General features: G+C 39.8%; 1 protein-coding gene and 1 non-coding gene across 10 annotated transcripts; one reads left to right on the plus strand and one right to left on the minus strand.

Annotated features, from left to right (window-relative positions):
• Nucleotides 1–46,702: 46,702 nt before the first annotated feature.
• On the plus strand, nt 46,703–190,246 carry ADD3 (adducin 3). Of its 9 annotated transcripts, XM_049856007.1 has the most exons (17): nt 48,860–49,090; nt 60,026–60,114; nt 95,796–95,838; nt 156,947–157,170; nt 169,696–169,834; nt 174,032–174,183; nt 175,147–175,227; nt 176,381–176,530; nt 177,001–177,144; nt 177,257–177,355; nt 178,460–178,642; nt 179,198–179,455; nt 181,168–181,287; nt 181,698–181,784; nt 185,584–185,707; nt 187,286–187,381; nt 187,999–190,246. In XM_049856007.1, exons 4-17 carry the CDS (start codon nt 156,976–156,978, stop codon nt 188,289–188,291), a joined length of 2,121 nt encoding a protein of 706 aa, XP_049711964.1. In that variant the 5' UTR covers nt 48,860–49,090; nt 60,026–60,114; nt 95,796–95,838; nt 156,947–156,975; the 3' UTR covers nt 188,292–190,246. The 9 variants fall into 9 exon arrangements, with proteins under 9 accessions (XP_049711961.1, XP_049711963.1, XP_049711964.1 ...); XM_049856004.1 differs by lacking the exons at nt 48,860–49,090; nt 60,026–60,114 and adding an exon at nt 46,703–46,915; XM_049856002.1 differs by lacking the exon at nt 60,026–60,114.
• Nucleotides 67,759–67,860, minus strand: LOC126060070 (U6 spliceosomal RNA). The gene has a single exon (XR_007513534.1). It is a non-coding gene; the product is annotated as a U6 spliceosomal RNA (small nuclear RNA).
• Nucleotides 190,247–248,053: the final 57,807 nt, after the last annotated feature.

The following is a 248,053-nucleotide window of genomic DNA, read 5'->3' on the forward strand; positions in this document are numbered from 1 at the left end:
TGCACTGTTTTTTCCCTCTAGCAGAAATAACAACCATGGAAACCTCCACACTTCAACTGAGCAAGTGTTTGTCACTTTGAGTGGTATATAAGGGTTAATAATAATAGCTAATTGAGTGCCTGCTATGTGCCAAGGAATGTCTTGAGCATTTTACATGAACCAACTCATTGAATCCTCACAATGATCCTATGAGGTAGGTACCATTATTATTCTCACTTGTCAAATGGGAAGGTGAAAGGTAAAGAGATTAAGTTAGAAGAAGATTAAATTTCCTAAGCAAGGACTATATCTCATCAATTCTAAGAGAAACTTCTGTCACATTTTAACATCACTGTAATTGGGATGAGTTCTACAACTGATGGGGTATTAGCTTTGTGTTGTAATTTAACTGGCAGGATTTCTTCTTTCTTAAAAATAAATAAAACCACTGCCACTGAGTCGATTCCAACTCATAGCAACCCTAAAGGACAGAGTAGAACTGCCCCATAGGGTTTCCAAGGCTGTGATCTTTGTGGAAGCAAATTGCCACATCTTTCTCCCGATGAGTGGCTGTTGGGTTCAAACCACCGACCTTTAAGGTAAGCAGCCAAGCGCTTAACCACTGCGCCACCAGGGCTCCTTTTTCTTTCTTAGTGATGCTTAAAGTAATGATGTGTCTTACAGTCAATGGCAACTTAGATTTGATAAGATACAGAAGGTGAGAACCGGGATAAAACCCAGGCAGTCTGGCTCTGGAGTCTGTTCTCAGGCAGAGGTGACATGATGAGAACTTCCCTGCTGCCCCAGAAAGACGGGGAGAGAGGAAAAAAAAAAAAAAATTAAACTTTAATTTCAACTGGGAGTTCAGATAGGGCTAGGAATAGGATTTCTAAGAAGACCACACCATTTACCTTGTTCTTACATTGCTCCTTAAAAAGCCAAACTTTACTAATTAGGTTTTGAAATGGAATAAAAGCCAAGGCAGCCTAATCCACTTTATTAGGTTTTTGTTTTTTTTTTTTTTTTAATCCTCAGCATTTCTGATAAACACAAAAATCTCGTTCTGATTCCCTCCCTCTGACACCCCAGGAAACCTGACTTGTTGACCCTGCCCCGACACTACTCAGTGAGAACCTTTGGACTGAAGCACACCCAAAGATAGTCTGCGTACAATTGTACATGGGACTTGATCCACCTTTCTCTTTTATTATCTTCTTAAGCATAATAATATTCACACACTGCTGAACTTAGAGAGAGAGAGAGCATGGGTTAAGGGTGAAAACGAAGGATTTTGTGTGTGTGTGCGCGTGTGTGTGTGTACTACTTGAGTTTTTTGTTTTGTTTTGTATTTTGAGTTGGTAGGGAGGAGGTCTCCATTAAAAAGAAAAAAAGAAGAAAATGTGTAACTTAAACCAATTTATTTTCCCTGGTTTTCCTATCAGCAACACATTGATGTTGTAGCCCAGGGAGCTATGTTGAGTTTCTGGAGAATGAATTACCTCATTCCAAACCAAGGGGTCACCAAACACTCTCTTTTCAACCCTGTTTTCATATGAAACAAAGGCCATTCCTGGCCGCTCACCTGAGTCTCTCTGGAGTCTGAAACCCGAGCCTCAGCTCATTCCTGGGATTTCGCACTTCCTGCTGCAAACCATATGTTAGGTTATAACGGGAAAGCCCTATAGTTACAGTTGGGGAGGGTGGGGGAGGAAGGATGAGGTCACAAATCCCTGCAGGAGGCATGACGGCTCTAACCCAAAGCTGCTAGAAAAACATGCTCCAATAAATTAGATAGATTGTTTTCATGGCCCTTCAACTTCAACATTTTGCTCTTCACGGTTCAAAGTGTCTTTCCCTCTACTCGGTGCCGGAAGTCGTCTCCTTCTAGACATCTGCAAAAGCTAATGACTGGCCTCCCCTGGCCTGTAATCTGCCTGGATTTTGTTCCCTGCGCCTGGAAAGTTCTTTTAATTAGATGCATTTTTTATTCCCCTTCTTTCTTTGGCGGAGACACGAAATACCGAGGGCCTGCAGGAAGGTGGGCCCAGATTGAGGCCCCTTAGCGGGGTTCGGTGGTGATGAGGGCCTGCCTAGGCAAAGGATACCTAAGATTATCCGAATGGGTGCACAAGAAGAGAATTTGTCCTCCCGAGAGGAGGAGGATGAGAGCGAAGGCCGGCCTACATGCCCTGCTATCTGAAGGAAGATCTGGGTGCCTGTGGGGACTCGATTACCAGCCTGAGCCAGAAGAAGTCTAATCCTGGGGGTAAGACCATGGTCATCGTCCCTAAAGCAGAGGACAGCAAGAGTATTTCCTTAGAAACGGCTCGCAGAAAACTGATTCTCATCTGGAGGACGAGATGGAGGAGAAGGAAATGGGACTTGAAATCTGGCAGACCGAAATTTGAATCCTGTGTGACCTGCAGTGAATTACCTGACCTCTCTGAACCCTTATTTCCTCCTCTATAAAATGAGGATTACAATACAAAATAAGACTATTACGAGAATTAGGAAGTCCCTGGAAGACAGAAACAGTTAAGCACTCAGCTACTAACTGAAAGTTTGGTGTTTCAAATCCACCCACGGATGCCCCAGAAGAAATGCCTGGCAATCTATTTCAGAAAAAATCAGCTATTGATTTTTTCAGTTCTACTCTGACACACATGGGTTGCCATGACTGAGAATCGACTTGATGGCAATTTTTTTTTTTTTTTTTTTACTGGTATGGGAATTAAATTATATCACGGGTTTACAGTGCCTGACATATAAAGCTACTGCATAAATGCTCTGCCATCCTGCAAGGCATCTTCCAGGTCTTTGTGATTTCACGTTGTCATATGAGATTAGAGCAGCACCTTTGCTATGAAGGGGGATCTCTGGAGACAGCAGTTATGCTCCATTTGCAGACTTATCCCACTCCTCAGCACACCTCAGCTGCTTTTTCCTGGGGCCTTGTGAGACTCAGAAGTTAGAGCTATGCTTACCCCACTTTCCCCAACAGGAAACAATGAACGTGCAAGCCTCTAACCTTGCAGGAACTGTGAGGCTTTGACCAAACTCTGTTAATGTCATGGGCATGTTACAGTCTTAGGCATGTTCAAAGAATCTTGAGGGTGTATCACCTCCTTCTTCCAGTTGTTTCTGTGGATTCATTTCCATAATAAGGGCATTTGAGTAGCCACCTGGTCTACTGTTGCTTCCATTAGTCCTTCCTGTGGCCTAGAAGTTTTTGAAGTCTCCATCGTGCCAGATCTGGAAGCTCCACCCGCTTGGTGAAGCCCACTCTGGTCACCCAGCACTCATTGTGCCCTCCCTTCTCAGAACTTCCACAACACCACAAACCAGCACCATTCTCAGAACTTCTATAACACCAGAAACCTGCAGCACCATACAGTTTGTCAGGCAATAGTCCTCTTGTTCCAGAGGACTCTGCTCCTTTCTCTTGATTGCTGTTAAATCCCTCAACTAGGGGTTGTCATATAAAATATAGGATGCGCACTTAAATTTGAGTTTCAGATAAACAACAAATAACTTTTTAGTATAAGCATGTCCCAGGTATTGCATCCCATATATTTTATCTGCTAAATCTGCCAATATTCAGGCCAGACCCTCATGCTTCTGCATCTACAACAGCACTCAACATGGAGGTAAGACTCCTCTGGGCCACACCATAAATAATAACTGATAACAATAACAACAATGATAATAGTAGTACACATTTATTAAGCATCAAGTACTTAAATTTGTCAGGTACTGTGCTAAATGCTTTACACAGACTTTGTCCAGGAGAGGTCACATACACTTAATCAATGATAATGAAAGGTGGATTATGATTTTTTTTTCTTTTAAGGTAATGTAGTTTAAAGATTGGGAGGAAGCACTCTGAGTCATATAGACCAACTCTGTCATTTACTCTCCCTGCCACCTTGGGTGTTCTAAACTGTCTCCATCCTTCTTATTTATAAAATAGTGATGCTAATAACTCCTTCTTCCTGGGGGCAGTTGTAAGGATTAAACAAGATAATACTCTAAGGATTTAGCAAGTGCCCAGCACGTATAAATTCTGGGAAAACAGTAGATGTTTTTGTTGTGGAGATGGTGTCAGTCTTGTTGGAACTTAGAGAGGTGAGGCCTTTGGCCTGAGTGGTCAGTAGACCCTCCACAGACTGTTAAGTCTGACAATCCAGGGGAGCTTCCTAGGACCGTAGGAAAGTGGAAGGCATTTATTCGCCAGAAATCAGCAACCTAGCTGCTTCAGTTTGTGTGGGATTAATTTGAACTTTCCTTTACCATCAAAAATATTCTGTAAAACTTTTGGAAATAGTGGCTACAGTTGCTCAACATGGTGAATATAATTAATGTCATTTAACTGCACACTTAAAAATGGCTAAAATGACAAATTTCTCGTGATACATATTTTGCCACAATAGAAAAAAAATTTTTTAATGCTCTAAAACTAAATAGGGCTTTAAGTCTAATGGTTAAACACTTTGCTGTCTTGCTTAGAGTGATTCAGAGGTCAAAGGATCCAAGTTGAATACTCAGTGATACGATGGTTTAAATGAGAAAGGAAACATCAGGTATAGTTCTGACACTTGATATCTGTCATTGCATCTCATTTCTAAGTTTATCACAGTGAAATAACATTCATCACGACACTGAGATATTTACTGACTTTGAATCCATCTATCAATTGACAATAAAGAGAATTAAACTCTTTTCACAATCAACCTGAAGAATTTTCTCCAAACATTCCTTTTGACCCTTCTTTACTACACGGGGACTTAGGTAGAAAGCATAGGCCCAGCGCTGGGAAACTTTTGCAGAATCTGGGCTTCCACTGAGGTTTCTACTCAGGACTGTGGCTGTGGGAATGAAACCAGAGAGGGTGCCAGATGGCAGGGTATGGGAAGTCTCGAGCTAGAAAGGGATGGCCAAGATAAACAAGCAACTGGAGGTCTGAGAAATGAATGGATAAACATTCAGACCAAAGTCAACAGTGCTGGAGAATCCAACCTGGTCTCCACAGCTGGGAGGTTTTGACGCGTGAGTTGTCTCAACCCCTTGAAAGAACGTTTGTGCATCTGATTCTTAAGCATACCTGTTTTCGTGGGGCTAAGTGAGGGAAGTGACACAGTTCCTATAGCAGTGCAGGAATGGATGGATTTTCATCACTATGCCTCTCTGTAAAGTTTCTGTTTTGAAAATAAGCAGATGAGTGGATACTGGTTGATATTAAGTCATGTAAATTTCTTTAAGTGTGATAATGGTATTGTATTTACGTTTTTCAAAGGGTCTTTGCGATGCATACTTTTAGAGATGCATACTGAAAATGTACAGAGGAATTAACATGATGTTGCGGATTGCTTCGAAATAATCTGGGGACAGAGGCCGGGAATTGGCCACAAACTGATCAGTGTTTACTCTTGGGGAGCATTATATTATTCTCTCCACTATTTTATATGATACTTGAAATTTTTGAAAAAAAAGTTTAAAAGTTGCAATGATGCATTTATTCTGTATCATAACAACAACAACAAAAAAAATCCAAGCTGGGATCTAACAGAATATTTGCCTTACTGGGCATGAAAGACATTGATTTCAGGTTTACATAGAACAAAGTAAAACGACAAACTGGTCCAATTCAGCCATTTGGAGAAAGGGAATAAACATCTCATACACCTGAATATCTCAGGGCAAAATGCCTACTCTTTCCTGTAAATTCACAGATAGCTCACATGTATAGTATGATTAGTGTTCTCAATTTATCTTGATAACTGGATAGTGTAGACCTAATCTGGGGAGAAAACTGAATCAGGTAATGTTTATGAAATACCTACTAAGCGGTAGGCAGGAAATCCTGGTGGCGTAATGGTTAAGAGCTACAGCTGTAACCAAAAGTTTGGCCGCTCAAATCCACCAGGCACTCCTTGGAAACCCTATGGGGACAATTCTACTCTGTCCTACAGGGTTGCTAGGAGTTAGAATCAACTCAATGGCAATGGGTAACGGTAAGTGGTAGGCAAGGGGCACTGATGGTACAAGCGGTTAAGCGTTCAGCTGCTAACTGAAAGGTTGCTGGTTTGAACCCACCCTGTCACCCTGGGAGAGAAAGGCCCGGGGACATGCTTCCATAAAGATTACAGGCAATAAAATCCTATGGGGAGATTCTACTCTGTCACATGGGGTCACTGTGAATTGGGATGGACTCCACGGCACACAATAACAGCAATCTTGGGAGGCCATAAATTCAGGGAATAGAATTCATAGTGTGGATCTAAGAGATGCTTCAGAGTTAGCAGTTACTGCTTGTTTGGCTGGTGGCCCATTTGCAGTTCAGTGGGGTCTTGACAGAGAGGCTGGGGCAAAAAGAGGAAACAAGGACTTGAAAGTAAGGAGTCTAACGCGCCAGCAAAAAAGTCCCTGCTGGAGTTCTTCTCTGACCGAAACTCATTTCCTCCCAGCTTTCTGGGGTTTCTTTTGTTGTTGTTGTTTATTTGGTATTTCTTTTCAATTCCTGGTAAATTTCAATCATAGTCACTCTGTGATGTGTGCTGTAAAAAAAGAAGAAAAAAAGGCCAACTGTTTAGAATCCTTGTTTAAACTGGAATAACTGATTCAGCTTTGAAAATAATACATGATCACTTCCTGACCAGCAAAAGACCCCAAATCCTATGTGACCATAGAGGCAGTGTTTATGCAGCTAAAAGGCCTCCACTTTGTTTGCTGTCATTGGGGGCTAGAGAGAAATACCCTGCTGTTTCTCTAAAGTATGGTTGGCACAGGCATGGCCTATACAATCTCACCGAGTTTGCAAACATTGTTAGAAAACCAGCAAATGTCATAGGGTATTGTTTTTAATGCAGTAAAGAGTCAGATGATACTGTACAGCTTGTGCTGCGTGGGAAGGCTGCGTGCAGGCCTGGCCGCTCGGCTCCGGAGTCCAAATCAATTATGCTCTAATCAGGGCTGTTTCCGGAACTGCTGGGATTGAGGTTCAGACTGAAAAGGAAAAATTGCTATTTCTCTCCAGATCCTGTTTGCATCAGCGGACTCCATCTGAGACACATCCTGTTTGATCTCTGGCATGGGGTGACGGGGTTGGGGTGGGACTGTTTCTGTTTGACTTTTGACTGTCACTGATCTGAGGGTCTCTACTTTTGTTTTTGTTTTTTTTCAGGAAGAGCTCAGATTAGCCTAAAAACTCAGTCAGCATCCTCAGATTGTAAGGACTCACAGTCTGGGCTCTTTGTGTTGTCTCAAAATGTCATCCTCAGTGTATCAGAACGCTTGGGGCACTTGTTCAAAATGTAGACTCCTGGCCCTACCTTGAGACACAGTTTCTGGAGGAGGGCTGGGGAAGTCGCCCTTCTAACAAATGTCTTGGGTGATTCTGAAGTACTGTCAAGTTCAAGAATTTTCATCAGGACAGGAACTACTCAGATCCAGTTTCCTCATCTCAAGCTGCTGACTCAGCCAGGCGCAGCCCGCCTGTTGACCCTCTAATGCTGGGAAAACTGGACTTTGCAGCACGTAGAAATGACCACCAAAAGAGATCTCCCTGCTTGTGGGTACAGGCGTGCTTTAGAACACCATGTCTATACATTCCCAGGTGGTGGTTAATGAGCTTGGCATAATGTGGGTTCAATCCAAAGACTAGTGTCTGACCATGACCAACTTCTCATCAAGCTAGGTTAAAAAGAGAAAAACCAGGGTAAAGCTAAATTTATTCAAATTATTTTATAATTATGTTAAGCGTGCCTTCTGGGGGAAGGGGTTAACATATCTTTTCTTGCAGATATTTATTTTCCATTTATTTATTTATTTTTCAGTTAATACACAATTTACCTTGTACAAAATTCAAAATGTACAAAAGCCTCCTACACTGATTATGTGGGAAGTCTCCCTCCCACCTCAGAGTCCCAGTTCTCAAGCCCAAAGCAGCCACTGTTGCTGATTTCTTATTCTTCAAGAAATACTTTATGCATGTACAAGCAGATACATTTATAGAAACTAAATTTTTTTTTTTTTTTTAGGTGCGTGACTTTTTTGGGTTTCTGGGTTAGGTGAGAGTTTGCAGCTCAAGTTAATTTCTCATACAAAAGTTTATACACATATTGTTTTGTGACATTAGTTGCAATCCCCACAATGGGACAGCACCCTCCCCCTTTCCACTCTAGGTTCCCTGTGTCCATTCAACCAGTTCCTGTCCCTTCCTGCCTTCTCATCCTGCCTGCAGACAGGAGCCCCCCATTTGGTCTCATGTATCTGATTGAACTAAGAAGCATATTCCTCATGTGTATTATTTTTTGTTTTATAGTCCTTCCCAATCTTCAAAGGGTGGGCTTCAGGAATGGTTTCAGTTCTGGGTAACAGAATCCCGGGGCCATAGTTTCAGCGGTTCCTTCAGTCTCTGTCAGACTATTAAGTCTGGTATTTTTTAATCAATTTGAGTTCTGCTCCACACTTTTCTCCCGCTCCATCCTGGATTCTCTGTTGTGTTCCCTGTCAGGGCGGTCATTGGTGGTAGCCGGGTACCGTCTAATTCTTTTGATCTCAGGCTGGTGGAGCCTCTGGTTTACCTGGACCTTTAGTCTCTTGGGCTAATAATTTCCTTGTGTCTTTGGTGTTCTTTATTCTCCTTTGCTCCAAGTGGGATGGGACCAATTAATGAATCTTAGATGGCCGCTCACAAGCTTTTAAGACCCCAGATCTGCTCACTAAAGTGGGATGCGGAACATTTTCTTAATAAACTTTGTTATGCCAATTGACCTAGATGTCCTCCGAAACTATGGTCTCCATGCCTTAGCCCCAGCTAGTTTGTCCCTTGAAGTGTTTGGATGTGTCAAGGAAACTTGCTTTGGTCCAGTTGTGCTGACTTGCCCTGTATTGTGTGTTGTCCTTCCCTTTACCGAAGTTGATCATTGTCTACATTCTAGTTAGTGAATTCCTCTTCCCTCCCTTCTCACACTCTTAACCATCAAAGAATGATTTTTTCTGTGTTTAAACCTTTTCTTGAGTCCTCATAGTAGTGGTCTCATACAATATTTGTCCTTTCGTAACCGACTAATTTCACTCAGCATAATGCCCTCCAGATTCATCCAAAGAAACTTATTTTAAAAAAAAATTTTTTTTATTGTGCTTTAAGTGAAAGTTTACAAATCAAGTAGGTCTTTCATACAAAAATTTAAATATACCTTGCTATATACTCCTAGCTGCTCTCCTTCTAATGAGACGGCATACTCCTTGTCTCCACTCTGTGTTCCTATGTCCATTCAGCGAGGCTCTGTCCCCCTCTGCCTCCTCATCTCCCCTCAGACAGGAGCTGCGCACATAGTCTCTAGTCTCATGTGTCTACTTGAGCCAAAAAGCTCAGTCCTCACCAGTATCATTTTCTATCATATAGAAGAGTTGGCTTTGGAATGGCTCCAGTCTTGGGCTAACAGAAGGTCTGGGAACCATGACCTCTGGGGTCCTTCTCGTCTCAGTAAGACCATTAAGTCTGGTCTTTTTTACGAGACTTTGAGAAACTCATTTTTAATACAATGGATAGCATCTTGTTTTCTTTTTTTTTAGTTAACAATATATTGTAGAAGTACTTCCATATAAGCATCTTTGGGGATTTTTTTTTTTTTTTAATTAAATGGTAAACCAGTAAAACCAATTGCTATCAAGTCAACTTCAACTCATGGCAACGCTATATGGAGTGACGATGTAGTTGGGCATTTTCTAGATGTCCTACACACGCACACATTTGGCAACTCTATTTTGAGGAGGTGGCTCTTTCTCAATCAAATTTGAAGTGCATTCCAACCTGACGTGTTCATACTCCGGCACTATAACAGACAGTATCCTGCTGCTGTCCGTAAGGTTTTCACTGGCCAATTTTTTCAGAAGTAGATCTCCAGGTCCTTCTTCCTGGTCTGTCTTAGTCTGGAAGTTCTGCTGAAACCTGTCCACCATGTATGACCCTGCTGGTATTTGAAATACTGGTGGCATAGCTGCCAGCATCATAGCAACACACAAGCCACCACAGTATGACAAACTGATAGACGAGTTGTGGAACACCTTACATGTGCCATGGTAACATCTTCCATTACCATGCCACATTTGTCAAAATAAGAAACCAGCATTGGTACAATACAATCACCTAAGTTTGACGCCTTATTCAGATTTTACCAGTTTTTTCACTAATGTCCCTACTGTCCTGGGATCTGATCTACTACATTGCACTTAAAAGAATAGTTTTTAATTAGCACAATAATCAACATGATTAATTAATCAATTTGAGAGAGATTCCATTGTCAAAACCTAAGTGTACCTTTCTAAAACACTTTAGAGGTCTTGCAAATCATCTGTTCTTGTAAGTAGTTTTGGTGAACTTGTTGACCTATTCATTCGCATTGTAAATTCTTCTTGCATGATTAATGAAATAGTCAAATACGGGTTAGCATTTGCCTGAATTATCACAATATTCAATTTATTTGGATTTCAAAATAATAAGATTTTACTATGTACATAATTATGTTCTACAAAGATATTAACTATCTGGCACTTAGTAAAAAAAAAGGTATTCTAAAAGTGGGTGTTGCTCTGTTGAATGTAAAGGGGAATTCAAATATCCTGACATCTTGATCTGCTTACAAGTGTAGTCAAACACACACATGCACTCACACACACACACACGCATTCATGTATTACATTTTCAGACCAAATTGGATTACAGAAGGAACCAATTTGAAAAGTTATTGAATTAAAACCCGTAGAAGAGAGAGATGGGTTTTATTGTTAGTGGTTGGCATGACAACTTGATATGGTAGAGAGTAATATGTGCTGAGTTCATGGCATTGGAGACCCTGACAAGTTCAAGGCTGGGGCTTTGCCTCTAAGTCTTGTTGCCAAGTAATGCAACATAAGGCCAGAATCCACGGAAATGAATACCTCTGACAGCTCATGCCAGCAGGAGCAACCTGATTAAAAGGGTTCTTTTTTTAAAAAAAGAAAGAAAGAAACAGTATTTTAACAAGAGCCGGAGGAGAATGCAAAGGCAGGATATGGAATTATGGGCAACAGAAAATCTGAAAGGAAAGTGGCCAGTAGATGCCAAAAAGCAACTAAATAAAGGGACCTGTTTTATTAGCAAGGGGCTGGTGATGTGTGAAGAGCTGCAGGCAGGGATTCCAGCCTGCCAGGCCATTTTGTAAGCAAAATGATACAGTCCCAAATGGTTCCCTGGCTCAAGTTCAGCAGAATGATTTCCTTTGATTAGTGGCCTCCCTGATGCAGACTTTAATTTGATAGATTTTCTTTCCTGATAATACATTAAATAAAACGGCTTCTGAGGGACTTTACAGGTCACGCATACTTCCCAAGACGAGAGGGGTTTCACAAAAATCTCAGCCCCAGAGTAGAGGCTACCAAAATGCTGTCGCCTGGAGCCACTAAAATGACCTTTTGGATATTCACGTGATTCATTGGTTGATGATTTGTAGGATAACTTTCTTAGGATCATAATCATACGGGATACTAGTTTTCTTAGCTTTATCTGTCAGTTTATCCTGAATTTTCTCATAATGAAACTGTGGTTCTTGGAGGTTCTTATGCTATAAGAACAGAGAACAAATCTTCAAGTACGTGATCATATTTCCCATACAGATTTGACCCAGCCTCCACATGAGCAAGGAGCTCTGGTGGCACAGTGGTTAAGCGCTCAGCTGCTAACCAAAAGGTCAGAGGTTCTAACTCACCAGATGTTCTGCAGGAGAAAGATGTGGCAGTCTGCTTCTGTAAAGATTAGAGCCTTGGAAACTCTATGGGGCAGTTCTATTCTATCTTACAGCGTTGGTCAGAATTGAGTTGACTCGACGACAACTGTTTTTCCACATGAGCTATCCCTCGTTGACATTTCCTAGGATTTAATAGGGATAATCAATAAACGGGGACTTGTGGATAAGAGGGTAAAAGGTGAATTCTGATAGGAACTCAGAATCCCAGATCAGCAGTTCTAATCTGATGTTCTAATGAATTTGGATTCTATGGGGAAATTACGGAATGACGAAGGACGCATCAAAAGAAGACGGAAGGAATACACAGAGCCACTATTTCAAAAAGAATTGGTCAATGTTCAACCATTTCAGGGGGTAGCATATGATTGAGAACTGGTGGTACTGAGGGAAGAAGTCCAAGCAGCACTGAAGGCATTGGTAAGAAACAAGGCTCCAGGAATTGACGACATAACAATTGAGATGTTTCAATAAGCAGAGGCAATGTGGGAGCACTCACTCATCTATGTCAAGAAATTTGGAAGACAGCTACCTGGCCAATGGACTGGGAGAGATTTATATTCATGCCCATTCCAAAGAAAGGTGATCCAACGGAATACGGAAATTATCAAACAGTATCATTAATATCACATGCAAGTAAAGTTATGCTGAGGATAATTCAGAAGCAGTTTCAGCAGTACACTGACAGGAACTGAAATTCAAGCCGGATTCAGAAGAGGATGTGGAATAAGGGATATCATTGCTGATGTCAGGTGGATATTGGTTGAAAGCAGAGAATACCAGATAAGTTTTTATGTGTGTTTTATTGACTATGCAAGGCATTTGACTGTATGGGCCATAACAAATTATGGTTAAAATTTGAAGAATGGGAATTCCAGAACACTTAACTGTGTTTGTGAGGAACCTGTACACAGATCAAGAGGCAGTTGTTGGAACAGAACAAGGGGATACTGCATGGCTTAAAATCTGGAAAAAGTGTGCATTGTATCCTTTCGCCATACTTATTTAATCTGTGTGCTGAGCAAATAATTGGAGAAGCTGGACTCCAGGGAGAAGAACTGGGCATCAGGATTGGAGGAAGACTTATTAACAATCTGCGATATGCAGATGACACAACCTTGCTTGCTGAAAGCAAAGAGGACTTGAAGCACTTCCTAATGAATTACACCTCGACATAAAGAAAACAAAAGTCCTCACCACTGGACCAATTAGCAACATCTGAAACATGGGGAAAAGAAGAAACTGTCAAGGATTTCATTTTACTTGGATCCACGGTCAACGCCCATAGAAGCAGCAATCCAGAAATCAAAGGACAAATTGCATTGGGCAAATCTGCTGCAAAAGACCTCTTTAAAATGTTAAAAAAGCAAAGATGTCACCATGAGGACTAAGGTGTGCCTGACCCAAGCCATGGTGTTTTCAATCGCCTCATATGCGTGCAAAAGCTGCACAATGAATAAGGAAGACAGAAGAAAAATAGATGCCTTTGAATTACGGTGTATGCGAAGAACATACCACGTACTACCAGAAGAACACACAAATCTATCTTGGAAAAAGTACAGCCAGAATTCTCCTTAGATGGGAGGATGATGAGACTTCATCTCAGGATCTTTGGACATTTTATCAGGAGGGATGGGTCCCTGGAGAAGGATATCATGTTTGGTAAAGTAGAAAGTCATCGAAAAAGAGAAAGACCCTCAATGAAATGAACTGATATGATGGCTGCAACAATGGGCTCAAACATAGCAGTGATTGTGAGGATGGTGCAGGACTGGACAGTGTTTCTTTCTATTGTACATAGGCTCGCTATGAGTCAGAACCGACTCAATGGCACTTAACAGCAAGAACAAGGAATTCAGATCAGAGTATTTTTTCATAGGCCAATGAGAGAAAGAGAATTACTGCATTTATACAAGTAGTTAATATAGCATAAGCTCTGTTGGAGAGCATACTGGCCTTAGAATTACTGACAAAAATCCAATTCTTGCTTCTGCAAGTGATTTGCTGAAAGATTTTGGCAAAGTATTTAACATGTTTGGTCTCTGTTTCTTAAACTATAAAACAAGGTGGATTGTCCTAGCTCTTCACCGGCAACAGTAGTTCACTACCTGGGATGTACAGCCAAATCATGGAGGGAACTTTTTAGAAATACAGATTCCTGAGGACCCACCCCAAACTTGATTGAGTCAGAATTCATGCTTCTCAAGAGCTCTATGCATGATTCTGATTTGCATCTCTGCCTAAGAGTCGCCAAGATTATGGATAACTTGCAAAGATAAATGGGCTAATATATGTGAGTTGCTTTAAGCTCCTTAATCAATCAAAGAAGAAAGATACTGCTTAGTTCAGCTAATACTTTTTTTTACCTTGTATTTTTAATATTTAAAACAGGGCAGAGGAATTAGGAATGTAAGAAACTTGGCAAAACATAAAATGGTTACATTTTCCTCTACCGTTTGAAGTATTTGGAGATGTCCAAGCTTTAAATAAAAAGCTCTTTGAAATAACTTCCCTTGTTCATGGTTTTCAATACTCCACTCAGTCTTTATTGATCTGGACAGAATGATAATTGAAGTTTATCTCATGCTTACTGGCACTATCCTGAGTGCTTTATAAGTGTTAGCTCATTTTGATCTTATCCCCTCTTTCGCACGTGCTGTGGAGAGATTAAGTAAACTGTCCAAAGACCTCATGGGTAATAACAGGTAGAGGTGAGCTTTGAATCCAGCTACTCCAGCTGTAGAGCCTCACCCTAAATCACTGTGCTGTTCAACCACTTGAAAGATCAGACATTTCCAAAGAATAAATCGTTCAGCTTTTTCAAGTGAAAACAAAAGCTGATATAAACGGGTTCCGTCTAGGCCTACATTATCATTAGACGTCCTGATCCTTAGATTTCCTGCTTCAAATCACCCAAGGTGCTTATTAAAAATGTAGTTCCCAGGGATCCCTCCAGGATCTATTGAACTAGAATCTTCAAATGGGACTAGGAACTGGGAACTGGCATGGAGAAAATACACTGCTTAGGTGATTCTTAAGCTTAGTAAAACTGGATCAACATTTGTAGGTCACTATTGTTGATTTGGGAAACCCTGGTGGTGTAGTGGTTAGGTGCTATGGCTGCTAACCAAGAGGTCAGCCGTTCGGATCCGCCAGACGCTCCTTGGAAACTCTATGAGGCAGTTCTACTCTGTCTTATAGGGTCGCTGTGAGTCAGAATCCACTCGACAGCAATGGGTTATTGTTGACTTGGAGCCCTGGTGGTTCAGTGGTTAACAGCTTGGCTGCTCAACAGAAGGTTGACAGTTGGAATCTACCAGCTGCTCCTTGGAAACCCTATGGGGCAGTTCTACTCCGTCCTATAGGGTCGCTGTGAGTCAGAATCGACTTGATGGCAAAGGGTTTGGTTTTTCGGTTTTATTGTTGATTTAGAAAAGACCTGGTGGCACAGTGATTAAGTGCTCAGCTGCTAACCAGAAGGCTGGGGATTTGAACCCATGGGGGAAAGATGTGGCAGTCTGCTGCCGTAAAGATTACAGCCTTGGAAACCGTATGAGGCAGTTCTGCTCTGTCTTATAGGGTTGCTATGAGTTGAACTGACTCCATGGCAATGGGTAATTGTTGATTTAAAAAGTTCTGGTGGTAGAGTAGAAACCCTGGTGGTGTAGTGGTTAAGTGCTACGGCTGCTAACCAGAGTGTTGGCAGTTCGAATCCACCAGGTGCTCCTTGGAAACTCTGGGGCAGTTCTACCCCGCCCTGTAGGGTTGCTATGAGTTGGAATCCACTTGACAGCAATGGGTTTGAGGTTTTTTTGTTTTGTTTTTGTGGTACAGTGGTTAAGTGCTAGGCTGCTAAACAAAAGGTTAGCAACTCAAAGCCACCAGCTGCTCCGCAGGAGAAAAACATGGCAGTCTCTTTCATAAAGACAACAGTCTTGGAAACCCTCTGGGACAGTTCTACCCTATCCTATAAGGGTTGCTAAGGGTTGGAATTGACTCAACGGCAACGGGTTTGGTATTGTTGATTTTGTTTTGTTGTTAGTTTCTGACTTTGGAGACTCCATGTGTGACAGAGTAGAACTGCTCCATACGGTTTTCTCGGCTGTAATCTCTACGGAAGCAGGTCACCAGGACTGTTTCTTCCAGGGTGCCACTGGGTAGGTTTGAGCTGCCAACCTTTAGGTTACCGGCTGAGTGCAAACGGTTTGCAATGCCCAGGGACTGTATGTAGGTCACCATTGTTGGAGATGAGGATGTGTAGAAAATCTTAGGATGTTCTAGGGACCTGAAGTTGTTTTCCAAAATCAGACATGGGCACTGCCTGGGATGAAATATTCGGTCAGGTGGCTAATGGATGGTTTGTACAAGGTGCCAGTTCTGTCCAAGATCAACTGGTTGTTGTCTTTCCTGGAGGGAAGCCAGCAAACTGACAGTATGAATTTACCTTCAGGACCCAGATCTCATTTCCCCTGCAAGGGGCTCCAGCTTGTTGATGGCAGGACTAGCACTGGCCTGGAACTTTGATGTTTTTCTTTTCAATATCCAAATGCCAGGGAGGCTGCGTGTCACTGCACACACAGTCTCCGACACAATGGCAAAGGCAAGGAGCAGACTGTTTGGAATGTGGTTTGGCCCCATTTGAGCTTTGAATTGGGCTGGAACTTGCAGACTCTCACAAGAGTTCATCGCAGTGTCTTTTGCAGATGGGCCAAGAAAAGGAGGCCAAGAGGCTAACTCAGAAAAGTTGGGGATTTGTACTCTGGAAGAAGTCCATAACAATTTTTTAAGTTGTTTTTGAGGAATCAAAATTTTTTTATTTGAGGCTTATCAAGGCATAATTTATATATGGTAAATTTCACCCTTTTTTGAAAGTACAGTTTGATGATATACTTACCATCATACCACTAATGCTAATTTGATGAGTTTTCACCAACGTATAATGCTAGATTACTAACTGAAAGGTTGATGGTTAGAATTCACCCAGAGGCACCTAGGAAGACAGGCCTGCCAATCTGCTTCTGAGAGATCACAGCCTTGAAAACCCTACAGAATAGTTTTACTCTGCACACATGGGGTTGCCATGAGTCAGAATGGACTCAACAGCAACTAACAACATAGTTAAGTAACATTTTCAACACCCCCCAAATTTCCCTTATACATCTTTGCAGTCAGTTATTTTCCTTACCCTCAGCCCTTGGCTACCACTGATTTGATTTCTGTCTGTATTTCAGAATGTCATATTAATATATAATACTTTATTGTTGCATATGTCAATAGCTCTTTCCTTTTTATTATTAAGTGGCATTTTATTGTGTGGATGTACCACAATTTGTTTATTGATTCACCAGTTGGTGGACATTTGAGTTATTTCCACTTTTTGGCAGAAATTGGAATTTAAATGACCATGAATTCAATGAACTATTTATTGAACATGACAGAAGTATACTCTGGAAAATGAGATCATTTATGCTTACAACCTCTGATAAAAATAATAATCACACTGGAGGTTCAAATTAACACTCAGCTAATAAAGAAGGGGCTTCATTTGTGGCCCTGGAAACAGAGGTGAAGAAAGAGAATGCCATTAAAAGAGCATTTTACGCCCTTTGCAAACCCTAAGATTACTACCATGTTGAGACACATGAGGGCGTTCTAACCAGTCAGCATTAGCAAAAACTTTTTATATTTTAACAAAAGGTTGTTTGTGTTTTAATTTATTGGAATCCTTTGTTAGAAAACTCTGGTGAATTCTAGCTTCCACCCTTGGTCTCGTTGGCCACTCTTAGATGATAGAAAAGAATTTGGCATCAAGTGAATCTGTCTTTGACTAGTCCAAGGGGGTTTATTGTACCCAACCACAGTTTTATGGTCAGGCTCCAGCCGGCTTCCCTACGGAGCTCCTGACATGGAATGGAAAGACCTCCAAAGGAACTTTAGATTAGAACATCTCATAAATCACCAGGAGAACTAGGATTGTCCCTAAAGTTCCTTTTTTATTACTGTTGTTTTCAGGCCTTCCCAGAATGTGGCAAACAAGTGTTAAAAAACAATTGCTGAGTAACATTTTAGAAAGACTTGTGAGGCACTGCTTTCACGTGGGCCAGCAATTTGGCTGGTTGAGAATTGTTCATTCTTGTCAAAGGAACCACTGTGATCGACAGAGATGAAAGCTATCTTTACCCCGAAGCAGCCAGGAGAGGATAGGGTTACTGGCTTTGGCTTCTAAGTGGCTGTTCAAAACAAAAACCAAAAAAAATTTCTGGATACATTTAAAATTTTTCAAAAATCAATGACTCATTTGTTACAGAATAACCAAGTACAAAATAAAAGACACTTCATAAAGACTGTATTAGAATGCTCTGATGGGAATTTAGTGCTGCGGGTGCCTGATTTTCATGCAAGCTCTAGAAAGTCACAGAGATCCTTTTCTTAGTGGAAGAGTTTGATTCCATTATTTGCAAAGATGTTTCTGCAAGGATTTTCTACAATTGATAGAATAGAATGTTCACTTGAAGAGAGAAGTTTTTTATTAGTCAAACCTATCCAATTTAAAATATGACTGTTTCAAGCAGAAAATTAACTTGGCCTGCTGTATCCAAATTATATAATAAACCCGATCCAAATTATATAATAGCATGGTCTTAAAATCAGGAAGAAGATAGTGAAGAGATAATTCTAAGGTCAGGGTATAGCCTGGGCCTGGATCCTTTAAGCGGTTTCATCCCTGAGGCCCTACATTTGGCACCACTCTGCAGGACCACCTGGTGTGCTCTCTTTTCCCCCTTGGATGAAGTCCTGAACCACTCAACCAGACCTGGGCCCTTTACACAGTCTCACTCTGGGCTCTCTCAGTCATGCCCTATAAAAGGCATCCTCTGTTCCAACCTCGTCTTATCCCTTGGAATCCAAAGCTCACCAACTCTATGAGTGTCATAGTTTAAAAGCATGGATCAATGATCTTGAGTAAGTTACTTAAGCAATCTAAGCCTCACTTTTCCCACTATAAAATGAAGATTATAATAGCCTATTTCGGGTCCCCAAAATAGTCCCTATCTGAAGCTGTTGAGAAGATAAATAATGCATACAGTAAGCCCTCAATAAAGAGAACTAACATTATTATTATTACTATTTCCAGTTAGGCCCCCCTCAATATGCACTGGCCTCCCTATCCTGGTAATCCATCCTCAGACACCCTTGGGAAAAACCTTTCCCCTTAACTTCTCCTTTTCCTGTGTCTACCCAGAGGATGGGTTTCCCTTCCCACCAGTATCCACAAACAAAATGTAGCCAATGCTCACAACCTTGCCCCATCACGTATTAGAATTGTGCTAAGACTGTCAAGAATGTCAAATGGCCATCACTTTAGCTAACCATCAATTCGTGTTGGATTTACCTTAAAGGTAACATGCATTCCCTTCGAATGTAAATCTCTGCATTATTCATCCATCCATCCAGGGGGAAACATGACTTCAAGAGTACAATCTGCCCATTAACAATCATCTCATAAATGAGCTGCAGGGAGAGTACAATGTGAGTGGAAAGGGATTCTGTTTAAGAAGGGGGAAATGCTGTTTTATATCATTCCAATTATGTCTACAGAAAGCAATGGAGTTAAGGCCCAAGCCAACAATTATAGCTCCAAGGTTTGCAAGAGAAATAGAACAGAAAAAAAGGAAGCCTGCCCAGAGATATGATGACCCCAGTTTTAGAAAACTGTCTCTGGTGATAAAATTCTACAAAAGATGAATGAGGAGAAGCAAAGTGCCTCTAAACAGACTTGTTAACATTTCCTTTGAAGACTAGAGAGGAGGTGGAAATTTCTAACAGACAATTCAGAGTATCTTAGAGAGAAGTTGTGTTTTAAACAAGTTTTCTGGATTAGTTGGTGTAGTGTTTAGGAGTGCAGATTCTGGATTTGTCTACTTTGGTTCATATTCTGCCTTTGCCACTTTCCTAAGCTTTGGTTTTCCCATAGGTAAAATGGGGATAGTAACAGTGCCTACTTCATAGCGTTCTTAGAATTAAATAAGATAGCCTATTTATATGACTAAGCACTGTGCATGGAAATGGGAAAGAGGAAGGGAGATGAAGGAGAAGACGATAATTGAGTAGGATTAAATAAAGAGGGGCCTTGTACAGACTGATGATGAAAGGATGTATGAACAAAGAAGTGTGATTAGCTCAACCTCATGCACCTGAGGTCCAAGAAAAAGATAAGGAGAAGGAGCCTAAGCATATGGACTTTGATACTTGTGTTTGTCCACTCAGCGCCTTTTGGCTTGTTTCCTGGTTCTCTACTGTGTACTGATTAGGTGAGATTGCAGGATAGCCAAGTTCCAGGGAAAACGAATAACAAAACAATTATATACATTAGTGATAGCTAATTTTATGTGTCAACTTAGCTAGGCCTTGATTCCCAGTATTATGTAATTGTCCTCCATTTTGTGATCTGATATAATGGCCCCCCATTTTGTGGTATTATATAATTATGTGTTATAAATCCTAAATCTCCATAAAATTAAAGAGGCAGGATTAGTCTGGCATGTATCTTAAGTCATGCCCTTACTAAAAAGTGTGACTCAAGTCACACCCTTACTGAAGTCAGAGCCTTACTCAAGTCACAGCCATACTCAAGTCACACCCTTACTCAAGTCACCACCTTGCTCAAGTAAGGGGAGTTTCCTTGAGGGTGTGGCCTGCATCCAATACATATGAATGTTCTGGCAAAGCTCGCTTTTGCTATGGATTCTGCATTTGGCTCATCAACATCTAACCTCCAGTTCTTGAGACTTGAGCCAGCAATCTGCAGCCTGACCTGCCTTATTCTGGGATTTGCCAGCTTCCGCAGTCCTGTGAGCCAGAAACCTATCGTCTGACCTGATTCTTGAGCTTCTGCAGCCCTGTGAGTCATCAGCCTGTGGTCTGATCTGCCAACTTGGGTTTGTCAGCCCCTGCAGCCACGTAAGTCAGGAGACGCCTTCAGCCTGACTCCTGACTCATGGATTTGAGACTTGCCGACCTCCACAACCACATGAGCCGTTTCCTTGAGATAAATCTCTTTATATGGAAACCCTGGTGGCGTAGTGGTTAAGTTCTATGGCTGCTACCCAAGAGGTCGGCAGTTCAAATCCACCAGGTGCTCTTTGGAAACTCTATGGGGCAGCTCTACTTTTCCCTACAGGGTCGCTATGAGTTGGAATCGACTCAATGGCAGCAGGTTGGGTTGGTTGGTTATATATATATATATATATATATATATACATACATATATATATACATACATATCACAATTAAAAATATGTGTTAAAAAATACATATATACACTTCACTGGTTTTGCTTCTCTAGAGAACTCAGCCTAAGACAACATTCATAGAACTAAATCCATAGCCTGAAGGGAATTTAGAGGCACTTTAGGCAATGCTTGGAAGCTGCTGGCCTGCTCAAGGTCACAGAGCTGAGGAACAGCCAAGGCAGGACTGCACTAGAATGGCTCTAAGGGCCCTCTCTAGTACATCAGGCTACATGGGGAGAGGAAATAATAACAATAATGCTACTTTATTTCATATCTTATGTCCAGTGAAAAATGAAAGAGAAACATCTATACGGACTACAGGCATCTTTTAAAGTTCAACTTACAATAGGTCTTACACTCTAAATGGGTCACTCTGCATCACCATGGTGATTCCTCCAAGTTTTCTTGGAATCATCAGCTGTTTTCTAATGAGGGCACTCCCAGAACTTGCAACTCCACCGAACAGATAAATATTTCCCTCTAGAAAATTCCTAGCTCCTTAATCAGCTTAGTCAGCAGTTGCTTTTTCTTCCCTACTTCTAAGGAAAACAGCACAAGGCATTCTCCTCCATTTGCTTTAGATGTCACAGAGCTCTTAGAAAACCTCTTATTATCACATAATTCATAAAAGAAATAAAGTGAAAAGAAGACCTACCTCTTTATCCCCACCTGACCCCAAAGAGCCACTCATCCCCTCCCTAGAGGTAATATCTGTTAAAGTTAGGTATGCACCCCCAGAATTTTTGATGCCCATTACCAGCTGTTATCAAGTTCACCCCAACTTACAGTGACCCCATGTGTGTCAGAATACAACTGTGCCCCATAGGGTTTTCAATGGTTGATTTTTCAGAAGTAGATCACCAGGCGTTTGCTTCAAGGCACCTCTAGGTGGATTCGAACCTCCAACCTTCCAGTGAGTAGCTGAGCACACTAACAGTTTGTGCTACCCAGGGACTCCACCTAATGGCAAGGGATAGGAAATATTATCCCTGGACATATCTGGGGCTGGAGGCCAAAGCATTTGGCTAGAAGTGTATTTCACGCCTTTTGTTTTATCTTGAAACTTCACATAAAATTTTCATTCTAGTCTATAACATATTATTTGCTTCAATAAAAATGGCATCCTTCCCTCCAATCTAAGGGAAAATGGACACTTCCATGAGATGTACCATATTAATCAGGTGGCTCAAGTTTCTCCTGACATACAATCGGGGAGTAGATACCCCAGTTTGAGAAACATGAGATTAAGATAGATGTTGAATGAGCCCTTACCTCATACTTCACCAACCATCTCCCCACCTCTGCACCCTACAGACCCATCTCACACCCTCAGCAGCCTTATCTCAACTTTCTGCTAAAACTCTCCTCCCCGCCTGTTCTCTCCTCAACCCTGATTTTGTTTTCCTAACTGACCTACACTTCATATAGAAAATCCAACTATTCAAAAATTACTTTAGAAAAGTAACTCAATTGCAAAACTCCTCCAGTAACCGTATGAGGCCATTAAGGTCTCATGGAACACCCTTTGTTTATCCATATTGTGTTGGTTTCTTGCTCTGTCTCATTCCTGTCCCCTACGACATTAGACACTTAGAAGAATGTAGCTTGTTTAGTTGAGATCTTGGAAAGCACCCAAGCCAGTGCCATGGTCAGTTAATCCTGGCCTGGTTCTGAGCACTCAGTGAAGTGCTCCCCTTTCTGTGTGAAGGACACTGTAAACAGAACATGTTTTGAATTGTTTCTCCAGAGCTCAGGGTGACTCTCTAATCTGTCCCTCATGTCTCCATCCTCTCTGCCTGAGCTCTGGGTCAGGCCCTGATCATCTCTTGCTTAGATGATTGCTCTAGCTCCTGCGTGCATCTTCTTGTCCTTCCATTCCACCTTCACAGCAGCTAGAGTGATTTTTCTAATACGAAGATCAGCCCATGCCTCTCCCCTGCTTAAATCTTAGGTGGCACTGATCTACAACTACGTGTAACAATACTGAGTTTCTCTTATCAACAGGAGCAAAAGAAACCAGACACAAAAGAGTACATACTTTAAATATAGTACAAAACTAATTTTGGTGTTAGAAGTTAGGATAAGGTTACACTTGACAGGGGTACCCAGAACCCACCCAGTGCATTCAAGTTGATTCCAGCTCATAGCAACCCTACAGGACAGAGTAGAACTTCCCCATAGAGCTTCCAAGGAGCACCTGGTGGATTTGAACTGCCGAACCTTCGGTTAGCAGCCATAGCACTCAACCACTATGCCACCAGGGTTTCCTGACAGGGATAAGGGGTGATAATATTTGGGAAGGGGCATGAAAGGGGTCTCTGGGATGCTGTAAAAGTCCTATTCCTTGATCTGGGTGCTAGTTAAATGGGTGTGTTCAATTTGTGAGACTACATCAAGCTGCACATTTACGTTTCAGGCGTGCTTCTCTATGTCTATTACTGCAATAAAAAGTAAAAACAAAGCTAACAACCAAAGAAAATTAGTTGGTTCCCATTAGCATAATGTACAGTCTTTCATGTATCTCTTATTTGTCCCCGACACCCATCATCTGCCCTGTGATCCAGCCACACCAGATTACTCAACCTTCTCCAAACACATCATGCTTCCTATTTTTTCCTCATGCTGCTCACTTTGAAAGCGAGCCCTTCAGTTGAAATCTACTTGTTCTTTGGGACACCTACTCAAGTGTCACTTCCTCCATGAGGCTTCTTCCTGACCACCCCAGTCAAAATTAATTGTTCCTGTCTCTGCACTTTCACAGTACCTTGTAATTCCTTTCATATCCCTGCAGTGGCCATAGTTTCCACATTAAAAAAACAGGATACATAGTCCAGAAAGTATGTGCTATGCATAAGGGGGCCATAGGATAGAATACTGGGATTAGGAATGGCCTGGAACACCTAGGGTGTATATAATACGATACATAGTATTATAGTAATTTCTTTAAGTTTGTGTTCATCTAAACCAGAGGTTCTTAATCTTTTCTATGCTGTGAACCACTTTGGCAGCCTGGGGAAGTGTATAGACCTTGGGCCCCTTCTTAAACTTTTATTAAAGTACAACTATAAGTGTAAAAATCATAGATGCACAACTCAATGAATAGCATAACTTTTCTAATATTATTCTACAACCTACTTATTTCATAAACAATACATCATGGACATCATGCCAGGTTAGAATATCAAAATCAACATCACTTTTATTAGGGCTGCATTGTTGTTGTTAGGTGCTGTCAAGTTGGTTCCGACTCGTAGCAAGCCTGTGAACAGCAGAACGAAACACTGCCTGGTCCTGCACCATTCTCACAATTGTTGTTATGCTTGAACCCATTGTTGCAACCATTGTGTCACTCCATCTCATTGAGGATCTTCCTCTTTTTTGCTAACCCTCTACTTTACCAAGCATGATGCCCTTCTCCAGGGACTGGTCCCTACTGATAGCACGTCCGAAGTATGTGAGACAAATTTCGCCATCCTGGCTTCCAAGGAGCATTCTGGGTGTACTTCTCCCAAGACAGATTTTTTCCTTCTTCTGGCAGTCTGTAGTATATTCAATGCTCTTCACCAACACCATAATTCAAAGGTATCAATTCTCCTTCAGTTTTCCTTATTCATTATCCAGGTTTCACATGTGTATGAGGCAATTGAAAACATCACGGCTTGAGTCAGGCACACCTTAGTCCTTAAAGTAACATCTTTACTTTTTAACACTTTAAAGAGGTCTTTTGCAACAAATTTGCCCAACGCAGTGCATTCTTTGATTTCCTGACTGCTGCTTCCATGGGCGTTGACTGTGGATCCAAATAAATGAAATCCTTGACAACTTCAATCTTTTCTGTGTTTACCATGATGTTGTTTATTGGTCCAGTTGTGAAGATTTTTGTTTTCTTTATGTTGAGGAGTAATTTATACCGAAGCCCGTAGTCTTTGTTCTTTATCAGTAAGTGCTTCAAGTCCTCTTCACCTTCACCAAGCAAGGCTCTGTCCTCTGCAGATGATGCAAAGGCTGCATGGTGTTCCATTTTATTTGTGCATAATTGTTTTTATTATTCTCCTATCAAAATATTTAGATTGTTGTTTCTTTTGGTTGCTATTACAAACCACATGGCAGTGAACATCCTTGTAACTATCTTGTTTAAATGCTCATACAAGGATTTCTGTAGGGTAGATTCCTCTGAGTCCCTGGGTTCCTCTAAGTTCCTGAGTCCCATGCTCCACTGCTAACCCAAAGGTTGGTGGTTCAAATTTACCCAGAGAAGCCTCAAGAAAAAGGCCTGGTGATCTATTTCTAAAAATCAGCCACTGGAAACCCTTGGAGCACATTTCTACTCTGAAACATCTGGGGCTGAGACCCGATGGCAGCCGGTCATGGTAGTGGTTGTGGTGGTGGAGATCCCTTTAAATGAATTTGCTCGGTCAGAGAAGCCACATGTGCCTCTGGGGCCTTAAACGCTAGCAAGCGGCCATCTAAGATGCATCAATTGGTCTCAACCCACTTGGAGCAAAGGAGAATGAAGAACACCAAAGACACAAGATAATTATGAGCCCAAGAGACAGAAAGGGCCGCAGAAATCAGAGACTAATCAGCCTGAGACCAGAAGAACTAGATGGTGCCCAGCTATAAAAATGACTGCCTTGACAGGAAACACAACAGAGAAACCCTGATGGAGCAAGTGAGTAGTAGGATTCAGACCCCAAATCCTTGTAAAAAGACCAGGCTTAATGGCCTGACTGAGACTAGAAGGACCCTGGAGGTCATGGTCCCCAGGCCTTCTGTTAGCCCAAGACTGGAACCATTCCTAATGCCAACTCTTCAGACAGGGATTAGACTGGACTATAAGACAGAAAATGATACTGGTGAGGAGTGAGCTTCTTGGCTTAAGTAGACTCATGAGACTATGTGGGCAGCTCCTGTCTAGAGGGGAAATGAGAAGGCAGAGGGGGGCAGAAGCTGGCTGAATGGACAGAGGGAATACAGGGTAGAGAGAAGGAGTGTGCTATCTCATTAGGGAGAGAGCAACTAGGAGTACATACCAAAACCAAACCCAGTGCCGTCGAGTTGATTCTGACTCATAGCGACCCTATAGGACAGAGCAGAACTGCCCATAGAATTTCCAAGGAGCGCCTGGTGGATTCGAACTGCTGACCCTTTGGTCAGTAGCTGTAGCACTTAACCACTACTCCATGAGGATTTCCGACTCCACGAGGGTTTCCGACATAGCAAGGTATATATAAATTTTTGTATGAGAGACTGACTTGATTTGTACACTTTCATTTAAAGCACAATTAAAAAAAAAAAAAAAAAGCCACATTTCAATTTTTGATAGTTACGGCCAAATTCAAGAGGAGACATTTTGAAGCTTTCATCCCTAAGCAAATTTTCTAAGAGGATTCAACTAACTGTGAGAACCGTAACTCCAGGCTATTTCACTCCTAAACTCGCAGAATTCCTTTCACTCCAGTAAAGCTAACTTGTTCTCTGTATCGCTACAACCCTTCTCCCTAATGCACATTTTAGCTCCTGCTCGAACTATCCTTTTTGTCAGAATGAAATGACTTCTGCAAAGCAAAAATTCAAAAGCCTCCCATGCCTCAAAGTGAAGATTAAACTACCTCCATTGTGAATTTTTTCCAAACAAGTCAGAACACATAAACCAACAACTTAATTAAATCCATCTTTAAGTGTCTCCTTTTCTAGTTGTACAAGCCAAAAAACAAAAAAGAAGTGGTTTATTAGAAAGAGAAATGCAAGGATAATATAGAGAGAGTGATTATTCAGACCTGGATCTAGGAGGAAATTTCAGAAATTTTCAGAAAACAAAACAAAATATTGTAACAAGAACCTGAAATAATGCCATAAACTCCATAGGCCTCAATAAATATTGATTTTATTATGTTCTAAGAAAAAAAAGTCATCCTCTTAATAGTCTTTTTTTATTAAACACCCTCCATGTGCAGGCATTTTGTGTAAATTGTTTCTAATTCTCCTAACAAACTTGTGTGGGTAGGTTACAATACCCCATTAGACAGATAAGGAAACTGAGCCTCATAGAACTAAAACAATTTGCTCAAGATTTCACAGCTAGTTAAGTACCAAAAAAAAAAAAAAAAGTACCAAAGGTAGGGTTCAAATACAGGTTCACCTGATTCTCTTTCCACTGTTCTCCATTGTCTCTCCTGCCAGTCAAGTTGCTGTGCCAGAACTTTAGAGGAGAGAACCCAGAGCAATGAATGGAGGCGCTGAGATGCAGAACTTAGGTCAGCACAAGGAAGCTAAGGAGATAATGAGCACCCTTCATGGAAGCTAACTGATTGGTTATCAGTCAGGAATGTTGTAGACTAAATTCCTGCAGTGGATCACAGGCTGGATCAAATGACCTCCGAGTCCCTTTCCAAGTGTACAAATGTGTAATTTGACTCTCACATCCATTTTACACCTAGGGAAGCTAAGTAACTTGCTCTACATGGCTACGTAGTGAAGAACCCAAATGTGGTGGTGACCCTTCTGCTGACCTTTCTACTAGAACACATTGACTTTTAAGCGTGTAGACTCTCTAGCATTTTGTCTGCATAATTTTTGAAACCCTTTACTCATCTCTTTGTGACTTTGGCTTACCTAGTTTCCACCTTGATATCCAACTACAAATATATGATTAGGGGAGGGGGATGTCACACCTTTATTTTCCCTTCCTGTCTTTTCAAGAGTAGTGGACAAGGAAGGGGCAGTCTGCGGGAGGACCATTTGGTGTCACCACACATTGTTTTTTCTTTTTTTTCTTCCATTGGACTCCTAATCCAGTGATGAAAATGCTAATGCTGTATATAAAGGAAGCAAATGTCATGAGGGAAGGAAAGCTGCAATACTTCCAGAAAATGCGAAAGCTTAGCCAAACCAGAGATGCATCCTGCAAAAATTCTGGCAATCTTCTTAGCAGCAATCAAGGCTAGATCGATCCTATCATTCTGTTTTGCAGAAAAGAAAAATAGACTAAGAAGGGTCTTCAAGAATCCTCCACGTTCTGGCCTGAAGTTTCTTGTATCATAGCGAGACCTTAGGGAGCCGGACTCAGGAAATCCACCCTGTATTTGCAGAGGCCCTGAATGAGAATAGGCTGTTGTTTTGTATGCACTGCCCTCCCTCCCAGATGCAAGTCCCAGGCTGGTCTCGTTAATGACTTCCCTGGTAAAGAAGCAAAAGTACCTACCAGAAAAAAGAACACAACTTTCTGAGAGAGTTTGCCACCCATCTCAAAAAAAAAAACACACTGTAAAAAAGTAGAAACCCTTTAACTGAATTTGAAAACCAAAGGGCTTGCTCATACCTTTGGGGTCTTAGAGTAGTTTCATAATTCTTGCCACTTAACTTCATGTCAAGTCTTTCTTTGTAAGTAGATTTCTGTAAAGGCTGTTAGAAAGGCTCCCCATTTAGTTAACAATTAACATCCAAGCGATATGGCCTCTAGAAAGCCTATTTATTTTGATTACCTTGTTCAGGTAGTTTTTAAATGTAGCTTTAAACATTCAAATTGAGGGTTAGAAGGGCCATAAACGGGTAAATGTGGCTAGAAGGAAAGGCAGTTGCTGTTTCACTAATTGGCTGAGCAGCCTTGGGGGGTGATAAGAGAAGGGGTTGAGAGGCCGGAAAGAATCTGGAGCCATTTTATTGCTTGGATTCAAAACCCGACCTCTGCCATTTACCAGCTCTCTTCTCAGTGCCTCAATTCCCTCCTTTTTAAACAGGAGTAAGAGGGTAATACCTCATGGGGTTGTTGTAGGGATTACATGAGGACTGAGAATAGTACCTGGCACATAGTAAACCAAAACCAAAAACCAAACCTGTTGCTGTCGAGTTGATTCCGACTCATAGTGACCCTATAGCACAGAGTAGAACTGCCCCATAGGGTTTCTAAGGAGCAGCTGGTAGATTTGAACTGCCGACCTTTTGGTTAGCAGCCGTAGCTTTTACCTACTAAGCAACCAGGATTTCCAGCATATAGTAGGTACTCAGCAAATACTAGTAGTAATACTTTATGTTTTAATGCTAAGAATGGTGATTTCTCCCCTCAGTTTGAAGTGAAAACTATAGTCTTGGAGAATATAGATTATATCCAGATGTTAATGTCATGCTTAGTTTTTACAAATAGCAACCACTAAAAAAAAAATTGTTTTTAATTAACTAGACTGGTCTTTACACTTAATCTTCATTTATACTACATATAATCTGTAAGTGATTAAATTTCATTTTTATTATCCCTGTTAAACTATAGCATGCTCATTCATTATCTCTACCTGGGTGTGGTTCACACTCAGAATGCTGTTGGCTTTGTTCAGCATCCTATCTGTTGTTACTGAACTTCAGTAATCACTAACAAGAAGATTGTGAGAAACTTGTCCTGTTTGGAGGGTGTTGTTCGTAAAAGACCGACTAGACAGGAGTTAAATCATTTATTTCTTAAAGTCTTAAAGTGGTACGGGTCTTTTTAAAAATGGGGGGAGGAGGAAGGTCAACAAATGACTAGGACTCAACCCAAATGACTAAAAGGACAGGATGTTCTTTTTCTTCCCCTGGGGGCCACAGAAGGAAATGAGAACTAAATTTAATGTTATGAGTTCTCATGTTCACAAATTGATGTCTTAGGTTTTTGTGTCCTAGTAATTATGCCTTCCTTTGGAAAGGCTTACCCTGAAAATTTATTCAGAAGATAGAAATTCAGTACCTAGGAAAGTTAAGTAGAAACTATGAAATAAATGTATTGAGAGTTTCTAGAAAGGGATTTATCTCATATGTAAACATAGGAAAAATTTAGGAAGTAAGCAAAATTTGCATGTCATGTCTCAACCATCCTTTTCCTTCCTACCTCAATGATGGGATTGATGTCAGGTCATGGAGCCCTTCTACTGCCCTCTGCTTGATGAAGTGTGCCCTTCAGGTTCTGCTATCAGACATTTACACTTGAGTGAAAACTTAGGTCAATGTGTTACTGCTCTCAGTAAGGATTTGTTATGAAAATTTACCTCTAATTGTAGATTGGAAGGCCTTTTCATTGTGTCACAGATTGTTTTGCAAGCAACTGAGATCACTCTGACTGACTTAAGGAAGCAAAACAGGAATTTACTGGAAGAATAAGGCTCATAGCTCATGAACTGAAGGAAAAGCTAAAGACTCTAATCTTGGAAAGGCAAGGATCCAAGTCAGTTCCAAGAGACCTTTGCTGCAGTATCTAATCTCATTCTCTTCAGGGACCTTGCTGGAGATAAATTCGGATCTTCTTAACTCCTTGTGTCACTCTACTAAAGATTCAAATGCTAGGGAGAGAATGTATGGCTGGTCCAGCTTGGGACACCAGTCAACCCCTTGATCAGGAAAGGGCCAGGCATCAAGACTGTAGCATTTGGTGAAAGGAGGGTCCACAAGTGAAAATTGGGGCACCATTACCAGAAAAAGGAATGAATGCTGGACAGACAGAAACAAAATACATTTATTATAATTACCAAGTAAAGGAATTTCACACTTCTTTAAATAAATAAGTGTGGGATACTTTGAGGATGTGTCCTGCTCCCCTTGGAATTCCAGCACTGAGGCAGCCATCTTTCTTCTTATGAAGGGCCCTTCTAAGAGATGCTTTCCTGGTCTCCAATGGCAGTATGTAAGTCAAATGAGATAGGAAGGACTCCAGGGTTCTTTCACTGGTTTTCTCTGGACAGCAAAGCAACATCTTATGATTTCACTGTATATGAGAATACCACTGAATTCTTAAAGCAATACTTAACAGTCTTTTGGTACAGCACTGAAGTGTGAGTTTCTAAGGTAAATATACAAATGAACACTGATCTCTACAACACCCTGGTTCTCAAATTGTAGTCCAAAATGCCTATCTGCAGGACTGGTTAAATATGCAGTTTCATAAGTGCAACCCCGAGGAGCCATGGTGGTGCAGTGGTTAAAGCACTCAGCTGCTAATCAAAAGGCTGGCGGTTCAAACCTGCCAGCTGCTCTGTGGGAGAAAGCTTTGGCAGTCTGCTTCCGTAAAGATTTACAGCCTTGGAAACCATATGGGAGAGTTCTACTCTATTCTATAGGGTCACTATGAGTCAGAATCAACTCAAGTGCAATGGGCTTGGTTTGCTTTGGAAGTGTGACCCCAGATCTACTACAGCAGAATTATTGTGGGGAGGGAATAGGGTAGAAATTGATTCTGAACTTTTAATAAGTTGCTCAAGTGATATTGATGTGCACTTAAGTTTGAGAATCACTGAACTCTACTCAACAAATCCAAATATTTATTGAACATCTACTCAGGCTCAGTCAGTGCTCTAGACTCTAGGGATACAACAATGAACAAGATAAGCAAGGTTCTTGCTCTTTTGAAAATTCTTATGGGGAGGAAATTAACGATGAATAAATACAAAAATAAATTAACAAGATAATTATAGAGTGAGATAACTGCTATGAAGAAAAAAAGTATGTGTAATCTCAAGCTTGACATAACCAAACAGAAGTTTTCACTTTTAGCTGTCATACAACTTTTCAAGTATTCCTTATCTCAGATAAAGGAGCCACCATCTACCTAGATGCTCTGGACAAAAACCTGAAGATCATTCTAGATTGATTCTTTTCTTTCCCTCATTCTCCGTATGCACTCTATCAGCAATTCATATCAGCTATAGTTCCAAAAGATAACTCAAATCCAATAACTTCTCCCCACCTCCATAGCCATCCCTATAACAAGACTCTATTTCCTTCTGTATGTTGCAGTTGCTGTTAGGTGATATGGAATCGGTTCTGGCTCATAGTGACCCTACGTACAACAGAATGAAACAATGTCCAGTCCTGCACCACCCTCACAATCATTGCTACGTTTGAGCCACTGTTAAAGCCACTATGTCGATCCATCTCATCGAAGGTCTTCCTCTTTTTCGCTGACCGTCTACTTTACCAAGCATGATGTCCTTCTCCAGGGATTGGTCCCTCCTGATAACATGTCCTAAGCATGTGAGACAAAGTCTCACTATCCTCACTTCTAAGGAGCATTCTGGCTATTATTCTTCCAAGACAGATTTGTTCCTTCTACTGGCAATCCATGGTATATTCAGTATTCTTCATCAACACCATAGTTCAAAAACATCAATCCAATTGAATTAAAAAATGGGCAAAGGATATGAACAGGCACTTCACCAAAGGAGACATTCAGGCAGCTAACAGGTACGTGAAGAAATGCTCATGATCATTGGAAGTGCAAATTAAAACTACAATGAGGTACCATCTCACCCCAACAAGGCTAGCATTAGTCAAAAAAACACAAAATAATAAATGCTGGAGAGGTTGAAGAGAGACTGGAACCCTATACATTGCTGGTGGGAATGTAAAATGTTACAACCACTTTGGAAATTGATTTGGTGCTTCCTTAAAAAGCTAGAAATAGAACTACCATACGATTAAGCAATCCCACTCCTTGGAATATATCCTAGAGAAATAAGCACCTCACATGAATAGATATATGCACACCCATGTTTGTTGCAGCACTGTTTACAATAGCAAAAAGATGGTAACAACCAAAGTGCCCATCAACAGATGGATAAAGAAATTATAGTATATTCATACAATGGAATACTATGCAACAATAAAGAACAACGATAAATCCACGAAACATCTCGTAACATGGATGAATCTGGAAGGCATTATGCTGAGTGAAATTAGTCAGTCGCAAAGGACAAATATTGTATAAGATCACTATTACAAGAACTCAAGAAAAGATTCAAACACAGAAGAAGATACTCTTTGATGGTCATGAGGGTGGGGAGGGAGGAAGAAGGGTATTCACTAACTAGATAACCCACAACTCAGTTTAACTAGTTAGTAGACAAGAATTATTTCAGGTGAAGGGAAGGACAACACACAATACAGTGGAAGTCAACACAACTGGACTAAACCAAAAACTAAGAAGTTTCCTGAATACAACCAAACAGTTCAAGGGACAGAGTAGCAGAAGTAGGGGTCTGGGGACCACGGTTTCAGGGGACATCTAGGTCAATTGGCAAAACAAAGTATATCAAGAAAATGTTCTGCATTCCACTTTGGTGAGTGGCGTCTGGGGTCCTAAAAGCTAGCAAGTCCCATCTAAGATGCATCACTTGGCCTCAACCCACTCGGAGCAAAGGAGAATGAAGAACACCAAACACACAAGGAAAATATGAGCCCAAGAGACAGAAAGGGCCACATAACCCATAGACTCCATCAGCATGAGACCAAAAGAACTAGATGGTGCCTGGCTACCACCAATGACTGCCCTGACGGGGAACACAACAGAGAATCCCCGATGGAGCAGGACAAAAGTAGGGTACAGAACTCAAGTTCTAGTAAGAAGACCAAACTTAATGGCCTGACTGACACTGGAGGGACCCCACAGGACATGGCCCTCGGACTCTCTGTTAGCCCAGAACTAAAACCATTCCTGAAGCCTACTCTTCAGACAAAGATTAGACTGGACTATGAGACACAAAATTTTACTGGCAAGGAGTGTTCTTCTTAGCTCAAGTAGACACATAAGACTTTGTGGCCAACTCCTGACTGGAGGCAAGATGAGAGGGCAGAGGGGGACAGGAGCTGGTTGAATGGACAAGGGAAATACAGGGTCGAGAGGAGGAGTGTGCTGTCACAGTGTAGTGAGAGCAACTAGGGTCACATAACAATGTGTGTATAAGTTTTTGTATGAGAAACTGACTTGAATTGTAAACTGTCTCTTATACACAATTAAGAAAAAAAAAGACATCAATTCTTCTTTGGTCTTCCTTATTCATTGTTCAGATTTCACGTGCATATGAGGCAATTGAAAATACCATGGCTTAAGTCAGGCACACTTTAGTCCTTAAAGTGACATCTTGGCTTTTTAACACTTTATAGAGGTCTTTTGCAGGAGATTTTCCTAAACTAATATGTCATTTGCTTTCTTGATTGCTGCTTCCATGGGTATTGATTGTGGATCCAAGTAAAATGAAATCTTTGAGAACTTCAATGTTTTCTCAGTTTATCACGATGCTGCTTATTGGTCCAGTTGTGAGGGTTGTTTTTTTTTTTTTTTACATTGAGGTGTAATCCATACCGAAGGCTGTAGTCTTTGATCCTCAACAGTAAGTGCTTCAAGTCCTCTTTACTTTCACCAAGCAAGGTTGTGTTCTTCTGCGTATTGCAGATTGTTAATGAGCCTTCCTCCAATCCTGATACCTCATTCTTCGTATAGTCTGGTGTCTTCTTATCGTCTGTATATCTAGTGCTGCTATAACAGAAATATCACAAGCAAATGGCTTTAACAAAGAGAAACTTATTCTCTCATACTCTAGCAATCTAGAAGTCCGAATTCAGGGTGCCAGCTCCCGGGGATGGCTTTCTCTCTCTGTCAGCTCTGGAAGAAGGTCTTTGTCATCAATCTGCCCTGGTCTGGGAGATTCTCAGCACAGGAATCGAGGATCCAAAGGACACGTTCTGCTCCCAGCATTGCTTTCTTGGTGATATGAGGACCCCATGCTTCTCTGCTTGCTTCTGGCTTTTGTATCTCGAAAGAGATTGATTTAGGACACAACCTAATCTTGTAGATTGAGTTGTGCTTCGGTAACATCACTGCCTCTAATCCTGCCTCATTAACATCATAGAGGTAGGCTTTACAACACATAGGAAAATCACATTAGATGACAAAATGGTGGACAATCACAAAATACTGGGAATCATGGACTAGTCAAGTTGACACACATTTAGGGGCGACACATTTCAACCCATGACATCCGGCTTCTCAGATTATTTGCTTATCATACAGATTGAAGAAGTATAGTGAAGGATACAACCCTGATGCACACCTTTATTGATTTTAAAACATTCAATACCTCCTTGTTCTATTTGAATGCCTGCCTTTTGGTCTATGTACAAGTTCCTCAGGAGCACATTTAAGTGTTCTGGAATTTCCATTCTTCACAATGTTATCCATAATTTGTTATGATCCACACAGAGTCAAATGCCTTTGCATAGTCAATAAAACAGGTAAACATCTTTCTGGTATTCTCTGCTTTCAGCCAAGATCTATCTGACATTAGTATGTATGAAGGACTTTAACAACCTCCTAAGTGGCCTCCCTGTCTCTATTAATGTCTCTCTAAGAGTCCCGGGGTGGCATAAATCGTTAAGCACCTGACTACTAATCAAAAGGTTGGTGGTTCGAACCCAACCAGAGGCACCTTATAAGACAGAGGCATCTTGGTAATAATCTGCTTTTCAAAAGGTCACAGCCTTGACATCCCGATGGAGCAGTTCTACTTTACACACACACATGGGGTCAACCTGAGTCAGAATCAACTTGACAGCAACTAACAACAACAAAAAATAATTCATTACCCACTGCTGTCAGAGTGAAATTTCAAAAAATGTAAATGAGGCCATATCACTTCCATGCTTAAAGCCTCCCATAAGTCAAACTCCTCACTTGGATCTACTAGACCTACACGATCTAGCCCTTGTCCAGCTCTCTGACCTCCTCTTGGCCCTCTCTCCCCCTTGCTCACCATGCTCTAACAACAATACCCTTCTCTCAATCCCTCAGACATACCAAGTTGTCCTGCCTCATGACATTTGAAGTTGCTTTTCTCTTCAGCTGGCAACTGCAGATCATTCAGTCTCAGCTCTAATGTCACCTCCTCAAAGAGGCCTTCTTCATCTATCCTAACTAAAGTAGCACCTCCCTTACCCCAGTCATGGTCAAAGGTCTGTTTTATTTTCTTTATTGAACCTAACATCTGAAATGACCTTATTTACCAATTTGTTTACATGTTGACATCTGTGTTTTCCCAGTAGAATAAAAGTTTTATGAGTGCAGAGATTTTTGTCCGTTGTGTTCTCTGCTCTATCCCTAGCACCCAAAACAGTCACTGACACATAGTAAGATTCAGTAAATATATGTTTCCTTAATGAATGAAAATAAGTGAGTGAATGAATGGAAAGTAATGGGAGGTGGGGCTACTTAAACAAGCTATCAGTGAATGAACTTTGAATGTTCTCAGGTTTATGAGTTTGGGGACTACATAAATTTGAACTTTGCCCTACACAAATTCTCCATTCCAGGTAAACAGGTTTACTTGCTGTTGTACCAACACATCTCACACTTTGCCACCTCTATTCAGTGAAGAGACCTGCAATGAGCATTCATCATTGCGTTGTGATCGTTGTTGGTTGCAGTCAAGTTGGTTCCGACTCAAGGTGAACTTATATATAATAAAACGAACCATTGCTTTGTCCTGGGCCATCCTCGCAACCGTTGGTATGTTTGAGCCCATTGTTACAGCTATTGTGTCAATCCATTTCATGAAGGTTTCCCTCAAGTTTCACTTCTGAGCATGATGACCACTAGCATGGCCCTAAGCAAAATGCGGGGCTCAGAAAGCTCACATACATACTCTTACTCCTGCCACCTCCGTCACCAAAAGCCCTTCTCTTCCATCTTTCTCCATCACAATTCTGCTTCCCACTCAGAGACATTGTCCTTGTTTTCTCCAGAAAGAATTGACCTCTCTCTTCCCTGAACTCGTTTTGGATTCCTTGTATATATTATCACCCTGACCTTGGTATATTTATTAAATATGTGCCTTAAATTTAAACCTAACATCTCTGAGCCTCAGTTTCCTCATCTGAAAAACAGACTTAATGATACTGACCTTGCAGGATTGATACGATGATTAAATATCGCATGTATAAAACATGAAGCACAGTGCTTGGCACATAATTACTCATCAAATGGTAGCTATATGGGGTCACCACGAGTCAGAATCGACTCGACGACAACTGGTTGGTGGTTGGTTGTAACAATTATTTAAAAAATATATAATTATGGCTTAATAACTATTAAAATAGAAAATAATATTATTGATAATGAGATGTTTATTTATTGAGTTTACCATTTGCTAGGAGCTTTACATGATGACCTCATATGTAGTATCCTGCAATCTAGTTGTTTCATATATTTGTATTTTATTTCCCAACTAGATGTTTGGAGCACAGGCCGTGTCTAAAAGTTTTTTTTGTAATCTTCCCGGTGCCAGACTTATGCATTGTTCATAGTAAGTGCTCAAAACCTATTTGTTTAAAATGATGCTGATGATCTGTACCTCTGAGTTTTGGTGACTTGCATTATGTCAGAACATAAGCTTATCTAGAAAATCACATTAATTTGGCCTGCAATTTTTACATAAAAACTTCAGTTCGGATATGTCAATACATGTCCCTGGGCTGTTCCTCACAACTGCAGAAAGCTTCTATAGCCCTCTATCAGCTGCTTAAATAGTGTGCTGGTGAAAGATCTGCCTTCTAGTCACTCAACAAGTATTTTTGAGTGCCTACTATGTGCCACACTCGGTTGTAGGCTTTTAAAACATAGGGAAATGACAACATTCATTTGTTAGTACTTCTGGCATGTTTATAAACTCCAACTTGCAGTTGCTTATTCCTCCCAAGAGACTAGTTCTTATTTTGGGAGCCAAGCACTTAGATAACAGGCAGAACATACAGTGTCGTGAATAGTTAGGCTCTGAAGCCAGAAAGCTTGGGTTTGAATCCCAGCTCTGCTAATCCTTTGCTCTGAGATCCTGAACAAGTAACTTATCCTTTCTATGCCTCAGTTCCTTTACCTGTAAAATTCAAACTTTAAGGGTTATTATGGGTAAAAAGTAAAATAATTCATGTAAAGCATTTATCACTACCATGCTATAAGAACTCAAAATATTAGCTTATCATTAAACTAATAGTTCATATTCCTCTACCAACCATACTAAGAACATGGGACAAGAAGAATGCACCTAGAACCTAGTTTTTTGATAAGGATGCAGAAATGACCATATATTTAAGTTCCATTGTATACCAAGTATTAGAGAAGAAGCTCTTCATATGTTATATTGTTTAATCTTCACAACAACATTAAAACAGTATTATTTTACAGATTGGGATGCTAGGACTCAGAGAGGTTAAATACCTTGCCCAAGTTGCACAGCAGAAATGATGGAGCCATTGCTGACCCTACAGGAGAGAGTAGATCTGCTCCATAGGGTGTCCAAGTATAATCTTTACAGAAACATAGAGCAGCTGGTGGGTTCGAACCGCTAACATTTTGGTTAGCAGCACAGCACTTAGCCACTGCACCACCAGGGCTCCTTCATTACTCTTCTAGGATAGTAGTACTTAAATGTTGGTGTACATGAGAATCAGTTGGGGTACTTAAAACACCCTCAATCAATTTGGCCCTCAATTTTTATGAAAAAGTGAGACTATGTCAATATCTTGAGGAGATAAAGATTCTAATTCGTTGAGTTTGGAGTGGTTGTCGTTGTTAGTTGCTGTAAAGTCAGAATCAGCGTTTTGACACCCCCAAGTGATTCTATTGCAGGTGGTTCCTGATCACATTTAGATATACTGCCATGAGGGTTAAACCACCTAGTTTTAAGATCATGCAATTAAGACATATACGTACAGGCAGTCCCCGGGTTATGAACAAAATTCATTCCTAACTGTGTCTTTAAGTTTTTAAGTCAAATTTGTCAGTAAATCGTAACAGGTGCATACTGTTCTTATTTAGACTTAATTTAGTGCAAGAAATGGTTTGAAGACTTTTCTGTGATTTAAAAGCTGTGCGTGCAGCAAGTGAAGGTGCTTGTGATTAAGAATTTGTTCCAAGTAGGGATTGGTTCAGTCATTTCAAAGTGATTTGCATAACATCAAAGGGCAAGTAAGATGTTCCTAACCTGGGGACTGCCTATATATTAAAGATAAGCAGCTGAAACCTTAAGGCACATCACCAGGTGATGAAAAGGTATATGTGCAAATAACATATTTTAGGTTTCACATAGCTATTGAATCCTTTGCATTCATTTTACAGCCTCTCTACACAGAGGCTGATGACTCTTAAACTGAGTTTGTATGGGTGAGCCTTTCATTATGGGTATCTTATATGCAGCAGTTGTTTATTTAGTCATGATGATTTTAAGAGTCACCAAATGGAAAATGAATAAATAAGGATAAATCCATTGCTGTTGAGTCATTTCCAACCCATAGTGATCCTACAGGATGGAGTAGAACTGCCCCATAGGGTTTCCAAGGAGTGGCTCATGGATTTGAACTGCCGACCTTTTGGTTAGCAGCCATATCACTTAATCACTGTGCCACAAGGGCTCTGAAATGAGGATAAGCACCTTTCAAAAAAAGAAAGAAAAAGGAGTACCCTGAGGGTGATATTTGATTAAAGTTACAGAAATGTATCAGCCTTGATTACTTAAACAGTTGTGTAAGGATCTGTCAGGTGTTTAGCTGAGGTAATTCCTTTAAAATAAACCATATAGGTCACATAGTGCTAATAAAATATGTTGATGAATCCTTGAGAATTGCCCTGATTATGGCTCCTTGGGGAATGGAGAACTCATTAGCATGAATTCCATGTCGGTACTTTCCAGACTTGGCATAAAAGGGTGATCAAAATGTATGTAGCCAGGCCAAGTTTCAAATGAATGACTTATCTGGCCCCACTGATTAAATACACTGCATTATGTAGTATGAAAGGCTGTTGTGCTTCATTAGGTTTACTTTACTGTCTGAAAGCTTTAAAAAGGTTAAAAAAAAATTTTTTTTTTTTGATGCTGGTGATGCTGGTGGTAGGGAGGGCTCCAAATATAAATTCTTGGCTCTTAATCTTCAACTGTAGATGCATACTTCCTATGATAGGAAAATCCCTCAAAACTGAGAAGTTGTTAAATTGCGAGCACTTAGGGTAGGGCGTGTGTGTGTGTGTGTGTGTGTGTGTGTGAAAGAGAGAGAGAGAGACAAGTGCAGGGAGAGTCATAAAGACCTGTTTGCTTTCTGAAACACTAAGTAGTGAAACAGGTTATTTAGGGTACAGTCCCTTGGACTAGATAACTGATTTAAAGTATATCTGCCTATAATAATACCTTATATTTACATAGTGCTTTGAAAACTTCAAAGTATTTTTACATTTATTATTTCATTTGAATTTCACAACAACCCTAAAAAGTAGGGACAGCAGGTATTATAATCCACTACCACTTAAAAGATGGCTAACCTGAGAGATGAGTATGTCAAGAAACTTTTTCAAGGTCACATAGTCAGTTGATGTCACAAGTAGAACACCAGAATTTTGAAACTGAAGCCTATGTTGTCTTGGCAGAAAATGTCTCTGCTACTGCTTGATCTACCCAGAGTTCATACGGATATTTGTGGCTACAATTTAATTGGAGAATGCAAACCAGGCTTGCCCAAAGAGCTCTACCCAAACAAACCCAGTGCAGCCAAGCCAATTCTGACTCAAAGCGACCCTATAGGACAGAGTAGAACTGCCCCATAGGGTTTCCAAGCAGCACCTGGAAGATTCGAACTGCCAACCTTTTGGTTAGCAGCTGTGGCTCTTGACCACTACGTCACCAGGGTTTCCAAAAGAGCTCTACAGAGAGGAGATTAGTTCTCTTCGATCATGGCCGTGTTCGAGAAGTTTTGGACAATGCAAGTTAAAAACAAACAAAAACAATCTGTAATCAGTTTCTGGATATTTGGGGGGCTATTCATTCATTAATTTGTGTATTCATTTTTCAAAGTATTAAGTGCTGTTATATAAGAGACTGTGTCAGCACTTTGGGGAGATACAAAGAAATCCATTTAAATTTTTGTGGGGTGGGGAAGCACTTTGAATTATACAGAGAATCACCATTTTATTCATTGTCAATTACCACCTGGTAGATTAAATAAAAAGCTTTCAGTGCGGAGGAGCAAGATAAACAAAAACAGATGAAGGAAACTGGGCAACTAATTTCCTTTAATTCTCTTCCTGTAGGAGGCTTTTTTTTAAAAAATCAAGGCGATAAATTGTCCTGCCAGGTACACAAGATATCAAGTTTGCTATGCCACCTAATATAGCACACACATTAACCCAAATGCCCCCTTGAAACTGAGGACACTGGGTTTAGGTTAACACGAGATTCCCTATCAGGAATGCCAGATCAGGAGTTAAGAGAACTGTTGATATCTAAGCCAAAGCTTTCAACTTCCAAAAAGAATCTCTACAGGCCAGATTTAAGTCTCTACAACACTTTCACCCGTCTAGCTCCAAAATGAACTTTTCCTCTTGGCAGTCATGTTTGAGGATGCACACAAAAGGGAACAGAAGAACCAAGGGACAAAAGGAAGCAACTAATAGAGCTGAAGGCCCTGTCACTAGGGTGGAAGATAAGAGTTTGCTAATGAGTGTTGTCAGTTTCCCTGGATGTCATCTTTTTTTTTTTTTTTTTTTTTAACATTTCCTTGACAAATGTCTTTGTTTTCTAGCATAAATGCCTCCAAACCCTGAAAGCAAAATTGTGTTAATACTTAACCCAAACCAAAACCACTGCCAACGAGTCAATTCGGACTCATACCGACACTATAGGACAGAGTGGAACTGTCTCCTAGGATTTCCAAGACTGTGAATCTTCAGGGAAGCAGACTGCCACATCCTTCTACTGTGGAGTGACTGATAGGTTCCAACCACCCACCTGTATCAGTTAGCAGACCAGAGCTTAAATACTGGGCCACCAGGGCTCCTTTCTTAATACCTACACACATTACAAATACTTGGTTGATGTATTTCTTTAGTTTATACTACATGTATACAAGCCCTGGTGGCACATACGGTTAAGCGCTTGCTGCTAACCAAAAGGTTGGCAGCTGGAACCCACCCAACCACTCAGTAGGAGGAAGACCTGGCAACCTGCTTTGGTAAAGCTTACAGGCAAGAAAACCCTATGTGGCAGTTCTGTGTCACATGGAGCTACTATGAGTCGGAATCAACTTGATGGCACCTAACAACAACACGAGTATACAAATAGTCTCATTGAGTGAAAATACCTTTTTTTGTTGTAACAGTTCCTGATCAGTCCCTGGTGTAGTACATGAAAGAGTGTGTACATACATATGTGTGTTGCTTATATGCTGTGTGTGTGTGTGTGTGTGTGCAGCACACGTGCACTAAGAGGGGACACTCAAATTAATGCCAGCTCTATCCCTGTCTTCATTTGCTTCTCTGGGTTTACATTTTGTTCCACTTGTAAAATTATAGGGTTGAGTAGATAAGCTCTAAAATCTGTTCCTCTACCATGCTTTAGTTTTAAACATTTTAGTTACTAATTATTTAACATACATTATGTTGTTGTTAGGTGCCATCAAGTCAGTTCTGACTCATAGTGACTCTATGCACAACAGAATGAAACACTGCCTGGTCCTGCGCCATCCTCACAAACATTGCTGTGCTCAAGCCCATTGTTGCAGCCACTGTGTCAATCCACCTTGTAGAGGGTTTTCCTCTTTTTTGCTGACCCTCTGCTTTACCAAGTACGATGTCCTTCTCCAGGGACTGATCCCTTCAGATAACGTGTCCAAAGCATGTAAGATGTAGTCTTGCCATCCTTGCTTCTAAGGAGCATTCTGGTTGTACTTCTTCCGAGACAGATTTGTTCATTCTTTTGGCAGTCCATGGTATATATTCAATATTCTTCGCCAACACTATAACTAAAAGGCATCAGTTCTTCCTTGGGCTTTTTACTCATTGTTCAGCTCTCGCATGCATATGAGGCAATTGAAAATACAATGAATGGCTTGGGTCAGGCACACCTTAGTCCTCAAGGTGACGTCTTTGCTTTTTAACACTTTAAAGAGACCTCTTGCAGCCGATTTGCCCAATGCAGTGCGTCTTGATTTCTTGACTGATGCTTCCATGGGTGTTGATTGTGGATTCAAGTAAAATGAAATCCTTGACAACTTTAATCTTTTCTCCATTTATCATGATGTTGGTTATTGGTCCAGTTGTGAGGATTTTTGTTTGATTTTGAGGTATAATCCATACTGAAAGCTGTGGTCTTTGATTTTCATCAGCAAGTGCTTCAAGTTCTCTTGACTTTCAGCAAGCAAGGTTGTGTCATCTGCATAACGCAGGTGGTTAATGAGTCTTCCTCCAATCCTGATGCCCCATTCTTCTTCATACCGGCCAGCTTCTCGGATTATTTGCTCAGCATACAGATTGAACAGGTATGGAGAAAGGATACAACCCTGATGCACAACTTTCTTGACTTTAAACCAGCAGTATCCCCTTGTTCTGTTCAAACAACTGCCTCTTGATCCATGTACAGATTCCTCCTGAGCACACTTAAGTGTTCCAGAATTCCCATTCTCTGAAATGTTATCCATAATTTGTTATGATCCACACAATTGAATGCCTTAGCATAGTAAATAAGACACAGGTAAACATTTTTCTGGTATTCTCTGCTTTCAGCCAGGATCCATCTGATATAAGCTACGATATCTCTGGTTCCACATCCTCTTCTAAATCTGGCTTGAATTTCTCACAGTTTACTGTCGATATACTGCTGCAGCTGCTTTTGAATGATATTCACCAAAATTTTGCTTGCACGTGACATTAATGATATTGTTCGATAATTTCCGCATTCGGTTGGATCACCTTTCTTGGGAATAGGCATAAATATGGATCTCTTCCAGTCGGCTGGCCAGCTAGCTGTCTTCCAAATTTCTTGGCATAGACGAGTGAGTACTTTCAGTGGCGCATCTGTTTGTTGAAGCATCTCAGTTGGTATTCTATAAATTCCCGGAGCCTTGTTTTTGGCCAATGCCTTCAGTGCAGCTTGGACTTTTTCCTTCAGTATCATCAGTTCCTGGTCATGTGTTACCTCCTGAAATGGCTGAATGTCGACTAATTTCTGGTATAGTGACTTTGTGTATTCCTTCCATTTCTTTTGATGCTTCCTGTGTTGTTTAATATTTTCCCCATAGAATCCTTCACTATTGCAACTCAAGGCTTGAATTTTTTCTTCAGTTCTTTCAGCTTGAGAAATGCTGAGTGTGTTCTTCCCTTTCGGTCTTCTATCTCAAGGTCTTTGCACATGTCATCATAATGCTTTACTTTGTCTTCTCCAGCCGCCCTTTGAAATCTTCTGTTCAGCTCTTTTACTTCAATTTTTCCTTTTGCTTTAGCTACTTGATGTTCAAGAGCAAGTTTCAGAGTCTCTTCTGACATCCATTTAGGTCTTTTCTCTCTCTCCTGTCTTTTTAATGACCTCTTGCTTTCTTCATGTATGATGTCCTTGATGTCATTCCACAACTCGTCTGGTCTTCTCTGGTCATTAGTGTTCGACGCATCAAATCTGTTCTTGAAATGGTCTCTAAATTCAGGTGGGATATACTCAAGGTCGTACTTTGGCTTGTTCTAATTTTCTTCAGTTTCAACTTGAACTTATGAGTAATTGATGGTCTGATCCATACTCGGCCCTTGGCCTTGTTCTGACTGATGATATTGAGCTTTTCCATAGTCTCTTTCCACAGACATAGTCAATTCAGTTCCTTTGTATTCCATCTGGTGAGGTTCATGTGTACAGTCACAGTTTATGTTGGCAAAAAAAGTATTTGCAATGAAGTCGTCGTTGGTCTTGCAAAATTCAATCATGTGATCTCTGGCATCATTTCTATTACTAAGGCCATATTTTCCAACTGCAGATCCTTCTTGTTTCCAACTTCCGCATTCCAACCACCAGTAATTATGGGTGCATCCTGATTGCACATTCGGTCAATTTCAGACTGCAGAAGTTGGTAAAAATCTTCAATTTCTTAATCTTTGGCCTTAGTCTTTGGTCCATAAATTGGAATAATAGTCGTATTAAGTGGTCTCCTTTGTAGACATATGGATATTATCCTATCACTGACAGCACCGTACCTCAGGATATATCTTAAAATGTCCTTTTTGACAATGAATGCAACAACATTCCTCTTTAAGTTGTCATGCCGGGCATAGTAGACCATATGACTGTCCTATTCAAAGTGGCCAATACCAACCCATTTCAGCTCACTAATGCCTCTGATATCGATCTTAATGCGTTCCATTTCGTTTTTGATGATTTCCAATTTTCCTAGATTCATAGTTGTACATCCCATGTTCTGATTTTTAATGGATGTTTGCAGCTGTTTCTTCTCATTTCATGCCATTAGCAAATGAAGGTCCTAAAAGCTTGATTCCATCCATGTCATTAAGGTCAAGTCTACCTTAAGGAGGCGGCTCTTCCCTAGTCATATTTTGAGTGCCTTCTAACCTCAAAATATGAGGGGCTCATCTTCAGCACCATATCAGTGTTCCACTGCTATTTGTAAGGCTTTCTTTTCAGAAGTAGACGGCTGGCTAATTCTTTTCAGAAGTAGACTGAGGGTCCTTCTTCCTAGTCTGTCTTTGTCTGGAAGCTCAGCTGAGACCTGTCCGCCATAGGTGACCCTGTTGGTATTTGAATACCTGTTGCATAGCCTCTGGCATGACAGCAACACACAAGCCCCCACAGTATGACAAACTGTCAGAGTACCCCAGTAAATCACTAACCTTACCAATATAGTAGCGTTCTGCATCAGCAAAATTGGTCATAGTAGGATATAAAATCATAATTCAGATAAAATTGTTTATTCACTTTATGAACTGATTCTTTGCTTTTGTGATAAATACACTCTGGCTATGCATTTAAAATAAAGATTTACTTTTAATCCAGGTTTTCAGGAAAAGTAATTTAGAGCGAAGCACACTTGCATTAAAAAAACACAAGTATGAACATAGAAATGTCATAAAATAAGAGTGTTTTGGACTGCTTAAGCACACTGGAAAATTTCAAATCAAATTCCTCATTTTACAAAATAGGGAACTGAGGACCAAAAAAGCTTAGTTACTTGCTAAGGTAGCTAACAAAGACTATGCAAGAAAAAAAATCAATGGCAGAATATTTTCCATATTTTTCACCATGCCTCTTTGTTTTACCGATAAAGAAAAAAATTATAGTTGTTGAGTGTTCAAATGAAGTTATAGTATTAAAAATGAAATTGAAAGTACATAATACAGACTCTTAAGTTCTTTGTGTATGGACACATCTCATTTCAAAAGTCTAAATAGTAGATTCATACGCATTTAAAATAAGTTAATCCACTTATTTCTTCATTTTGCTGATTTTTGAATTGCCACTGAAATAGCACAGTACTCTGCTAATATTTTCTAAAGTTATTTTAGATATTACACTTTTTGGTTTTTCTACAAATAATATTGTGACTTTTAAAAATATATATTGAAATCTGTTAATAACACATTTTCTAATATTGACATTCCAGATGTGCTTACAGTTGTAAGATTTGAATCCATTGCTCCCAGGCACAAAAATGAGTTTTTATTATTCTTTTCATTTCTTGTATTAAATACTAAATAGCATCCCTTTATGTAGTTAGCATTTTAATGCAATGTTTAAAAATTAAATACCAACACAAAATACTACTCAGTTTCAAGGCACACCACTGTATTTTTGCCGTGGACCCCAGTGCTTGAACTTAGCAGGGCTCTTTAAAACTAATGCTTCTAGCATTTCATTGACTCACACTAAATTGGTCCCTCCATCACCCAGTTAATTTTAACCTTGACCTCCCACAGCTGTACTGCTTTACGCAGTCCAAAAAAACTTCCTGCTTCCACCCTTTCTGCCTCTTATGAAGCAATAGTGGAGAGGAAAAACAAAACCCATTCCTTTAAGATTCCGCCTCCTCTTTTATAAGCAAGTGCCTAATGGTAATTGTGGAGTCTCTACTAAGTCACACACTTTACTACTCAGCACTGGTAGAAGCTGCTGCTGTTGCTGTTGCTGCTGCTACTGCTGCCACTGGTCTAAGGCTGCAGTGGGTTTCTGTGCAGCACTGCAGAATCCACACCTAAAGAACAGAAGACACACATACACACAGCTACCACCCTGGACAGGAGGGAGCCTTGGATCCTCAGCGGTAAGCAGATCTTTGATCCATTTTATCAAGAAACTGTGGGAAAAGGAATGATCGTGGAAAAGAGGTTTCATCAGACATGCCTAAGATGGATTATGTTAATTTCTCTTTTCTTGAGGGGGTTTAGGTTTGTAACTGGCAAATGCCCTGTACAGTGGAGACTATCATCTGACATGTTTCCTTTGCATACTTTTTTTTCTTTTTGCTATTCATAAAAAGGCTAACCTTGATGCATGCAAAGCTCTTCGTTTTTAAAAGCACGGAAACATTCAGCCACTCCCAATCTCTCTCAAATACTGCAGCTATTTTAAAATGCCAAATAAAATGATAGGCTTAACATTTTCTAAATATTTTCTTTTTCTCCCCAAAGCCAGGAACCCTTCCCCATGATTTTTAGGAATATTTAAAAATCACGAGGCATGGTTAGGCTTGAGCAGATGGGAAATGGTGGCAGACTAAAATTCCTATAGCCTTCGTCCAGTGGAGAGAGAAAATGAGGATAAATGAATCACAGTTTGTGCCAAGACAAGATACATTTTCCACACTTCGTATGTGGGAAGAGGAAACTACATTTTAATTAGTACATTTTTAGGGAAGAGGGAGGAGATGAAGATGAGGGGGATGGCGTGAGATATTTGAGGGGGAAGAGAAGAAGAGTCTGCAGAGGAAGGAAATGAAGTGGACAGCCACCAGTGCCTTGGAAACGAAGGGAGGTAAGGGTGGGGAATGAAGTTTGTTGTGTGTGTTCGGGTGGGGTTGACCCAAGGGACCGTGAATAATTAGAATGGCGCTCGAAGGGGTGTGCCTGCTGGTGGGTGTGGGATACATGTATTCATGTCCGTGGAGGACATGTGTGTGGCAGGGATGTGCAAGTCGTAGGTGGAACAGAAAGGTGTGCTTTGGTGGGAGGTCTATTTCAAGCACCGGTCGGGGTAAGAAACGCGTCTGGGCGGCGGGGGTGGGCGGCCCAATGTCACCTGTGGCTGGATCCACACCCTTGCAACTGCGTGTTGCAAAGTTTGCCCCGATTCATTTTGAAGGCTGTGCCTCAACTTTTCACCTCCAAAAGGTCAACTCTGTGAGGCGGTCACGAGGTTGGGGCCAAATTGGGGGGGGGCCTCGACGGGTGCAAGTGGAGCCCGATTGAGAGCCCCTGCCCTGCCCTCCGTGGAGGCGAATGGGGGGGAGGAGGCGTCCCCACAGGCAACAGCCGACAAGATAATCCGGCCCCCTTTTTATTGGGGGGAGGGGGTGTGCGTGCGGAGGTTGAACCTCAGCAGGGGTCGGTCTCCCTCCGAAGACCAAGCAGCCAGTGTGGGCTGCAAAAGCTGACTCTGCAGGCGGCGGCTCAGCCTCGGGAGTGGTGGTCTCGCTCAGATCGGGCGGTAGATATTGACGAGGCGCCCCTTCTTCCCTCCGCGGTCGGGTTTCCGTCGGGGTCGTTTCCCGCTCCAGCCCTCAGAGGACGCCGAGGATGCCGGCGGCACAGCAGGGAAGAATACGGCGAAAGGGCGCCAGGGGTCCCCCGCGCCAGGCCCTTTCCCCGCCGGAACAGCAAGCCCCCCCGCAGCGGCCTCGGCCTCGCGGACTACGTGCTCGCAGGCGGGGTTGGGGCAGCGGGGGCGGGGCCAGAGCGCTCGAGGGGCGCTCGGGGCGGGGCCAGGGCTCTCGGGGCCGCGCCTGGCGGAGGCGGGGCCAGGGGCTTTCGGTGACCGCGCGGGGCAGGGCCCGAGGGGCGGAGCCGGGATCGAGGGGCGGGGCAAGGGAGTTAGGGTGCGCGGGGGGCGGGGTCAGGGCGCGCAGCTGAGCCGCCAGGAGGCGGGGCCAGTGGCGCTTGGGACCTGGGGGCGGGGCTAGAGGACGCCCGGGGGGCGTTCGGCCAGTCCCGCCAGCCTTTAACGGTCGCCGGGGCGAGGGGCAGGAGGGGAGTCTCAATTATACAGTATTTTTAAAACTGAGAGCAAGGGCTAGAGAGGCGACGGCGACCCAGGTGTCGCTGTTTCCTGCCACTCGGGGCTTGGCGCCCAGGCCCCTCCCTCCTCACGCCCCTTCCTCTGCCCTCCCCTTTGGAGCCGTGCCGCGCTTGAGAGGCGGTGGCGGCGGCAGATCGGCGGCCGCTGCAGCCCGGGCGGCCGCGGAGAAGGAGGGAGGGAAACACAAAGCCGGCTGCGCTCCGAGGTAATCCCAAGGGGAAAGGAGGCGCCGTCGCCCGTCCCTCCTCCCCGTGGGGCCGGCGGCGCTCGGGCGGCGGTTGGCTGCGGGGACCCTTCCAGGGGGTTTCGCCGGGGTGGGGAGTGCGGCGGCGTGCGGGGCCGGGGGACTTCCTATTGGCTCTGCCCGCGGCCTCAGGTGAACCCCTCTGTTCAGGGGGCGGGAATGGGAGCTCGGGGCGGGAGTGAGGGGAGTGCATCTGCGGGGGAGGGTACGCGGGGCGGCCGAGCGCCGTCTGGGACCCGCGGGTGGGCCCGGTTCCGAGGAGCGTCCTTTGGTTTTCCCCGGGAATGCGGGAGTTCTTCAAAAAGTCTAAATCCTATCTGAGAAGCTTTGGTGACCCGGGCACCCTAAACCCTCAAGGTGCGCTCCAGGCGGGCAGGAGGTTCCCGCGCTTGGAAAAGATTGAGGGGAAGGGAGGGAGTGTGGGTTTTTTGTCCTCGTTGACAAAATTTATGTTACAAGTTAAAAGTGTTCAACCACCTTTTCCTTCTAATCCGCGCTCCTCTCGCCATAACGTAAACCCACCCCTACAAACGTATACTTGTTATACTTGTGACAGGGAGAGTTGGCAGCACGTCCAGTTTGCTGGTGTTTGGGGCACAGCCAGCATTTTTGGAGGAATGCTCTTACAGCTAGGCAAGACCATAGAGACAGGTAGAATAAGCTGGGCCTGTGGAAACCCTGGTGGCGTAGTGATTAAGTGCTATGGCTGCTAACCAAGAGGTCGGCAGTTCGAGTCCGCCAGGTGTTCCTTGGAAACCCTATCGAGCAGTTCTACTCTGTCCCCTAGGGTCGCTATGAGTCGGAATCGATTCGACGGCAGGGGGTTTGGTTTTTGGTTTTGTATTAAAATAGCAAGAATAGCCTCAGGTGAACTTTTTTGTTCCGGAGATTTAATTGCAAGTAGGTACCCGTTTAAAATGCAAGTGTAAGTAAAACCACTAATTTCCTTGGCACGTGTGCTGTTGGAATTGACCTCCTAGAGCGGTGTGGAGGAAAAATGGAATTTAACTCAACCAGGAGGCTTTGAGTGAGGATTATATGCAAGGTTGTTGAAGAAATTGATGATTCTGGGAATCAGGACCAGCTACATAAACATGTGTGTACGTTTACATTGTTATAAGACAGCTTAGATTTAGCAGTATGAAATGGTTGCTCTTCTTGGAATGGATTCCCTCTGCATCAGGCCGGGTACATCCTAATTTGGGTTAGAGACTTCTGGTAAGGATATTGTTAAAGAGAATAAAATGAGAAAGCTTAATTTGACTTTTTGCAATTATGATCCTTGGATGTTAAAAAGATTCGTGTAATAAAGGTATGGGACAAACCCATTTATAAGGTTAAGTTACGTTTGGAACATATATAGAAAGCTTTTATAGCTAAGTCATGATTGCAGTGTAATTGCACTTTAACTCATTTTCCTTTGCTTAAATAGAACAGATTAATTTTACAGAGAGAGGACCAGGAAAAAATGGCCACTTTTGGCTGTTAACTCTTCCCCTTTCAAGAGTTGAGTCTGTGCTAACACTTAAAGCTGACCTCGAGTGCTAGCATGTTGGTAGTTGTTTTTAAAAGGAAAAACAAAAAACAAACTGGTGTGTTTGTTTTCAATGTGAAACACAATTTGAGAGTTGTTGAGATAGTTGGTTATGAGGCATTCAGTGTTAACAGCTTTTTACATGTATGATAGCAGGAAATGTTTGATGGTAAACATTTGACATATGACATAGGTGATCATATGACACCTGGGAAATATTTATTTTGCATGATAGGATTATATTTTCAAAATGTAAATTTTAGCCGTTAACTGAAAACGAAGGAGAAAATTGTATTGTACACTTTGCTCTTTCTAGTCTTTTTTTAAATGATGTTATTATACTGGGATGAGTGTGAATTTGCTCAATGATGTTTAAAGTGTAGATTTGGTCTTTGTAAAACCAGAATGTCTTTTGAGACTGAGGACATAGCATCAGTATAATAGCCTCCTTCTGCACACAATTCTAAAACCTAGGTACAGGGTGTGGTCATGAGGCTTCCTGAAGTAGGTGTATGATGTGTATTTTTGTCATGCCTAAGCCAGTGGGGTGGTAAGGTGGTTAATCTTGCCTGTCTCAAAGCAGTTGGTTAGCAGTACTAGGCAACGCTTGTGCATCTGATCAGGGTATGAGAAGCATTTCTCTTGAGGGGAAAAATCGTGTACTGGCATGAAAATTGAACTCCGAACAGACTAAATTTGTACAATGTTGGAAGATCGTATCAGAACGCTAGCTTAAATTAGTTATTATATATAAAATGCTTAGAATAGAACCTGGAACTCAATAGGTGCTTTATGTGTTTATCATAATCATCCTATATAAAATGGCATCATTTTAAGACATATCATGCTCTTCAGAAGCGAAGAGCCAGCACTTATTTACAACAGCTATTTTTTAAAATATTTATTTGCTCTACCTCTGTGCCGGGCTCTAATCTAACAGTTTTATATGATTTAATTTACTTAATCCTCACAACAACCCAATAACTAAACAGAGGCATGGAGAGGTTAAGTAGCTTGCCCAAGGCATACAGCTACTTGGTGACACAGGCTGGTTCTGAACCCAGAGACTGGCTTCAGAGGGAGCCCATGTAACCACTGGAGACTGCTGCTTTTACACTCGTGCAAATCAGTGCAGTCCTCACAGTGTCCCCCAAACTACCAGGTCCACGTGGTCTTATTTATTAACACTACCCACCGGTTGTGTTTATATCTGAAGGGTGGTGATTAATCTGCGTTAAGTAGCGTCGCCTTTACCTTTGGAAGATGATTCTCTTTTGGTACAACATATGTTTAGGATGATAGAGTTTGGCCTACAGTAGGTTATCTTTTTAATTACTAAAGATGTTGAGACAGGCCTGGTGGTCTGCTTCCGAAAGGTCACAGCCTCGAACACCCTCTGGAGCAGTTCTACTCAGTACACACATGGTTGCTGTGAGTCCACATCAACTCCAGGGAAACTAACGTTATCTTTTCTTTTTAATTAGTAAAGATACTGAAGTCTTTTTTTTTTTTTTTTTTTTGAAGCATGCCAGGTGTGAGCCTTAAGTGGCTCAGCGGGCACATCCTTTGGAGTTTCTGGTTCAGCGCCTAATCAGTAGGCCTAATCTGCTTTATGACTACAAACGCCGTATCTACCTGAGATGGATTTTTAACTATTTTGTTCTAAAGACCTCCTGAATTGCCTCCTAAAATTAACTTTAAATGAAAAGATGTAACTTGTGGTTTTAAGTCTGTCATACTCAAGGAACTGGTGCTACAAATATGTTGTTGCTTTGCCAGTGTAGTTGACATGTTAAGCAAATTAATTATACCTTAATTTAGGAGCCGGTTAAAGTAATGTTTAGAATTATTATTGTAGATAGCAGATATATCCTTTGTTGGCAAAGTAGTGTCATGTTAGGAAAAAAATGTTTAAAAACAAGCATATGTTGAAGTATAGGTTGTGTTGAAGACTCAGGTGACTAGTCTGTTTCTCACACTAAATCAACACTAAATTTTCTGTTGCTGAAATTAACAGTGCTGTTTAAGATTCCTTTGAAAATATGTACATTTTAAGGTTTAATAGAAAAATTGAAATGCCTAATCAAGAGTGCTTTTATTGTAAACATAGACAACGTATTTACACTCATTTGAACAGTTATAGGCTGTGTCACGTCACTGAGATTTAAAATGAGTGCGTTAATACTTTATATCATGTCTTCTGTGTTAACACTCTATCATTTGAGCTTGGAGTTCATGCCAGAGTATTTATAGGTGAGATCGTTGTGAGGTCTTTCAGGTTCTGCCAGTGATTAAATTCTCTTGGCCAAAACCCAAGACACTCAATTTTTTATTGTAATGGGGTGTATAGTAACAAGGATCCTCTCTAAAACATCCAAGTTTTTGAAGCCTTTTGTTGACTATGGCTTGAAAGAAAAAAGCTTGTTATCTCTTAGGTCAGTTTGATTATTTTTCTCTTCTAGCAGTAGCTAATTATGGGCACACATACATATTATCTTTCAGGTAAAATTAAAAATTATTCACTTGGCATTCATGTATTGTGTACCAATAGCAAGTGTAGAGCAACAACTTTATCTAAAAAAAAAAGTGTTGGAGGAAAAAAGGGTTTTGAACTTTGTTTATTACATTTCAAGTATATTTTAATAATGTTGGTCTTTTATATGTGGACATGTTTCAAAATAAAGCTCAAAATTAAATTAATTGCACAGTTGAAAATCTATTTGAATGTTAAGAAAATGCTGTTTACTCCAAAACCTTAGATGGTAGCATAGATAATTAAAATCAGCGTCTCTTATTTCCTAAGCTGTTTTCTGTTCGATATCTTTAAGATGCTGCACTAAAAATCTCTTTCAGGCTTCTAGGATGTTATTTACTACACTGAAGGAGGAATTTAATGAAGAGCATCCTAGAAACCTTGAAAAACAAATGTGGCTTTCAGAGTTGACTAGCATAACACAAAAAGTAGTAACATGAACACCGAAAGACATAAAATGGATGAAACCTATCTTTTAAATTAAAGGTTACCATTCTTATAAGTTTGTTTCTTGGGGAAGATTATATAAGCTAGGTTCCAACTATGCCAAAAGCTGAACTGCTCTTGTACAAGATGTATAGGCCTTTGTCTTATAATTATACCTTTATGAGTTCAGGTCTAAATTGAGCCCTTGCCTGATGTCAAACTGATCTGCATTGCCACCATATACTTTACACTTACTTTTTTAAAAAGTTAACTTTAGTTAAAGCTTAATTGGGCATGGTAAAACTCCTGATATAAGATGAACTTTGATATCTTTTTGTTTCAAGTTACCTGAAACTGGGCTTGAGGATATTAGTGTATAGGCAGCACATTAACTAGGATTTAACATTGCTACCTCATCAAACAAGGTTAGAGTTTGAACCTAGGGTTATTAATTTTTCTGCAATAGTCATATATGATTTCCATAGGATAAAAATTTTCTACAACTAACCAGGGGGTAAAAACACTTCTTAGAAGTTTAAGGGTGATAGTAACATAAAGCCCTTAAAAACAATGCCTCAAGAAGTATACTGTGTATATTAATAAAATAGAATAACTTTTTTTTAATGCTTACAGTGTACATCAAGGCAAGACAAGCAATGGATTAATCAGATCAAAATCTAACTCCAGGTTATATACATGACATTGTTTTTATTCTTTTAGCTAAAGCGTACCCCTTTAAATATATTCTTGTAATATCTTACCTCCTCACTCTGTGGGGTAGTTCTGTGTCCCATAGGGTCACTATGAGTCAGAATCGGCTCCATGGCAACAGGTTTTTTGTTTTTTTTTTCCACCTCTCCCTAAGGAAGTGCTCACCTCCTTGGATGAAAGGGGAAAGAAGGATAGTGCAGACTATGAGTTCATGAACCTATTTAACTCAGCTAATGGAAACCCAAACCCTGGTGGTGTAGTGGCTAAGTGCTACGGCTGCTAACCAAAAAGGTCAGCGGTTCGAATCTGCCAGGTGCTCCTAGGAAACCATATGGGGCAGTTCTGTGTCCTGTAGGGTCGCTATGAGTTGGAATCAACTCGATGGCGACAGGTTTGGTTTTTGGTTTGTTCTCATGGCTGTTTGTTGGTTGTCTGCTAGGGGCGCTGGAATTCTAAAAATGTTGAAAGCAGTCAGGTTGGAGAAGTGCTGAGTTTTTCAGTATCATGGGGGCCTTGGTGTATGCCTTTAATTTGTCACCATCAGCAATGTTTTTGTGAAGTTCTTCCACAATGGCTTGGCTCATCCTGTGCAGGAGAGCATTTCCTTTTTCCTTTTCCATAGAATATTCTCATTCTGTCATCTTTTGATCTCCTGGAATAACTAAATGCCATAGCAAAAAGATGGGTTTACTCAGCATCTTCACGGAGAAGATAATTAGGTTTACTTGGTGTATATCTAAAGAAGTATGTTTTGGGATCAAGGCCTCCCCGAGGGCTTCTTAAGAACACTTTAAATCCTTCTGAAGTTAGAGTCAGCAGCTATTAGCTGCATCATCACTTCTGCTCTCATTTGTCTTGTTAGTGCATGAGACAAAGATTTTGTAAGGTCAGCCTTTTTAATATCTAAGGAAGTAGTTGGGGAAGGGTGATGGTCAGAGCTCAAGTGGAGTTGTGAATGGAAATAAGTGTATTAGATAAGTGGAATGCTTTTTGCTCAGAATGAGTGACACAGATGGAAGATGGAAAAGGGAACAAGATTGGCAATGAAATTGATAATTCTTATTTTATTATACCCTCTCCCAATTTTTTAACTTTAAATGCTGTTCCTCTTACTTTGCCTTCCTCAGATAACATTTATTGTCACAGCTGTGTTCTGCCTCTCCTAAAGAAAGGTGGAATTTTTAAGGTCATTCCTACCTGATTGCTGGAGAGTTTGGCTTTCAAACTGGAGGTTGCACTAAGAGGAATGTCCTTCCATCTCTTTCCACAACTGCTTTGTAAATTTAAAAGAAAGATCTCTGAAACAGAAGTGTGAGAAATCTTGTTCATCACCTATAGTTGAGAGCCATCTATGTAACTAAAGTAAAATGCATGAAATGAATCAAATCCATATTACTTTAAACACTACTGATTTTTTCCCAAAACTAAATTTACAGTGATTTTGCATTAGGATGTTTGAGTTTTTTAAGTGAGTATCAAAAATAATTTTCAGACAAGAAATGTTGAAAGGATTACGGCTTTCATTTATGTCTTAGCAAATGTTGATAAAAATCATGGTTCTCTAAACACTTTGCTAGCATTAAACACTCTAATGAAATAGGCGTTAGATAAGCAAGGATCTGGTCACTAGCCACTGAAAGGCTGTCACCTCTGCGGCAGAATTAGGAGGGAAGGAACGTTTTATGCTTGAATAAGAACTGTGTTTGCTTGACATTGTGAAGGCTCTGAGAAGCTGATTATTTGGTAATCACTTGAGTTAGGTGATTTCATATAGTGTTTGATGTCTTATAACCTAAACTTCCCTGGGCTCTTTAAAAGTGTCTGGTTTAATCATCATCTTTTGATGAATGCGTTTCTGGAGGGATTGTGACTATCAGTTAAGTGCTTTGAAGAGAGAATCTCTGCTTTGTATCACACCTGAATGTCTGAACATGCTTCTTGGAGCTTGTTTAACTTGGGCTCAAAGCAAAGAGTGCCATCTACTGAACGGCCACCATCAAGTTGAGCAGCCCTTAAGTTTTCCTTACAGAACTCATGGCTGGGTACTTGAGAAACCAGGCCTCGATTCATTTGGAGGATTTGACAGAATCATAGTACCAAGTGGAATTGTTGCCTGCTTAATTTTAATTATGCTTCCCAGCAGGAGACCTAAACACATGATGAAGAACTCATTCAGCACTTGCTGGAATGCATGGGAAAGAAGAAACTTTAAAAAGTTGTTGGGACTTCTTTTAAAAACGGTGAAGTTTAATGAAATCATTAAATTAAAAATAGCAAAGAAAATTATTGTAATTGTGCATCTTTCATTAATAGTTCTGGTTATTGCTGTCTCCTGCAGGCAATAATGATGTTTCTTTAAGATCTGCTTGGGCTTAAAATCAGCAAACAAATCATTTTGCTGATTGGTGAGATGAATTTAAAGACTACTTGAATATTTTCATTTTTTTTCCCTTACCCTTTTCCTTTATCTCAGTTTCTAAGATGGTGATTCCTACTTGAGTAAATTCACTGTTTCAAAGTGGATTTTGTTGTTTTGGTTTTTGCAAGTGGCATCCTGTTTTTGTTTTTTTCTTTCCCCCTTACTGTCTTCCAGAAACTGCCTGTGGTAGTAGGCAGTAGCCACGAGTAGAAATGGAAGTAGTAGAACCAGTTATGGGTCCATGGAGGCTTAGGGTACCTGGAACAGGCTTGTTATAGCAAGGTAAGAAAGAACTTTGACGGGGTAAATTGAAAGGAAACTTTGAAATTATTAGGATAAGAGGAATATCCTGACTGTTGTTGTATATTTGTTATATGCAGTTGCTTAATTAGTGATCATTTTTCTGAGCCCTTAGACCTACCAAGGATTATGGTATGCACTTTACGTAAATTGACTGAAGTTTAGTGAAATGACTCGCCTGAGATTACACAGTTAATACATGGTAGCCCAGATTTGAGCCCAGGGCTAATTCCCTTAGACGCTGTGCTATACTGCTGATTTACTTGCGTTTATCCTTGTCGGTGGCTGCACACAGGACTTAAACCAAGATTAGAATGGTATTTCTGCCTATGCTGGGGATCTTGTTAAAATGTAGATTCTGATTCAGTATATTTGGGGTTGGAAAGGCAAATTCTCAGTAGAGGTTCAAACCAGAATAAACCGGTTCAAAGAGGTTGATGAAATGGATAAGTAGAATTGACATTTCACTAGAATCAGGAAGTAAGCATGAAATCGACCTTCAAATATTTGCTATTTGATTTCGTCTATAGTATTATTATTATTATTATTATTTTTTGCTGTATTGTTTCTTATTTAAAACCACAAGAAAAGGTTATTGAAACATTGAAGTGAATTGTTTCACATTGGGGCCTGCTTAAAATATATTTTTGTGGGAAGAAGGGTTAAGTTATGAAGGGTTTTTTTGTCTTTCTTGTTTTGATTTTTTTTTTTTAATTTGGTGGTTGTCTTTCTATATTTCACTTGCCCCTATATATTTTTAGGTAGTAGTACTTTTCAATATGACAATAATATCCCAAGTCCACAGCACAATAAAATTCAACCATGTGCCAATCCTGTAGAGCCTTAACTTCTCTTGTGCATGCTAAATATACCCTGTACACTGAATGAGTACCATATAGCACATTTATATATTACGACTTTGTTGAATTCATGTATCCTCTCATTTAAGAGACTCTTTTTTTTTTTAAGACCTATTATTATAAGGTTTTGATTTTGCTTTTTAAAAAAAATATATTTTGATCTCAGAAGACACCCTTATTACTTTAAAAAGTTGGGAATAACTGTTTTGGTATAATCAAAAGCTTCTAAAATTGCAGTCCAGTCATAGTAGTACTGACTGTGCATCCTAAACCCAAAAGATCACCTTTTATGGCTTCTGGCTCTGCCCCTTCATATGTAGGGGAATTATATTTTACGTATATACCTTCCAGAAAACCCCTATAGGAATATCAAATGGCTAGGTCCTTGAGATCCTGACTTTCTATTCCTCTCAAACATAGGAAAGATTAATAGCAACTAAGACAACAGTACAAAAGATGTTACTTGCCAGTGTGTGACTGCCAAATGACAGGCACAGATAATAAACGCCATTGGTTATCTGGCTAAGAAAAGAGCACCACAGAGGGAGTGATCAGAAAAGCTCCCACACCTCTAGGAAAGAGCAACAAGGGCAAACCATGAAGGGCAGGATAGGATCTCACTAGGTAGAGAGGATGGAAAGGGTTTGGGCCAGAAATTTCTGCCCACGAAAATAACAATTCTTTTTCTGTAGCACAGTGGGAGATAGTTTATGTCAGTGGTTCACGACTTTTTCCCACAGTAAGGTAGTTGTAGAGAGTACATTCAAATATTGTGGAAATGGGGGAGGGGTGATGGGGATGGGGATCATGTAGACCCTGACAGTGCTCCCTTCTGAACCCCAGATGAAAATGAAGAGGTGTACATTTTAGAAAATCAGAATTTGTCCATCATTTCCATTGCTGAATGCTAGAATGTAGTTCTGTTGATGACTCTGTTATAGCTTCTAAATCTAATGTGTATATGTAGATAGAGCTATTGACATATAAGACATAATAATTTCTACTTAACATTTTTATACAATAACATTGTTTATTTTTGGATAAAAAGTCCTCACTGAGAACATGTGAACAAAGACCTGAAGAAGGTGGGGGAGGAGCATTTCAGGCAGAGGGAACAGCAAGCACAAAGGCCCTGAGGCCCAAAAGCATCTGGTAAGGATGAAACATAAAGAGAGAAGGTGAAGGGAAACCACTGGATAACTTTGAACATTGACATGACATGATCTTCTAACTTATGTTTTAAAAAGGATTATTTTGGCTATGTTTTGAGGCTAGACCATAGTGGGCAAGTATGGATGTAGGGAAACTAGTTAGGAGGCCAGTGTATTAATCTTGGTGAGAGATCATGGTGTAGCTTGTATGTGGTAGAGGTGGTGAGATTTGATTGGATTCTGAATATATTTTTGAAGACTGAGCCAACGAGATTGGCTGACTGGAATGTGGGGTATACATAAGAAAGACAAGTGAAGCATGACATAGGTTTTAGACCTAAGCAAAAGTTTTCCAGAGGAGTAAGTTTGGGAGGTAGGAAAGAATAGGAGTTCAATTCGAGACATGTAAGTTTGAAATGTCTTTTAGACATCCACTTGGGAGATGTTGAGTTGGAAGTTGACTGTGAGTGTAGATCAATGCATAGCTATAGGTTGAATGTATAAACTCGAGAGTTTCATTATTTTCCTTCTCCATTTTTAATGAATGCATATTTAATCTCTTTGATAACTAGAATAAATTTTGCTCTAGTAAGGGCTTTATATGTTCCTGTATATATTTATTCTGGGAAGGGGTTTAATCTACCTTGTAAAACAATTTATTTTAACTTCTAAGGACATTTGATCCCAAAGGAAATCTTTTTCTCTAGGCATATAAAAATTTGTTTTTAATCAAAATGTGAAGTAAAAATAGTGTTGTTTCTGCTCACTAAAAACATAGATGTGATTGTAAAATGATATAGTGACTTTGGAAAAGCTTGACAGTTCCTCACTTTAAAAGGGTGACTTTTATGGTATGTGAATTATATTTCAATTAAAAAAAAGATTATACCAGAAAAAAGTATATGTGTGCATGCACATGTACGTGAGGTAATTGAAACAATTTATGTGGATCTTATTTCTAGAATAAAACTGCGTTCCCAGTAGAGCATTGATGAAGTAAGAATTGCCATACCCCACCTGGCTTAACTTCGGTTCATTTAAAGAGGCAGAGGTAAGGCACTTAGATTATTCAGGTAGTAATCCGAAGCCAGTTTGTGATCCTATCCATGGTAATTAACGGGTAAGTCTAACTTTTCTAATACCCAGTTTCACTGGGTGCCCTAGATAAAGTTCTATAATTACCATTTCCATGGGTTTCTGAGAGTGGGAACCAGTTTTTAAGTAAGTTTATTAGGTCTTAAGTCAATAAATGATTTAATTTTTTTCTCCATATCTATAACTAAAAAACATGGAGGACTCAATTCTCTTTTTTTTTTTCTCTTTAGCCAACCCAAGATGATACTTAACTTCTTAAAAACATTGTGATCAAAGGATAGATTTTGCTTGTCTAGGAAGTACATAAGGATCCCTTGTGGTACAGTGGTTAAGTGCTCAGCTGTGAACTAGAATGTCAGCAGTTCGAGTCCACCAGTTGCCCTGCAAAAGAAAGATGTGGCAGTCTGCTCCTGTAAAGATTTCTAGCCTTGGAAACCCTGTGGAGCAGCTATACCCTGTTCTGTAGGGTCACTATGAGTCAGAATTGATGGAAGTGGATTTGGTTTGTTTTTTAGGAAGTACATGAAAGAATTATCTTTAACTTAACCTTTTATATGCCTTTTACCCTAATATTTTCTTCTGAGATATAATTCACATACCATCCAATTCATCCCCTAATGTTATTTTGAATAAGCATCACCGTACTTATTCAGCCTGTTTGCTGAAACAGTCTGTAAAGCTGGACTGTATGAAGAAGAACGCAGCATCAGGATTGAAGGAAGACTCCTTAACACCCTGTGATATGCAGATGACACAACCTTACTTGCTGAAAGTGAAGAGGAAGCACTTCCTGATGAAGATCAAAGACTGCAGCCTTTATTATGGATTATACCTCAGCATAAAGAAACAAAAATTCTCACAACTAGACTAATAAGTAACATCACGATAAATGGAGAAAAGATCAAAGTTGTCAAGGATTTCATTTTGCTCGGATCCACAATCAACACCCATGTGAGCAGCAGTCAGGAAATCAAAGGACGAATTGCATTGCACAAATCTGCTGCAAAAGACCTCTTTTAAGTTTTAAAAAGCAAAGATGTCACTTTGAGAAAGAAGATGCACCTGATCCAAGCCTTGGTATTTTCAGTCGCCTCATATCCATGTGAAACCTGGACTGGAGAAGAATCGATACCTTTGAATTATGGTGTTGGCGAAGAATATTGAATATACTGTGGACTGCCAGAAGCACAAACAGATCTGTGTTGAACGGAGTGCAGCCAGAATGCTCCTCGGAGGCGAGGATGGCAAGATTTCATCTCATGTACTTTGGACATGTTATCAGGAGGCACTAGTTTCTGGAGAAGGACATCATGCTTGGTAGAGAATCAGCAAAAAAGAGGAAGACGTTCAGCAAGATAGACTGACACAGTGGCTGCAATAGGGGGCTCAAACAGCAACGATTATGAGGATTGTGCAGGACCAGGCAGTGTTTAGTTCTGTTGTATAAAATGGGGTTGCTATTAGTTGGAATCAACTTGACAGCACCTAACAAAACAGCAGTGTTATTTTGGCAAAATACATTTGTCTTTTTTTAAAATTAGAATGAAAATTTCTAGAAGACAGGTCCATATTATTTGAATGACTGCTATATGCATGACTTGTTATGTTTTCAGCATTTTAAGGAAAGCTTATATAAACCTGACAGGAACCTTTCTGGGAAAGATAAACATTTATGTACCTGACTCCAAAACCAGCCTCAAAGCTGTGCTGCAGCAATGATTTAAGGATGAACAGTTGCGCACAGAGAAGGGGCATATTTATTCTATTGGAGAGAAACAGTTCATGGAGGACAGTGACATTTGAGTTGAGCTTTAGAGGATCAGTAGGATTTCAAAGGTTGGGGAGGAGGGTGAATTACAGGCCAAGATAATAGACTATGCAGAGAGATGTAGGGCTATAGGATAGATGTGGTGGGAGAAGCAGGAAAGGTAGGGTTGAGAATACCAGATCATCAAGGCTGTCTTAATGGGTACTATGTTAAGAAATTTAGATTTTATTTTATGGCACCTATTTTAGCAGATAAGAGGCATAATCAGGTGTGTCTGAGATTTGGTGGCGTGAAGAACGGTGTGACGAAGAGAGAGTGTTGGCAAAGAGATACCTAGAGATAAGCAGATGAACCAAGGCAGAGGCTTTGAGATTAGAAAGGGAGGAATTTTGGAGGCAGAAAGTCATACAACTTGCGGAATAATGCAGAGGGTTGAAGAAACATCTGTTCGCTGAGGGTAGAAATTTAACTTTTCGTTCACACCCTTTCTAATAAAATGATTTATGGCAGATGTCTACTGTACATCTGTACAACTAGAAATTTGTTAGATTTAGCAAGACTTGAAGGTATCTTTTCCTTCACATATGTAAAGCTTTTAGAAACTTGACTATTTCAAAATCTGTTTTACTACTTTTCAACTATTAATTATTACAGTCTTTGGATTTGTTTTCATGTGTGCATTTGGAAATGGTTGAATAGTCATCATTTTGGCTAAAGAAAAGTCTTTTTGTTTCCAAATGAAACTGCTTCCCTGTGCTGTGTTTTTGTGTTTAGATTTAAACTTTTGTGCAGTGGAATAATAAAAAATGACTGGACGCGTTGGGCATTGCAGTGCACCAAGTATTGTGTGTGGTCATTATAGGAAGTCACGTGCCACCTTGAAGTTTCCCCTTACTAACAGTTAGTGGTTTATCTTGGAACTTCAAAAGTATAGCAAGTACCTGTAAGAAATGGTTTGAAATGTCAAAAGAAGCAAATGCAAAATTATTTGTTTTTGCTATGAAAATTTAGTGGAGAATCCAATAATCCAGTAAGACTTGTACGTATTTGCACAAAGAAAGAACTAATAGAAGATTTGCCTCGTTTAATGCTTCCAGTAGCTTACTTGCAGGCACGGTTGGCCGTTTTTATTTGCAGCTCCCTTGATGATAAGACATGTAACCAAGAGGGTTTGATATTAGGATATAGTGATTTTCTAAATGAGTGGAAGAAGAAACTGGACCTGACACAAGTCCTAGAAATCCTGCGTTTTTGTGCTAGCATTTTATAGGCATTGCACAAAACAGAAGACAGTTGACTATCATTGTATAATCTAAGGCTTCAGAAGTGTTCTGTCTTCTTTCTGTCAGTGCATGGAGCCTAGATCCTTCTTTCTGTCGAGACAGGAGAAATGCTGGTGTATTTAGGGTCTTTAGTAAAAACAACAGGAAAAAGTATGATTTGCAAGTTAGAAGTCTGCCTCAGACCTCTAATTTGGACTGGGAAGCAATCATTGGGGACTTTTTTTGTTGTTAAGAATCAACGAGTGGGATTTTGATGGTTTCGGAAGGAGACTGGAATTCCCTGGAATTCTCAAGAAGTTCCTCTGAGGCAAGTTTAGCAGTGGTGGTAGTAATAACAATAATAGTTATCATTTATTGACCGTTTCCTAATTACTTTGTGTGCATTGTTTTCACAGCAGCCCTGTAATGATAGGTACTGTTATTATTCCCATTTTGTGGATGAAGAAACAGAAGCCCTGATAGAGTATGTAAGTGATCTTTCCAAGGTAACATGACTAAGATTTGGCAAAGTACTTGAAACTAGAACATTCTGATACCAAATTCCTGTTCTTAATTATAATATACATCTTAGTAATAAAATTATTAGACCCTGTTGGTGTAGTAGTTAAGAGCTTGGCTGCTAACCAAAAGGTCAACAGTTCAGTTCTACCAGCCGCTCCTTGGAAACCCTATGATGTAGTTGTTTTCTCTCCTGTGGGGTTGCTATGAGTCAGAATTGACTCCACAGCAACTTTTTTTTGGAAAATATTTTTTAGTTCCTTCTAACCTTGAACAGATTAATATTTGCATATGCACGTATGTACTTCCCCTCATTTTGAAAGAAACCTTATCATGGTGGGTGCATTTAACAGTAATATATATATTTTTTTCTTTTGGTAGAGCCTCTCGGGGTTTTTTAGGTCTCTGGGTAGCACAAATGGTTTGCACTTGACTATTAAAGGTTGGTGGTTCAAACCCACCCAATGGCACTGTGGGAGAAAGGCCTGGCAATCTGCTTCCATAAACATTACAGCCGAGATAACTCTATGGAGCAGTTCTGCTGTGTAACCTGTGGGGTCGCCATGAGTCGCAATTGATTCACTGCATCAGGTTTGGTTTTTGTTTTCAGGGTTTTGGAAACTTTACCCTTTGGATTTCAGATAGCCACGTGAAATGGAACAATACCATTTAATTATGTGCGTATGTAATTATGACAGCAATTCTACAAAGTAGATAACACCCTTAGTTCACATATGATGGATTTGACAGCCAAAAATGTTGAGTAATTTGCCTGAAGTCACACAGCGAATAAGTAAATGGCAGAGTCAGAAATGAACACTAGTGCTTTCAACTTCAAAGCCCATGATCTTTCCACTGTGCCAACGCTCAGGTTTATATAAAACTTGACCATACTTCATCGAGGAGCACGTGGAACCACTTCACTGATGCAGTGTAAAACTTCCTTACATGCTTAAAACTTTTAAGTATTAAATAATGTTTAAAACAACTTATTCAAAAGCAAGTCTTAACAAAAATTATGGATATAAAACAATGAAAATAAAAATCAGAAGAGTAAAAAGCATTCTCACTGTTTTTTTTTTTTTTAAGAACAGGAATGATTTTATTAACTGGTTTCTAAGTTAAACTTACTATTTGAATAAAAAAAATCTTTTTTATTCTTTAGATGAAGGTTTACAGAACAAACTAGCTTCTCGTTAAACAGTACACATATTGTTTTATGACATTGGTTAACAACCCCACGACATGTCAACACTCTCCCTTCTCAACCTTGGGTTCCCTATTACTGACTTTCCTGTCCCCCTCCTGCCTTCTAGTCCTTGCCCCTGGGCTGGAGTGCCCCTTTAGTCTTGTTTTGTTTTATGGGCCTGTCTAATCTTTCAATGAAGAGTAAACCTCAGGAATGACTTCATTTGAACCAAATTTTTATGAAAATCAAGTTCACTTTTAAATTTTTGATACTGATTTTTTAATAAGATGTATAAGGAATTGGAACAAAATTTAAAAGGCACAAAGGAGTATACAGTGAGAAGTAAGTTGTCACCCTACCCCCAAACCCCTCAGGTTTCCTTTCTTAGTATTTCAAGGATATTTTTCATTGTGTATTTTAAAATTCTCAAATCGAGACTTTGCTTGCCTTTATCTGGTAGATGAATTGCTGTGTAAGAGATAAAGCTTTAGATCAGAACAACCTGGGGAAATAGTAGTTATACAATCTGTTTCTTCTCCTAGGTGTGATTCCCAGGTCTGTTCATCATCTTACTAATTTAAAGAGTATCATTTCCTAGTTTCCTTCTACTTAATACTTAAGGCAAAGGTGTGGAAAGTGTGAGGTGGTAATTGTAATCATCTTCTGCTCATATCCAACCCGAGGCAAATACAAACAACTTTTATGAAATGATACATGCTAACAAAGCAAATTCCACACGAGAAGCCTTCCCACAGAAAAACATCCTCTAGTAGGAAGGGCAAAGAAGGGGTCAAGAGTAGCCAGCATTCACCACTTCTGTGCACCTGCCCTGTTATGCCAGCTGGAAGTGGACCTTTTCTTTTTTTTGAAAGATGACCTTTTCTAAAACATATTATTTTAGTGCTTGGCATTATTTTGGTGACTCTGCCTTTGGCCACCCGCCATCAAAGGATTTTTTTCCCAAGCTGTGGGGTCACCTGACTTCTAATCTTATTGTTTCTAGACCTAGGTTCTTTTCTTCCTTTGAATGGTATTTAACTAATAGTATGTCATTTCTATACAAAGATAAATACTATATTCTTTGGTCAGAAATATTGAAGATCAAGGTTTTGGGTGACACAAAATCTATTATTTCGGTACCTGATCAATATTGTAATTTTTTTTTTTTAACTCTATAAACAAGTCTATATTCTACAGCAAAGAGTGCCTGTTTGGCATTCGAAGTCCCTGGAGTTAAGGCAAGGGGCACAAAGCCTGTGCCTTTTGACACATATTTTAAAATGAAGAACCGTAGCCTCATTAAAATTGGAGGGGACCTAAAAAGAGTAGCTGCTGAAGCTACTTATGTATAACCAAACACCTCATGGGATTTGATTCCTTGGTTTGGAGGTTTAGGGTCATGGTTTTATGGGACATCCTAGTTAATTGGCCTAATAACGTGTTCAGTACTTCTGTCTCCTAGTTTGTTGTGAAGCTCCTGGGGTCTTAAAAGCTTGGAAGTGGCCATCCAAGGCAGAACAGTTGGTCTCTATTCACCTGGAGCAACAAAGGAAGAAGGAGAGTCAGGAACAGGAGAAGAATATGGAACGTGTAACTAATTACCTCCATGAGCAACTGCCTCCTTTGCCATGAGACAAAAGAACTGGATGGTGCCTGGCTGCTGTTACTGAACATTTTGATCAGAGATTCCATAGGAGAATCTTGATCAAAAGGGGGAAAATGTAGAATAGAATTTCAAATTCTCATGGACTCCAGACTTTCTGGAGCCATGGAGGGTAGATAAACCCCTGAAACTATTGCCCTGAGATAATCTTTAAAACTTAAACTAAAAATATCCCCGAAGACATCTTAAAACGGAGGAATAATTGAGCTTAACTAGTAAAAAAGGTCTTCCCAGAACATTATGCTCTTTTAAGAACTGTCTATATGGGATAAAATTGACAACAGCAGCCCGAAAGATTAGAATAGGAACCTTAGCGGGGTAGTAAGTTTATGTTAATGAGGGAGGAACAACTCAGAAAAAGAGGGTGAGAATGGTTGTACAACTTGAAGAATGTAATAATGCACTAATGATACATGTAGAAACTGTCAAGTTGGTATATGTTTTGCTGTGTTAATTACCAAAAAAATTTTGAAAAAGGCATTGGAGGGGACCTAACCCAAAGCTATGCAAATTCTGTTCTGTGCCAGGAGGAAGGAGTTTGATAGTTTTGAGAGAGATGGGAATCATCAGAGTGGTATTAGCAGACCTCTGCCACGATGACACAATAAAAAGGAAGCTTCTCCAGGAATATAAGTGAAGTAGGAGCTCCCCAGGCCCATAAGTCTTTTTTGGGTGCTAAAATTCACTCTGTGTGAATGATTCTGGCTCTCTGTTACAAGTGTGGAAGTGGGGATTCTCTACAAACTTCAAAGTTCGGAGAGGCAAATGGGAATAAAGAGGGGAATGAAATGTAGACTCATAGAATTCTGGAAATACCACCTCATTTTACTAATGAAGGACCAGCTCTTTTTGAGTCAAGTGACATGTTCAAGGTAAGATACCACTTTTGGTAGATCTAGACCAAGGATTAGAGGTTCCTGGCCATCCAGGGCTTTTTCTACTTTATTACGTTACCAGCCATCTTAACACATTCGTGTGATTCTGGGATGGAGGGTTGTGTCCAGAATTCCAATTGACTTTCCCTAGAGCAGCATTTAAACAGCGACCTTCTCTACAACAGGGTTTGGACAAGATGAAAGACTCCAGTCTTTTAGGGATTTGAGGCTTCTTTTCAAGAAATAGTTGGTATCTGCCTTTTACTTAAAGTACAAAACAAAAATCTTGCATTAAAATAGGGAGAGTTTTGTGAAGAAGTTCTAAAAAATCTGGAATGTGTCATGAACTTTCTTGTTATCCTAACCAAAAGCCATGCTGACCTTCTGTATATTGTTCCAATTTTAGTATGCTTACCACTGAAGCATGTCATGTATATGGTAAATGCTTCTGGCATGTTTAAGGATGTATTTGGCCGCCTTGATATTTTTTTCTTTTGGAAGGGAACATATTTAAATTAGAAACAGTCTTCCCCTCCAATGAAAAAGGGAAAGTTTTAGGTCATTTGCTTCAGTGGAATAGATTATGGAACTTACGACCCCAATTTTCCATTATTTTCAACTAAGTGGGCCATTACATGAGGCACAGTTAAGGTAGAAATCTATCATATTAGAAAGTATTTTAATCTGATTTGTGATTAAATGTATTTATCAGTAAGATTTTTGCCACCAAGAATGCGTTTTATCTGTTGCATCATACCAAGGATGTCGCATGGAATCTATAAAGTCTGCTTTTCTTTCTTTATTTTCCATGTTTTGCTATGGCATTTGGTTTTATAACACTTTTAGAAAGCAGTTTTCAAGATAGCTTGGTCTTTCCTTCTATACTAGATCCTTTCTGAGCTACTGCAAAAATTCATGCTTATGGTTATGATCTAAATAAAATGTAATTGCTTTTGATTCTCCTGTGAATATCAAATGTCTTTTAATCTATTTTTAAATCATTTTAATAGTAATAAGGACAAGGTCAAACTGGTTGCTGTTGTTATGCTGTGAGGTGCCGTTGAGTCAGTTCCAACTCATAGCGACCTTGTGTACAACAGAAGGAAGCACTGCCCAGTCCTGCCCATCCTCAAGATTTTCTATATCTGAGCCCATTGTTGCAGCGACCATGTCAATGCATCTTGTTGAGGGTCTTCCTCTCTTTCACTGAACTTCTACTTTACCAAGCATGATGTCCTTCTCCACGGACTGGCCTCTCCTGATAATATGTCCAAAGTATGTGAGACAAAGTCTCTCCATCCTCGATCTAAGGAGCATTCTGGCTGTACTTCTTCCAGGACAGATTTGTTCCTCCTTCTGGCAGTCCATGGTATATTCAGTATTCTTTGCCAACACCATAATTCAAAGGTATCAGTTCTTCTTTGGTCTTTTTATTCATTGTCCAGCTTTTACATGCATGTAAGGCAATTGAAAATACCATGGCTTGGATCACATGCACTTTAGTCCTCAAAATGACATCTTTGCTTTTTAACATTTTAAAGAAGTCTTTTGCAGCGGATTTGCCCAATGCAATGCGTCTTCTGATTTCTTGACTGCCGCCACCATTGTGGATCCAAGTAAAATGAAATCCTTGACAACTTAAATTTTTTCTCCATTCATCATGATGTTTTTTATTGGTCCAGTTGTGAGGATTTTTGTTTTCTTTACGTTGAGGTGTAATCCATACTGAACGCTGTGGCCTTTGATCTTCATTAGTAAGTGCTTCAATTCCTCTTCATTTTCAGCAAGCAAGGCTGTGTCATCTGCAAAATGCAGGTTGTTAATGAGTCTTCCTCCAGTCCTAATGCTCTGTTCTTCATATAGCCCAGCTTCTCAGATTATTTGCTCAGCATACAGTTTGAATAAGTGTGGTGAAAGGATACAACCCTGATGCACATCTTTCCTGATTTTAAACCACAGTGTTTCCCTTTGTTCTGTTCGACCACTACCTCTTGGTCTATGTACAGGTTCTGCATGAACACAATTAAGTCTTTTGGAATTCCCATTCTTTGCAATGTTATCCCTAATTTGTTATGATCCACACATTTGATCATAGTCAGTAAAACACAGGTAAATGTTTTTCTGGTATTCTCTGCTTTCAGCCAAGATCCATCTGACATCAGCAGCGATATCTCTGGTTCCACATCCTCTTCTAAATCCGGCCCCTTAAGTTAGCTACCCATATTCCAGCTGACTTGGCTGGGTCAGTTTGTATGACAGTGCTTTTTTGAGAGGTGTTGCCTGCAAGCAGCCACTACCTCTCTTCCTACTCTTTCTACCTCTCCCTATTCATGAGGTTAAAAACAAAAAAAAAAAGTTACTTGGTCCACCACCTCTAATATTTACTATGTGTTTACTATGGTATTTCTTAGTATTTTAAAGATATTTTTTATTGTGTATTTTGAAATCCTCAAATCAAGACTTTGCTTGCCTTTATCTGGTGGATGAATTGCTGTATAAGAGATAAAACTTTAGATCAGAACATCATCTTACTAATTTAAAGAGTGTCCTTTCCTAGTTTCCCCCTACTTAAGGCAGAGGTGTGGAAAGTGTGAGGTGGTAATTGTAATCATCTTTCACTCATATCCAACCCTAGGCAATTACAAACAACTTTTATGAAATGATACATGCTAACTTAACTGCACCAGGGTCGTATCCTTTACCATACCTGTTCAGTCTGTATGCTGAGCAAATAATCCGAGAAGCTGGACTATATGAAGAAGAACAGGGCATCAGGATCGGAGGAAGACTCACTAACAACCTGCATTATGCTAATGACACAACCTTGTTTGCTGAAAGAGGACTTAAAGCACTTACTAATGAAGATCAAAGACCACAGCCTTCAGTGTGGATTACACCTCATCATAAAGGAAACAGAAATCCTCACAACTGGACCAATAAGCAACAGTATGATAAAAGGAGAAAAAAATTAAGTTGTCAAAGATTTCATTTTACTTGGATCCACAGTCAACAGCTGTGGAAGTGACAGTCAAGAAATCAAAAGACGCATTGCATTGGGCAAATCTGCTGCAAAGACCCCTTCGAAGTGTTAAAAAGCAAAGATGTCACCTTGAATACTAAGGTGCGCCTGAGGGAAGCTATGGTATTTTCAGTTGCATCGTATGCATGTGAAAGCTGGACGTTGAAGAAGGAAGAAGAATTGACTCCTTTGAATTGTGGTGTTGGCGAAGAATATTGACTATACCGTGGACTGCCAAAAGAATGAACAAATCTGTCTTGGAAGAAGTACAATTAGGATGCTACTTAGAAGCGAGGATGGCGAGACTGCGTCTTACATACTTTGGTCACGTTTTGAGGAGGGATCAGTCCCTGAAGAGGGACATCATATGTGGTCAAGTACAGGGTCAGCTGAAAAGAGAAGACCCTCAACAAGACGGGTTGACACAGTGACTGCAACAGTAGGCTCAAGCATAACAACGATTCTAAGGATGACACAGTACTGGGCAGTGTTCCCGTCCTGTTGTGCATAGAGTTGCTATGACTCGAAACTGACTTAATGGCCACTAAACAACAACAGTTCTAACCATTTTTTCATTTTTATAATGTGAGAACTAAAAGCTGAAGAAATGAAAATACTGTTATAGAATGAAAACTTTAGAGAGCAGGCTCGGTTGGGCTAAAGTGAGGGGATGTGGGGTAAAAAAGGAAGAGTCTGCTTTGGGTGGTACAAAAAGGACAGGTTTTGCCATCAGATCTGACAATTCTGCTGACCTTGAACACAAGTTGCTTAACTTCTCTGAGCCTTTTTCTCCCCTGTATATGTAGAAGTGGGATAAAAACACCTATCTTCTAGAGTTTCAATGAGGATTCAGTGAGATGGTATATGCGTATAGTGTCCGGCACATAGTAGGTACTCATTAAATATGTATTGAATACATGATTGTTGCTTACTTACATTCTCCCCATTCCCTCCTTGTGAGAAAAGATGAGGAAGGGGACAGGCCTAAAATGAATGTAGAAAAAATATTAAAGAAACTTAGCCCATTTGTTAATTTGACTGCGATTCAGCATTTGACCAGAACTAGTCCTTAAGCATTGTGGCAAATTGAGGTTTTAATTCAGAACGTAATGATGTGAAATAGTTCTGTTCTTTACCTTATTTAAATAGTAAGAAGTGAATTTTGCTAATTAATTTTATTTCACTGTACTTTATTGTCTTAGTCATCTAGTGCTGCTATAACAGAAATACCACAAGTGGCTTTAACAAAGAGAAATCTATTCTCTCACAGCTTAGGAGGCTAGAAGTCCAAATTCAGGGTGTTTGGCTGCTAACCAAAAGGCTTGCAGTTCAAATCCACCAGGTGCTCCTTAGAAACTCTATGGGGCAGTTCTCCTGTGTCCTGTAGGGTGGCTGTGAGTCTGAATTGACTCGATGGCAGCAGGATTTTTAGTTCTAGGGGAAGGCATTCTCCTTTGGTTCTGGGGGAAGGTCCTCATCATCAGTCTTCCCCTAGTCTAGGAGCTTCTCAGTGCAGGAACCCTGGGTCCAAAGGAATTACTCTGCTCCCAGTACTGCTTTCTTGGTGTTAAGAAGTCCACTTGTCTTTCTGCTCACTTCTGTTTTATGTCTCAAAAGAGATTGACTCAAGATACAACCTAATCTTGTAGATTGTCTCTTGCCTTAATAACATAACTACCTCTAATCCTGCCTTATTAACATCATAGAGGTAGGATTTACAACACATAGGAAAGTCATATCAGATGACAGAATGGTGTACAAACACAGTACTGGGGCTCATGGCCTAACAAAATTGACACACAGTTTTGGGGGAACACAATTCAATCCATAACATTTACCTCTTCCATTAATCAAGTATAAATAGCATCTGTAAATGTTTCAAAATTGTTACATTATTTAAGAGAAAATTCTCAATTATCAAAGGTACTTCTCATCTTTTTCTGAATACGATGCAAACACATCATTTTCCTTTTCTTTAAAAGTCTCGTCATAGGAGTTATGGCAATTTGGGATTTAAATATGTTTCATATTGACCTTGGTAGGCTAACCTACAGAGTAATAGATTGTTCTGATGATTGTGAACTTGTGTATTAATTGGAATTAAGGAAAGCTTCCCTAGATGGAAGACAAACAGCCGCTTGGTGACTACATTTTGTTATAACGCAAGTGAGGTATTGTTCTTGCTCAGGCATTAACAGCAGGTTTGTATTTTTAGACAGAATGAGGACTTTGTATGACATTAGCTGTATGAAGTGTTCCGAATCTATTTAGAAGGGAGTTTTTAATCCTATGTATATTTCTGATTTGCTGTGCATTTTGAGGAATTTATTTGAAAATTTGAAACATTGAAATGTAGGAAAGTGTAGAGAGTTTGGAATATATGGTTAGATTAGATAAGAATTTTTCAAAGCTTTATACTCACCCAATGTAGGCCACATCTGTGGTAATGTTCTTGGAAATTGGTCACATTTTAAAACCTAGTTCTTTGCCAACAGCATCTGGTTGCACTTTACATACTTTGAAAGTATATTTTGCATTGCAGAAAAGCAAACCATATGACATAGACTTTTTTTTACCTGATTGGAAGTTGTTTACAGTTATAGTTGAACTTCAATAAACTTAACATAACCAAAGGCATAATCATCCCAGTGCATGGAGTGTCGTGATGCCTCAGATATAGAGGGTTCTTACATACAGTTATCAGCTTTTAAATGTTATCAAGACTTTTACCTTATTTTAGTAATCCTCCTAAAGAGGTCTTGTTTACTGAAAGTTCTTTTAGGTTTGGGGAATTTTGAAGGTGCTGATATGATTGGAATGCGTTCTACTTATGGGCAGTCAAGAAATAGTGTTGATTGATGTGATTGGCATTCCTCCACCAGGTACTTACAGCTCTGGACAGCTGTTACTCGTTATGTACTTGTGTTTATGTTTGTCATAGCTCCTGTGAGCCTTTGGTGTACTACAGGTGTCCTATTTTAGTAAAATAGGGTTTGGCAATCCAGAGAAGATTTGTGAGTTGACTTTGATTGGCATGGATCTAGGCAATTCTGTGAAATAGGCCAAGTATGTCTTTGGTTTCCTTAAGATTTCCTTCTCAGTGTCCCCTGTTTAGCTTTACTTTGCTTTCTTCCACTTAACTGCCCAGGTGGCTAACCTGTTTCAGATGATCCCTGTTGAAATGTTAGCTGATTAGTCCAGTGCTTTTCCAGGGATGTTTACATTTTAAAAGTGAGATCTTTTAATAACAAGGCTTTTAAGGTCTCTACATTTTAATATGATAGTGAAGTAACAGGTATTAGGGTAGACTCTTTGGACTGGGCCCAAGCTTGATGCCAGGATTATAGAGCCCTGCTGTCAGTATGGTAGTCAATTACCACATGTGGCTATTGACTACAGGCAGTCCGCCGGTTACAAACGAGACCGCTTCTTAAATCTGTCTTTAAGTTGAATTTGTAGGTAAGTTGGAACAGGAACATATGGTTCTTATTTTGCATCAGTCAAATGTTTGTCTTAGCATAAAGTATATATTTTTAACTTTTTATGCGTATAAATGTCTTGAAAGAAATAAAACCAGAATGCTCCTTAGAAGCAAGTATGGCGAGACTACATCTCACATACTGTGGACATGTTGTCAGGAGGGATCAGTGCCTGGAGAAGGACATCATGCTTGGTAAAGTAGAGGGTCAGCGAAAAAGAGGAAGACCCTTAATGCAGTAGATTGACATAGTGACTGTAACAATGGGGTTAAGCATAACAACAATTTTGAGGATGGCACAGGGTGGGGCAGTGTTCTGTTCTGTTGTACATAGGGTCGCTATGAGCCAGAACCAGCTCGCTAGCACCTAACAACAACAGCATGCCCTGGTGGCATAATGGGGCCCTGGTGGTTCAGTGGTTAAGTGATACGGCTGCTAACCAAATAGTCGGCAGTTCAAATCCACCAGCTACTCCTTGGAAACCCTATGGGACAGTTCTACTCTGTTCTCTAGGGTCGCTATGGGTTGAAATCGACTTGATGGCAACATGTTTCGGGTGGCATAGTGGTTAAGAGTTTGACTACTAATCAAAAGATTGGCAGTTTGAATCCACCAGTTGCTCTTTGGAAACCCTATGGGGCAGTTCTACTCTGTCCTATAGAGTTGCTTTGAGTTGGAATTGACTTGATGGTAATGGGTTTTTGTTTTGTTCTGTTCGTTTTTTTATGCATATAAAACATTTTTTAAAAAGCTTCAAAACTGTGCAGTATTTTCATAAGTGTCACAAAGTAGTGTGTATGTTTGTTATTATGAACCATTGTATTTAACTCAAAATTTTAATAGGCTTTATGGCAGTCCTTTCTTAATTACGAGTTGTCTGTAAGTCGGACCTTCGTAACCCAGGGACTGCCTGTACTTGAAACGTGGCTAGTCCAAATTGAGATGTGCTCTGAGTATAAAAGGCACACTAGATTTTAAAGACTTGATACAAGAAAAAGAATGTAAAGTAACTCAGTAATTTTTTATATTGATTGAGTTGGAATGATGACATTTTAGATATCTCGGGTTAAATAAAGAGTATTAAAAATTCATTTGTTTCTTTTTACTGTTTTAATATTATACTAAAAAATTTAAAAGTGTATATATGGCTTACATTTGTGGTTCACATTACATTTCTATTGGACAGTGCCGTGATAAAGAGAAGAGAGTTTTGTTGTGTTCTTACTGTTGGGAACTTGCAGAGGTTCAGTGAAGTGCTCCCCAGGACGCCTTCGCTACCCTTATTCCAGCTGACTTGGCTGGGTCAATTTGTATGACAATGCTTTTTTGAGAGGTGTTGCCTGCAAGCAGCCACTACCTCTCCTTCTACTTTACCTCTCCCAATTCATGAGGTTAAAAAAAAGTTACTTGGCCCATCGCCTCTTAATATTTATTAACTCCTGGCCAGCTTCTTGAAGACAGGTGTTTAAAAAAAATTTTTATAGCTACTATGTATTGGGCATCTGCCATGGGCCAGGTACTAGTGCCGGGTACTTTACATAAACTCTGGAGTCCTTAATCAATTCTGCAAGATTGATATTACCAGATGAAGAAACTGAGATTCAGATACATTTTAACTTTGCCCTGGGTCAGTTAGTAAGTGGCAGAATCAGGGTTGCAGCCCAGGACTGTCTAGTTCTATAGCCAGTGTTCTTTCTGCTGTGGTTTCCATCTCTTGTGTGTGTCTTTTAGCACAAAGCGGAGTGCCATATACAAAGGGGTCACTTGCAAAATGGTGTTGACTGATAGTTATATAATATTTTTGTGTTGTGTTCCTTTGTCTTGGTGGATGACTCCAGTGCCTATCACTCCAGCGCATCTTCCTCCCCTGTCTGGTGCCTAGAGATTTAAGCTTATTGACAGCCTTTTGAGCAGGGTAGAACATCTCTAAGCTTCCTGTGAAAGAGCATCTTTTTCCCCTTGAAAATGAATCAACAAAGAATGCTTCACATGCCTCTAGGAAGAGATACAGTAATAGTCACCTTCTTTGGATGCCAAAAATACCAAATGTTCGATTTCAGAGGCTAGCTAGCCATATAAGGAAAGGGCTTTTTATAGACAAAGAGGGTTGAAGTAAAATAATGGGATAGAATAAGTATATTGAGCTGGATAAGTCTTGTATAATCCTAGGTTATCTCTTAATGGCCATGTCCACAACATTGTTGCATTAACAATGAGAGTAAGGGGGTAATAGTTCATATGTTTGGCCTGCTGATGTCTTAAATTAGAGTGGATGCAATCACAACCCATGAGTGCTCTGGTAGGCTGGGTGCTACGTTCACTCCCTGCTGCCTTCGCTCAGGCTCCAGCAAGTGGTGACAACTTTGGAAAGATAAGGAGAGAAAAGGAAGAACAAAGAGGTTCAAGGAGTAAAATTAGAATGGGGGTAGGTGGTGGGGAGGTTTGGGCAAGTTTACCTGCAAAGCACTTTTATACATGCATATGCATATTATATTCGAAATATTAAGAGCTATGTAAACTGTAAAATACTATTATTGTAGGAAATAAACTGTGACATACTAGAAAGGAAAAAAAAAAAAAAAACTAGGTGATATGAATTCAATTTCTCTAGCCTCACCATTAGTATAACTGTGTAATCTTAGGAAACCTATAGAATCAGAGATCTAGTAAAATGGGAAAGATAATCATTTCCCTTTCCACTTCTCCAGTCTTCTGTGATGATTATATAAGATCCTGATGAGTGTAAAAGCACTTGGTGCATATTCATATGCCATATAACTTGTTGTTGTTTCTTATACTATTATTTACTCTTTATCTGAAGTATTGCCTACCTGAAACTTCATTGAGAGGAAAAAATGTGTACCCAAGAGTGCCCACGTTATGACCAGGAGAAGTTAAGAGTTAAATGGCCAAGTAAAATAAGGGCCAATTTGGCTCTTGTCCCTAGGCTTTATAAAAGGGACAGTGTCAGCCTGTGGGTGAGGGGACTGTGGACCTATTTGCTTATAGAACTTAAGCAGTCAACCTTTTAGTAGCCCCTTTAAAGCTTGACTTCTGTAGGTTGATTCTATAATACGTGAACCCGCAAGATGCTTCTCTTTGGGTAAAAAGTCCTATTGAATGGCTTTTTTTTTAATTAATATTTTGATATATTCATAACAATAACCTGGTTTACATTTCTTTGAGACTCACAGTCTTCAACTTCTGACCAAGCTAGTGAACTGTTGCTATAGCTACCAGATGGCAGTCTTTCCTGATCCAGTGTTGGATGCCAACAGACTAATACAGAATAGATTTAAATAGTGTTCAAGCACATTTGAAGTATTATATAAACTGATCATCTAGCAAATTTATCGTAAAGAGGATAAGTTGAATACATTCATGTTACCATACAATTGCTTGGTTCTCAGGGAAATCTCTGAATGCATATGTATTCAATGTAAAATACCGGGTACAGGGATATTTGCCAAGTGCCAGTTTGAAATTTACTTGGGATTCATCCAGCTGGCAGATCAGTTGTACTGATTAGATGGGCCCGTTTCTGGGGAACAGGATTTCATAGCAAGAGCAGTGTTCTTAAAGTATAGTTGCTTTAAAAATGAGTTCATTTTTAATTTTAAAACTCAAAAGCATTATATTAAAAATAGTATAACATTATAATGCATATGTGCAAATACGTAATACATTTTCGTAAGTAATAGTGGGGGCAATAAATTCATTATACTATATTCAGTTTTTTTTTTTTCTTTTTATTTTGCTTTAGGTGAAAGTTTACAGCTCAAGTTAGTTTCTCATACAAAAGTTTATACACGTTGTTATGTGATCCTAGTGGCTATCCCTATAATCTGACAGCACATTCCTCCTTTCCACCCCGGATTTCTCATGTTTATTCAACCAGCTCTTGTCCCTTTCTGCCTTCTCATCTCGCCTCCAGACAGGAGCTCCCCATTTAATCTTGTACTTGAACTAAAAATGTACACTCTTTACAAGTATCATCTTATGTCTTATAGCCCATTCTAATCTTTGTCTGAAGAGTTGGCTTCAGGAATGGTTTTTAGTTCTGGGTTAGCAGAGAGTCTGGGGGCCGTGTCTTCTGGGTTTCATCTAGTCTGAGTCAGACCATTAAGTCTGGTCTTTCTACTAGAATTTGAGTTCTACACCCCACTTTACTCCTGCTGTGTCAGGGACTGTCTGTTGTGTTCCCTGTCAGGGCAGTCATTGGTGGTAGCCGGGCACCATCTAGTTCTGGTCTCACACTGATGGAGCCTCTGGTTTATGTGGCCCTTTTGTCTCTTGGGCTGATACTTGTGTTTTTGGTATTCTTCCTTTTCCTTTGTTCCAGGTGGTTTGGGACCAATTGATGCATTTTAGATGGCCGCTCGCTAGCTTTTAAGGCCGTAGACACCACTTACCAAAGTGCGGTGCAGGATATTTCCTTTGTATACTTTGTCATGCCAGTTGACCTAGATGTCCCCTGAAACCATGGTCCCCAGACCCCTGCCTCTGCTACTGTGTCCCTAGAAATGTTTGGTTGTGTTTAGGAAACGTCTTAGCTTTTGGTTTAGTCTGGTTATGCTGATTTTCCCCTGTGTTGTGTGTTGTCCTTCCCTCCACCTAAGACATTCAGTTGTTTTTAATTTCTATTTTGAGTTTTTGGAATCATAACTTGCTTCCCAGATTAATCCGTATGAACAAGAAAGATGCCAAAGTACAGATAGACTAAACCTAGTAAACACTGCAGCCAGCTGGCTTTCTGTGTAGAGTAAGCTGTAAACTAATACTCTGTTTGAGGTTAGCTAGTTAAAGACTACATGGGACAAATGAAAAGGAATTCAGTCATCATAGATGGGGGTTAGACCTGAAGAACTAACATAGATCCTTTTTAACCCTGAGATTAACTGTGTAAGTGTAGTACACTGTCATTTTCATACTAAGAAACCTAAGGTTCCACAGTAGCATTTCCCAAAGTATTTTCTGCAGATCACTAGTTCTGAGATATTTCCCAGGAAAAGTGTTTCCAAATATGTTTGGGAAATTGTGTTCTGTATCCCTATTGAAAGTTTATAATTGCATATCAGCATTGTAAAGGCAAGGAGTCGTGGCAGCGCAGTGGTTAAATGCTCTGCTGCTAATTGAAAGATTGATGGTTCATACCCACCAGGCACTCTGCAGGAGAAAGATGTGGCAGTCTGCTTCTGTAAAGATTACAGCCCCTGGAACCCTATGGGGCAGTTCTGCTCTGTCCTATAGGGCCATTATGAGTCAGAATCAATTTCATGGCAACGAGTTTTTTTTTTTTTTTTTTAAAGCAAAGACAAAAGTGCTGCTGTTAAGTTCTAGGTTTACCTTTCTTAAAAACTCTGTGGTGTTGGTGAAGAATATTGACTATGTGGTGGACTGCTAGAAGAACAAACAAATCAATTTTAGAAGAAATACAACCAAAATGCTCCTGAGAAATGAGAATGGCGAGACCTCAGCTTACTTACTTTGGACACATAATCAGAAAAGACCAGCTGCTAGAAAAGAACATCATGGTTGGGAAGATAGAGGGTCAGCGAAAACCAGGGAAGCCTTCAATGATATGGATGGACACAACAGCCACAGCAATGGATTCAAACATCCCAGTCATGATGAAGATGGTGCAGGACTGGGCAACGTTTCATTCTGTTACATAAGGTCGCCATGAGTTGGAGCTGACACAATGGCAGTTAACAACAAAACAAATATCTCAAACTAAATGAATCACATAGACCATGGAAATCGATCAGTCAAACTCTCTAGTAAAATTGTATTAACATCCCATGAAACTACTGTTTCCTAGAATGTACTTGGGAGAAACGGTGCCTTTAAGCAGTGAGTTGCAGATTTCACTTTTTTTTTTTGTCTTTAAAAAATCATAATTAAAATTAAATTTGGGAGTTACAGGTATCTTGGCCTTGGGGATATAATACTGTGTTTAAAAATGTTTTAAAATCAGTATTATAAGGCAGTTTACATAGAAATGTTAATTTGTATGGGGCATGTCTTTTGAGTTGATACTGACATGTATCTTTTGGGAGCGTTTTGATACTTTTTGTAAATATAATTTTCCTTTTATTTAAAACAAATAATTTTGATAAAAAGTCCAGATAATTCTTTTAACAAGCTGTTTCCTAGTTTAAATTATATATTTTTCAAGAATAAAATAAGAGGTGGGGCCAAGATGGCGGAATAACCAGACACTTCCTGCGACCCCTCTTGCAACAAAGACCCAAAAAAACGGGGAAACAGTTATATTTATGACAAGCTAGGAGCCCTGAACATCAAAGGCAAAGTTAGAAAACGGACTGAGTGGCAGGGGGAGCAAGAAGACGGTTCAGAAGCAGAGAGGAGTCACTGGACCTGAATCCCCAGGATCCCTCAGGCACCATTACCTGGAGCGGCTGTGGTGGGCTGGTGGTAGTGTTAGGCTGCAGTTTCCTCAGGGAGAAGCAGCCAGCTGCACAGCCTGCTCGTACCTCTGGAACCAGAGAAGAACGGCGCTTTTAGCAAAAGCTAAGTACTTGCGTATATTTCACCACACCTCCAACCGCCAAGCTGGCTTCAGTGGCCTTTGATTTCCTTGGGCCTGAGATAGGCCATATTGAGCACCCGTAGCCATCCTCCTGGCCTTGGAGTAGGAATAAATTCACAGTTGAGGGAAAAGATAATTTGCTAGCCCCACTAACCAGGGAAGCTCAGGACAGAAGCAACTCCTGTCCAGGCATAAACCTTCCGTGGACCTTGAGCACCTTTCCCTTCTGCATGGACCTGTGTGGGCCTATTTCAGGAGAATAGGCCCTTGTTGGCAGATTGCAACTGTTTTCAGCTGTGCGGCGAAGAGGTGGGTGTTTGATATTTGACACTGCTTGACCTATTAGATAGGGTCCTCACCCACCCACATCGGTCCTAAGGACTGGTAGCTCCACTCAGGTCACCTGGCCACCCCTAACAGGGGTCCCGGAATAACTGGTGCCTCCCAGTGCTTACAACCAAAAACACTGGGTGCCCACAGTCCATCTGCAGAACCCACCCACCTGTACGCTTTAGGGAACAGGGCTGTGCTTTCCTCACAGACATTCGGGGGACAGTTCTCAGCCCCCTGCCTTGTTCAGAGTGTGACCCCCTGCTACAACCAGGTACCAGTACCTACACCAATCACCCCTGCCCCTCTAAGACTGTTGGACAGAGCCTGTACTACACACATGATGATCAGCTACCTGGACACCTGCGCTGAATTCATACAAGAAAAGTGAATGGACTCCTAGACTGATATACCTGATAACAGCTCTAGCCGTCTGGTCACAGGATGTCAGAATTTCAAAGGTAAAAATAATCAAGCAACCCATTCAGGCATATCAAAACAAAACAAAGCAAGAAGCTAGGATACAGCAAGCAAACATAAAATAAACTAATACAGTAACGTATTGATGGCTTGGAGACAACAGTCAGTATCAAGTAACGTAAACAGACCATGATCGCCTCAACAAGCTCTAGAACAAAGAATCAATGGATCTTCTGGATGAAGGTGCCTTTTTGGAATTACCAGATGCAGAATTCAAAAGATTAATATACAGAACTCTTCAAGACATCAGGAACAAAATTAGGAATACGCAGAGCAAGCAAAGGAACACACAGATAAAGTAGTTGAAGAAATTTAAAAGGTTATTCAAAAAGATAATGAAAAATTTAATAAGCTGTAAGAATCCATGGAGAGACAGCAATCAGGAATTCAGAACATTAAAATTACAGATTTAGACAACTCAATAGAAAGCCAGAGGAGCAGAATTGCGCAGGCGGAAGGCAGAGTTGATGAGCTTGAAGTTAAAGCACATGACACCAATAAATTTGAAGAAAAATCAGGTAAAAGAACTTAAAAATATGAAGAAACCTTAAGAATCACGTGGGACTCTATCGAGAGAAATAACTACGAGTGATTGGAGTATCAGAACAGGGAGGGACAACAGAAAATACAGAGAGAATTGTTGAAGATTTGTTGGCAGAAAACTTCCCTGATGTCGGAAAGATGATAAGATATCCAGGATGCTCATCGAACTCCACATAAGGTAGATTCTAAAAGAAAGTCACTAAGACATATTATAATCAAACTTGTCAAAACTAAAGACAGAAAATTTTAAGAGCAGCTAGGAATAAACGAAAAATCACCTCCAAAGGAGAGTCAATAAGAATAAGCTTGGACTGTTTGGCAGAAATCATGCAGGCAAGAAGGTAATGGGATGACTTATATAAAGCATTGAAGGAAAAAGATTGCCAGCCAAGAATCATATATCCAGCAAAACTGTCTGTCAAATATGAAGGTGAAGTTCGGACATTTCCAGATAAACAGAAGTTTAGGGAATTTGTAAAAACCAAACCAAAACTACAAGAAATACTAAAGGAGGTTTTTTGCTTAGAAAATGAATAATATCAGGTATCAACCCAAGAGTAGAACACTGGGCAGAGCAATCAGAAGTCAACCCAGACAGGGAAAAAAAAAAAAGATAAAAAACCACTCAAAACAGGAAAACTGTGATGTTATTATGTAAAAGAAGACAACATTAAAACACTAAAGAGGGACTAAGAAATGTAGTCATAGATCTTTCATATGCAAAGGAAGACAAGGCAATATAAAGAAATAAAAGTTAGGTTTAAACTTAGAAAAATAGGGTAAATATTAAGGTAACCTTAAAGGAGACTAACTATCCTCATCAGAATAAAATACAAGAAAAAAATAGAGACTCAGCAGAAACAAAAACAACAAGTAAGAGGAAAAGACAATAAGGATAAACTCAGCACAAAAAATTAAGTGGGAAAAAGAAACTGTCAACAACACACAAAAAAAGACATCAAAATGATACCACTAAACTCATATGTATCTATAATTATGCTGAATGTAAATGGACTAAATGCACCAGTAAAGAGACAGAGAGTGGCAGAATGGATTAAAAAACACGATCCGTCGATATGCTGTCTACAAGAGACACACCTTAGACTTAGAGACACAAACAAACTAAAAATCAGAGGATGGAAAAAAATATATCAAGCAAACAATCAAAAAGAGCAGGAGTGGCAGTATTAATTTCTGACAAAATAGACTTTAAGCTTAAATCCACCACAAAGGACAAGGAAGGACACTACATAATGATTAGAGGGACAATATACCCAGGAGGATATAACCATATTAAATATTTATACACCGAGTGACAGGGCTGCAAGATACATAAAACAACCTCTGACAGCATTGAAAAGTGAGATAGACAGCTCCACAATTATAGCAGGAGACTTCAACACACCACTTTCGGTGAAGGACAGGACAACCAGAAAGAAACTCGATAAAGACACGTAAGATCTAAATGCCACGATCGACCAACTTGACTTCATAGACATTTGCAGAATACTCCACCCAACAGCAACCAAGCATACTTTCTTTCCTAGTGCACATGGAACATTCTCTAGAATAGACCACATATTAGGTCATAAAGCAAGCCTTAGCAGAATCCAAAACATTGAAGTATTACAAAGCATCTTCTCTGACCATAAGGCCGTAAAAGCAGAAATCAATAACAGAAAAATCAGGGAAAAGAAATCAAACACTTGGAAACTGAACAATACCCTGCTCAAAAACGACTGGGTCAAAGAAGACATTAAGGATGGAATAAAATTCATAGAATACAATGAGAATGAAAACATGCCCTATTAGAACCTTTGGGACACAGCGAAAGCAGTGCCCAGAGGTCAGTGTATATCAATAAATGCGCACATCCAAAAAGAAGAAAGGGCCAAAATCAAAGAATTATCCCTACAACTCGAACAAATGGAAAGAAGAAGAAGAAGAACAACAAAAAAAAACCCTCAGACACCAGAAGAATGCAAATAATAAAAATTAGAGCAGAATTAAATGAAATAGAAAACAGAAAAACAATTGAAAGAATTAACAAGACCAAAAGCTGGTTCTTTGAAAAAATTAACAAAATTGATAAACCATTGGCCAAACTGACAAAAGAAAAACAGGAGAGGAAGCATATAACCCGAATAAGAAATGAGATGGGTGATATTACAATAGACCCAACTGAAATTAAAAGAATCATACCAGATTACTATGAAAAACTATACTCAAACAAATTTGAAAACCTAGAAGAAATGGATGAATTCCCAGAAACACACTACCTATCTAAACTAACACAGAGGTAGGACAACCAAATAGACCCATAACAAAAGAAGAAATTGAAAAGGTAATCAAAAAAACTCCCAACGAAAAAAAGCCCTGGCCTGGACAGCTTCACTGCAGAGTTCTACCAAAGTTTCAGACAACAGTTAACACCACTACTACTAAAGATACTTCAGAACATAGAAAAGGACAGAATACTGCCAAACTCATTCTATGAAGCCACCATATCCTTGATACCAAAACCAGGTAAAGACTCCACAAAAAAAGAAAATTACAGACCTATATCCCTCATGAACTTAGATGCAAAAATCCTCAACAAAATTCTAGCCAGTAGAATTCAACAACATATCCAAAAAATAATTCGCCACGACCAAGTGGGATTCATACCAGGTACGCAAGGATGGTTCAACATTAGAAAAATAATGTGATTCCATTTCATTCCAACAAGGCTGACATGAGTCCAAAAAACAAAATAATAAATGTTGGAAAGGTCGTGGAGAGACTGGAACACTTATACACTGCTGGTGGGAATGTAAAATGGTACAACCACTTTGGAAATCGATTTGGCATTTCTTTAAAAAACTAGAAATAGAATTATCATATGATCCAGCAATCCAACTCCTTCAAATATATCCTAGAGAATTAAGAGCCTTTACACAAACAGATATATGCACACCTATGTTCATTGCAGCGCTGATTACAATAGCAAAAAGATGGAAATAACCAAGGTGCCTATCAATGGATGAATGATTAAATTATGTTATATTCACACGATGGAATACTACGCATTGATAAAGAACAACGATGCAGCCATGAAACGTTTTATAACATGGATGAATCTGGAAGGCATTATGCTGAGTGAAATTAGTTGCCAAAGGACAAATATTGTAAAAGACCACAATTATAATAACTGGAGAAATAGTTTAAATGGAGAAAAATATATACTTTGATGGTTATGAGGGTGGGGAGAGAGGGAGGGAGGGAGGCAGGGAGAGTGGTTTTCACTAATTAAATAGTAGATAAGAGTTATTTTAGGTGAAGGGAAAGACAATACAGGCAAGGTCAGCACAGCTGGACTAAATGAAAAGCAAAGCAGTTTCCTGAATAAAATGAATGCTTCGAAGGCTAGCGTAGCAGGGGTAGGTGGTTGGGAACCATGGTTTCAGGGGACATCTAAGTCAATTGGCATAATAAAGTCTATTAAGAATACAATCTGCATCCCACTTTGGAGAGTGACTCCTGGAGTCTTAAATGCTAGCAAGCAGCCATCTAAGATGCATCAATGGGTCTCAACCCACCTGGAGCAAAGGAGAATGAAGAACACCAAAGACACAAGATAATTATGGCCCAAGAAACAGAAGGGACCACATAAACTCGAGACTACATCAGCCTGAGACCAGAAGAGCTAGATGGTGCCCGGCTACAACGGATGACTGCCTTGACAGGGAACCACAACAGAGAGCCCCTGAGGGAGCAGGAGAGCAGTGGAATGCAGAACCCAAATTCTCATAAAAAGACCAGACTTAATGGTCTGCCTGAGACTAGAAGGACCCCGGAGGTCATGGTCCCCACACCTTCTCTTGGCCCAAGACAAGAACCATTCCCAAAGCCAACTCTTCATACAGAAGTTGGACTGGACTATGGGATAGAAAATGATACTGATGAAGAGTGAGCTTCTTGGATCAAGTAGACACATGAGACTATGTGGGCAGCTCTGTCTCGGGGGGGAGATGAGAGGGCAGAGGGGGTCAGAAGCTGGCTGAATGGACACGAAAAGAGGGAGTGGAGGGAAGGGCTGTGCTGCCTCATTAGGGGGAGAGCAATTATGAATGTATAGCAAGGTGTATATAAATTTTTGTAGGAGAGACTGAGTTGATTTGTAAACTTTCTCTTAAGGCACAGTAAAAATTAAAAAAAGAAAATTACTAAATTAGGAGACGCTTTAGTAGCAAAGTAGCCTGTAACTTTTTGTTTGAACTGGGCGGAAAGCCGAAGATTTCAGTAACCCAGGATAATTGCCATGTAATCAGTTACGTTAAGTGAGGTTTTGAGACTGTCAAAAGCTAGACATTGACACTTTAAGAATAGGTAAATTACTTATCTTTACCAAAACCTCGTATTTATATTCTCTAACCTGAGTATAAGGAGTCCTGGTGGTGCAACGGATAAGTGCTCCACTGCTAACCAAAATGTTGATGGCTCAAACCCCCCCAGTGACTCTGCAGGAGAAAGAACCGGCAATCTGCTTCCAAAAAGATTACAGCCTAGAAAACTGTATGGAGCAGTTCTTTTGTCGTGTAAGTTTGCTGTGAGTCGAAATCGACCCAGTGGCACCTAACAGCAACAACCTGCATATATATAATCTCGAGGATTATAAGCATTTCTTTACTTTCCATGAATTCCTTAAAGATTACGTCTGAGAATGGTTTTTAAAATGCTACAGCTAAATATGAATCCTGAGTCATCCCCAGATTGGAAAACTGGCATGTTTTATCATATTATAGGTAATATAAAATATTAAATATAGACAGGCTTCTAAATGTGAGCCAGCACATAAATAAACCAAAAAGCTTGACCGACCAACCATGTTTCAAGTTTTGTGACATACAGTGTATAAGTGAAAGCTCCTACCAGAAAAATACTTCTCTTTCTGTTAACCACCAAACCAAATCATGAGACAATATTTTAGTTTAGTTGTATTTGGAGACCATGTATCTTGTACCTAAATTTGCCGAATAACTAAAAATGGCATGTTTAATGCTAAGTAGTATTTATGACTAGACCATCAAACCCCAAATGGAATTGAGGGAGGGATTCTTTCATATTGAAATATGAAACAAACATCTTTTCCTTAGTGTTATGTTAGACAGCACAAGATCCTTAGACTGACTCACTTATGGAATATAAAATGGTTACCTAATCCATGAGGTGCCCTGGTGGTACAGTGGTTAAGCACTTGGCTGTTAACCAAAAGGTCAGAAGTTCAAACCTTTCAACCACACTGTGGGAGAAAAACGTGGCAGCCTGGTTCCATCAAGATTTATAGTCTTGGAAACACTGTGGTGCTGTTCTGCTCTGTCCTGTAGGGTTGGTATGAGTCTGATCACCTCGATGGCAGTGGGTTCAGTTGCTTTTGGTATCTAATCCATACTGTGTCATCGGTTTTCTGCCCCCTTGCTGCAAACTCTTCCTTATTGATACTGTCATAATCCCCAGTCTCACCCCAGCCAGCATCCCATGTTTTAAAGGGATTATGGGCAATAGGGAGTAAACACACTAGAACAATCTTTATTCTGAAGGATATTTCTTGGTGGGAAAGCCCAAAGATTTGAGCAATAACTGACTCCACCAGAAATGAATCCCTTAGCAACTACTGTGAGATCAGATGCTTTAAACACAAGCTGGACTAGCTACCTAGACAGAAACTGTACTTGTGGAGCTATCTCAAATGCCTGTAGTTGGACCATTTCTCCATTCTGCCAGTGGTGGCACCAGCCCTTTTAGACTAGTGGTTCTCAGACTTCAGCGTGCATTGGAAACAAAGATTGCTTGGCCACAACCCCAGGTTTTTTGATTCTGTAAGTCTGGGGTGAGGCACAATAATTTGCATTTCTAAAAAGCTTCCAGGTGTTGCTGCTACTGCTGGTCTAAGACCAACTTTGAAAACAGTCTTCTTTTAGACTGGGAAATAAATCTTTTTGGATCTTCTGTTGTCCTTTCTGTCCTTTTCCTCCCTCATTCCCCTACAGTACCCATCAAAGCCTGCTATTTTGTGTTATGGAGTGTCCAAAAACGCTCATATTAGATTTCCCTACATCAGTTTCTTTTTTTTTTTTTTTTTTTTAGCCCATCTACAGTCAGTGAGGCAGCATTGTATGGTAGAGCCAATTTTTATTATTATAATTTGGCAGTATATTTACCAGTTTCAGAATCCTTTATATGTTCTTCAATTTATGATATTTCTTATATAAATATTCTTCATAGTTTAGAAACCACATCTTTTAAAGTTGTCACATTTGAATTTTTAAATAGATGCTTCCTGCTCTTCTAAATTCATATTGGCTTTTTAAGGCTTGGGAATATAGTGTTTCACAGAGGGGTATGCAGATCATTTCCCTAGCACCCTAAAGCAACGTTTATGAATAGTCTCCATACTTAGAAGTTAGGTGAGGAGAAAGAGAACATCGCTCTTCAAGCAATTATTGCTTTAGCCATAAACAGTAAAACTTCTTTTGGTTATGGGAGTGCCCGCCTGGGCCATGGTTAACCAGATTTGCTTTTTGCTTCCCAGAATGGCCTGGTGCTGAGTTCTGAGGATGAACAGGTGGGTTTTCTTGGGAATGGAGAGTTATGGGAGCACTAGGTGCATCATAAGAAAGTAAAAAAAAATGCTACTTGGAAAGAACTGTTCATAGACCTTAGAGGTCGCCCATCATCTGGGTCAGGCTTCTCATTTTATACAGTAGGAAATGAGACATTTCTCAGACTTACCCGAGTCACATAGCCAATCAGAGATCACTTGACTACCATTTCATTCTCACTTCAAGGCTTTTGCTGCCTTGACACTGGCATGAAGTGAAATTCTGTGGCATACTCAAGTAATGACTAGCCATATAGCTCAGCCTTTTATGAAATTAACTGCATACAGTATTTGTGTTTGTTTTTAATCATGATGTAGTGATTTAACATTTATGTAATTTTAGAGAAAGTGCCGTATAATATACACTGTGTGCTTGTGTGTATTCAGCACTTTTATTTATTTTTTTAATAACGTTTGTTTCTGGCTGTAATAATAACAAAAGCTCGTTGCAAATTGTTTGGAAAATACAGAAATAAGTTAATAAATAAAAATCAGGAATAAACTGTCATTCGGAGGTAGCCTGTTACGTTAGTATAGGCTGTCTGTGCTTATAAACATCTACAAAATTCGTTGACTTTGTGTTTTCTTTCACATTTATGTGCAGTTCAATGTAGATTAGGTGGAAAAGGGGCGGAGGGGGAGGTTTCTCTGAGACCTAGACTCTTCCATCTAGTGGCTCCACCATCGCCCAAGGCCTTGGAATCCTGCTCTGGATCTTGGATCATCTGTATCCAGTCAGTAAGTGAAGGAAGAAGAGAGAGATCATGGAGGAATCCATAGTAGACCTTAAGAACTAGAGCTCAAACCTAGGACATCAGTATAAAAACCATTTTGTATCCTATTTAAACATGGTGCAGTAGAAGAGGGTTCTTCAGCCACCAGGGACAATTGTCTTTTGACATCTGTGTGTGTGTGTGTGTGTGTGTGTGTGTGTATATAATCATATATATCTTTGATACGTATTTACATACACATAAGTAAGTATAGGGAAACCCTGGTGGCATAGTGGTTAAGTGCTACAGCTGCTAACCAAGAGATTGGCAGTTCGAATCTGCCAGGTGCTCTTTGGAAACTCTATCGGGCAGTTCTACTCTGTCCTATAGGGTTGCTATGAGTCGAAAACGACTTGACGGCAGTGGGTTTGGTTTTGGTTTATATATTGATTATGACAATACATATAAATCATATAAATACGTATCATGTATCAAAGTAAAGACACAAACTGCGTTGACTGAAGTTGAAAGATCAAATGATAATAGCTGATATTTTTGAGAACTTACAATGTCCAAGTACTGAATATGTGATATTTAATTTAATCCTCGCAATAATCTGTTGAATTAGCTATTATTTTCCCCATTACAAAGATGGAGACGTTCACACAGCATGGTGAGATCAATTTCCCAAGATTAAAAAAAACTTGGGTTGACTTCACTGAACCGCTCTTTACTTTTGCCTAACAAAAAATAACATTTTTTTTGTTACTTTTGCCTAAATACCATTAAATGTTAATGGTTATTATTGTTCACATTAAGTTTAATTTGACTAGAATAATAAATTTATACATGTGTATTCAGCCTTCATAATTTTTCTAATGTGTTGTTACCTATTCATAACTTTAAAAATAAAAATGCAAGAAACCCTGCTTTCAACTGTCAGTGTGGATTCTAAGCAAACCAGTCTCTGCAGGCTTGTTCATTTGCCACGGAGGGAATTAAAGTAAATGCTCTCCAGGGACACACACTGTTCTTGGGGATTGACTAATTTGCTACCTCCTGGTTAACCAGTAATATCCCCCACCCCTAACATCCCTTGTGTGCAGGGTCAGATAGCCATTCCCATTAGGAAGGAGGAAACCAGCGCTCGGCCTTGATGTGCTCGGTAGCCCCCCCCCAAAAAAAAAAAAAAACAAAAACTCATTGCTGTCAAGTCAATTCTGACTCACAGTGACCCTATAGGACAGACTGTAACTGCCACATAGGTTTTCTAAGGCTGTGAGTCTTCATGGAAGCCGACTGCCACACGTTTCTCTCGTAGAGTGGCTGGTGGGTTCAAACCACTGACCTTTTGGTTAACAGCCAAGTGCTTAACCACTGTACCACCAGGGCTCCCTTGATAGGTTGGTCTTACTCAGTATAGGGACCGTGTATACCAGCCCATATCGTTGATGATATTTTTCTCGTTTGGTACAACAAATGAGATGGGAGAAATTGCTATCCTGGACAGAAGCCTACATATAAACAGCACGTTTTCAGAATTGTCCGTAGTGAGAGTCTCATGAAGACTTTATCTGTAGCTCTTACTTGTTTTAAGATATATGTAATGATAAAAGATAGTATGGTTATTATTGAAAATATGGAAAACTAGTCACAACCACTGTTAACGCTTTGTCTTTGTTTTCTGTGTATTCTAATCTTTTTTGATATATTTTTAAGATTTTTATTAATCTATATATAATTTTATCTCACTCTTTTGTAACTTAACATTAGTTATTTTTCATGTTACTACAAAATTTCATAACCATTTCAATTGATAATATTCTGTGCCCTTTTGTGGGTGATTTAGATTGTTTCTGATTCTTTGCTCTTCAGGCACTGTAATGAGCATTTTGGTGCCTAAAATTTTTTTTTTTTTTTAGAATTATTTACTTAGGATTGATTTCCAAAAATGGGCCAGTAGGCATATGCATTTAAAGCATCTGATACATATTGCTAGATTGCAAAAGGGTTATACCAGTTTATATTCAAACCAGCAGTATATGAGTGAATAGTTCATTTTTCTGGGTAAAGAATTTGTGTACTTTGTTATTTCTAAGAGGAGAGTACACACAGACACTCTGTGATGTTGACATAAACAAAACCCTAAAATAATAGTTATCTATTGCTGTGTAACAAATTACCCCAGAAATTAACAGCTTGAAAGAAAAAACATCTCACAATTTCTGTGGGTCAGGAATCCATGAGTGCCTTAGCTGGTGATTCTGGCTCAGGCTCTCTCAGGAAGTTGCATCAAGCTGCTTGCTGGGGTTCAAGGCAAGGCTGAATTAGGGCTAGAGAATCAGCTTCCCAGCTCGCTCACTTGGTTTTGGCAGGCCTTAGTTCCTCAGGGGCACATGGCTTGAGAGCCTCAGTTCTTTGCCAAGTGAACCATACCACAGGGCTTTCTGAGTGCCCTCAAGACACGGCAGCTGATGATAGAAAAAGAAGGAAGAGGGGAGGGAAAGAGAGAATCTAAGGTGGAAGCCACAGTCTTTTTATAACTAAACCTTGGAAATATACTATCATTTCTCTTACATGCTCTTGTTCTCTCAGACCAATCCAGGTACAGTGTGGGAGGGTACTACACAAGATTGTGAATACCAGAAGGCTGGGATCATTGGGAGGCATTTTAGAGGCTGCCTACCACAAATAACAATGCTGCTTTTAGGTAAATTATTAGGGAGGTTAATTTTTGCACAGGTTTCCCACCTTTATCTTATAAAGGGATGTTAGATATTGCCAGAGATGCTTGTTAGAGGTTTGAGTGAGAATATACTCAGTGATGTGGTTTTCTTCTCAATATAGTAAAAAGAGATTGTGTAAAACCTGTGCCAGGACTGAGAGATGGGCCCATTTACCTTAAGCATGACTGAACAGATTTATACTGGCAGGAACATACAGCACAGATCCAATTTAACCAATTTGTATATGTGCTGTAATTACATGTGCAGTAATTTTTTAATGGTTGTCATCCATAATTAGGAGTGAAAAAAAAGAAAACCTAAACCCGTTGCTGTCAAGTCAATTCCAACTCATAGTGACCCTATAGGACAGAGTAGAACTGCCCCATAGGGTTTCCAGGAGCGGCTTGTGGATTTGAACTGCTGGCCCTTTGGTCAGCCATAGCTCTTAACCACTGTGCTACTAGGGCTCCTAATTAGGGGTAGTTAACTCCAAGTTTAAGTACTCATTGTTTTGATGTGGTATAAAACAGATAGTGGTTTATAGTAACAAATCACTCTATAGATTTGAATACCTTAATAGTTCTGCTTTTTATGTCACTTGTGAGTTGGCATGCTTAATCAAAAAGTGGAAGTTGATTCTCTCTCAGAGAATATCTGAAAGGACCTGTCTCTGAATGTTTTATTTTGTTTTGCTTTGTTTTTCTAGGTTCCAAAGTCTTACGATTTTCATAATTGGTCCTGGAAAAAAAGTAGTTTTAGACATCCGTCATCAATAGAGAGAGACAAATAGAAGACATAGAGTACAGTCTGGCTGGGAGGATGGGTTTTTAAAATACGTTCACTGAAAAATTCGTTATAGGTACTACAAGAGAAGTATGGACAAGGGACCAAAGGAGAGAGGGTGACCAGTTTTACTCGTTGGGGCAGATGTTGGAAGCGAGGGCTGTAGAGTGCCAGGAAAATGTTCATATAGGTGATGACTCTTGAAAGATAAGTAGGTGTTTATCCAAGCAGGTAGAGGGGCCAGGGACAAAGTAGTCTTCTATTTAGTCTTCTATGGTGGCAGCAGAATACAAAAGGCATGGGGAAATTTCCAAGAGTTCAGGTTGGCTGGCATATAGAGTTTAGGATGGGGCTAAAATAAGTAAAAGATGAAGCTGAAGATATCAACAAGGATTATATCATAAAAGAATTTACGTATCATATATGAAATTGGGACTTTATTCTGTGGGAAATGGGGATCCATGTAAGAATTTATAGGAAGGGAGTCAGTATGATCAGGTGTTTTAAAATCTCTGACAGCTGTATTGAGAGTAGATTGATGGAGGCAAGGTTGAAGGCAAAGACATTATTATAATATCCCAGGAGAGAGAGAATGAGAGCCTGAAATAAATCAGTAGTCTCAGGAATGGAGAGGAAGAGACTGGCATGAGAGAAAAAATGATAAAATCAGAAGGAATTAGTTACTAATTGGAGGTAGGAGGTTAAGGACAGGTTAAAGAAGACTCCTAGGTTTCTGGCATGGAGAAAGAAAACGGGTGAAGATCCTTTCCGTTCCCTTCTCCTTTTCTCTCTCTCTCAATCTCTCTTTTTTGTGGTGGAGGAACGTGTGAGTAATATGAGTTTGATTTTCAACGTGTGACGGTTGAGATACGTAGACAGCAGTGAGGATAAAAAGTGGACAGCTGGAGCCCAAGCTAGAGGCGTGATAGGACTGGAAATACAGATTTTGTGAACTCAGAGAGGAGAAATGATAGTTGAAGCTGTGGGAGGCAGATGAGGTTGCCCAAGGTGAATGTACAGAGTGAGAGGTGTGCCACGGATGGAACTTTGTCAAATACCAAGGTATAAAATTAGCCTTTTTATAGTCACAACGCAAACTAAGAAATTGCCAGTGTAGGGATCTCTTCCAGTCCCAGCCCTGTTTGAGGTTACATTGACTAAAGTACCAGGACTCCTCCTGTGTGACTTAAAACAAATCATTTAACATCCCTGAGCCTAAGTTTCTTCATCTGTCAGATGAGCGGATTGGTTCGTATCAGCAGTTCTAAAAATTTTTTGTGCTCGATTATGCATAACATATGATGTTTCCATGCCCAGAACATTTCTATGGATGTGCTCTGAATTTTGAGCAGTTTCCATTGCTCTGGAGCTTTCTGTCATACAAGAAATGCAAGTAAATTGGAGTTATGTTAAAAAGAAACCTTGAGTCTGCTCTATTATATATTTCAAAAGGCTAATAGTTTACAAATCTGAATACTTAATCAGCAATAAGTTACTTGTGATACTTCACAGCTGATAGGCATATACCAATGAAAACCATACTTTAAACCTCCAATCTAGTTAGGTCACTTTCACAGCTCTTTTGAAGTCACAGACCCCTTTGAGAATTTGATGAAGCTTATCAGTGGAGTTGCTTGGGATTCATGGACCCCAGGTTAAGAAATTCCTTGTCGAGATAAATCCCGTTCTCCCCAAAGATTTTATGACTTTGTATGTTACAAAAGGAGCCTTCCTCTTTGGAAGTATACTTTGTGATTAGATTATTGTAGATAACGAATTCTATAACAGTTATAATTTTTAAGTAGTATTGTTTCTTAAAGGCATTATTATTGTTTATATAAGAACTTGTCAAACTTTTCAAATTCTGTGGGCAAACTAGAACCACAGTAACATTAAGAAGAATAAGGTGATAGGAAGGGCAGCTATTCAGTTGTTTTAAACTAATGCTATATTATCTTTTGGGGGAAGAGGGGAGGGGAATGTGAAGGTAGGTAAGGGTCGTGGTAGTAGGGCAGCCAGAAGGTGACAAAGAGCCCAAGCATGCAGGAGGTTTGAAATAGTGCAAAACAAAACAAAAAAAAGAACAACTTGTTCACGGCAGTGTATTTGTCAAAGTCAGTCTTGCCTAAGTGACTTGAGGGTGTTTAGGACTCTGTGTTAGGTGAGCTGAAAAATAATCCTGTAAACCTTTTACCAAAACAAAAAAACCAAACCCGTTGCAGTCAATTCTGACTCATAGCGACCCTATAGGACAGAGTAGAACTACCCCCATAGAGTTTCCAAGGAGTGCCTGGTAGATTCGAACTGCCAGCATTTTGGTTAGCAGCCCTAGCGCTTAACCACTAAACCACCAGGGTTTCCAGTGCTTTAAAAAAGAAAAAGTAGTTTATTTCAATTAAAACAATACTATTTTTAGTTAGAAAATATTCTGGAATATGTATTTCGGTGTTCCCTAAAAAGAGTAGTTTATAATTAGTGCACTAATGCAATATAGGTATCTTACTGATAACTGAATTTTGCCTCGCACTGTTTCTTCATCTTTTTTTTTTTTTTTTTAACAACTTTGACTATGGAACTAAATCTAAATCTTCTGATAATTTACAAATAAAGTACTACTTCAACAATTTCCATAGTCTGTTATTTCTTGAGAAAGCTTTCACTAATGGTGAAACTATTTGATTTTGTTCTTTGTCTAAAGTTGTATACATACCAGAGAAAATTTAAATTGATTTGGATCTAAACTAGTTATTAAAACATTGAAATTAAAGTAGAATGCACATTTTTCTAAGACTTTTAATGGGTTACTTTGTATTTTATTTTCATGAATTATCATGCAGTTCAGCTTTTTAGCAAATTGCATCCACTGGACCAGTGATGATTAATCCTGGTTCAATGGTCAAGATTGTTGATTGTGAGAACTTATTTCCAGGCTGTGGAATAGCCTAGGGAGGACGTAGTAATTTGGTTTGCATTTGAATTGTGCACTTTGGTGTACATGGTTGTTGGGCAAGTCAGTCCGGTTTCCAATCGAACTGCTTGCCCTTTCCGGGTGGACTTTTTCTCTAACTGTTCTCCTTCCGTTTTTTCTCTTACAGTAATTGTAACTTTACTGGAGGTTGTCTTAGCCTTTAAATCCAGGTGAGATTTTTTTGTTTCATTTTTTAGGAACTAATTTCAAGGATTAAAAAACAGCAGGATTAATGTATTCATAAAGCTTTTCAGAAATATTTTTAAGTTGTATAATAAAAACTTTTCAAATGTGCACATGTGTATTAAAAGAATGAGTATTTACTTTTAATGTATCTGAATTAATGTTTTTTAGAGAAGCTCATTATCATGTAAAGAAATTCCTAGTTTTTTTAAAAAACACTTTTTTTTTTTAAGTATAGCTGGTCTTTTCTTACACCTTTTAACTTTACTGTGTAACTTGCATTCAAATGTTGCTAGACATTTTACTAACCCATTTGTTGCTGTTTCATTTTTACCCAGTCTACTTTTATATTTTTATTTTTCAACCAAGGACGAATAGGTTGGGAAGAATGACATGGTAAAATGAACAAATCTTTCTTTGAGGGGAAAAAAATATCACTGTTGGAGCCACATTTTTGCACTGGATAAGTTCTCCCAGGAGGAGATTGGGAAATTTTAAAGGCTACTTTAGTCCCTTGAAATGAAGGTGCTCTTTTCAAATTATTACATTCAGGTCCTAAATTCTTCATTGAATACATGTTTTAATTCTTGCTGGTACTAAACACGGTAGGGGATACAAAGATAAATCTAGAGTCTTTCCTCAAGCAATATCAAGTCAATTGAGTAAGATGCTCTGTGTTTTAACAATTACAGTATAAAATACAAAGTAGTAAGAGAAGTACAAATTGAGCCGTTCTAGTTCAGAGGGAAGGGCTGATTATTTTTGTCAGCAGTGAAGGAATTAGAAAAGATATTGTTACGACTCTTTTAAGGTAAAATTTACTAAATACTGAATAACCTGTAACCCGTTGCTGTGTGTCAGTTCCAACTTATGGTGATCCCACATGTTTCAGACTAGAACCGCACTCTATAGGGTTTTCAATGACTGTAATCTTATAAAAGTAGATTGCCAGATCTTTCTTCCACAGTGCTGCTGGGTAGATTCAAACCACCAATCTTTTGGTTAGTAGCAGAGAGCAAACTGTTTACATCACCCAGGGACCTTTTAAATACTTAATAGAAAAAGAGAAATCTGATTATATAAATGAGACTTTACAGTTTGAGTATATTCTTTGGGAAACCTTATGTAAGAATTTGTCATTTTGCATTATGACATCTTTTGGCCTATTAGACCATTAGTTCTTTGAGAGTAAGAATCATGTATTTTTATCTTTTTGTTTCTAGTACTTAATACTTTTGCTTATTACATGATTATTACTTTTGTTTATTACATGATTTTTGAGGGAGTGAATCAGGTAGGAACCTAGACATTGCCACACTGAATTAGAAAAGCGTTTCATATATTTGTGTTCTAATTTAACATAGTTGCTGCCCTCTGTAAATGAGCTTCAGAAATTAAAAATATTCATAGAACATCTCTAGTTGATTCTGACTCGTAGCGACCCAATAGGACAGAGTAGAACTGCCCCATAGAGTTTCCAAGGAGTGCCTGGTAGATTTGAACTGCCATCCTTTTGGTTAGCAGCCATAGCTCTTAACCACTACACCACCAGTGTTTCCCTAGTTAAGTAACACTAATACAGCTTTTTTCCAGGGATAAGTTAGTGGTGTCACTGGGGGTGGGTGAGACAAACATCCTCCTTCAAAATAAATTTATCGGCCACAGAAGAAATCTGTGTCACATAAGTAGGTAGCTGGAGAGTCTTCAAATCTTTCCCATGAAATTAATCAATAGTGACCTTTCAATTCAAAATGGGAAACTGTTATGATTTATAATTTGGAACTGGGTGAGTTTACAGTCTTATCAAATGCTGTTTTTATAAGTGCTCTACTCATAGTACTCAGACTAAATATACTACATATCTGTTATGGTAAATACGCATATTCACACCTAAATAGATTGCAGCATGCATTTGTCGAGGATTGGATTTTGACTACAGTCTTAACAGTGGAATCTCACTGTAAAGCAATTCCTGGCCTGAGGAAGAGCATCAACAATTGAAGTTGAAGGGAGGAAGCTGCTTGCTTTCCCTGACGACTTTTCCCCAGCACACATAGTTTGAAGTAGAGCACCGATGCTGATATTTCCCCCAGAAGAACCTCCTCTGTTGCTGTATAGCATTTTGAGCTGTTAGGTATGTCAAAAGAAAAAAAATGTCAAGGATTTATATAAATGTTATTTATTTATATAATTCTAGGAGGATCAAAAGCTTTGAAGAATATGAAATTCCATCATAAAGTGAAATTTTTCTTAATATATAAACGGAATGGGCTAATGGGAAAGGAGTAGCTCTAAGAGCCTGAGTTATGCTGCTTACTGGTAGGACTTTGGGGAAGTTGCTGACTCTTTCTAGACCTTGTTTTCCTCATTTACAAAATGGCGATAATATTTGTCTCATTAAACTAGTGGTGAGCGTTAAATATGTATGTAGATCAGTTAGCATAGTGACCCTATAGGACAGAGTAAAAAAGATTGATGACCTTTTGGTTAACAAGCCGAGTGCTTTAAATACTGTGCCACCAAGGCTTCTCCCAGTGCATAGTAAGTGCTTCAGAAATAGTGGCTGCTAATGAAACATTGTAATATTGATTTGAAAATACGTGGTTTAAAATTGAAAAAGACTAAAACTTGAAATACTGTCATGATCCAGGATAATTTTGTTCTTTTTCTTGTTTTATGGAGTTTGCATTTAGGTGATGCTGAGGTGCAGTGCAATTCTGAAGTGATGTCTAGGTTTGTCCTTAGGTCACAGCTGTTGATTATTAAGATGAAATTTGTCACCCTAAACACAGTAGGATGGAATTTTCACCAGATGACTTTTTGTGTTTTAAGGGTCATGCTTTTCTATTCTAGTGTGTCCTGAATAATGACAGCTAGTTCAAAGCAGTGAAATACATGTAACTCACTACTCTTTAATATTTTAGGTGGCTTAGGGTAGTTGTAAGAGTCTTTCTATTGATCATTTACATTTTTAAAATCCAACAATATAAAAAAACCTACTCTCTGCAAAGTAGATTTACCAAATTAATATACTTTTAGCAACCATATGAATAATAATTAGGCTTAGACGGTTTTACATAATGTACTTACAGTTGGAGGACTTGGATTCTAGTGCAGACTCCACTGCTTGATGACTACAAGTTGTTTGGCTAACTCTCAGCCTCAGACTGCTCGTGCATAAATGCACACTGCAACACTGAAGTTTTTTTCGTACAATCATTGTGACGTTCAAATTAATTCTGGTGCTTCTTAATGGGAATATGTTAGAATCAGATGTGAGCATTTTCCAAATATGTATTTACCTGGGCCCCATTCCATGTCTTCTCAATCTGAATCTTTGCAGGTTGCAGCCTAGGTAATTTTTATATGCGTCCCTGGTTAAGAACCATTTTATGCAAACCTTGTCTTAGGCTGGGTTCTCTAAAGAAGCCAAATCAGTAAAGTGTATAAATACATAGAGAGATTTATATCAAGAAAATGGCTTATGCAGTTGTAGAGGCTGAAACGTCCTGAGTCCGTGGGTCAGAATAGAGGCTTCTCCTAATTCATGTACATGCAGGGCTGTGAAACCCAAGATCAGCAGGTCAGAGAGCAGGATTCTTGCTCACTGGCTTTGAAGGTCGACACATCCCAAGATTGACAGGCAAGACCGAAGGTAAGCTGCTAGCTCAAGTACCAAGAACCAGAGGTCACACCAACGGGAGCCAACTGCAGAATCCAGAGCAAGCAAAAGCTCACAAACCTTGCCAGAATGTCCATTTATATTCAGTGCAGTCCACACACCCAAGGAAACTCCCTTACAACTGATTGGCTATCATAGCAGATCCCATCATGGAGGTGATCACATTATCTCAAATCTCATCATGGAAGTGATCACAACATAACAGGACTGTGAAACTACTTCATAACTGCCAAACCACTGACAATCATGGCCCAGCTAAGTAGACACACAACCTTAACCATCACACTATAATATTCCTCTTTGTATCTTAAATGATTATTTTGGGACCAGTGGAGAGAAAAACTTTAGTCATGCCATTTATCATAAGGTTGTTTAGGAAAATAAGAAAAGACAACCATAGGAAAAAGACTCAGTTGCAGAAATAGAAGTGAGCAAGGTAGCTTCTTAGATACAGAAATGAAAAATCAATTTAAATTTCAGGGATTTCTCACCAACAGAATTGTTTCATGTGTATCCCCAGTCAAAACTTTAAAAATGAATGTTTTAAAATCAGACTCAACTAATAAGAATGGTTCAACTAATAAGAACCACTGTCCCATTTGAAACAGACATATTACGATGTTTTAAAAAGATCGTATTGCTCTCTAAAATGGTTTTTGCATGATATGAAAAATGGATCCTCCTATAGATCAGTCATTGTTCGGCAAAATTATGCTAATGTGGGATATTGTTTAGTAATTTTCTCATTCCATTTGATTGCCTTTCTTTGGAACGGGCACAAGTAATCTCTTCCAGTAGGTTGGCTAAGTAGCTGTCTTCCAGATTTCTTGACATGGACGAGTAAGCACTTCCAGCATTGCATTCATTTTTTGAAGTATCTTAGTTGGCATTCCTACTTGACAGCATCTAACAACAACAACGTGTATCAGTGGAAGTATAATTGGGTATATTCTTTTTGGAGAGCAGTTTGACACTGTCAAAATTAATATTGTATATAATCTTTAACAATTCCCCTTCTGGGGATTTATTTTATAGGTGTGCTAACAAATACGGGCAAAGAAATATATACAAGGGTATCACTGCAACATTGTAATAGTCAAAGACAAAATCTATATACCTACTAAGAGGAAATTTGTTAAATAATAGTATATCCGTAGAATAGAATGGATGTCCATACAATAGTATCCGTACAACAATATAGCCATACTGTGCAACCTTTTAAAAATAGATGGATATATAAGTCCTGATGCAGAATGAACTCCAAGTTATGCTATTATGGAACACAGAAACATGGAGAGCAGTGTGCAGCCTGCTGCTTTTGTAAAAACAGGTGGGAAGAGGTAATGGAAAGAATCATAAGAAACCTGCAAAAGTGGTTGCTTCTAGAAAGAGATTCAAGGTTGGGAGGAAGATTAATTTCCTTGTGTAGACTCTTTTGGGTTGTTTGACTTTTTTTGTACCTTTGAATTTTTTTTACCATGGTATTATTTTCTAAGTAAGTTGAAAAAAAAGTTTAGAACACACTAAAAAGATTTGATAGCATCTGTTGTCTCACTTTATCTGCCTGGAAAATGAGCAAGAGGTAGGATCACCACTCTCCTGAGGAAAACACTTCAGAATGGCTGCTCATAAGCTGCCTTTTTCAGGCAACAGGTCTGTGTTACTGAGTATCTGGGGCAAATCATTAGCTTCCTTAGACAACTTAAAGTGAGGGTTCCTCTTGTGCACAAGTAGACCACAGTTATTTTGACAAATACCAAATCCATTGCCACTGAGTTGATTCTGACCCGTAGCAACTCTATAGGACAGAGCAGAACTGCTCCATAGGGTTTCCAAGGCTGTAATCTTTACGGAAGTAGACTGCCACATCTTTCTCCCTCAGAGCAGCTGGTGAGTTTAAACCACTTACCTTTGGGTTAGCAGCCAAGCATTTAATTACTGTCCCACAAGGGCTCCTTTATTTTGACAAGTAGGTTATGCTGAATGCATAAATAAATGAATATGTGAATAAATATTTTTAAGGCTGAAAACCATTTCAGAGGTTGTATATTTGAAAGTAAAGAAAGTACAAGTGAATCAAATGAAAGGGTCTAAGGCCCATTCAGAGACAGGGTTGCTGTAAAGATTGTGGAAAAAGGGAATTTTGTTAGAGCTTGAAGAAAACATTACATAGTCAGATACAGCGCAGGGACAACCATATAGAAAAGAAGTATATCATGCTGTGCTAAGGTATAAATGATAATGAGGCCTTCAAGAATCTGTTCTGAGGAGGACCAAATACCTAATTAAGAAAATGAAAAAAAGCACATGGGAATAGCTGTATAAACACAATAGGAAAGATAGAACTTTTATTTTTGTTAGTGAGCAAATTTACCTTCCCAGTAGTATTGTAAATATGATCCAGGTGGCTGAGCACATAAGATCATGGTAGGGTGGGGGGAATAAACCCAACAATTTACCATAGTAATTTTTGACATTTTCACATTTACTTCAATAGAGAGAAAAAATTACATTTGTTGTTGGAGGATGCTCTTGGATTCACTTTGAAGTAGATAAATTTAAGTAATGTCAGTTTTTGTATGGGGCTTAATGTGGATATTTGTTTTCTGTGGCAAATGGTAATTAGATAGGAAATGGCTTTTACTTTTTAATGATCCCTTCTCAAAATATCTTTGTTGATTATTACTATTAGAATGATGAAATAATAGGTATAAAACTGGAAGGCACTATCTAGCTGGATTCTGTAAGGTTGCCACTATGTATTTTATTTTGCATTTCTATTAATATTCCATTGGAATGTAGTTTTTTTTTTTTTTTGCTTTTTATCTAAAAAAAAAAAAAAAGCAGTAATTGGAACCTTTACTGACTATCAGCAGTCTAATCTTTACTGGGAATTTAATAGAACCACTGATTCATTTTCATTGAGGATTATTGATTGCTCTCATCAGTTAGAGAAATGAGAATGGGTGAGAGTCCCTTAAAACAGAAATTTTAAATGAAACTTTAAGTCTAATGTGTACATGGTTGATTGGAATGTTAATGGGTTCAGTTTTCATGGAAAGCAATTTATCAATATTTAAAAAAAAATATTTAGCAAAGATGAATTGTGCTTACCCCTTGTCCTATCAATTACATTTCTAGGAATTTACCTTATAGTTTTACTTGGAAAAAATGTATAAAGTTTTATGTACAAGGATGTTTATTTACAGCAGAGTTGGTAATAAATTTTTTTTTAAAAAAAAAGCCTGAAAATGGAGGATTACTGTGGCATAATTGTACACTGTAACCATTAAAGAATGAGATCATTCTGTGTAACTCAGAATAAAATATCCATGGTATATTAACTTTTTAAGAAAATAAGTTGTAGAACAGAATATATAATACCAGTATTTTTTAAAAAGTACGAATGAGAATGTTTCTCTTTATATATGCTGAGAAAATATATGAAAGAATACCTGCCAAACTCTGATGAAAGTTTAATTTGTGAGCATGGTATGAGTATGTATTACTTTTGCAATAATACATTTTTAGAAATCAAGAGTGTAGTGTAAAGATTAAAAGCTGTAAAGCTTAGTCACGAAATACTTTAGTGCTATCAGATAATGCTAATATTATTGGTGTGTAACGGATGGAGCACAGGGTTTAGAAGTCCTGGATTCATATTTTGGGACAACCATTCAACTATCTGCAAGATCTTGGGAGAAAGCCAGTCTCTAGAGGCCAGCATTCTTACTTTTAAAGGAAATGCACGTGAAGTGTTTAGCATAGTGTTTGACATTTCATTAAGTGCCCAATAAATATTAGCTACTCTTATGTTCCGGTGAAATTTTCCTTGATTGACATGATGTCAAACTGGAAAAAATACCAGAAGTACAAGAAACAGGAATAAGCCATGGTAATAAAACACCCAGGCAGATGTATTCACCATATTTGATTCAACTGCTGAACTTTTTGCCCCGATGCTCTGAATTATTTTGGTGTTGTGTAGGCATAGAAAATAGTGGTGAATCAATGTCTTTATACAAAAACCACTCAGCTGCTTGTCACCTTATGCTTTATTTCAGAAATATGACATGTGGAACTTCCTAAACATTACTTTGCATTAAAAAATATGTGTATTTTGGGTTAAGTGCTGAGTATAGTATTCCATATTTGGTAAAGTCAATCGAAAATGTTGTTAGGTGCTGTAGAGTTGGTTCCGACTCACAGTGACCCTAAGCACAGCAGAACGAAACACTGCCCGGTCCTGCACCATCTTGACAATCGTTACGCTTGAACCCATTGTTGCAGCCACTGTGTCAGTCCACCTTGTTGAGAGTCTTCCTGTTTTCCACTGACCCTGTACTTTGCCAAACATGATGTCCTTCTCCAGGGACTGATCCCTCCTGACAACATGTCCAAAGTATGTAAAACGCAGACTCGCCATCCTTGCTTCTAAGGAGCATTCTGGTTGTATGTACTTCAAAAGCAAAGGTTGCCAAATTTTACAACTTAAGCTATTGAGGTAATGATGTTATCTAAGGTTCAAAATGTTTAATAATTATTTACAATGTTAATAACTTAGTTTTTTTTTTTTTTACTTTTCATATTATAAGACTAAGAAAAGCCCAGGTTAAAAATAAGTGATGAATTAAAAGTTTAAGTAAATCAAAAGGGCCACATGAACCAGAGACTACATCATCCTGAGACCAGAAGAACTAGATGGTGCCTGGCCACAACTGATGACTGCTCTGACAGGGAACACAACAGAGAACCCCTGAGGGAGCAGAAGAACAGTGGGATGCAGACCCCAAATTTTTGTAAAAAGACCAGACTTAATGGTCTGACTGAGACTAGAAGGACCCTGGTGGTCGTGGCCCCCAGACCTTCTATTGGCCCAGGACAGGAACCATTCCCAAAGCCAACTTGTCAGACGTGGATTGGATTGGACAATGGGTTGGAGAGGGTTACTGGTGAGGAGTGAGCTTCTTGGATCAGGTGGACACTTGAGCCTATGTAGGCATCTCCTGCCTGGAGGGGAGGTGAGAAGGTAGAGGAGGTTAGAAGCTGGCAAAATGGACACGAAAAGAGAAAGTGGAGGGAGGGAGCGGGCTGTCTCATTAGGGGGAGCGTAATTGGGCGTATGTAGCAAGGTGTATAGAAGGTTTTGTGCGAGAGAATGACTTGATTTGTAAACTTTCACTTAAGGCACAATAAAAATAAAAAAAGTTTAAGTAGATCAAGGATGGTAGCTCAACTGCCTAACAATAAAGGAGGAAATCAGAAAACTTGAATTCCAGTCCTAACTCTACCACTTACTGTGTCTTCAGTAAATTCCTTAAACTTCTCTAAGCATGGGATGGATCTTAATCTGTGAAATGAAGGTATGATTTTACAAAGTTGTTTTGAGCATACAATGAAAGATGGATATGAAACTAGAAGGCATTATGCAGATACAAGGAGCTATGTCATCTTTTTCTGATCTAAACTTTCTTTGCATAGTATGTTTTATTAGATGACGTAAAAGCCCATCATGCCAATTTTCTTAATGGAATGAGACAATAATGGTAAAATGGAGCATTTGTTGTAAAACTATGCTAACCGCTATGAAATCTTTTGGCATAGCTAAACATGCAGACTAATATAATAGAGTGCCTGTGATAGCACATATGTGAGTTCATGACCTAAAGCCTGTTGAATTGCTAAAGAATTTTAAGTCAGCAAAGACATTAATCCGAACTACATCACAATTCCAAGTGTTCTTAATGAGATGACTAGCAGCCTCACTACTACCCTGCCACAGCTCCAAGGTTTAGGCTTGGGGGAATGTAAATCCTCAAGCTGACATAATTCAAAAAGGGTTCCCATGATCCTCAAATGTATATGAATATTTAGTTCCATGAATAAATTGCACACCAGCGTTATGCTGTTCCATTTTGCATTTGCAGACTTTACATTCCTGAATTGAATGGTATATTTTTAATCAACTGGTTCCTTTAATGATTAATTTCAGACATGCACAATAGTATTTATAAAAGGCAGGGAAATGGAAGTGAGATCAAGGATTAAAAGAATTAATCTTGACCTTTTATATTGAGAATTAAAAGTATTTTGAGGATGACACCTCAGCTAAGGTGGGTTTTTTGTTTTTCCCCAGTATCATAATAGTAGACAATTTTTAAAAGTAGGAAAATACCTTTCCTGATGATTGGGGAAGATACGGAATATTTTGCAAAATTATTCCAAGATTCAGAGTAACCCAAACCAAACCTATTGCCATCGAGTTGATTTTGATACATAGCAGTATTATAGGGCAAAGTAGAACTGCCCCAAATGGTCTCTAAGGCTGTAATCTTTGTGGAAGTAGACTGCCACATCTTTCTCCTGCAGAGCAGCTGGTGGGTTCAAACCACTGATCTTTCAGCTAGCAGCCGGAAGGCTTAACCACGGAGCCACCAGGGCTCCGTGGATTTGGACTAGAAGGTGAAAAATTAACTTTGTGGTTTAGAGTGTTAATTTGCTCTGACCAAGAGTTACCAGCAGGAAATAGAAAATGGACAAATCAGATTTTTCATCTGGTCAACACTGAATATATTCACAAAAGGATTGAATTTTAAACAAGTGGCATATATTTAAATTCTAAGATCCCCAACCCCTGCTAAATAAAACTTGATGAAGTTACTTTGTAGCTCACCTTCCTCAGAAGTACCCTTCCCATGAATCTAGGGCAGAAGATTCCTTTCTTTTGATTGGTCTTCATAGCCTCCAAAGGGACTACTTTATTTGTGCAGTAGCTATAGTAGTAGGAAGACAGCATAATAATTAGATTATTTTTGGTTCATTCCAGGCCCAGGTCTTCACGAGAAAGTTGTTTGGATTCCTGTGGTCAGTGGTATAAGGAAACGCTAGGTTGTTAACAGTTTCCAATGATTTCCTCAAGAGTTCCTTTGGTTGCAAAATATTTTGATGCCTTTGTTGATAAGAAGTGAGGTGGGGTGAGGGGATACTGACTCAGTGCATTTCTTGTGAAATCTGTGATACCCAGATATTCTTCCCTCACATCTCTAATTGTCCCTTCATTAACCCCTTCTCTTATACTCCACCCCATACTTTTCCAACTGGGTATATGTGTTTTTTTATATGTGACAGCCTTTTTCTGCATTGAACATACTAAGTTGTTGTTACTTATCCAAAAGTAATTGCCAGTAATTTTCCCTAATAGTTGCTTTGGAAAATTCTCCGTCCTTTCAAAAGATGCAGGAAATCATTTTCACTGACCAAGAGGTGTTTTTGTTTTTTACCACCCAATCTTTTTATCATTTTATTCCTGGACTAGAGAAAGGTGTCTTGAAAACTTGAAAGGTATTCTTTGGAACATGGAACATTACGTTTTTAAAGAGATAATCACATTAAATGTAATGTTTGATTAGCAGGCAATATACCGTATTGGATGGTTATATGAATCTGGGGATTTTTGTTTATGATGTTACTTTTCCTTTACATTGTTTTGTAATTATAGATTATACTATTACCAATTACATTCTTGGGATATACTAATGGGACATACTTAAAACGTTTAGACTGTTCACTTTGAAGAGGAAAGATATGTACTGAAAACTGTAAACATGGTATTACAACACATGGTATTAAATATTGAAAAATGCATATGATTTAGCCCATAGATCAAAACAACCAGGACGGGACAACGATGTGTCTGAAGGATTTGGTAATAAAATGTGATGGACTGAAGGCTTTGGTTATAGTGAACCACAAGAGCACAGAGTTTGTAAACTAAAGAATGACAGATTTTCCATATGCAGCTTTTAAGATATCATCAAGCACATTCTGGTTTGTTTGTTTTTTTTTTCTTTTTATTGTGCTTTAGGTGAAAGTTCACAGCTGAGGTTAATTTCTCATTCAAGATTTTATGCACATATTGTTTTTCTTGGACATTAGTTTCAATCCCCAAGTTCCCTCCCCCTTTCTACCCCAGATTGCCTGTGTCCATTTGATCACTTCCTGTCCCTTCCTGCCATCTCATCCTGCTTTTGAACAGGAGCTGCCCATCTGATCACGTATATCTGATTGAACTAAGAAGCATGTTCCTCATGTGTGTTATTTTTTGTTTTATAGTCCTGTCTAGTCTTTGTCTGAAGAGTGGGCTTTGGGAATGGTTTCAGCTCTGGGTTAACAGAGCATCCGGGGACCATAGTTTCAGGCGTCCTTCCAGTCTCTGTCAGCCCATTAAAACCAAAAAACCAAACCCATTGCTGTCGAGTCGATTCCGACTCATAGTGACCCTATAGGACACAAGAGAACTGCCCCATAGAGTTTCCAAGGAGCGCCTAGTGGATTCGAACTGCCCACCTGTTGGTTAGCAGCCATAGCTCTTAATCCGCTACACCGCCAGGGTTTCCTAAGACCATTAAGTCTGGTCTTTTTACGTGAATTTGAATGCTGTTCTGCGTTTTTCTCCTGCTCTGTCTGGAGCTCTTCTGTTGTGTTCCCTGTCAGGGTAGTCATTGGTGGTAGCCAGGCACCATCTAGTTCTTCTGGTCTCAGACTGATGGAGTCCCTGGTTCATTTGGTCCTTTAGTCCTTTGGGCTAGTATTTCCCTTGTGTCTTTGGTTTTCTTCATTCTCCTTTGCTTTGAGTGGGGTGGGACCAATAGATGTATCTTAGATGGCCACTTGCAAGCTTTTAAGACCCCAGACACTACTTACCAAAGTGAGACGTAGAACATTTTCTTTATAAAGTATGTTGTGCCACTTGACCTAGATGTCCTCTGAAACTATGGTCCCCAGGCCCCGGCCCCAGCTACTCTTGTCGCTTGAAGTGTTCGGACGTTTCTAGGAAACTTCTTTGCTTTTGCTTTGGTCTGGTTGTCAGGCACATTCTGAAGAGAGAGCTGTGCAGGTCCAGAATGGGAACTCTTTAGAATTTTATGAATCAACTTTTTATGTTTAATGAAATATTTAAATGCAGAGAATGCTTTTTCATGGAGAAATATAGTTTCATTTGCTTTTAGTAGTTGATGCCTTAAATTGTTTTGTTATTAAATATCTTCTGTGGAAATGTGGAATTTAAAAGGAATATTTTTGCTTTGTAAAGACTTTTTTGCTGTTTTTTTTTTTTTTTTTTTTCCTTAAAGACCAGAAGTTGGGAACCAGTGCTCTGGTTCACTGGTCCTTAAGTGTAGTTGTTCTTTGCATCAACTGGGGAGCTTAAAAAAAATACTGACATCTTGGTCCCACTCCCAGGGTTCTGATTCAGACGGTATTGGGATATTTTGGGTGATTCAAATTTTCAGTAAAGTTTGAAAACCACTGCTCTAGACAGTGAAATGAAACTAGACAAAAAAATTAAAATGCATTCCTCAGGATTATGAATAATATAAACTCCATGAGGGCAGGGAATTAGTTCTCCACTGTGTCCCTAGCATGGAAGATGGTATCAGGTGCATAGTAGGCACCCAAAGAATTTTTGTTGAATTAAGGAATATACTTATTAAGGATTAGTATAATTTATTTAAAGAATAAACCATTTGAGCATCAATTTTTTGAAGTAATCTGAAATTTAAGAACTGGTAAGGAGACCTGGTGGCGCAGTGGTTAAACATTAGGCTGCTTACCGAAAGGATGGCAGTTTGAACCCACTAGCCACTCTGAGAGGAAGATGTGGCAGGCTGAGTCTGTGAAGATTTACAGCCTTAACCCTATGGAGCAGTTCTACTGTGTCCTACAGGGTCGCTATGAGTTGGAATCAACTCAACAGCAACAGATTTGGGTTTGGGTTGGTTTTATAAGAGCTAATTTTTTTCTTTTAATGATGAGTTAGTGATGGATGAATCCTTTTTTGTGTGTATGAAGGAAAAGCTGAAGCTAGATACTCATTTTCAAAACTTACAGATAAAAATCCCTGCATGAATATGAAGTGGAAGCATGTTCTTCTCATTCATTTCAGTGTATTTGCACTTCAGATAACTCACTGGGACAAAAATGATTTTCCTACTGAAGCTAGCCCCTGTCATGAAACGTTTTGTTGATGTAGCTGTTTTTCCCCTTTATCTCTTGCAAAACATTTTTTCTGCTATATGCATGTATTTTGCTCTTCCTTTGGTTTGTGTGTGTGCGTGTTTGTGTTTAATAAAAGCACTGCTCTGTCTCCTTCCTTCAGGAAACACCTTTTTTTTTTTTTTAATATGATGCAGTCAGTTTTTGTCATTTCCACGTTAATGTGAACTAAGAAGTCATCCTTTTCTTGTGAAGCGGAAATTTCCCAGCTGCTCGTAAATTGTGGAGCCTGCTGTGGGAGAGGGCAAGATCTCAGAAAGAGTTCCTTCTCTTTTCCATGTGTTCTTTATTACTTTTTCCATATAGCTGATCTCATTTCTAAGGTGTACCATCCAGTTGATAAGATGGTGATGTCCTGTTTAAGAATTAGCTCTGTTTTTGTGTATTAGACCCATGGCAATAGTGTTTGTGAGGGCTGTGGCAACACTGCTGTGCTTTCCTCTGATTTAAAAGGTAAGCTGGGAAATCAAAAGACATTGAAAGGGGTATTATTTTGAAAGTAATTCTATAGTGTGTTCTTGGTAGAAATGCTAACCACTTCCTCTTTTCTGTCTAAACACGCCCATTTGAGCATATCACTGTTTCCTTTGTTTTGAGCCTCTCTCATTTGTATATGTAGAACTGCCATTTGAAATATGATCTCCTGCTGATGCACCTGGATACCTCTAATCAGAATCTTAGTACAAGAATCAATCGCAGACTTTTCTAAAGTGGAGCTGTAGGAAGGACCTTACTGCTGTTAAACTGTCATCAGCCCCAAAATATCTCATTTGCACGTGCTGCTCCTGGTACCTGGAACACACGGTCTCTCTGTTTCTCTGCTTGGCTAGTTCTTATCCATACAAATTCAGTTCACATGTTAGCTTCATTATGCAGTTTTCTCTTTCTACCTCCATTGCTTTAGACCTCATTAGGTAGTTGCCTGTGAAGGATAAGAAATTTAATTATATTTTGGTGCCCTGGAAATAACTTCCCAAAACAAGAAACTAAGGATCATCTGTACAGGTATGGACTTCGTAAGAGCAAAAGCTGGTTTTATCATTCTTGCTACAATGTGTTCCTCCAAAGGAGTGCAACCAACACGTTAGCCCCACATAGTATTTTTTTTGTGAGGAGGAGTGGGATACATCCCAAAATACTTGTCATCCATAGACTTACTGGCACTTCATCAATGCTGTTTGAATGGGTGTATTACACAGGCTCGGTCAAAGGGTGAATGTGCACTGGGACTGTAAAGGGAATAGAGTTGGGGCTTGGGAACATTTTTGGTTTTCAGATTGCTGACTTCCTGTTCAGCTAAGGAGATAGTCTTGTAACTTTGCCATTCAGCTAAGGAGATAGCCTTGTAAGCTTGACAGATCACAGCTGTGTCCTGTACTTTGTGTGAGAATGAGTTTTCTTGCCCTCTCTTCATCTAATTTTTCTAATTTCGTAATGTATTAAAGTTTATTCCAGTGTTTGATGAAGCAAGTCGTTGGATATATGCCCAGATAAGAATGTGAACAATGGTCAAATACTAAGTTGTAGGCGGAGAGTGAATTAAATATGGGGTGTGTGTGTGCTGTAAAACCTGAATGACAAGGAGAAACTCCCTCTGAATAAATTTTTAAGAAAAGGTCCCAAAGCACTTGGACATTTTAGCCGAGTGCTATAATTGAAACAGTCTCCTATTTCTTTTAAAAACCACACAATTCCTTCATAAAGAACCAAATATTTGCTCTGTATTCTAACCATGCCGTTTTATTCTCTCTCAAAACTTAGAACAGCTTCAGGGTGTTGCTTATTTCATTTCACCATTCTAAACATCTTTGATTACCACTAGAACAATATTAACTACTCAGACCTCCTTCCTTCCTTGGGATTTTATACTCCAATGTCTGTTTAAACCTAATACTGTAATACATCTGCTCACAGCAGAACCATATTCATTTCTTGGACAAACAGATAGCTTGGATGTGTTTTTCAGTATCTCGTCTCAGATGAGGAGGGATATTTCATTGATGATACGGAAGAATGACAATTGACATGTCCCTTAGGAGGGAGGATTCCAAGTTAAGCATTTCTGAGGCAGCTTTAACTTTGATAAAGTGAAATGAGTACTAGGCTTAAGTCAGTAGATACTGGTGTGTGTGACCTTAGGCACTTCTGAATTCTCACAAATGAAAAGAGAGAATTGGACTACATCTAGTCCTTTAAGATTCTTTCAGCTGTATTTGACATTCACAGAACCTGAGCTCTCTCCTTGGGCAAAACACAGTTGTCTCTCTCATTATATTAGTGCCTGTTACTCCCAAAGACCCACCATATTATATGAAAGGTGAAAAAAAGGTAAGGTAGTTGAGGTGCTTGATTTAGAAGGATGAAACCACAGTGTGCCAGATGGTGCAGCGCATCTAGCACAGCCACAAATTATAAGCGAAGTGGGCACAGGTAACACTGATGGCTTTCTGACAGCTTATGTAGTAGACAGGAAGGGGCTTGTGAATTGACTTACTCAGCAACACCTACTTTTAATGATGTAGCACAGCCTAGAAAAGGATTGTCTGTATTTTTTTCTCATGCTAAGTGGTCTTGAGAAAGTCTCAGTGAGAGGATTGATTGGAGTCAAGTTTTCCTTTAGAAACGTAGAAGGAAGATACCTTCAAGAAGTACTTTTGTAAGGAGTAAAGCAAATTAGGTATACTGTACTTCACACCTGGTAAAGTCTTCCTACAGTGCACATAAATGCTGAAGTACAAAGATGAAATCCAGGTGCTTGTAGAGGGATAAAGTAATATCCGTTTGCAGGGAGACCTACTGTTACACATGGATTGGCTAATGAAGGATTGGATATTTGCTTCTTTTGTTTTGCTGTGTTATCTATATCTGGGTAATATAATCACCCATATAAATTTTTATTCAGAGATACCTTCTTCAGTTGAATCATAGAATGCTAGTTAGCATTGTATGAAATCTTTGAGAGTATCTTCAATCCCCTCATTTGAAGTTGAGGAAACTGAGGCCTAAAAAGGCTGGGTAATTTGGTCAGTTCTGTTGACTCCTAGATTTGTACTATTGAGAATACAAACCTGGCTGTCTTAGTCACCTAGTACTGCTATAACAGAAATAACCACAACTGGATGGCTTCAACAAAGAGAAATTTATTTTCTCACAGTCTAGTAGGCTGGAAGTCCAAATTCACGGCGTCAGCTCCAGGGGAAGGCTTTCTCTCTCTGTCAGCTCTGAAGGAAGGTCGTTCTCATCAATTTTCCCTTGGTCTGGGAGCATCCCAGTGCAGGAACCTCAGATCCAAAGGACGTGCTCTGCTCCTGGGGTCGCTTTCCTGGTGGTATGAGGTCCCCTACCCCCTCGCTTTCCTTTTATCTCTCCTAAGGTAAAAGGTGGTACAGGCCATACCCCAGGCAAACTCTGTTTACATTGGATCAGGGATGTGACCTTAAGTAAAGGTGTTACAGTTCCACCCACGTCCTCTTTAACATAAAATTACAATCATAAAATGGAAGACAACCACACAGCACTGGGAATCACGGCCTAACCAAGTTGACACATGTTTTGGGAGGACACCATTTAATCCATGACACTATCCTTTATATAGATGAAAGTATGAAATGTACCCATAAAATTTTTGTAAGATGGTAACAACCTTTAGTAAGTTAATGAAACCAAATCTGTTTTTCTAGGAGTCTTCCCCCCAACCTTTCCTTTTCAGTAACATGTCAGAAAGTAGCGTTCTGCCAGCACATATGTTTCCATATCACATTATCTGCCAGATCCCTGGGTTATGAGATAAAACAGTGTTAGGCAAATGTAGGATAACATTAGTGTAAAGTTTCTGTTACAGTAAGAATCCAGGAAATTCTGTTTTGACAGGGCAGGGCTGTATAACACTGAAATGTTTTGGTGTTGATCAGAATTTCAGATCTTAACCCAGTGAGGAAAATGTTAACAAAGGGAAAAAAGAATTCCTGGTTGCTTGTTGTGGGTTAGTGATGACATACAAGTTTTTCTTTTCATTTTTCTTATTTAGTTTTGAACTATTTTAGTTTTTTAAATCACTACAAAGGCATAGTTTGTATTTAAATATCTTGTGACTGTTGTTTCTAATCACTGAAAAAATGGTATTCGGATCTGAAGATGATGGGGGAAGCTGCTGAATTCAGATGGTGGAATGTATTAATACTTTAACACTGCTGTTGGCCACAATAATTGAACACTGGGGAGATTTAAGCTACCAATACATTTCAGTCCATTCATTGTATTGTTGATGAGGGAAAGTAGAATATGTTAGTATACTGATTTGAGCTTTACAGTCTCTGCTTGGGAATATCTTGACTCTGCCTTCATGCTGAGTAGTTAAAATTATATGGGTTACTTATATTCTTATTTTTATAGGAAATAAACAATTTAACATATAAGAGAGCTTGGATTATTTCTTAGGAAAGCTTGGATTATGAAAATATTTTGGTTTTGTAAGAGGATTTAGCAGTGTCTCCAGAGAGCTAAACTAGCCAACAGAAAAGATGGCATTAAGTTGTGAGCTCTTGCTACCAAGAGAGTGGAGGCATTTCTCTCTCTTTTAAATTGTGAACCGAATTTGTTCAGATTAACCTTTAAAAGTAAGATTAACATACATAGAAAAAGTGCACAAATATAAGGTACAGTTTGATAAATATTTATAAAGTGAACATCCTGTGTAACCCACCTAAATCAAGAAATAGAACAAAAAACTCCCTTGATGCACCTTCTCAGGCATTATTCACGAAGCACACCCTCTGCCCCCACCAAAGGTTGTGATAATCCTGACATATAATAACATAGGATAGTGCTACCTGCCTTTACATTTTATGTAAATGGAATCATTCAGCATCTGCTCTCTTGTATCTGGCTTCTTTTGCTCAACATGTTTTTTTCTGTTGAGATTCATCCATGTTGTATGTGACAGTAGTTCATTCTCATTATTGTATGTATTCCATTGTATGAACATACAATAATTTATCCATTTTGCTGATGAACATTTGAATTGTTTCCACTTTTTGGCTGTTAAAAGTAATACTGCAGTGAACATTTTTGTATATTTTTATTGTTCATGTGTATGTATGCATTTCTGTTGAGTGTTTTCCTGGGAGAGGAGCTGCATGTGTGTCTCCATCTTTTGTAGATACTGCCAGGTTTCCAAGGTGTTTGTTGTAATTGATACACCATTTGTACCGGTTGAGCTCCAGATGCTCCCCATTCTTGCCACGCTTGGTATTATAAGTTATTTTGTGTTTTTTCTTTTGTTTTTTCTTTTCATCTTAGCCATTCTGGTAGGTAGATAGTGATATCTCATTGCGGCCTTAGTTTGTATTTCCCTGATGACTAATGACGTTGGGCACTTCTTCATGTATTTATTGGTCTTTTGGATATTCTCTTTTGCAGAGTGTTCAAATCTTTTAAAAATAGGCAAAATTAGTTGCATATCTTTTAACTGATTTAATAGTCATTTTAAAACTATATTCTGGATAGTCTTTTATCAGACACACAAAATTTTAACATGCATTCTTAACAAAGTCTGAAGTTAATAGCTGTCTTTCCTCTCCTGAACAATACAAGAATCTTAAACCACTTTAACGCTTATTCTCCGTTCCTATCTTATATATTATTGACAAAAAATTTGAGTTCCACTTTGTTTTTAACCCCCTACATTTGTCATTTTTGCTGCTATTGTTTCGTATAGTCAGTATTTTTTTTTTTAATTTACTCACATTTACCAGTTTCTCTGCTCATTTCTTCTTTCTTCCACTCATCCATTCCAATTTTAATTTGCTTCTTCCTGAATTCATCCTTTGGAAGTTCCTTTAGTGAGTTTAGAAAACTTTTAATGTTTTGGTTTGTCTGACAATGTTTTATTTCACTCTTACTCTTGAAAGATAGTTTTGTTAGGTATACAATTCTAGGTTGACAGTTATCTTCTCTCAGTGCTTTAAAAATATTATTTCAGTGTCTTGTGGCTTGTATTTTTCTTTTGCAGTCTGCTGCAAGTCTAATTTGTCACTTCTTTCTAGGTGTTCTATCTCAAGGACATTCTGGAAAATTTCTAGCCATGTTCTCCTTGAATATAACCTCTCCCCCATTCTCTTTATTTCCTTTAGGAACTCCAGTATGTTGGGCTTCTTCATTCTACTTTCTCTTTTGACCTCTCTTCTGCATAATCCATTTCTCTGTCTTCCTGTCATTCATTCTGTTTTCTTCCCAGATCTATATTCCAGTTAATTCTCTTGCCAGTTAGATCTAGTTTAATCTATTAAGTTTTTAATTTCAGTTATTATGATGATGATGTTGTTGTCTGCTGTCATGTTGACTCCAACTCCTAGCGACCCTATAGGAAAAAGTAGAACTGCCCCATAGGGTTTCCGAGGAGCGGCTGGTGGATTCGAACTGCTGACCTTTCAGTTAGCAGCCTGAGCTCTTAGCCACTGTGCCACCAGGGTTCAAAAAAAAAAAAAAAAGCCTGTTGCTGTCAAGTCAATTCTGACTTACAACAACCCCGTAGGACAGTAGAACCGCCCCACAGGGTTTCCAAGGAGCAAGTGGTGGGCTCTAACTGCCGACCTTTTGGTTAGCAGCCGAGCTAAAATACATCTGTAGGAGAGCATGGTATAGTCAGTAGTTTTTCAGATCTACTGGTCTCCCTTTATAGCATCTCATTTCTTTCTCATGTTTGCAGTTATGTCTTTAAAGGTTTTGAGCATTGTAAAAAAAAAAAAAAAATTTTTTTTTTTTTAAATTTTGTATTGTACTTTAGGTGAAAGTTTACAGAGCAAATTAGTTTCTCATCCAAGTTTGTATATGAAGTGTTCCATGACATTGGTTTCACTCCCCAGAGTGTGTCAGCATTCTGCCCATTTCCACCCTGGGTTCCCTGTTTTTCTTTCATCATGATTTTCTACCCCTTCCTGCCTTCTCATCTTTGCTTTTGGGCAAATGTTGTCCTTTTGATCTCGTATAGTTGATTGTTATAAGGAGAACAGTTCCTCTCAGATATAATCACTTATCTTATGGGCCTGTCTTTGGTTTGCCTGGAAGGTGGTCTCTGGGCATAGTTTCAGTTCCAGTTCAGGCTGTAGTCATAGGGGTTACTCTAGTCTCTGTTAGACCAATAAATCTGGTCTTTTTTGTGAATTTGAGTTTTTGTTCTACAGTTTTTCTCCGACTCTACCCAGGGGCTGTACCCAGGACCCTCTGTTCTGATCCCAGTCAGAGCGGTCAGTCGGTAGTGGTAGCTGGGCACCATCTAGTTCTCTGGTCTCAAGGTCATGTAGCCTAGCCTGTGGTTCATGTGGTCCATTAGTCCTTAGGACTAATTGCTCCCTCAAGTCATTGGTTTTCTTCATTCTCCTTTGCTCTGGATGGTAAGAGACCAAAAATACTTATTTTATGTTCTATGCTCATAATTATATTGTGTTCAGTTTTGGGGAGCAGTCAGATTCTGGTTTCTATTGTTTCTGCTGACTTATTTAAGGTGGTTTGTTTATTCATGTGCTTTGTATTTCAGAATTTTGAATTTCTGTTTGGCAGAATTTTATTGGTGGGAATCCTTAGGCAGCCTGTGTTGAGACTACCATCCTCCAGACAGGATTTGTGTTTTCTTTTTGCCAGGTATCTGGGGGTGCTGCTAACTTGATACTGCTTCATGTTACGCTCTTGGCTTCGAGCTTTCTGGACCATACTAGATAAGTTCAAATCCCAAATCCTTGTGAGGGTGGGTCTATTGGTACAGATTTCTCAGGGTAGACTTTTTCTTTTTCACTCACCATTCTGGAAAAGACAGATAAGTGGGTTTTTTTGTTGTTGTTGGTTGGTTGTTTTTGTTTTGTTTTGGGGGGTTGGTTTTTTGTTTTTTTCCCTCTGTTGGTGGGCAGATTTTTTTCAGTCTTCCTTTTAACTGAGGGTATAACTCTGCAAGATTCTAGCTTTATGTGGGGATCTCTATAACAACTCCCCACCTTGCAAAAAGAAACCTCTTTCTCACTACCCCCACTACTCTTGGCTTGAGGAAAACCTGGTTTCTAATTTAACATTTTTTTCTTCACAACATTGAGCTCGTCATCTCAAAAGGCCAGAAAGCTTTCTTTCTTACTCCTGACCCCACTCACCCTAGTGAATTAGCTATGAGTGTGATTTAGAAATTATCTTTCATAAGTTTTAAACTATTTATATTGGTTTGTGCTGTGATTAAACGTCTGTTTTTAATTACTGAAATAAAAGGGTATTTCTATGAGTACTTTGTGCTTCTTAATAATAATATGATTTGTATAATGGCTTTATATATTGAAAGAGGGTTTTCATGGTTAGATTCCTCTTTTGAGTCCCTCGTACAAATTTTTACTTTTAAGTCAGTGAGCCAAAGTGGTAAAGCTACAGCTGGTTGTTCTGTTCAACTGTACTTAAAAAACGCCAGTCTAGGTGCACTGATTGCTTTCTAGCTTATCAGGTACATCTTGACTTTTATGTCCTGGCAAAAGTAAACACTTGTTGAAGGTATGGAGTCCTTTTTCCAATTGCTGTAGGAAGGTATTATTTAATGCTTTGAAGAATGTACAGATTTATGTAGTAAATCATCTTCTAAAAAACTTAAAGTACATTTTTTTTTCACCTCTCATTTCTGGGGTGTAGCAAAAATAATAACCGTCTTGAAATGGAAGAAAGTGTTGTGTGATAATTTGCTCTGGCAGAAGGTCTTTGAAAAGTCGTTTCTGTAGTATCTAGCCACACGATGGAAAAACACAGTAGTAAATGTATATTATGTTGTTCCTCCTCCCACCTCTGATATTTTTTTAAAACTTAAAATCAGTTCCGAAGTTACTAGTTTAGGCTTTCGTTCTCCCCTACCCCCTTTTAATTTAAACATCGTATCATTTATTATATTGGGCCAGCAGGAATAGTTTAAAGGGGTTGAAAGCTGTTTCTGATTAATGGCTTGGCAACTTGTAAATAGCCCACAGGAGTCGCAGGCCTGCTTGTCTTGGAGTAAAGTTTAAAATCCCAGCCATTGAGAATTGTTTCTATAAGCTGCCAAGTTTAAAATGGGAGTGAAGAAAAACTTTACACTGATCCGCATACTCCAGAATTCTTGTCGGTATACATTGTGGGGTTCTTGTTTGAAGGACAACATAGTCCACAGCCTAAAAAGTTTTATCATGCTGTCAGTAAATAATGCAGCTCTGGGTATATGCGGAGTTTATATTCTTTCTTTTCAAAGTTCTCAGTTTTTTTTATTTTCATATATAAGGTATACATTATCGCTTTTCTAAAATCTGACAATGCAGTGATTTTTGCTTTGATTCCCTTTGCTTATCATATTCCTATGATCCAGTCATTACTTCTCTATTTTAGTTTAATGTTTTTTAAAGTTGTAAGCATCTATTACATCCTAAATTTTTCTATGTTGGAAAAATAGCCCTTCTTTTTCCTTCCCCCGTTTGTAGGATTGTGCAACCTTTCAGTTAAACAAAACCAAAATTGTTCCCTTGTTCACAGTGTTCCACCCCCTTGAAATAAGCCACATACCTCCCTGTGGGTGTGCCTGGCTCATACTGCTGCCATGGTTACTTGGCTACTTGATCATCCTTATCACACGCATGCCACCCAGGGCTCCTTACATTGTTCATCCTCTGCACTCTTGACTCCTCCTTCTCTCCCTTCCTCTTGCTTTTTGTTCTGCTCTAGTCACCTCCCTAAACGCTCAGAAGCAGTTCTCATGAGGTTCATTTTTAGTGTTCTGCCTTTTCTTGAAGTATTCTGAGGAAGATATTCATATGCTGTCCAAAGATACATGTTTTATTAGAAATGCTAAGCTTCCCAGTTTTAAAGGGGAGAGGATTTGCTTTTTCTTTTTGTCAGAGCTCAAGTATTGCAGGTGTGAATTCATGAATATAAAGATGGCCCTTACTTTATGTAAATATATACTCCTAAAAAGTTGGCTGTATGCCAGTATAATATGGTTTTGTTCTATCGTGCATACGGTTGCTATGAGTCGGAACCAACTTGACTGTACGTAACACCACCACCATCACCTTAATTTCTGTTTTAAAAGGTTTATCCTCAAGTTGTCATGAGAGTGTATGCCTGTAAATGGTGATTTTCATATTATTCTTCATAAATCGGAGATTTTTTATTTATGTGTATTTAAAATCTAAAACTTTAACCTTATGGCATTTTTGGAATCAAGAGTAACTTGATCAAAATGGGGGACCTATTTATCAGCAGTTTAACATGTCATCCCTTTCACCTTTAAATGTGTATTTCATCAGATTAGCCCAGCTTTCCAACTTACAAAGGTAACTTTTATGTGTCAGCGTCTTTCTGGGCCAGAGAACTTGAGGCACCTTACAACACACAATGCTTGTAATTCTTGGGTTCTTTTTTCCTCACCCTTCCCCATAACTCTTCCATAATTACGTTTGATACCTTTAAGGATTTGAGCCCATAGGGTATGGTGTATCTGTGCCAGGTTGGCCATATCTTTGTTTACTGACCTTGGTATTAACCTAGAATATCCATGTGCTTCCTTCCATGAAGATGTGGCAGATGACACTTTGATTGGCTTCCAGATAATTGTTCTTAATTATTTGTAAGTTGTTGGTTAATGCAGTGTTAAGCACAAGTGAGGTTCATGTGTATAGTCACCATTTATGTTGTTGAGAAAAGGTATTTCCAATGAATTAGTCGTTGGTCTTGCAAAATTTTATCATGTGACCTCCTGCATCACTTCTATCACCAAGGCCGTATTTTCCAACTACCGATTCTTCATTTCCAATTTTCCCATTCCGATCACCAGTAATTATCTATGCATCTTGATTGTAGATCTGATGAATTTCAGAATGCAGAAGTTGGTAAAAATCTTTAGTTTCTTCATCTTTGGCATTATTGGTTGGTACATATATTTGAATAGTAGTTGTATTAACTGGTCTTCCGTGTAGGCGTATGGATATTATCCTATCATTGACAGCATTGTATTTCAGGATAGATCTTCATAGGCTAACCATTGGTGACCCTGTTGGTATTTGAAATACCAGTGACACAGCTTCAGCGTCTCAGCAGGATACAAGCCACCACAGTACCTCACACTGACAGACAAGTTGTGGTCTAAGCTGATAACCAGTGATGGTTTTGATTCCTCTTTTGTATTAGTTGCAATCTGTGATACTTATATGTATTAAACTTGTATGTTTAACTTATATGTGTTAAAATATAAGTTTATTCAGAAGTGTATTAACTTTGTATATCTTTCTGCCAGTCTTTTTCCCCCCTTATACCTACTCACCGTTTTAAGACCAAGCTCTGAGGTAACTTCCCAGGGACCTTTCAAATTGGCTTCTTCTCTGAGTCTATAATACATCTATTATAACACAATAACACAGTGTGTTATAATTGTTTAAGGAGCTGTCTCCCTCTCCCCCTCCCCTCAAGCCACTAAATGGCTAGGGTTTTAGAGTCAAGGACAATGTCTCATTCATTTCTTGCACTCTCCACCACACTACCTCCTCAATTATAGCACATAATAGGTATTGAATGAATTGTTGTTAAAGAATAAATGAACTTCAGAAAATAGAAAAGCATTTATTGATGAGTTGATTTACCAATTTAGAATTTAAATATAAATTTTTAAAATCTAAAACCAGAGTAGGTTACATAATAAGTACAATTTTAGATCTTGGCACAGAACAAGTGGATATTATCCAACTTTAGTAGTATTTGAGGGCAGAAACTATGATGCTGTAAACCAGAGTCCCCCCCCAAATGCAAAGGAGAGATGTGTCCATAAGCCTATTTTGTTTTTGGTTTTTTAATTAAACTTCTCATTGTGCTCAGTTTGTCTGAGCGGATAGCAAGGTGGCAAATCTGCCAGCCATCTAATGAAAAAACACATTAAGACATTTTCACTGAGGGCAGACAGACCTGGTGCAGGGGGTAGAGGAGTGGGGGTGGAGATGGGTGGAGAATGCTTAAACCTTTCTGTTGCCCCGTCTTGAAAAGAGTTTATGATAGTATTTGGGGACTCCTTAAGCTTTCGTTTTGGTGGATGAGATGTGGCTGTTGCCATGGATAAACCACATATTCTGGAGGTTGATCTTAGAAAAGCAAAGGTTATTAGTAGGTCCTACAAGTTACGTGATTTGCCAGATCGGCCACCTTACCTATCTTACAGCAGTACTTGTTTTTCCTGAGAACCTATAGAAACACCATTTACACGTAATATTTAAATTTCCCAAGGTTAAAACATCTTTAGTAGGCTTTTTATTGGGTAAATTATTTGAAATGTAAATCATTTTTCCAACTAAAGGGACTTAAATGCCTACATAGTCCCCATACCCTTTGGTGGAACAGATCAGTCCAAAAGTAATATTTTTAACAAGATACTACATGTGTCTATAAGGTTGCTATGAGTCAGAATCAACTCGGTGATACTGGGTTTTTGGGTTTTATTACATGTGTCATGAATGTTTCATAAATTATGGTCATGTTGTGTTTTATTTTTACTTGTTTTCTGTTCTTTAAGGTTTTTAGACTTTTCCCTAAGCAGAAATTATTTGTGAATTTGTTTTAAATAGCATATCTACATTTATTCTTTACTTTTTATCATTTTTTTTTTTTTGTTTTTCTCTTTTTTATGTAGTCTTTGTCTAAGAAAAAACCCAAACCCAATGCCGTTGAGTCGATTCCGACTCATAGTGACCCTGTAGGCCAGAGTAGAACTGCCCCATAGAGTTTCCAAGGAGGGCCTGGTGGATTTGAACTGCCAACCCTCTGGTTAGCAGCTGTAAGCACTTAACCACTATGCCACCAGGGTTTTCTAATAATGCATTCTATTAACTACTTCTTTGTCTAAGAAGTAGTTAATAGAATGCATTATTTTCAGAAGTATTATGCCATGGTGGAGTCAAAGCCACATATTGTTTTTCCATCTTAGGCTTAGCAACATTGAATATGTAATGCATGCTCACTTATTTGGTTAATTTTTATTTTAAATGGGATCATGCCTAATCTTTAGACCTAATGATTTACTAAATCTGAACATCAGCTTTAATAGGCTTCACTTGTCAATCATTGTAGGTTATGTTATGTACATTTTTTATCCAAAAAAAAAAAAGCCTATTTGAACATTATATTTCACTTATCCCTTTTTTTTGATCCCTAACCTTGCCTTTCGTGTAATTGTTTCCTGTTTAGATCCTAGATTACCTCTTAACAAATAACCATCTGTCAAATATTAAATAGGCAAAAGACGTTATTCATTTGCCATGTGTAATACTGTTTGGACTCCTGTTTGCAAGGCCCTATGCTAGGTTCCCACGTTGCTCACATCACCTGTTAGAGAGATACCAGTGAATACACAAATGTGATTTATTGTAACGAGTGCTATGGTGGAGGTAAGCCAGACAGAGCTGTGGAACCTGAGGCTTTAAACTTCGGGGTGGATCCTCATAGGGGGTTTTCCTTCATAGTATTCGTCTTTACAAGGAAGGCAAAACCAAGGCACCCTTCAAATGGGAAGTTACAGCATATTGCCTCCAGACAAGAGTTGAATTTCACTGACTTGACAAGGCTGTCATTATCTTCTGAAGCATGAACACCATGGTCATCATTTTTATCAAGGAGTTATCCATGTTGTATTATCACTTCTGAGAACAGTTACTGTGGGAAACAAGAGCCATTAGAAACTAAGAACTGCTCTTGAGCCCTCCTACGATGCTAGGGCATCTCTGACTTGGGTTTCCTAACTCCAGGATGGCAGAGTTCCTTGAAGCTAACTCCTACAGAGAACTCACACCACTGTTACCACCTCAGCTTTGGTTTGTTTTTTTTTTGTCCAGACCCCCACCCCCCTACCCCGCTTTGAGTTTTGCTCCCTCAGCTGAAACTCTTGTATTATTTGGTTGTCCCTACAACCAGATTTTCTTTAACCCAGAGCCTTCACACTACATATGAATTTGACTTGTTATGAAAATCACCTATGAGAAAAAAAATCCCATCTCCCCCTTTTAACTCCATTGCCATTAGTCATGTGACCTTATTTGTTCAATCTCTCGGAGGCTCAGTTTTCTCATCTATAAACTTAAACTCTTTGTCGTCAAGTTGATTCTGACGACTCATAGTGACCCTAAAGGACAGAGTCGAACTGCCCCATAGGGTTTCCAAGGAGCAGCCAGCTGGTAGATTCAAACTGCCAACCTTTTGTTAGCAGCAGTTAACCACTGTGCACCACCAGGGTGCCACATCTATAAAAGGGGGATAGTAATAGGGTTATGTGGAAAGAATACAGGATAAGTTTATAAAACAGAGCAATCTAAATTATTCCAATGGCACTTGAACTACTTAGCAGCAGTCTCTTCTCTTAGGGCACAAAAGTTTGCACACAACGACTTGTAATCTTTTATTATCTCATGCCTTTAATCTGTCCTGTGACCAGCTTCCCCTCCCCTCATCTTTCTGGCACTTTGCTTTCCAGTTTGGTGAGTGTTTAGCCTTAGTTTTTGTTGTTCTTGGTTTTTTTTGTTTGTTCATATGTTTGTTTGGTCTTCAGAGCCAACATTATCTCCAAAGCTTCTACTGTCATCCTAAAATGAAGCATAGAGCTTTGGCCTAAGAGCACTAGACTAGGCTGCCAGTAAATTACCCACCAGCTGGGTGACTGGGACAAGCAGCCAGAACTTTCCATGTTTTGTTCTTTCACCCCCAAGCAAGTTGCCCTTGAGTTAATTCCGAGCTCTGCTCCATAGGGCTTTCAGTGGCTGATTTTTTGTCTTTCTTCCGAGGCACCTGTGACTTACATGGACTTGAACCTCCACCCTTTCTTTAGCAGCCAAACACATTAGCCACTTGCACTATCCAGGGTCTCCTCCCTCACCTAAGAAGGCAAGTAATGGGAGTAGGTGAGTCTCCCCTTCTTTTTAGCTTTGTGATCTCTTCTTAGATTCCTTCCATGTATTTTGTTCATGTCTGCAATTTATCATTCCATGGGACCAAGGACGAGTTACGTGATGTAGCAGAGAATGTTTTAATGCAGAGATTGCAAAGGGATGACTTTGCGGAGGTTTTTAAAAATCAAAATACTGTTTGCCTCGGGGAAGTGGGAGTGGGGGTTGCCTGGGAAGAAGTTTGAGGGAACTTTCTGGAGAGAAGGTAATGTTCTATATTTGGGAGGGGTTTAGGTTACATATGTATACATTCAGATCTGTACATTTCCCTGTGTGTAAATTTTACAGTTAAAAAAAAAAAGCAGTAAACAGATACTGAAGTGTACTGATGCCTGTACTTTGAAATGCACTAAAAGTAAGATCAATAAATGGATGGATACCCACCCAAAAAACCCACGGCCATCGAGTTGATTCAGACTCATAGCGACCCTAGAGGACGCCGTATAACTGCCCCCATAGTTTCCAAGGAGCGCCTCGCGGATTTGAACTGCCGACCTCTTGGTTAGCAGACACAGCACTTAACCACTACGCCACCAGGGTTTCCATGTATGGATAACCCCAGCATATAGAGGGATAAATAGATGATAAAGCACGCATGCAGACACACACACACACAAACCAAACCCATTGCTGTTAATTCTGACTCATAGCGATCCTGTAGTACAGAGTAGAATTGCCCTATAGGGTTTCCAGGCAGCAGCTGATGGATTCAAACTGCCGACCATTTGGTTAACACCACCAGGACTCCATTATGAGTTTAAGCAACCTGATTTAACTGGTTCAGACAGACCTTTCCTTAGCCAACCTGGTAGGTGGCGGGGGCGGGGGGGTTCCTTCCCTTAGACATTTTAAGCTAGGCTGACTGTCCCACAGAGCTGAAGCTTCCCAAGCAAAGCTCATCCCTGTGGCTTTTTTTAGTCATTAATAATTATACCATATTTCCAGAAGTTAGCGTCACCTATCAGCCAAAGATTAAACTTTCCCTGTCCTGGGCAGTCCTTCCTCTCCCCGAGAATGTCCTTGACCAGATAATGTTCCTTTAGAAGGGAAAAGCCCTTTTGTGGTTTTGTGCTTTGTTTTCATTCTGTCACATGTTCAGGATGCCTTGTATTTCATTAACAAATCATACTTCATGCTGTCTAGATTCATAGCACTTTAGCTGGGGCAGCTTCTCATTGTCCTGGCTTGAATTCTGGCACTTAAGAGCTTCTTCATTCAGAAGCTTATAGGCTCTCACTCTCCTATTTGGAGCCGGAGAGCTTGTGTTCTCTTCATTGGCTAAACCCCCGACCCTAATGGTGCCCACGGTGAGTGTGCCGTCCATGTGTATTTGAGAATGTACAGGATTAGGAGTGCATGAACTCTGGTGCAGCTGATGTGGATTTGTGGGCGAAAGGGCGGGCGGGGGCCCTTAGGACAATGAATTCAATCATGAGGATATATAGTTTTCTTGTAAAAACCAATAAGATAGCTATAATACGTTTCCAATTATTTTGTTCTAAAGATGTCATCTTTCTCTTTCCCCTAACTTTCATAAGAACAGCTAATCACAACTCATTTTACATACTGAAAACACAAATAACAAAATGACATATTACAAGATCTAAATGAGGCAAGTATTTGGAATAAAATTGGAGTTGGAGGGAGGGAGAGAGGGGTGGTGGAATACTTCATGAGTTGCACATGACCTCATATTCTAGTTGTTAAGCCTCTGGCACTTGGTATAGAGTATTCTTACTTAAAATCCACAAAACTGAGGGGTGGGGAAGAAATGTGATTGCCTGAGCGTTGCACTAGAAGATTGGATCTGTAAATTTACATGTGTCTCTAAAACGGGCAGGTGTATGTGACTGCCAGGTAATGTCGGGTTAACCAAGAAAAACTTGCCTTTCTGCATGACTGTGGTGAAAGCACAACTTTCACATTCATAAGGATTGTTTTAAGGGACTAACTACACACTGGGCAAGCCGCTCCACAGTCCAGAAAGCATTGGCTGGATTTAACATACTAGGGGCTTGTGGATTCCTTAGAATGTCACACCTTGTCCGTACCAATAAATCAGAGTGTCTGTTTTTGATACTAAATCTGATGTTGTTGGCAGATTTTCTTCTTTATCAGAAAGGTGATATTCAGAAGGGAGGATTTTTTTTCCGTGTATTTTTCTGTCTGTGATTGGGATGTTTTTATGTTTTTTTTTTTTTTTAATCTATGAAATAATAACTGGCAAGACCCAGGAAAACTAGATCTGGATTTCATTTTGTCTCTCCAGCTCTGTGTGATCTTGTGCACATTCCTGACATGTTGCAAACAGCTTGTGTCTCTGAATGTGCAGTATCAATTTTCAGTGAAGGAAGCCCCAAAAGGAAACAGGCTGATTCTTCCATGCGCAAACAGCTGGGCAGTTGTGGATGGAATTAATTGCTGATACATATTGGCTGTGTTTTTCTTCTCTTGTCGTTTCCTTTGCAGCTGTGAAAGTGAAGTTCGACTTGAAAAGGGACATTTTTAGCAGTGCAAATCCAGAAAGTATCAAGGTGGGATTCTTCTAAATAATCTCCAACTGATAGCTTTGAGTTGTTCAGTTTGAGAATGAGGGCAAGCAAGAGATGGCAGCAGGTGATTCATAACTAACGTATATGGTTGAAAAAAGAATTAAATGAAGCACTTGGACTATGAAAAGAGATAGTTTGGATTCGCTGGCAGCTAACAACAACAACAATTTGTCATATGGTAAGAAGAGTGACCTCATAATCCAACAAAAGGCTAAAATCAATCAGCACTCCTCCCCAGCATCCTCAAACAGGGTGTCCTAGACCATCTTTCTAAATATCACACATGCTCAATACTCAGAGCTGATTGATTGATCCAGTTTGATGGAATAGCAGTTGGTAAGGGTAATATAACAACATGGATCACTAAAAATAATATTTTCCTGGTCTTTCCCCAAAATCCTTTCCATTATTTGTTTTAAACTCTATGTAAACAATTACATAGCTTACTTTACATGCTTAGATATTTTACTCTGAGAAATTTATCTATCTCATGAACTATAGAAATTCAATTAAAAGTAACTATTGATTGTGTCTAAATGTGCGTATAAAGAAAGTCATATTGGTTAAAATTACTTTGAAGAATAATCAGATGTTTGATAACAGTTTCCATAACTCACAAATTATTTTAGACACTATTAAAGATGTTTCGACATGTGTGCACATCCTATGGGCTATCTTATTTGGAAATAAGTCATAGAAAAAGTTAAAATTCATGTGAAATTATTAGGGAAAGTATGTGATTGCAAAATTTTAAAAAGAACAAAGCCTGCATGTTAGTAATGTTCATCAAGATAATTTTCCCTTTTATATGTTCATATCAGTGTCCTACCAAAGCAAGGCGGTAAATCAAATCCCTTATTTCTTTAGTTTTTTAAGACAACTCTATTATTTCTCCGTGGCCAGGAGAACTGGAGCATTGGTGAGGAGAGGGTGTATAATCTGCTTGTGTTCACGTTCAGGTCTCCTGACAACAGGCCGAAGTAAAGTTCTAGTGTGAGCAGTGTTTCTGATACCTTGAGATACGTAAAAGCTGCTGTTCCTAAACTTAGACGTTGGTATGGTCGGACTTCCTTTTTACTAGCTGCTTCTACCTTTTCTCTTGGCTGAGCTGCATGGTGTACCTTGCATTTTCTCTTCCCTTTCTTCAGGAAAAAGAAATGAGTCTGTATTTCGCTGCAAGATAGGTAAACCTGATCTGCAAACGTGAACTTTGCCCTGTTTCTTTGAGGAGGATTAACCAATTAATTTTGACTCTGAGGCCCGACGAAATGTGGCAGTATTAATGTGCAGTTTGCTTTCACTAATGCCTGCCTGGGTGTGTTGCTTCCCCCAGAGTGGGCTCCACCCTTGCTCTAACCGCACTGAGTGTGGATATCTTGCTGTTAAAAACAAAGTTCATTTTTAGGGCAGCATTGCTTCAGAATTGCCACACAAAAACCAGCTTAAGAAATATACAGCAGCTTCAGTTTTTGTCCGTAAGTAAGGGATTGTCTGTTGTGATACTGAGAGCTCACTGCTCAGGGGAAAGCATCCATAAGGTAAACGGTTAATTTCGTGCCAACTGCTAGTAACATACAGTCTCCTTCTTGGGGAGGAGCTTCGGATTTTATCACTTAACTAAGTTTTTTCTGTTAGTTCACGTCTCTGCTTTTTTTTTTTTTTTTTAACTACTGAATTATTGTTATTGTCGCTTTAACTGTTTTTGGAATGACACTGACTATTTAAATTAAGGAAAATACTAATTGTCTCCCAAATGTGCTAATCATTAACATCAAAATGTTTGAAATTGTGTTTTGCACTGAATTTATTGGACCCATTAATAGCATAATCTGGCGGTACTGTGTTTTTCGAGACATTGTGGCATGAACTTTGTGTGTAAGAGGGGGGTTCACTGAATTAAAAAAAGGCAGTATCTAAAGAGCCTTTCATTTCTGTCATAATGATGCTTTGTGCTATTGCTGCTGGGTGTGTGTCAGAAGAGTTGGGGAAGACTACAGCCCAAAGCTCTGTTCCATGCCATCTCAGTTCCATGCCTCTGTGTTCTTTCCAGAGTGTGTGACGTGAACAGTAAGTTGAACTGTAGGAGAATTATTGTTGTTCAGGGAGGGCCACGTTCAGCAATTTTTCTTTGCAAATAGGGTCAGACCTTTTTTTCCCCCCTCATGGTGTATTGAGGTTCTGTTTGTAGCTGGGCTTTAAATGCCTGTGAAGTGTTTAATTATGCACTGACCCAAGTGGGCATGATGAGAGAGAAGCTGTGCTTTGTGATGTCTCTCTTGACTGTTATCTTTCTCTAGTGTGTATTCATTGTGTACTGTTCTGGAGTAGACACACCCACTTGGTGCAAGCAAGTTGAAATCAAAGCTGAATGTTGAAAATGGCATATTTATGTAAAGCTTACAAGGGTGGCATTGTGTCATCCTTTACGGACTTCCTAGCATCTCCTTGCTTCAGCTTCCTCTTTGTAACTTGGTAGTAGTTGTAGTTAGTTATTTCTTAGCATGGTATCTAGAAAAAAGCAGTAGCTTGGGAATCAAGAGACTACAAGTTATTCACCTGTAAAATTCAGAGTATGGATTAACTCTAAAGTCTTTTCCAGCTTAGAATACCCTAACTCTCTTATAAAGACTCATGCCAATTCTAGAAATGCTAACCAGAGTATATTAGAACGGAGGGGAAAAAAATGATTAAATATTAACCCAGAATCATTCTTAGAAATGACATGCAAGCTAAAGCTTTGCTTTAAAGAAATTGTATATGTCAGGAATTTTCAAAATTTACCTTTTTTACATCTGAGCAATAGAATTAGTTATATAAATATCTCTTCACCAAGAAAATAAACTTTGAAGCTGAAACTAGGCCAGCCTCTTGCCACAAGTGTTACACAGATCTTTCCTTAAGGCATTGCCTTTACTCTGTGTATAATTATTAGTTACATAGCCTTAAGTAAATAGCTTTTCAAACTTTTGACAACAATGCATAGTAAGACATATATTTTATATCATGACCTGATACACACACATGTACCACCCAATCTCTGAAATAAGTTTCCCTTACAATATGAAAAACTCTCTGCTATTTTCTACTCTTTCATTTTTTTCAATGTTGGTTTCAGTCCCCAGTGGGCTAGGTCTCTACTCTCCCTTTGGATTCTAGGAGAGTACAATTACACTTTGGCTTTTACAGCTGCTCCAGAGCAAAGCTGGCCAATCAGTTTGCTGTTAGGTATTGAAATTAGAAGATTTATAAAATAGATTTTGTTTGGAAGTTCTATACAAAGTTAATATTTAGTATTGTGAATAATACTTTCTTATTTTTCTTGGAATAATTTTGTAATGTAAAGAAAATGGAGATGATTTTTTTCACCAAGCCCTATTTAGCTACCCCAGATCTCCTCTTGGAAAACCTGGTGGCTTAGTGGTTAAGTGCTGTGGCTGCTAACCAAAAGGTTGGCAGTTGAAATCCACCAGGAGCTCCTTGGAAACTATAGGGCAGTTTTACTCGGTTGCCATGAGTCGGAACCAACTTGACAGCAGTGGTTTGATGTTGCTTTTTTTTTTTTAAATCCCCTTCTGTTGACTCCAGTATGTAAAAATGTTATCATTTTTATGCATACTGTGTTAGTGAAAACTAGCACACGTGGCATGACATGAAAAAGATTGGGAGGTCTTTTCTAGAGAATTAGATAGAATGTGTCATATAGATTAGATGTAGATTGACCATTGATGGACCCCATCCTTATCTCCCATACCACATAGTTGACCCAAGGCTCAATAGAAGTTTCCTTTTCTGCTTTAAAGCACTTTTTTTAAACTATAAGTTTTATAATTTAAAAAATGCATATGGTTAAAAAGATGAAACAATACAAAAGGGCATGTGACAAGATGTCTCTCAACCCTAATCTTTCAGCCCTACTCCCCAGGAAGGAGTTTCTTCTTTGTATATCCAGAAAATATGTATGAATGTAAATGTGTTTGTGCATATGTATATATCTTTTTTTAAACCCAAATAAAACCATACTACATATACCATGCTGTGTCATTTTCCTCCACTTAACAATGTCTTAGAGATTTTATGTCAGTACATTGAGATCTACCTCATTCTTTTTAATGCCTGCATATGGATGGATGTACTATAATTTATTTAATCATTCTTCTGTTGATGAATATCTGGATTATTTCCAGGATTGTTTTCCTATCAAATGTATCTGTGCTGTCAGTCTTCTCTTTTATGTCTGTGTTAGGATAGAACCCGGACCCAGGTGTCATAGGGAAAGGTGATGGTGTTATGTGCAAATGGAGAAATACTTTCACCAACTTCTTTACTGACTAAGGCTGCAAGGTTAGGCCCTGTTATCTCAACCAGTCATGAGTGGATCAGAGCAGCCCTGGAGGAGATTCATTTCTCAGCAGAATAATGAAAGAACATTGGTTTGAAAATCAGATAGCTTGAATGTAAAGATTGTGAGTAGGTCACCCAGCCTCCTTGCTTGGTCCTCAGTTTTGCCATCTGTAAAATGAGAGGTTAGAATGGAATAGTTTTAATGTCCCTTCCAGCTTTAATATTTACAGTGTTTGTTGTAATATTGATTTAAACCATATAACCTAAATTATATGAGGTCTCTGTTATTTAAATTAAAAACTTCTTTTTGTGTGTATTTTGTGGTCTAATTTTTTTGACCTGCCATGTGGCCTAAACGTATTTGAAAGTTTAAGCATGAGAAAAAGAAAAGTTTAATATTTTACATAAACTATTCTTTTAAATAAATCAATTTCAAAAGTATAAAGCCATTCCAAAAGTAAAATAAAATCCTTTTTATCAAGCTTGAATAGCTGAAGAAGATTCTGAATGAGGCGATGTTTGTTTTTAAAACTGACCCACGTAATTTTCATTGAATCCAACCTTTCAAAGCTAATCCTAGGACTTTGAAGCTTGGCTCCAGCCACCTTGTTTTAAATTGTTTTCGCGTTTTAGCCCTCTAATCCATCTCCTTGAATGCTGAAATTGACATTACTTGACATAACTAGAGTTTTCTGATTTGGTGCTGAGGAAGCAGACTTAGAGGTGAACTGTAGCCAGTCATCCTGCTAGCAAAGTTATAAAGTTACACAGCAAAGTTATAAAGTTACAGAAGCAGGAATTTTTGCTGCATCACACATAAGATGTTTGGCATTGCTTGTTTTACAGTTTTATTCTCATAATTCTGTAAAATGACAGCTGTCTGTCCTGAAAGCAAAATGCTTTAAGAACTTCATCACGTGGTTTGTTTAATTACAGCAGGAAGATAAAAAGGTATTTTCTTGGTCTGAAGGTAGGGGTGTCTATGTTTGTGTGCTGGTTACCCTAGCTTCTTGGCAGAAGGCTTGACATACCTTAGATAAGTATACTTTTGTAAAATCTGAGATATTGTTTATTATCCAGGTAATGCTAGGTAATTATAATACTGGTACTCCATATTAATTTTATGTAAATTATTTGACACCTGGTTCAGTTTAGCAAAAAGTATTGAGGACCTTCTCGGAGTCAAGAACCATATTAAATGGTGGGAGGACGGAGATGACTGAGACGATCTTTCTGGAATCTACTAAAATGGCACCTATGCCTATTTTTTCCATTACTCGAAATTTCTAGTATCCATTGGGGAGTAGAACTGCACAAAAAAAGTTCAAATTTGAGTCTGTGAAAATAGATAACAAAACATTAGACCCCTCCTTTTCTTAATACTGAAAATGCACTCTTTTTTTTAAGGCACTGTCATTATTGCGAAGGCACATTCTTCTGTGTGCGGACCTGTTAGTGATGCCGGTTTCTCACTAATCAGATTTTGAAAGAAAGAAACAGTGTTGTGATACTTGATAAATTGAGCTTCAATTTCTCCTACTAAAATGTATCTGAGATCTAGAAACTTATTGCAGTTATCTGTGCCTCATATAATGACTTAAAATAATTGCTTTTATAAAACTAAGCTTGAAAATGATTATGCTACATCTGGATGACACATCCGATAGCTTCTTTGTCAAGTTACCCCATCCGTTGTGGCATTTACAGCTAAGGAAGTTCTCCATAGTTGGGAATATACAGGATGCTGCTGTCTACAGGATGTTGAACAAACTTTGGTTAAAATATTTGAAACCATTTTAGGAATACAGTCCTGTGATAGCAAAATCAGTCAAATAGATTGTAGTTTGAGCTGAAGCAGAAAGCCATTTAAAACGAGAGAGAGAGAGAGAGAGAGAGAGAGAGAAGAAAAAATGTAATTATTACTCTGGTCTGTTATTCAATCCCAGAAGGGGCTGCTCTTTTGAGCCTAGCTTTTGGCTAGGGTCTTGTGACACACATTGGGAATTCACTTCCTATCAGGAAACGCTGTTTTTCAATTTATTATCTTGTTGAGGCAGCCACAGTGGACAATAGGCTATTAATGTATTAGAACAACAAGTGCTATATCTAAGCCAATATTTGCTTTGTATTATTACCCTTGGAAAAAAAAAAAGCTTCGGTCAGGCTTCTGCATACATTTGACCATCAGTAACTGCTGGATATAGAAGCCAGCACAGTTAAAAAGAACAGAGAAGGAAAAAGTGCTTTAGTAATGATAACGAACTTTTGCAGGTATACTCTACTGGCTTCCTGTCCATAGAGAGACAAGAAAACTGAGTATTTCAAATATATCTTTTGGGTGTCAAAAATGACCATTTAAAAAGCCTATTTTGAGTTCTGGAAGCCACACACCAAGAGACTGGTGTAAAGGAAAAAACCCCTCAAACTTAGGTTCTTTGATGCAGCATCACATGTTACTCACATTCAGTTTCAGATACATGTATTTTGAATGTATTTGGTGATATTGCTTGTTTCATTGTTGGCAACCTTTTTTAAAGCTTCTTTTTTTTTTTTTCTATAATGACTAGGAAGAAGAAAATTCCGTTGAAGTGGGTGGTCAGTTAATATCAAGGAACTACTATAATTATGTGATAAGAATACGGTAAAATCTCTGAGCTGGAAGGGAGTCTGGATGTCATCCGACCAACTCTCCTCATTTTATAGATGAAGAAATTCAGATCTTGCTTCTTTATTGATATATATTCCTTCACTGTCCTCATCCAAAATTCTTATCAGTGTTCCTCAACACCTGCTGGATGTCTTATGTTTACCTTTTATTTGGCAGTTGTCATAAAATGGTTTTTACTGTCAGTTATCTTTCCATGTGGATGTGTTTTAGTTATCTCCAGCATTAGCTGGAAGGGCCCTACAGTCAGGATTCAGACCTGTGCCTTATATTTCTTTATACCCTTTACCTAACAGCTGAATTAATGTTTGGATCAGTAGTTTTGGTTTTTTGTTCTTGTTTTGTTTTTGGTTCTTTTAAGATGACATTTTTGTAGTAGTATTTTTACCTGGCTGCAAAACAAAACATGGCAGTAAGGATAGATTTTTTTTAATTACTCCTTTTATACCCTCATACGTTTTTGTGATTACTTGTTAGTCTGCTTAAGAATTTCATATGCAGATCACAATATTCATTACATCAACCACCTCGGTTACCTGGCTAGTCTGATCAAATCATGATAGCCCAGTTTTCAAGGTTTGCTCTAGATTCTTTGCCTTAGTTTATTTATTCTAAGACATAGAGAATGGGATATTATGAGTCAGCAGTCCTACTCACCTCATGAATTTAATAAACCCTTCTTGAGTAAATGTATAGTGGACAGTAAAGAAAACAGAAAGCTATTAACCAAGTTACCGGGGCAGAAAGATGCAGCCAAGTAATTTAAAGGAACAGTTTATGACAAAGTGCTTTGGGAGCACTAAGGGAAAAAGGCTAATTCTGATGGAGGAGATTGGGGAAGCCATTATGGGAGGAGTTGATTTTTGAGTGAGACCTCTTAAGTGTCAACTAAGATTTGGAGGGATGGAGATTAGAGGGAAATCAGCCCAATTGTGTTAAGAAACAAGGCGAGCAAAACCACAATGAGGGAAATGGCTTTTGTTTGATAGCATCATCATTTCCCTCTCAGCCTATACGCTATAGCCTTTTTCATCCTTTTCAGGGCCTGAATTTTAGAAGCCCCACACTGATTCCTAAGTATTTTCTAAGATGGGACTCCCAGATGCATTTTTTCTTTGGGAGGAGGGACTAAGGAAATGGTGTTTTGGAAAATTGTAGTAGATGACTTTGTGCTTCCCAGTTGTAACCAAGGGCTACGGTTACTCATAGTGCCTGCTAGAGACTTAAAATCATACTTTCCAAGACTATAGAGCTTTTCCTTGACAGTGGAGATAACTTCCCCCCTCTCCCCATAAACATATTTTCATGAAAAAATTGTTTTCAAGAATTTTCCATGTGGATGTTAGTGAACATTTTTGTTTAATGAGAAAATACACCCGCTAAAATACTAAAAAGGATGGTGCAGTTTCATATGGCTGAACAACCCTAACAAGGACTCAGAATCCAGGCAGACCCTTGAGGGCAGGACAGATTCCCAGCAACACGTAATAGGAAAGAGCCCAGGTGTGTGAACAGTCAGTATGAGCAAGGTTCAGCAATAGGTACCAGATCCTGGCATGTAAGTAGGGCATAGTGATGGTAATTTGGCAAAGAATGGTAATTTTGTAGAAGTCCAGAGAGGGAATCAATACCAGGGAGGTCTGCATGGCATTAGAGTTTTCCTACCAAAGTCCCAAGGTACAAGCTATTAGTGGACTTCAGGGAACAAGAGCAACAGATAGAAGGGTCTAAGGTTGAGACCTGAGAAATGGGGTTAAGGCATAGACCTTGAATTTTGAAAATATTTGGAGTTTTCCAATAGAGACAAAAAAAGGATTTAGACTGCTTGGGAGTGGTGAATAGAGGGTCTCAGAGCTGAACAGAGTGTGATTGTTAAGAATCAGACAAAAAAGCGTTGCTAAAGTGAATGGCAAACATCAGAGACTTGATACTGAGCTGCCAAACTGGTTTTTTATGGCTTCTTGTAATCCCAAGGCCCATAACTTGGCATGATGCTGAACCTGCTGGTGTGGGTTTAGTGGTCCCTAACATAGGGGACCCTGGTGGCACAGTGGTTAAGAGATCAGCTGCTAACCAAAAGGCCAGCAGTTCGAATCTACTTGCTGCTCCTTGGAAACCCTATGGGGCAATTCTACTCTGTCCTATAGGGTCGCTGTGAGTCGGAATGTACCTCACACGCAGCTACCATCTGTCTGTCAGTGGAGGCTTGTCTCTTGCTATGATGCTAAATAGGTTTCAGTGGAGCATCAGACAAGGACAGACTAAGAAGAAAGGCCTGGTGACCTACTGCTGAAACTCAGCCAGTGAAAACGCTATATGAATAACAGTGGTCCTGTCCACAACAGATCATGGGGATGGCACAAGACCAGACAGCGTTTCGTTCCGTTGTGCATGGGGTCACCATGAGTTGGGCAGAATTGACGCCAGCTAACAACAGTAGCAATCGTGGGGAGAAGGGCAGAAATGTAGCATGTATGTATACATGGCAAGACACTTGGCTGACCCGAGCCGGTGCTTTTTTTTTTTCCTTCGTCTTCCTTATTTAAAGACATTCCATCAGATTGTAATATTTTATGATTTGGTAAATATTTTAACAGTATTTCAGCTACTGTGGAAGCAGTGGAGCCCATTGCAACTTTAATTTGTGGTTGCCATTCATTGTGAATCTTCATGGAATTTTACGAAGAGATTTCTGGCCAGAATTTGATGTGATGAGAACATTCATAGCTTCTTGCTTCAGATTTCCTTGGAAACACGGTTTTTGTCTAACACTGTAGTTGGCGAAGGTCTTGCCATCGTGGAAGACATTTCTGTTGCTTGGGACTTACAGGTATCAGATGTCTTGTTTAGGTTGCTGTTTTGGTGATTTCTGTCCTTTTTAAAGAACTGACTTTGATTCTTTCTGCAGAGGTACACTATCCACACTGTTGTGATGGTAAAAATGCCTCCTAAAATCGGTATTATAGAGATTTCATTGGAACAGTGTGTCATATAGAACTTTCGATCTAAAGGATTATTCATTTTGAAAAGCCAGTTGCACAAAATTAGAGTTAAAAAAAAAAAATCTCTGAGGTTGATCAACATCCCTTTCAGTGGACTTCTACTTAACACCGTTACCAAATTCTGAAGTGGCAGAGTATGACCAACAAGTGTTTTTGAAAGTAATTTTTAAGTACTATTACCTGTGCTTAGTAAGCTGTATTTTCATGGTTCATTTTTAGGCTTTACATAAAGAAAACAGGTGAGGTCATGATGATCTTGAAATCTTCTTAGCAGCCAAAATCTGAAGGCAGGAACTCCTTCTTCAAATCATACTTCTTTGCGGTAGTGATATGTTGAGTTACCTAGCTATTGGATTGACTTTTGCAGCTGTATTTTTTTTTTTGATAAGATATAGCCATGAAAGCCAAAAATCTTTAGCTGGAAAATCTGGAACAGTAAATCAGATGAACTTCTGGGATTTATTCATACTCCGTGTTCTTTAATGTTTTTGTGTATTTTCCACCATTTTTTAAATAAGCTTTGTCCGATATTTCTTGTGCCCTTCCAGACTACTCTCCTCTTCCCTGTTGGTCACAGTGACCTCATTAGGCATGGCACATAGAAGTAATAGTCTACAGTACCAAATCAATTTCCCAGAATACCCTTTTGAGTGACTTTTTATTTTGCAAACTCAACTCATTTTTAATTATGAGCTTTGTAGGATTGCTTACATTTCTTCAGAATAAGGTTCAGATGTAGGTAAATGTAAGATTGAAGTTCTGGGGAGTTTTCTACATCACCTGTCTTTTGATATTCTTTTTGAAAAAAATAATTCTGGAATTTCTGGAGTAGGTATGCAGTAATAGATAAAAGAGTGAGTATGACATCTCAAGAAACTATCAAAAGCAGGGGCTTTCAATGTTTCAAGCTCAGTGCTGCACAGGTGATTAAATAGACTTTAGTTCATGAAGTATGTGAGAGTTGATTTTTTTTAAATAGTTTTCTTGCCCAGAAGAACTACCAGATAGTAAAGAGCCAAAGATTTAAGGCATCTCCAGAAATTTGAGGGCAATGAATCTTTCTTTAAAAGTCATAATCTCCAGTGATTTCACTTTTACAAACCTCTCATATATCATGAACTGTCAAGTTCTAAATAGTTTCCTGGATCTGAATTTTTAAAATTTCGGGGGACTCAATAATAGAAACTATCAAAGAGGCACAGTCGAGTAATCAATCTACTAGTCTCTGGTAACTTTCTCTTAGGGGGAAAAAAATCCTCCTGTTTTTTTCCCAACCATTTCTAAAAACTCCATGTTGAAGTCAAGTGATGACTAAGGGAGTCTATAAGAAGCTTTCATCATATTTTGTAGAAGGGAGGGTAAGGGCACTGAGGCCATGTGTTTTTGGATTCTGCAAGATACTTAAAAGATTCCTTCTATGTGGTTGATTGTTTTACTCATCATTTTACAAGACTGTATAAAGAATTAATTTCATATTTGCTTTTCCAAATGATTCATGATGGGAACAATTCGAGCCAACTCTAGATAACAATTGAGTTTGAACTTCAAGAAAATACACTTCCTCTGAACTTTTTATACATGTTTGCAAGTTTGTAACATTGCCCTTTATGTGGTCATTGTATTTGGTAAGTTTAGCCTATTTGTTTAGCCTGTTTATATTAATGTTTTTTTTTTTTTTTGTCAAGTTATCAGAGAATGTTACTTCTATTCCTCTCAGTGTCGAAGCAAGTAACTGCCCCTCTTTTACCCACTCCCCCCATTCTTCAAGTGCAGAAATCTGTTCAGCTCACTTCCTTGCAACAGGTGCTATGAACCAATAAAATATCTTTCATCAGGTATTGATACTTTAGTGAGAATTCATCCTCGGTGGTGTCCAGCAGTGAATGCCTTTGGCCTTTGGATCACCCAGCTGAGGATTATGTTTACCTGGCAAGCACAACTTGATATTTTTGTACTCATTGCTCCTCATTTATATTTGGAACCATGTGTGATTACCTATGACTACTTGTTTCCGGTTGTACAGTCAAAGGGAGATTCTTTTCATGTTTGCTGAAATAGTTTATCTTAATTAGCAGTATTCTATTTATAAAGCAAAGTTTAAAACTGAAATACTGTCGTAGTTATTCCTCCAATTTGACAGCTTTCTTTTTTTTTTTAAATGAATGCTAAGAGTGGCTGTCTGTCTCCATTGAGGACAGGATCCTATGTAACTTGATGAGTTGTTGTTACTGTTACTAGTTTAGTTTTGTTACATTTTTTTCTTCCTTGACTAGAAGTTGGATTTTTAAGAGTCACACTAACAGTATCTTTTTCTAAGCAACTGTAGATTTGTTGTTTGCTAGATTTTTATATTACATTTTAGACCTTCTAGTCTTATTTTAAAGATACACTCGAAAGAAGTCATTTCAAAAGGGTAAAAAAAAGGGGGGGCGGGGAGAGGTTCAAAAATTTAAGAGTGATTTGGACCAATATTAAGATTTGGCACTAGATAGGAAAGAGTTAAGTTTCCATATTTATACCAACTTAATAGCCATGCCAGACTTTGTACAATTTTTATTGCTATTTTGAGAATATTTACCATTCTACTTTGGAGCTCAGTATTGTAATTCTATATTTCCAACATCCTCCGATAAAGAAAGGTAGTAATTAAGGTTGTAATAGTTGTATGTGCCTCTAAGAAATGACTGTCTTTTGAGCCGTTCCGTCTCTTTTGACCAACTCTTCCACACCCCTTAAGGTCTGTAGACAGTTTCTGTTACCAGTTATCCCTTCGGTATATTGTTTCCATCCTAACTCTTTAGATCCCCACATAATTTTTCCCCCTAGAATTGGTTTGTTTCCTAATAGATAATTAGAGGCCCTCAACCCTTTCAGAATTAACCACAGAGATAAAAGTGTGAACTTGAACATAATTTATTATTATCCAGAACACAACCAATGCCAATTTGATAGCCTCTAGGATCACTAAGAGTTGGAATCAGCTGGACAACAAGTTTGGTTTTCTGTTTTTAATTAGCGCAAAGCAGTCATCTGTTGGTTAACAGTTACAGTTTTCAAAATACTGATCATTGCCCTTATGGTCTTCTTTTCACATGTACTTGAGCCAGTTTAAGGGCCTTTAGCCTGCGTTTGGAGCCCTGGTGGCGCAGTGGTTAAGACCTGGGCCGCTAACCAAAAAGTCAGCATTTCAAATCCTCCAACTGCTCTTGGGAAACCCCATGGGGCAGTTCTACTCTGTCCTATAGAATCACTGAGTTGGAATCAACTCAATGGCAACGGGTTTGGCTTTTTGGTTTAGCCTGCATTTAATTCCCGTTTGTTTGGAACTTAGAATTGTGTGAAATGTTTGATGATATTTCATGATACTATTTATTGTTGCCTACCAAAAAAAAAAAAAATTTTTTTTTTTTTTACCACATTAAGCTTCTCGGTCTGCCCATTTTCCAATATTCCTTGTACTTATTACATCCCACTTATATGGTTTGCTTAGTACTAACAGAAAAGATGACCAAGTATATAGGGTGAAGAATTATGAGTAAGCAATATGGTATAGTGGGAAAGAGTCCCGGACTATGAGAATTTGGATTACCGTGGATGCTAGGCATATCATCTTGGGCACGTCTCATTACTAAGACCTCCTTCGTTAGCTATCTACCCTGGAAAACAAGAGATTTGGACTGGATGTTCTCTTGATTTTTGCTTCAAAGCTTTCAAAGAACTTAAGTGAAAGGGCAGATCCATGATTTGTTAGCAACATGTTAATGGGTACTTCTTGTCTTTAATAATCTAATTGCTTAAGGAAGACTTGTTCCTTAGGTATTTAGGTTAGCAAGCCACCATTATACTACTACCCCACTTGTACGTTTACTTTTTTGTGCGTGTAGTAACAGCATCCTAGACACACAGACAGTCCATTTTCAAGCATTAGAGGAATTTTATCCCTTCCTAACAGCCTGTTCCTCTCAGTCGATACAATTTATAAAATTCCTTCATAAACATGATGTGTGAGGAGCCTGTTTTCTTTGTTAAATTTCACTGCAGGAGCAAATTTTGAGCATAGGGCAATCTGTGAGTGACATGGTCATGCAAATAAAAGTCGTTACTATGATTGTATGACAATTTCTGACCCCTGAGCATTGTAACTTTAGAATAATTACTCAACACCTGCGTATGATTTTCTCTCATCTTTAAAATGTGATCCTTAAGTCTAGTATGAAATATTTCAAGAAAGTTTTCATAAAAACAATCACTATGATAGTAATATGATTCTAGTGCTTTGTGAGGTAATTAAACCTTCTTCCGTTTGGGCAACTTAGAAAGTGTCATTTGTATTACTTAATGCCACTTGGTTTTTTGTTTTTGTTTTTCCTTTGTTTTCTCTTTCTTCATGACTTTTACCTAGCTTTATTTTTCCAGATCTGTCAATTTCCATGTCAGAAGTAGCTCCTGTCTGTTAAAATTTAAAATGAATAAAACTTCACTGGCTGATCTGAGGATGTGACCTGTCATAGTTAGTTCAGGGTCCATCTTGTTTCCTAAAATTTTAAATTTCTTCACAATTTTTTACTAACTTTCATCAAGAAAAAAACTATAACTCAGTAAACTAGTATTTGTTGTGGTGGTGGTTTTATTTCTTTAAACCAAATATGCAGCTTTGAAGTCTTGGCATATCTTGTTTTAAATATTGGGACAATAGGCCTGGTACTTGAAAGTACAACCATCTCTTTGTTTATGTGTAGGGAACGCTGTTAAAACTGCCAAGAATTTTAAGTTTGGAAAGACTTCTTGTAAGTAATAACTTTTTGGAAGTTGTTTTTTTTTTTTTGCCATTCCCAGCCTAGAAATAATGCAAACCAGATTTACTTGGAAGGAGCTTTGATACAGTAAAATAATTCACTTCAGGCACCATTTATGGCATACTCTGCCATTGTGGAGACTACAAAGATGGTCCCTGTTCCCAGGCTTTCAAGGTGATCAGTAGCTCCTCAGACAAATTTTTTTAATAACAACTTTATTGAAATATAATTTATGTATCATAAAATTAACCCATTTAAACTATGCAGTTAGATGGTTTTTAGTATATTCTCAGAGTTGTGCCACCATCATCATAATCAGTTTTAGAACATATTCATCACTCCAGAAATAAACCCCGTTAGCAACTACTCATTTTCTCCCAGACCACCCTCCCCTCAAAACACAAACCACACCCGTGTTCCTAGGCCACCACTAATCTACTTTCTGTCACTGTAGATTTACCTCTTCTGGACATTTTATATAAATGGAGTCATACAATATGTGGTCTTTTGTGGCTGGCTTCTTTAACTTAGCTTAATGTTTTCAAGGTGCATCCATGTTGTAGCATGTACCAGTAATTTCTTATTACTGAACAATATTTCATTGTATGGGGTATATCATATTCTGTTTATCCATTCATCAATTAACAGACATTTGGGATATTTCTACTTTTTTACTATTATGAATAATGCTACTATGATAACCAAAGACTAGAAACAACCCAGATGTTCATTAACAGGTGAATGGTTAAGCAAATGGTGGTACAGCCATACCCTTAAAACAGTACTAAGCAATAAAAAGGAACAAATTATTGATACACACAACAGCTGGGGTAAATCTCCTTTGAATTATGCTGAGTGAAAAAAAATTTTCCAAAGGTTATACATAACATGATTTCATTCATACGGTATATTCCCTAAATGACAGAATTATAGAAATAGGAAACAGATTAGTGGTTGCCAGAGATAAAAGAAGTTCTGGGGACAGGAGGAAAGTGGATGAGGCTGTTAAAGGGCCATGTGAGGAATGCTCAGTGGTTATGGAAATGTTCTCCTTGACTGTATCAATGTCACTGTCCTGGTTGTGATGTTATAGTTTTGAAAGATGTTATTATTAGGGAAACAAGGTAAAGGGTATAAGGAATGTCTATTATTTCTTATTTATAATTACATCAAAATAAAAAGCTTTTAAAGAAAAAAAAAATTCAGTCAGAACTTTGAACATTTTGCCTAGCCTAAAGATCTCCTTAGCCAGATTCACAAATGTAATTAAGTATATTTTTCTGGTTTTCAAGTTAACACTGCTTGCCAGTTCTGCAACTATATAAAACATAATCCTTTCTCCAGCCAGCAGTAGCAATCTCCTCACTGCCCTTTTAGCCTCCACTAATAGCCTCCTCACTGCTTTTCCAGCCTCTACCCACCATCCAGTCCCAAAGCCATTGCCACATATTTTCCATTTTTGTTATTGCAGCATCCCACTTTTAGGTACCAATTTTTATTTTAGCTACCTTTACCCAGCGTCTATTTCTAGAACCTGTTTGGCAGCCTGTGAACACTTTGAGTTAATTTATAATGTCCAGCTTTACAAAACATACAAACACATGTCAGCTACTATGTAATATATAGTAGCATAAAGTTATGAATGTTACTTCTGTTATTTGGTTTAGGTTTTGAGAGTTATTGTATTAATAAATCTAATTGGATTTGAGGATATGGCTTTAATATGCACGTTGGTTTTTAGCTTAATAGCTCAGATATTATTTGTGAGTTTTCTGTGAATTTATTTTGTATCATATCTTACCTGTGAGAAAAAATTTTTTTTTAATTCTTCGGTGAGGGAAAAGCAAGGTATACTATAAAATTCAGGGAGTGCCCTGAAAAATGTGGTAATTTCCTTTGGCTGTGTTGGAATTGGATACGTTTTACATTGGATGGTTTTTTTATGTGTGTGTGTATTTTTTTTTTTTAATTCTCGTTTTGAAATTACTCCAGACTTACAAGAAAGTTGCAGAAATAGTGCAAAGAACTTCTATCCTTCATCTAAAACAAAAAACCAAACCCATTGCCATCAAGTCGGTTCCGACTCATAGCGACCCTATAGCACAGAGTAGAACTGCCCCATAGGGTTTCCAAGGAGCAGATTTGAACTGCTGACCTTTTGGCTAGCAGCCAAGCTGTTAGCCACTATTAACAGTATCAGGAAATTAGCATTGAGGTAAATACTATTATCAGATTTACAGATTTTATTTAGATTTCACTGGTTGTCCCACTAATGACCTCTTCCTGATCCAAAATCCCATCTAGGATTGCATGTTACATTTAGTTGTCAGGTCTCTTTAGTCTCCTTTTTCTCCTTTAATCTGGACCAATCCTTCAGTCTGTCTTTTAGGATCTTGACATTTTAAGAACACTGACCTGTTAATTTGTAGAACAAGCCTCAGTTTGGGGCATTAGAGGAATAAAAACTTCTAGTACTATTTTCAAATGGTTGAATATACTGAAATGTTGCAAAAACAAAAATGATTCTTGTGCATGAATAATAAGGGGGGTGATTAAGGAACTGAATAGAAATGTGAGCATTGACGTTACCTATAAGTGGCTATGTTTTTCGAGTGTATGTAATATAGGTGTTTGTTTTCAAAAATCAGATTAAAAAATTGTGCTTTCCAGATGTCCAGTTCATAGAGTCATAAACAGCCCTTCGTAATATCCTCAGAGATCTTGAAAATGCTTTCATCTTTCTCTGGTGCTGACATTGGTATGTGCTTTATATGGGCAGACATTGTCCTATCAGCAAAGCCTTCTTCTGGGTGGAGTAAACAGATACAGTTGTAACATTTTCTCTGAGACTAGCTACTTAAAATTTCTCTTCACACTCATGCATCTCAACGCAAATTGTAAATTCTATTTTTGCATACAGATAATTTTTTTTTTCCCCTCTGAGTACTTTTGGTCTAAATTTACTCTTGCCTCTTACGCTTACTAATTTGATCAACTTCAGTTCTTTGTTTAGAAGAAAATTGCCAAAATTTTGTTTACTAAAGAGTTTTCTCTATAAAATATCCATGTATAGAGAAACCTGTAATAACCTGCCATACAACATGTCTTCAGACAAAAAATCAAGGTGTCATTTCTTATTCCCTCCCATCTCTCTAACACATTCTTTTTCTCTTCCTTTTCCCTTCTCTCTTCTTCTTCCCCTGTTCTCGCATACACACACACACGCACACACACACATACACACACACACACACACACACAGACATGCCTCTTCTTTCCATTTCCCATCTGACTGTAGCTTAGAATTTCTAGGGCAATATTTTTCAAATTGTGGGTCACAACCCATTGGTGAATCATGAATCAATTTGACCAGCGTTTAAAAAAAAAAGATTAAAACAGAATAGAAAATACCAGAATATATCACAGAGAAAGGGAAGGTATCATGTCACAAATTTATTGCGGCTATTTTATGTATTTATGTATGAGTACTAAGTCACAATGTAAAATATTTCTTACTGTGGGTTGCATTTGAGAGCCACTGTTCTACAGTGTTTCGTCTATTTGTGCCTTGAACCTAATGTTCTTTAAACATACGTGTTGGGTAGTCACTACGTAAATATTTGGATAAGATTTTTAAAACTAGAATTTTGTTTATACTTGATATCTTGTTTCTGATCTGCTTGGCCAAAGACTACATCAGAGGAAAACCCATAGTGTTGACAATGTTTTACAGCATTACTTTTTGTTTGTTTGTTTTTTCTGCCTTCTGCATCATTTTCAATTCAAAGACCACTTTTAAAAGATTTGTTTTCCTTAATGGAGTTCATACTGGTTTTCACTGGTTTCTATTGCTTTGAAACATTAGAAAGCACACCTGTGTGTATGTGGTATTAAAAAAGAGTTGGTCAGTTTTAAAGAGAACAAGCCCTATCAACAACAATTAAAAAGAGAGAAAGAACAAGCCCTGGAGCCAAGCTGTTTCAAGTATCAACTGGAAGCAGAAGCATTTATGCTTAGGATTAATTGTTCAGGGTGAGAGAGGCTGGAATCTACCACTTGCTTCCTTTAAAACATACCTCCTTGGTGACAGTCGAACAGACCACAGGGCTGGTAGATGTATGACCCCTTTCCAGGCAAGGGCAGTCCTGGTGCTTTTTCTCTCTGAGCCAGAGTAAACCTTTCCAACACTCAGTGCTACTAAACAGCTGGAATTGGCATTTGACCAACCCCTGGATCTGGGTTGTGATTGAGAGCATGGGCTTTGGAATTCAATAGACTTAGATTTAAAACCTCTTTTTCACCACTTACTACCTATTTGACCTGAGACAAGTTGCTTCTGAGTGGCAATATTTTCTCATCTGTAAAATGGGGATAATAACACCCATATCATAGGATTATGAGGAATAAATGAGCTAAGGTATATAAAGTTCTCAGGCCAGAGGCTGGCACACAGTAAGAGCTCAGTAACTGATAGTTGTTTTTGAATGCTATGATGACCCATCGCTAAAGTAAAGAACAATTATTGTTAGAAAATCTCTGGTAATGATGAAAACTAAGCCAAATCAGGGGTCCTTGTCTGTCTTATTGGAAACCCTGGTAGCTTAGTGGTTAAGAGCTATGGTTGCTGACCAAAAGGTTGGCAGTTCAAATCCACCAGGGGCTCCTTGGAAACTCTGTGGGGCAGCTCTGCTCTGTTCTGTAGGGTCTCTATGAGTTGGAATCAACTCAACGACCATGGGTTTTGGTTTTTATCTCATTATGGGCCGGATCATAGCATGCAAGAACTAGGAAAATCTGAAGGGTCTTTTGAGATGACCCATTTGTTTTATAATTGATAAGGGCAGCTTTACAATGCAGTTTCCTGTTTTTTTGTATTCCTCACTAGATTGCAAGCCTCAAATGGACCTATACCTGTCTTACGCACAGTTGTGTTCTCGGTACAAAACCTTGACACATAGTAGATCCTCAGACATTTGCTGAATGAATGTACTACACGGTTGGTGGAAATGCCAAGACCTGAATCCTGGTCTATTTATCCCCAATCCAGTATCCTGTACCACACTGCTTTTTGGTTCAAAAGATTACATAGAAGGAAATGTTTAGAATATACTTTTGAAGTTTTTTAAAAGTTTAGACAGAATGTTTTGAGGCATTTTTAATCTTATGTACCCTTTTTCATGTCATTTCTTCATTTTCTGGCAGATTTGATAGGCCCCAATAGTTTAATATTCAGGACAGAATATAGACTAAAAGTGTCAAAATTTTGTAGCTATCTTTTATGATATGTGAAATAGTGTATCATCGTAAAGTGGACTAGGTGGCAGAATTGTGGCCTTGAATATTGCCTGTGACACCAGCAGTGTGATTTTGACAGGGTTTTCAATCCATGAACCTCCATTTTATCAATCACTATCTTATTGTGTAATTGCAAAGGTGAAGTAAAAGGTGTAAGCACGGTGTAAACTATAAAGTGTTTTTATGTGTGTGTGTGTGTGTAATAGATTCTATTTTACTATTAAAATGGGTGATTTGATTTAGTAGTCACCCTCCTCTTCACCTTACTCATCTGAAAATGCCTTCATCATCAAGAATTACTTCAGACTATAAGCTTTCACTTATCAGTGTTTCATTAAACAGTTCTTAAACCAATACTGGGACAATGAAATGAATCTAACACCACGGTTTCTTTGTTTTTGCTGTGTTTTCATAAAATTATTTTGTAAACATCGGCAAATTCAGTTAGACACAGGTTTATTATCTAACTCTGTTCTCTGTGGTTTAGAATAAATAGTGTTTTAGGGATCAAGATATAGGTAAAATCCAATTAAAGGTAGTATTTATGGACTGTCTTTTAAAAATGGTTCAAGAAGTCACTGGTCTATTGTGATAAGCTAAAACAGAATTCATTTTTTTTGTTGAACAAGTCCCAGTTATTAACTGAGCACTCACATAGTCAGTACTTGGCCATTAAAAGTCAGCATGCCATTTGCTAATATTAAAAAAAAGGAAAAAAGAAATTCATTGCCATTGAGTCCATTCTGGCTCAGCAGCATGAAGTACTTTTTGTCTGTTTTCCATTTTTTAAACTTTAACTCTCTTTGAAATTTGTGTTGGCAGTAAACTGTTTTAAGGGGCTCAAGTTGTCTTATTATAAACAGCTTCTTAAAAAATTAGGTTCCAAAGATTGGTCGAAGCTCTAGATTTCTGATGACCCAGCTGGATATGAAGAAAAAAAATGTTTCTTACGCTTGGTGCTCTGCACAGAGATAATAGCAAGATGATAATAGATACTATAGGTTGGTAAATCAAGCTAATAAGAGTAAAATCTGATTTTTGAAGCATGTAATAAGACCAGGATCATTCCATTAGTAATAGGTGTCGTGGGAGAAAGGAAAGAATTGGTCACTTGTGAAGAACGCAGTTAATAATCAGATATTTACTGCCTTTTCCCAGTTTTGTAATTAATGAATTAGGATGTGAAAGACTCAAACAAAAGCTCATTTTTTTACATTCCCTTCACACCAAGTAGTTGCTTTACAGTCATAATATCCAAATTTCATTAAAGTTGTATGATATACAGTGTTTTTAAATATTTGATTAATTTTTTATATTGTGTGGTAAAATAATTATGATAACTCCTAGAATGTAGTATACGAGACTGTTGGTTGTTGTTGTTGTTAGGTGCCATGGAGTAAGTTCCAACTCATGGAGACCTACGTACCACAGAACGAAACGCTGCCCAGTCTCGCGTCATGCTCACAGTCCTTATTATGCTTGAGCCCATTGTCGTAGCCACCGTATCAGTCCATCTTGTTGAGGGTCTTCCTTTTTCCACTGACCCTGTACTTAGCCAAGCATGATGTCCTTCTCCAGGGACTGATCCCTCCTGATAACGTGTCCGAAGCACGTAAAATGCTGTCAGTCTCGCCATCCTTGCTTCTAAGGAGCATTCTGGTTGTACTTCTTCCAAGACAGTTTTGTTTGTTCTTTTGGCAGTCCATGGTATATTCAGTATTCTTCGCCAACACCACAATTCAAAGGCATCAATTCTTCCGTCTTCCTTGTTCTGTTGTCCAGCTTTCACATGCACATGAGACGATTGAAAATACTTTGGCTTGGGTCAGGTGCACCTTAGTCTTCAAGGTGACAGCTTTGCTTTTCAATACTTTAAAGAAGTCCTCTGCTGCACATTTGCCCAGTGCAATGCGTTTTTTGATTTCTTGACTGCTGCTTCCATGGCTGTTGATTGTGGATCCAAGTAAAATGAATCCATGACAACCTCAGCCTTTTCTCCGTTTATCATGATGTTGCTCATTGGTCCAGTTGTGAGGATTTTTGTTTTCTTTATGTTGAGGTGTAATCCATACTGAAGGCTGTGGTCTTGGATCTTCATCAGTAAGTGCTTCAAGTCCTCTTCACTTTCAGTAAGGAAGGCTGTGTCATCTGTGTAATGCAGGTGGTTAATAAGTCTTCCTCTAATCCTGATGCCGTTCTTCATATAGCCCAGTTTCTCGGATTATTTGCTCAGCATACAGATTGAATAGGTATGGTGAAAGGTTACAACTCTGATGCATACATTTCCTGACTTTAAACCACGCAGCATCCCTTTGTTCTGTCTGAACAACTAGCTGCCTCTTGATCTACGTACTACGTACAGGTTGCTCGTGAGCACAATTAAGTGTTCTGGAATTCCCATTCTTCACAGTGTTATTAACAGGAAATAGAATAAAACTTAGTTTTAACGTGTTTTGCAGAAATTATTCAACAGACTAAGTTTGCATTTTTAGGACCTGAATTAATAATGCAAGACTAATGAGTTCGACGGCACTGGGTTTTTGGGTACTTAGTTTGCATGGGCTAAGTTGGGTCAAAGCAGCTTTAGAGATGAGTTTTATCAGAGAATACTATTGCTAGAGACAAACACAGACAGTAACCTCACTGGCTGTTACTGTGTTTAAAAGATGAGACTGTTACCTCTGGATATTTTCAGGGAATCTGGTTCCTAAGGAGAAGGTGGCCTTTACTTTTTCCCCTCTGTTTAGGTCTAAATAAACGTTCTGCTGGGACTCTGAGGCTGTGAAGAATCTGTAGTGTTTCAGGTCTGCAAAAATTTCCCCCTGCACCTTAATTTTCTACATAAATGGAAAAGGAATATTTTGATATTTTACATTTAACTGCACATTGTTAGGAGATACTTCTTTCTACCAGGCAAATATCCGTTGAATAAGTAAGTACGATTTTGTCAGAACGGTTTTTCTGTTACTCAAATGTTTCTATTGAACAGGTTGCATTTGAATAGAATTCACACCCTGTAAAGACATTGTTTTAAGCAAAATCACCTTTACAGTTTCTTTTTTGTTTTGTTTCCCATTTCTTCCTCCTTGTTGTACATCCCTTCTTGTATTTTCTATCCCCAGCTCGAAAGAACAACTAGGGAAAGAAAGGGATACACTAAATGAGTGATTTCCCTTTCTCTCGATGCAGGCTTGTGCCATATCACCACTTACAGCTGGAGGAAGCGTTCCTTTATTTTTTTATTTTCTTGCCGTCCAGATTCATCTGTGTTCTGAGATGCTTCAGGGATTCATTATTGTTCTTTGTTGTTGTGTAGTATTCTATTGTATGTGTGTACCATAATTTGTTTACCCATTCATCTGCTAATGGGTCAGTACGAATTTTTTTTTTAATTGTGCTTTAGATGAAGGTTTTACAGAACAAACCATCTTCTCATTAAACAGTTAGTACATATATTGTTTTATGACATTGGTTAACAACCCCATAGCATGTTGTGCTCTCTCTTCTTGACCCTGGGTTCCCTATTACTAGCTTTCCTGTCCTCTCCTACCTTCTAGTCCTTGCTCCTGGGCTGGTCTGCCCATTTAGTCTCGCTTTGTCCTGCAGGTCTGTATAATGTTTGGCTAAAAGGTGAACCTCTGGAGTGACTTCATCACTCACCTGAAAGCTGAAAGGGTGTTGGGGAGCCATACTCTTCGGGGTTTCTCTAGTCTCTGTCAGGCCAGTAAGTCTGGTGTTTTTTGTTTTTCTTTTTTTTTTTTTTTTTGAGTTAGAATTTTGTTCTACATTTTTCTCCAACTCTGCCCGGGACCCTCTATTGTGATCCCTATCAGAGCAGTCAGTGGTAGTAGGCGGGCACCATCTACTTGTACTGGATTCAGCCTGGTGCAGGCTGTGGTAGTTGTGGTCTCTTAGTCCTTTGGACTGATTTTTCCCTTTAGTTTTCTTCAGTTTCCCTTGCTCCGGAAGGGGTGAGACCAGTAGAGTATCTTAGATGGCCGCTCACAGGCTTTTAAGACCCCAGACAGTACTCACCAAAGTGGAATGTAGAACATTTTCTTTATAAACTATGTTATGCCAGTTGAGCTAGATGTTCCCTGAGACCACGGTTCCCACAGCCCTCAGCCCAGTAATTCAGTCCCTTGGGGAGTTTGGATGTGTCTATGGAGCTTCTGTGACCTGACCTTAGAGGAGTTGTGCTGGCTTCCCCAGTATTGTGTGCTGCCTTACCCTTCACCAAAGTTACCGCTTATCTATTGTCTATTTAGTGTTTTTCCACCCCCACCCCTTCCTCTCCCTCGTAACCATCAAAGATTGTTTCTTTTTGTGTGTAAACCTTTCCATGAGTTTTATAGTAGTGGTCTAATATGGTATTTGTCCTTTTGTGATTGACTTATTTATTCAGCATAATGCCCTCCAGGTTCATCCATGTTGTGAGATGCTTCACAGATTCATCACTGTTCTTTATTGTTGCGTAGTATTCCATGTGTGCATGTCCCATACTTTGTTTATCCATTCACATCTTTTGATGGGCATCTAGGTTGTTTCCATCTTTTTTGCTATTGTGAACAGTGCTGCAGTGAACATGGATGTGCGTATGTCTATTCATGTGACACCTCTTGTTTCTCTAGGATATATTCCTAGGAGTGGAATTGCTGGATCATATTTCTATTTCTAGCTTTCTAAGGAAGTGCCATATTGTTTTCCAAAATGGTTGTACTGTTTTACATTCTTACCAGCAGTGCATAAGAGTTCCAATCTCCCCACAGCCTCGCCATCATTTGTTATTTTCTCTTTTATTGATTCATGCCAGTAATGCCAGGGTGAGATGGTATCTCATTGTGATTTTGAGTTGCATTTCTCTAATGGCTAGTGATTGTCAGCATTTCCTCATCTGTCTGTTAGCCACTTAAGTGTCTTCTTTGGTCAAGTGTCTGTTCATTTCCCTTGCCTATTTTCTAATTGGATTATTTGTCTTTTTGTTGTAGAGGTTTTGGATTTTCCTGTAGATTTTAGAGATTGGACTTGTGTTGGATTTGTCATAACCAAAAATTTTTTCCCAGTCTGTAGGTTCTCTTTTTACTCTTTTGGTGAAGCCTGTTGATGAGCGTAAGTGTTTAATTTTTAGAAGATCCCAGTTATCTAGCTTATCTTCTGGAGTTTGTGTGTTCGTAGTTATGGTTTATATCCTGTTAGTGCTGTGTATTAAGGCCTCTAGCATTGATCCTATTTTTTCTTCTGTGATCTTTATAGTTTTTGGTTTTATATTTAGGTCTTTGATCCATTTTGAATTTGTTTTTGTGTATGGTGTGTGGTATGGGTCTTGGTTCATTTTTTTGCATATGAACATCCAGTTTTGCCAGCATCATTTGTTTAAAAAGACTGCCTTTTCCCCATCTGATGGACTTTGGGCCCTTGTTGAAGATCAGGTGCCCATAGGTGGATGGATTTACATCTGGGTTCTTGATTCTGTTCCATTGGTCAATGTATTTGTCGTCGTACCAGCACCAGGCTCTTTTGATTACCGTAGCTGTATACTAGGTTTTGAGGTCAGGTAGCGCGAGCCCTCCTACTTCATTCTTCTTCTTCAGTATAATGCTTTGCTTAGCCAGGGCCTCCTCTTTTTCCATTTAAAGTTAATGGTGTTTTTTTCCATCTCTTTAAAGACTGTCGTTTGGATCAGGATTGCATTGTATTTGTGGATTACTTTGGGTGGAATTGTCATTTTCACAGTGTTGAGTCTACCTATCCATGAACATGACATGTGTTTCCATTTATGTAGATCTGTTTTGGTTTCTTGAGGTAGTGTTTTGTAGCTTTCTTTGTATAGGTCTTTTACATCCCTGGTTAGATTTAGTCCTGAGTATTTCACTTTTTAGGGGCTATTATAAGTGATACCCTTTTCCTGGTTTCCTTTTCATCATTCTCTTTATCGGTGTATAGGAATCCAACTGATTTTTATATATTTATCTTGTATCCTGCTACTCTGCTGAATCTATTAGTTCCAGTAGTTTTCTTGTGGAGTCTTTTGGGTTTTCTGTATATAGTATCATATCGTCTGCAAATAAGGGACAGTTTTCTTCTTCATTATCAATTTGGATGCCCTTTATTTCTTTTTCTTGCCTTATTGCTGTTCATCTGATATTGTTTGTTCTCAAACTGAAGAACTCCCTTTAATAATTCTTGTAAGTTTGGTTTTTACATATTCCCTTAATTTCTGTTTATCTGGAAATGTCCAAATTTTACCGTCATATTTGAACAAGAGTTTTGCAGGATATATTATTCTTGGTTGGCAATTTTTTTCATTCAAGGTTTTGTATATGTCATCCATTGGTTTCTGCCAAATAATCAGAGTTTAGTCTTACTGTTTCTCCTTTGTATGTGACTTTTCATTTTTCTTGAGCTGCTCTCAGAATTCTTTCTTTGTCTTTGGATTTAGTGAGTGTGATTATGATATGCCTTGGTGATTTTATTTTGGGGTCTATCCTGTACAGGGTTCATTGAGCTTCTTGGATGGTCAGCTTTTCATCTTTCATGATATTAGGGAAGTTTTCTGTCAGCAATTCTTCAACGATCCTCTCTGTTTTTTCTTCCTGATCAGTTGTGAATTTTTATTTTTGGTTGTATCCCACATAATTCTCAGAGTTTCTTCATTTTTCTTTGTTCTTTTGTTCTGATTTTTCCTCAAACTTGTATCCAAGTATTTGTCTTCAGTTTTGCTGATCCTGCCATGTTCCTCAGCGCTTTTATGACACTGTCAATTTCTGAAATCACGTTTTTTACCTTTTGGATTTCTGGTTGTTGTTGTTTTTGTATGATTTCTAGTTGTGAATTTATTTTGGCATTTTGCTTCTGTTATTATTTTCCTGAATTCTTTTTTTTTTTTTTTGTATTTTCCATGAATTTGTCTATTTTATCCTCATTTTTGCCAACTTTTTACTTCAACTCTTGGATAGCTCTGAATATTAGAGATTTGAATTCCCTATCAGGTAGTACTAGTGCCTTTTATCCTACCAGAAAGTCATCTGCTGTTTTATTTTGGATGCCTACTGGAGCCATCCTGTCCTATTTTTTTTTTTTTTAATGTTTTGATATTGTCTGCTGTCTTAGGGACATTGAATAGTTATTTTCTTCATTTATGGATCGTAGATTTGTTTCATCCTGCCTTTTTGTTTTATTTGGTTATGTCTGAGCAGGCGGACTGTGCATTCTTTCTTTGCTCATCTGTGGACATGATATTTTTCACCTCCTTGTGCAATGGTCAGGGCCAGTCACTCAGCTATGGTGCAGCAGGGCAGGTCTAGCTGAAGGGAAGGGGCTGGGATAAGTCGTTTGAGGCATGTACTGAGGCTGACAAGGTGAGCTGGGAGTCGGTGCAGGGCAGGTTCTGGTAGGCCATGCCTGTGCTGCCCTGGAGTGCAATGTTCAGCACACGGTGCAGATAGGCAGGAGGGAGGGAAAGGGAGAGGTTGTGATGTGTGGGGCTAGACTGGGTATGGAAGAGAAGAGAGAAAGGAAAGAAAGAGGAGCAAAAAAAAAAGGCTGCGGGAGCCTCCTGTTGGAGTGGAGAGACAAGAAACCTCGTAATGAAGAAAAACAAAAAGGAAAAAAAAGAAAAAGAAAATTTTTTAAATGCCCCCAGGGTTCCCACTCGTGTGGCTGTGCAGACCGGTAAAGCGGCTTCCAGGCCACACTGTACAGGCTGGCTAGAAGGGATGGAAATGGTACACAGCCCTAGGTATTCAGGAGACAGGAAAAGAAGGTAAGCACAAAGAAATGAGAAACTGAGAAATGAAAAAAAATAGAAAGGAGAAAACAAACAAACAAAAGAAAAAAAATCCAAAGGAATTCCACCAGCATGGTGGCTCAGACTGGGGAAGCTGTTCCCCAGCTGTGTAGCGCTTCACAGCCTGTCAAGAAGAAGCAAAGATGGCACCACAGAGTCAGGTGTTCTAGAGAAAGGAGGGGAAGGAGGTGAGAGGCAGGGAAGAAACCCAAAGGTGCCGAATAAAGTAACACCAGCAACAAAAATTAGCAATAAGGGAGCCAGCTGGTGTGGGCAGGGCAAATCTATATGCCCAAGGAACCGGCACCTCATGTGCCGCAGCCTAATGGGAAGCCGCAGATCGGCCTGCCGGGAATCCTGGGATGGACCTGCTGGGAAGCAGTAAATTGGCCCTCTGGGAAGCCGTGGATCAGCCCGCCAGGAAGCAGTGGATCGGCCTGCGAGAAGCAGGAAATCAGTCCTCTGGGAAGCCGGGAATCAATCCGCCAGGATGTCTTGGATCAGCCCGCTGGGATGTGGCGAAGACTGAGCAGGGGGAGGCAGGGTGGAGGATGGGAAAGCATGTCTCGCTGGTTACTGGGTACACTCTCTCCTGCTGGGAGCTCCATGAATCTGCTTTCCCATACTCCCTGTCTGCCAGTCTCCAGCAGGAGTCCAAGGTGGTGGATCCATGCTGCATTAGCTGATAGGGGATCTATGCTCATAACTCTCCTCGTTGTCTGTTCTCTGTCAGTTTCTTACTCCATTCAGTGCTTGGCTGAGTTCTTTAGCTCTTCATTTGACACTTAGGCTTCCAGGATTGACATTTGTCTCTGTTTTACTTAGTTTTTCGAGTTTTTGCTGTGGAGGGACGGCGTGGTGCTTCTGTCTATAGCGCCATGTTGGCTCCACCGGGAAGCATTCCTTTAATTAGCAGTGCCATTACTCTCTGCTGTGTGAGTGCTACTCAAAGTGTGGTCCATGGTCTGGTGCCAGTCTGTAGACTATTACCAGTTTGTGACATGTACAGAATATGACAGTGAGCATTGAGAAATTTTTCTTGCAATTTGATGTTATTATCCCATGTAAGTGTGTTATTTTGTATTTTACAGGGATATTGATCAACAGTGAATTGGAAATTAAAAGAAAATCCTTCACCATAGACAGTTTGAGAAGCACTGAGCTAGACAACTTCATCAGCTAACACATGCAATCACAATTGATTGGGGGAGGGGGGAGCTGTTAAATGACTATCCTGTAGAGCTAGCTATACTATAGTTAGTTAGGTGCTCAGCTGTAGCAAAGCCCAGATGAATTTGTTTCCCTGGCATAAAATCAAGAATTTTCTTAAATATCAATAATAATCATTTTAATTAACAAGAATCATAGCTGTTCATTTGACTTCTGAATAGCTTTTAATTGTTTCTTACTTGGAGTTGAAACATCATCTGCTAAAGTTAAGTAGCCTGGCAACCGTAATAATTTCTGCATTTTCTCTGGGAAGTTGTTCAATCATTTGAGAAACATAAAGCTTTGTTTTTTTGTGTGTTAGTAAATTACATTCATTATAGAACGTAGTAGTCTTTAAATATAACTGAAGTTTGGTTTAACATACAAGCAAGAGTAAGAAAGAGAAGAGAAGCTCCGTTGACAGTACTCCCCAGTTGTGAAAATTTGCCATCTAGATGTGACGTCTTACATTTAGATATTATGGTCATTGCTCCCTTTAAAAATTGAGTTAGCAATTGATGATATTATAATTGAACCACAAGTTTCATTAGCTTAGAAAATACCAATTTCTAATTTAACATTATTACCTAAGATTTTTACAAAATCGTTCTAATTTTTTTTTTTAGAAATTACTTGAGAAAGTTGCTGTTATTACTCAGACAGCAAAAAAGATTCTGCTTGATCCATGTAAAATATGAAAATATACTAATGAACTTATCATCAGTGTCCTCCTCTTTTGTGTTTATTGATACAGATAACAAGGGGAATTAACAGACCTGAAGCATGAGTTCAGATGCCAGCCAAGACGTGGTCACTACTCCTCCTCCTCCCACTATGCCTCACAAAGAGAGGTATTTTGACCGTATCAATGAAAGTGACCCAGAATACATTAGGGAGAGGAACATGTCTCCTGATCTACGGCAAGACTTCAATATGATGGAGCAGAGGAAACGAGTTACTCAGATCCTGCAAAGTCCTGTGAGTTAAAAAAAATTACAAGGATCTCATTTTTCTTGCTCTTTGGGAACCTTGATATAATGAAGTAGGGGGTATCTTAAGCAACCCTCAGATTAAAAGAGAGCTCGAAGAGGAATAACCAGTTGCTCCCAATCATTCAGAGGACAAATGGACACCCAGTTTATGTATCTGACTTGCAGAGCTTTAATAAGAAACTGGTATTGTCTTCGGTGATGTGAAATGTCTTTGTGTGTTCTCTGGGAGGACAAAGGGTGCTACTGAACTCAAGGATACCCAGTTCAGAGTGAAAATCTGTGACGAAAAGAAAGGCATGGCTGAAGTATTAGGAACCAAGAAATGAGTTAGGTACATCCCATGCACATATTTTTTTTCTTGCTTCCTGTACCTTGACACTCAGGAGCATAGGAAGACGTAAGGTTTTTGAGGAGGTCTGTGATTTGACAGCCTCGTATTATGTATAGGAGCCTGGGTGGCATAAGCAGTTTGCAACTGGTTGCTAACCTAAAGGTGGCCATTCAAACCCACGCAAGGAATCCATGGAAGAAAAGGCCTGATAAACTGCTTCCGTAAAGATTACACCCAAGGAAATTCTGTGGAGCACTTATGCGCTGTAACACAAGGGGTTGCCATGAGTTGGGGACTGACTCCATGGGAGCTAACGAGTGTTATGTACACTCATGCAGGCATACACACCAAAGAAGGTAAATTAAAAGTGGATTATAAACTTAGTAACTCAAGCTGAAAATTCTCTCTGTATAGCAGTGCCCAGATTTTGTGATGGTATTAAAATAATTTGTTATTTTTCTTACAAACATTAAATGATATTGTAAAGGTCACATGTAAGTGATGGAAAATGAGAGAACAGCTTGATTTAACATGATTGAAAAATTACAGCAAGAGTTGTGAAAACCCAAAACTTTTCCATAGCTTATAGGGAGGGGTCCCAGAAGCAAAATGGTATTACAGAGTGTTACTCAAATTGACAAACTTTAGATGCAGAATGAATTCATAACATTATGCATAATGAAGATCATGGGCCTCTTAAGGTAGAGTTCAGCACACATGGACAAGCTGAGGTTATTTTAGGTTTCCACCTTGGATACTAAAATAAGCATCAAGGGATAGAGCTGCCTGAAGTAGCCCTGGTAAATCATTTGTGTTGTGCCCTTTTGAATTTAATCACGAAGGCTGAGTCCAAAGCCGAAGGGGAATTCCGCTGTGAATAATTTTCCCATACCAGTGGCTTAGATGAAAGCATTGAAGTACAAGTTATAAAGGCAATGCAAGCATTGAGGAAATTTTTTAAGTGTAGCACCCAATTTAAAGAACCCTTTTTTTTTTTTTTTTCCCAAATAGAAAGTAGACTAACCAGAGAAGTCATCACGAGAGAGTAAATGTTCAATGCCTTACTTTGTGTAAACCTGCGTTTCTGTGTTTATAAATACTTGAAAGGCGTATTAGTGATTTGGATCGAAATAGATTTATTTTCACCTTTAAAGAAACCCCACTTTTAAGAACTAACTTATTAAGCAAATGATTGTAGTCACAAATAGTATAATTGACAGAATGGTACATAAAGTTAGATTTTTTTTAAAGATTGATAAATATTGAGATTTCTTTGGGAAATATCCCAGAGAGGACCATTCAATCTAACTGTAAAGTTTAAAAAGTACTAAATTAAGTTTCCATGCCAGAGTTTTTGTTTTATGATTTTCCCATTAAACTAAGGACAGCATAACTTTGAGTAGATTATTTGTTTTATTCTTACATATTTCCATTTATAATTTGGCTTAAGGATATCAATTTTATTTGTGCCTGGAGGAACTTAATAAAATATTGGGAAAGGGTAGGCATATAAACTGTCTTTTCCCCATTCACTTAGCAAGAGTGATTATTTTCTTTAAAAAGAAAGAAAAAAAAAAAAAAAACAGTTCATCTGTTGTTCAGGGTTCCGAGGTCACTGGTTTTGTTGGTTCTTACTTGATTTCTTGTGTCATTATTGTAGAGGGACATACATATATATCTATATGTATTTATTAAAATATAAAGGAGTGATTATTTTCTGCCTAGAGAGGAACAAAAAAGGCTAAAGTTTAAAAACAATTGTGAGTTGGCAGTATTTTTGCCTAGATCTTTGCTAGTGAATTTGAAAATCTTGCTTGTGACACACTTGTAAAAGTGTATGTCTTAGTTTCCTAGTGCTGCTGTAACAGCACCAAATTCTTTGATGGTTAACAGGAATGGAAGGGGTAGGGTGAGAAAACTACTAACTAGGTAGAAGACACTTGTTAATACTGGTGAAGGGAAAAGCAATGCACGATATGGGAGAAGTCAGCACAACATGACCAAGGCAAAGGAAGACACTCAGAGGAACACAAGAATAAAGGGCAGCCATTTTTTTTATGGTAATTACTATAACATAGACAATCCTGCAACAATGGTATTAACAAACAGTGATTTACCAATGGATGCATTAACAAACAGTGATTTACCAATGGATGCATAGGCAGATTGGTATGCTGAAGAGGTATGGCAGGGTGTAAGGGAGCACACTTAACTGCAGATACAGGTTTGGTTGTGGCTATTTCTACACAGATAATTGTAGGTGCTGTATGTATATTAATATAAACAATAGAGCACACAAGGGGCACAGTCACGGAAACTTCTTAGACATAACCAAACACCTTGCGGGATGAAGTTCCAGGGCTCAAAGGCAAAAGACCGTAAACTTGAGGGACATGTATGTCAATTGGCACAACATAGTTCGTAAAGACAATGTTCTGCATCCTCCTTTGGTGAGTAGCATCTGAGGCCGTAAAAGCTTGCGATCAGCCACCTAAGATACAACTATTTATCTCTCCCTGTCTGAAGCAAAGGAGAATGAAGAAAATGAAAGACTCGAGGGAGCAATTAGTCCAGAGGACTAATTGACCATATGAACCACAGCCTGTATGACCCCAAGACCAGAAGAACTAGGTGGTGCCCAGCTACCACTACCAACTGCTCTGACTGGGATTGCAACAGAGGGCCCCAGACAGAGTGGGAAAAAACTGTAGAACAAAAAACCAAATTCACAAAAAGGACCAGACTTACTGGTCTGACAGAGACTAGAGGAACCCCCAAGACTATGGCTGTAAGAACTGGAACTGAAGCCATTTCTGGAGACCACTTTTCAGCCAAACAATAGACAGGCCCATAAAATAATAACACCTGAGAGGAATGTGTTCGTTAGAACAATCAATTATACAAGATCAAAAGGACATTTTCCCAAAAGCAAACAAAGATGAGAAGGCAGGAAGGGGTAGAAAATCCAGACAAAAGGAAATGGGGAACCCAGAGAGGGAATGGGGAGAGTGCTGACACATTGTAGGGAATGCAGCCGCTGTCCTGGAATACTTTACGTGCAAACTATCGAGTGGGAAACTAATTTACTCTGTAAACTTTCACATAAAACACAATACAAATTTTTTTTAAATGTATACCAGTAAAGCAAAGGAAGAAGAAGAAAAAAAGATTTGTGAATCTCCTGTTAATATTATTGGCTTTCATTCTGTTAGACAAAACTCATTACCGGGAAAGATCAGAATCAAAGATACTACTAACTGTATGTTTGTAAGTAACAAATTTGTGAACCTTCTATTTAAGATTCTCAGTTCATTTCAGAAGAAAGGAAATAAGCAGAGAAGCTAAAAGAAAAACAAACTAATAATTCTTTTTTAAGCACTTAATATGTGCCAGGAGCCTATTGTGTACATTATCTTATTTAATCCAGAAAACAGCCCAGTCAAGGAAGTATTATTATCTGTGTTTTACAGATGAATAACTGAAACTTAGAGATATTAAATAACTTGCTGATAGTTTTACAGCTGTTAAATGGTGAGGTTGGAATTTAAACTATAAAGCTAACACCTTTAGCCACTAAAGGTGTGTCCATTTAAAGCATTATCAGTAACAATGAAAAATTCCACCCATGTATCTCTTGTTGTTTCATGTGCCTTCAGATTGATTCTCTTGCTCAAGTTAATTCACCCCAACTCAAGAAAATTTTTCAATCATGAGACATTTTTGGTGTCTAAATTTGGATGACAAAAATAGTACCTTATTGCCTTGAGCTGAGAAAGTAAAGGAAGAACACAGAATTTGTCTCGGCTGGACCCCAAGTTTGTTTTTTTTTTAAGAATTCAGTCTTCTGTCATATTTCAGTACTTTTTTTTTAAAGAAAGTATTTGTCTTAGAAATCAAGTGTCTATGGGTAAATTGGTTTAGCTAGGTGTTAATGCAGTGGAGAGAAAAAGTTCTCTTTGCCCAATATACTGCTCGTATGCCATGTCTCTGGAGATCCTAGGTTGTCATGTACCCCTTTGTCTCAGAATGAAGTGTCCAGGACAAACTGTTGGAATGAAACGATGCCTCGTCACAGTTAAAAACTATATAAGTTGAAAAACTAGCAGATAGCACATTGTATATAGCAGATGCTTAGTAGATTCTGAATGGATGGATGGATATAGATACATGAATAGCTGGGTGTTCTTTGAGTCATTAAAATCTTGAAAGTTGTCCAACAAACTTCTACTGAATTTTCCCAATATGGGGAAACAGTTGGTGGGCTTCAGAAAAAACTAAGTTCTTAAACCTTACCACCATAGGGAGCAATTTAGATTGGTTGATGGAAGTTTAACATTGTTATTCTGACAAAATAAGACAGCTCAGGGTCATGACATGCTAACATTTCTCAATAACAGGGCAGTATCTAATGCTACAAGCTTATTTTGAAGATAAGGACAAAATTGAAAGCCATGTACATCCTAGGATATCATTTTAATTGAGACCTAAAATAATAACAAGGTGCCTTAATTAGAAAATTGGTCAGATTCACCATGACCTATCTGGTCACTTTGGAAGCTACGATGTAAGTATTTTTTATTAACTTTGTTTGTATTTTTATTATATACCCTGTTCAAGAAAAGATATTATTCTAACCTTTAGCTTAGTGTTAACTAAGACTTAGGTACAGGAGAAAGACCATCCAGAAGAAATTTTGGGTGGTTTTTTCTCCTTTCAACAGGGCCAATAATCTGTTTCCAAATGAAATACATTTCTCAGTGGAGAAGTTCTAAGTAAGTTTGTTATGCTCCTGACCCCGCTTAAGGAGCGATCTAATAACATAATTGCAGGATGCATTGGAAGCAACAAGTCTGTAATCTTTTCTGTTGTCGTTTGTTTTGAGGATTTTTTTTGGGGGGGGGTCCCAGTTTTCCTCTCTAGTAATTGCTACGAGTAGATATTTAGAATCTCTCTCTGATACGTCTGATGTTTGTCGGTGTTCTATTACGTTACTTTTCATAAAGTTGAACATGACTGATAAGTTAGCCTACATGATTTCTTTAGCATTAACCAAAATAATTGCATCAGATCAGTTTCTTTTATCAAATCGGTCCTCTTTTCTGAGATTTAAAAATCTTTCACTTATTTCCACGTTCTTTTAAAATTTCTGATTTCGAATACAAAAACCTTTAAGATCTGATATTTCAAGTTCACTCTACTTTTGGTATTCATGAATACGTATGTACTGAAAGCATTCTCTTAACCTATATGAATCTCAAATATCTGAATGCCCCAAGTTTTTAGAAGTTTATTTTTGTCCATACCTTATAAAATCAAAACTTTCAGGGTCACTCCCTCAAAACTGATAGAAGATATATAAAATCAAGGGGTTGTGAGATTCATACGATGCTTGTAAGCTACCTTTCTCACGCTGAAAGGTCCCTGGGTGGCAGGAACATTTCACTCCGGGCTGCTAACTGAAAGGTTGGCGCACGGGGGAAGACGATTGTTGCTAATTGCTGTGGAGTCAGTCCTGACTCATAGTGACCCCACATGTGCAGAGTAGAACTACTCCGTGGGGTTTTCAAGGCTGTGACCTTTAACATGCAAATCGCTAGGCCTGCCTTCCGAGGTGCCTCTGGGTGGGCTAGTAGTCAAGCGCTTACCGTTTGCACCACTCAGGGACAGCCACTGAAAACCCCACGGAGTGCAGTTCTACTTTGAAACACATAGGGTCACCATGAGTCGGGAGTGACTCTATGGCAGTGGGGCTCTAGCTTAAACATTTTATTTTCAGCTTGTCATTTTTTTACCATACTTTTTGGAGGTGTGTTTGAAGAGCTATCCAAACTATAATGCTATGGGGACAAAGTTTTCAGGTGGGATTTTGTTTGAGTTGAAGCATTGAATGACTTTTTAAAATTTATGACATACAATAAATATTCATTTCTTATTAAAAAAAAGACTTCTCCCAATAGGATGATGGACAGGCATAATTACAAGGAAGAATTTCCCAGTCAAGTGATATGCTGATAAAACAGTTTTCTGTATCTTCAGATTCCAGTGCTAGTCATTCATGAAATGTATCTTTGCTATCATTAACTCAGTCAAGATTGAGACCAGATTCTTCACAACACATCTTTGTATCTAGAAAAATGAAAAGAAACCCTAACTTACTATTTTATTAATTGGGCATTGAACTAAACACTTGAGAGGAAACTAGAAATATGAAAGACTCACCTCCAGCAATCAGATAATTGTGACGTAGTAGAGTTGAAAAAATAGATCAACAATCACAATGTTATGATAGGTATCCTAAGTATGGCATAGGCAATACATGTTAAGAATTCACAGTGGGGTTGGGGGAAGAGATGTGGAGATCCCTACTAACTGGGATTCTTAGGAAGGACTCCAATGAAAAGATGGCATTTAAGATGAGTGTTGAGTAAAGACTAAGAATTGCAGAGGTAGAAGAACAATGGAAGCCAGCACTTGCATGATCTGAAACAGCATGAGCAAGGATTTAAAAAGTGCAAGTTGTGATGAAAGAATGCTGAGGATACCTGGTAGGCTAGACCAGAGCATAAGGTACCAAACCAAAAACCAAACCCAGTGCCATCGAGTCGATTCCGACTCATAGCGACTCTATAGGACAGGGTAGAACTGCCCCATAGAGTTTCTAAGGAGCGTCTGGCAGATTAGAACTGCCCACCCTTTGGTTAGCAGCCGTAGCACTTAACCACTACGCCACCAGAGTTTCCAGCATAAGGTAGTAATGGCAAATAAAGACAAAAAATTACATAACAACCAATTATGGAGAGCCTGGAATACTGGGCTGTTTTGAACTAGAGTTAGGGGTCAGCCTATTTTCTCATCATTTCTAGTTTTTTTTTTTTTTTTTTAATTGTACTTTACATGAAAATTTGCAGTTCAAGTCAGTTTCTCATACAAAAATTGATACATACATTGTTATGTGACCCTAGTTGCTCTCCCTATAATGTGGCAACACACTCTTCCTTTCCACCCCAGATTTCCCATGTCCATTCAGTCAGCTCTTGTCCCTTTTTGCCTTCTCATCTTGCCTCCGAATAGGAGCCGCCCATTTAGTCTCATGTATCCACTTGAGCTAAGAAGCACTGTCTTCATGAGTATCATGCCTCATTTTCAGTTTTAGCCTGTTTATATAATTTTTCTTTTTATATACACATATTTGTACACTGCTAGTTTTCGATCTGGATTCAAATCTTTGCTTCACTGACCATTTATTAGCTATGTAACATTAGGAAACTCACTTAGCCTAGCTGAGCTTCAGAATCCTTGTTTGTAAAATAGGGAAAAATACCTGTCTTAGTCATCTAGTGCTGCTATAACAGAAATACCACAAGTGGATGGCTTTAACAAAGACACATTTATTCTCTCACAGTCTAGTAGGCTATAAGTCCCAATTGAGGGCGTGAGCTCCAGGGGAAGGTTTTCTCTCTCTGTGGGTTCTGGAGGAAGGCCATTGTCATCAATCTTCCCTTGGTCTAGGAGCTTCTCCCCTCCGGAATCTCAGGCCCAAAGGATGCTCTCTGCTCTTGGCACTACTTTCTTGGTGGTATGAAGTCCCCATGTCACTCTGCTTGCTTCTCTCTTTTATATCTCAAAAAAGATTGGTTTAAGATACAATCTAATCTTGTAGATTTCATCAACGTAACTGCCCCTAATCCATCTCATTAACATCATAGGATTTACAACACATAGGAAAATCACATCAGATGACAAAATGGTGGATAATCACACATTACTGGGAATTGTGGCCTAGCCAAATTGATGCATATATTTTTGGGGAACACAATTCAATCCATAACAATACCTCATACAGTTATTATGACAATGAAATGGAATGATGTGAAAGCAGGTAGTACAGTGCCTAGCATGTATAGTAGGCAACCATTTTTGTGGAAATTGTATACATAAGGTTTATTCACTATGCTAATTTAAAGCATATTATGTTTTTGTGATAGTAGATGAAGATTTTAATTATATAATTCTTTAGACTGAATTTTGTTTTTGAAGGCCTTAAGGAATATTTCACCCCGATGTCATTCTACCTCGTTCATATTCTTCACAAGATGGTAGTCCAATTCCATCCCTTCCTCCTCTGTGCTCTTCTAGTCCTGAAAATGAAGACACAGTTTATGCTGTGGTTTTATGTATGTGTTGTTTAATCTTTTAACCTGACTCTTGTCTAGTAGAAACCCTAGAGAACTGTTGACTATTCTGACTTCAGAAGCTTTGCATATGACCTCTCTGCCCTGTTAGTTTCTCACAGAACTTCCAACAGTTCGGTCAGTAGGGGTTTGAACCTGATGGAACCAGTTCAAAGCCCAAGTTCCTCATTATGCTTTGGTGGGAAAATTCCTAGCTGCAAGTAGCCAAGCTGCGACTCAGCCTGGTACTCCAGGATCATCGTACTCTGCTGCTATATAATTTTCTTTTAATCTACCATTCTATCTACCATTATACCCTAATGTTCTAATCTAGCCTAAGAGGTTTACTCAACATTTCTGATCACAACTTGCCTGCTGCCTTATTATTAGTTATGTTTGATTTCAGTGACACCATCCAGCTCTGATAAAATTAGGAAAAGGTCCTGTGTCCAATGGAGAGTCCCAGATTTGAATCTTTATTACATTTAGTGATGCAAACTTTAACAAGTCATCACATATCTCAGCACTTTGTTATGCGATTCAAATGAATCAAGTATAAAGGATTATTAACATATGACTATAGTAGAAATATGATTAACTATTCATAAAGATAAATAAAATTTTATTTTAATGTTTTAATTAAAGCTTAATAAATTTACTGATATATTTTTTAATCAACTGAAACAATTTTATATCATTAGTAGTTTTTACACTAAATGCTGTTTTATGACTTTGGTAATTATTTGAAAAATATTTCAAAAACATTTGAAACATGAAAAAGTAAGTTATAGGCAAATGTTTTGTTATATATGTTTTACCACAATAAAAAAATGAGTTATAAATGTTCATGACAAAAAATATTAACTCTTCTTGCCCAAGAAGAATTATCTACTGAAATAGTTAACTGTATAAAAACCTGGGGAAATCTCATTTATTTTGAAAATTGTTTTCTTTACCTATACTGCATAGAAGCTATTCACCAGCCTTATAGGGGAAACTCGTATTTTTTCCTGTTCTTATTAATTGATTTCAGAAGGGCTTATACATCCCTCAGTGACTTCAGGGATCATCCCAAAGCTTTAGATAGGTACTCACCATATTGTGGGATATATGAAAGTGAAAAAAGCATTTTCATTAATGAAAAAAGTATTTGATGACCTGAGTCCTTGCAATTTAGTAGCTGTGTGACCTTGAACAAGTTTTTCAGTCTGTCTTATTTAGCTTTGTCATCCCACCCAGCAGAAACTTACCGGTTTCAGAAATAGCTGTGATTCTTTTGAGCAACCAGTTGGTTTTTAATCTTAAAGGCATTGTAAATCAGCATGCTTAGTAGGTTGTCTTGACTGATGTTGGCTGCTAGAGAGTTTAGATCAAATTTAGCCCATCTCTAGCAAATGCATACAATTTTGTAGCATACACTTTATATCTTAACCTCATTCCAGGCTCTGTCTGGCCTACTTATGCTATTTTCTCTTTAGCTTGATTTTTTCACCTGTATTTTATTATCTTTTTATTATTTAAATCTATGGAAGCTGCCTTAAATTCTTCCTGGAACACTATGGGGTGGAAGCGGCCAATAAAATAAATGAGGCCCGCTTCTCAGAGCTATTATAATGTACATGAGTGATACCCATAGTAGAAATCACTGATTTTTTTTTTTTTTTCACTGAATCAAAGAATATTGGTTATTATTGCTTTGAACTGAGGAAAATCTAAGGAGAGTTTAGTTTTGAAGGGAAGGTAAAGTTTCAGAAGATTGGCCCATTCCCACGTGTTCAGAAGTTTTTTTTTATAGTTTAAATAAAGATAAATGAGGAAATACTTTTCTTCTTTCAGCCTTAGACATGGTAAAATACTCCTGTTCTTCATCTGTGAAGGTGTCCATCCATCTTATATGTAGCTCCCAGCCATTTTATGTTCACAGGGTCTTAGAAATATATTAATGGAGTTCTCTGGTAAATATAATATGTCTTTGTAGAAGATACTTTATAGGATAATTTCTCTGGTTTAAATTATGTATTTAAAGGAACTAGAGGCAGTTCACAGAAGTAGATATTTTAGAATTTTAACAATTGTGCTAATAATTTACACTTAATAAGTGTTAAATTTCTAAAAGAAAAACCATGTTTAACTGGTAGAAATTGCTCCATGAGCTAGGAATTCAAATATGGTTACAGTTAGTATTTTGTAAATTAATCACTTAACCCCCCCCTCCCCCCCCCCCCCCCCCCGCCAGCTGTATTAGCAGAAGACCCAGAATCTTCATCTGAATTTTTTTTCCCCTGAATTGTCCAAAGAGCTTTAGTGGCTTCCATAGTCCAAAGTGTTCATCAGTGGCTTCCATATCCAAGAGGTGGTGTGTGTGTGTGTTTGCATGTGTGCATCCGTGAGTGTATGCACGAGAGTCACGCTACAGCCTTCTCAGTCCACCACTGCCACTGTACCTTCCCGTTGGTAAAAAACTAGCGGCCTATCCAACAGAAGACACAAGTTCAAAGTTGGCCCAAATGCCTGTGCAGGCCATCAAGGTGCATCAGAGAAGGATTCTTCTCTCTCACTTCTTGTTAAGGGTGCCATGGTTGAGCTCCCAAGATTACAGCTATTAGCACTCTGCTCTTTCAGTTCACATCACAGGTGCCTTTCAGCTGTTGTTCTAAAAGCAACACAAGCATTGAATCAGGGCAAGTGCTAACATCTACCACCTAATAGCCTCAGAACCGCATTTTCCCTCCCCACGTGAACTTCTGTGCCATTATGAAAAAAGACAAAGAAAAAAGTCCCTGGGCACCTCTGGGCTATTCACCCATCCTCTGAAGCAAGGCTACCTCTTAGCAGGGACTCCAGGAGATCTTATTCCCACCCTTCTGAGGAAGGTTCCCACCAGTAACTCAAAAAAGATTCACCTTTGAAAGGGAGACTTCCCAAGTAATTTCCAGGGTGTTCATACTTACCCCCCTTGGAGGTCTACGTTCAGTGATTCCAAAGTAATTGTATGCCTTCTCCCTCTTAGGTGAAGTGGGAAATAAAGGAATTTGATTTCTGGCAGGGCATCCTGCTACACATGTGAACAGTCTCAAGTGGAAGCATGAGGCTTCGATGGTTTATATCGCAAGAGCCTTCGGCTGTGTTTAAAGTTAATGAAATAGACATGAGCAAAAGAACAAATGATAAATTTAATAAGTATTGGGTGGGATGGGAAGATGTGAAGGATTGGGAGAGGATTCAGATGATGAATCATATTAGTGACTCAAGGGTTACCGGAATAGAGAATTTCTCATAATGTCCAGGATTTTGATTTATATAAACACTATTTCCAAATGAGACTTTCATTCTCTTTCTGTCACATACCCATCCCCATGCCAAAAAAAGACAAGAAAATATACAGCAGAACTCCAGACTGGGAACATCTGGAACTCAAAGTTGAAGCAAAGTCATTTCTTTAGCACAGTGTTGCAGAAGGAAAGTAATCAGCCCTCTACTTTTCTTACTAGCTTGCTTTCAGAGTTTATGGCACTAAGTAATTGCCATGGGTCATAAAATGGGAACCATGATTTAACGTTATCTTAATGAAACTTTTTACTGTGGGTTTACAAATGAGAGTAACCCATTTAGGGAGTTGCCCCATTCATACAGGGACTCTGTCTTAACTTCGATGGTGAGGCTGCTAAGCAAGGAATCGGTCTCTTTTTGCATCAGAGCATTGGTGCTCTAAATTGTCCGTTAATAACAGAGTTGCTTTATCTGTACATGTCTGATGTGGATGTTAAAATATTTCACTTTCTTTGAGATGAAGAATGCCTGCTTTTTTCCTTCCCCTAAAAGCAAGCTTTTTGGTGTTTCTTCTAGTGCTCTAATATTATTTTGTGTCTTATATTTGTTTTTAGATGGTATAGATGAAAGCTTTTCAAAAGAGGGATGGGGGAAAGATTGAGTATATCAGAGCAAGTCGAGTTTGTGTTGTTTCGCTCCAAGTGGATGTATGTGCTCAGTGGTTACTTTTGTGTTACAGGCCTTTCGGGAAGACCTGGAATGCCTTATTCAAGAACAGATGAAGAAAGGTCACAACCCAGCTGGATTACTAGCATTACAGCAGATTGCAGATTACATCATGGCCAATTCCTTCTCGGGCTTTACTTCATCTCCCCTCAGTATGTCAGTGTTGGAGACTTTGGAAAAATTATAGCGTTATCTTTTCTTTGGAACACTGTGTATCTCTAGCAGCATATTCTGCTCAGGTTCAGGCCTTACTTATATAACATCTAATCCTTAGAAAGAATCTCTTTTTCAAGTCAACTAGGCATTTACTAGACTAAGGATTATAAAGTAGTATAAAACGAGACATAGTCCCTGCCCTAGATAAATATGTATTTTAGTTGGGGAGATATACCATAAATGCACAAAAGATTAGAACTACAAGATAACTATAGAAGAAAAAATTACAAAGCAGTTTGTAAGAAATGATTTAATGACCTTTTATAAGTCACCATGCTGTGAGCTCAGAGGAGGAATTGATTACTGACTAAAGTGGACTGAGAAAACTTCATGCAAGGAGAGAGGCCTGAACTAACCAGGCTTTAAAAGGATAGAATATTTAGAACTTGATATAAAAGAGAGGTTAGGACATTTTATTCATTCAACAGATCTTTAGTGAGAGCACCAGTTTGGTGAGCTGAACACTGTAAGGATACCAAAAATCATGAAGGCCTTGAACTCAAGTACTTTACATCTCAGCACTGAGATACATACAGCAATTGCTGCAATAAAGGGGCAGGTACACAGAGTATCAGAGGAGTTCATGCCAGATGATGCTGTCAGGGACTGCTTCATATCAGATTCAAGGAATGAGGGCAATACCTCTTCCTTTCCTTTCCGTTTTATTAAAGATTTAAGTTAAATGCCAATGAATTAAAGTACTTTTCAAATAAGGGGAATTGTATAAAAAGAGACATGATGGTGGGGTGGGAATATGCAAGGTGAGTGTGTGTAGAACTCTAAGTGGGCCAATATGTTGGTACATCAATGAGAGTCCTGGGGTAAAAACCTAGGGAGAGAAGTTGGGTCTGATTAAAGAAGGCTTTCACTGCTGGACCAAGGAGGGCTATACCAGTATGGACAGGGGAAAAATCTTGTGAAGAAAGAATTGATAAGTGATAACTTGAATGAGTTCTAGGGAAGAAGGCAAAGAGACTGAAGTTAGAAAGACCAGTTAAGGAATCTGTTGAAAGAGTCTCCACCTGAGGTACAAATGTGTGAACGAACTAGAGTGTTGGTTTTGGGTATAAAAAGGAAGAGACCAATGAGAAAGGCATAGCCAAGAGTGGAAAAGACTTCACAGCAGGTTGGATATGGTGATGTGGTGGGGAAGGGAAAGAGATGAGTCCCAAATGACTGAGTTTTCTAGCTTGGGGTAATGATGATTCTATCAGAAAAAACAAGAAAATTCAAAGATTGAGCTAGTTTGGTTCGTTCTCTCTATAATACTGAGCATCTGTTATGTACCAAGCACCTTTTTAGGGACAAGGATAAGCAAGACAGACAAAATTTTTGTTCTCATGGAGATAGAATATAGATTAAGTAAATAAAATGATCAGATAAGGCAAGTGCTGTACAGAGAATTAAAATACTGTGATGTGATAGAGCAACTAGGTGGCTACTTTAAATTGTGATCAGAGAAAGCTTCTCTTTGGGGTTGACATTTAAACTGAAATCTGAATGGCAAGAAGGAGCCAACCATACGGAGATGGCATTCCAAGTAGAGGAAACAGCTAGCACAAGAGCCATAAGGTAGGAATGAGTTTCACCTCTTCAAGGAACAAAAAAGAAAGATAATGGTCTGAAGCAGGAGAAAGTCCTGGTGATCAGCTTCCAGAAAGATCACAGCCTAGAAAACCCTTTGGGGCAGGTCCCCTCTGTCACATGGAGTCTTGTCAAAATCGACTAACAACAACAACAGTGGTGTGGAACATGGTTTTTAAGGGGATGAGTGGAGCAAAGTGAGGTCAGAAACACAGGCAAGGGCCAAATCATGTAGTGCTTCAGAGCCACGGTTGGAAGTTTGGATTTTATTCTATCTTTGATGGGAGCCGTTTTATTCTCTTTGATGGGGAATGATTTATAGAAAGACCAGTTTAGTTTCTATGTAACGAATAAACGGGGAGATTTCATAGTATAGCCAACAGAAATAGCAAAGTCCAGAGTTGAATCTAGCTTGGTTTGAGAAAGTGGGGAATTCAGTTTTAGGCATGCTCAATTTAAGTTGCCAAGACACTGCAGCAGTTGAAAATTAGAGAGCTTAGGAGACAGTCTTGGCAGATAGACACAGAGAAGTATTACTCAAAGCTGTGGAAGTTAAACAGTCATTCAAGAGGGAATAGGCAGAGAAGAAAAAGAGTGCAAAGAGAAAATATCAAAAGTTGGAAGAGGAAGACTAGTTAGGGAAGACAGAAATAATAAAAGAATCTATCTTGTGAGTGCCCTAGATATAAAGGAGGAAAGGGGAGTGGCAGGGGGTGCTGGCTGGCTGCCTGGAATGTACAAGGCATGGCAGGCAGGAAAGCCATGTCCCAGTATTCAGAGGTCAGGGAGTAGAAATCGAACAGTTTGGCTGCTGCAGTACTTGTGTTGCCTCGTGAGATGTGGGAGTTATAGTTGGAAAGGTAGGGAGGTTAAGAGGAGACAGCTTAATGGCTGACTCTGAAATTTTGTCAGAAATTATATCATTTTGTGTGGCTTACATATTGTTAAAACTATTTGAATTAGTTTGCAACATTTCAAAATCTGAAGATCTCACACTTAAATGTTGACTTGGGGCTTCTCTTAAAAAGTTCGGATAGCATGAGACACGTATTCTTACATGAAAACAGCTAATTGGAACTGAGTGGTGCCTGCCTGCCCGGTCAGACTAGGGCTATGTGCTCCAGTTGCCCATAGGCTGCACCTGGCCTGGGTTATGCGTTTACACTACCTTCCTGGCCCCTGTGGGCATTTGAGTTTGCGGTTCCTGCAAAACTAAGAGGTTAAAAGTAGTGCTTTAGGAAACTTGATCTGATGGCTTCATGCAGAATGGATTTGCAAAGAGAGGCACTAGAGGGACACAGAAGAATGAGAAGGCTTATTGTAGGATTTTGCATGTGAGGTAAGGGCCTAAATTTTAACATGGAAATAGAAGACCCTTATGAAGAAAAAACGTGGCAACCTCATGTCACCATGGGGTCACCATAAGTTGAAATCAACTCACTGGCGCCTGGTGTGCTTGGTTTTTTGTTTGTTGGTGTTTGGCTTTGTGAAGAAGTTAGTGATGAAACCTCATGGTAAATTACATATGGTAGCCCAGAAAAGGCTAAGAGATGGAGGTTACTTAATGTTCGAGCCCACAGGAATTGGAATACCTTCAATATTAGAACAGTAAGGAGAGAGAGAAGAAAAATCAGGGAAAATAAGATAAAATCACATTTAGACTTTTAATTTTTATGTTATTGTTTTGCTGGCCATGAGAAACAACCTGAAGAATGGGGAGGAGGGGCCTGGTCAGTGATGATGATGAAGTATCTATCTGCGTAGAAATCACAACTGGAGTCTTAACAGTATATGGTGTTTTCATGGGGAAAATAAAATGAAAAGTACATAGCGAAAGACTGAGCTTTGGGAAAAGAGCCACAGCTAGGGAAAGAAGGGGGAAGAGAATGCGTAGAAGCAGAAAGAAGATCAAGTGGAAAGGGAACAAAAGATCTCAAGATAGTATCATGTGGCCCTGGAAGGCAGTACTAAATAGTGTCTGGCTTTCAAAGAGGTCAAGGAGAATGAAGCCTGAGCAGGCGAAAGCTGAACTGGGCGACTGGGTCATTAGAGCAGTGACAGTGGGTTGAGACCGGTTTTTGGTGCATGATGAAGGCAGAAGCCAGACTACTGTTTCAATGCATTCTTTTTCATCTTAATGTTTTTAACATTTGAATAAAAGTCGAGATATTAGAAAAGTCATTTTCCAGAGTTCTTTTCATCATAAAATTAGCAGTAACCTTAGTATTTAATAACACTTTTCACCCTTGGTATCATGTAACAATTTTTCCCCCATGATGTGAGCCTTTGATATAGTTACTCCCTAACAAGCACTAGATGAATAACAGCCTTTACCAAGCAAGTAGAAAAGATAGCTGATATTTTTACTCACAGTGTACTTCTCTGAAGGAGGATGTGCTAACTAAACATTGTGTAGACTGGTAAATTTCAGATTATTTACAAGGCTGAGATGCTCTCAGATTCGGGTTTCTTCCTGTAGGATGTGTGAACTCATTTCCAGGTAAGGCATTGGCTCAACTTGAATCTCTGTCCGCAATTTCCCGTTTTAGGTCTTGGCATGGTCACACCTATCAATGATCTTCCTGGTGCAGATGCATCCTCATATGTGAAGGGGGAAAAGCTTACTCGTTGTAAGCTTGCGAGCCTCTACAGACTTGCAGACTTGTTCGGATGGGCACATCTGGCAAATACATATATCTCAGTGAGTTCTTTAGTTTTCACTGCCTTTTTTAAAAATCCCAAGTAGACAGTAACTGTATCCTTCTCACCTTGTTGTGGGGAATTCCGTTTTCAGACTTCATTCTCTGAACCTAGAATGCTGGATCACAATCTAATACTGATTTAAACCTCATCTCCAAGGGATTATCTACAATCATCCCAACTTTCTTCTCCATTTGTCATCTGCATTGTTCCTTCAGTTCAGACCAGTTAATAGAACGTATCCGGGGATAAATCCTGATGGCAAGTTTTTCCCTTTCCATGTTAATTATGCCCACGATTCAGTGGCATTTAAAAGAATTGGGGGAAAGGAAAATAGGAGTGAGGCAAGTTTCGCCCCTGGTTTTTATTTTTTTAATACGGTTTTCCCAATTGTCTTGATCTTATTTTCATTTTGCCACATTTGGAAGCAAGACAGTATTTGGCAACAAAATATTAGAATATTGTGTGGTGGAACTGGCATAAATGCGTGGTGCAGTCTACCAACAGCCTTTTTTCATTTCCCCCAGCTACTCCTTAGTTGTTCCCCTTTTCATCTCCACCATAATTCTTGTCCTAGGAAGAAACTCTCTTCTCTTTCCTTTGTCCATTTTGCCTAATTTCCATGTTGTAAATCAGGGTCATAGGCATTCCCACATTGGGCTGAATAATACTGACACTCTTCTCATGAACGTAGCTGGGACTAAGCTTTTTCAGAAGCCCAAAATAACACTTTAGGCCAGTCCAGTGAATGAGAATCTAATGTCAGAATTCTTTTAGAAAGTACCTGAGCATTGAGGAAAGAAAAACTTTCAAGGAAAGTTTCATATTGCACGTCTTAAATTTTTGTTTTTTTCCCAGATCTCTTACAATTATTTATTGTTAATGTGTGACATTCCTAGTCATGTCTACTCTACAAAAGATGAACACCTCAGAGTAATTCCTTAATATTTTTTCTTTATTCCAGGTGAGAATAAGTAAAGAGCAAGACCATATTATAATACTTCCCAGAGGCCTATCTTTTTCTGAAGCCACAGCCTCCAACTTGGTATAAGTTTCATTCCTGTGTTACTGCTTCTGAACTCCCTTGTGTTTTTGACAGCTTTTAGCATAGGCCAGAACAAGAAAAGATATGAAGAAACATGAACAGGAGAGGGTTTGGAAAGATGTTTATTTATAAGAAAAGTTTTAAGGTTCAAGAAACACCGTAATTGAAGAAACTGATAAATGATTTGGTCTTATTGGTTAACCTATCCAGATTTTAAAGGGAACCCTCTGAAATTTTTTCCACCCTGTATACTCTGGAATTTTTTTTTTTTAAGAATGCAAAATCTATGTGTGCTTTATAGGAGTCCCTGGGTTGCACTTCACTACTAACCAAAAGGTTGGTTCGAACCCATCCAGAGGCACCTCAGAAAAAAGGCCTGGCAATCTACTTCCAAAATATTACAGCCATTGCAGATTCATGGAGCACAGTTCTACCCTGAAATACATGGCGTCGCCATGAGTCAAAATCAGCTTGAAGGCAACTGGGAAAAAATACGTGTTTTGTAGGTAGATTTAAACAAAGTTTAGTTGTTGTAAGTATAGGGTATGGCCTAGCATTTTTTATCTTTTCCATGATTATACTGCTAGCCGTGCCCTAGAACCAAAACCCGCTGCTGTCGAGCCGATTCCAACTCATAGCGACCCTACAGGGCAGAGTAGAACTGCCCCATAGAGTTTCTAAGGAGCGCCTGGCAGATTCAAACTGCTGACCTTTTGTTGGCAGCCGTAACACTTAACCACTACACCACCAGGGTTTCCTGCTCTAGAACAGCAGTTGCTATGTTGATCCTGGGTACTGAGGTATTACCAAATGGAAGATTGCTAGCCAATCCGTAAATGCTTGAGTTGTCCAGACCTCCAGTGAAGTTTCTTAGGAAGGGTGCCTCTTGTTAATTCTAAGTTCTGTTCCAGACTATCTGTTTTTGTAAATAAAGCTTTATGGGAACACAGCCACACCCATTCTTTTACCTGTTGTTTATGGCTGCTTTTGTGCTACAGTGGCAGAGCTACATAGTTCAACAGAGGCTCACAAAAGCCTATTTTCTATCTGGCCTTTTATAGCAAAAGTTTGCAGACTTTTGGTTTAGCTTGTGGAGTGTAGGCAAACTTCAGTACATGTGTACCAATTAAATATGTCTTTCTGATTTTTCCAGGTTAAAGTAAATATAATAGGAGAAGTGGTTGACCAGGGAAGTACTAATTTGAAAATTGACCATACAGGATTCAGTCCCCATGCTGCAATCTATTCCACACGTCCTGATGTTAAGTGTGTGATACACATCCATACCCATGCAACAGCAGCTGTAAGTCAGTGGGGGGCTAAAACCAGCAACGACTCTGGGAAATGTATTATTTTCATAGCTTTCCTGACATGATGCTTTCGTGTCTGCATTCCATCAGACCCTGCCATTCAAAATCATATTTGAAATACTAATCCTCTGTATACTCAGAAAGCAAAAGCCCCTTTGAACCAAATGCTACCATTCTAGGAAACAACTAGAAAGGTGGTATTTGGATTTTTGAACTAATCAGTTTAGTAATTGGATCACTGAGTCCACTGGACTCTTTCATAATATTTGACACAGCATTTAAATTGGATTGTATCTCCTAAGTCCTCCCCGCCCCCTGCCCCAGAACCAAAGTAGGAGGATGGGCTGGAGTGGTGAACACAATGAATGGGCCAGTGCTTCCTGGGTGGACTAAAAAATCAGGTCCCTGTGAATGTCTGCTTAGTAAGTAAATGGGTCATGTTGATATGAACCCATTCAAATAGGTATCCTCCATGAAGTGTGGGATCCTTCCAATTTCTCAAGAGTCCCTGATCCTGGGAGATGTCGCTTATTATGACTACCAAGGGTCACTTGATGAACAGGAGGAAAGAATTCAACTGCAGAAAGTTCTGGGGCCAAGTTGTAAGGTATGTAGTAGAGTTTCTATCTCAGGAGGTATTTTCGTTGCTGCTGCTGTTGATGAAAATGGTGTGAGCTATGACAGTTATTTAAAGTGATTGCTTTGGGATTCTATTTTAGGTGCTGGTACTCAGGAATCATGGTGTGGTAGCACTTGGAGAAACAGTTGAGGAGGCTTTTCATTATATTTTTAATGTGCAAATAGCCTGTGAGATTCAGGTAGGAAAAAAAATTTTTTTAATTGCTTTGTTATTTGCTTGCCTAGTTGGGTTTTGTTTTTACTTATTTCTAAAGCTTTTTGTTTTGTTTCTTAAGAGAAGTTCTCTACTTACGTAAAAAAGGTCAACACAATTATCTCTTGAGAATAGGAGGAAGGAAAAATGAAAGTCACGGACCTACACACCTAAGTGCCTCAGAAACAATTTTTCCCACAATCCTTACCCAATTATTTTCTGCTTTCAATTTTTTGTTGATACCGTGTGTTTTCATTAATGGAAACATCCTGAATCATTGAGTGTATCTGAACTTTTGGTATGTAGTATGGATTTTTTTTCTTGTCCCCTGCCACAAGCCTACCCTAAGTGTTTAGTGGTACATTTGAAGTACCACTAGTTATACCTGATACATATAACAAATAAAAATTTTCAGAATTTCAGTTTTTTCTACCAAAAATTCAGATGCTTCATACAATACCCAGTAAAAACAGTAATTTGCAGTATGCACCCATTTCTTCAGTCTCCAACAGTCGTAAAGGCCCTACTTTGTTGAAGCACGCACTGTCAATGGTACTGCAGCCTCCCAATAAACCCGAGAGGCTGAAAAAGTTCATAGTCACTGTATGTACCTTGGGGCATGAAAGGATTAAGATAGTACAGTTGCACATCTCTCTGTTCTCACCCTCTGGTGGTGGGGCTAATAAGCTGCAGAAAGAGGAGAAACAAAGGCATCCTGCAACTATCAAGGAACAGATGCAGCCACTTTTATAAAAGCAGTGTCAGAAATTTCATGAAGTTACGCAATTCCCGATGATTCTACAGTCTCGTTATTGTAACAGGCAAGAGAGTTCAGTTTCTTGAAATATTTTAAATGGTATGACTAGAAATCTGCTTTCCGTTGACGAGAATCAGAGACCTGAAAGGCATCTTTTTCGGATAGTTGGAAAAGATACTTCTTTCATAAGAGTGTGTGGCCTTTTCTTTGTCATTAGCAGCCTGAACAAGCATTAAGGATTTTTGCAGAATTGAAATTGTGCCTTTTTGAAAGTAAAATACTCATTATGGCCTTACAGTCTTGTGCCTCTGTGTATCTTATCGCTCATTGCAGGTGCGTGCGTTAGCAGGGGCAGGGGGAGTAGACAATCTGCTTGTGCTGGATCTTCAAAAATATAAAGCGTTCACTCACATAGTAGCAGCGTCTGGAGGAGGAGGTGTGAATATGGGTTCTCATCAAAAATGGAAGGTCGGCGAGGTCGAGTTTGAAGGGCTGATGAGGACTTTGGACAATTTGGTAGGTGAAAAGTTGAACATAAACCTGAATTTCATGTCTTCAGATTTTAGAGAAGCTCTCATCTTTCCTTGGTTTTGGGATATGCTCCTTATCACTCCAGGAACAGAATTTGCCATTAGGAAGGCATTCCAGTGTTATTTAACCAAGTTTTAAGAATCACAAAGTGGAACATTCTAAGGTCATCTTATCTTAGACTTTGTCCTCTTTCATGAGGTGTCAGGAACAGACTTGAATGAGGCCTGAGATTTGGTTCCCAGAAAGCCATTTTATAGGTAGAAAAATGTTTCTGGTCAGCAGTTTTGTAATTACCTTTGTCAGGAACAGTTGTATGAGTGGAAATGGCTGTGTCAGCTGGAATCCTTTTTAACCAGAAATTGAAATTTGCTTCATTTCAACCCTGGTGTTACATGGAGGTTATGTGGGGCTCAAAAGGTTTTTTCCCCCTTATTTGTTTTTTAACAAAGGAGTCTTGAATCATTTGTTTAAAGAATTAAAATCCAAATGATCTCTTGGTACAGGTTTAATTAATTCAAATGTGAATTTTCCTTCTCTTAGGGATATAGAACAGGCTACGCCTACAGGCATCCTCTCATTCGAGAGAAGCCTAGGCACAAGAGCGATGTGGAAATCCCAGCAACTGTGACTGCCTTTTCTTTTGAAGACGATACAGTGCCACTCTCTCCTCTCAAATACATGGCACAGAGACAGCAGCGTGAAAAGACAAGATGGCTGAACTCACCAAATACATACATGAAAGTGAATGTGCCTGAGGAGTCTCGGAATGGGGAAACCAGCCCCAGGACCAAAATCACAGTAGGCCACTTTTTTATGTAGTTTGCTTCTACTAAATATTCTGTCTGGTTACTCATGAATTGAATGTTCTGTGTCAAAAACTGGAGAAGTACAATATTAATAATAATGTCACTATCAATTATTAGGTATTAAATTTGTTATGTTCTAAGTGCTATACATGAATTATCTAATCTAATTCTATGAAGTGGATGCCTGTTTCTCCCCCATTTTACATTATGAGAAAACTGAGGCAGAGGGGCTTAACTAATCACGTTTCAATGGTGAAGTCAGGATTTGAATGCAGGCAGTCTAACTCTGAATGGAGCCCAGTTTTTACCCACTATATGATACTGCATTGTAGTTTATATTGTGCCACTTAATTAAAGGGGCCCTGGTGGCACAGTGGTTAAGCAGTTGGCTGCTAACCAAAAAGTCAGCAGTTTGAATCCACCAGCTGCTCCCAGGAAACCCTTTGGGGCAGTTCTACTCTGTCCTGTAGCGTTGCTATGAGGAGGAAATCAACTTGACTGCAGTGACTTCTGTTTCTTTGTTTATGATACTGCTTTATGGTTTATATTGTGCCACTTAGTTAGAACTATAAAAGTTATCAACACCTAATAGTGCGCAAGTTGTATGAATTACTGCCCATGGAGAGACCTTGTAGGTGGAGAAATGGATTGTCTCATCTTTTTCAGCATTTTGCTTCAGGTTTGGTTTGATTTGGTTTTGGGGTGCTTATCACCAAATATCTTTCAGATACTCAACATTAATTTATACTATCAAACAAATCAATAACATTCAATATGGAAATAAATGCCTAGGCATCAAAGTGTTTTCTTCCTAGTCATGAAGAATTCTTGTCTCCCAGGCAAGGAACATCCTAAATTAAAGTCATAAGCTTCTCTGAATTAAGTTTATTGACAGAGCTTAGTGGGAATCCATCATTAATCTTGATGAATGCTAGCCTTTTTTAAGGGTTATGATGTGGGGCAAATGACAAGAATTATATAAGGCCATTCCAACTTTGTCACTCTATAATACTATATCAAAAAAAAAACCAAACCCATTGCTGTTGAGTCTATTCTGACTTATAGCAACCCTATAGGACAGAGTAGAACTGCCCCATAGAGTTACCAAGGAGCGCCTGGCGGATTCGAACTGCCGACCCTTTGGTTAGCAGCCATTGCACTTAACCACTACGCCACCAGGGTTTCCATGATACTATATACTACCAGATTGTTCTTCTTCTAAAGTGTAGTATGGGAGCGTGACCTTTTCTGTCAGCCTAAAATGAAAAGTGAAGTTTGGAAAACCAAATCTTAGATTTCTTGAGTACTCTTCTGTGGCTCCTTGGTCATCATCAATTGATGAAGCTTCAGTGCAGGAGACAGAACTCTGAACGGGAGTTAGTGGGGGATCATGCTCTGTGTCTGTATTTGAAATATTTTCAGTATCATATTAAAAAATGCCAAGAGGATAAAGTTTAATTAGCAGTTTGAGTATTCATGTGAATAGTTATGACATTTTTTAAAGTGGATGTTGATTGTGAGTCTTTTTCTAACTAGTGTGAAATATAGACTAATTGACTAAGATACTGCTTATTGAAGTTTGTTGAAGAATGGCAATGTATGCCTGCCCCACACCCCCCACCATGAGTCAGTAAACAGCTGTGGAGCACTTACTTTGTTTTCTTAACACAGAGCTTCATTCTAGAATATTTTTTTTTTCTTTAGTGGATGAAAGCAGAGGACTCTTCTAAAGTGAGTAGCGGCACACCTATCAAAATCGAAGATCCAAATCAGTTTGTTCCTTTAAACACAAACCCAAACGAGGTACTAGAAAAGAGAAATAAGGTAAGACATGATCTTCTCTGGCCAGGGGATACATTTTTATGCTGGTTTATGTTTAAATCACTGGCAATTGAATTCAAAACTTATGATTCTGAACACAGAAGAATTTGACTCTGCTAGTCAGAGTTAGGCTAGGCACGGGGAAGAAGTATTAAACATATTTCTACCTTAAATGCCCTGGTATTTAGTGAAAAGGGTAGCTCTCTAACAATATGATAGGAAATCACATGCCTACAGGAGTGGAGGAGATTAATGTGAGTTGTTAGGACAGTAAGAGAGGGCTTTATGGAAGTGGGAATTGAAGAGACTCTTGACTTACTGTGAGATGATCACATAGTAAGCTTTGAGGAAAAGAAAAAATAAAGGCCATCTGCCTAGTTGCCCTTGTTATTATTATTTTTTTTTTAATTCAGATTCGGGAGCAAAACCGGTATGACTTGAAAACAGCAGGACCACAGTCTCAGTTGCTTGCTGGCATTGTTGTGGATAAGCCTCCTTCTGTAAGTGTGTGAAGCAGTATGATCTTTGTTTTTAGTGTGCCACAGTAATGTCTTTACTTTTTAATGTAAATATTTATTTTTACTAAAGTAATATAAGCACAAGTTAAAAAGTCAAATAATCCACAAGACTTTCAAATGCCAATTCTCCAATTCCCAGGGGCTTCCCAGTATCCAAGAGCACCTTTATTCTGATTTTTCTTGGTTTAGCCATTTTAGATCTCTGCTGTATTTGATCAGATCTATGTCATGAATTATAAGAAGTGCCATTATTTTATGCATAACTAAAAGAGAGAAAACACTTCCAATTATACTTGTAGGAAGCCATCCGTTATAAGATGAATCTCAATTTCAGAGATGTGACAGTGGGGGGAGTAAAGTATTGGTGAAAGATAGTGGTGACTTCCTATTACAGGAGACAGGCATTTAGCCTGTTCACACTGCTTCTCTTTTTCCTTCTCCCCATTCTCCCAGTAAAGTTAGAGCACAGTTTTTTTAATCAAATCAGCTTTCAGTGTTTATATTATTGAACATTTACTGCTGAGCCAGATAGTATCGCATTATTACAAGTCCTCTCTTTTACAACTTGGGAGTTAATGACTATCTCCTTTTTTCATTGCATAGGTATTTTGGGTCCCTGCCCCTGGTAGCACAATAGTCACGCACTCGGCTGCTAACTGAAAGAAAGGCTGGTGCTTCAAACCCACCCCGTGGCCCCTTGGGAGAAAGACCTGGAGATCTGCTCCCGTAAGGATAACCGCCTAGGAAACTATATGAGGCAGTTCTACTCTGTCACATGGGGCTGCTAGGAGTCAAAATCTACTCGAGGGTACCTAACAACAACTACTAGTTTTTCCCAAACTTTTCTATAGAAATATAAAGTCCCTCTTACTACTATTTTCCATAGGGTCACAGGTAAGAGGTAATCTCTCAGTTCCAGCCCCTCTCATTCTGGTCCAAATCTGGACTGGTTGCTCTCCAGACCAGCTGCACAGGCTCCTCCTGAACATTCCTGTGCTTCTCGCCCGTGCTGCATCCTGTTTCCTGTAGTGCGTGTCTTTGCTTTCTTGATTTACTCCTTTATAATGGAACACATCCTCTAATAACTCCCTGAGAAGGACACCTAGGAGATAGCAGTCTGAAAATGTCTTTATCCTACTCTCAGGTGTGCATTGTTGATGTTTTTAGGTGCCACTGAGTCGCTTCTGGCTCATAGCGACCCTGTGTACAACAGGACAAAACACTGCCCAGTCCAGCGCCGTGCTCGGGGTCGTTATGCTTGAGCCGGTGGTTGTAGCCACTCTGTCGGTTCATCTCGCTGAGGGTCTTATTCTTTTTCGCCGACCTTCTACTTTACCAAGCATGATGTCCTTCTCCACACGTGCATAGGCGGTGTAGGATTCTAATTGGGAAATAATTTTCCCCCAGAATATGAAAAGCGTTGCTCCGTTTTCCTCTAACTCCATGCTGTTGTTGAGAAGTAGGAGGGCGTTGTGATCCTTGTACTTCTGTATGTGACTCAGTTTTGTTTTTGTTTTCTTTCAGACCTTTTCTTCATCCCTGCTATTCTGAAATTTTATGGTGGTGTGCTTTGGAGATCTCTTTTTAACTCTTGTTCTTAGCATTTAGCAACTTCTTTTAATCTGCTAAGTCATATCTTTTCAGATCTGGGAATTTTTTTTTTTTTTTTTCGTTATTTCAGTAGTTTTTCACCCTCCAATTTCTTTCTTGTTTGTTTTAGGATATCCTGTTAGTTTGGATGTCAGACCTCTTTGACTTAGCCATTGATCTTTTTTCTTTCCTGTTTTTCACCTCTTTGTCTTTTTGTCCTACTTTCTAAGAGATTTTCTTGACTTTATTTTCTAGCCAGTTCATTGGAGTTTTTATTTTGATATTAATTTTTTTTATTCTCTGAATGTTCCCTTTTTATAACATCTTGGTCTTTGCCGCATGGATACAATATTTTCTCTGCTCTTTCTAAGGGAATCAGCTTTAAATTTTTTTCAGTATCCTTCCTTGTCTGTTTCTGTGAGTTCCTTTTTCCTTTATTGTTTTGGTCTCTGTCTTCCATGTTGGAGCTTTCCTCAAATGTCTGGTAATTTGTGGCAGTCTGTTTATATTTCAGAATGAGCAAGTGAAGGCTGGTCAGAAGCTCTGGGTGTGTACAGAGCTTGGGGATTGATGCGCTTCCCTGTATAATGACTGGATGTGGACTAGGCTGTTTCTCTGGGGGATCCCCAGGTGTAAATATCTATAGTTTTTTATCTGGGGCCATTTAAGTTATCCAGAAAAGAATTTTCCAGTCTCCTGCCAGTCTCCCACCATTGTTCTAGGAGCCCTCATCTGTGTTTTGTGTCCCCTAATCAGTTTTTCTAAAGAATAAACCTTTAGTCTTCTGCAAGGGTGGGAGATAGGTAAATGCTTGGCAGTGTGGAGTTGGAAGGGGACTAGAAATCTGTCTGTTCCTTCTTCTGACTTTCAGCTTGCCCCTGTTGCAGCTTTTTCCCTGACCACCATCCTCAGTGGTACCTGATGTCTCCAGTTTCTGAGCCTTACCAGGCTCTGTACAAGACAAACAGGCATCCTCCTTCTCATTTGCATCCTTCTGTGCAGGACTCAGGGAGCCCTGGTGGCGCAGTAGTTAAAGGGTTTGCTGTTAACCAAAAGGTCAGTGATTCGAACCCACTAGCTGCTCCATGGGAAAAAGATGTGGCTTCTGTAAAGATTTACAGCCTTGGAAACCCTATGAGGCAGTTCTTCTCTGTCCTATGGGGTCTCTGAGAGTCGGAATCAGCATGACAGCAGTGGGTTTGATTTTATACAGGACTTAAGCTTCAGCTTTTTTGGCTCTACTTCCTACTCTTCCACCTGCTTTCCGTCTTCCAAAAATGCATTAACATTTTTCATCCTCTGTTGTCTCCACTCTCATTACTGAATTTTGTCCTTAAATGTTTATACCATCTTTCTTGCTGTCCCTTTGCTGTTATTTTAGTGGGGCTTTGGGAGGGATCAGAAATAATGCATGGGTTCAATCTGCCAATTGCATTGAAAGTCCCAATAATTCTTTTCCTGGAGAAAATAGCAACAAGTTTGTTTTCATAGCAAATTTTAAAAAGTTCCCCAGGTACAGTTTCCTTTATCTGAGCTTTTTGTACAAAACATGTTGCCGTCGAGTCGATTCTGACTCATAGAAACCCAAAGGACAGAGTAGAACTGCCCGAAAGGGTTTCCAAGGAGTGGGGGGTAGATTCGAACTGCCAACCTTTTTATTAGCAGCCGAGCTCTTAACCAAAAGACTTTTTGAAATAGAGCAATTCTTGGTTTTTTAAAGATATTTCTTAATTATATAATGCTTAGTAGAACTTGGCTTAGTTTTCTATATTTTTAAAAAGGGTTATTAAAACTATGTCATAGAAAAATGTGTGTACTGACTGATGAGAAACTAGTTTGTTCTGTAAACCTTCATCTAAAGTACAATAAAAAAAAAAAGTGACTTATATAGGCTTTTTAAGGAAACATAGCTGGAAATTATATTCCTTTGGATCAAAAGTCTAAGAGCGTTAATTTGATAAGAGTATTTTTAAAAACCACATTGCTTTATCGTATCTTATGATTGTTGTGATATATATATATTTATGTGTGAGCATATGTGTGTGTATATGTGTATATGGGGTATATATAAAGTATTATATATGTATATGTACACATACACACACAAAGAACATAGATACATGGATAAGGATAGGCAGACATTTTTTTGTTACCAAACTCTTGGTAACAGATAAACTTTTTTCTCTGCAAGACCATGCAGTTTGAAGATGATGATCATGCCCCGCCAGCCCCTCCCAACCCCTTCAGCCATCTCACAGAAGGAGAGCTTGAAGAGTATAAGAAGACAATCGAGCGTAAACAACAAGGCCTGGAAGGTTAGTTAATTTTTAGTTTAAACCTAGCATAGTCACACCTCCTAACAATGGGAACACCTTGATTTGGATGATTGAGGAAAGCAGCCAGTGTTTAAATTTTTTTTCCTTTTGTAATCGCTTGTTCTGTTTCTTCTCTCCCAGTCCTTTAACTGAGATGTTGACACTGAACACTTTTTCTTTCCTTTGAAAGTAGTTTGAAGGCTAGTTATTTTATACCCAAGTCTTCTGTATTAGCCAAAATAGATAGAGATACATTCATAGATTGAAACATTTCATAGTAGATGGCATTTTTTTAGCTTCTTATTTTGGAATAACTATAGATTTACAAGTGTGTGCCTTTAACGCTTAATAAAATCTCATTCCTGGGTGTCCTTGAGGTGTCAATATTGTAATTTCAAAATCAAAATGTAAAGCAAACTGCTAGACCTTCCTTTAAGCACTTGGCATTCTAGTGAAATTGAGTTTCTGAGTTCAGAACCTTTAATGAATAGTTTGTTAGGATTTTATTTAAGATACGTCAGTGAAAACATCCCAGCTTATTGAATACTAGCTTTCTTTTTCTCTAGAATAAGAAAGTCTTTATAGCAGGGGTTCTCAATCTTGGGTCTTTGGAAGAGCCCCAGACATTTCATGAACCACCTGGAAAATACCTACTTAACTGTGTGTGATGCACATTGGGGAAGGAGACGGGGGCAGGGAGAGGGGTTGGAGTTAGAGCCCCTGCTTTACATACATCATCCACAGCATACAGTTGAAAAGCTTCTTCTTAAATGTTTACCCAAGGCAAAAGGGAAGCCAGTAAAGAATTTTTATCCATGTTAGTAATATGCAGGATCATCCAAGGAACAGTTTTTATTAGTGCGTTAGTGCCATTGTCACAAGAGGGAGTCATCTTGACTCATTAATATGATTACACTAAATGCTTTAAGTGGTATGACTGAGTTTGTTTATTATAACATACGGTTGCCAGCTTTCTCTGTTTTTTATCTTTTGTGAAATGTTCCTCTTTCATCTCCTATCTTTTGAAAGCCTAAAGATGCCAGGTAACAAACATTGCACCCTAGAATCATCATCTTTTATATACAACTTTTTAAATTCTCCCACATTCATTATGACTTTCTGAAACAGCCCACTAATATTGCTCTGACAGAAATTGCTAATTGGATGTTGTTCAAAAATTCTGTGTTCAAAAAATCAGCGTCCTGCCTGATTAATGTAGCAACATTGGAGAGGCTTATAAATCTTTTTATCTCACTGCTTAATATATTTTGGTTTTCTAAATGTACTAGCAAAAGCTAAATGCATACGTATTATTTGCCTGGGCCGCCAGTAGCCCTGCTTCCTTTGTTAACCCTGTATGTAAAGTTACTCCTAGCTGCCAGAGATTGTAGCCCATTAACATCCTCATAATGAATAATTATTGTTGTCTGAGGTAACTGTTAGCATGCTCAGCTAATTGCTAAAGAGTTCATCATCTGTGTATGCAGGCATTTGGTGTACGCACTAACCTCCCTGACCTCTTAGGCTTCTCTGTATGTTTTATTTTGCATGGCTTTTAACTAAACTCTTATCCAACAGATACTGAGGAGGAAGTATTCTCAGATGACGCTTCATCTGTTTCACAAATTCATTCTCAAACTCAGTCACCGCAAAATGTCCCTGAAAAATTAGAAGGTATTCAATGTAATTTCCCGTAGCATTCACTGAGTTAGTCGTGTGAGTCTGCTCCTTTGTCATTTGTTTTCATGTAAGGAAACGGAACACTTGACTAAGTAAATTTGCCATGGATTTTACTTAAATCTCCCAATCATTTTATGTGTTTATTTTTATTGAATAGGGTGCTACTTTTGTTCAACATTTGTATAGACTTACCTTAATCTGGACTTTGGCCAACCCACAGTTCTGAAGATTTTGTGGAATTAAAATCGATTTGTCATAAAGCTTCCAATCAAAAGCATAAAATCTTTTATATTTCGGTTGCCAAATGATCCTAAAATGAAAGAAAAATATAAATTGTCTTCCTCATATATGTTGACTTAATTTACAATGGAACGGTCATGTAATCAAACTGAAGTTACCTGGCTTGCACCCTTTGATCTGACAACTTTGTTCCCCTCCATCATTTGTGAAAATTAGCTTCATGCTAATAAATCCATGGTCTATTAAAATAACGTCTGTCTTCATTGGAATTAAAATAATGCCTTAGTACATTGCTAAAACGTTTCAGTTTTGTAAAATTAAGCAGAGATGCTAACTATATAAATAACAAGGAAAAAAATCCCATTTTGTAGAAAACCATGAGCTGTTTTCCAAGAGCTTCATCTCCGTGGAAGTGCCGGTCATGGTAGTGAATGGCCAGGATGATATGCATGATGTTGAAAATGAGCTTGCAAAGCGAGTGAGTAGGTTAACTACAAGCACGACCATAGAAAACATCGAGATTACCATTAAGTCTCCGGAAAAAATTGAAGAAGTCCTGTCACCTGAAGGCTCACCTTCAAAGTCACCGTCTAAGAAAAAGAAGAAATTCCGCACTCCCTCTTTTCTGAAAAAGAACAAAAAAAAGGAGAAAGTTGAAGCCTAAGTAAAGTTTTTTTTTCTAATTATTATTATTACCATGTGACGTTGCACATTTAAATACCACATTTAAGGTGATTGTTAAAATGCAGTGGTAGATCAGATGAGGGGGAATATAGCAAACTGGACTTTAAGAACTGGAAAGAGGTTTTACTAAAAGAAAAACATTATGAAAAAACTTTCAAATTCATCTCTCATTTTATGTATCCAGAAATGGCTTTGAATTTTTTAAAAATTGCTGTTTTAATTAGTTTTGCCCTCACGAGGTGTTGTTATAGTTTACCAGAAACAGGTATCTGTCTGAATTACTTTCGGCCTTCTCCATAATATCTGTTGGAAACAAATTACCAGTGAGCAAGCGAGAGAATTTTGATTTCTCAGCAACTGCTTCACTTGGTAATCAGATTATAACTTTTTTTATATCATGATTTTTGACTGTACCTTGTGGGTCCCCATTGTTGTAATGGGTATTAACAGAATGCTTTAAGAGCTTCTAAGACAAGAATCTATAGCATTAGTATACACTGGCACATAATATTTTTTTAAAAAAGTAAGAAAAGATTCATTTGGAATTTTACTCATTGTATAAAATTTCTCACCTGAAGTAACTTTGCCAAAAAAAAAAAAAAAAAGGTCATTTTAGTAAACTATAATTTTTGAAAACTTCCTTTTTTATTAGTTTAGAAAGCCCCTTATTTTTCAACAAAGGGGATTTTGTACACATAACATGAGTTATTTAGTTTAACTCCAGCAAAAACAATTTTTGTATGTTGAGATGTTTGTATACCACTCAGTTTAAAAGCGTCATAAGCATATTAGCCAATCATTAAATAGTAGAGCATATTCAAGGCACTGAGCATATGTAAGTGTAATTTAAGAATCCAGGGAATTGCTATCAAAAGGGGATTAGAGCTCATAAAAAGTATAACTGGATCCATATCTGAATCTTACAATGTATTTTTCTCTTAGTATTGCTAATGAATGGAGAAAATCTCATAAGGTAACCAGATGCAAGGGAAAAAATGAGAGGGGAAGTGAGAATTTTAAGGGAACAAAAGATGGGACATGAACAGAAGGGTTCTAGTTTGATGATGACTCGTATTCACTATGGGATTTGAAGTGTGATTTGTTGGAAACATGTCCTACATTTCTAAAATTCTGCTTCTTTGCCAAAATCAATGTATTTCTTGGTTGATAGTTGAGTTTTAAAAGGGTCACATCCTTCTAATGTGTATATCTTTAGAGGGCAGCACTAGAAGAAATCAGTGGGTCCAATCCCACCACTGAGAAAACTACCGCTTTTTGATTTTTACAAATCTTTTTATCTTTTCAGTTAACTTTTTCTAATGTAAATATAGATTTAACCTAGGCTTAACATAGTCCCTCCCCTCCTTTCTCCCAAGTGATGTCACAGATCAGTGTAAAATCAGTGATCCAAAGTGGCTAGTGGGTAAAAATAATTCAAAATGTTTCAAGAGGGTAAGCTGGCTTGCAAAAAAACCTGACATTGATTACAGTGTGTTCTGGGGCTGTGTGAGTATGATAATGAATGCCAAGTTGAAACGGAACCTGGAAATGTCCTTCTAGATCTGACTACTAGAATCAGTGTTTTAATCTCTTAGAGGAAACTTTCAGTTGCTTAACTCTGTTATTTTTTTATGTTCTACATCATTTATGTTGTATTACAACGTATGTAGAAGCAGTAACCTGTGAACTATGCTTTTCCATAACTTTTTAAAATATATATATATCTAAATGAATGCAATGTGCATAAATATTTTTTAAACGCAACAGTGAACTATTTGCACCTTTTGCTAATGCCTCTATTTACTTGCTTTGGCATAAAGAATGAGCCAATGAACCTCTGTGTCCTGTGGAAAAATGTCTAAATGTTATCTGATATTGCTCTTAGATGTAATGCTAATTAATGTTAAATCACAAATAAACAGTATTTTAAATAGATGGATTTGATGTGGAGCTTTCAATTCAGGGGTGGTTCCTTAGCCTGATTACTCTCTGGTATGCTGAGTTTTATCCTTCGGTGAAACCTTGACTACGTAAGATGAGTGCTTCTGAATAAGGAATGTCCTGATAAACTTATTTTCAAATTAGTTGAAAATGAACTGTATAAATATTTTCTTGTTTCAGCCTATAGTAGAGAAAATATTTCCCAAGTGACCCATTTTTTGTCTTGACAGGCAATGAGGACCTTTACAGCATCTCTGAGCTCTAAATGTCTTTAAGGACTTGCCATTCTGATTCTGTCTCAGTTTTTCTGTTCAAATTTATCAATGTGAAAGAATAGACGATGTTGTAGAATGTGTGCTGAATTCACACATTATCCCCCACTTTGGTTTTTATTTGTTTCTTGTGCAAATAACAATATAACAAAAAAAGATAACAGAAGGAATAGGGAATAATTCACAATCCCACCACAGTAACTTTTTTTTTTTTTTAATTCCCTTCCAGCTCTTGTCCAGTTACGTGAATTTCCTGTTTAGTAGCAATCATGATGTGAGTGTAATTTCTGTTCTGGGTTTTTCCTACTTACTGCAGCATAACCGTCGGAGAAGATTTTCAGACTAAATCCCTCACATGAATAAAAGTTTCTGATGATTTTTTTTCCACTTTGTCCTAAAAATAGAGTACAAGAAGGAAAATCATGTTAATTGAGGGTTCTGGTTAATCAAAATTTTTACTATAATTACCCATTATAAAAATGAAGGGTTTGGGCAGAGAAGAATAGATTCATAGTCTCGGGCATATTTAATTATTACTTTGGCTTGTAAATAGCCCTGTGGTGCAAAGTGCTGTTTTAAGAAAGATGCTTGTTTTAAAATTTCCTTCAATAAAGCAACAAAGACGATTATCCGCAGCTCTCACTTGAGAGTCAGTATAGCGTGGGTAAAAAGCCTGTGCCTTTTCCTCCATTGATCAGTATTTTCATTCATCAGGAAATAAAGACTGAATGGGCAAAATTGCGAAAGCATTGGCTTCTCTTAACGTTCGTTCTTTTTGACCTGGGCATAAAACACACAAAGATAAGCTGGTTGTTATTAGTTTTTTAATCAAGAGTGATATATACATCCTAACATACCCAGCTTGTACTGTTGGCAAAACCAGGATTTTAAAAGAATAGTCTTCTTTGTGGCCACTAGAGGGTGGAATAGACCTAATGATTCAGGCTGTTTCCAGTGATTGCATCCAACTTCCGTTTTCTTGGTCTGTAGGCACCACCATGTTTGTTGTGAAGTACCCAGAAGTTGGAAGAGAGGACATTCCTTATCCTTTATTGCTCATCTTTCTCCTCACTAGGATGCTCTTGACGTCATTGTCTTAGCAGGTCCTGGAGGTCCCATTTCACAAATACAGATACCACCAGCTGTGACACCGTCATAGCAATGAGGAGCACATTAGAAATTTTTAAGGCATGATCTCAGAAGGAAGCATGTGAGAAAGTGACTCCTTGGGACTGTGAGTGGTAATATAATGCGTCCTTCAATAATTGGCGTTTTTTTTTTTTTTTTTAACTGAAGAGCCGATTGGTAATATTTATCATTTGTTGATTCCTTCTGCGTACTAAAGATCATGCTAAGTAGTTTTCCTGTATTATTTGGCCTTCCCAGCATCCCAAAAAGTAGACGATATCATCCCCGTTTTTTAGATAACAAAACTAAGGCTTAGAGAAGATGAAAAAGAAGTGAGTATTTTACCCATAGAGATTCAGACTTCTAAAATTACCCAGTACCATCTGTGTGCCAGATCCTATGTGGCCCTAATGTACATTTCTGTGAGTTTTTAGGGAAAAGATGGTCCTTCTAGTTTGTAATAAAAATCTAGCCATGGTGAATTCATGTTTTGGTATGAGCAGATTTGGGATAAAACATTGACTTTTTATTTTGAAGATTTTATTTTTCTAATAACTCACCTCAAGAGTGAAGAAACTGATGGATATCTGGAAAGCGGGAATGACCTGTGGTGACAGTATCCTTTAGGATAAAGAACCAGCTCTGGAATCTTCTCCATGACACCTGGAAGACAAGGTGTCTGTCTCCCTTTGCTTAAGGTACAGCTAAGACTTGGGTAGACACCCTTTTTCTTTCTTTTTGATTTTCAATATTGAGGGCAGGAGAGACTTTCTAAGAAAGATATTGTTTCAGAAACTATTTTAGTCTAGTTATAGAAGGAGATTATACTGTATATCTAGTTAAAATTTTACTTAAGCAAATATTCTTGGAGATGGGTTTCCTTTGCGGAAAAACCTAGTATACATGCGGGAGATCAGAATAAGGATAAGGATTTCAGGAAACTTTTGGTACCAAAAAAAATGAATTTGTAAATTTAGTTTACAAAGGAACTTCATTTCTAAGAGATGACCATTAGGGGGCAGTACTGGGTTTAAATTTCGTTTTAATTAATTGAGAGAACTTCTTTGAAAATATCTTTGAGCTTGGATTTAGGGTTTTTTTCCTAATTCATGCATTATTAGGGGCAGACTTTCCAAAGTTGAGGAAAGTTTATAGATGCCAAGTTCTATAATTTCCCCTGTGAGTGTGAAATATTTGTAAAACTAGATGATATTCTTACAATGGATGAAGCAAGATGATTTTAAAATGGATGCTTAAACTCTGAAAAACATAAATAAAGATAATTTAGCTCAGGGGTTGGCTTTTTTTTTTTTTTTTTTAATAAAGGGCATATAGTAACTCTTGTAGGCTTCACGTGCTGTATGTTCTCTGTCACAACTGTTCGACTCTGCCTTCTATAGTGGAAAAGCAGCCATAGCCAGGATGTAAACAAATGGGCATGACTGTACTCCAATAAACCTTTATTTAAAAAAAACATGCAGCAGGCTGGAGTTTTCCAGCCTCCAATTTAGCTGATAAAATGTTTCCTCTCTAATTACATGTCAGAATTCTGGATCTAGGTGGCTATGTTTCCATAGAATTTTGCAGTAACCATTTACTCTTTGGAAGGTTTTATGGCAATTGCTATCTAAACTTTTTTAAAGCCAAACTAAGAATATTCTTTTACTTTTAGATTTTACCTCCACTGGTCTTAACACGTGCCAGATTTTTTTGAAAATAGCAAAAGCAGCCTTGGCTATGTTGAGACTTTTATGTACTAGATTTGTGTCAAAAGCACATTTTAGAATCAGAACAGGTGATATAGAAATTAACTATGTTGTTATGGCCATCATTAGGTGCCATGGAGTCAGTTCTGGCTCATAGCAACCCTGTGCACAACTAAAAACACTGCCCAGTCCTGCGCCATCCTCACAATTGTTGGTATGCTTGAACCCATTGTTGCAGCCACTATGTCAGTCCATCTGGTTGAGTGTCTTCCTCTTTTTCGCTGAGGCTCTACCAAGTATGATGTCCTTCTCCAGGGACTGATTCTTTCTGATAACATGTCCAAAGTATGTGAGACATAGTCCCCACCATCCTTGCTTCTAAGGAGCATTTTGGTTGTACTTCTTCCAAGACAGATTTGTTTATTCTTTTGGCAGTCCATGGTATATTTGGTATTCTTTGTGAGCACCACAATTCAAAGGTGTCAATTCTTCTTCAGTCTTCCTTATTCATTGTCCAGCTTTCGCATACATATGAGGCGATTGAAAACACTATGGCTTGGGTCAGGCATACCTTAGTCTTCAAGGTGACATCCTTGCTTTTCAACACTTTAAGAGGTTTTTTGTATCCGATTTGCCCAATGCAATGCATCTTTTGGTTTCTTGACTGCTGCTTCCATGGGTGTTGATTGTGGATCCAAGTAAAATGAAATCCTTGACAACCTCAGTCTCCTCTCTGTTTATTTCATGTTGCTTATTGGTCCACTTGTGAGAATTTTTGTTTTCTTTATGTTGAGGTGTAATCCTTACTGAAGGCTGTGGTCTTTGATTTTCATCAGTAAGTGCTTCAAGTCCTTTTCACTTTCAGCAAGCAAGGTTGTGTCATCTGCATAACACAAGTTGTTAATGAGTCTTCCTCTAATCCTGATGCCCCATTCTTCTTCATATAGTCCAGCTTCTTGGATTATTTGCTCAGGACACAGATTGAATAGTTTTGGTGAAAGGATGCAACCCTGATGCACACTTTTCCTGACTTTAAATCATGTGATATTCCCTTGTTCTGTTCAAACAACTGCCTCTTGATCCATGTACTGATTCCTCATGAGCATAATTAAGTATTCTGGAATTCCCATTCTCCGGAGTGGTATCCATAATTTATTATGATCCACACAGTCGAATGCTTTTGCATAGTCAATAAAACACAGGTAAACATCTTTCTGGTATTCTCTGCTTTCAGCCAGGATCCATCTGACATCAGCAATGATATCCCTGTAACTATAGTTACATTGAAAAATTGGCAACCATAGTAAATATTAAGTAACTAGCATATGTTTACAGTTTAGGAAGCACTTTCCCATTACTCCATTTGCTCCTTACAGCCCTAGTTATCTTGTTCTGACTTTTAAAAAATCATTACTTCCAATAAGTTGTGTTGTCTTGCATCATACAGTTCATAGAAAGCTAAACCAGGATTCAGGCAAAAGTCAGCATCACATACTTTTCTTCTATAGCACAGCTTCCCTAGGAATAGATAAATATCATTTGTGAACGTTCCCTGTAAATTAATGTTTAGGACTTTACTATGGGAATAGTGAAGAGAAACATATCGCAGAACCAAACTTGTATATTTTTCCTAAAAACTCAAGTCTCTTAGATGCTCTGTGTCTTTTGAATATTCTCTCAAGTTAATCAAGATGCCCATTTCCTTACTGCTGGAACCTATATTTAAATGTCATTTATACACCACATGACAAACTGGGACATTTTAATAGTGAAGAATTTTATATTTTATTCTAGTAGAATGATAGATGGGTATAAATTCAATCCACAGTTATTTTTAAGACCTATATAACTTCTGGTTGGATAAGTCTTGGTACTGAAGCTGAAGGTGAAGGTTGTTAATTAAGCCAGCTTTTGTCTTATATTTTATTTCTACACAAACTGCTTCTACGTTTTGTCATTCTCCAGGGCCAGGCTTGCCCTTGCTTACGATGGTAAAAAGACTCCTTAGTTTTGGGTGTGTTAAACCGAGTGACATTGACCTCTGTCACTAGGCAAAGTACTAGTTCTTTGCTAAATGCCATGGCTTAAAATCAATAGCATTGATTTTATTAGTCTATCTTGGACGTGCACTGAAAAATACTAAATTTCTAAGAAATCCTCCCTAAAATTTTTTAACTTGTGTTTTTGAAATGGTAAATAAGAATAGCTGCTATAATACAAACCCATAGCACCAGATGATACGACTTGTAGACCAGATTTTTCCTCATCGTCTACTTCTATTAGACTCTACCTAGTAAATATGTGAGCCCTATAGAAAGACCATTCTTGAGTAGTAATTAATTGGACTTCATAGACCAAACAGTGTCCCATCAGGTTGATACTTAGACTCGAGGATTTTGAGAAAAACCTTGGCTTTACCAAAACAGTAATATTCTAACAGATGGGGATGGAAATGAGGAAGTGGTACGGCTACAAAAATGCTATAAAAATGCAGGAGTTAAGAGGTAGACTGTTCTGTGGGTTTCCCTCTGCTACTTCTGACTTTAGTTATCTTTTCCAGGTTTGAAAAAGAAAAATTGGTAGTGATAGCCCCAGCCTGGACCTACAACTACAGTGTTGCTAGGCCCTTTTGGACCATTGCCGGTCAAGTGTTCTGTCTTTACTTAAAGTCAGGTTGTCTTCTTTCATAAAACAGGTTTTTAGTCTAATTGTTTTTTCCAAAAGCAATAGCTTCTGAAGATTCCTATTGAGCAGGAGCTGTGGAGGAAGTAGTTATTGCACTCTATAACTCACCCCTTTCCTGTTGAGTAATGCTCTTGGGGTTGGATTTCAGTGGTGACTGGTTTGATAGACTTTGACTTTAGAATAGATGACCTCCTCGGTTTTATGAGAGAACACTTAGATACAGCCAACTTGTTGGCAGGCACAGACAAACTCTTCCAAAGGTGTTTAGTGGACTAACAAGTTATGGTTAAACATTACTTCCTATCTGGTTTCTAATTTGGAAATGCTGGCTTCAGTTGTTTGAACTGAATAAAAATCATTTGAGGCTATTAAGACAACCAAAAATGTATTCCAAACATCTATTTGGTCTATCACTGGGACAGGCTGGGGGGATGGGGGGGGTGAGGGAAAAGGATGAGACACCACTGAACCCTGATATTTGGGTGTGTAAAGCCTTTTAAAACATATTGTGTGGTAATTGAGAGGTTTCATTTTAAAAATATCTTTAAATAGTTTCATGTTTTTAAAGTATGTACATGAAATGATTTTATAAATAGGTAATGGCCTCCTGTCTTCATTTTGACCTTTAGGTTAATATTGAGCAAAAGAAAATGCACATATACTTGCTAAAGTCAAGCTGAGCGTGGCTCAGTTAACTGCAGAGGAATAGGGCAGTCTGGGTGGGTCAAGGTCTGGGCTTCTACTCACTCACTGAGCAAAGTCGGGGGTTAGGGGAACACTCGAACTGAAGCCGGAGGTCCAGCCCTGCTGGTGAAAACATGGAATCTGGAGGACATGGAAATCAACCAAACACATAATCTGGTAAGGTGGTCTGTATCAGGGAAGTTTAAGTCCTAAGGAGGAATCCAGGAGCAGGAAATCAAGACAGCAGAGGTCTCATAGCATGTGTAGGAGCCTCAGCCACAGGCCAAGCTTCAAGAGCAGAGCTTCCTCTGCTTCCTGTGGGGTAATGGCAAGATCAAGGCAGGACCTCAGGCTTAAGGGCCTGAGCATAGTAAGCAGCTCTTGAAGACAGAAATTCATATGTAAGGAGAAAAACAGATAGGGATCCCATTGACAGATCTTAGGTACATGGTACTGAATCTCAGAATCCCTGAAACAAGGTGCTCTGAACCAAGACACAAGGTCATGACTGGCTTGCTAACAGGTGTGACTTGATGCTGAATGTGTCCCAGAACATGAAAGTAAAGCTACCTTAGCTCCTTTTGCCTCATCAGGACTAGTTCTAGAGACCATAGCCAGGTAAGGGAGTCAAGTAGCCCCCGTTGTTGAAGGAGAAACCAAAACCAAAACCTGTTGCCCTCTAGTCGATTCTGACTCATAGGACCCTATAGGACAGAGTCAAAGTACCCCACAGGATATCCAAGGCTGTAATCTTTATGGAAGCAGACTGCCATGTCTTTCTTCCACAGAGAGGCTGGTAGCTTCGAACCACCAAACTTTTGGTTAGCAGCCAAGCGCTTTAATCACTGTACCACCAGGGATCCTGTTGGGGGACAGGAGCACTGCAAAGATGGGGTCTGACCTAGCTTTCACAGTAGACACAGCCCCACAGAAGTGCTGCAGAGCAGCAGGAATGGGTTATTAATATTTCACACCAGAACCTAGCTGCAAGGACTAGCAATGACTAATGAACAGGGCCAAGTGCTACCAAAACACTAGCTATAAAGATGGCCATATAGTCCTTGGAAATGAAATTTCTGTTTTTGGAAGCACAGTTTTACCATAGAAAAATTAGCTCCAGTGATTGCTGTGCGCCGCCCCCCCCCCCCCCGCCCTACCCACCACTGGGAGTCACTCTAAGATGCCCCTCAAGAGCACCAACTGGTTAGATGGGAATCAGAAAGAGTGGTCTTTGTTTCCTTCTCCTTCCAGAATAAATGAGGCTATGATTTTATGCTAGCAAAACAGCTCAGGGTCACATGGCTGATCTCCATAACCTTCTGACTGGTAATAGCTTTTTATCACCGAATCAAAAGCCCTCTCTGATTTGTGTTGGCCACACTCACCCAAATAATGATGATTCAGTTCACTCTTCTACAGCCTGCTGCTAGAAGGCCTGGCTTCCTTGGGACTTTACCTATAGGAGCTTAGATCTGTCATCATCTGGGGGACCCAAGAACAAGCAGTTTGAATCATTCAGTCCTCCACTCCAGCAGTTGTCAACCCTCTTTTGTGCTCATCTCCCCTAACCTGTGCATTTGGCTGAGGTCTTGCACCCTCCCAGATCCCTTCACAGCTCTCCAGGTACCCTTCTCCACCTGGTCCCACTAATGGAAGATGTTTCTATCATCAAGAAAACTTTCTTCCTTTACCAAACTCCAACAGCACTTTAGGGTCATACTTTTCTCAGTCTTTCTTGAATTCGTGTTATTGATTGCCTCTCTGTCTCCCCTACAAGATAGTAAGCTCTGGGAAAGCAGAGACTGCACGTTGTTCATCCTTTTGTCCTCCACCATCCTTGGCCAAAAAATAGATTCTACAGTTTTATTGGTTATAATGGACAGTACCATTCATGTTGATGCTGTGTTAATAATTGTATGTCCGTAAAAAAAAAAAGTCCATAGCAAAGAGATATTCTCATACCTCTCAAATAGGGCAAATCAGGAAGTGGCTTGAGGTGAAAATCCTACTGGAGCCACTAGTCTGATCTGTGAGCTAAAGAAAAATAATACCGACAGTTTACCAAGTGCCTGCCATTGTGGGCATTGTACTAAATGTTTTAATTACATTTTCCCATTTAATTCTCAGTCCTGCACCATAGGGTTATCTCCACCGAAGGTAAACTGAAGTATTGAGAGAGGCTGAGTACTTGTCTCATATCACCACCTAGTAAGTGGTAGATCCAGGATTCAAACTCCAAGTCTATTTCTTGCCGCTTTGCCAGGTTTTTCACCCCATGCAATCTTCTTGTTAGCTGGCAGGAAAATTAGGTAGATATTAGAACCTGCAACAATGGCAGAGAAGCCCTCCCCAGGCTGTCTGTCGTGGCTAGAGTGGCTTCTAGATGAGGAAGAGTTTAACCCAGGGCAAACTGTCTGGGCAGCTACACTGCCATTCACTAATCCATAGCGGGGAGTGGCCTCCTGAGCAAGTAGACATGTGGTTTTGGTTAGGAACCCAAGGACAACTTTGGGGATGTGCAAAGGATAAAAAACTGGATGTTGGCCCTTTCTTAGCCAACCCTAGTACAGGAGTGCTAATAAGGTGAACAATGATACGGTTACTATAACCTGATCAGCAGTATGCTAAGTACTATTATCCCCCATTTTACACATGAGAAACTGAAGCTTAGAGAAGTTGTCCAAGGTGACACAATTAATAAGTGGTAAAGCTGGGGTTCAAACCTAAGCAGTCAAACTTGAGAGCTCACACCCCTACTATCTTTGATTCCCAAGGATAACTGCTTCTCACCGCATCTTAATTTACCATGGATCTCTGGGGACAGCAGCCATTGGTTAAATAAACCATTACATTATACTGGATTATGTTTTCTTTCCCACTTAGTCTGTTTGGTGTTAGAGTGCTCTATCCATTGGCACATGATATGTATTCTCTTATTAAACATACCAATAATGCCCTGAAATTTACACATTTGAAATTGTTAGAACATTTTTTTCCTCTGTCTGGTAATAAAGGATTATAATCTAATAGCTAAGATCTTGTGCTCTGGAGCCACCGAGACCTGAGTTTGATTCCTAGCTCTTCCCTTTCTATCCTTATGGTCTTAGACAAGTTTTTTAATTTTTCTCTGGCTGTTTCCTTGCCTATAAAATGGGTATAATAATTGTACTAACCTCTTAGGGTAGATGTAAGAACTAAGCAAGATTATAATACACATAGAAATTAGCATGGAGCCCAGTATCAATAAACCCTCAATTAATGTTGGTTTTATTATTGTTAATATTATCTTTTTTTTTTTTGTCTCTTGACTACATATTCAGAGAAAGATTAAACTATAGCTGCTTTATCTCTCTGTTATCCATTTGAAATGTCATTCCTGTTCTTTCCAGAATGCTTTGCACAACTGTGGCCAGGTTTTCAGCCTTGGAAAAAGAAGGCTAGAAGATGATAAGAAATGAATAGATAACCCTGTGTAATTTGCCCTTTTCTAGTAAGAAGCCTGGTTGGGGGCATGGTTTGTGCCCTGGGAAGGTGATGGATGAAAGAATTGTTGTGATGATTCATCCCTGACAGGGGTACTCCAGAGCAGCAAGGTGGAGATCACTGGGCATGCCTAGACCTAAGACAGCTTCCTGGAGAGGCCACTAGGGATCTGTCGCTGTGGTCCTAAGATGTGTTCAGTGGAAGAACACAGTTTCCTAGCTCTCTTTGCCCCTCAAAACCCAAGTGCCATCACACAGGGGGTTGGAGGTCTGCAGACTTTGAGCCCCCAACTCTCTCATCTTAGGAATCTAAGAAAGTCTTGCGTGAACAAGCTGAAATGTTTCACAATTTTAGTTTTCTACCTTGGGGATGCCCCAGCCACAGAGGTTAGTCTGAATTATTCTAACAGTGGTCTGCAGCAGACCCAGAAAAGACATACATGTCAACCCTGAACTAGGCAGACCATTATTCAGAAAATAAATATGCTTTTGAAGAAAAATCCACATATACTCAAAATATAATGGTAGGGGAGGTAGGGTGGAGGGAAAGTATGTAAAAGTCATGTGTTTTAATTGGATGTAAAATTCTACAGTTTGATGCCAATTTTATTTTAAAAAGTAAACATATTACACGCATTCGTATTCACAGGGAAAAGACAGGAAAGAATACACCCAAATAGTACCATAAACCTGCAAAAGCTGGAACCTGTGTAAGACGGAAACCTGTTAGAGAAGGGAAACTCAAATATTTTCCACAGAAATGAGCCATAGGGGTAAGACTGCACCCTGTCAAAGGCGGGAAACTTGTAAGACCTGGAAAAAGAAGGCAGACTCGTCAAGTTCTGGCTCTTAGGTTTCACTCTATGTGTATAAAGGTGGATATTTCCTGGTAATGGGGTTTATAAGTGCTTTATATTTTCTTGGCTTTTTTTTATGATTTCAAAGTTTGAACAATAAATTACTAAAAACTCAGAAGATTAAAAATTGGGATAATCAAGGAGAAATGTTATTTTTAAGTGGTATATCAATATTGATTAGTAAAAAGAACAGTGCCCAACAATGCCTACAGTATGCTAACTTTGTATAATAAATGGCAAAAACAATGTAATTATTTGTATATGTATAAAATATTCCTGGAAGTTTAAACCAAAAATCAGTCACAGAGTGTTGTCCATGGGAAAGGGAGCTGGCTAATGGAGGACAGGGTAGGATGGTGACATTTCACAATAGACCCTTTTGTACTTTTTTTTTACAAAAATACAGCATCTGTATTAGGTATGTAAAAGGTTAAATTTTAAAATATTGTATGTGTGTGTGTAGTATATCTATCTATTGACCTATTGATCAGTCATTAGAGGATCCAAGTAGAATGAAATCCTTGACAACTTCAGTATTTTCTCCATTTATCATCATCTTGCTTGTTGGTCCAGTTGTGAGGAATTTTGCTGAGATGTAATCCATACTGAAGGCTATAGTCTTTGATCTTAATCAGTAAGTGTTTCAAGTCCTCTTCACTTTCCACAAGCAAGGTTGTGTCATCTGCATGTTGTAGGTTGTTAATGAGCCTTCCTCCAATCCTGATGCCACCTTCTTCATATAGTCCAGGAAGCAGGAGTCAAGAAATCAAACGACATACTGCATTGGGCAAATCTGCTGCAAAAGACCACTTTATAGTGTTAAAAAGCAAAGATGCCACTTTGAGGACTAAGGTTTACCTGACCCAAGCCATGGTATTTTCAGTCGCCTCATATGCCTGCAAAAGCTGGACAATGGATAAGGAAGACGGAAGAAGAATCGACGCTTTCGAATCATGGTATTGGTGAAGAGTATTGAATATACCATGGACTACCAGAAGAACAAACAAACCTGTCTTGGGAGAAGTGCAGCTAGAATGCTTCTTAGAAGCTAGAATGCTTCTTAGAAGCAAGGATGGTGAGATTTTGTCTCACGTACTTTGGACTTATTATCAGGAGGGACTAGTCTCTGGAGAAGGACATCATACTTGGTAAAATAGAGGGTCAGTGAAAAAGAGGCAGACCCTCAGTGAGATGGATTGACACAGTGGCTGTAACAGAGGGCTCAATCAAGCATAACAACAATTGTGAGGATGGCGCAGAACCAGGCAGTGTTTCATACTGTTGTATGAATGTGTGTGTGTGTGTGTATGTTATGTGTGTTTTTGTATGTATGTACATATACGTAAAACCCATTGCCATCGAGTCAGTTCCAACTTTTAGCAACCCTATAGGACAGAGTAGAACTGCCCCATAGGGTTTCCAAGGAGCAGCTGGTGGGTTCGAACTGCTGACCTTTTGGTTAGCAGTTAACCACTGTGCCTCCAGGGCTCCATACATATATATGGGGGGGGGGGCGGGGAGGGTTATTCCCTATTTTTCCAAGAGTTCTTGAAAATAGTGCATCATTTATTTGTGTGTGTGTGTGTGTGTATGTGTGTGAGCACTTTAGGTAAATGTTCACAGAGCAAATTAGTTTCCCATTCAGTAGCTTATACACAAATTGTTCCGTTGACATTGGTTGCAATCCGCACAATGTGTCAGCACTCTCCCCATTACCACCCTGAGTTCCCCATTTCCATTCATCCGGTTTTTCTGCTCCTCCCTCTCTTCTCGTCCCTGGTAACCATCAAAAAACGTTTTTCTGTGTGTAAACCTTTTCTTGACTATTTATAGTCTCGTACAGTATTTGTCTTTTTGTGATAGACTTCTTTAACACAGCATAATGTCCTTCAGATTCATCCATGTTTTGAGATGTTTCACAGATTCATCATTATTCTTTATCATTGTGTAGTATTCCATTATGTGTACATACCATAGTTTATCCATTTATCTGTTTGTGGGAAGTTGTTTCCATCTTTTTCCTCTTGTGAATAATGCTGCAGTGAACATGGGTGTGCATGTCTATTCTTGTCATGGCTCTTATTTCTCTAGAATATATACCTAGGAGTGGGATTGCTGGATCATATGGTATTTCTATTTCTGGCTTTTTAAGGAAGCGCCATACTGTTTTCCATAGTGATTATACCATTTTGCATTCCCAGCAGCAGTGTATAAGAGTTCGGTCTTCCCACAACCTCACCAGTGTTTGTTGTTTTCTGTTTTTTTGATCGGTGCCATTATTGCCAGGGTGAGATGGTATCACATTGTAGTTTTGATATGCATCTCTCTAATGGATGGAATGGCTAATGATTGCAAGCATCTCTTAGTGTGTTTTTTGCCTCCCGAATGTCTCCTTTGGTGACTTGTCTGTTCATGTCCTTTACCCATTTTTTAATTGGGTTGTTTTTATTTTCGTTGTTGAGTTGTTGAAATTGTCTATAAATTTTACAGGTTAGACCCTTGTTGGATGTGTCATAGCCAAAAAATTTTCCCAGTCTGTAGATCATCTTTTCACTCTTGGTAAAGTCTTTTGATGAGCATTAGTGTTTTAATTTTTAGGAGATCCCAGTTACCTAGTTTATCTTGTACTGTTTGTGCATTTTTAGTTATGTTTGGTATCCTATTTATGCCATATATTAGGGCCCCTAGCATTGTCCCTATATTTTCTTCCATGATATTTATAATTTTAAGTTTTATATTTAGGTCTTTGATCCATTTTGGGTTATTTTATGTGTATGGTGTGAGGTATGGATCTTGTTTCATTTTTCTGCAAGTGGATATCCAGTTTTGCCAGCACCATTTGTTTGAGGCTTTCTCTTTCCCATTGAATGAACTTTGACCTTTTGTCAAAGACCAGCTGTCCATAGGTGGATGGATTTACATCTGAATTCTCAATTCTGTTCCATTGGTCTCTGTGTTTGTTGTTGTTCAGTACCGGCTGTTATGACTACCATGGCTGTAAAGTAGCTTCTGAGATGGGGAGTGTGATACCTCCTACTTTGTTCTTCTTCGGTAATGCTTTGCTTATCCAGGGCCTTTTTTCTTTCTGTGTAAAGTTGGTGATTAATTTTCACATCTCATTAAAGAATGTTGTTGGATTTTGGATGGGGATTGCGTTATAATTATAGATCATTTCAGGTAGTATTGACTTTCACAGTGTTAAGTCTTCCTATCCATGAGCATGGTATGTTTCTCCATTTATATAGGTTTCTTGTATCTTGCAGTAGTGTTTTGTAGTTTTCTTTGTATAAGTCTTTACTCATAGCAACCCTGTAGCACAGAGTAGAACTGCCCCACAGCGTTTCCAAGGAGTGCCTCCTGGATTCAAACTGCCAGCCTTTTGGTTAGCAGCCATAGTTTTTAACCACTACGCCACCAGGGTTTCCTTTACATCTCTAGTTAGATTTATTCCTAAGTTTTTTTGTTTGTTTGTTTTTTAAGGCTATTGTGCATGGTATTGTTTTCCTGATTTCTGTTTTAGAGTTCACTTGGTTGGTGTAGAGAAATACAACTGATTTTTGTATGTTGTTCTTGTACCCTGCCACTTCGCTGAATTCTTCTATTAGTTCCAGTAGTTTTCTTGCGGAGTCTCTGGGATTTTCTACGTATATGATTTTTTTTTTTTTATATAGCATCTGCAAATTAGGGGTAGTTTTACTTCTTCCTTACCTATTTGTATGCCTTTTATTTTCCTTTCTTGTCTTACAGCTCTTGCTAGGACTTCCAGTACAATATCAAATAAGAGTGGAGATAAAAGGCATCCTTGTCTGGTTCCCATTCTCAAGGGGAATGCTTTCAGTCTCCATTGAGAATAATGTTTTGAATACATGACCTTATTTATGTTGAGTAGTTTCCCTTCTATTCCTATTTTGCTGAAAGTTTTTATCAAGAATAGGTGTTGGACTTTATCAGATACCTTTCTGCATCAATTGAGATGAGCATGTGATTCTTGTTCTTTGTTTTATTTATGTAGTAGATTGCATTGATTGATTTTCTAATGTTGAACCATCCTTGCATACCTAGTGTGAAATTCCACTTGGATGTGATGTATTATTTTTTGATATGCTGTTGAATTTTCTGTTGGTTTAAAATTTTGTTGAGAATTTTTACATCTGTATTCATGAGGGATATCGGTCTATGATTTTCCTTTTTAGTAATGTATTTGCCTGGTTTTTGTATGAGGGTTATGCTGGCTTCATAGAATGAATTTGGGAGTGTTCCTTCCTTTTCTATGTTCTGGAATAATTTGAATAGTATTGGTGTCAACTCTTCTCTGAATATTTGCTAGAATTCTCCAGTTTAGCCATCTGGGTTAGGGCTTTCTTTAATTGGGAATTCTTTTATGACCTTCAGTTTCTTCTTTTGTTATGGGTCTATTCATATTTTTGACCTCAGTTTGTATTAGTTTGGGTAGGTGGTGTGTTTCTAGAAATTTGCCCGTTTCATCAGGTTTTCAAATTTGCTAGAGTATAATTTTTCGTAATATTTTGTTATGATCCTTTTTATTTCAGTTGGTTCTGTTGTAATGTCACCCATTCCATTTCTTACTTGGATTATTTGCATCTTCTCTTCCATTTCTTTTGTCAGTTTAGCCCTGGTTTGTCGATTTTATTGATCTTTTCAAAGAACCAACTTCTAGTCTTATTGATTCTTTTGGTTGTTTTTCTGATTTCTGATTAATTTGTTTCTGCTCTAATCCTTATTTCCTTTTTCTGTTGGCTGTGGGCTTTTGCTGCTCTTTTTGTGTTTGTCCTAATTGTAAGTTTAAGGTATTGATTTTGGCCCTTTCTACTTTTTTGATGTGTGTGCTAGTGCATTATTTTAAATGAACTGTGTGCATTACTGTGCTCACAAGTTCAAACATGCTCAGAATGATCCGCGCTAAGTAGAATGTCTACAAGATACCAAGATACCATCCGCTGTACTTGTGATGCTATTTATCTAAAAGCCCACATGTCAAATGTGCATCTTCATTCAGAGAAAAAAAAAATTTTTTAGTTTTAATATGACCCATCAAGTTTACGTTTTTGCCTTGACTTCCATGAAACCTAGAGCTGTGTTTTGTCTTCAGCCATGTTTACTGGTACAGTCAGACTCCTCCCTACACCTACCCACTTTGTTACTTGGCTCTTATCTTTCAAATCTTGTTCTAATAGCTTTCTGTTTACTTATAGCTATGCCTTTATCCATGTGGTGTTTCAAAACTGTTTTGGAAATCATTGAGGTATTGTTACAGATTGAATTATGTCTCCCAAAAATGTGCATTGTAAATCCTAACCTCTTTGGCTATGATTACATAGAAATCAAACTGACTGCATCTACAGAAAGAGATGATGAAGCAGCTCAATATCATCAGTCAGAACAAGGCCAGGGGCTGACTGCAGAACAGACCATCAATTGCTCATAAGCAAGTTCAAGTTGAAGCTGAAGAAAATTAAAACAAGTCCACTAGAGCCTAAGTACAACCTTGAGTATATCCCAGCTGAATTTAGAGACCATCTCAAGAACAGATTTGATGCATTGAACACTAATGACCGAAGAACAGATGAGTTGTGGAATGAAATTGAGGACATCATACCTAAAGAAAGCAAAAGGTCTTCAAAAAGACAGGAGTGAAAGAAAAGCCCAAAATGGATGTCAGAAGAGACTCTGAAACTTGCTCTTGAACGTAGAGTAGCTAAAGTGAATGGAAGAAACGATGAAGTAAAAGATCTGAACAGAAGATTTCAAAGGATGGCTTAAGAAGACAAAGTATAAAGTAATATAATGAAATGTGCACAAACCTGGAGTTAGAAAACCAGAAGAAAAACCGTGCTCAGCCTTTCTCAAGTTGAAAGAGCTGAAGAAAAATTCAAGCCTTGAGTTGTGATATTGAGGGATTCTGTGGGCAAAACATAGAACAATGCAGGAAACATCAAAAGAGAATGGAAGGAATACACAGAGTCACTATGCCAAAAAGAATTGGTTGACATTCAGCCATTTCAGGAGGTAGCATATGATCAAGAACCAATGGTATTGAAGGAAGTAGTCCAAGCTGCATTTAAGGCATTGGAGAAAAACAAGGCTCCAGGAATTGACAGAATATCAATTGAGATGTTTCAACAAATGGATGCTGCTCCCTCATCTACGCCAAGTAATTTGGAATATAGCTATCAAGGCAGCCAACTGGAAGAGATCCATATTTATGCCTATTTCAAAGAAAGATGATCCAACAGAATGTGGAAATTATCGAACAATATCACTAATATCACATGAAGGTAAAATTTTGCTGAAGATAATTCAGAAATGGTTGCAGCAGGACATCAACAGGGAACTGCCAGAAATTCAGGCTAGATTCAACAGAGGACATGGAATGAGGAATATCATTACTGATGTCAATGAATCTCAGCTGAAAGCAGAGAATACCAGAAAGATATTCACCTGTGTTTTACGGATTATGCAAAGGCATTCTACTATGTGGATCATAACAAATTATGGATAATATTGTGAAGAATAGGAATTTCACAACACTTAATTATGCTCCTGCAGAACCTGTTCATAAACCAAGAGGCAGTCGTTCAAAGAGAACAAGGCGATGCTACGTGGTTTAAAACCAGGAAAGCTGTGCGTCAGGGTTGTATCCTTTCACCATACTTATTCAATCTGTGTACTGAGCAAATAATCTGAGACGTTGGACTGTACAAAGAAGAACGGGACATCAGGATTGAAGGAATACTCATTAACAACCTGCAATATGCAGATGACACAACCTTGCTTGCTGAAAGTGAGGAAGATTTGAAGCACTTACTGATGAAGATCAAAGACAATATAGCCTTCAGTATGGATTACACCTCAACGTAAAACAAAAATCCTCATAGCTGGACCAGTAAGCAACATCATGATAAACAGAGAAAATATTGAAGTTGTCAAGGATTTCATTTTACTTGGATCCGCAGTCGACGCCCATGGAAGCAACTGTGAAGAAATCAAACGACCTGTTTGCACTGGGCAAATCTGATGCAAAAGACCTTTTTAAAATGTTAAAAAGCAAAGATGCCACTTTGAGGACTAAGGTGTACCTGACCCAAGCCATGGTATTTTCAGTCACCTTGTATGCATGCGAAAGCTGAACAATGACTAAGGAAGACCGAAGATGAATTGATACCTTTGAATTACTGTGTTGGTGAAGAATATTGAATACCATGGACTGTCAGAAGAACGAACAAATCTGTCTTGGGCGAAGTACAGCTCCTTAGAAGCAAGGATGGTGAGACTTCGTCTCACGTATTTTGGACATGTTATCAGGTGGTACCAATCCCTGAAGAAGAACATCTAACAACAACAACAACACTGATTAGATACAAGTCACTAAATCTAGCCAAGATTCAAGGGAAAGATGATTAGATTCCTTCTTTTAATGGGAGGAGTGTGAAACAATTCATGATCATATTTTAAAACCATCATGGGGTATGATAATCAGAATAATCTGTCAAATTAGTCAAATGAGAAGGTAAAGACAATGAGAAATGAAGAGAAGGTAGTTTTTGGAAGAAAGGAACATTTATTGAGCAACTGCTATATGCTCAGTACTTCACATACACTATTGTTTGTGAAGTAAATAGGCTCTGTACTTCACGTCCATCACTGTTTAATTTCACAAAATGATTAGGCTCCAGAGGATTTAGAAATGAGCTTCACAACTGAGGAAAAGCGAGACTCCAAGCGGATGTATAGCTTGTCAGAAATCATACGGCTAGTAAAGAATGAGAGGAGTATGTTAAGCATGCATCACCCAGAGGGAAATGGAAAGCAGCAAGAATGATCAGGGCATCCCCAAGTATTTGCTGCTTTGACTTATCTAAGCCACAGCCATTTTGCCACCAAGGAGAAACTGATGAATACCCCAAGTTGAAATAATTCTGACAGAGCTGTTTAGCTCTTTTCTAAATCCTTTGAAACCAAGCAGATGTTAATTCTCCTTCAGGTGCACCTCCTCTGCTTTCCATCATTGCCAGATATTTGCCCAGTCCAGGCAGTGCCATGCCTCTCCTCACCCCTGACTTTGAAAGCCATCCAACTTCTCTTCCCATTATGTTTGGCTGTGACCTGGAGGTCACTGGGGTCAGTGGAGCAGGGTGGCACTAAGCATGGGTGTGTAAGGACAAGGCCCTTTTCTGGAGACTGAGCCAAGCCCAGCAGGGTGGAGATAGGACAGCCCATCTATCCTGGTGCCATGCTGGACTGCAGGGGCCTGATAAGGGCAGGGAACAGCCCGCCCAACTCTGTGTCTGCTTCCAAATATAGATTTCTCCCTGCATTGCTCTCCCAGCTGCTGGTTGTCACGTGGATGCTTTTCTTCAAAGGTGGCTGCCTACATCTTCCCCACCAGGGGATGGAACCTGACCAGGCCAGGACGAGCTTTTTGGGGTGACAGATTGACCAGGGGCTTTGAATGAGTTCTCCGAACTCCTACCTCTTCTACCCCCACTTCCCTTCTCAGTATTGGCCACTCCATTCCTCTTGGGAAACAAATTTTTCTGATGGATTCTCTCATGGTCACAACACTGTCCTTTCTGCTGAGAACTCATGCCTAGAGAACCACTGAAACTCTCCTCTAGTAGTTCCAGCTCCTAAGGCACATTTCCTTGTACAGAGAATTTTTCTTGAGTTGGAAGTTTGAGAAACCAATGTTATCATTGGATCCAGAGCTGCAGAAAAAAGCAGATCAACTGGGCCATTAACCAGAGCTCCAATCCATAAGGGCATTGAAAACCATCCTGGGAAAGGTAAGAAAGATGAAGAATGTCAACTTAATGGAATTTTTCTTAGGAAGTATACTATCTGGTTGAAAGAGTACAATGATGAAATACTTTGCTGTGGTGGAGGACCTTGAGACCTCTATTATCAGTTAGTTGCCAAGGATGAAGATCTGGTTAATAGCAGGACTTTTTTGGGGGGAGTGGGGTTTGTGTGTTTGAAGCCCAGTGCTACCCCCAGCACACCCCTCCTTGGTCCTTCACCCTTCTCTGGACTCAACCTCCTCTCTAAATGAAAATATAGCAACTATCGAAAGATTATCAACAGGTAGGGCACGAAGTTATTAGAGCACATAGAATCACATGCGTCTTCTGCTCCTGATTGGAGTAGTGTGTGTATGGCACAGGCTGCCCTCTGAGTGGTTGGCTTTATGGGGATGGATCAGTCACCATTGATTGGGATAGAAGGAGACTCAGGGAGGGACCAAACCCATAAACTAGCTGGTGGCTGTTTCCCTCCTCCCCTCAGACCTTCCTCCTGGCTTTAAGGCCAGCAGTTAGGGTTGGATTTTCCCTTTCCTCATAGCTGGGGTTGACCCCTTACTTGGAAAGCCCCAAGACATTTGACCTTGATGAAGGAAGCAGGGTGAGCCCACAATCCTGCCTGGAGGGCAGCTGTGAGTCAGCACCAGCCCATATTAAGTGCTGGTGGATACAACCGCCTAGTAGCCTATTGCCCCCAGTCAGCCAAGACCCCAAGATTGTTCAGTGTGGGCCCTGGGAAAGATCAGCCTAACGGTAGAAAGTGCTAGAATGATAAAATCCACTAGTATGTATGAAGCACTTACCATATCAAAGGCAGTGTGCTAGCTTCTTTACCTGGGCTGTGGCACTCATCACAACACCGCTGGAGGTAGGCCTGTCACACAAGTGAGGAACCACGGGCACATGGAGGCTGAAAAACTTGCCCAAGATAGTAATTAGTAAGTGGAAGCTAAGAATTCAAAGGCTGGTGTCCCTGACTCCAAGCCCTTTCAACATGGGCCCCTTTGTCTCTCCTGAGAGAAATTGCCTTTTGACTGCTGGCACCCCCCAATGCTTGGCTCTTCTATCCCACTGCTTTGCCCTACCCTCCTCTGCAGGGCCCTCCTTTGGGCCCTCCTGCCCCAGAGCTGTTAGGGCAGCTCATGTGATCCCTGCAGTGAGACAGGCTTTTCCAGAACAGATCAGGTGCATGAAATCAGGTTGTGTGTGTCCCAAGAGAAGGCAGAGCCCAGCAGGATGAGAAGATGCTGGGGTATGGGTGTGCAGGGCAGTGATCAGGGCTGAAAGACTTCCAGAACACAGGAATTGGCAAGGCTGAGACTATGGCTGAGGAGAAAGCATGTGGACTTTGGAGCCAGAAACACTGCCCACGTCTAAGCTGAGAGACCTTAAGCAAGTTTCTTAACTTCTCAGCTGTGAAGTGGGAGTGATTGTATCTACCTCATAGGGTTGATGTCGAGGGTGAAACAAGCGTTGAGTCAGGTGCCTGGTGCTACAGCTGGCCCACTCCAGCCCTCCAGATGTTGTCACTGAAGGGCATGTGAGGCCACTCCTACGGGCCTCTTCTCTCCCTATCTCCTTCCTCTCCCTCCTTCATTCTTTCACTCCCTATTCCTTCTACAGAGACCTTGTGTGGCACACTGGTTAAGAGCTTGGCTGCTTACTGGGGAAGCCAGCACGACTTATACAAGGCAAGGTCAGGTAAGTTCCATAGATACATCCAAACTCCCTGAGGGACCGAATTAATGGGGTGAGGGCTGTGGGGACCATGGTCTCGGGGAACATCTAGCTCAATTGGCATAACAATTTTAAAGAAAATATTCTACATTCTACTTCGATGAGTAGTGTCTGGGGTCTTAAAAGCTTGTGAGCGGCCATCTAAGATACTCCACTGGTATCCCCATCAGAAGCAAGGGAGAATGAAAAAAACTAAAAACACAAGGGAACAATTAGTCCAAAGGACTAATGGACAATAACTACCACAGCCTCTGCAACTAGATGGTGCCCAGCCACCACCAATGACTACTCTGTCAGGGATCACAATAAAGCATCCTGGACAAAGCTGGAGGAAAATGTAAAACATTTTAACTCACACACACAAAAAAAAGACCAGACTTACTGGCCTGCCAGGGACTGGAGAAACCACAAGAGTATGGACCCTGGACACCCTTTTAGCTCAGTAATGAAGTCACTCCTGAAGTTCACCCCTCAGCCAAAGATTAGACAGGCCCATAAAACAAATGAGACTAAAGGGGCACCCCAAGGGCAAGGAGTAGAAAACACAAGGAGACGGGAAAGCTGGTAATAGGAAACTGAAAGTCAAGAAGGGGAGAGTGTTGACATGTTGTGCAGTTGGTAACCAATGTCACAAAACAATATATGTTCCGGTTGTTTAATGAGAAGCTAGTTTGTTTTGTAAAGCTTCATCCAAAGTACAATAATAAATTTTTAAAAAAAGAACTTGGCTGCTAACCAAAATGTCAGCAGTTCGAATCCACCAGCCGCTCCTTGGAAACTCTCTGGGGCAGTTCTGCTCTGCCCTATAGGGTTGCTATGAGTTGGAATTGATTCCATACACAGCTAGAGGCCTCGGAGCGGCCAGAGAGGTATGGCTGAGCCTTGCCCTCACTTGGGGAGGAGTCACTGGACAGACCTGTTGGTAGCCTAGAACACTTTCAACCGAAAGGTGAACTGAGCCAGGCCCTGAGTCAGTGAGGGAACACTTGTCACATGACAGCCACACCCCAAGCCTCTGACCTCCTCACAGGCACCTGTTTGCCACCTTCCCTTCTCACCCAGACCTCTACCCTAGGAGCTTCAACTACAGTCTGGGAAGGGTCTGAGGTGAGGGAGAAACAGTCCACTGCAAAGAGACCACTGTCATGGTCATTTTAGCTGGAGGGGAGACTGCAAACTGCCTTTCTTCCTCCTCCCCCTTCCCAAAATGGAGGAAAACCGAGGCATGGGGCGGGGGCCCAGGGGCTGCCATGCTTGGCTGGCTGGCTTTCTGTGTGAAGGGTATTGAGTCTGGCTAATTGACAGATAGTAAACAGGGATAAGGACTTTGGAGCAGAGAAAAAGGGAAGTTGTTGGTGGGATGAGGCAGGCTGAGGCATTGGGGGATGGTGAGGGGTGAGGGATTTGGGAGAAGACCAGATGGCTCCCTGCCATGTCCCCATCTGGGCCTCCACAAACTTTAAGCCAAATGAGCAGGGCCTGGCAGACAAAGGCTGATGTGCACATGAAGGGGGGTGTATGTGTGCGGGGGCGGGGGGGTGTTTGGAGAGTATAGCCTGGACGAAAGTAGAAGTAAGGGACTCCCCCTTCTGTGTGAGGCCTGACAACTTGGGGCCCCTCCAGTACCCCTCCCCCATTCCTTAACTCTTTTAGGGCATCTTGAGCCACCTCCACACTGCCCCTCAGCTCACCTTCCCCTTTGAGGGAGGCCTGGGATGTTGGGTTTCCCAGGCAGGCCATGTACAGCTCCACACCATGTGAATGTTAATTTTTCCTGCAAGGGCCTGGGGTCTCTGGGACCCTGCTGTTGGCAAAGCTCAGAGATGTGAAGCTGCTGGGGAGAGCCTGGCCTTGGCTGCCAGTTTCTGTGACCCCACAGCATGGCCCCAAACCCAGAGGAATGGAGTCCCCATGAGATCTAGGCTCCCAGCCAGGGCTGGGCTTCTGAATGAAGTAGGCGGGGAGCTGCCTGCTCTCTGCTTTGGGCCTGAGCACCATCCCCACAGCGGACATGGTCCCACAGGGTCAAGATCTCTGTCAGCTCACTAATGTTGCCAAGGTTTCTTATTATGCTCAGCCCCCTGAGGAAGGGAGAGGATCAGAGACATCCCAATTCTTGTTGGGCAAATTCTTTCACTTCCGCCCTTCTGTCTGGCTCCTCAGAGAGGCCTTCCCACCCTCAGCCTGACCCACTGGAGCTCTGCCCTGCCAGTCTACCAAGGCCAGTCACCATGAAGAATCGCCCTCCCTTCCTTTCCAAATCCATCCCAGACTTTACTGCCTGGTCACAGCCTCACCTTTTCCCATAAGTCCTCCCAAGGACACCAGGATGAAAGAGAGACTGGGTTCAGAGTTCACCCTGCTGCTTATGACTTTGGCAAGTCACTTGATTTGAGCTTTGGTTATAAACGGGAAAGGGGGTGCCACCTTGCAGAGTTGTGCAGATTTAATAAGGTAAGGCCTAGAGCATCCTGACCTCCCTCCCCGGCACTTGTGAAGCTTGCCAGACCACGAACTCATAGGGGTGTGGTCACCAAAGTACACTGAGTCTGCCTCCTCAATCTCTCTCCCTTTTAGCCCCTTCTTTCTATCCCCATTGTCATGACTCTAGGCTAGACTCATTTCCCACCTGAATTCATTTAAGCAGCCTTCTTACTGGTCTAGCTGCTGAGCAGCTCAGCCCCCTCAGTCCAGTCTCATATTGCTGGCAAGGGGGCTTTTTAAAATGCAAATCATGGTCCTGTCACTCCCTGTAGAACTGCCTGTGATTTACAAGAAAGGTGAAATTAAACTTTTTTGCACAATGGAGCCCATTGGTGATCTGGTCCCACTCTGCCTCCCCAGCTTTATCTCCATACTCCAACCCTCCTCTCCTCAGTCTAGCCACTGTTTTCACTCTGTTATGCCATTGCACATGCAATTTCCTCTGCTTGGCACAACCTTACCCAGTTCGTCTGATAGCCAGCTCCTCTTCCTTCCAGGATAGAAGGGGAAGAGGCCTATTTTGTGCCAGGCACTGTGCTAAGCATTTTATTTGCATTATCTCATGAGATAAGTAGGAAACCCTGGTGGCGTTGTGGTTAAGTGCTACAGCTGCTAACCAAAGGGTCGGCAGTTTGAATCCACCAGGTGCTCCTTGGAAACTCTACGGGGCAGTTCTACTCTATCCTATAGGGTTGCTATGAGTTGGAATTGACTCGATGCCACTGGGTTTGGTTTTGGTTTTTTTTGGGGGGGGGCATGAGATAAGTACTATTATCATCCCCACTTTACAGGTGATAAAACCAAATCTCAAGTGGGTAAACAGTTCAAACCCACGTCAGTCATGCTCCCAGACCCATTGTTTTCTGTTACAGCGTTCTCGCAGCTCAAATATTTCCTTCTCCTCAAAGCCTTCCCCCACTCCAGGTATAGAAGCTCCATCTGACTTGATGTGTCGGAGGACAGTTTTAGGAACACAAAAAGCTTCTGGTGGGGAAAAGTGTGTGAGAATTCAGTCCAGCAAACATGGATTCAGCAGTTGGCTGTATCCAAGGGTTGGGTCTGGGTGCTGTGTGGGATTAAAAACCGATTATGGAACAATAACAAGGGTTGTGAGAAAGTGGAGAAATGGGAATCATCATACACTATGTGAATGTAAAATGATATCACGTATTTGGAAAACTGGCAGTTCCTCAAAGAGTTAAACAGAATTACCTTGTGACCCAGCAAGTCCACTCCTAGCTATATACGCAAGAGAATTAAAAACACATGTCCACACAAAAACTTGTACATAAGTGTTCATGGCAGCATTATTCACATTAACCAAAAAGTGAAAACAGCCGAAATGTCCATCAACTGATGAATGGGTAAACAAAATGTGGTATATCCATACAACAAAATATCATTCAGCTGCAAAAAGGAATGAAGTACTGATACGTGCAACAACATGAATGAACCTTGAAAACATTATGCTAAGTGAAAGGCCACGTATTGTATGATTCTATATGAAATATCCAGGATAAGCAAATTTATAGAAGTAGAAAGTAGATTAGTGGTTGCTAGGGGCTGTGGGAAGACTTGGTGGCACAGTGGTTAAGAACTCAGCTGCTAACCAAAAGGTCAGCAATTGGATTGTACCAGCCACTCCTTGGAAACCCTGTAGAACAGCTTTACTCTGTGCTATAGGGTCACTATGAGTCAGAACTGACTCGACAGCAACAGATTTGGCTCGTGCCCTCTCCAAGGGCTCACAATTTATTTAGCAAGGAGGATAGATACAGACATCAAAAAGGGACAGTAAGAAGTTAGGAGAGGGCCTCTAGAAGGATGGAGTTTGAAATTATACCTGGAAGAAGCATTTGGGGGCAGAACCAGAAAACTGGGTCTATGGCTCTTGGTTTTCCAGGGGACAAACAGGAAGGGCCAAAGGGTAGTAGTCCTCATCAGCTGTCCTTGAAGATCCTGTGTCTTGTGACCCAACACTTCCCTAATACTGGCTTAATAATTCTGGATAGAGATTTGCCTCCCTTACCCCACAACAATTGCCAAAATTGAGTACTTTGTCAAAACCAAGGATGGAACAGTCATCTAGTAGCATTTGAAAAGGGACTGGACCAGAGTTCCCCGGGACTGCCACGCTGGTGGTGGGGAAGGTGGGGTCTCCTTCCCTCCCAGCAAAGGGGATGAAGAGAGAAGGCAGGACGTCAACCTTTCAGAGCCCAGCTGTTCCTCACCTTCCACCCCCTTGTCTTGCTTTTTTAAATGCTGCTACCTCTTGAGCTGGGGGAAGTGCCCAGTGGGCTGCAAACAGAAGTCGGAGGCTGTGAAATAAAACACCTTCAAGATCAACAGGAAGCAGGGAGATAAATCATGAGAATGACTTGGGGAGGACGTATGTTGGGTTTGGTCTTATTTTTAGTGGTCATGGTGGTAGGGAATTGAGGCCAGAAGCCGGAACCTGGGTTTCCCAGCCTCGGCTTTTGATGGTTTCCGGGTCCCCTTGGGCCTATGAAGAAGGGAGTCATCTCTGTGATGAACCCAAACCCAGAAACCCAATGCCGTCGAGTCAGCTCCTTTAAATTGTTTTTGTCTTTGAAAGGTTTTAATCTCTCCTTGTGAAACTGCTACTCCTGTGAGGGTTGCCTCAAACCATGAGTAAGGCAGAGCATGTTAACCGGGGTCTGAGTATGGCCTTAAAATTGTAGCATTGTGAGTGAGCGTTCTACTCATGCACTCACTCCTGGATATTCTGTCGCACCATGAAGACAAGAGCTTTCATCAGTGTCTCTAAGGGATCCACAATTTGCCCAAAGCTAAGAATTACTGATATAAGGAAAAGAGCACTCGACTGGAAGTCAAAAACAAAGTTTGAGCCTCAGTCTTGCAGCTTATTGGCTGTGTGATTTTTTCAAGTTACTTAATGTTTCTGAGCCTTGGTTTCCTCATCTGAAAATGATGACTACAGTACCTAAAAGCGTCTACTGATTCTTAGGTGCTAAAGAATATTTGCTGAACCAGGGTCTATCTGGAGAAGGCAGGAGAGCATTCTGGGACCAGAAAGGCAAACGTGCAGATCAGCACCCAGACCGGCTAAAGGCACAGGTGATAAAGGAGTCTTGTGATGCAGCAGGAAGGAGCTAGCTGGTTGTGAGACTTATAAACTGTCCACAGGCCCTGCCACCAAGAGCCACTTCTTTTTCCTCTGTTCACCTTCCCCTCTCCCTCATATTTCACCCAACTAGTCCACATCCCCACCAGGCATCTTGCTTCTTTCTCGATGGCTTTTCTGGCTATTGGATATTTTCTGACCCCTGTGAATGCCTCAAGGTAGAGAAATGGCACGCAAGAGAAAAGAGTAGATCCAAAGAGACCTTGCTTGAAACCTGAGTCTACTGTGTTGTGACCATAGGCTGCTTCACCCCTCGGAGCCTGTCTATAAAGAGGAAGTAATTAAGCCTACTTCCTCATAGGTGGTGTTTTGGAGATGTTGCATGTGAAGATTTAGACAGAACCAGGTAATCTCTCAATGAGTCGTATTATTTCTTCTTTCCCTTGGTGTATGGACTACAGCACTGAGCCCCAAGCAGGGCCTCAGCTTCTAGAACTTAGCCAGGTCCCATCCATGCTCTTCCCACAAACTTACTTCTCTGAAAGGCACTCCAGTGGCTAGTTTGTTGCAAATGTGGGAACTATAAGATGGAACCCTGGTGGCGCAATGGTTAAGAGCTCGGCTGCTAGCCAAAAGGTTGGCAGTTTGAATCCACCAGCTGCCCCTTGGAAATCCTATGGGGCAGTTCTACCCTGTCCTATAGTGTCGCTATGAGTATGAATCGACTCGACAGCACCCGGTTTTGTATACTCTAAGATGACTAGATCCCAACCCTGGCCACACATGAAAGTTACTTGGGGAAGTTTCTTAAAAATATGAATTTCTATGCTGCATCTCACCCACCAAATCAATTTCTGGGACTCTGCACTTCTAAAAACTTAGGTGACTCTCATTTAGGAAATCACTGTTTTAGAAGAAAACACCCTTTCCTTCTGTTAAAGCTCCTTGTTAGCAAACTTTAAGTCATTTTTTCCGTAATTCAAAACACCACACCACTGACAACGATGAAATGTGTTTATTTTTTTCATTCATTCCAAAACTATTCATTGAGTGCCTCCTGTATAGAATAATAATTAAGAATTTAGACTCTAGACCACATCACACCCACTCAGATGACTATAGTCAAAAGTCAGATAATACGTTTTGGAAAGGGTGTGGAGAAATTGGAACCCTCAGCCACTGCTGGTGGGGATGTGAAATGGTTCAGCTGGTTTGGAAAACAGTTTGGCAGTTCCTCAAAAGGTTATACCTTAGAGTCACCATATGATCCAGCAATTCCACTCCTAGGAATTTACCCAACAGGAATGAAAAAAAAATATGTTCACACAAAAACTTATTCATAAATGGTCATAGAAGCATTATTCAGAATAGCCAAAAAGTCGACTCAACCCAAACGTCCATTAACTGATGAATAACTAAACAAAAGGTGGTATATAGATTACACAACGCATTAAAACTCATTGCTGTCGAGTGGATTCCTACTCATAGCGACCCTATAGGACAGAGTAGAACTGCCCCATAGGGTTACCAAGGCTGTAAATACTGGAATGTTATTCAGTCATAAAAAAGAATGAAGTCCTATATGTGCTACACTATGGATGAACTTGGAAAGCATTATGCTAAGTGGAAGAAGCCAGGCACAAATGACCACATATGTGTGATTCCATTCGTATGAAATGTCCTGAATAGCCAAATCTGTAGAGACAGAAAATAGATTGGTGGTTACCTGGGGCTGGGGGCTGGGGGAAGAAGGGGAGTGATTGCTAATGGGTATGGGGTTTCTTTCTGAGGTAATAAAAATGTTCTAAAATTGATTGTGATGATGGTTGCAGAACTCTGTTAATATACTTTTAAAAAATCACTAAATTGTATACATTAGAAGTGAATTTTATGGTATTTGAATTATATCTCAATTTTTAAAAATGAAAAAAAAAAAAATTACGTAGGTGGCTTGCTTTACATTTTTATTGCCCAGCGCTAATCTAGAAGCTGGGGTAGGAGCCCTGGCAGTGAACAATCCTCACAAAGCCCCGGCCCTTCTGGAGCTCCTTTTCTTGTGGGAGGAGATGGCAGAGGCCTTCCATACAGCTCAGCCGGCTTCTGCCATTCCACATACAAGAACTACCTCCAGATTGGGAAGAAGGCAAGGCAAAATCATCCAACGTCTCCTTTATCCACCACTCGACAAATCGCAGGGAACACATCAGAGTCACAAACAATAAGGACTGGGCAGGCCCCACATCATGTGCTCTAGCACCTTGATTTTATAACGGTGGGGGAAAGCCACAGAACTGGTTTAAGGCAGAGCAGAACTACAACACGTGTTTTCTGACTCTGGTGTCAAAGGGTGAAGCTGCCTACAGAACGTTCAGTGACACAAGGAAACCCCAGTCTTCTCCTGGGACCCAGCCTGCCGGAGCCACAGCATGAGTCAGGAAAATGTGCAGCTATTTCCTCTGCCGAGTGGCTGTGTGAGTTAACCTCTCTGTTTAGGGGTGGAGGGAAGTCCCCGCACTTTACCCCCATCCAATTCTTGCCTCCAGGGAGGCTGAGGCTAAAGACACTTCAGGCTGAGCTTCGAGCTCCTGGGACACCCTGGAGGTAACTGCAGGGCCTCTGCTGGTGCCCAGCACCCTCTTGCTGTCCCTGAACACAGCTCAGGGTGGGGGGGGGGGCGGTTTCCTCAGCCCTTTCAGGGCTCTCCTGGATTCAGTGAGGCCCACGCTCTGTCCCAGCTCCAGCTGTGACTTAAAGTGAGAGGTCAGACAAGTCGGTGAACCCAGCCTTTCCAAGAGTAACACCTACCTTCCTGACCTCACTGGGGTAAGGTGAGGATCACAAAGAACAATATGAAACAACTGGCCCTGACTGGCTTCCCGGGAACACCAGCATTTCCATGAGGGAAATTCTGCCCAAAATGACTCTCTGGCCCAAAAGAGTCTGGGAAAGGCTGGGTAAACAGTTGGGTCCTTCATTGCAGGCCTTTTCAGAGCCTTGAATATGCCCGATATACTGTGCCATATGGGGTGCACCTATAGTGTCATTTCCCAAACTTATTTGACCACAGGAATACTGTGGAGAAAAAAAAAAAAAAAACACCTACTAAAATATCCTGGAATAAAGGTAACCCGTGGAACACTGTTTGAGAAACACTGATGAGATGAAAGTAGGGTAAACACAAAGCACAGTTCAGAGGCACAATGGTGTAGATAATGACTGCAGTATAAATTCCTGCCATTAGGAGCACCTACTCAGTTTCCCTGGCCCTGCTCACAGTGCTGGGTGTTTTTAAAGTGTAGATCATAAACCATTAGTGGGTAGCGAGATCAAGTAAGTGGGTGGCTACCAGCTTTAAAACACATGAAACTGAATATAACAGAAAATATGCAGAGTGAGCTGCATTTAGTAAGGGTTAAGTTGTGTTTTTTGAAACATACACAGTGTGTGCTGAGTTGTGACAGAAAATGCCTTTCTACTGTGGATTTTAGTCAAGGCTGTGGAGCTCCTCTACTGTAACAACGTGAGGGTTCCTCTCATCTTCCAACTGAAGCTGCAGACCTGTCTGGTGAGGGCCCTGGGGACAGGGGCCTCTCCCTGGCCATGTGATTACGGGATAGATTTTAGGATTAGCAGTGTCACCTTGTTGGACCCTGAGAATGACAGAGGCCCCCTTTGTTACCCCACGTGCACCAGAAATGCAGCTGGTCTTTCATTCCTTGTTCAGATACCGTTTAGCCTCCCTGACAAAGCACATTTCTGCCTAGGAAAAATTGGGCCTTTGAGGCTCAAGCGTCTTGGATCAAGTGCAACTCTGATGCCTTAAACTGTAATGACTCATTGTACCTTTGTCTCTCAATGATTTCCCTTTGGCTGTTGGATTTTTCTTCTTTAAATGTTATGCCTGAGCAGAAATCATTTCCACATTCTGGTTCGCCTTCTCTGTGAGGGGTGAGTATTTAGGTTTCAAACTGGTGGGAATCTTTGGAGAGTTTCACATTGACCATGTGGAGTCAATAGCCTGTGGAGCTTTATTCCTTAATTAAGAAGATATGCTTTGTCCAGTTCTACTCTGACACACATGGGGTGGCCATGAGTCAGAATCAACTCTACGGCAACTGGTTTTACTATGATAATAAAGGAGTACTAATAAAGTTATTACTACGAAAAATAATAATAGTAAGATGTGCTTTGTCTGAGTCCCAGCTCTGCCATCCACCACATCCACCACTGTGTGACTTTGGGCAAGTGGCCTAATCCCTCTGTGCCTTTGTCTTCTCATCTGTCAAGTGGGGGTAATAAGCTATGCCTCACAGGGAGATTTTGAGAGTTAAAGAAGAGAGTCTCCAGAAGACATTTGTCACAGCCCCACACATAGTGAGAGTTCAATTAAGAGTTAGCTATATGGAAGGTAATACCTGTCTAAAAAATTTTTTTTAATTAACAGTAATATACATTTTATTTTATATTAAATATGAAATTTTTAAAATGCAATTTTAATATGCATTTTTTACATTTTTGAGACATGATTTAAATATAATAAAAATAATCTTTGATTTCCTCTTTTAGTGTATGTATCAGGACCTGATCATATTAGGGCAGGACCCTTTTAAGATCAGGTGGATTGGGTGGGACACCCTCTGCTACCATCTTAATAAAAGACCCTTCATCTCTGGATAAGTCATCAGCACATCTGACTTCCAAGATCCTTTTTTGGCTCCCCCAAGCAACCTTGGATCCCGTGTCATCTTCGGCTTCCGCACGGCTTCCTCTCCTGGTCCTTGATGGTGTTTGGGCCTCTGCTCCCATGTCCATATCTCTTACTGACTCTAGTACTCCACCACCACCACCCCTCACCCTGGACACCTCCCATGTAGTGGCTGGCAGACTGCTCCAACCAGTCCCCAGAATACAGGCCAACAGCCCTCTTCCATTCACCCACCTAATAACACACTGGATTCTAGGAGAAATCTCATGGTTACTGATTTTACATGTTTCCTTTATAGTCAAAAACATATTCACCCACAGGGATAGGGATGACCTAAAAGAAGATTTATTCATTCAATCATTCATTCATTCAGACTACTTTCACTGTGAACCTCCTGGGACTAAACATACAATCTCTGATAAGACCAATGCTGTCTCCGGTCTTACAGAGCAAATCAGCCATGGGAAATACAGGCAAGTAAACAAGCAGTTGTACCACAGCAGAGCTATACTGGGGGAAGAGCAAGCTCTGTAGGTGTGCAGAGGAAATAAAGACTTGTGAATTTCTTAGACTATTCAGAAAGCTTATTTATTTTGATTTGTTTATTTTACTTTCCTGTCTTCTTCTTCTCCAAATTACACAGTATTTTTTTCCAAGTTTTAAAATGAGGTAAATGGAGCTTGGACAATTTGTTCAACAAATTGGAGCCAAAACAAGACTTTTTAAAAATGTATTTTTTAACCAAAGTTGTGCTTTCAACAGATTTTCAACTTCCAATCTATTTTATATGGTATGTTTCACTTGCTTTTTATCTGGAGTTTATGACGCTAACAGAACAATTGAATATAAAGAGGTACTATTTTATTTGACTTTAGTCCTAGGTATATTTTATAAGAGTAAACCATTTTCCCTCAACTTACAGTAGCTGACAGATTCTCAAGACAGCAGCATAATAAAATGAGTGGAATTAAAAAAAAAAAAAAAAAACTATTTTCAATCACTACTCCTCCCACTACTTCTTTGTAGTGTAATTTATCTGTTGACATGAAACTTGAGGTGATCTGGTCCAGCCCCCTGTCTTTCAACGGACCTTTCAGGTTTGTGAAAGAGCCTCTAATATTCAGAAGTGGGTTTGCGGACCCAGAGGTCTCTGCCTAGACTCTCTGCACCCTTTGCAGAGAGAGTTCAGGTGGGCTCTTCTATGCCTTGGGAGACCATGCAGAGCCTTCTGATGGTGACTTCCACCCCATCTTCCTTGTTGGGTGACCAACCATCCTGGTTTTCATGGGACTTCCTCCTAGCTTTGGCACTGAAAGTCCCGTGTCCGAGGAAACCCCCCAGTCCTGGGCAAACCAGTTCAGTTGTGATCCTACTTCCCAGATTCCTTTCCAGTGGCCTTTACACCCCCAACCAGCACTCACTCCAACTCTTACTTGGAGCGACCGCCCCTCCCCCCAGCTTCCCTGAGAGCTCTACCTTCCTGCCCCAAGGCTGGGCTGTGGTTTCCTCATTCAGTGACATCTCTCAGTGGACTTGTCCACCTTCCCTACTAGACTCTGGTCCCTTGAGACTAGGAAGTTTGTCTTATATCAAATTCAGTCATGTATCTCAGAGCAGAGGCTCAGGGCAGGGGCTCAGGAAAGTCAGCAGGGGAGGGAGGGAGGACAGGCGGACTGAGTGAGTATTGGGCAGCCTGCTCCGAATCAGGGAGGTGGCAGCCTGGGAGAAGCGCCATGAGCTCCCTCCTTCCCGTCAACGTACAAACCCAGGATGCCTCCCACTCTGGGGTTCCACACCTATGCCCTTCCCCCAAGCATGGGCAGGATTGACCAAGAGTCCTCCTTTTGGACCAGAAATGCCAGCAGGGAGGATAATGTGGACTCTGACCTAGTCTTGGTCAATGGGCCATCTTATCAGGAACACAGGTTTTTATTAAAAACACCAACTCCTGGGCTCCACCTTGGGTTTATTCAATTTAAAATCCTTGGGAATCTACCTTGGAACCGATGATTCTGATGTAAACTAAAATTTAAGAAACCGTGATCTAGTTCTAGAACTTCCTTCACCTGCTCCACTCTCAGATACCTTCCCTGGACTTGACTCCTGGAGGCAAATGTAGGCCCAGTAATTTTAGGGCAGGGGCATCAGGTATGTGATGGAGTTGCCCAACAACCATGGCCATTCAGAAAGGATGCTGTAAGCTGGACCTGGCCCTTTCTGAAGCCTGGGCTATCCTGGGACCTGGGGTTGACAGGAGAAAAGATGGCTCTGGAGTAGCCTGGCTGTAGGTGCCAATCTGGGATCTTCACTCTTCCAGCACATGGTCTTCCTGAAAGGGTAAAGGCAAGCCTTTTTTTGAGTTTTGATTTTTTTTTTTTTTTTTTTAATCCAAAGGGAGCCATAGGGGACTTCAGGAGAGCCCCCAAGTCCCCCGAAATCGAGTGCACAGTTGTGCGTGTGCATGTCGACACACTTGCTTTTCTGGAGTGAGGTGTATAGAATAATGGTTGATGGTGTAGACTTTGGAACCAAACTCAGTGAGTTTGAAATCTGGCTATACTAGTTTTCAATGCTTGATACAAGTTACTCAACTTCTTTGAGGCTGTTTTCTCATCTGTAAAATGAGGATAATAATAATTCCTACCCTATAGGTGGGTCCCTGGGAGGCACAAACAGTTAAGCATTTGAGTACTAGCAGAAAGGTTGGTGCTTTGAACCTACCTAGAGGCACCTCGGAAGACAGGCCTGGCAATCTGCTTGAAAACCCTATGGAAGTGTTCCCCTCTGCACACACTGGCTCAACAACAACAACTCTATTTGTTTCAAGGATCCAATGAGTTCATACATGAAAAGCATCTAAAGCAGTCTTGGCACATGGTAAATATTATTGATCATTACCTGTTAGGACAAAATAATAGCTTTTGGCACATCTTCAAAAGTCAATGATCCCAAAAGAGATTAAGGAACACTGAAGTTCTCTTGGTACCCAAGAGGCAGTTTAGTGGGGTAGTTGGATATAGCCTTACTGGTAACGAGATCTGAAGGCCCTGCCACTTAATGTGAGGCTTAGGGCAAGTAACATCACCTCTCAGCCTGTTTACTTATCTGTGGGTGCACTCATATTTATTTCATGAGACTTTGGTGAGGACTGACTGTTTTTAGGGTGCTCGGCGTGGCGTCCAGCACAAAGTAAACACTCAGTGAAGGCTCAGCAACCATTTTGCCCCTGGAGGCATTCCTAGGAGGGTAGGTGAAGGAGCTAAACAAGCCCTCTCTATAATGTCTTCTTCCTCCACCAGCTTCCCCCAAAACCATCTTCCATCCCACCAAAGCAGTCCGGAAACTGGTCCATTCGCCACCTTGACCCCACACACCCTGCTGAGGTAGAACTTCTCTGTAAGGGGAGGTTGTAACAAAAACAGGCTCTGAACTTCTGGGGGGCCTCATAGTGGAGCTGGTTATAAAAGGCCTTTCCCTCCTCCCCTTCTACTCAGCAACTCTGGATTCCCTCCGCTTTTTCTCCTCCACCTTTCTCTTCCACAGGAGGAAGACGGGCAGTCTGCTTCTGTAAAGATTACAGCCTTGGAAACCCTGTGGGGCAGTTCTACACTGTCTTACAGGGTCGCTAGGAGTTGAAATGGACTTGACAGTGATGGGGGATAAGGCTCCTCCCAGCACTACTCCAGGTATCTCTGGACATCAGGAGAGCTCTGAAGACAGCTCTGGTGCCCTGGAGCTGTCAGCAGGTGCCAGAGAGTCTGACACAGTGGCTCAGGCAGGACCTGCCTAAGAATAGAATCACAAAATCTCAGGCCACAGAGGAGTTGGGAGGCCCTGCTAGGGCACCTGGCCCAGCTCCTCTCAGGAATCCCCTGAAGCTGCGTTGGCCAGCCTTGCTTGGAGTCTGCTCAAAACACACTCTGGGCCCTCCCCAGAACTGCAGCTGTGGTTCAGGAGGGAGGTCTGGGGAGCTGGCTGTTGAGGAGCATCTTGGCTGATTCCTATAATTAGGAAAGTTACAGCATCTCTGCAACCAGCCTTTTCTTGAATATATCTGGAAATGGGGGACTCACCATCACCTCTCAAGGGTGGGAGAGAGGATGAGGACAGAGTTAATGGTTAAGAGCATAGATTTTGGAGCCAGCACGGGTAGGGACCTCAGCTTTCTTCTGTGCCAGCTCAGCCACATTCAACCACTTACTCAAAGTCCCTGAACTTGATGTCTCATCTGTGATGTCCCTGGGTGGTGCAAATAGTTAGGCAGTCAGCTACTAATCAAAAGGTTGGCAGATCAAATCCACCCAGAGATCTCTCGGAAGATATAGCTGTCTACTTCAGAAAGATCGCAGCCGCTGAAATCCTTATAGAGCACACCTCTACTCTGACCCACGTGGTGCCACCATGAGTTGGAATCTACTGGAAGGCAGATGGTTCGTTACTTCCCGGGTGGTTTACATAAGCCAATGTAGACACTGTCCTCAATAAATAGCAGCTGCTAGAATAACAACAACAACGAAGTTCTTTCTTATGTTAAGCTGATATCTGCCTCCCTAGGAGGTATACCACGGGCACTATTTTTGCCCTCTGAAGACTCACAATGCCACGCGCCACCAACTCCCTACTTCCCTTAGACTTGGAGAATCCTTCAAGCCTTAAGGTGTGGTGGCAATCCCCACGGTACAATTAGAGGCAGAGGTAGCACTCTCCCTCTCAGACCTTCCATGGTGCTGTAAATCCCCAGTACTTCACACCTTGACGTCTAGAAAACCAAAAAACTAAACCCACTGCCATTGAGCCTATTCTGACTCATAGTGACCCTATAGAATAGAGCAGAACTGCCCCATAGGTTTTTCAAGAAGCAGCTGGTAGATTTGAACTGCTGACCTTTTGGTTAGCAGCCAAATGCTTAATCACTGCACAACCAGGGCTCCTAGATTTCAAGAAAAAAAAAAAAAAAATTTTTTTTTTTTTTTAGAGGCCCCTGTAAAAATGTCTGGGACCCAGAGAAGGAAACAGATGACTCAGCGATGGTCAGTAGTTCATTAGTACAAGATAGCTATTGGAATGTATTGGTGGAGGACAAGGTGCCAAGGGAAGGAAGTGCTTCAGGGCTTGTGCACCACCTGGGATGGGGCCACCTGAGATAAGGGGCCTGCAGCAGTTATTTGGGGCCCCTGAAAATCGACTGGCCATGGTGGGTTGGAGGATATTGTGAATTTCTTTTGCAATTCTGAGAGAAACCCAATGTCTTCTGTTAGGCGAGAGTCAGTAGAGCCCAGTCGTTGAGAGTTCAGGCTCAGGAGCCAGATTGTCCTTGGTGCTAATCTTGACTCCACCACTTAACCTCTTGAGTGTCAGTTTGGTCATCTATTTAAAAAGGACAATAACTAGTATCCATCTCACATGGTTACTATGAGAAACAAATAAGATATTCCACATAAAATATCTAGCAAATCTTTGCTACTGTTATTTAAAAAAAAAAAAACACAGTTGCCAGCAAGTCAACTCCAGCTTGTGGCAATCCCACGTGTGTCACATAAGAACTGTGTTCCATAGGGTTTTCAATGACTAATTTTTCAGAAGTAGATTGCCAGGCCTTTCTTCCACAGCACCTCCAGGTGGACTCAAACCACTAACCTTTTATTTAGCAGCTGACCATGTTAACCATTTGCACCACCCCAGGGACTGCCCTGCTATTAATAGTAGATGCTAAAGCTCCTCTTGAACTGTGTCAGGAATGGTACAGATGTGAGGTGTCTTTTGCCTTGCTCCCCATAGTTTGCCTATCCATAGCCTATCTGCCTCTGTTTCCAGAGCTGGGCTGTTTCCATATTCCATAGCTATGAAACATTTGGTCTAATATTCCAGGCATCAGAGCATCAGAAGAGGTCCCCTAGAGCCCACAGCCTGGCTGAGGAGACTGAAGCTCTGTTTGTCCACGGATAAACCAAAAAAACCCAAACCCAGTGCCATGGGGTCGATTCTGGAACAGAGTAGGACTGCCCCATAGAGTTTCCAAGGAGCACCTGGCGGATTCAAACTGCCGACCCTTTGGTTAGCAGCTGTAGCACTTAACTACTACGCCACCAGGGTTTCCTTGTCCATGGATAGAGATAAATAACTCTGGACACAGTTGGGGGTCTGATTTGCTTTGGGACTCTGCCACCAAGGGCAGCTCCTTGTGTGGTGCAGTTGAAGTGATGACACCTGGGGCTGTACGTGGAGATGCCCTTGACGCCTCTGTGTTGCTGGGTTCTGTTGAAAGCTGCTCAGAGGACATGGTCATTCTTCATGTCCTTTTCTCTGAACTTGGGGTAGGACACACTGGGGGCCCACAGGCAGGCCTATTCCTGAGGCAGGAATAGGTGTGACTTTATAGTGTAAGAGGTTTACCAGTTGTTTGGTGACCTGAGGGCAGGGATGGAAGTGGGAAATGAGAGAGGTCACCTCTCTTCCTAACAGCCTTGGGCCAGGGATTTGATACAACACAGGGTTCATTTTCCTTGTTTGCATTTGGACTAAGGGAAATTAAGCCTGATGTGTGGTCCTCCCAGGGCCTCCCTGGAGAGGGTCCCGCCTTTTTGCCTTCCTCCCCAGCCCAGTTATTGTGTGGCTGTGGGCTGCTAGGGCCACCAGTGGTCAAACACATTTTTTTTTTTTTTTAATTGCTAACAAAGAAGACTTCCTCTATCCCCCGCTGCTCTGAGGAGCTTTAAACTTTCTAACAGAGAAAGGCGATCAGGAGTCAAAGTATGAATCCAGGAAAAAAACCTCAGCCTGTTCCTGGCAGGTTTGCTGCTACTTGCGGAAATATTCCTGGGTCCGAAGCACCTGTGCTCACTGCCCACCCAGGTCTGAGTGCAGCTGTATGAAGCTTCTGATGGGGGTCCTCCTATCTCCTGACGACTCCTCTTTGGGAGGCAACAGTCCTTGGAAAGCAGGGTCTTCCTTTTCTATCAGGTCCAGGGATTCCCCACTTGAGGTCTTGGTGGGCTTCTCAGGCTCTGAGCTGGTGAGGACCTTGAGCCCCACACAAGAAGCCCAGCCCTGCTTGCAGAGAGGAGGAACCTGAGAGAAAATGACTCACCCAAGATCACAGCTGACTGAATCCTACTTACCTCTTCTGATCTGTGAGGGAAAATCACACCTCATGGCCTTAGGCCCGGGTCCAAATCACTGCTGTGTGATGTTTAAGGTGACAGCTGAACTCTCTGAGACATACGTTCGTCCATGTAAGATCATACCTCTGTGTGCAGGGTTGTTGTGAGGATTGAACAAGTTATTGCCTGTACCATGCCTGGCCAGGGGTGGGTCATCAACTAATTGTCTCCTGAGCCCCACCCTCACCTTGCCCCCACAAGGGGTTATTAATCACTCCCTGCTCTGCCCTGGTTCTTGCATACTTGTATCATTCTCACTTAGGACCTTTTCCACTAATAATTTAAGTCTGTTTCTCCCTAACTGTGAGCACCTGGAGAGAGTCAGAGGGCCAGAGAGACACCTATAGCTCCCCTTCCACCCCTGTGCCTGCACTGCCCCAACCTGAGCCCCGAAAGGCACACACAAATCTACACACACACACCCCAATCCACCCATAACGAGGTGGCAGATGTCACATACCCTTGGCCAAGACCTTCCCATGGCAGATGTGGCATCTGTAAAGTTGGAGTCAGAGCCCTTGGCTTTCTCGCCTTGGCCTCTCCTGCGGGGGAGGGTTCCTCCCCTAGTACCACATGCGTTAGCATCAGCTGACAGGCTTGTTGATAAATGGTTCATCGTCTGAATCAGAATCAGATGGTGGGGGCCCTGGACTCTGCATATTCATCAAGCATCCAAAGTACATCTCAGACTAAAGTTTGAACACAGATGGGTTGAGTTTAGGCTGTGCAATTTAGGGCAATAACCCTTGGCTAGAGAAGGTATTTAGAATGGACAGATGAGCTGACCTCCATTTAATCCCTAAAAACACCCTACCTATGAGGAGCTTCCAGATAATGAAACATGGCTTCTGCAAAGCAAATTGAATGCACAGCCCACTCCTTCACAGCTCATTCTTACTCTTCCTCATCCCTCAGGACTACACAGTATTTGCTGTTTATGTTTTAAAACAAAACAACTTGAACACAAGCTGAAGACAAGCCTTCCGCGTGATTAATGAGCAGTCAAGTTCCTGCTGTGATTTGAAGGGCCCCAAACTGTCACCTGCATGCTGCCCTATGTCTGAAATGCCATCATAGGCAGGGGCGAGTTAACCAGTAAGTATTTCTTTTAGACAAGGTACACAGGGGCTTACAGTAAGCAAGGTATGCAAGGCTTGATTCTGTTTACCTACTAATCTGTAGTGCACAATTTTACATGGGTGAAAAACACATGAAATTGTGCAGTACAGATTAGTAAGTAAGCAGGAGTGAGACGGTACATACCTTGCTTATTGGGTAATCGTCCCTGACGGAGGTACCACTGAGCATTCTTTGGGTTATGGCCATGCTCCTAGGAGAGCCAACTCAGTTAGTGGTGAGCCGTCATTAAGCCACTCAAGTCCAACTCTTGAACAGCCTTTCCTGATCCCCCCACTACTGTGCACTTCTTTTCTTCCAGTTTGCACTATTCATGTTTTGCATAATGTTTTAAAGGCCAGATGGTGTGGGTGTCTCTCTTGCTACTTTCTGGGCTTTCCAATGCGTATTAAATTAACATGACCAATTGCAATAGGGCCAAATTACCCTAAAACAACTATTATTTTTTGTTCTATGATGTCCTTCCCCAGTCGTTATCACGGTGCATATAAGATTTTACACAGGTGTCATCAAGGCTTGGAAGCTGTTTTGCATTCTTTACCCTATATTATTTCATATGCATTTTTCCATGAATCTACTTAAGCTTCACTTATTATTCTTATTGGAAAAGTAATATTCCATCCATTTGATAAAATAACATTTGCTTAACCAACCCTCTTTTGTTGATCATTTGGGCAATTTCCAGGTTTTCATCACTGAATCACACTGCTATAAATATCTTTATACAAATAGCTTTTTAATATTTGACCAATCTCCAGGAAATGACTTCCCTAGAAGGGCATTTCCCAGGATGCATTTGGATTTTGAGTTCCTGAAAAACACTTGCTATTTCACTGACATTCTGTATCCTCTCTGCCCACCTCCCAGCCCCTGACCTCACCCAGGACAGAAAGAAATCTGCCCACTGAGCAGGCTGTAAGCATGGGGCTGGCTGATCTTGCAAGGGAGCCCCATCTTGCCTAGTGTCCTTTCAGAAAGAGGTTGGTGATCTTTATTCAGGACATACCCTATCCCTGAAGTAGTCAGCTGCCAGGACACATTGTCTAATGGGTGGTTGGGGAGGGCCCTCCCAGCAATTATGGAAGGAAGAACCCTCAGTGCACGGGGCTGGCTGCTCATAGCTCAGCCTGAGTTTGACTTGAATAGGGATCCTGGAGGACAGTTGTGGGTCCCACCAGATATGGGTTCTAAGGGAGGATGGAGCAGTACAAGGCTTCTTAGATAGAGCCTAGGCTCGGAACTGCTTTTTGGAGGGAGGTCTTTATTTCCTGGCAGTGCGTGAGTAAGGATAAGGAGAGGTTCTTTGCCCAGTAAAAAGGCTACTGGACTGAAAAGGCCCAAGATCTCAGTGCTGAGCCAAGCTCAGGCTTGAGTTGTATTTCCCGGAGATTGGGAACATTTCATTTTAAGCTGTAGGCATTCAATAAACAAAACAAGAGAGGTTAATGTCCCATTAGCAGAACTCTTTATGGGTCCTTAGCGCTGTCACAACTGGTAAGTTGGGGGCAGCGTGGGCCCTTGAAGTCCCAGCCCTACCACTTACCAACTGTGTAACGTTGGGCAAACCACTTGACCTCAAACGATTTCCTGGGAGACTGTACGATGGGGAAAATGCTGATACCCAGGGGCTCCACAGAGTTACTGGGAAAGTAAACAATGTAATACAGGTGATTCGCATTTGGGTTATCTTCGACTAATCAAAGCTTACTTTCTTAGTGCTTTTGAAGGGTGTTATGACCTGTGGCTTTTCTTTAAAGCATCAGCTAACTGAACTTAAAAACTCAACCTAATTATAAAAAAATTATTTCAATCATCATGTATTGAATGTTATGTGCAAGACACTGAGCTTCCTGTGAAAACAAAAGAATGTTCCAGAACTTTTCCCATCATTACTTTATTCAGTCCATACTACAACTTTGCATGATAACCCACCCATTGCCATTGAGTGAATTCTGACTCATATTATTCCCGTGTAATGAAAGAGAAATTGCTTGACAAAGGCCATATATTTGTAAGTGGCAGAGCTGAGATTTGAACACAATTTATCTGACTCCAGGGCCTATGCTCTTGCCTTTATACCTCTTGACACCTCTGGGACTTTTGTCTATGAAGGGAAATAGGTCAAGAGCTATAGATGGGGTACTAGAGGAGGGAGAAAATGCAGTAATAGCTGAGATTCACTGAGAGCTTTCTCTATGTATCAGTTAGCCATTGCTGCATAACAAACCCCAAAGCTCAGTGGTTTAAAATAATAAGCATTTATTTAGCTCATGAGTCTGTGGTTCTGGTCTGGGACGGCCTCACTGATGTTCCTGTTGTCAGCTGTGGGCCATCTGTGGGTTGCTTTGTTAATCTTGGCTGGGTTTTCTCATGTGTGGGTCCTCAACTGGGACAATGAGGCTGACTCAGCTCTGCCTCACATAGTTTCTTATCATCCATCCAGCAGGCTAGCCTGGGCTTGTTCTCATGGCAGAGGCAGGATTCCAAGAGAGAAAAGAGCTGTACAAGGCTTTTTGGAGCCTAGACTCAGAACTGGCCCATTATCACTTCTGCCACATTCTCCTGGCCAAAGAAAGACACAAAGCCAACTCAGATTCAAAGAGTGGAGAAACAGATTCTAGCTCTGATGGGAGTTCCTGCAAAGCCACATTGCAAAGGGCTAGATACAGGGAGTTGTGTAGTGGTTAAGTGCTACGGCTGCTAACCAAGAGGTCGGCAGTTCAAATCTGCCAGGCGCTCCTTGGAAACTCTATGGGGCAGTTCTACTCTGTCCTATAGGGTCGCTATAAGTCGGAATCAACTCGATGGCAGTGGGTTTTTAGTGGGTTTAGATACAAGGAGGATGTTAATAGAGCTATCAGTGTAATCTACTACACTACTCTTCTATGTGCTTCACCCGCATTAAGCCATTTAATCCTCATAATATCTTGATGAAATGGAAACTACTAGTAGCCTCATTTTATAGCTGGGAACATTGAGGTGCAGAGGAATTAAGCAAACTTGTCTAAAGTAGCACAATGGTCAAGTGGTAGAGGCAAAACTTGAACCAGAACCACTCTCTTGGCCACCTGTGCCTCACAGTGAGGTGTGTGTAGCATGGTGCTTCCTGGGGAGGACAAGAAGCAAGGCCATCAAGAGAAGTGGGGCAGGTTCCACAGCATAGAATGTCCAACTGTGCAGTTCTGGCAGGAGGTCATGTGACTTCCTTCTTATGTGACTTCCTTCTCCATAGTAGGTGCTGAGGGAAGAATGGTGAGGGGGCCCTAGAGGATGGCATAGCCTAGCCTGGGCCATGGCCCCCATATCACTGAAAATGTTTGTTTTCTTGCATTTAATTTTTTAGAAAGGACCCCTGGCTAAAACTTCCTGTGCCTGGCTTGGTCAGCGAGCTATTTGGGAAAAGCTGGGAAGCCCTTGGACCTGGGAGGTCTGGGCAGCCTCATCAGCTCAGCATTGTCATAAAAATAGCCCTTCTCAGGGAAGGCAGGTACTTCCTCTGGCTGGTTTCCCCTCTAAGCCCCACCCAGTCCTCAGAAGAAAAGAGACACACAGAACCAACTGCACAGAGAATTGCAACGTGGCTGGTGAGAGGGCTTTATGGGGACTCAACAGTAACAAAAGGAGGAAATGAATATGCAGTATTAGTAATTATACTGTATTGCATTCCAATTTGTATTTCAATATGTCATTTCCATAATAAAACTGCCGAAGCGAGTAACTAATGACACGGACTCATGTCAGGGAGTTGGGGGAAGACAGGAGGCTTTTTTTCTGCCTAATAACAAAATTACCTTCAGTGAGGAACTCTTTCGTGACAGACTGGCTGTCTATGAGGCAGATATATTTTAGGAGATGAAGCTCCTGCCTACCTCTATGGAAAAGGAGCCAAAGTTGACTGGCCAACCTTTGGGAGCTCCCTGGGTTCCATAACTGGATAGAGTTATGTTCAGGGCAGGGACGCAGCTGCAGGAACCCCAGTCTGGATAAGGACAAACTGGGATGTGCTTTGGGCTTTGGAAAGTCCACAAGATGAAAGTATGAGCTGGCGACAGCCCTCTGAGTTTGACACTTTCATCTAAGGTCCCTGAACCCATTACATTGCTGAAAACTGCCGTGACATTGCACAAGGTGTTCCTTCCACTTGGAATACCCTTTCCCCTTTCTCGCCCACCCACTTGTTTGCTTGTTTTTGTTTTAACTCAGCATATGGTCACCTCCCTAGAAGCCACCTCTGGCCACCAGTTCTTAGCACCAGAAAGGTTTGAAAATGTTACACTCCTGGCTTTGAAGATGCAGGAAGGGGCCACAGGCCAAGGAATGCAGATAATCTCTAAAAGCTGGAAAAGGCAATGACGTGGATTATTTTCTAGCGCCTCCAGAAGGGACATAGCCCTGAGGACACCTTGATTTCAGCCCGTGAGATACATTCCAGCCTTCTGACCTCCAGATATGTAAGATAATAAATTTGTGTTGTTTTAAGCAGTAAATTTGCAGTAATTTGTTACAGCAGCACTATGAAACGAATTCAGGGCCCTTCAAGGTTTTCCTGTGACCTACCTTGCCAACTTCATATTTGGTGTCTCCCTCTCCCCACACCTTTCCTAGTTTCTCAGCCCCCCAGCCATGCAGATTTCCCCCAAATACACAATTCTCTTTCACACATTTTGCAAAGGCTGTTCCCTCTGACTCAAATGCCCTCCTCCTTTTGGCTATTTGTGAATTAATTCTTTCTCATCCTTCAAGACTGATCTCAAGTGTCATCTCTTATATGAATCGTTCCCTGGCCCTTCAGGCTGGTCCAGCTGCCCCTTCTCCAAACCACTTTACACAAGCCCTTGTGGTAGGCTCAGGAGCCCTGGTGGTGCAGTGGTTAAAGTGCTTGGCTGCTAACCAAAAGGTTAGCAGTTTGAACCCACCAGCCTCTCTGTAGGAGAAAGATGCGGCAGCCTGCCTCTGTAAAGATTTACAGCCTTGGAAACCCTATGGGGCAGTTCTACTCTGTCCTATAGGGTCACTATGAGTTGGAATCAATTTGATGGCAGTGAGTTTGGTTTTGGTTTGTGCTAGGCTGTATGTATTTGTATTTGTTTTGTTCACTGCTGTATCCCTATGCCTATTCTAGGCACTCAGTAAATATATGTTGAATGGCTATGTCTTTCTTCCCAAATAGAATGAGGATCTTGGGGGCATAAACTTTTCCTTCTTTTTAGCAGAATGCCTGGCACGTGGTAACTCCTCAAATGTATTCTTTTTTTTTTTTGCTGAAAAATATACAGAACAAAACATACACCGCTTCAGCAATTTCTACACGTACGATTCCATGACTGTGGTTACATTCTTCATGTTGTGCCTCCTTACTCAACAATCTTTTCCGGAGTATTCTGCCATCATTAACACAAACTTACTGCCCCCCAAGCTCCTCATCTATCCTTTTGAGTTGCTGTTGTCAATCTGATCACATACAGATAATTCTTTAAGAGAGTTCTCAAATATAGTCTTGATTGATTAATTAATAGCAGTGAGCCATGGTGTGAAAATAGATTGCTCTAAAGGTTTGTCTGATCTCAGAAAGTTAAGACTTTGACTTCTCCCCGTCTTTTCGGGTGTCTTGTATCCTCCAGGCCAGGGCAGTAGGTAGAGCAGCTAGCTCAGCATCCATCACCTCTTTCAGTTGATTGCACGCTTACCGTGTGCGTCTTGCTTTCACACACATTCCCTCGCAGTCTCCACAGAACAGCCCTGTGTGGTCCATGCAATTGTCTACACTTTGCCTATGAGGCAACTGAAGCTCTGAGTACCACCCATAAGACCACAGAGCTAGTAAGTCTGGATTCAGATCCAATGTGAAGGCCATGATTCTTACCACTTGACCTTACTGCTTGTGGAATGACCAGCACAACAGTCCTCACATGGGCTGTTAGCCCTCCCTGAAAGTTCTGCCCCTGCCAACCTGCATGGGGATGGGAGGAAGGAAGAAAGGAGGTGGGGTGGAACTGTATTTCTCTCTCTCTTTTTTTATTTTTATTGTGTTTTATGTGAAAGTTTACAAATCAAGTCAGTCTCTCATACAAAACCTTATACACACCTTGCTATATACCTGAAACCCTGGTGGCGTAGTGGTTAAGTGCTATGGCTGCTAACCAAAAGGTCGGCAGTTTGAATCTACCAGGTGCTCCTTGGAAACTATACGGAGCAGTTCTACTCTGTCCTATAGGGTCACCGTGAGTCGGAATCGACTCGACAGCAGTGGGTTTTTATATACTCCTAGTTGCTCTCCCCCTAATGAGACAGCACACTCCTTCTCTCCACCCTATATTTCCATGTCCTTTCAGCCAGTTTCTGTCCCCCTTGGCCTTCACATCTCCCTCCAGACAGGAGCTGCACATATAGTCTCGTGTGTCTACTTGATCCAAGAAGCTCACTCCTCACCAGTATCATTTTATGTCTTATAGTCCGGTCCGATCCCTGTCTGAAGAGTTGGCTTTGGGAATGGTTTCTGTCTTGGGTTGACAGAAGGTCTGGGGACTGGGACCTCTGGGGTCCTTCTAGTCTCTGTCAGACCATTAAGTCTGGTCTTTTTATGAGAATTTGAGGTCTGCATCCCACTGCTCTCCTGCTCCCTCAGGGGTTCTCTGTTGTGCTCTCTGTCAGAGCAGTCATTGGTTGTAGCTGGACACCATCTAGTTCTTCTGGTCTCAGGCTGATGTAGTCTCTGATTTATGTGGCCCATTCTGACTCTTGGGTCATACTTACCTTGTGTCTTTGGTGTTCTTGTTCTCCTTTGCTCTATGTGGGTTGAGACCAATTGATGCATCTTAGATGGTCGCTTGCTAGCATTTAAGACCCCAGATGCCACTCTCCAAAATGGGATGCAGAAGGTTTTCTTCGTAGGTTTTATTATGCCAGTTGACCTAGATGTTCCCTGAAACCATGGTCTGCAAACCCCCTCCCCTGCTACGCTGGCCTTGAAAACGTTCAATGTATTCAGGAAACTGCTTTTGGTTTAGTCCAGTTGCGCTGACCTCTCCTGTATTGTGTGTTGCCCTTCCTTTCACCTAAATTAGTTCTTGTCTACTATCTAATTAGTTAATCCCTCTCTCCCTTCTCCCTCCCTTCCGCCTCTCGTAACAATCAAAGAATATTTCCTTCTCTGTTTAAACTATTTCTTGAGTTCTTATAATAGTGATCTCATACAATATTTGTCCTTCTGCAACTGACTAATTTCGCTCAGCATAACGCCTTCCAGGTTCCTCCATGTTATGTGTTTCACGGATTCATTGTTGTTCTTTATCGGTGCAGAGTATTCTATTGTGTGAATATACCATAATTTATTTATCCTTTCATCCGTTGATGGGCACCTTGGTTTCTCTCTCTTTTTTTTTTTTTTTTAAAGAGGCTTTATTTTTTAAAATAGTTTTATGTTTACAGAAAGTACAGAGTTCCTATATACCCACTCTTCCCCATGTGGAGTGTTGTCGTTAGCTGCCTTCAAGTCCATTCTGACTCATGGCAACCGCATGTGGCATAGAGTAGAACTTCTCCACAGGGTTTTCTTGGCTGTCATCTTAACAGGTGCAGATCACCAGGCCTATCTTCCAGGGAACTGCTAGGTGGTTTCAAATAGCGTTTGCACTGATTGTACCGCCCAAGGACCTTCTCTGTGCAGTTTCTCCTAATGTTAACATCTTGCATTCCTATGGTATGTTTGTTGCAATGGATGAAGTAATACTGACACATTATTATTAAGTAAAGTCCACTGTTTACATTAATGCATAATGTCATATGTCCACCATTATAGTATCATACAGAATAGTTTCACTTCTCTAAAAGTGTCCTGTGCTGGAAAGAATTGTATTTCAATTACAGACTATATTGACAGTATGTTTGTGTGTGCATAGAATATCTCCAAGTGAATATGCAGGAAGCTGGTGAGATAAACCCTTTGTTTATTAAGTCACTATGTGTCAGGCACTGTTTTAGGAACTGGAGATACTTCAGTGGATAAGACAGACACAGAATATGTGTCTTTGTACTGTTCGACTTTTTCCATGTGTGTATTTCCTTTTAAAAATAAAAATAACCGTTTTAATATATAAGATAGAGAAGGAAAAATAAGATCCACACTATTGAATACAAAAAAAAAGGAAAGAACACCAAGATATATTTCAGCACTAAAAAAATCACAATATATACTGTATATTTTCTGTGTGTAAAAAAATGTACATCTACAAAATCAAAATTCTATGTATTCGTTTACATAAAAACCAAACCAACCAAACTGGTTGCTGTTGAGTCAATTCAAACTCATGGTTATCCCATGTGTTTCAGGGTAGAACTGCATACCATAGGGTTTTCAATGGCTGTGACCTTTCAGAAGTAGATCACTAGGCCTTTCTTCCAAGGCACCTCTGAGTGAATTTGAACCACCAACCTTTTGGAGAGTACCCAAGCACTTAACCATCTTGGGCATCGATAAACCAAAAAACAAAAAACCAAACCTATTGCCATCGAGTCAATTCTGACTCATAGCGACCCTATAGGACAGAGTAGAGTAGAACTGCCCCATAGGGTTGTACCACCAAAAGATGGATGCAAATATATGAAAAAAAAAATTCTGGAAGGGTGGTGGTGATTATCTCAAGGATAAATGAGAATTGTACACTCTTCTATATATTCCATAAGGAACCCTGGCGGCACAGTGGCTAAGTGCTTGGCTACTATCAAAAGGTCGGTGGTTCAAACCCACCACGAGCTCTGTGGGAGAAAGATGTGATAGTCTGTTTTGTAAAGAAGATAACAGTCTTGGAAATCTTATGGACAGTTCTACTCTGTCCTATCGGGTTGCTATGAGTCAGAATCAACTTAATGGCAATGGGTTTTTTATATTCCATATCATTACAAATATTTTTATGTGTACAAAGACATAACTTTTTTAATTAAAAAAAAAAAGGACCCTGAGGTCAGGAGGCCCATAGCTGGTCTAGGAACACCAGTCCTGGGGGAAGTGAGGTTCCATCTGCCCTTGAGAGCTGTTTCAGCTGGATTTGGACTGGCATCCCAATCTTGTCAAAGCCTGAAGATTCTTCCTGCTCTTCTCTGGAAATGAAGAAAGCCTACTGCTTTAAAGACTGATAACAGGGTACCTGCAAATAAGGCCAAAGCCCTCAGGAAGGCTGGGGGGGAAGGGTGGTGGGAGGGCAGTGGGTGCTGCAACAAGCCACATTGTTGATGGTGTCGCAAGGCCCCCACTCCAGGAAACAACAATGAAAAGATATTGGCAACTTTGACGTTGAGGAAATTGCTTTTTTCTGTAGGAAAGAGAAGTTCTGCTTTGAGGACAAAAAGCCACTTGCTTGACAAAATGCTTAATGAGGAGATAAGCCAGGGAGCAGTGAGAGGGGTAATGTCTGCCGGGGTCCTAGGGAACATGAACACAGGTGCTGTCTTCGAAATCCTGGAATCCGCAGTCAAGGCCGACCAGGGCTTTGTGGCTGCTGGAGAAGCCCCACATGAGCCTTCTGCAAAGATTACAGCCTTGGAAACCCTATGGGCCAGTTCTACTCTGTCCTATAAAGTCAGAATCAACCTGAAGGCAGTGGGTTTTATTATCAGTAATAATAGTGACAAGCCTCAAGGCCAGCATGTCCGGAGGCTCAGAGCCTTCTTTCTCATCAGACATTCTCTCAGTTGTCCAATCCTGTTAAACTGGAAGAGGTATGGAGGAGGATGTGCCTTCTTCCCATTCCCCAGGTGGATAAAACAGAGGGAAGAGGTTTTACTCCGTGTCTCCTGCTGCCTGAGGGAAAGAACTGAAGCCCAAGACCCCCGTTTCCCTGGTTTCAGGACCAACGCTCATTTCTCAATCTGGGCCACTAAGGCAGCCTGGTCAGGCAGTCAGACTGAGTGTCCACAAGGGTAGTCCCCACGAAAGGGAGGATGACAAGTGTGGGGTTTCAAGGCAAACTGGAAACCAGAGATGGCCTGGAATGGGCTTTGCCACCACTGAACTTAGCAAACCCTCAACTCTAAGAGATGGGATCCATTTGCCCTGCTGGGTTAGCCCCTCTCAGACTTGGGCTTGGTTGATTTTCATGGAGTCACTCCTTCCCAAAAGGGGCAGGGGCTGGGCTGCTCCCAGCAAATCACCTCCCCTGTGGTGGGCAGTAGTCAGGGGCACCCCAAAAATACCTCCTCCAATCTCTGAGTGCCAGCAGCAAACACTACAGAGCTGTGGTCCATTAAAGGGAGGACACCAACCCACCATCCTCCTAAGACACTCACATCTAAAGTGCGAATTGCCAGGGGAGAGGTGCAAAAGTGTGTCATCAGCCTAAACCTTTAGCATCAGTTCAAAGCCCATCAGGAATTAGTTGGCCGTTCTCTGAAAATTAGATCAACATCCAATTGATGGGGAGACTGTGTATGTGTGTCTCTGTGTGTATGTATCCGAGAGGAGGATGGAAAACGGACATTTTCATACACAGTTGATGGGAGTAAATAAACTGCCAGACAACTTGACAAAACCTTTCTATAACCTTAAAAATGTGCAAATGTATACCCAGCTATTCCCTTCCAGGAACTACCCTAAGGAAATAATTAAGGATGTGGGCAAAGATTTTGCTACAGGATGTTTATTGTAACATTGTTTACAACAGCAAAAAATATTTGGAAACAGTTTAAATGTCTACCATTGGGAAACCTATTACATAAATTATGGTATAGCCATGCAGTGGAACATTGTGCAGCTATTAAAATATCATGAAAGCACATTTGTCGGCCTGGAATTATGTTTAAGGTTCATTACTGAGCAAAAAAAAAAAAGGAGGCTACAAAACAGTCTATACAGTACGACCCCATTTTTTAATTAAAACACACACACACATGCTACATAGCTGGGGGGAGCATTCTTTTAGGGAGGACTTGGTTAGAGAGCAGTGGTGTCACTAGGGGGGTGGGGGTGCTGATTGGTCCAGGTGACACTGTCAGAGGGAGTAACACCAAAACGACTGTCTATAAAATTTTCGTGCAGTATTTCAGCAGAAATGTATGATTATACCTACAAGGCTGAAACGCTGTGCCAATTTACTCCTTGCACCTTCTAACGTGCTTCATTAAGAGCCGTCATTACAAAGCAGTTACAACGATGCTTCAAAGTTTCATCTGCACATGCTACAAGCACACGCTGTTGTTTTTGTTGTTGCAGGTGATTTTATAGTCAAACCTTCTGGTGTTTTAGCTACGATATTGTGGCAATTAGTATTTGTGAACCTGTATCAATAACTTTTTTGAGAATGAAGTAGAAATTAAAGGAAAGAAGGAGTGATATATGGAAAGTATGATTTCTGAGAAACATTAGTACAAAAAACTTTGCTAAGGATTCTGTATGGTCTGGTACAGAAGGAGGTCCATGGAGGGGGGGAGGTGACACCATAAGCTACCCCACTGGTTGACACCAACTCTAGTGATGCCACTGGTAGAGGGACATGTAACACAGGGTTTTATTCATTATGCGTCAGCTTTGCGGTAGTACAATGTTTTAACTTGATATGTTTTGACTTCATCCCAGTTGGGGGGTGTTATGGATTAAATTGTATCCCCGGAAAATATGTGTCAGCTTGGCTAGGCCATGGTTCCCAGTATTATGGTTGTCCTCCATTTTGTAATTACCCTATGTGTTGTAAATCCTAGCCTCTGTGAGGTTGATGAGGCAGGATTAGAGGCAGTTATGTTAATTAGGCAGGACACAATCTACAGGATTGGGTTGTATCCTGACTCAATCTCTTTTGAGATATAAAAGAGAGGAGGGGGACCTCCTATGGGAGCAGAGAGGTGGGGGCCTTCCTATCACCAAGAAAGAGGAGCCAAGAGTGGAGCATGTCCACCGCATGTCCCAGGGTCCCTGCGCTGAGAAACTCCTAGACCCAGGGGAAGATTGATGACAAGGACCTTCCCCCAGAGCTGATAGAAGCCTTCCCCTGGAGCTGGCACCCTGAATTCAGACTTCTAGCCTCCTAAACTATGAGAGAATAAATTTCTGTTTGTTAAAGCCATCCACTTGTGGTATTTCTGTTATAGCAGCACTACAAAACTAAGACAGGGTGGTCTGGGGGCGGGGGGGGGGAGGGGTAACAAATTAGGAGTCTTAAGGAGAAAAAATTACGTGTGTTTGGTATCAACCAAAAATGTTATCAGCGGCAACTAGGATTATGGAGACTTTTTATTATCTTTTTTTTTTTTTTTTTGTCTTCTTTGTATTTCTGTGATTATTCACTTATTTGAAAATATTTTAAAGTTATTAAAACAAACAAACAAACAAGGACTAACAGAAACCTAAGCTAGATGGATGGAGGGCCATGAGGGCTGGGAGAGAGAAGAGGTGAGTTGAGAGAGTACCCAGGCAAACTCCAATAGCTTTAGAATCTCACCCACAGTCTCTCAGGGATCAATGCCATGTCCTTACCTGGTGCCTCCTTGGACACATGCACCAATTGCCAGATCCTATGGTCATGTCTCCTAAGGGTGACCACATGGACATGTGCTAGATTCTACCTCTGGGAAGACACCAGGCCTTCTTGGCCTAACTTTGTCACTTGGTACCTCACTTTTGGTGAGGCCTGGGAAGGAGGAAAATCCAAAGGAAACTAAAACCACTGTTGTGCAGGAGGGCTGTGAATGGGAACCAGTGGCGGCTACTGATCTCAGTACATGCGAGAGAGAGCTCCAACTCAAGGACCCGAGAAAACACCCAGAAAGAGCTCCTGCCTATTTTTAGTTGTTGTTGTGGTATAGATTTTTCTTCCCTGAAACCATCATTTAATAAAAATATCATTAAATATAACATAGAGTAATTGAACTGAATAAGCATGTTATACCAAGTGTTTGTGTTAGAGGAGCACTATTCAACACCAATGCATTTTTGTTTTCTTAAATTTTAGATCATAACTTAGTTCAAAAATTTTAAATTTATACTATAATTCCAGTTCTTTTTGGACCAGAGGTTAACCATGTTGAAGTGGATTGAGGTATATTTTGACATACATATATTTTGCGTTTATGAATGGGGGACATAATTGAGTCTTAAAGGGTAATTCTGATACTTTTTTATATATAAACTTCTATTTTTGATATAATTTTAGATCCTGTCTACGCTTTACCCAGTTTCCCCCAATGGTAATAACATTTTGCAACACTGTAATACAATATCACAGCCAAGATACTGACGATGATACAGTCAAGATACAGAACATTTCCATAGACACAAGGATCCCTCATGTTGCCCTTTTACGATCACACCTACTTCACTCTTGCACCCATCCCCTCCTTACCTTAATCCCTGGCAACCACTAATTTTTCTTCATCTCTACAATTTTGTCTTTTTCAAGAATAATATTTAAATGGAATCATACAGTGTGTAATCTTTAGGAATTAGCTCTATTTTTTTTTTTTTATTCAGCATAATTCACTTGACATTCATTCAGGTTGTCGTGCGTATCAATGTTTTGTTTCTTTTTATTGCTGAGTAGTATTCCGTGGTATGGACGTACCACTTTTCTATTTTTTTGGCCCTCACCCATTGAAGGACATCTGGGCTTTTTCCAGTTTTTGGCTATAACAAATAAAGCTACCATAAGCATTTGTACACAGATTTCGGTGTGAATATACACTTTCATTTCTCTTGGATAAATGGCCAAGAGTGCACTTGCTGGTTTGTACAGTACTTGCATCATTAATTTATTATTATTATTATGATTATATTTTATTGTGTTTTCAGTGAAAGTTTACACAGCAAATTAAGTTCCCATTTAACAATTTCTATACATACTGTTCAATGACATTGGTTACATTTTTACAGTGTACAAAAATTCTCATTATTTCTGTTCCAGTTGCTCCATTTCCATTAACCTACCTTCCCTGCCTATCCTCCTTACCTTCTCATCTTTGCTTTAGGGTAAAAGTTAACCAATTGGTCTCATACAGATGACTTTTTAAAGGATCACAGTACTCACGGGTGATACTGTTTATTTTATGAGCCAATCTGTTATTTAGTTGAAAGGAGACCTCTGGGCGTGGTTTAAAGGCTATCTCAGGGCGATAGTCTTGCGGGGTTACTCTAGCCTCTTTTGCTCCAGTAAGTTTGACCTTTTTTAAGAATTTGAGTTTTGTTCTACATTTTTCTCCCATTCTATTTAGGACCATCCATTGCGTCCCTGGTCAGGATGGTGAATTATTCATTTTTTAAGAAGCTGCCAAACCGTTTTTACAGAATGGCTGTACCATGTTATATCCCCACCAGCAGTGTATGAGGGATTCCACTTCTCTGCCTTCTCACCAACATTCCATGCTGTCACTATGTTTTATTTTAGCCATCGTGATAGGTGTGTACTGGATATCTCACTGTGGTCTTAATTTTCATGGCTAATGATGTTGAACATCTTTTCATGTGCTTATTTGCAGTCTGTGTATCTTCTTCAGTGAAATGTTTCTTCGTGTCTTTTTTTTCATGTTCTAACTGGATCATTTGCTTTTTTCACTGTTGAGTTTTGAAATTTCTTTATATAGCTTGGATAAGTCAGATATGTGACTTAGAAATGTTTTCTTTCAGTCTGTAACTTGTCTTTTTGTCCTCTTAACAAGGGCTTTTACACAGCAAACATTTTAATTTTCATAAAATTTGTCACTTTTTCCTTTTATGGGTTGTGCTTTTCTTGGCAAGTCTAAGAATTCTGTCTAGGCCTAGATCCCAAAGATATTCTATGTTTTTTTCTAGAAATTTAATATTTTTAAGTTTTACATTTAAACCAGTGATCCATTTGAGTTAACTAGTTGGTTTTCGTTCAAGGTGTGAGACTTAAGACTTTTTTTTTTTTTGCTTATGTATGGCCAATTGCTTGAGCACCATTTGTTGAAAAGGCTCTTTTTTCTCCTTTGAATTGCTTTTGCTTCTTTGCCAAAAATCATTTGGGCATATTTGTGTGGGACTATTTCTGAAGACTCTATTCTACCCCATTGATCAGAGAACCTATCCATCCACCAATACCACACAATCTTGATGATATAGCTGGATAATAAGTGTTGAAATCAGGTAACCAATTCCTTTCACTTTATTCTTCTTTCAAAATTGTTTTAGCTATTCTAATTTCTTTGCATTTCCAAGCAAATTTTAGAATAGTCTTCTCTATTCTGACTGTGATTTTGATAGAAATTGCATTAAACTAGTATATCAGTTTGGGGGAGAATTGACGTCTTTACTATGTTGAGTCGTCCAGTCCATGAATACAGTATGTCTCTCCGTTTATTTACCTCTTTGATTTCTTTCATCAGTGTTGTGTAGTGTTCAGTATGCAAGTCCTGTACATGTTTTATTGGATTTATACCTATTTAATTTTTTTTTTTGAGTAGTTATAAATGGTATTATATTTTTTTTAATTTTGGTGCCCATTTGTTCATTCTTAGTGTGTAGAACCCACCAGTCACTCCATGGAAGAAAGATGTGGCAGTCTGCTTCCATAAAGATTATAGCTTAGGAAACCCTATGGAGTAGTTCTGCTCTTTCCTATAGTTTGTTATGAGTCAAATCAATGTGATGGCAATGGGTTTAGTATATAGAAATACAATTGATTTTTTTTTATAGTTATCTTGTATCTGGCAGCCTTGCTGAACTCACTTATTAGTTCTAGTAGGTTTTTATTGATTCCTTGGGATTTTCTACATAGGCAATCATGTCATCTGCAAGTAGGGTTAGTCTTGTTTCTTCCTTTCTGATCTGAAGGATATTTTTGCTAGGTATCGGATTCTTAGTTGACAGTTTTTTTTCAGCACTTGAAAAAATGTTGTTCCACTTCCTTCTGGCCCCTACAGTTTCTGATGAGAAATAATCTGTCATTTGTTTATTTTCCCCTATGGCAAAGTATCATTTTTCTCTGGCTGTTTTCAAATATTTTTGCTTGTCTTTAGTTTTCAGAGGTTTATTTGTGTTGTGTCTTGATACGGATTTCTTTGGATTTATTCTGTTTACTCAGCTTCTTGAATCTGTAAGTTTATATCTTTTGCCAAATTTGAGACTTTCTCAAATATTATTTCTTTACATACTTTTTCAGTTGCACCCTCTTTCTCCTCTTCTTCCAGGACTCTGATGACATGAATATTAGATCTTTTGTTACAGTCCCACGTGTTTCTGAGGCTGTGATCTTTGTATTCTGTTTTGTTTTGTTTTTCAGCTTATTTTCTCCCAGTTGTTCTAGTTTACTGATTCTTTCCTCTGTTTCTTCTATTCTGCTATTGAGCCCATTCACTGAGATTTTTATTCTGGTTATTGTATTTTTCACGTTTAAAATTTGTATTTTTTTCTTTGTATCTTCTATTTTTTTTTTACTGAGACTTTCTATTTTTTTTCTGTTTGTTTCAAACATGTACATAATTGATCATTAAAGCATTTTATCGTGGCTATTTTAAAATCTTTGTCAAATAATTCTAGCATCCTTGTCATCTTGGTGTTGGCGTCTCTTGATTATCTTTTTTCATACAGCTTGAGATTTTCCCAGTTCTTAGAATATGACTAATTTTTTATGAAAACCTGGGCATTTTCACGTTACGTTATAAGACACTGGATCTTATTTACACCTTCTCTTTTCATCTAACTTTTTCTGATACCACTGTGGCAAGGGAAGGAAAGTGCTGCCTCATTACTGCCAGGTGCAGATTGAAGTTGAGGATCCCCTCTCCATTTCCATTGACCCCTGAGGAGGAGAGCGTCTCGTTAGTCTGGGCAGGAATGGCAGTTCCCCTTGTGGTCTCCACTAACACCCCAGGGTGGGGGTGACTCTCATTACTGGCTGGTGGGTTTAAGGTCCCAGGTTCCTTCTCTGCCTTCTCTGATACCACTCTGGCAAGGGTGTTGGGGTGCATTGCTATAGCCTGGCTAGACTGTAAGTCTAGGCTCCTCATTCAGCCTTTTCTACTGTGGGCAACATGTTTGTCTGGAGTAGAATGGTTATTGTCTAGAAGTTTTTTGTCTTGCTAAGCTGCCCCTTTCCTGGTGCTTTGGCTAGAGAGAACAGGCTTTTGTTGGGCCTTCTTTTGTCTGCACCTGTTGGTGTTTCCAGGTTGCTGCCTTTTTCAGCTCTAATTCTGGGATATGTAAGGCAAAAAGAAAAAGAAAATCTATAAAACTCATCCTTGTGTTGTTCCTTAGGTCCTGAGGTCCCTACATGATTTGCCTTCTTCTCTCCACTTTTCAGAGTCTTAAGTTTATTTTACGTATAATGTTCACGGTTTTTAGTTGTACTTACCAGGAAGAATAGAGAAAAGCATGTCTACTCCATCTTCTTTGAAGTGGAAGTTCTTTCCTCCTGTTTTTACTCACACCTCTTAACCAAAGTAAAAACGTGCCAGAATTTCAGTTTCATTCTGACTTTTAGCGCCAGTCATCAACATTTTTGAGTGATCAAAGTCCTTTGCTAATAGAATGTCTCCGTAAGAAATATTGGGCCCATTTTTCCAGAGAGATAATCAGGCCTGAATTATGCAAGGATCCTCTCTGGGTAAATCTGTTATTGCAGTAGAATTAATCCTATCAAGGAGTATTAAACCAATCTTGATAGTTTGTGATGTGTTGGAGGACTGTTTTTTTATACCAGTATGACCAGCTGAAAAGCAAGGGATTGATCAGGCTACTAACTGTTGGGTCTTGCTTTACCATGCCAAAAATCCAACTGGTGGCTGACAAGGTCTTCAACACCCAGCCCACCTTCTGGACTTGTTCTTCCAAAGATACTGCCTAAATTCCAGTTGTGTTTCTTTCAGCAAAACAAGATACTAAAACCAAATCAGGAACAAATCT

This window comes from Elephas maximus, chromosome 16 (genome assembly GCF_024166365.1).
Source record: "Elephas maximus indicus isolate mEleMax1 chromosome 16, mEleMax1 primary haplotype, whole genome shotgun sequence".
Classification (NCBI taxonomy): Eukaryota; Metazoa; Chordata; class Mammalia; order Proboscidea; family Elephantidae; genus Elephas; species Elephas maximus.

Coding starts and splice junctions, on each gene's coding strand:
- ADD3 (XM_049856004.1), top strand. CDS start 156,976: ATGAGTTCAGATGCCAGCCAAGACGTGGTCACTACTCCTCCTCCTCCC. Junction 177,145..177,256: donor TTCTGGGGCCAAGTTGTAAG/GTATGTAGTAGA, acceptor ATTCTATTTTAG/GTGCTGGTACTCAGGAATCA. Junction 179,456..181,167: donor GCCCCAGGACCAAAATCACA/GTAGGCCACTTT, acceptor TTTTTTCTTTAG/TGGATGAAAGCAGAGGACTC.